This window comes from Artemia sp. Qi Xiang Cuo, chromosome 14 (genome assembly GCF_049724085.1).
Source record: "Artemia sp. Qi Xiang Cuo chromosome 14, ASM4972408v1, whole genome shotgun sequence".
Lineage (NCBI taxonomy): Eukaryota > Metazoa > Arthropoda > Branchiopoda > Anostraca > Artemiidae > Artemia > Artemia sp. Qi Xiang Cuo.
In genome coordinates this window covers 32795445-33083802 of record NC_142807.1, presented here as the reverse complement: position 1 = coordinate 33083802, position 288358 = coordinate 32795445, and the positions used below count along the sequence as shown (strand labels likewise).

Sequence of the window (288358 nt, the reverse complement as noted above, 5' to 3'; positions counted from 1 at the left end):
TTTATTTTGAATTTCTTTCATTGAAATGCAAGAGTTGGAATATTTCAGTAGTGTATGGTTGTGGTTTACCTTGTCAAAGTTACATTTTCTTGATTTTTCAAAGTTCATTTTGAATTTCTTTCATTGAAATGCAAGAGTTGGAATATTTCAGTAGTGTTTGGTTGTGGTTTACCTTGTCACAGTTACATTTTCTTGATTTTTCAAAGTTCTTTTTGAATTGCTTTCGTTGAAATGCAAGAGTTGGAATATTTCAGTAGTGTTTGGTTGTGGTTTACCTTGTCACAGTTACATTTTCATGATTTTTCAAAGTTCATTTTGAATTTCTTTCGTTGAAATGGAAGAGTTGGAATATTTAAGTATTGTTTGTTTGTGGTTTAGCTTGTCACATTTAAATTTTCTTGATTTTTAAAAGTTCATTTTGAATTTCATTCGTTGAAATGCAAGAGTTGGAATATTTCAGTAGTGTTTGGTTGTGGTTTACCTTGTCATAGCTACATTTTCATGATTTTTCAAAGTTCATTTTGAATTTCTTTCGTTGAAATGCAAGAGTTGGACTATTTCAGTAGTGTTTGGTTGTGGTTTACCTTGTCACAGTTACATTTTCTTGATTTTTCAAAGCTCATTTCGAATTTCTTTCATTGAAAAGCAAGAGTTGGAATATTTCAGTAGTGTTTGCTTATGGTTTACCTTGTCACAGTTACATTTTCTTGATTTCTTAAAGTTCATTTGAATTTCTTTCGTTGAAATGCAAGAGTTGGAATATTTCACTAGTGTTTGGTTGTGGTTTACCTTGTCACAGTTGCATTTTCTTGATTTTTCAAAGTTCATTTTGAATTTCTTTCGTTAAAATGCAAGAGTTGGAATATTTCAGTAGTGTTTGATTGTGGTTTACCTTGTCACAGTTACATTTTCTTGATTTTTAAAAGTTCATTTTGAATTTCTTTCATTGAAATGCAAGAGATGGAATATTTCAGTAGTGTTTGGTTGTGGTTTACCTTGTCACAGTTACATTTTCTTGATTTTATCAAATTTCATTTTGAATTTATTTCGTTGAAATGCAAGAGTTGGAATATTTCAGTAGTGTATGGTTATGGTATACCTTGTCACAGTTACATTTTCTTGATTCTTCAATGTTCATTTTGAATTTCTTTCGTTGAAATGCAAGAGTTGGAATATTTCAGTAGTGTTTGGTTCTGGTTTACCTTGTCACAGTTACATTTTCCTGATTTTTCAAAGTTTATTTTGAATTTCTTACATTGAAATGCAAGAGTTGGATTATTTCAGTAGTGTCTGGTTGTGGTTTACCTTGCAACAGTTAAATTTTCTTGATTTTTAAAGTTCATTTTTAATTTCGTTCATTTAAATGCAAGAGTTGGAATATTTCAGTATTGTTTGGTTGTGGTTTACATTGTAACAGTTACATTTTCATGATTTTTCAAATTTAATTTTGAATTTCTTTCGTTGAAATGCAAGAGTTGGAATATTTAAGTAGTGTATGGTTATGGTATTACTTGTCAAATTTACATTTTCATGTTTTTACAAAGTTCATTTTTAATTTCTTTCATTGAAATGCAAGAGTTGGAATATTTCAGTAGTGTTTGGTCGTGGTTTAACTTGTCACATTTACATTTTAGTGATTTTTCAAAGTTCATTTTGAATTTCTTTCTTTGAAATGCAAGAGTTTGAATATTTCAGTAGCGTTTGTTTGTGGTTTAACTTGTCACAGATACATTTTCTTTATTTTTAAAAGTTCATTTTGAATTTCTTTCTTTGAAATTTAAGAGTTGGAATATTTCAGTAGTGTTTGGTTGTTGTTTAACTTGTCACACTTACATTTTCTTGATTTTTCAAAGTTCATTTTGAATTTCTTTCTTTGAAATGCAAGAGTTGGAATATTTCAGTAGTGTTTGGTTGTGGTTTACCTTGTCACAGTTACATTTTCTTGATTTTTCATAGTTAATTTATAATTTCTTTCCTGGAAATTAAAGAGTTTGAATATTTCAGTAGTGTTTTCTTTTGGTTTAAATTGGAACAGTTACATTATCTTGATTTTTTAAATTTTCTTTTGAATTTATTTAGTTGAAATTAAAGAGTTTGAATATGTAAGTAGTGTCTGGTTTTGGTTTAACTTGTCACAGTTACATTTTCTTGATTTTTTCAAAGTTCATTTTGAATTTCTTTCGTTGAAATGCAAGAGTTGGATTATTTCAGAAGTGTCTGGTTATGTTTTACCTTGTCACAGCTACATTCTCTTGATATGTAAAATATCACTTTGTATTTCTTTCGTCTAAAAGAAAGAGTTGGAATATTTCAGTAGTGTTTGGTCGTTGTTTACCATGTCACAGTTACATTTTCTTGATTTTTCAAAGTTCATTTTGAATTTCTTTCATTGAAATGCAAGAGTAGAACTATTTCAGTAGTGTTTGGTCGTGGTTTACCTTGTCACAGTTACATTATATTTATTTTTCAAATATCATTTTTAATTTCTTTCGTTTAAAATCAAGATTTGGAATATTTCAGTAGTGTTTGCTTATGGTTTACCTTGTCACACTTAAATATTCTTTATTCTTAAAATAAGATTTTAATTTATTTAGTTGAAATTCAAGAGTTGGAATATTTAAGTAGTGATTAGTTATGGGTTAACTTGTGACAGATACATTTTCATGATTTTTCAAAGTTAATATTTAATTTATTTAGTTGTATAGCACGAGATGTAATATGTAACTAGTGTTTTGTTATGGTTTACCTTGTCACAGTTACAATTTCTATATTTTTCAATTTAATTTTGAATTTATATCGTTTAAATGCAAGAGTTGGAATATTTCAGTAGTGTTTGGTTGACATTTAACGTTTCACAGTTACATTTTCTTGATTTTTCAAAGTTCATTTTGAATTTATTTAATTGAAATGCAAGAGTTTGAATATTTCAGTAGTGTTTGGTTTTGGTTTACCTTGTCACAGTTACATTTTCTTGATTTTTAAAATTTAATTTTGAATTTATTTCGTTGAAATGGAAGAGTTGGAGTATTTCAGTAGGGTATGGATGTTGTTTTAATTGTCACATGTACACACATGTATAAACATATACACACATGTGCTTATCATGAGTGCTCATTATAAGTTAACCTAACCCTTTCCGGTGAGTATGGTTATGCTAGACTAGATTAAGTTAGGTTAGATTAGACTAGGCTAGGTTAGCCTATTTACGAGTCACTGAGTTTTGGTTAGGTTATGTGAGAGTCAGGTAAACAGTTCGGTGTAGGCTTAGGTTAGGTTAGAGGAGGTTAGGTTAAGTTATCGTTGAAATTTTAGAGTTGGAATATTTCAGTAGTGTTTGGTTGTGGTTTAACTTGTCACACTTACATTTTCTTTATTTTTAAAAGTTAAATTTTAATTTATATCTTTGAAATTAAAGAGTTGGTATATTTCAGTAGTGTTTTTTTTTGGTTTAACTTGTCAAAGTTACATTTTCATGATTTTTAATATTTCATTTAGAATTTCATTAATTGAAAAGAAAGAGTTTTAATAGTTCAGGAGTGTTTACATTTGGTTTAAATTGGCAAAGTTATATTTTCTTTAATTTTAAAAATTCATTTTTAATTTATTTAGTTTAAATGAAATATTTTGAATATTTAAGTATTGTCTGGTTATGGTTTAACTTGACACCATTACATTTTCTTTATTTTTTAAATTTTATATTTTAATTTATTTCTTTTAAATGCAAGATTTGGATTATTTCAGAAGTATCTGGTTATGGTTTAGCTTGTCACAGTTACATTCTCTTGATTTTTCAAAGTTCAGTTTGAATTTCTTTCGTTGAAATGCAAGAGTTGGATTATTTTACAAGTGTTTGGTAGTGATTTACATTGTCACATTAACATTTATTTGATTTTTCAATGTTCATTTTGAATTTCTTTCGATGAAATGCAATAGTTGTAATATTTCACTAGTGTTTGGTTGTGGTTTACCATGTCACAGTTACATTTTCATGATTTTTCAAAGATCATTTTTGAATTTCGTGAACTTAAAATAACGATTTGTACTATTTAAGTAGTGTTTGCTGCTGTTTTACCTTGTCAAAGTTAAATTTTCTTGATTTTACACAGATCAATTGAATTTATTTAGTTAAAAATCAAGATATGGAATATTTCAGTAGGGTTTAGTTATGGGTTACCTTGTCACAGATACATTTTCATTATTTTTCAAAGTTAATATTTAATTTCTATCGTAGAATTGTAAGAGTTTTACTATTTCACTAGTGTATTGTTTTGGTTTACCTTGTCACAGTTAAATTTTATTGATTTTTAAAATTCATTTTGAATTTATATAGTTGAAATTCAAGAGTTGGAATATTTAAGTAGTGTTTGGTTGTCGTTTACAATGTCACAGTTACATTTTATTGATTTTTCAAACTTAATTTTTAATTTCTTTCGTTGAAATGCAAGAGTTGGAATATTTAAGTAGTGTTTGGTTGTGGTTTACCTTTTCACATTTAAATTTTCTTGATTTTTTCAAAGCTAATTTTGAATTTCTTTCGTTGAAATGCAAGAGTTGGACTATTTCACTAGTGTATGGTTGTGGTTTACCTTGTCACATGTACACACATGTATACACATGTACACACATGTGCTTATCATGAGTGCTCATGATAAGTTAACCTAACCTTTTCCGGTGAGTAGGGTTAGGTTAGACTAGATTAAGTTAGGTTAGCTTAGACTAGGTTAGGTTAGCCTACGTACGCTTCACTTAGGTTAGCTTAGGTTAGGTGAGAGACATGAGAAAAGTTAGGTGTATGATTAGGTTAGGTTAAGTTATGTTAGGCTAGGTTAGCCTACGTACGCGCGCGTACGTAGGCTAACCTAGCCTAACCTAACTTAACCTATCCTAATCATACACCTAACTTTTCTCCTGTCTCTCACCTAACCTAAGCTAACCGCAGTTACGCGTACGTGGGCTACCCTAACCTAGTCTAATCTAACCTAACTTAATCTAGTCTAACCTAACCATACTCACCGGAAAAGGTTAGGTTAACTTATAATGAGCACTCATGATAAGCACATGTGTGTACATGTGTATACATGTGTGTACATGTGACAAGGTAAACCACACCCATACACTAGTGAAATATTCCAACTCTTGCATTTCAACGAAAGAAATTCAAAATGAACTTTGAAAAATCAAGAAAATGTAACTGAGACAAGGTAAACAAAACCCAAACCCTACTTAAATATTCCAACTCTTTCATTTAATGTAAGGAAATTCAACATTAAGTTTGAAAAATCAAGAAAATGTAACTGTGCCATTGTAAACGACAACCAAACACTACTGAAATATTCCAACTCTTGTATTTCAACGATAGAAATTCAAAATGAATTTGAAAAATCAATAAAATATAACTTTGACAAGGTAAACCATAACAAAAAGATGCTGAAATATTCAAACTATTGCACTTAAATGAAAGAAATTCAAAATGAAGTTTGAAAAATCAAGTAAATTTAACTGTGACAAGGTAAACCACAATCAAACACTACTGAAATATTCAAACTCATGCTTTTCAAAGAAAGAAATTCAAATGAGCTTTGAAAAATCAAGAAAATGTAACTGTGACAAGGTAAACCAGACCCAAACACTACTGAAATATTCCAAATCGTTCTTTTCCACGAACGAAATTAACAATGATCTTTGAAAAAACATGAAAATTTAACTGTGACATTTTAAACCAAGACCAAACAATTGTGACATAGTTCAAAACTTGCATTTCAACAAAATAAATTCAAAATGAGCATTGAAAAATCAAGAAAATGTAAATGTGGCAAGGAAAATCACGACCAAACACTTCTGAAATAATCCAACTCTTGCATTTCAACGAAAGAAATTCAAAATGAACTTTGAAAAATCAAGAGAATGTAACTGGGACAAGCTAAACCAAAACCAGATACTTCTGAAATAATACAACTCTTTCATTTCAACGAAATAAATTCAAAATTAAAATTTAAAAAATCAAGAAAATGGAATGCTTTCATTTTAAACCATAACAAGACACTACTTAAATATTCCAACTCGTGAATTTCAATTAAAGAAATTCAAATGAAAATTTAAAAAATAATAAAAATGTAACTTTGCCAAGTTAAACAAAAATTAAAAACTCCTGAAATATTACAACTCTTGCTTTTAAAGGAATGAAATTCTAAATGAGCTTTTAAAAATCAAGAAAATGTAAGTGTGACAATTTAAACCACAAAAAAACACTACTGAAATATTAAAACTATTTAATTTAAACGAAAGAAATTCAAAATTAAATTTGTAAAATTAAGAAAATGTAACTTTGACAAGTTAAACCACAACCACCGACTCGTGAAATATTCCAACTCTTAAATTTCAACGATAACTTAACCTAACCTAATCTAACCTAACCTAATCATACACCTAACTTTTTGCATGTCTCTCACCTAACCTAAGCTAACCTAAGTGAAGCGTACATAGGCTAACCTAGCCTCGTCTAATCTAACCTAACTTAATCTCGTCTAACCTAACCATACTCACCGGAAAAGGTTAGGTTAACTTATCATGAGCACTCATGATAAGCACATGTGTGTACATGTTTATACATGTTACATGTTAAACCACAACCAAACAATAGTTAAATAGTAAAAATCTTGCATTTAAAATAAAGAAAATAAAAATTAAATTTGAAAAATCAAGAAAATTTAACTGTGACAAGTTAAACCACAACCAAACAATACTTAAATATTCCAACTCTTGTATTTCAATGAAATAAATTCAAAATGAAGTTTGAAAAATCAAGAAAATGTAACTGTGACATGGTAAATGTCAACCAAACACTACTGAAATATTCCAACTCTTGAATTTAAACGATATAAATTCAAAATGAATTTGAAAAATCAAGAAAATGTATCTGTGACAAGGTATACCAAAAACCAACACTAATTAAATATTCCTACTCGTGCTTTTCAACGATAGAAATTCAAAATTAACTTTTAAAAATCATTAAAATATATCTGTCACATGTTAACCCATAACCAAACACTACTGAAATATTCCTTCTCATTATTTTTAAGTAACTAAATTCAAATTATATGTGAAAAATCAATAAAATGAAACTGACAATGTAAACCATAAGCAAACACTACTGATATATTCCAAATCTTTCATTTCAAAGAAATAAATTAAAAATGATATTTGAAAAATAAATAAAATGTAATTGTGACAAGGTAAGCCAAGACCAAACACTACTGAAATATTTCAACTCTTTAATTTAAACTAAAGAAATTCAAAATGATATTTGAAAAATCAATAAAATTTAAATGAGACTTTGTAAAAAAATACCACAAACTTCTTAAATATTACAACTCGTTCATTTCAACGAAAGAAATTCAAAATTAACTTTGAAAAATCAATAGAATGTAACTGTGACAAGGTAAACTAAAACCATACACTACTGAAATAATCCAACTCTTGCATTTCAACGAAAGAAATTCAAAATGAAATTTGAAAAAATAAAGAAAATGTAACTGTGACAAGTTAAACCATAACCATACACTTCTGAAATAATCCAACTCTTTCATTTAAACTAAATAAATAAAAATGTAAATTTTAAAAATCAAAAAAATGTAACTTTGCCAAGTTAAACCACAATTAAAAACTACTGAAATATTCAAACTCTTGCATTTACATGAATTATATTATAAAGGAACTTTTAAAAATCAAGAAAATGTAACTGTGATACTGTAAAACAGAACAAAACACTACTAAAATATACCAACTCTTGAATTTCAACGAAAGAAATTCAAAATTAAGTTTTAAAAATCAAGAAAATGTAACTGTTACAATTTAAACAACAACCAAACACTCCTGATATATTCCAACTCTTTAATTCCAACGAAAGAAATTCAAAATGAAATTTTATATATAAATAAAATTTATATTTTACAAGGTAAAAAACAAACGAAATATACTTAAATATAAAAAATATTTCATTTAAACTAAATAAATTAAAAATTAACATAGAACAATAACTAACATTGAAATGTGATAAGTTATACCACGATCAAACAATACTGAAAGATTACAAATCGTTTACTTCAATTAAGGAAATTCAAAATGAACTTTTTAAAAACGTGAAAATGTAACTGAGACAGTTTGAAGAATAACAATACACTACTGAAATAGTCAAACTCTATCATTTCAACTAAATGAATTAAAGATTATATGTGGACAATAATGAATATGTAACTTTGAAAATGTCATCCATAAAAACTAACGACTGACATAGTACAACTCTTTAAATTAATTTAACTAATTTCAATAAGACAATTGAAAAATATATAATAATTAAAGTTTAAAATTTAAACCAAAAAAACAAACAACAGAAATAATAAAACTCTTTCATTTAAAATAAATAAATACAAAAGCAAAATTAAAAAATCCGGAAAATTTAACTGTGACAAGGTAAACCACGACCAAATACTACTGAAATATTCCAACTCTTACACTACAACGAAAGAAATTCAAAATGAAAATTGAAGAATCAAGAATATGTAACTGTGACAAGGTATACCAAAACCAAACACTACTGAAATATTCCAAAAATTTCATTTCAACTATATTAATTAACAATTTACTTTGATAAAATCAATAAAATCTAACTTTTAAAAGGTAAAACACAAAAAACCACTAATTAAATATTAATTCTCTAGAAATTATATTAATTAAATTCAAAATTAACTTTTAAAAATCAATAACATGTAACTGTTAAAAGGTAAACAACAATCAAACACTACTTAAATATTCCAAATCTTGCATTTCAAATAATTAAATTCAAAATTAACTTTTAAAAATCAACACAATAAAACTGTGACAAGGTAAACCACACCCATACACTAGTGAAATATTCCATATCTTTCATTTCAGCTAAAGAAATTAAAAAGAACATTAAGAAATCAAGAAAATTTAACTTTGAAAAGTTAAACCATAAGCAAACACAACTGAAATAGTACAACTCTTTCTTTTCAATGAATTACATTCTAAATGATCTTTGAAAAATCAAGAAAATGTAACTTTGACAAGTCAAAACACAACCAAACACTACTGAAATATTACAGCTCTTTCATTTCAACTAAATAAATTCAAAATGAACTTTTAAAAATCAAGAAAATGTAACTATGAAAAGGTAAACCACAAACAAACAATACTGAAATATAAAAACTCTATCAATTCAACGAATGAAACTCAAAGAAAGAAAATCAAAAAGAACTGTTAAGAATATATAAAATTTATAAGTGAAAATGTAAACAAAATCCCAACACTGCTGAAATATTCCAACTCTTTTATTACAAAGAAAGAAATTCAAAAAAAACTTTGAAAAATCAAAAAAATGTAACTGTGTCAAGGTAAACCACAGCCAAACACTACTGAAATATTCCAACTCTTGCATTTCAACGAAAGTAATTCAAAATGAACTTTCAAAAATCAAGAAAATGTAACTGTGACAATGTAAACCACAACCAAACACTACTGAAATATTCCAACTCTTGAATTTCAATGAAAGAAATTCAAAATCAACTTTGAAAAATCAAGAAAATGTCACTTTGACAAGGTAAACAACAACCATACACTACTGAAATATTCCAACTCTTGCATTTCAAAGAAAGAAATTCAAAATAAACTTTGAAAAATCATGAAAATGTATCTGTGACAAGGTAAACAACAACCAAACACTATGGAAATATTCCAACTCTGGCATTTAAACGAAATAAATTCAAAATGAACTTTGAAAAATTAAGGTAATGTAAATGTGAAAATGTAAAATATAGCAAATCTCAATTGAAATATTCCAACTCTTGCATTTCAACGAAAGAAATTCAAAATGAACTTTGAAAAATTACGGGAATGTAACTGTGACAAGGTAAACCACAATCACACACTACTGAAATATTCCAACTCTTGCATTTAAACGAAAGAAATTCAAAATCCAAAATGAGTAAAGTCAAAACTGTTCTTCTTCTTCTTCTCACTCCTTTGAATTCTATTCACAGACTAATAAAACTATAGCAAAAAACCCGTTCCTTATAGTCACACCGCTGCTAATATGTAAGCACATCTCTGATTGGCTGAGAAGGGGGATGTAATCAACTCGTTGATTGGCTGAGAAGGAAACACGTGATCTAACTGTTTCCGGGAAAGTCATAACATTTGGCAAATTCCTGTTTTTTCATTCTCAGTGAGAAAACCATAAAACAAACATGAATTGCTGTTGACATCCATAAATGTGACAAAGTCCCTGTTTTTCAAATTCTCACTGACAAAAACCATTAAACATCCATGAAAAACAGACATAAATGTGAGAAAATTCATGTTTTTCAAATTCTCACTGACAAAAACCATAAAACATCCATAATTTGATGTTGACATCCGAGAAAAACATCAAATAAATCGAACAACACACATATCCATCCATAAAAACAACCATAAATGTGACAAAATTCATGTTTTTCCAAGTGATAAAATTCCTGTTTTTTCATTCTCACTGACAAAACCATAAACCACGTGGGGCTGTCACGAGCTCATGACCCCTCTCTACTGTGATTGTAGGGTAACTAACGCCCCTCTCACGCCCACCTTTTCCCCAAATTATATATATAATTTATCTGAATAAATAGATCTTAAAGCGAGTAATGCTTAGATTGAATATGAAAATCAAGCTTAAAACGAAAACAAATATTTTGCTATTAAAGTATAAATGAAACTTAAAACGGACAGAAATTAAATAAACAATCAATGCGAACAAACATACAATATATATTAATGTAAATGAATAAATAAATCTTAAAACGAGCGAAATTTAACTTGAATATGCAAATCAAGTTTGAATCGAATAAAAATAACTACAAACAAGAGTTTGGGTATCGGTTAGTAGGGGGGTTAGTTGCCCTCAAATCACTTTCGACTATTACAAAGTGCACTAGCCCTCGGAATTTCCAATCGAATGAGCCTTTTTTGAAGTTACTACGACACCGCCTTCTATAAAAACCTTGTATACCCCCAGGACATAACTTAAAACCCTTGCCCTGAGGGTTGTGGGGGATTGTCCTACTCAAAAATATATTTTCTATCTGGAAATAAACTAAGCTGAACAAAATGGCTATCTCAAAATTTTTATTGGATGTGTTTGGGGAAATGATGGGCGTGGGGGGGGAGGGGGCTAGTTACACTCTAATCACTTTCGACTATTAATAAGGGCACTAGCTCTTTAATTTCCAATCGAATGATCCTGTTTTGAAGTTTCTACGACAACGCCTTCTATAAAAACCTTATATGCCCCCGAGGCATAACTTAAAACCCTTGCCCTGAGGGTTGTGGGGGAGTATCCTCCTCAAAAACATATTTTCTATCTAGAAATCAACTACGCTGAACAAAATGGCTATCTCAAAATTTTGATGGGAGGTGTTTGGGGGAATGATGGGCGTGGGGGGGCTAGTTCCCCTCCAATCAATTTCGACTATTAAAAAGGGCACTAGCCCTTTAATTTCCAATCGATTGATCCTGTTTTGAAGTTTCTACGACAACGCCTTCAATAAAAACCTTATATGCCCCCAGGGTATAACTTAAAACCCTTGCCCTGAGGGTTGTGGGGGATTGTCCTCCTCAAAAACATATGTTCTATGTGGAAATCAACTACGCTGAACAAAATGTTTATATCAAAATTTTGAATGGATGGGTTTGGGGGAATGATGGGCGTGGGGGGGGGGGCAAGTTGCCCTCCAAACACTTTCGACTATTAAAAAGGGCACAAGCCCTTTGAATTTCCAATTGAATGTGCCTATTTTGAAGTTTCTACGACGACGCCTTCTATAAAAACCTTATATGCCCCCAGGGCATAACTTAAAACTCTTGCCCTGAGGGTTGTGGGGGAGTGTCCTCCTCAAAAACATATTTTATATCTGGAAATCAACTACACTGAACAAAATGGCCATCTCAAAAGTTTGTTTGGATGTGTTTGGGAAAATGATTGGCGCGGGAGGGGGAGCTAGTTGCCCTCCAATCACTTTCGACTATTAAAAAGGGCACTAGCTCTTTAATTTCCAATCAAATGATCCCGTTTTGAAGTTTCTACGACAACGCCTTCTATAAAAACCTTATATGCCCCCAGGGCATAACTTAAAACCCTTGCTCTGAGGGTTTTGGGGTAGTGTCCTCCTAAAAAACATATTTTCTATCTGGAAGTTAACTACGTTGAACAAAATGGCTATCTCAAATTTTTGACTGGATGTGTTTGGGGGAATGATGGGCGTGGGGGGGCTAGTTGCCCTCCAATCATTTTCGACTATTAAAAAGGGCACTAGCCCTTTAATATCGAATCGAATGAGCCTGTTTTGAAGTTTCTACGACAACGCCTTCTATAAAAACCTTATATGCCCACAGGGTATAACTTAAACCCTTGCCCTGAGGCTTGTGGCGGAGTGTCCTCCTCAAAAATATTTTTTCTATCTGGTAATCAACTACGCTGAACAAATTGGCTGTCTAAAATTTTGATTGGATGCGTTTGGGGAAATGATGGGCGTGGGGGGGGGCTAGTTGCCCTCCTATCATTTTCGACTATTAAAAAGGACACTAGCTCTTTAATTTACAATCGAATGATCTTGTTTTGAAGTTTCTACGACAACGCCTTCTATACAAACCATATATGCCCCCAGGGCATAACTTAAAACCCTTGCCCTGAGGGTGGTGGGGGGGTATCCTCCTCAAAAATATATTTTCTATCTGGAAATCAACTACGCTGAACAAAATGGCTATCTCAAAATTTTGATTGGATGGGTTTGGGGGAATGATGGGCCTGGGGGAGGGGGCTAGTTGCCCTCAAATCATTTTCTACTATTAAAAAGGGCACTAGAACTCTCGATTTCCAAACGACCCCTTCCGTATGAAGTGCCTCTGGGAAAAAAAAAATAAATAATAATAAAACATTGGAGCCGTATGGCCTTTACTATAGGCAACGCTACAGCGTTGCCTCTGATACATCTAATCAAAATTTGGAGATTACTATTTTGTTCAACGTAGCTTAAAGTCTGGAAATTAGGTCTTTGAGGAGGAACCCCCCCCCCGCAGCCCTCAGGGCAAGGGTTGTGAGTCATGCCCTGGGGGCATATATGGTTCTTATGGAAGGAATGCTCGTATAATTTTAGAGACGGATCATTTGATTGAAAAATGAAAGTTCTAATTCACTCTTTAAGTGTCAAAAGATATTGGAGGGTAGCCAGCCTCCCCACCCCACGCCCTTTTCTCCCAAATGCATCCGATAAAAATTTGTAGATAGCTATTTTGTTAAAAATAGTTCAAAGATCATATAACAAAAACTCCGGTGTCGAGACAACCCCCAAGGGCCCGGGGGAAGGCGTTGTAAGTTATTCCCTGGGGGCATATATGGTTCTTATGGAAGGGATTTTCTTATAAACTTCAGAGAGGGCTCATTTGATTGGAAATAGAAAGTTCAAGTTCACTTTTTAAGAGTCAAAAGAGATTGGATGGCACCTAGCCCCCCCCCCCCTCCCCTGCACGCCCTTTTTTTCTCAAACCCATCTGATAAGAACGTTGAGGTAGGCATTTTTTTTAAAGTTCAAAGACCATATAACGAAAACTCCGGGGTCGACAAAGCCCCCCATAACCCGATGGCAGGCGTTGTAAGTTATACCCCGGGGGAATATATAGTTCTTATGGAAGGGATGCTCGTAAAAACTTCAGAGAGGGCTCTTGTGATCGGAAATTGAAAGTTCTATTTGAGTTTTTGAGAGTCAAAAGAGATTGAAGGGCAACTAGCCACCCCTGTCCCTTTTTTCCCGAATGCATCCGATAAAATTTTTAGATAGTCATTAAGTTGAAAATTGTTCAAAAGTCGGATAACAAAAACTCAGGTATCGACACAACCCTCCCCCAGGGCCCAGGGGCGGGCGTTTTAAGTTATGCCCTGGGGCGTTTATGGTTCTTATGAAAGGGATGCTCGTATAGACTTCAGAGAGGGCTCATTTGATTGGAAAATGAAAGTTCGTGTTCACTTTTTAATAGACAAAAGAGATCCGAGGGCAACTACAAAAACTCCGGTGTCAACACAACCCCCCAGGGCCCGGGGGGTAGGCCTTGTAAGTAATGTCCTGGGGGCGTATATGGTTTTTATGAAAGGGATGCTCGTATAATTTTCAGAGAGGGCTCATTTGATTAGAAATTGAAAGTTTTAGTTCACTTTTTAAGAGTCGAATGATATCCTAGGGTACCTAGACCCCCCCCCCACACAAACGCCCTTTTTCCCCAAGCCCAGCCGATTAAATTTTGTCATTTCATTAAAAATAGTTCAAACGTCAGATAAGAAAAACTTCTGTGTTGACACAACCACCCAGGGCCTGGAGGCAGGCATTGTAAGTTATGCTCCGGGGCATATACAATTATTATGGAAGGGATGCTCGTATAAACTTGAGAGAGGGCTCAATTGATTGGAAATCGAAAGTTTTTATTCACTTTTTAAGATTCAAAAGAAATCGGAGGGCAACTAGCCCCCCTTCTCCACGCCCAAAATGCATCAGATAGAAATTTTGAGATAGACATTTTGTTAAAAATATATCAAAGTTCAGATAACAAAAACTCCAGTGTCGACACAGCCCACCAGGGCCCGGGGTTAGAGTTGTAAGCTATGCCCTGGGGGCAAATATGGTTGTTATGGAAGGGATGCTCGTATAAACTTCATAGAGGGCTCATTGGATTGGAAATTGAAAGTTTTAATTCACTTTTTAAGAGTCCAAATTGATCGGAGAGCAGCTAGCCTCTCCCCACACTCCATTTATTTTTTCCCAGAGACACTTCATATAGAAGGGGTGGTCGTATAAACTTCAAAGAGAGCTCGTTCGATTGGAAATCGAGAGTTCTAGTGCCCTTTTTTAGAGTCAAAAGTGATCGGAGGGCAACTAGCACCCCCCCCCAAGCCCATTTTCCCCAAATACATCTGATTAAAAATGTGAGGTAGCCATTTAGCTAAAAATAGTTCAAAGTCCATATAACAAAAACCCCTTTACGTTTGGCCATTTCTTTAAAAATAATTCAAAGGTCAGATAAGAAAAACTCCTATATCGCCGCAACCCCCACGGCCAGAAGCAGACATTTTAAGTATTTCTATAGGGGCATATATGGTTCTTATGGAAGGTATGCTCGTAAAAACTTTGGAGAGGGCTCATTTGATTGGAAATTGAAAGTTCTAGTTCACTATGCCCTTTTTTGTCAAACCCATCCAATAAGAACTTTGAGATAGCCATTTTTACAAAAATATTTCAAATATCATATAATGAAAACTTCGGGGTTGACACATCCCTCCAGGCCCCGGAGACAGGCGGTGTAAACAAAGCTCTGGGGCATATATAGTTCTTATGAAAGGGATGCTCATATAAACTTCAAAGAGTGCTCATATGATTAAGAAATTGAAAATTCCCGTTCACTTTTTAAGAGTCAAAATAGATCGGAGGGCAACTAGCTCCCCTTCTTCACGTCATATTTTTCTCAAACCCATCCGATAAGAACTTTGATAGAACCATTTTTTTCATAACGGTTCAAACATCATATAACGACAACTCTAGGGTCGAGACACTCCTTCAGGTCCTGGGGTAGGTGTTGTAATTTATGCCTGGAAGGCATATATAGCTACTATTGAAGAAACGTTCGTATAAACTTCAGAGAGGGATCATTTGATTGGAAATTGAAAGTTCTAGTTCAGTGTTTAAGAGTCAAAAGAGATCAGAGGGCAAATATCCCCTCACGCCTCTTTTCCTCCAAATACATCTGATAAAAATTATAAAAACTGCGGTGTCAACACAACCACCCAGGGCCCAGGAGCAGGCGTTGCAAGTTATCCCCTAGGGGCATATAAGGTTCTTATGGAAGGGATGCTCGTATAAACTTTAGAGAAGGCTCATTTAAATAGAAATTAAAAGTTCTATTTCAACTTTTAAGAGTCAAAAGAGATCGGAGAGCCCCTAGCCCACGCCCTTTTTTTACCCAAACTCATCCGATACAAATTTTGAGATAGCCATTTTTATAAAATAGTTAAATGTCAGAAAACAAAAACTCCTGTGTACCCACAACCCCCCAGGGCCCCGGGGCAGGCATTGCAAGCTATGTCCTGGGGATATATATTGTTCTTATGAAAGGGAAGTTCGTATAAACCTCAAAGAGGGCTCATTTGAATGGAAATTAAAAGTTCTAGTTCATTTTCTCAGAGTAAAAAAAGATCGGATAGCAACTAGCCCCTCTTACCCTCCATACCTTTGGGTTTATCGGATGGATAAACCCATCCGATAAAGGTTTGAGGTGAACATTTTCATAAAATAGTTTAAACATCAGATATTAAAACTCCGGGGTCGACACAACCCCCCCAGGACCCAGGGGCGACGTTGTAAGTTATACTCTGGGGGTATATATGGTTCTTATAGAAGGGATGCTCGTATAAACTTCAGAGAAGGCTCATTTGATTGAAAATAGAAAGTTCTATTTCACTTTTAAAGAGTCAAAAGAGACTGAAGGGCAAATAGCCCCACCCCCTTTTTATTTTTTAAAAAGACAAAAAGACAAAAAATTTTTAAAGATTTTAAAGATTTTAAAAAGATTGAAATTTTAAGATATCCATTTTGTTAAAAATTGTTCAAACATCAGATAATGAAAACTCCGAGGTTGACACAAACCCATTTTTTCACTTTGACACTGTTACTTTGATACTTTGATGAACATTTAATTTTTTTTAATTTGATTTTTAAATAAGGACTTTTTAAAAACTTGAAATTTTTTGCAATAAAAGACGAACAAAAAATAATTCACAAAAACTTTTCGAAAAATAAGTTTTTCAAAGAAAAGTAAAGGTCATTTTAAACTTAAGCTTAGCAGATACAAAAACCTGTTAAAATTAAAACTCAAAATCACCAAAAATTATTATTAAAGAATAGATGAAACTCAAAATGAACAGAAATTCGATAAACAATCATAGCGAAAAACATACAACAAGTAATAATATAAATGAATAAATAGATCTTAAACCAAGTAACGCTTAGATTGAATATGAAAATCAAGCTTGAAACGGAAAAAAGTATTTTGCTATTGAAGTATAAATGAAAAATAAAACGAACAGAAATTAAATAAACAATCAATGCAAACAAACATACAATAGATATTAATGTAAACGAATGAACAAATCTTAAAACGAGTGAAACTTAAATTGAATATGCAAATCAAGTTTGAAACGAACACAATCACTACACACAAGAGCTTGGGTATCGCCACCTTCTCTCAATATAAAAGTCTAAAACCAACTGCGTCATTGTCGCTTTACTGAAAACTATATGTGTCTTGAATAGTCTTGGAAAGTATAAATAACATCAAATTGAATACTTGATGTCTAATGGTATTAACTTTTGAAAGATCCATCATTTCAAGAATTTATTTCACTGTAATTTTGTTTTTATTTTCAATGCTGTAAGAACTGGATAAGAAAATATTTGTAATACGATTCGTTTTCAGTTAAGCGCAAATGACACAGTAGGCTTTTGGTTTTTATTTACAGTTAAAGAAGGGGGCAGTATCCAAACACTTGTTTGTATTGAAGCTATATTTGTTTTGAACAACTTTAGAAAGAACTAATAAATTCAACAGAATATTTGATGTATAATGATATTAATTATTGAAAGCTCATCAGTTTAAAATTTTACTATAATTTTAATGTTTATTTTCAATATTAAGTTCAAAAGAAAATATTTGTAATAAAATTGGTTCTGTTCGTTTTAAGTTTAATTTATTCATCAATAGCAAAATATTTTTTTTCGTTTTAAGCTTGATTTTCGTATTGAATCTAAGCATTACTTGCCTCAAGATCAATTTATTCATTTATATTATTACTTGTTGTGTTTTTTGCTATGACTGTTTATTTAATTTCTGCGTTTTGGGTTTCATTTTTTCCTTAATAGTAATTTATGGTCATTTTGAGTTTTAATTTTAAAAGCTATTTGTATCTGCTGAGGTTAAGTTTAAAATGACCTTTACTTTTCTTTCAAAAGGTTATTTTTCAGAAAGTTTTTTTTTTTAAATCAATTTTCAAAAAAAGGAGGAAATACCCCCTAAAAGTCAGTCAATAGAAATCATGCCATCAGATTAAAATATCAGAAAACACTACTGTAGAGGTTTCAAGCTTCTATCTGTAAAAGTGTGGAATCTTGTTTTTTTTTTGCCAGAAGAAAGATCATTGATGCGTATTTTTTTTTTTTTGGGGGGGGGGGGGGCGATCTTACCGACCCGGTGGTCCTAAAACTTCGTGAGTGGGCTCATTCGAACTGACTTTAAAAGTTGAACTGCCCTTTTCAAACTACCAAAAAGATTGGAGAGCAGCTAGTCCCCTCCCCCGCCCCATTCTTCTCAAAATCGTCCGATCAAAATTTTGAGATAGCCATTTTGTTCATCATAACTGAAAAGCCCAATAACTTTGCCTTTGGAAGTAACATAACCTCCCCCCCCCCCAACATCCCCAGGGGAAAGGTATTTAAGCAATGAAAGTTTCCCCATTGTTTACGCATTTGTTATTGGAGTATTTATACATTTTCGTATGGGGGGGGGGGAATTTCCCGCTTGGGGCTTTGCCACAGGAGAATTTTACATGGGGAGGGAAGTTTCAACGGGATGAACTTATCAGGGGAAATTATACACTGGGAGAATTTGCTAGAATTCCTAAACAAAATTATTTTTATATGTCTTCCTTTCTTTTATCCGTCTCAATTTTACACGTGGAGTTTTGGAGGGTAATTGTCAGGGGTAAATTTTCACAAAGATTGAACTGTCTAGAGAATATTTCCATGGAGATAGGGATTCCTCCGTGTAGGTGGGGCCAGATTTCCTGTCATTATTTAAAAAGTGATCAGAAATCAAATAAAAAACAAGTTTTTTCAACGAAAAATAAGGAGCAACACGAAAACTTAAAACGAACAGAAATTATTACCGATGTGAATGGGATTGCCCCCTCCTCAAGACCTCGCTCTTTACGTTAAAGTTTAAATTTTGTCCCAATTCCTTAAGAACAACTCCTGAAGTTCATCAACGGGATGAACTTATCAGGGGAAATTATACACTGGGAGAATTTGCTAGAATTCCTAAACAAAATTATTTTTATATGTCTTCCTTTCTTTTATCCGTCTCAATTTTACACGTGGAGTTGTGGAGGGTAATTGTCAGGGGTAAATTTTCACAAAGATTGAATTGTCTAGAGAATATTTCCATGGAGATAGGGATTTCTCCGTGTAGGTGGGGCCAGATTTCCTGTCATTATTTAAAAAGTGATCAGAAATCAAATAAAAAACAAGTTTTTTCAACGAAAAATAAGGAGCAACACGAAAACTTAAAACGAACAGAAATTATTACCGATATGAATGGGATTGCCCCCTCCTCAAGACCTCGCTCTTTACGTTAAAGTTTAAATTTTGTCCCAATTCCTTAAGAACAACTCCTGAAACACAAGTGTCTTTTAATTAGAACAATTTGAAGCTTTCTTAAAAGTACTAAAAAACTTTATCGTAAAGAGCGAGTTGCTGAGGAGGGGGCAATCCCCTTCATAAACGTAATAGTTCTGTTCGTTTTAAGTTTTAATGTTGTTCCTTACTTTCCGTTGAAAACACTCGTTTTTATTTATTTAATATTACAACAAAGCTGAGCAGAAATATAGTCACACAGCTATCCTAACTTAAAACAAACAGAAATTGCTACTAATAAATGCATAATATCCAAAACGAAATTGATGCCCGAGACAGAATCTCCATTGTTCTTATGGAGTTTCAAAACATCTTGAGTATTCATTGAATATGTAAAACTGTCATAATATCGATTATATATAACCCAATCACATTTACAGAATATTACTAATTCAGTGCTTGGATCGCTTTTAACCGCCATTTTTTCGTCGTTACAGTACTTCCCGTTTTACAATTGATAGATTATATCCCATCTGTTTTCTTATATGACCTTATTTAGGGACCACTAATTTTTAAATTATTTACATTAGACAACTATAAAAATTAGGTATTAGGCATTATAGGTAGCAGAATAGCACTGCCTAAGTTAAGAGCTATGTGGACACAATGTATTTTTTTTTTCTGGCCAAAGCACTTCGTATAGAAAGAGTTGTTATAGAAACTTCGAAAAGGGCTCATTTGATTGGAAATTGAAAGTTCTAGCGTCCTTTTTAAGAGTCAAAAGTGATTGAAGGGCAAACAGCGCCCCCACACTCATCATTTCCCCAAACACATCCAATCAAAATTTCGAGAAAGGCATTTTGTTCAGTATAGTTGAAAGGTTCAGTAATCATGTCTTTGGGGATGACACCCCCCACGACTATCAGGAAAAGGGCTTTAAGTTATGCTAGTTGCCCATTCTTAATATATAAGGTTCTTATGGAAGGGGTGGTAATATAGACGTCGGAGGAGCTCATTTGATTGGAAATCAGAAGCTCTAGTGCCCTTTTTAAGAGTCAAAAGTGATCAGAAAGTAACTACCCCCCACCATATCTTCTTTTCTCCGAAAACACCCGATAGAAATTTTTGGAGAGCCATTTTGTTCAAAATAATCTAAAGATCATATAAAGAGGCCTCCAGGGTTGAAACGACCCCCTATCAGAGCCTGGGGGTAAGGACTGTAGGCTAAGCCCCGGGGTATGTAAGGTTTAATGGTCATATAAACTTTTCAGGAGGCTCAATTCATTGGAAATTGAAAGTTCTAGTTCCCTTCCAGGAGTCAAAAGTGATGGAGGGCAAATACCCTCGCCTCCACCCTATTTACCCCAAATGAATCAGATCAAAATTTTGAGATATCCAGTTTGTTCAATATAGTTCAAAGAATACATAGCAATGCCTCCAGGCTGGAAGAAACCTCCCAGAGCAAAAGCGCAAGGGATGTAAGTCACAACCCGGCGGCATATAGGGTTTTTATGGGATGGGTGGTCGCATAAACTTCGGATGGGGCTCATTTGACTGAAAATTGAAAGTTCTAGTGTCCCTTTTTAAGAGTCAAAATTGATTGGAGGGCAACCAGTCCCCGTCCGCGGCTGTAATTTCCCAAAATACATCCAATCGAAATTTTTGATATAGCTATTTTCTTCAGCATTGTTGAAAACTCCAATAATTATGCCTTTAGGGATCTCAGCCTTTCCACTGTTCCACAGCCCTCAGGGAAAGGGCTTTAAGTTAGGCAGCTACTTCAATTGCAACTGCTTCTTCGGCTAAGAGCATTAAGATGAAAATTTTAAAGAGCATATGAATATACAGGTTATCAAAAGGACATATCGGTAATGTCATAGCAACGGCTATTTGTATTAAGCTGAAACTTCCAGGAATTGATGAGAGGGATGTTAAACTAACCAAAAGGCAATATGTTAATACTACTGCTGCTGCTACTGCTATTACTATTAAAAATACAACTAGTACTACTAATACTATTAGTGTGACTGCTAATACAATTACGCCTAATGGTATGAAGGTGAAACTTTTAGGGTATTTTGAGGAAGGAAGGTTAACTGAATCACAAAACAACATTTGAATGCGTGTTGTCAAAAGGCCGTATCAGCAATATCTTTGGAACAGTTTGGTGCATGAAGTTGAACCTTACAGGGCCTGTTGTGGGAGATTTTAAACTAACCAAAAGAGAATATTTGCATTTTAATGCTACTGCTTCCACTCATACAGCTGCTAATACTACTACAACTACTACTTCTGCTACTACTATTAGTGCTGCTGCTACTATTACTACTGGTACTACTACTACTGCTGCTAAAACTATGGGCACGAAGGTGAAATATTTGAGGATTGTTGAAACTGCATTGAACTAAACGGAAACATACCATGCCGACACAAAAGGAAGAACACCAATGCTTCAGGAATGGTTGTTGAAATTAAGTTGAAACTTTCAATGTCTGTTGAAGGGGCTGTTGAGGAAAACCAAAGGTGCTACACACATACTGCTACAAATGCTACTAAAATTATCGCTAAAACGCATGCTAATGCGTTAGGTAATGTGTTCTATTAGATTATTCCCCTTTAGCTTTTGAGGAAAAAAACTTGGACTTTCTTCTTTAATGTCATTCATTCTACTTTAGGCACATAAGTGTCAGTATTTAAATCAACTTATCAGTCAATCTTTTAACACTTTTTATCATCCACAAATTAGTTTTAAATGAAAGACTTAAGTATTCAAAACATTCAATTAAGTTTCAATATTGCAAATCTGTATTTGTGAACAATGGACTAAAGAAACTACAAATCATTTTCTGGAGCAATTTATTATGTCATTTCGAATATTTAAAATTCCTCATTATGAAACCATGCACTACTCGGAAAATCATAAAAGTTAATTATTTTTCGGTACCTTGAGAACACAAATATTCCAATGCAATATTCAAATTTTTTGGTAATGAGTGGGATAAAAATTTTTCAACTTACTAATGGCTGAGACGAGTTAAATAATATGTCTATTAGTGCTTTGCGAATGGAAATATGAGATAATTAACTTCTGAAGCTGCATCTTATATGAAACATTTGGCTTACTCAGGGGTCCCAATCATTACCTTAGCCTGGCAGATATTTTTTTTTTTTTTAAGTGGGTAAATCTAAAGGCTGACATTTGGACCATAAATGTCTATGATTCTCTACTTATCGGCTAAAATTCCAACGCAGTTCTTGTTTAATAATGTTTGTGGATCAAATTGAGACTAGCACTTATAACTAGAAGCCTAGAAAATAAGTTTTTAGCTCAATCCGAGATAGCGTACCTTAAACAGGGTAGCACTTAGGAGGAAGACTAGAACTTGGAAATGTTTTCTATATTGTTGTTATAATTCTCTTAATTTGTTCATTCGTATTTTAAAGCCGTCTCTCCTAATGATCCTAATTCCACCGTGCTTCCCTAAGCGAAATAGCCTGCGAAGGAATGTTTCTTTACTTTTATTTTAATTGAATCAATTCTTTATTTGTCTTTGGAAATAGCCCCCTCCCTTTCTCCGAAATAAATTTTATATGTGCTTGCCTATGCACATAACCAATTTACCGAAAATTGCAAATACAACTGTCTTAGATGTAAAATTAAAATCTGTACTAGAACCACTATCAAGGCCGTACCCTGGATTTTTTTTTGGGTGGGGGTTTTACTCAAAAAAATTTCGGTGGGGGGGGGGTTACACAAAAAAACCTTATAAAAACGCATACAAACTTTGTTTATATGCATTTTTGTTACGTCTTTTCGAGTCAGACAAAAAATTCGGGAGGGGGGGGGGTCAAACTGGGTAGCACACCCCCCTGGATACGGCCCTGATCACTATTAAACCTTTTATTAAAGTTAGAAATTATATGGTGGATATAAGTAATAATTTAAAAAGTTATTTCCAGATAAAGATGATTTTTCAAAAAAAGTAAAGAAGTACTTTATTCAAAGACGAGCCAAAACGAAGTCATGTAGTAATTTAATCTTACAACGAGCAGAAACCATTATAGACTGCATGAGCAAGTAAGATCCAAACGAACAGAAATTACAATGAGTAATGAATTCACACGTTAAAGGAACAAAAATTGCCACAAACAGCATTAAGACTAAGCCTTCTAAAGATCGTTTAAGCCTTCTAAAGGCATTTCCCTTTGTTGGAAACAAAATCTCTTAAAACATTTTCTCTTTTAAAACGTTAATAAATCCAAAATTGTCACGACTTCCAGCACTGAATATAATTTTTTGCTGAATCTAAAGTGTGTAAACAGATTCTTACTAGCTAATCTATTTTGAGGGATTTTTTTAAAATATTTTATTATTGGCAACGCTAGTAGTAAGGGTGTGCACAGTTTCAACCATACATTCAACCATACATTCACGCCTACAAGAATATAAAGTGTGGTTTCACGTGGACATTGCAAAAAGTGACCAATCCGTTACCTATAAAGTGGTCAAACACGTTTTGAGAGTATGGTTGTGATTGTATAAGACAACCAGACTGGTTTTTGAGGCAACACCCATTTTTAGGGCCAATCAGAGAGAGAGCGGAGGTTACTCTATATGCGATATCTTGATTGGTGATTGGATTAAAATAAAAAAAGTGGAGTGATTTTCATTGCAATTCATATTAGTAAGAGAATTGAATTCAGAGACAATAGTTTATTTGAGAGGATATTAGTAGAGAAAATGAGTGGAGCATTTACATTATTGGAGATTGATGGTGGAGCCGGCAGCAGCAGCAGCAAAGATATACGAGTACCAAACGTGGCTGTGAAAATAATCGGAGGCTGTAGACTATTCCTTGAATAGGACGATATGTATGCTAGATACGTGATATCATTAGGTAAATTTAAGCTGGAGGAGGAACTATGTTTTGCTGCTAAACTGAATATTGTGCATATAAATAGACTTCAGGCAGCATTAGATGTGCTAGTGAAATATATTGATGAAAACAAAATGCATCAGTAGATAACATTATTGCGATTATGCTCAATGAAATTGTTCCTAAATCAATGGTATTTTTTCTTTCTACAGGATAATAGCATATATTTTCTAGAATAGAAGAAAATCCGGTTAGTCTGTCGTTGGGTGCGAGAGTGTTAGAACGCTAAAAAATGGAAAGATTTGTAAAAGAGTAAATCATGGGGAATCTTGTGCTTATGGAAAAACATATGATTCTAGATGATGATTTTCTAGAGCTGTCTATTCAAAGGAAGATATTTTCTTAGGGAATGCTTGTCGATATAATGAAAACTGATTCTCCATCATTAGACTATTGAATGAAGCTTCTACGTCGTGATCCAAATGCATTTACACAATTTATTGATATATTAATCACGACACAGCAAAATGATATTGTGGATATGCTTTTAAACACTAGTTTAGAAATTTTAGACTTTTTTTTCATGAGAAAGATAGAGTTCAATGATAATTTACTCCTCTCTCTCTCTCTCTCTCTCTCTCTCTATCACAGTCAATTTTTTGCTGTTCATAGCTCAGTTTTATTCCGGCAGTGAGAGTGTCACCCGATGAAAAAATTTTCCATACATGTCCACTATGCGTGTATACACTGGGCAGCTGGTCATCATGTGAGAATTGCACTATGATTGATGAGTATGATGAAAAGTGTAGATTATGCAACCCGTGTAAATTGCATAGAGGATATGCTGTACATATTAAAGGTTGTAATTCCTGTCTTGAAGAGGTGTGTGACTCATCCTAGAGGGCACCTGTGCTCCAATTGCCACTATGCTAAATGTAATCAGTGGGAGAATACATATCTCGGTATGATTGGAAATAATCCTAAGCGTGATTTTAGTTTATTGCTACGAGATTGGTATCGTCGTGGTTTTAGATTGTTCTGGGAAGAGGAGCCGGGTCAGCAATTCAACTGTTAGAGCAATAAAAGAATTTGGTTTCTATGTCATCGTTGTGTAGACAATAGCTAATACGATTATAAGCCCAGTGATTTGTATTTAGCTGTGATGGAATATGAGACGACACTTGAGGACACTATTCACTAAACTACTTATCACAGACAAATTATTCCTTGTGAGTTCTATAAAAGTCTTGAGAGTGGCAACATACTCTATATGAAGAGATATGGTAAGGTTTAAGTTACACTCTAGTGTAGAAAATGTGACCCTGACATTGTAGTACATCAGGATCAGTATACTGGGAATTCAGATAATCTACCTGCATTAATTGTTGTTGACAAATACCTATACCTAGTAGAAGATGAAATCTGAAGAGTAGAAAAGTCGTTTTTTTTTCATGTACATACATTTTTTTCATTTATTAAAAAGCTATGTCACTTACTTTTCTTGAACAATTTATTCGTAGGGCACGAAAATCAATATTAAACATGCTTCTAAGTAAATTTTTCACTAAACATTCGTTCAATCGAGGTCAGTCAACGTAGATGTCGAGAAACTGCTTGTAGGTGTAGCCACGACATCTGAACATGAAAAACAGTATTGCATGAAAGCCACATGTATTGGTCGTTATATCTTGTACTAGTCTCTGATTTTGAATATTAGTTTTTCCACTTCTCTATATAAAGTTCCTGATGTATGGCGCGTAGAAGATATACGATAGACCAAGAGGACAGAAAATTTTAATATTCTTCTCTGTTTGAAAGATGCATAGCCAATGGCCGGTCTTCAAAGTCGATGGACTGCTATTAACAATGATTAGGGTATTGTTAACACTTGGAATTGTTTCAATGAAGTCCGATGGTGTGCAATAGGACTTTTACTGGGACATGTATGGATCCATACTAAATACGTTGATTATTTGGTTTGTTTTCATGGTGCTAGGTCTTGCAGAATACTGCCGTCGGGTGTGATTTCCCAATATATTTAATACTGACTCAGTAGTATTATTTTGACGAAGTGAGTCAGATCGCCATTAGGTTTGCACTCCAAGCGTACATTTTCTGATTGCACTATGTTCAAATCCTAGGTTCCTAACAAGGTCAAAACAATTACCCCAGGATTTTTTAAAAATATTGAATCAGTTATTCCATTTTCATTTAGTTGAGAATCATGATCTAGGGATTGCATGGTCAACTCGTACAGAGTTCTACAGGATTTTTTGTCAAATGATAGAGTGTATAGTGGAATACCATTCACTTTGCCCACAAGGCTAGATAGACCGAAAAAAATTAAAATCATGGGGGGATTCAGTCCAGGATACAATGGCACTGCCACTCTTCACAAAGGCCAAAGCCAATTTTGATGTGATTTCGCCATTGATAAATGATGAATCGCTATAGCTACGAGAGCCGGTGGCAATATGATGTTGATTGGTGATCGTATGGGGGACAAGGAGCTTAATGTTGTTGCTATTGGCTCTTAGCTTTTCCACTGCCAATGCAACAGAGCTCATAACCTGTTGTTTTTGGACGTGGAGAATTGCCGATGTGATAATGACATTTGCATCGGGTGCTGCTGGAAGTGTTTCTCTCAAAATGAAATTCGATGGGGCCAGTTGAAACTTTATGTCAATCTTGACATTGGGGGGTAGCCATTGGGATATATTGGATATCTCATGATTTAATTTTCCAACCAGATGATACTCCTGGCTCACTGCAGTAGTCAACTCGCCGTCAGTATCAACACCTGATCGATATTCATAACCAATTGATTGTCCTCTAAACTCCTTGTATGCCTTTGGTGTCATCATCATATCTTGTATGTAGCTTGCATAGTTGGATAAATTATTGCTAGCGCTCATCATTGTTCCATTAATAAATCCATTAATTTGTTTGAACAGATTGTGTAGAATACAGTTTTCGTAGGAGAGACTATCGGGAGCAGTTGGAGTTGTATTATCTGAATTTTTCTTCACCGCTGCATTTCAATCAATAACTGTTGACGACAAATCAAAGAAGTAATCTTCATTGGAAAATATTTGAAAGTGTATATTCTCCAAAAGGGGTTGTTGGGGATGAAATTGTTCATAGTAGCCATACTTGACACTGACATCAACATTTTCAGCATTGAATAGATTCAATTAGGAACTGATTGATGGATATGATTCCTTGTGGGGGAGATAAGTCATCTTAAGAGAACAAATCCTTCTTTGATCTAACAGTCTTTTTCTTTTTCTTCTTCTGCTTATTGGTCTTCCTTGTTTTATTCCTCAAAGTCCTAGTTGATGTCCTTCGCTTCCCGTCTGGGTGGAGACTGATGATTGAATGACGCATATGCGTCCTTTTAAATCTCTTCCCATTTTGCTGAGATTTGAATGGCTCACCAACGGCTCTTGCTGAAGATCTAATATTTTCCTTAACACTTTCCTTGAAATTCTTGCCCGACCCCCAGTCCTGTAGTGTTGAGGCAGCAAAATTTGATGCAGCAGGTATAAGATATTTTCTGGCAAGGGGTAGTGCAGAAAAAAACAGCCTAGCAAACCAGCTACCAAAACCATAGCCAGACATTGTAGTACGCCCCTTGTAGTAGTCCAATCCATTGCCTATTTGACGTAGACTCAGAGCACCAACATAGCAATCGGTATCGGGACAGACAAATAGAATTCTTCAATTGTTCATTTTAGGTGATGGTGTCGCAACGATGGGTCAAAAATGACATGTAATCACTGCTAAGCCTTTTTTTATTGCTAGAGGATCACCCAATTCACTTTTTAGTGTTAAGTGACAGAGTTCCAAATATGAAGTGTTTACAGGAACATAGTGAAGATGCTTTATATTATAGTGATGAATAAGTTCATGAGTTGTTTTTCGTTCAAGAATACGTAGGAGGGGTACATTTGAATTACCGACTCACGACGTTTACACAAAGGATGCATAGAGAAATATTCAAGAGTCCGAGGCGAGACCAGCTGGATAATCAGTAAAAATTACTTGATTCATCACGTGAACGGTACCAGCATTTCCCCCATTGATAGTATTCTATTTAAAGCCAAGAACATCTCTCATATTATCATTGAGAATAATTATTTCAGTGTCAACAGGTGAGGTAATGTAAATCCTATCGTGTTCCAATAAATAATTAAAGTGCAATGTACCGTTCCTACGATATGAGATTTTTCTATTGATTGTACGCCACAAATCTATCATATTATCGTATTCAATATATTTCAGCTTGACATGTGGATATTTACTAGATTTTAGTGCTCCAACCCATCCATAGTTGAAAAAGAGTGACCAATCGAATGGTATAACTTTTATATAATACACACGATCCTTTTTCAGGATGTCATAGGTATTTATTTTTATTTTAAATTTATTTAATATAAATTTATTTAAATTTAATATAATTTATTTTTCTTCTTGACAATCGTTTCATTGGAATATTGTTTAAGAAAGGTGTCAATTGTATCATGATCAGAATGATGAACTTCCGTTGGAGTTGAGTTGGACAATGATCGATGAGGTCGTTGATTATAGATCAACATGATTTTATCTAAATCATGAATAAAAGTCGGTGTATTTTTAAATGAAGGAGTTTCAAGTTTTGGGGTCCTCCCGGGGGGCGGCCACTGCGGCGGCTGGGAAGCGGGGGGTCCGATGCGACGGACGGGGAAACGCCGCGGGCCGGGAAGCGGGACCCACTGTGACAAGCTGGGCCGGAGGGGGGCATTAAATAGTTGAACTTGATCTGCCTTGCACACACAAACACACATTGAAAATTGTTTGTGATAAAGAAAAAAAGAATTTAAAAAAACCAAAAAAAAAAAACCTCCCAACCAATTTTTACTTTTTTAAATGAATTTAAGTTAATTTTTCTAGACCGAGTTGTTTTCTGTACTCTATACATTCAACTCGGTTTGAAATTAAATAATGACCATGTGGTAGTACCTTCACACCATCCTCAAGTACATAGACTTAGTCCAATAAGGCCGACATGGTGTTTTTCTTAAATCTAACTGTTTTGTTCTTACATTGTAAATAGCGAATAGTCATCACTATAGCCCTTTGGACTATACTACGTTACACACACTTTCTAAATACGCTCAGGTCGAAATTTCTTTTTAGCAAAGTGTGTAGGTACCCCCTTGCAAACTTGTTTGATATCCTTGTTGTGCGTTCCCACACAGTATACCTTTGGCCCAGGAAACACACCACTGGATGTCAGATCGCTACCCGTTTCAGATATTAACATTAACAATTGATTTGGGGCCTGGCGTTTCACTAGCTCTGGGTAGAGGGATTCATCCCAATTAGTGTAGTCCATTCGTGGGCTAATGTACTCGCCATTTTCCAAATCATTCAATAGATTTTCAGTTTTAACTTTTAACAGGAGTGAATCAGTGTCCCCATAATACACTTGAACATGTCCCTCAATCGGCCACTGTACCTTGCACACATTAAAATAAAATTACAACATGTGTTTCTTAGATATTTCAGTTCTTGCACTCCCGCCTGCAATATTTTTACTTAAAACAATGTGTCTTTCTTTATGAAGCAAAGATATCATATTAAGGTCTATTACAGAGAACGTCGATGAGCTTGAAACTACAACTGTTCAAGTACAGTGTTTGGGGCCTGTTAAAGGGTGACATTGCCGTCTGCTTCGTTTATTCTTACACATTTTAATAGAGGCTGAGTTCAAAATGATTTTATAGACTTCTTTTTCAACTTTCGTTTTCGCTTGTGAACGCTTTCTGACAAAGGTGTTAATAAACAATTTCATGTAAGGCTTTTGATCAAATTGGAGGGCTCTATGAATCTTTGTGACTTTGAAATAGTTGGACACCATCCATTTCAATAGCACATGATGAACAACGATATTCTGTTTCGGGTTGAGGTCGGCAATTAGTTTTTGTTTTGAAGGAACCCAGTGCATATTCAGATCCTCTACTAAAGATAAATTGTAGGGGCTCAGAGAGTCCCTACCCAGCGGTCTATTAATGCACGGAAAACCCTTTTACCGAGTCTTTTACCGAGTCTTGGATTTCCATGGGTATTTCACCGTCAATTTCAAAAAACCAACCCTGTGCCCCATTCTCCTCAACACTAGCAATGTCGGGGAAATTCGAAGCACACGGATTGTCAACCCATTTATAATTGCCACACGGCACTCAGTAGTGAGACATTGCCGATGGGTAAAGAGAATTCATATCCAAAAAAACTCCGTCCGACTTTTCATCAGTGTGCTGTCCGGTCAGATCAGTTTTCCTGATACGGTCCCCGTGAAAAACATACCCACCCCTCATTGATCTCTCTAAAAACAGATGCTGATCCACATTGGCGATCAGACCTATTTCTTCTTTGCTGATTTTAAGTATCAAGTTCATCACCAGATGAGGAGTGGAAAAATAATAACCTAAATCCAACCCAAATTCCCCATAGATTTTATCCGTATTTTAAACATAATGTCCAGAAGAGTGAGTACGCCACTGGCCAAGTACAGTTCACAATAATCCCACCCATTTTTAAAACCAACCTTTGCCCAAAACCTCTTAGCAAATTCGTAGTCGCTAGTGGCGCACTCACTCTCAGTAAGAGAATTGTATAAAGCTTCAATGGGCGGTAGTGACACCTCATCTAGCCTCGAGCCAGAGTTGTAATAATCATATGGATATATACCCTTACACGTTAATAAATCATACATTTCATCATCGGGGAAACGCTAGTTGAGGAGGGGGAAGCTATCAAAACTGTCACTCTTCTGTACCTGAATCAATTGACTTAAGGAATTGGGGAAGAAACTGAAAGAGTCTAAAAAACGGATTTTATTCAGTCACTTGTTACCCTTGTCAACTGTTTTCCACATGAATTCTAGCAGCAGTAGCTTCTCCGATGATTTGGGTATGATATTATATGAAAAAGAACCATCTATCCATGCGTCATCCACAACTCAACCCTTGGCAATGTGGGCCAACGCTGGAAGAACAAACTTTAAGTCGTAATTGGAATGGTGTATAAAAACAGGTACGAAATATTGCTGTCTAACGTTTAAATTGCACGACTGATGGGCTACCCCCCTAAAGCTACTCCCCCCCCCACGTAATTTCCTGCCACAAATGATCATAGTCGTTCACCTTCCTCCTCTCCCCCCTTCCCAAAACCATCATCAAATTATCCCTTGTAAACCCAACACATTTTATGATTTTTAATAGCCAATATGTCATCTGGTGATAGGAGCATAGGATAGTTTGTGTAACGAAGGTGCGAAATTGCACCGTTCGCTTTTTTGATTAGACTGACCAATGCCGAGCGCATGCAGTCTTCGCCGTCACCCAACATCTCAACTACATCCAGCACTTGCATGGTATTATTGGAATCTCGTTGCGCGTGAGCGTAAGAGAACCCTATGGCTTCATTTATTTTAACACGATTTGGATTTGACGAATCGTACACGTCTGTGAGTTTCGCTTCGCAGTCTACAGCGATCTTATTGCTCTGCAGGAGCGTGTTTTGGAAATATTTAAAATCTAAGATCGCTCTATCTCCGCTTACCGTCTCCACGGCCTGGTATCCATGACATTCAAAGTGTCTCATGTTATGCTTTATCTTTAAATCAGAGCAAAGTCCTTAGAGACATGTTGGTCAGTAGTAGCATACACCACCCCAATTTTTACCCTCACTTAAAACCCTACTAGTATCGGTAATTGGATTAAAATGTCCAATTGAATCAGGCTCTGTGGCTGGGGTGTATAGAAGCCACACTCAATGTTCCACTGATTCAATTGAAGGAGACCTCACTGGAAATAATACGCCCTTCATATCGGAACGAAGACCCTCCTCAAATTATGTTTCATACTGTAACACCTTGACACCAATCTTTAAATGTGCATTAGCCCACTCGAAAATATCTATTCCTTTTAGTGTCACGGGAAATTGACCATTTAAAAAATTAAAATCTACTATTGGGAACTTTGAACCCTCCTTACCATTAACTGCCACTTCATCCAACTTTTTCTTAGTTGCATCTTTTTGAAGTGGTCTGTAGGCGCCAATTAAAAATGCATACTTGAAACACTGTAGCCTCGTATCGAAACAGATTCGTTGTATTCCCCTACATCCCTCTAAATCTGAATAATATTTTAACTCAATTGCCCTCCCTCCCCCAACCCCACCTATTAAAATAAAATCCTTTTTAAATCTACAAATATTAGCGTTTAAACTTTCAATAAATAAAACCACCGACCCACTACCCCCCTCAGTATAGTTTTCCCACTTAGTTTGAATGCTATTAACCCAATTTACAAAAACCTCCCCATAATTTGATAAATGTGGGCGAATTGTCAACATCTCTGTGTGCAAGTATTTCGAATTAAGCTCGCTCTCATTTTCATTAAAAAAAATATTTTTAGTGCTATTGATGCTTTTAAACTGACCCCCTCCCCCAAACCCCCGTCGGTTGTTAAAGAATGGATCGAATCTTATTATTATATAAATATGAAATGGCCAGGGGATCTGTTATTATATCCCACGACACTAGAGAGTTAAAGGGGTCACCGAATTTGGCGCTGTAGACCTTTGTATGGTGCAAGGCAGAGTTGGAAAGAAAAAAATCTGGAAGAGGGTATTTGTATTGTTGTTGTTGTTGCTATATCGTTACTACTACTACTACTAATGGCTGTATCATTAACCAGAATGGTGGGGGGTGACAAAGAATTGTCAATAGCACCACCCCCAGACTGTTCAATTGCATTGGATGGAGGTGGCATGAAATCGTCAAAGTCAGTTAGTTTGTATTCCAGGGACTTTGGGGATAGCTGACCAAGCCAGCCTGTGTTGTCCTGGGACGGAATTTCTTTTTAAGGACCTGGTTTTAATGCACTAGTTCTTCCAACTGTACTTTGATGCTTTTACATAAATCTGTATCCCCACTCCAGATCGCCCCTCCTATCATTCTCACAAATCAAATTATCTAGGTTAGGCAAGGACCCAAAACCATCATTTAGAAACACATCAAGAAAATGTAACTGTGACAAGGTAAACCACAACCAAACACTACTGAAATATTCCAACTCTTGCATTTCAACGAAAGAAATTCAAAATGAACTTTTAAAAATCAATAAAATGTAACTTTGACAATTTAAACCACAACCAAAAACTACTGATATATTACAACTATTTAATTTCAACGAAAGAAATTCAAAATGGACTTTGAAAAATCTAGAAAATGTATCTGTTACAAGTTAAACAACCAACAAACTCTACTTAAATATACAAACTCTTGCATTTCAACGAAAGAAATTCAAAATGAACTATGAAAAATCACTAAAATGTAACTTTGACAAGTTAAACCACTATCAAACACTACTGAAATATTCCAACTCTTGCATTTCAATGAAAGAAATTCAAAATGAACTTTGTAAAATCATGAAAATGTAACTTTGACAAGGTATACCAGAACCATACACTACTGAAATATTCCAACTCTTGCATTTCAACGAAAGAAATTCAAAATGAACTTTGAAAAATAATGAAAATGTAACTGTGACACGGTAAACCACAACCATACACTTCTGAAATATTCCAACTCTTTAATTTCAAAGAACGAAATTCAAAATGAAATTTTAAAAATCAAAAAAATTTAACGGTTGCAATGTAAACCACAACCAAACACTACTGAAATAATCCAACTCTTGCATTTCAATGTAAGAAATTCAAAATAAACATTGAAAAATCATGAAAATGTAACTGTGACAAGGTAAACCACAACCAAACACTACTGAAATATTCCAACTCTTGCATTTCAACGAAAGAAATTCAAAATGGACATTGAAGAATCAAGAAAATGTAACTGTGACAAGGTATACCATAACCATACACTACTGAAATATTCCAACTCTTGCATTTCAACGAAAGAAATTCAAAATGAACTTTGAAAAAATCAAGAAAATGTAACTGTGACAAGGTAAACCACAACCAAACAATACTGAAATATTCCATCTCTTGCATTTCAATGAAATAAATTCAAAATGAACTTTGAAAAAACAAGAAAATGTAACTGTGACAAGGTAAACCACAATCAAACACTACTGAAATATTCCAACTCTTGCATTTTAACGAAAGAAATTCAAAATGAACTTTGAAAAATCAAGAAAATGCAACTGTGACAAGGTAAACCACAACAAAACAATAGTGAAATATTCCATCTCTTGCATTTCAACTAAAGAAATTCAAATGAACTTTAAGAAATCAAGAAAATGTAACTGTGACAAGGTAAACCATAAGCAAACACTACTGAAATATTCCAACTCTTGCTTTTCAATGAAAGAAATTCGAAATGAGCTTTGAAAAATCAAGAAAATGTAACTGTGACAAGGTAAACCACAACCAAACACTACTGAAATATTCCAACTCTTGCATTTCAAAGAAAGAAATACAAAATGAACTTTGAAAAATAATGAAAATGTAACTATGAAAAGGTAAACCACAACCAAACACTACTGAAATATTCCAACTCTTGCATTTCAACGAATTAAATTCAAAAAGAACTTTGAAGAATCAAGAAAATCTAAATATGACAAGGTAAACCACAACCAAACACTACTGAAATATTCCAACTCTTTCATTTCAAAGAAAGAAATTCAAAATGAACTTTGAAAAATCAAGAAAATGGAACTGTGACACGGTAAACCACAGCCAAACACTACTGAAATATTCCAACTCTTGCATTTCAACGAAAGAAATTCAAAAAGAACTTTGAAAAAACAAGAAAATGTAACTATGACAAGGTAAACCACAACAAAACACTATTGAAGTATTCCAACTCTTGCGTTTCAATGAAAGAAATTCATAATGAACTTTGAAGAATCATGAAGATGTAACTGTGACAAGGTAAACCACAATCAAACACTACTGAAATATTCCAACTCTTGCATTTCAATGAAAGAAATTCAAAATAAACTTTGAAAAATCATGAAAATGTAACTGTGACAATGTAAACCACAACCAAACACTATGGAAACATTCCAACTCTTGCATTTAAAAGAATAAAATTCAAAATGAACTTTGAAAAATTAAGGGAATGTAACTGTGACAAGGTAAACCACAACCAAACACTATTGAAATATTCCAACTCTTGCATTTCAACGAAAGAAATTCAAAATGAACTTTGAAAAATTAAGGGAATGTAACTGTGACAGGGTAAACTACAATAACACACTACTGAAATATTCCAGCTCTTGCATTTCAACGAAAGAAATTCAAAATCCAAAATGAGTAAAGTCAAAACTGCTCTTCTTCTTCTTCTCACTCCTTTGAATTCTATTCACAGACTAATAAAACTATATCAAAAAAACCGTTCCTTATAATCCCACCACCGCTAATATGTAATCAGGCCTCTGATTGGCTGAGAAGGAAGATGTAACCGACTCGCTGATTGGCTGAGAAGGAAGCACGTGATCTAACTGTTTCCGGGAAAGTCATAACATTTGGCAAATTCATGTTTTTCCATTCTCAGTGAGAAAACCATAAAACAGACATGAATTGCTGTTGACATCCATAAATGTGACAAAGTCCCGGTTTTTCAAATTCTCACTGACAAAAACCATTAAACATCCATGAAAACAGACATAAATGTGAGAAAATTCATGTTTTTCAAATTCTCACTGACAAAAACCATAAAACATCCATAATTTGATGTTGACATCCGAGAAAAACATCAAATAAATCGAACAACACACATATCCATCCATGAAAACAACCATAAATGTGACAAAATTCATGTTTTTCCAAGTGAGAAAATTCCTGTTTTTTCATTCTCACTGAGAAAACCATAAACCACGTGGTGCTGTCACGAGCTCATGACCCCTCTCTACTGTGATTGTAGGGTAACTAACGCCCCTCTCACGCCCACCTTTTCCCCAAATTATATATATAATTTATCTGAATAAATAGATCTTAAAGCGAGTAATGCTTAGATTGAATATGAAAATCAAGCTTAAAACGAAAACAATAATTTTGCTATTAAAGTATAAATGAAACTTAAAACTAACAGAAATTAAATAAACAATCAATGCGAACAAACATACAATATATATTAATGTAAATGAATAAATAAATCTTAAAACGAGTGAAACTTAAATTGAATATGCAAATCAAGTTTGAATCGAATAAAAATAACTACAAACAAGAGTTTGGGTATCGGTTAGTAGGGGGGTTAGTTGCCCTCAAATCACTTTCGACTATTACAAAGTGCACTAGCCCTCGGAATTTCCAATCGAATGAGCCTTTTTTGAAGTTACTACGACACCGCCTTCTATAAAAACCTTGTATACCCCCAGGACATAACTTAAAACCCTTGCCCTGAGGGTTGTGGGGGATTGTCCTACTCAAAAATATATTTTCTATCTGGAAATAAACTATGCTGAACAAAATGGATATCTTAAAATTTTTATCGGATGTGTTTGGGGAATTGATGGGCGTGGGGGGGGGGGGGAGGGGGCTAGTTACACTCCATTCACTTTCGATTATTAACTAGAGCACTAGCCCTTTAATTTTAAATCGAGTGATCATGTTTTGCAGTTTCTCCAACAACTCCTTCAATAAAAACCTTATATGCCCCCGAGGCATAACTTAAAACCCTTTCCCTAAGGGTTGTGGGGGATTGTCCTCCTCAAAAATATATTTTCCATCTGGAAAACAAGTACGCTGAACAAAATAGCTATCTCAAAATTTTGAAGGGATGTGTTTGGGGGAGTGATGGGAGTGGGGGGGCTAGTTGCCCTCCAATCATTTTCGACTATTAAAAAGGGCACTAGCCCTTTAATTTCCAATCGAATGATCCTGTTTTGAAGTTTCTACGACATCGATTCCTATAAAAACCTTATATGCCCCCAGGGCATAACTTAAAACCCTTGCCCTGAGGGTTGTGGGGGATTGTCCTCCTCAAAAACATATGTTCTATGTGGAAATCAACTACGCTGAACAAAATGTTTATATCAAAATTTTGAATGGATGTGTTTGGGGGAATGATGGGCGTGGGGGGGGGGGCTAGTTGCCCTCCAATCACTTTCGACTATTAAAAAGGGCACCAGCCCTTTGAATTTCAAATTGAATGTGCCTGTTTTGAAGTTTCTACGACAACGCCTTCTATAAAAATCTTATATGCCCCCAGGGCATAAGTTAAAACTCTTGCCCTGAGGGTTGTGGGGGAGTGTCCTCCTCAAAAACATATTTTCAATCTGGAAATTAACTACACAGAGCAAAATGGCTATCTCAAAAGTTTGATTCGATGTGTTTGGAGAAATGATGGGCGTGGGAGGGGGAGCTAGTTGCCCTCCAATCCCTTTCGACTATTAAAAAGGGCACTGGCGCTTTAATTTCCAATCAAATGATCCCGTTTTGAAGTTTTTACGACTACGCTTTCTATAAAAAACCGTATATCCCCCCCGGGCATAACTTAAAACCCTTGCTCTGAGGGTTTTGGGGTAGTGTCCACCTCCAAAATGTTATTCATAACGGAAAATGAAGTATGTTGAACAAAATCCCTATCTCAAAATTTTGATTCGATGCGTTTGGGGGAATGATGGGAGTGGGGGGGCAGTTGCCCTCCAATCATTTTCAACTATTAAAAAGGGCACTAGCCTTTTAATTTCCAATCGAATGAGCCTGTTTTGAATTTTCTACCACAACGCCTTCTATAAAAACCTTATATGCCCTCAGGGTATAACTTTAAACCCTCGCCCTGAGGTTTGTGGGGGAGTGTCCTCCTCAAAAATATATTTTTATTTGGAAATCAACTACGCTGAACGAAATGGCTATCTGAAAATTTTGATTGGATGCGTTTGGGGAAATGATGGGCGTGGGGGGGGGCTAATTACACTCCAATCACTTTCGACTATTAAAAAGGGCACTAGCTCTTTAATTTCCAATCGAATGATCCTGTTTTGAAGTTTCTACGACAACGCCTTCTATACAAACCCTATAGGCCCCCAGGGCATAACTTAAAACCCTTGCCCTGAGGGTGGTGGGGGGGTATCCTCCTCAAAAATATATTTTCTATATGGAAATCAACTACGCTGAACAAAATGGCTATCTCAAAATTTTGATTGGTTGTGTTTGGGGGAATGATGGGCATGGGGGAGGGGGCTAGTTGCCCTCAAATCATTTTTACTATTAAAAAGGGCACTAGAACTCTCGATTTCCAATTGAATGAGCCCTCTTGGAAGTTTCTACGACGACCCCTTCCGTATGAAGTGCCTCTGGGAAAAAAAAAATAAATAATAATAAAACATTGGAGCCGTATGGCCTTTACTATAGGCAACGCTACAGCGTTGCCTCTGATACATCCAATCAAAATTTGGAGATTACTATTTTGTTCAACGTAGCTTAAAGTCTGGAAATTAGGTCTTTGAGGAGGAACCCCCCCCCCGCAGCCCTCAGGGCAAGGGTTGTAAGTCATGCCCTGGGGGCATATATGGTTCTTATGGAAGGAATGCTCGTATAATTTTAGAGACGGATCATTTGATTGAAAAATGAAAGTTCTAATTCACTCTTTAAGTGTCAAAAGATATTGGAGGGTAGCGAGACCCCCCCCCCCACGCCCGTTTCTCCCAAATGCATCCGGTAAAAATTTTTAGATAGCTACTTTGTTGAAAATAGTTCAAAGATCATATAACAAAAACTCCGGTGTCGACACAACCCCCAAGGGCCCGGGGGAAGGCGTTGTAAGTTATTCCCTGGGGGCATATATGGTTCTTATGGAAGGGATTCTCTTATAAACTTCAAAGAGGGCACATTTGACTGAAAATAGAAAGTTCTAGTTCACTTTTTATGAGTCAAAAGAGATTGGATGGCACCTAGCCCCCCCCCCCCTCCCCTGCACGCCCTTTTTTTCTCAAACCCATCTGATAAGAACGTTGAGGTAGGCATTTTTTTTAAAGTTCAAAGACCATATAACGAAAACTCCGGGGTCGACAAAGCCCCCCATAACCCGATGGCAGGCGTTGTAAGTTATACCCCGGGGGAATATATAGTTCTTATGGAAGGGATGCTCGTAAAAACTTCAGAGAGGGCTCTTGTGATCGGAAATTGAAAGTTCTATTTGAGTTTTTGAGAGTCAAAAGAGATTGAAGGGCAACTAGCCACCCCTGTCCCTTTTTTCCCGAATGCATCCGATAAAATTTTTAGATAGTCATTAAGTTGAAAATTGTTCAAAAGTCGGATAACAAAAACTCAGGTATCGACACAACCCTCCCCCAGGGCCCAGGGGCGGGCGTTTTAAGTTATGCCCTGGGGCGTTTATGGTTCTTATGAAAGGGATGCTCGTATAGACTTCAGAGAGGGCTCATTTGATTGGAAAATGAAAGTTCGTGTTCACTTTTTAATAGACAAAAGAGATCCGAGGGCAACTACAAAAGCTCCGGTGTCAACACAACCCCCCAGGCCTGGGGGGAGGCATTGTAAGTATCGCCCTGGGGGAATAAATGGTTTTTATGAAAGGGATGCTCGTATAATTTTCAGAGAGGGCTCATTTGATTGGAAATTGAAAGTTCTCGTTCACTTTTTAAGAGTCGAATGATATCCTAGGGTACCTAGACCCCCCCCCCACACAAACGCCCTTTTTCCCCAAGCCCAGCCGATTAAATTTTGTCATTTCATTAAAAATAGTTCAAACGTCAGATAAGAAAAACTTCTGTGTTGACACAACCACCCAGGGCCTGGAGGCAGGCATTGTAAGTTATGCTCCGGGGCATATACAATTATTATGGAAGGGATGCTCGTATAAACTTGAGAGAGGGCTCAATTGATTGGAAATCGAAAGTTTTTATTCACTTTTTAAGATTCAAAAGAAATCGGAGGGCAACTAGCCCCCCTTCTCCACGCCCAAAATGCATCAGATAGAAATTTTGAGATAGACATTTTGTTAAAAATATATCAAAGTTCAGATAACAAAAACTCCAGTGTCGACACAGCCCACCAGGGCCCGGGGTTAGAGTTGTAAGCTATGCCCTGGGGGCAAATATGGTTGTTATGGAAGGGATGCTCGTATAAACTTCATAGAGGGCTCATTGGATTGGAAATTGAAAGTTTTAATTCACTTTTTAAGAGTCCAAATTGATCGGAGAGCAGCTAGCCTCCCGCCACACTCCATTTATTTTTTCCCAGAGGCACTTCATATAGAAGGGGTGGTCGTATAAACTTCAAAGAGAGCTCGTTCGATTGGAAATCGAGAGTTCTAGTGCCCTTTTTAGAGTCAAAAGTGATCGGAGGGCATCTGAACCCCCCCCCAAGCCCTTTTTCCCCAAATACATCTGATTAAAAATTTGAGGTAGCCATTTAGCTAAAAATAGTTCCAAGTCCATATAACAAAAACCCCTTTACGTTTGGCCATTTCTTTAAAAATAATTCAAAGGTCAGATAAGAAAAACTCCTATATCGCCGCAACCCCCACGGCCAGAAGCAGACATTTTAAGTATTTCTATAGGGGCATATATGGTTCTTATGGAAGGTATGCTCGTAAAAACTTTGGAGAGGGCTCATTTGATTGGAAATTGAAAGTTCTAGTTCACTATGCCCTTTTTTGTCAAACCCATCCAATAAGAACTTTGAGATAGCCATTTTTACAAAAATATTTCAAATATCATATAATGAAAACTTCGGGGTTGACACATCCCTCCAGGCCCCGGAGACAGGCGGTGTAAACAAAGCTCTGGGGCATATATAGTTCTTATGAAAGGGATGCTCATATAAACTTCAAAGAGTGCTCATATGATTAAGAAATTGAAAATTCCCGTTCACTTTTTAAGAGTCAAAATAGATCGGAGGGCAACTAGCTCCCCTTCTTCACGTCATATTTTTCTCAAACCCATCCGATAAAAACTTTGATAGAGCCATTTTTTCAAAATGGTTCAAAGATCATATAACGAAAACTCCAGGGTCGACACAATCCTTCAGGTCCCGGGGTAAGTGTTGTAAGTTATGCCTGGAGGGCATATACAGCTGTTGTGGAAAAGACGTTCGTATAAACTTCAGAGAGGGCTCATTTGATTGAATTGAAAGTTCTAGTTCAGTTTTTGAGAGTCAAAAGAGATTAGAGGGCAAATATCCCCTCACGCCTCTTTTCCTCCAAATACATCTGATAAAAATTATAAAAACTGCGGTGTCGACACAACCACCCAGGGCCCAGGAGCAGGCGTTGCAAGTTATGCCCTGGGGGCATATAGGGTTCTTATAGAAGGGATGCTCGTATAAACATTAGAGAGGGCTCATTTAAATAGAAATTAAAAGTTCTATTTCAACTTTTAAGAGTCAAAAGAGATCGGAGAGCCCCTAGCCCACGCCCTTTTTTTACCCAAACTCATCCGATACAGATTTTGAGATAGCCATTTTTATAAAATAGTTAAATGTCAGAAAACAAAAACTCCTGTGTACCCACAACCCCCCAGGGCCCCGGGGCAGGCATTGCAAGCTATGTCCTGGGGATATATATTGTTCTTATGAAAGGGAAGTTCGTATAAACCTCAAAGAGGGCTCATTTGAATGGAAATTAAAAGTTCTAGTTCATTTTCTCAGAGTAAAAAAAGATCGGAGGGTAATTAGTCCATCTCACCCTCCACGCCTTTGGGTTTATCGGATGGATAAACCCATCCGATAAAAATTTGAGGTGAACATTTTCATAAAATAGTTTAAACATCAGATATTAAAACTCCGGGGTCAACACAACCCCCAGGACCCAGGGACAGACGTTTTAACTTAAATTCTGGGTGCATATATGGTTCTTATAGAAGGGATGCTCATATAAACTTCAGAGAAGGATCATTTGGTAGAAAATAGAAAGCTCTAGTTAACTTTTAAAGAGTCAAGAGAGACCGAAGGGCAATTAGCCCCCCCCCCTTTTTATTTTTTAAAAAGACAAAAAGACAAAAAATTTTTAAAGATTTTAAAGATTTTAAAAAGATTGAAATTTTAAGATATCCATTTTGTTAAAAATTGTTCAAACATCAGATAATGAAAACTCCGAGGTTGACACAAACCCATTTTTTCACTTTGACACTGTTACTTTGATACTTTGATGAACATTTAATTTTTTTTAATTTGATTTTTAAATAAGGACTTTTTAAAAACTTGAAATTTTTTGCAATAAAAGACGAACAAAAAATAATTCACAAAAACTTTTCGAAAAATAAGTTTTTCAAAGAAAAGTAAAGGTCATTTTAAACTTAAGCTTAGCAGATACAAAAACCTGTTAAAATTAAAACTCAAAATCACCAAAAATTATTATTAAAGAATAGATGAAACTCAAAATGAACAGAAATTCGATAAACAATCATAGCGAAAAACATACAACAAGTAATAATATAAATGAATAAATAGATCTTAAACCAAGTAACGCTTAGATTGAATATGAAAATCAAGCTTGAAACGGAAAAAAGTATTTTGCTATTGAAGTATAAATGAAAAATAAAACGAACAGAAATTAAATAAACAATCAATGCAAACAAACATACAATAGATATTAATGTAAACGAATGAACAAATCTTAAAACGAGTGAAACTTAAATTGAATATGCAAATCAAGTTTGAAACGAACACAATCACTACACACAAGAGCTTGGGTATCGCCACCTTCTCTCAATATAAAAGTCTAAAACCAACTGCGTCATTGTCGCTTTACTGAAAACTATATGTGTCTTGAACAGTCTTTGAAAGTATAAATAACATCAAATTGAATACTTGATGTCTAATGGTATTAACTTTTGAAAGATCCATCATTTCAAGAATTTATTTCACTGTAATTTTGTTTTTATTTTCAATGCTGTAAGAACTGGATAAGAAAATATTTGTAATACGATTCGTTTTCAGTTAAGCGCAAATGACACAGTAGGCTTTTGGTTTTTATTTACAGTTAAAGAAGGGGGCAGTATCCAAACACTTGTTTGTATTGAAGCTATATTTGTTTTGAACAACTTTAGAAAGAACTAATAAATTCAACAGAATATTTGATGTATAATGATATTAATTATTGAAAGCTCATCAGTTTAAAATTTTACTATAATTTTAATGTTTATTTTCAATATTAAGTTCAAAAGAAAATATTTGTAATAAAATTGGTTCTGTTCGTTTTAAGTTTAATTTATTCATCAATAGCAAAATATTTTTTTTCGTTTTAAGCTTGATTTTCGTATTGAATCTAAGCATTACTTGCCTCAAGATCAATTTATTCATTTATATTATTACTTGTTGTGTTTTTTGCTATGACTGTTTATTTAATTTCTGCGTTTTGGGTTTCATTTTTTCCTTAATAGTAATTTATGGTCATTTTGAGTTTTAATTTTAAAAGCTATTTGTATCTGCTGAGGTTAAGTTTAAAATGACCTTTACTTTTCTTTCAAAAGGTTATTTTTCAGAAAGTTTTTTTTTTTAAATCAATTTTCAAAAAAAGGAGGAAATACCCCCTAAAAGTCAGTCAATAGAAATCATGCCATCAGATTAAAATATCAGAAAACACTACTGTAGAGGTTTCAAGCTTCTATCTGTAAAAGTGTGGAATCTTGTTTTTTTTTTGCCAGAAGAAAGATCATTGATGCGTATTTTTTTTTTTTTGGGGGGGGGGGGGGCGATCTTACCGACCCGGTGGTCCTAAAACTTCGTGAGTGGGCTCATTCGAACTGACTTTAAAAGTTGAACTGCCCTTTTCAAACTACCAAAAAGATTGGAGAGCAGCTAGTCCCCTCCCCCGCCCCATTCTTCTCAAAATCGTCCGATCAAAATTTTGAGATAGCCATTTTGTTCATCATAACTGAAAAGCCCAATAACTTTGCCTTTGGAAGTAACATAACCTCCCCCCCCCAACATCCCCAGGGGAAAGGTATTTAAGCAATGAAAGTTTCCCCATTGTTTACGCATTTGTTATTGGAGTATTTATACATTTTCGTATGGGGGGGGGGGAATTTCCCGCTTGGGGCTTTGCCACAGGAGAATTTTACATGGGGAGGGAAGTTTTAAGGGGTGAACTTATCAGGGGAAATTATACACTGGGAGAATTTGCTAGAATTCCTAAACAAAATTATTTTTATATGTCTTCCTTTCTCTTTTCCATCTCAATTTTACACGTGGAGTTGTGGAGGGTAATTGTCAGGGGTAAATTTTCACAAAGATTGAATTGTCTAGAGAATATTTCCATGGAGATAGGGATTTCTCCGTGTAGGTGGGGCCAGATTTCCTGTCATTATTTAAAAAGTGATCAGAAATCAAATAAAAAACAAGTTTTTTCAACGGAAAATAAGGAGCAACACGAAAACTTAAAACGAACAGAAATTATTACCGATGTGAATGGGATTGCCCCCTCCCCAACACCTCACTCTTTACGTTAAAATTTAAATTTTGTCCCAATTCCTTAAGAACAACTCCTGAAGTTCATCAACGGGATGAACTTATCAGGGGAAATTATACACTGGGAGAATTTGCCAGAATTCCCAAGCAAAATTCTTTTTACATGTCTTGCTTTCTCTTTTTCGTCTCAATTTTACACGTGGAGTTTTGGAGGGTAATTGTCAGGGGTAAATTTCACAAAGATTGAATTGTATGGAGGATAATTCCATGGAAATAGGGATTTCTCCGTGGAGGTGGGACCAGATTTCCTGTCATTATTTAAAAAGTGATCAGAAATCAAATAAAAAACAAGTTTTTTCAACGGAAAATAAGGAGCAACACGAAAACTTAAAACGAACAGAAATTATTACCGATATGAATGGGATTGCCCCCTCCTCAAGACCTCGCTCTTTACGTTAAAGTTTAAATTTTGTCCCAATTCCTTAAGAACAACTCCTGAAACACAAGTGTCTTTTAATTAGAACAATTTGAAGCTTTCTTAAAAGTACTAAAAAACTTTATCGTAAAGAGCGAGTTGCTGAGGAGGGGGCAATCCCCTTCATAAACGTAATAGTTCTGTTCGTTTTAAGTTTTAATGTTGTTCCTTACTTTCCGTTGAAAACACTCGTTTTTATTTATTTAATATTACAACAAAGCTGAGCAGAAATATAGTCACACAGCTATCCTAACTTAAAACAAACAGAAATTGCTACTAATAAATGCATAATATCCAAAACGAAATTGATGCCCGAGACAGAATCTCCATTGTTCTTATGGAGTTTCAAAACATCTTGAGTATTCATTGAATATGTAAAACTGTCATAATATCGATTATATATAACCCAATCACATTTACAGAATATTACTAATTCAGTGCTTGGATCGCTTTTAACCGCCATTTTTTCGTCGTTACAGTACTTCCCGTTTTACAATTGATAGATTATATCCCATCTGTTTTCTTATATGACCTTATTTAGGGACCACTAATTTTTAAATTATTTACATTAGACAACTATAAAAATTAGGTATTAGGCATTATAGGTAGCAGAATAGCACTGCCTAAGTTAAGAGCTATGTGGACACAATGTATTTTTTTTTTCTGGCCAAAGCACTTCGTATAGAAAGAGTTGTTATAGAAACTTCGAAAAGGGCTCATTTGATTGGAAATTGAAAGTTCTAGCGTCCTTTTTAAGAGTCAAAAGTGATTGAAGGGCAAACAGCGCCCCCACACTCATCATTTCCCCAAACACATCCAATCAAAATTTCGAGAAAGGCATTTTGTTCAGTATAGTTGAAAGGTTCAGTAATCATGTCTTTGGGGATGACACCCCCCACGACTATCAGGAAAAGGGCTTTAAGTTATGCTAGTTGCCCATTCTTAATATATAAGGTTCTTATGGAAGGGGTGGTAATATAGACGTCGGAGGAGCTCATTTGATTGGAAATCAGAAGCTCTAGTGCCCTTTTTAAGAGTCAAAAGTGATCAGAAAGTAACTACCCCCCACCATATCTTCTTTTCTCCGAAAACACCCGATAGAAATTTTTGGAGAGCCATTTTGTTCAAAATAATCTAAAGATCATATAAAGAGGCCTCCAGGGTTGAAACGACCCCCTATCAGAGCCTGGGGGTAAGGACTGTAGGCTAAGCCCCGGGGTATGTAAGGTTTAATGGTCATATAAACTTTTCAGGAGGCTCAATTCATTGGAAATTGAAAGTTCTAGTTCCCTTCCAGGAGTCAAAAGTGATGGAGGGCAAATACCCTCGCCTCCACCCTATTTACCCCAAATGAATCAGATCAAAATTTTGAGATATCCAGTTTGTTCAATATAGTTCAAAGAATACATAGCAATGCCTCCAGGCTGGAAGAAACCTCCCAGAGCAAAAGCGCAAGGGATGTAAGTCACAACCCGGCGGCATATAGGGTTTTTATGGGATGGGTGGTCGCATAAACTTCGGATGGGGCTCATTTGACTGAAAATTGAAAGTTCTAGTGTCCCTTTTTAAGAGTCAAAATTGATTGGAGGGCAACCAGTCCCCGTCCGCGGCTGTAATTTCCCAAAATACATCCAATCGAAATTTTTGATATAGCTATTTTCTTCAGCATTGTTGAAAACTCCAATAATTATGCCTTTAGGGATCTCAGCCTTTCCACTGTTCCACAGCCCTCAGGGAAAGGGCTTTAAGTTAGGCAGCTACTTCAATTGCAACTGCTTCTTCGGCTAAGAGCATTAAGATGAAAATTTTAAAGAGCATATGAATATACAGGTTATCAAAAGGACATATCGGTAATGTCATAGCAACGGCTATTTGTATTAAGCTGAAACTTCCAGGAATTGATGAGAGGGATGTTAAACTAACCAAAAGGCAATATGTTAATACTACTGCTGCTGCTACTGCTATTACTATTAAAAATACAACTAGTACTACTAATACTATTAGTGTGACTGCTAATACAATTACGCCTAATGGTATGAAGGTGAAACTTTTAGGGTATTTTGAGGAAGGAAGGTTAACTGAATCACAAAACAACATTTGAATGCGTGTTGTCAAAAGGCCGTATCAGCAATATCTTTGGAACAGTTTGGTGCATGAAGTTGAACCTTACAGGGCCTGTTGTGGGAGATTTTAAACTAACCAAAAGAGAATATTTGCATTTTAATGCTACTGCTTCCACTCATACAGCTGCTAATACTACTACAACTACTACTTCTGCTACTACTATTAGTGCTGCTGCTACTATTACTACTGGTACTACTACTACTGCTGCTAAAACTATGGGCACGAAGGTGAAATATTTGAGGATTGTTGAAACTGCATTGAACTAAACGGAAACATACCATGCCGACACAAAAGGAAGAACACCAATGCTTCAGGAATGGTTGTTGAAATTAAGTTGAAACTTTCAATGTCTGTTGAAGGGGCTGTTGAGGAAAACCAAAGGTGCTACACACATACTGCTACAAATGCTACTAAAATTATCGCTAAAACGCATGCTAATGCGTTAGGTAATGTGTTCTATTAGATTATTCCCCTTTAGCTTTTGAGGAAAAAAACTTGGACTTTCTTCTTTAATGTCATTCATTCTACTTTAGGCACATAAGTGTCAGTATTTAAATCAACTTATCAGTCAATCTTTTAACACTTTTTATCATCCACAAATTAGTTTTAAATGAAAGACTTAAGTATTCAAAACATTCAATTAAGTTTCAATATTGCAAATCTGTATTTGTGAACAATGGACTAAAGAAACTACAAATCATTTTCTGGAGCAATTTATTATGTCATTTCGAATATTTAAAATTCCTCATTATGAAACCATGCACTACTCGGAAAATCATAAAAGTTAATTATTTTTCGGTACCTTGAGAACACAAATATTCCAATGCAATATTCAAATTTTTTGGTAATGAGTGGGATAAAAATTTTTCAACTTACTAATGGCTGAGACGAGTTAAATAATATGTCTATTAGTGCTTTGCGAATGGAAATATGAGATAATTAACTTCTGAAGCTGCATCTTATATGAAACATTTGGCTTACTCAGGGGTCCCAATCATTACCTTAGCCTGGCAGATATTTTTTTTTTTTTTAAGTGGGTAAATCTAAAGGCTGACATTTGGACCATAAATGTCTATGATTCTCTACTTATCGGCTAAAATTCCAACGCAGTTCTTGTTTAATAATGTTTGTGGATCAAATTGAGACTAGCACTTATAACTAGAAGCCTAGAAAATAAGTTTTTAGCTCAATCCGAGATAGCGTACCTTAAACAGGGTAGCACTTAGGAGGAAGACTAGAACTTGGAAATGTTTTCTATATTGTTGTTATAATTCTCTTAATTTGTTCATTCGTATTTTAAAGCCGTCTCTCCTAATGATCCTAATTCCACCGTGCTTCCCTAAGCGAAATAGCCTGCGAAGGAATGTTTCTTTACTTTTATTTTAATTGAATCAATTCTTTATTTGTCTTTGGAAATAGCCCCCTCCCTTTCTCCGAAATAAATTTTATATGTGCTTGCCTATGCACATAACCAATTTACCGAAAATTGCAAATACAACTGTCTTAGATGTAAAATTAAAATCTGTACTAGAACCACTATCAAGGCCGTACCCTGGATTTTTTTTTCGGTGGGGGTTTTACTCAAAAAAATTTCGGTGGGGGGGGGGGTTACACAAAAAAACCTTATAAAAACGCATACAAACTTTGTTTATATCCATTTTTGTTACGTCTTTTCGATTCTGAAAAAAATTTCGGGAGGGGGGGGGGTCAAACTGGGTAGCACACCCCCCTGGATACGGCCCTGATCACTATTAAACCTTTTATTAAAGTTAGAAATTATATGGTGGATATAAGTAATAATTTAAAAAGTTATTTCCAGATAAAGATGATTTTTCAAAAAAAGTAAAGAAGTACTTTATTCAAAGACGAGCCAAAACGAAGTCATGTAGTAATTTAATCTTACAACGAGCAGAAACCATTATAGACTGCATGAGCAAGTAAGATCCAAACGAACAGAAATTACAATGAGTAATGAATTCACACGTTAAAGGAACAAAAATTGCCACAAACAGCATTAAGACTAAGCCTTCTAAAGATCGTTTAAGCCTTCTAAAGGCATTTCCCTTTGTTGGAAACAAAATCTCTTAAAACATTTTCTCTTTTAAAACGTTAATAAATCCAAAATTGTCACGACTTCCAGCACTGAATATAATTTTTTGCTGAATCTAAAGTGTGTAAACAGATTCTTACTAGCTAATCTATTTTGAGGGATTTTTTTAAAATATTTTATTATTGGCAACGCTAGTAGTAAGGGTGTGCATAGTTTCAACCATACAGTCAACCATACATTCACGCCTACAAGAATATACAGTGTGGTTTCACGTGGACATTGCAAAAAGCGACCAATCCTTTACCTATAAAATGGTCAAACACGTTTTGAGAGTATGGTTGTGATTGTATAAGACAACCGGACTGGTTTTTGAGGCAACACCCATTATTAGGGCCAATCAGAGAGAGAGCGGAGGTTACTCTATATGCGATATCTTGATTGGTGATTGGATTAAAATAAAAAAAGTGGAGTGATTTTCATTGCAATTCATATTAGTAAGAGAATTGAATTCAGAGAGAATAGTTTATTTGAGAGGATATTAGTAGAGAAATGAGTGGAGCATTTACATTATTGGAGATTGATGGTGGAGCCGGCAGCAGCAGCAGCAAAGATATACGAGTACCAAATGTGGTTGTGGAAATAACCGGAGGCTGTAGACTATGCCTTGAATGGGACGATATGTATGCTAGATACGTGATATCATTAAGCAAATTTAAGCTGGAGGAGCAATTATGTTTTGCTGCGAAACTGAATATTGTGCATGTAAATAGACTTCAGGCAGCATTAGATGTGCTTGTGAAATATATTGATGAAAAAAAAAACATCAGTGAATAGCATTATCGTGATTATGTTCAATAGAAATGTTTCTAAATCAATGATATTTTTCTTTCTATAGTAGACTAGCGTATATTTTTTAGAGTAAAAAAAGATTCGGCTAGTCTGTCGGTGGTTGTGAGAGTGTTAGAGTGCTAAAAAATGGAAAGATTTGAGAAAGAGTAGATAATGAGGAATCTAGTGCTTATGGAAAAACATATGATTCTAGATGATGATTTTCTAGAGCTGTCTATTCAAAGGAAGATATTTTCTTAGGGAATGCTTGTCGATATAATGAAAACTGATTCTCCATCATTAGACTATTGTATGAAGCTTATACGTCGTGATCCAAATGCATTTACACAATTTATTGATATATTAATCACGACAGAGCAAAATGATATTGTGGATATGCTTTTAAACAGTAGTTTAGAAATTTAGGACTTTTTTTTCATGAGAAAGATGGAGTTCAAGGATAATTTACTCCTCTCTCTCTCTCTCCCTCTCTCTCTCTATCCCAGTCAATTTGTTGCTGGTGGTGGCTCAGTTTTATTGCGACAGTGAGAGTGTCAACCGATGAAAAAATTTTCAATACATGTGCACTATGTATGTATACACTAGGAAACTGGTCATCATGTGAGAATTGCACAATGATTGATGAGTTTGATGAAAAGTGTAGATTATGCAACCCATGTAAATTACATGGAGGATATACTGTACATATTAAAGGTTGTAATTCCTGTCTTGAAGAGGTGTGTGACTCATCCTAGAGGGCACCTGTGCTCCAATTGCCACTATGCTAAATGTAATCAGTGGGAGAATACATATCTCGGTATGATTGGAAATAATCCTAAGCGTGATTTTAGTTTATTGCTACGAGATTGGTATCGTCGTGGTTTTAGATTGTTCTGGGAAGAGGAGCCGGGTCAGCGATTCAACTGTTGGAGCAATAAAAGAATTTGGTTTTTATGTCATCGTTGCGAAGACAATAGCTACTACGATTATAAGCCCACTGATTTGTATTTGGCTGTGACGGAGTGTGATACGCCACTTGAAGACACTCTTTTTGACACTACTTTAAATAAGCAAATTGAAACATGTGAATTCTATAGAATGAATGAGAATAGTATCATTGACTATACAAAGAGATATGACAAGAGTGAAGTGACACTCTAGTGTAGAAAATATGACCCTGACATTGTAGTACATCAGGATCAGTATACTGGGAATTCAGATAATCTACCTGCATTAATTGTTGTTGACAAATACCTATACCTAGTAGAAGATGAAATCTAAAGAGTAGAAAAGTCGTTTTTTTTTCATATATATACATTTTTTTCATTTGTTAATAAACAATTTCACATACATTTTTAGAACATTTTATTCGTAGGGCACTAAAATTAATATTAAACACGCTTGTAAGTATATTTTCCACTAGAAAGTCATTCAATCGAGGTAAGTCAACGTAGAGGTTAAGAAACTGCTTTTAGGTATATCCACGACATCTGAACATGAAAAAGAGTAGTGCATGAAAGCCACATGTCTTAGTCGTTAAATCCTGTACTCTTCGTTGATTTTGAATATTAGTTTTCCCACTGCTTTCAATAAAGTTGCTGATGTATGGAGTATAGAATTTATATGATAGGCCAAGAGGATCAAAAAATTCAATATTCTTCGCTGTTTGAAAGATGCATAGCCAATGGCCGGTCTTCAAAGTCGATGGACTGCTATTAACAATGATTAGGGTATTGTTAACACTTGGAATTTTTTCAATGAAGTCCGATCGTATGCAATAGGACTTTTACTGGGACATGTACGGATCCATACTAAATACGTTGATTATTTGGTTTGTTTTCATGGTGCTAGGTCTAGTAGAACACTACCGTCGGGTGTGATTTCCCAATAAGTTTAAAATTGACTCAATGATATTAGCGTGATACTCTCAGTCAAAGCATCAGCAAATGTACACTCCAAACGTACATTCCCTGTTCGTACTATGCTCATATCCTGGGTCCCCGACAAGTCCAAAACAATTACGCCATGATTTTTTGAAAACATTGAATCGGTTACTCCATTTTCAAATAGTTGAGAGTCATGATCTAGAGATTGCATGGTCAACTCGTACAGAGTTCAATAGGATTTTTTCTCAAATGATAGAGTGTACAGTGGAATACCATTCACTTTGCACACAAGGCTAGATAGACCAAAAAAAATTAAAATCATGGGGGGATTCAGTCCATGATACAACGGCACTGCCACTCTTCACAAAGGCCAAAGCCAATTTTGATGGGATTTCACCATTGATAAATGAAGAATCGCTATAGCTACGAGAGCCGGTGGCAATATGACGTTGATTGGTGATCGTATAGGAGACAAGGAGTTTAATGTTGTTGCCATTGGCTCTTAGCTTTTCCACTGCCAATGCAACAGAGCTCATAACCTGTTGTTTTCGGACGTGGAGAATTTCCAATGTGATAACGACATTTGCATCAGGTGCTGCAGGAAGTGTTTTTCTCAAAATGAAATTCGATGGGGCCAGTTGAAACTTTATGTCAATCTTGACATTGGGGGGTAGCCATTGGGATATATTGGATATCTCATGATTTAATTTTCCAACCAGATGATACTCCTGGCTCACTGCAGTAGTCAACTCGCCGTCAGTATCAACACCTGATCGATATTCATAACCAATTGATTGTCCTCTAAACTCCTTGTATGCCTTTGGTGTCATCATCATATCTTGTATGTAGCTTGCATAGTTGGATAAATTATTGCTAGCGCTCATCATTGTTCCATTAATAAATACATTAATTTGTTTGAACAGATTGTGTAGAATACAGTTTTCGTAGGAGAGACCATCGGGAACAGTTTGAGTTGTATTATCTGACTTTTTCTTCATCGCAACATTTAAATCAATAAATGTTGATGACAAATCAAAGAAATAGTCTTCATTGGAAAATATTTGAAAGTGTATATTTTCCGAAAGGGGTTGTTGGGGGTGAAATTGTTCATAGTAGCCATACTTGACACTGACATCAACATTTTCAGCATTGAATAGATTCGATGAGGAACTGATTGATGGATATGATTCCTTGTAGGGGAGATAAGTCATCTCAAGAGAAGAAATCCTTTTTTGAGCTAACAATACTTTTATTTTTCTGCTTCTGCTTATTACTCTTCTGCGTTCTATTCCTCAAAGTAATCGGTGATGTCCGTCGCTTCTTATTTTGATAGATGCTTATGAACCGAAAACGTGCACGCATTCTCTTCAAGCCTTCCCCATTTTGCTGAGACTGTAATCGCTCGCCAACAGCTCTTGTTGAAGATCTAATATTTTCCTTAATACTGTCATTGAAATTCTTGTCCAACCCCCAGTCCTGTAGTGTTGAGGCAGCAAATTTGATGCAGCAGGTATAAGATATTTTCTGGCAAGGGGTAGTGCAGAACGAAATAGCCTAGCAAACAAGCTACCAAGACCATAGCCAGACATTGTGGTACGCCCCTTGTAGTAGTCCAATCCATTGCCTATTTGACGTAGACTCAGAGCACCAACATAGCAATCGATATCGGGACAGACAAATAGAATTCTTCAATTGTTCATTTTAGGTGATGGTGTCGCAACGATGGGTCAAAAATGACATGTAATCACTGCTAAGCCTTTTTTTATTGCTAGAGGATCACCCAATTCACTTTTTAGTGTTAAGTGACAGAGTTCCAAATATGAAGTGTTTACAGGAACATAGTGAAGATGCTTTATATTATAGTGATGAACAAGTTCATGAGTTATTTTTCGTTCAAGAACACGTAGGAGGGGGATATTTGAATTACCAACTCACGATTTTTCCACAAAGGATGTATAAAGAAATATGCAAGAGTCCGAGGCAAAAACAGCTAGATAATCAGCAAAAATAACTTGATTCATCCCGTAAACGGTGCCAGCATTTTTCCCATTGATCGTATTCTGTTTAAAGCCAAGAACATCTGTCAGATTATCATTTAGAAGAATTATTTCAGTGTCAACAGGTGAGGTAATGTAAATCCTATCGTGTTCCAATAAATAATTAAAGTGCAATGTACCATTCCTACGATATGAGATTTTTCTATTGATTGTACGACACAAATCTGTCATATCATCGTATTCAATATATTTCAACTTAACATGTGGATATTCGCTAGATTTAAGTGCTTCAACCCATCCATAGTTGACAAAGAGAGAACAATTGAATGGTATAGCTTTTATATCATACACACGATCCTTTCTCAGGATGTCATAGGTATTTATTTTTATTTTAAATTTATTTAATATAAATTTATTTAAATTTAATATAATTTATTTTTCTTCTTTACAATCGATTCTTTTGAATGTTGTTTAAGAAAGGTGTCAATTGTATCATAATCAGAATCATGAACTTCTGTTTGGGTTGAGTTGGACAATGATTGAAGAGGTCGTTGATTATAGATCAACATGATTTTATCTAAATCATGAATAAAAGTCGGTGTATTTTTCAATGAAGGAGTTTCAAGTTTTGGGGTCCTCCCGGGGGGCGGCCACTGCGGCGGCTGGGAAGCGGGGGGTCCGATGCGACGGACGGGGAAACGCCGCGGGCCAGGAAGCGGGACCCGCTGCGGCGAGCTGGGGCGGAGGGGGGCATTAAATAGTGAAAATTAATCTGCCTTGCACACACACACACACATTGAAAATTGTTTGTGATATAGAAAAAAAAAGAATTTAAAAACCCCAATTACCCCCAAAAAAACACTCGCACCCAATTTGTAATTTTTTAAATGAATTTAAGCTGGTTTTTCTATACTGAGTTGTTATATGTACTCTACACATTCAACTCAGTATGAGATTAAATAATGTCCGTGTGGTAGTACCTTCACACCATCATCAAGTACATTTAACTTTGTCCGATATGGCCGACATGGCGTTTTTCTCAACTCCTACTGTGTAGTTTTTAAATTGTAAAGATCGAACTGCAATAATCTTGGCTCTTGGGACTAAACTACGTTCCATACAGTTTTTGTAGACGCTCATATGGCAATTATTTTTTTACAAAGTGTGTAGGTACCCCCTTGCAAACTTGTTTGATATCCTTGTTGTGCGTTGCCACACAGTATACCTTTGGCCCAGGAAACACACCACTGGATGTCAGATCGCTACCCGTTTCAGATATTAACATTAACAATTGATTTGGGGCCTGGCGTTTCACTAGCTCTGGGTAGAGGGATTCATCCCAATTAGTGTAGTCCATTCGTGGGCTAATGTACTCGCCATTTTCCAAATCATTCAATAGATTTTCAGTTTTGACTTTTATCAGGAGTGAATCAGTGTCCCCATAATACACTTGAACTTGTCCCTCAATCAGCCACTGTACTTTGCATACATTATAATAAAATGAAAACATGAATTTCATAGAGATTTCCGTTCTTGCACCCCCCCCTACAATATTTGTATTAAATACAACGTTTCTTTTTTTATAGTACAGTGACACCATATTAGAGGATACGTCACTATAGGGCTTGAAGTTTGGATCTGCACTGATTTAAGAAAAGTCTGTTGGGTTAATTGAAGTTTAACCTCGACGACTACATTATATGCTTTTGAGTATTTTACTGAAGGCTGAGTTCAAAATGGGTTTATAGAGTTCTATTTCAACTTTCGTTTTCGCTTGTAAAAGCTTACTGACAAAGGTGTCAATAAACGTTTTCATGTAAGGCTTTTGATCAAATTGGAGGGCTCTATGAATCTCTGTGACTTTGAAACAATTGGACACCATCCATTTCAATAGCACATGATGAACAACGATATTCTGTTTCGGGTTGAGGTCGGCAATTAGTTTTTGTTTTGAAGGAACCCAGTGCATATTCAGATCCTCTACTAAAGATAAATTGTAGGGGCTCAGAGAGTCCCTACCCAGCGGTCTATTAATGCACGGAAAACCCTTTTACCGAGTCTTTTACCGAGTCTTGGATTTCCATGGGTATTTCACCGTCAATTTCAAAAAACCAACCCTGTGCCCCATTCTCCTCAACACTAGCAATGTCGGGGAAATTCGAAGCACACGGATTGTCAACCCATTTATAATTGCCACACGGCACTCAGTAGTGAGACATTGCCGATGGGTAAAGAGAATTCATATCCAAAAAAACTGCGTCTGACTTTTCATCGGTGTGCTGTCCGGTCGGATTAGTTTTCATGATAAGGTCCCCGTGAAAAACATACCCACCCCTCATCGATCTGTCTGAAAACAGATGCTGATTCACATTGGCGATCAGACCTATTTCCTCTTTGCTTATTTTAAGTATCAAATCCATCACCAGATGAGGAGTGGAAAAATAATAACCTAAATCCAACACAAATTCCCCATAGATTTTATCCGTATTTTAAATACTATGTCCGAACCAATAAGTACGTCACAAACCGGGAGCATTTTACAGTAATTACTCTCATTTTCACAACTGTACTTTGCCTGAAGCCTCGTAGCCATTTCATAGTCGCTATTTGTGCGATAAATCTCAGTATGGGAATTGTATGAAGCTTCAATGGGCGGTAATGACACCTCATCTAGCCTCGAGGCAGACTTGTAATAATCATATCGATATATACCCTTACACGTTAATAAATCATACATTTCATCATCGGGGAAGCGCTAGTTGAGGAGGGGGAAGCTATCAAAATTGTCACTTTTCTGTACCTGAATCAATTGACTTGAAGATTTGGGGAAGAAGCTAAAAGAGTCTATAAAACGGATTTTTATTCATTCACTTGTTACCCTTGTCAACTTTTTTCTACATGAATACTAGAAGTAGTAGCTTCTCCGATGATTTGGGTATGATATTATACGAAAAAAAACCATCTATCCATGCGTTATCCACAACTCCACCCTTGGCAATGCGGGCCAACGCCGGAAGAACAAACTTTAAGTCGTAATTGGAATGGTGTATAAAAACAGATACGAAATATTGCTGTCTAAGGTTTAAATTGCACGACTGATGTGCAACCCCCCTAAAGCTACTCCCCCCCCGATGTAATTTCCTGCCACAAATGATCGTGGTCGATCACCTTCCTCCTTCCCCCATTCCCAACACCATCATCAAATTATCCCTTGCAAACCCAACATATTTTACGATTTTTAATGGCCAATATGTCATCTGGTGATAGGAGCATAGGATAGTTTGTGTAAAGAAGGCGCGAAATTGCGCCATTCGCTGTTTTGATTAAACTCACCAATACCGAGCGCATGAAGTCTTCGCCGCCCAACATCTCAACTACATCCAGCACTTGTATGGTATTTTTGGAATCTCGTTGCGCGTGAGCGTAAGAGAACCCTATGGCTTCATGTATTTTAACACGATTTGGATTTGACGAATCGTACACGTCTGTGAGTTTCGCTTCGCAGTCTACAGCGATCTTATTGCTCTGCAGGAGCGTGTTTTGGAAATTTTTAAAATGTAAGATCGCTCTACCTCCGCTTACCGTCTCCACAGCCTGGTATCCATGACGTTTACAGTGTTTCATGTGATGCTTTAACTTTAAATCAGAGCGAAATCTTGAGAGACATGTTAGACTGAAAGAACATACACCACCCCGATGTTTACCCTCACTTAGAACCCTACTAATATCTGTAATTGGATTAAAATCTCCAATTGAATCAGGCTCTGTGGCTGGGGTGTATAGAAGCCACACTCAATGTTCCACTGATTCAATTGAAGGAGACCTCACTGGAAATAATACGCCCTTCATATCGGAACGAAGACCCTCCTCAAATTATGTTTCATACTGTAACACCTTGACACCAATCTTTAAATGTGCATTAGCCCACTCGAAAATATCTATTCCTTTTAGTGTCACGGGAAATTGACCATTTAAAAAATTAAAATCTACTATTGGGAACTTTGAACCCTCCTTACCATTAACTGCCACTTCATCCAACTTTTTCTTAGTGGCATCTTTTTGAAGTGGTCTGTAGCCGCCAATTAAAAATGCATACTTGAAACACTGTAGCCTCGTATCGAAACAGATTCGTTGTATCCCCCTACATCCCTCTAAATCTGAATGATATTTTAATTCAATTGCCCGTTCCCCAGCCCCACCTCTTAAAATAAAATCCTTTTTAAATCTACAAATATTAACATTTAAACTTTCAATAAATAAAACCACCGACCCACTACCCCCATCGTTATAATTTTCCCACTTAGTTTGAATGCTATTAACCCAACTTAGAAAAACCTCCCCATAATTTGATAAAAGCGGGCGAATTTCCAACATCTCTGTATGCAATTATTTCGATTAAAGCTTGCTCTCATTCTCATTTAAAAAAGTATTTTTAGTGCTATTGATGCTTTTAAACTAACCCCCATCCCCCACATCCCCATCAGTTGTTAAAGAATGGCTCGAATATTATTAGTATATAAATATGAAATGGCCAGGGGATCTGTTATTATATACCACGACACTAGAGAGTTAAAGAGGTCACCGAATTTGGCGCTGTAGACCTTTGTATGGTGCAAGGCAGAGTTGGAAAGAAAAAAATCTGGAAGTGGGGATACTTTTGATGTTGTTATATCGTTATTACTAATACTAGCTGTATCATTAACCAGAATGGTGGGGGGTGACATAGAATTGTCAATAGCACCACCCCCAGTCTGTTCAATTGCATTGGATGGAGGTGGCATGAAGTCCTCTAAGTCAGTTAGTATGTATTCCAGGGTGTTTGGGGATAGCTGATCAAGCCAGCCTGTATTGTCCTATGATGGAATTTTTTTATGATGACTCTGTTCAGATAGACTAGTACTAACAAAACCGCCTAAATGTAATTACATAAATATATATGCCCGTTCAAGACCGTCTACCATTTCAATATCACTAGTTATATCGTGTTGGCTACCTATGTATCCAAAAAAGTTATTTTAAAGAGCCCTATTCTACTCCATATTGTCTAGAACTAATGTAGGTTCATCTCTAAATTCCATTGATGGTGCTAGGATTGGTTCAGGTCCACTAAAAGCTGGTGTTTCATGACCCAATGAAGATGGCACTGATAATTCATTAATCTATAGAAAAAAGGGTTTATTTTCTATGTGAAATAACCATTATTTTATAAATTTAAAAAATCATGTTCATCTTTAATCCTACCCGCAAAATTCAAGTCTTCCTAAAATTATTTCCACTAAATACTTGCCCCCACCCCCTCCCCAGCAAGTTAAGAGAGAAGCTATACTCTATTTGTTCTGAAGCATTTCTATTCGTATGTTTACCAGGACTTTTAATAAGAATCATTTTTCACCCCATCCTCAACATTCAATTTCACCCACCTCGCATTATTTAAGTAAATACTTGCCCGCACCTCCCCCCCCAGAAAGTTCAGAAAGAAACAAAAGAGTGCTTTCTTTGACATTCAAAAATTACATTATATTCAGCTATCTCTTAGGGGAGCAGAGAAATTTAAAACAATGGTTGGGGGCGGGGGATTAATATTTTAATATCTCTGACGCACACACTCTTAGAGTGTTGAAAAATAATGACGAAAAGAAAAGAGTAAAAAAAATGTTGGAAAGAAATAGGTAGATATTTCTATAATAAGGTAAAAGGTAGAGGTAAAATACCTACATTTCTAAATTCAGACTGAACTTGTCTGCCTGAAGGTCCTCGCAAAGCATGAAGGGGGGTGTCCTCACGATCTTGAGTAGACGGGGCTGATGCATTATGAGAAGCCAACCACTCTCTTTTCAATTTTCTGCCAGGTTGCATAGAGGTTTGCGCAGAGCCAACACTGGCGTGAGAGGCTCCTGACATTAAAAGTTGTGTGGTCATTGGCTGGTCCAGGGCATGTGTGATTGAACCAGCATATCTGATGATGGAAAGCCTTGTAGCTTGCATCAATGTGGCATCGTTCCATCTCGCTCTCTTTTCAGGGGGAGAGTAATTGTATGGATCCTCCTCCTTAAAAAAGAAGAAAAATTTAGATTGAAATAATGGTCCCTCTTTTACAGATAAATTGCCCTCTAAAGTTGATTCTGATGTTTGTAACGCTCTATGTCTTAGCGCTTTAGAAATATTTAAAAAAGCTTCTAAAGTAAAATTTTGGAAAATTTTGAGTTTGGGGGGAAGGGGTATTTCAAAAACATCTTCCCATAATATAATTTTTCCTCTGAAGTTGATTCTGATGTTTGTAACGCTCTATCTATTAGTGCTTTAGAATTATTTAAAAAAGCTTCTGAAGTAAAATTTTGGAAAATTTTGAGTTTGGGGGGAAGGGGAATTTCAAAAACATCTTCCCATGATATATATTACCCCCTAAAGTCTATTCTGATATTTGTAGTGCTCTATCTATTAGCACTTTAGAAATATTTAAAAAAGGTTATAAAGTCAAATTTTGTAAATTTTTGAGTTTGGGGGGAAGGGGATTTAAAAAACATATCCTCATAATACAAATTATCCTCTAAAGTCGATTCTGATATTTGTATTGCTCTATCTAGTAGCACTTTAGAAATATTTAAAAACGCTTATAAAGTAAAATTTTGTAGAATTTTCAGTTTGGGGGGAAGGGGAATTTCAAAAATATCTTCCCATAATATAATTTTTTCTCTGAAGTCGATTCTCATGTTTGTAGCGCTCTATCTATTATTGCTTTAGAAATATTAAAAAAAAGCTTCTAAATTAAAATTTTGTAAAATTTTGAGTTTGGGGGAAAGGAAAATTTCAAAAACATCTTCCCATAATATAAATGATCCTCTAAAGTCGATTCTGATATTTGTAGCGCTCTATCTATTATCACTTTAGAAATATTAAAAAAGGTTCTAAAGTAAAATTTTGGAAAATTTTGAGTTTGGGGGGAAGGGGGATTTCAAAAACATCTTCCCATAATATAAATTATCCCCTAAAGTCGATTCTGATATTCTTAGTGCTCTATCTCTTAGTACTTTAGAAATATTTAAAAAAGCTTCTAAAGTAAAATTTTGGAAAGTTTTGAGTTTGGGGGGAAGGGGAATTTCAAAAACATCTTCCCATAATATAAATTATCCCTTAAAGTCGATTCTGAGTTTAGTCTACTATTCTTTAATTAACGATTTTAATATCAACTTTTTTAGTATACTATAACGATACACCCTATTTTAAATTGACAACATTGTTCAAACATTACTTATGATTTGCATTTCAAAAGGATTTACTCTTGTTTAATTTGAGCCAAAAAACGAATCTCTTTTTCAAAGTGTCCTTAATCACATTTGGTATTTATCCATACCGATAAGACATCCGTCTGAAGTCTGTTTCTGGAACCGTCCTTTTTGTAGCATAATTAAAGACAGGTGGTTTTATTTAGACCAGAAATGTTTGCACACACTCTATTTTTGATAATGGGAATAAGGAAATTTTTTGAAGGGAAGAACTATTTCTAAAGAATGAATTAAAGTTGTAAACAGTGGGGTGGGGGAGATGAGGTTTACATAATAGAAAAAGTGCATATTTTGCGTGTTCTATCGACTATAATCTCCACATTGTAGAGTTTTTATTGTTGGGGGATGGCTATGCCCCCCTGAAATTTGAATTTACTGGAGGGATGGTAAAATTATTCTATTTGGAAATAAATTAAGAAATTTACTAAACTGTACTCACATTATAAATCGAAGTTGGCATAGCTTCAAAGTCAAAAATATTTAGTGTATTATCCATGGTATGTTAAAACTTTATGTAAATTTAATCGTAATGCATGGCCCTTATATACAAAATCTCAAGGACGAATGAAAATCACTCTTTTTTATTTGAATCCAATCACCAATCAACTTACCGTATATTGAGCAACCTCCGCTGTCACTGATTGGCCCTCAAACGGACGTTGCCTCAAAAACCACTCTGGGTGTGTTATATTATCTTGACCATACTCTCAAAACATGTTGAACCACTTTATAGGTTTGCCAGCTTTTTAAAAATGTGCACGTGAAACTGTAGTGTATATTCTTGTGCAATTGATATCAATAACAAAAAGCCAGTCTAGTTGTCTTATACAGCCTTGACTATAGTTTCAAAACATGCTTGGCCACTTTATAGGTAAAGGATTGGTCGCTTTTTGCAATGTCCACGTGAAACCACACTGTATATTCTTGTAGGCGTGAATGTATGGTTGAATGTATGGTTGAAACTGTGCACACCCTTACTACTAACGCTTTAGCGTTGCCTATAACAAAGGGTTTCAGTAAAGGTTTTTTTTATTCCCAGAGGTACTTCCTATGGAAAGGGTGCCTTATAAATTTTGGAGGTACTCATTCGATTGAAAATCAGAAGTTCCAGTGCCTTTTCAAAAGTCAAAATTGATCAGAAGGCAACCAGCCCCCCCCCCCCCCCCTCACGCCCCTTTTTCCTCAGATGCATCCGATCAAAATTTTAAGATAGCCATTTGGTTAAAAATAGTCCAAGATCAAACAACTGTGCCTCCAAGGTTGACAAACCCCTCATAGTCCCTGCGGCACGGGCTGTAAGTTATGCAAATTGCCCATTGTTAACATGTAAGATCTTTATGGAAGGACTGGTCATATAAACTTTAAAGGTGAATCATTTGACCAGAAATTGAAAGTTCTAATGTCCTTTTTAATATTCAAAAGCAATCTGAGGGCAACCAGGTCTTCCATGGTATTTTCACCCAAAATGCATCTGATCAAAATCTTGAAATTGTCATTTTCTTAAAAACAATCCAAATTTCAAATAACTATGCCTCTGGGGTTGAAGAATCCCCTCCCCCTCCCTTTTTCCCCAAATACAACCAATCGAAATTTTTAGATATCCATTTTGTTCAATATAGTCCACAGGTCAAATAACTATGCCATCGGGGTGGTCACCACCCTCAGCCCTGGCGACAAGGGCTGTAAATGTTGTACGTTGCCCATTGTTACCATGTAAATTGGTAAAACCAATGATACAGAATTTAATATATAGCTTTGAATGAATCAAATACATAAAGGTTAGACAAAATTTGTAGTACAGAAAAATAGATGCAAGTTGAAAACTTTTTTTTAGTGGAAAACCAAATGATAATCCAGTTCCTCTGGAGTAGCTGAAATTAAAACATCACGAAACCTTTTAATCGTTTGATACCAGATTCTTTAGCTTTGCATTCCAGTTTTTACATACTTTGATATATCATGCATAATTATTCTCGATCCTAAATGCCAGATAATTAAATCAGCAAGTTAAAAAATTCAGATTTACTGCTAAGAAAAATATGATTCGATTATGTGTGTATTTTCTTATTTATTTTTTTTTAGATTTTGTTGTAGACGTCCAAGGATACATTTTTTTTTTTTTTTAATGTAGATCCCAAAATTTTCCGAGTTTCTGCGCTATTTGAATTTTAATTATAAATAAAATGACATTTTTCTTATGATTGCTTCCCTTCTAGAAAAGTTCCTGTGTACATTCCTCACTTTAAGCTCTTTTACAATAGAGACAGCATCACCACACATTGTATGTAACAAATGCCTAACCTCTATTTCTCCTTTCTCTACCTGTTAAACCACTACTATTTTTGGAGAGAGCATCAAAACTGACTAATAACTAAATCAGGGTAATTGTTTGATACAATACAACTACCACTAAAATCGGCATACGCTTTAAAGGGTTTCAGAGAGTCTAAATTGCCAAAAGAGTGGATTTTCATGCTACAGTTTCCAAAGAGAGTATGCACTCTTTGGATATGCAATCTTGATATTGAGGGAAACGTCCCCATACTCTTCTCAATTTTTTGACGAAAAAAGGGCTGCTCTTAACACTTGGCCTGTTTATACTCCTTTAAGTCAAGAAAGGTAAAACGGAGGGATGTATATTTTACCTCTACCAGGTTTTCCTAGAGGAGGATACCGAATATATGGGGAAACTTGGTTGTAAGACCATACTTTTGAGTCTTCAGGCACCTCCCTTCCAAAAAAGGAGATCCTACATCAGTAGATCGTAAAGATATCGTACTATAGCATACTGTAGATCAGTCTAAAAAGATCAACCCTCTCGAATTAAGCTTTCAAACTTAGCCTATTGACAATAAAAAATATCCCTTAAACATGGAAAGGCCCTTTGATAATGTTGAATTAAGTAGCAAATATATAAGATTATATTATTTTGGCCCTATTCGTGATGAAATTGTTGTTCAATTGCACAAAGCGGCTCTGTGACAAAAATGAGTTCTATGGATCAAAATTTCTGTTCAAAGAAGCTCCTTTTGTTAGTTTTCTACGGTCAGGTTAGGTTTATGATAAACCACTCGGGGTAGAAAAACATACATCCTTAACTCCTCTGGAAAAGCACGACATTTTTTTTTTTTTTTGTAGATGTAAGGTCTAGATTCCGTTTTTAAGCTCTAAGACACGTTGAATTTGATGGTACAATCTTCGTCAGAGCTATACCCCTTTTGCTACAACACTCGTTTAATGGACATTCATGAGAAGCTTGTATGTAGTTTTCTATTTTCCATGCTATTATAGTGGGTAAGAAAAAAGTTGACATATCTTAGTACCTTTTAAGGCCGGAAGTTCAAAACGTTCTTAGTTATTCGTTCCTCTTTTTTATTAAAGAAAAAATCCCAGTATATTTCCCACCCACGATGCTCGCCAAGACGCGATGAATTTTTTCTTTCTTGGTATTATAGCAGTTTTATTACCTCCTCTGACGTTCGAGAACAAGCAATTATATTGTAGGCATCAAACAGAACATTATACTAAAAGGATTTCATGTTTATATAAACTTCTTTGGCTTCAATTCATGATGAATAATTGTAATATTTGTGACGATTAATCGGAATCGGGAATGAGGAAAAGGGGCAAATTTTTGCTCTTTCCTAAAATAATTCCAGTATTGAATTTTTTTTTTATAATTATATAGTTGGTTATTTATTACAACACTTTTTCTATTATTAGATTATCAGTAATCGTGTTTTTATAGAAATCCCCTGATTAAAATTTTGAGGGGACTCTCACTGAGGATAGTCCGATTTTCTTGTGTTTTTACTGATTACTGATTCAGTTCCACGTCATGACAAAACATAAAATCACGAAGAAAAACGAGGACAATTAACAGCCAGTGAAAAAACCGAAAAATTATGCAAATATTTCGGTCCAGACCTCCGGTTGACCGTCCAAAGTGCAGAATAAAACTGATAAAAATATAAAAACCAAACCTTAAAATAAAAACACCAAACTAAAGTCGGACGACCCTTTCTTAGTAACGGTGAAAGGGTAACTGAATAAAAAACACAAGTCTAAATGGCATTTCACAATTTTATTTTATGTAAAGCACTCTTAAAGGCTAACCGCTTTCCAGTTCGATTATTATCGGAGATTCTATTTGATTGCACAATATAATTTTGTGGATGTATGTAAAAACGATCAGAATTAATAATTTTGTCATAAATGGGACTTAGAAAAGCTTCTCCAGTTTCTCTTTTAAGAGCTACCTTTTGGTGAATGTGCTTTTTTATTTCAACTGCCTCCCTGAAAACTTGCGTGAGACCTTTAACGGGGGCAACAATGGAAGATTCGTCAAACAAAATGAAATGGTGTGGACTCTCATACACATGTTGCGCCAAGGCTGAATCAAAAACCTCAAGCCTTTGGCGTAACCTCATGGCCTTGTAGATTAAGGACCTATGTTCAGATAACCTCTCCCCCCATTGCTGTTGGGCTCTCCCAACATAGAAACTGCCACAAGAACAAGGAATTCTATAAACACCACTACCCAGAATGGGGCTGGTTTTATCTTTGCCGTTGTTGGAAAAGTTCTGTGTAATATTTGAATTCTTAAAGGCGACATTAAGTTTATGTTTTTTAAGGATTTTTTTCAATTTGTCACTCAATTTGGGAATGTAGGGTAGAACAGTGAAAATTGTCTTATAATCCACCAATGGAACGGTATATGGTGGGGTTTGTGGATTTGATGCATTCTTTTCTGCCTTTTTTCTTCTTTTGTCTATAATGGTCTCAAGTATTTTTATAGGGTAGCCATTGCAAAATAAAATGCCCTTAATATAGTTCAATTCTGAGTCTATGTCAGGCTCTGAGCATATTCTTATTACTCGGTCAACCAAAGAAATAACGACTCCTCTTTTTATGCAGGGAGAGTGGCTCGTTTTTCTTCGCAATTTTATGTTTTATCATGATTAGCCAGTGTGGTCTCAGAAAGTATTTACGTCATGACAAAATGTCATGTTGAAATATTTAAGTAGACCAACCACCACATAGAAGGCTGAAAGAAGAGGCTGTCTCCTGCTTTTGAAGTTGCTGATAATTCATCCCTACATGACTTTATTAGTGATTGATTGAAAAAAAAAAACTAACTTTCTACATCTCGCTCTAGACTGTTTCGTTCATCTCACTTTCATCTGTTTCGTTCATCGCATGGCTGAAGGACAAATTGCAACAGACATTTTTTTTATACCACGTTGTAGAAAAAAAAGCTCAATAATGTATCCAAAGCTGTACATTCTAGGTCAACGCAAAACTATTTTTTTCTTTGCTTTTCATGTCAATTTTTTCGGTTTTTTCTAAAAAAAATGAACTGTCGGTAAATGTTCGTTTTTCTGTATATGAAGCATTGTTCTGATGTAAAATGAAGAGTTGAGCCCAAAAAAGAAAGCAAATTTGATGTACAGTGTACCAGAGAAAAGTTTCCTTATCATCAATATGTGATTTTACCCTTCTCATCTTTGTGACCTCTTTTTCACCATACTGTCAGAAACGAACTATTCTGAGTGAAAATGATGAGCTGAGCCCAAAAAAAAACAAATCAACCTTATGTAGTGTCTACTAGAAAACACATTTCATATTCATCAATATACACTTGTTTATTTTCGTTTCATATGTTTCTGCACTAAATCGAGTCTGCTCTGCACTAAATTTTCTGAGGGAGGGTGTGTCACAGGTTTTCTGTAGAACTAGTGAGCATCTTAAGGAAACGTCCGAGCCGAGGAAACTAAGAGTCTGTAAAGATACCCAGATCGTTGTCGATTTCCTAGAAAAAGAATAACCATTTAATGAGGATCTTCAACTAAGAAACATCACCAACGGTCTGACAGCCTACGAGTCTGCCAACGTTGATTCTGGTAGAGATTTGGGCCTAAAAATCATTGACTCCAGGTCTGGAAAGCTGATTGCTGATTTTGTGTTTCGACAAAGACATCAGGCAGTTCAAATTAATATAAAGCAGAATCCATGTGGAGATCGCAAAAAATTGGACCCCTCTCTCCTTTTTTAGAGGTTCATCACGCTAGCAAAGAGGATCAATCTCACGGAGTCTGAGTACTTTCAACACGAATTGTGTTCTGACCCGGCATCACTTTTTGACAGTTCTTGCATGCTCTGGTCCGGTCTCCGAACAAGCCAGAGTTTGCCAAGGATATAGCACAGGTTTACAATCTTGAGGAGCCCTCTACTCTCCTTCCCAAAGGCATTTGATATATAAGAATGTTGGAGCTTTTCTGCACAGAATTCCAAGGGCCAAAACCGAACAATACTCCGAAAACCTTGACGAAGATAATGTCTTAAGCCTCAATGTCTAAGCTTGACATAACATAAAGAAAGAAAAAAACGAGCAAAAATGGGATTTTTTAAAGGCTAAATGAAAATACTGAACCAGCAATAATTGAACCAGCATTCAATTGCTGGTTCGTTGTGGATAGAGTGAATGAATGTTTTTCTTTTATTTCTCAGTTATTCGCTAGTATCCGTCGATGGCGGTTCAAATTTTTGGATTTTTTGCAAATCGCGGATATTGGTGAATGACTCACTTTTATGGTTGTTAGGTATTTGGTCTTAATTCTCACAATTTTTGGCTTTTATTGAATTTTATTCATCTTCTAATTTTTGTGTTGTTTTCATTGTTTTTTTTCACATTCACATTGACTTTCCGCGTTTTATTTTGTTTTTTTTTTATTTCGACACTGTCATTAATTATATTTTGTTTCGCGTTGAAGAAGAGAGGCCTTTGTCCCCTCGAAATATTCGCTTTGTTGTGTTTTGTCAGTATTTTAATTTGGCCTTTAAAAACCCCATTTTTGCTCGTTTTTCGTTCTTTATGAAATCCTTGACCATAATGCTATTTACGTGACCCAAAAGTATCCATCTGCCACTTTTGTGTTCGACGGCTACGGTGGCGGAGCTACCATAAAGGATATGGCCCAGTCGAAGAGAATTCGTATAATCGGCCGTGAGATTTTCTTCACAGAAGATATGCAGCTGAAGGTAAAAAAGAATAAGTTCATGTCCTGCAGGAAAAATAAGGATAGGTTTATCTGCGCGTTGGCTGTTTATCTCCCATCAAAGGGCTTTGTCGTAGTCCAGGCACCAGGTGATGCAGAAGTCCCAATTGCACCAGCTGCTGTTGATTATTCTTGGTATAACGACACTGCCGTCTTTGGACATGATACTGATCTTTTGGTTCTATTGTGTTATCATGGTGACATATCAAGCAAGAAGGTTGAAGCTTTTAAAAAGAAGGTGACTACTGCTAGCACGTTCGTCCAACCAGAACAGTTACCACCAAATTCTGATGCGGCTAAATTCCACAGTTACAGGGTTTTCTACCAAGTTCAGGTATGGAGTGAAGATCTTGATTCTGAACTTAAAGCCGAAGAATGGTGTTGAAAAAATAAAGATGACTTATTGTATCCATTGACTACTGACATCCCACCAGCCCCATATCTGCTTCTTAAAATCGCGAAGTGCTCCTGTCAACTGGAATATAGCTCAACGAGATATAGCTGCTTTAAAAACTACTTAGCTTGCACCGCAGCGTGTGAAACGTGCAAAGGGACAGCATGCTCTAACTCTCCAAGAATCAAAAGCTGTTACGAAGAAGAGAACATCGAAGCTTAGATATCTGAATCAAAAGAATACGTTGTGAATACTAGTCAGAGTTTAATTCTTTTTTTCAAATGTTCATGCAGTTGATTCAACAATTTTATCAGTTGTGAAGACTAGTCAGAGTGCTGATAATAGTATTCTAAGAGGGATTTTAAATATCGGCCGCTGAAAACTAGTTTCATAGATGATTTCCCTTTTCTAATATTTTTCATGTTTTAATAAACATCTTGCAATCACTTTTTTTTTTGTTGACCCATCAGGTGATGGAGCCAGCAACGATCAGATTCAGACTAAGTAATTATTAGATCTCAAAACGAACAATTTAGCCAACAAAAGATAGTCTGGTAAAAAAAAGGAGGGGTCACGACGAAGAGAAGCGTAAAAATCTCACATTGATGATTACGAAACTGTGTATATACCGTACACCAAATTTGACTCCATTTTCGTCCTCATCTTGTCTTTTTACATCGGAATAAAAATTCAGTTCAAGAAAACGAACAATTACCGGAACTTAATTTTTTTTTTTTTTTTTTTTTGTTAGCAAAGTGAGAAAACTGACACGATACGCAAAAAAAAACTACTTTTACTTCGACCTAGAATGTGCATCTTTGGCTGTGTTGTTCAGGTTTTTTTTTCTTTACAAAATGTTATAAAAATAATTTCTGTTGCAATTTGTTTGGGGTCAAACTCTAGTTTGCCTGTACTATAAAACCTATCACTTTCTTAATTGATTTAAGGATAAGAGCAGTTTGGTTCCGGAAAGAAATTTTCCTTAGCCTCTAATGCATATATTAAACACACAATAGGTATCTAGCGCAACTATCTAACCCATCACCCTGAAGATGAAAATGATTTACAATTTCTCCTGACAAGTCATTTTATGTGACAGAGATGGACACGAATTTTTATTTGACTCAAATGCATATAAGACAAGAAAAAAAGGTGCGTGAGCCAGCTAAAGCTGCAAATCCCTAATCATCAAAAATTACCACGGTCTAACAGCTGATTATCACTTCTAACTCTTCCACTTATCTCATACTTTTACTTCAAAATCTTTTTTCCCTGTGTACATTAACGCTGAATACCTTAACGCCTCAAAACTTAGTAAATGGGATTACTAATGAATAATTAATACATTCTGATACCTAGAAAAAGATTGATACCTACATTTTCATCATCTGACCAAAAGAGATCTCTCAGCGTGGAAACAAAATATATAACCCTGTTCTTGTTAGCACTGTAAAACTGGCTCTAAGTAGTAAAAATCGGAACACTCCAGACATTTCCCTTACCCCAAGAGGCTCTCTTTGGAGAATGATATCTTTTGCAGTATAGGCTGATTTTGACTCGGGTCTCTGGTTATGGTTTGTGTAAAAAAAAAAAAAAATTACACGATAAATTCTAAAACTGAATAAGAATTTCATGGTTGCAGCAGTAGCTGCAGCCTAGTAAAGGACGTATCATGGCCCATAGTGACAAAATACATGTATAAAAAAAGCATTTTAAAACAAACTGGTAAGGGAGAAAAAACTGGTCATTTCTAGATTATTCAGAAATTTCAACTATCATTTAAATAATTCTTAATAGTCAAATGGTAAAATAGTGCTAATATAGCATTTTAGTGCTATAGGTGGCAACCCTGCTGAAGCGACTGGCTAAAATAAAAGAAAAGGAATATAAAATTAATTATTCTGTTGCTAAATAATACTTTTGCTAGCTTCCACTGCTGAAATTCTCTTTGGTCTTATATTTAAATTAATTGGAAAGAAAGAACTTTTTCTACTAGACAAGTTTTTAAAAGAAAGGTAAAAACCTTAATCAAACCAAAAATGAGCTGAAATTAGGTCAAATGATCTTCCAAACGTAAAACTACCACAAATCCCTATCAATAGGTGAATGAAACCCAAAACGAACAGAAATTACAATATAAATAACCGAGTTAAACCCAAAACAAGCAGAAATTAACATAAGTAGGGCTGACGAAGTATCTAAACAGAGCAAGTGGGGGAGGTGATGGCTACCCTCTGGTTACTTTTGAACATCCCCCTCAAACATACACTGAAGTTTTAACCTCAATAACCTCAACCGTCCTGAGATACTGCTAATATGCACTTTTGACAAATAGTACGCGCATAGTTTCTTATATTTTGTTCAATACCTCCCCCCCCCCCAAAAAAAAAATCTCCAAAATTTTTTTACAAATGCCTCAATAACCTCAATAACCTTAGCCGTCCTGAGATACTGCTAATATGCACTTTTGACAAATAGTACGCACATAGTTTTTTATATTTTGTTCAATACCTCCCCCCCCCCCCAAAAAAAAAAAATCTCCAAAAATAGTTACAAATGAAGTAGTCGCCGTAGCAAGTACTTGTAATCACAATCACGAGTGGTCGCAAGTAGTCGAAGTCGCAAGTAGTCACAGTTGCAAGTAATCACCGTCGTAAATGAACTTCTTCGCAGTCAAAAGTGCGTGGCATTATCATTCGTAAGTAGCATTTGCATGTAGTTGCAGTCGATAAATAAATAAAAGTTCAAATAGGGATCAAATTCTTTTAATAGACCGTGATTTTCACAAACAGTGATAAAATTTCACACAAAATACTAGATATTTCGGTCACATAGGCAGTGACCGTCATCAGTAGTAACGGTGAAGACGGTCACTGCATATGTTCCCGAAATATCTAGTATTTTTGGTGAAATTTTATCACTGTTTGTGAAAATCACTGTCTATTAAAAGGATTTGATCCCTGTTTGAACTTTTATTTATTTGTCGTCATGGAAAGGCAGCTTATCAAAAAGATACGCCTGTTTGATAAGCTGAATACGCATAATCTCTTTTGATTTAGTTCCAAATTCCCCTCAACGTTCACCAATGTTTCTCTTCAATACTTTTAGCCTTGTCGGGCACACCCAGGATCAAATATTCCCCCTTTTCCAATAATAAATCCTGCAAGTAGAAAATGGGCAAATTACATAATTCATAATTCTTCCCCCAGGGACTGTGGAGGTATGATATCGCTAGAGGCATAATAGACTTTTTGATTATTTTTAGCAAATTATTGCTTCAAAAGTTTGATTAGGATTGAGGGAAGGAGGCATCTAAAAAGAGCAATGGGGAGGCTGATATCCCTCTTATCACTCTTAAACATTTCTCTCAACTTACTTCGTTTAACATCCCTCTCAAGATTTCTGTAAAGCTTTACCTTAATGTCCTAAGCCTTTTAGAGACCCAAGACCAAGTACACCCTTTTCCATCAGTAAAAACCTTATTTATAAACAATAGATAACTTACATGACCTACAGTCCTTGCTCAAAAGGATGTGAATGATTCTGTCAACCCTGGAGGCATAGTTATTGTACCTTTGGACTATTTCGAACTAAAAGCTATCTAAAATTTTTAACATCAATAAGGGCACTCCTATATACCCTACTATCTTGCATTGATCCTGCCAGTCTTCGGTTTATAAGAACATAATCAATAAGGTTAGTATCCTGCCACCATGTGAAGACCATATTAACCTATGGGTTATTTTATGACCAAATATTGTATTAGCTGTAACTTGACTGTTACACCCACAAAATTGCAGCAGTCTGTAACCATTACTGTTTTCTTTGCCTTCACCAATTTTACCTAGGCTAGGATACCACCTAACCCTATTTGTACTAACCAGGGCATTAAAATCTTCTTCTCATATAGTAGTCGATAATTCACTGGAGCACTTTGTGTCAGTCAACAAGTCAACTTGAGTGCCTCGGGGTCATTGGTCATCTTCCAGGTTGTTTCAGAGATCCACCTTTCCTCCGGTTCGTATCTGAAACCAAGCTTTTTTCCACAAACGTGCTATAGGCCCTTTTATGTTTTCTCAAATCATTGCAATGTTTTCTGGCTCGCTGAATTCCACTGCTAAAGCTGCAAAGTTATTCTTTTGTGTTACGCAGAAATCGCCGAAAATTTTTGCATAAAAGAGATGAAGGGGAATATTGCTTGAATCCGATTTGTAATAGTTTTTTTTTTAAAGGTAGAACCAAACATGCTAATAACAATGCAAAAGATCAAGATATTTTGTATAATCAACCCCACAGAATTTTGAACTGCAATTGTGAAGGTAACGATAAAACAAACTCTGGAAAAGGTCAACAAGCTTGTGTCAGACTGGCACTGCAAGATTCATTTAATTCTTTTTTAAATAATATTTTCTAAGTCAGTATTTTATTTTAGTCAATTTAGCCTAGGGCACCATGGGCGTACGTAGCTTCTTGTGTAGGAGGAGGGGGGCAGCCGATTCTCTGATGAAGGATGAGGGAGTTGAAGTTATATTGGTAGCTCACAAAACCTTACATTGCCAGCAAGTTCTATCATACCTATAAAATCCTTATTAATAAGTAATCACCAAAAATCATAAATCATCAATAAGCTTCAGCATTAACCTTCTTGGATTAGAGCTAAAAATTTCCAAGATATTATGGATAATTGCTTCTTGTTATACTTTCATTCTCTCATTCCAGCTTTTTCAACCATCTGCATTTTATCAACTGCTTTTTTAGCCATCTACCTTTTTTCAACCATCTAATTTTTCAGCGATATTTAGTGTAAATTTGAAGTTCAAGGTAGGAGGGGCAGCTGCCCCCCTCTACCCTCCCCTCCGTAAGCCCTATATAGCATATAGCATCATATAGCATCAGCTCTATATAGCATCATGCCTTGGGCCTTGTTCTTTTGTTACTTGAAATATGATATTGATGTTTTTAAATGTGAGTTTTCGCTCGTTTACTTCTTCGTATAGTATTTGTGTGTTTCTTTTTCATATGTTGTATCTAAGCTAGTTGTTTTTTTCGTTGATAAAGGCTTTCGGATGTGAAGCCAAAATATTTGGATTTTTATAAGTAATTTTGTATAAATAATAAGTCAGCAAGTCTTTCATTTTTATTTCATTGTCTCATGAAAAGTTCTGGCTTATATCATTTTCGTTTCATTTGTAAATAGAAAGACATTGTTTTCTGGGAAATTATTTATGTCCATGTGGTCCAGAAACATCAAATTCCTATAACAATGAAAACTCAAACTGACCAGAAATTACTATTAAAGAAGTAATGAAAATCATAACAAACAGAAATTAAAAGCAATGATCATAGCAAAGTTAGGGATAATAGGTACTAATAGGTACTAAATCTTTAAACGAGTAAAAATTATATTGAATATCCGCATCGTTATGCATAAACGTGTTCAGCCCACTTTTTCGCAAGATGGAACTGTGAGTGCCATCTAAATTCTTTGTGTCGATTCCTATGTTTGATTAGTTTTTTAGTCCATCAGTGTCAAAGCTAGAGAATTTGCATTTACGAACCCAATCCCATTTCAGCCAGTTTTTATTAAGCATAAACGTGCTTAGTCAACATTAACCGATACCCCCCCCCCCCCCCCCCGACTGAGCACGTTTATGGTTTATGCATTTTAGGGATTAAATAAACTGGGACTGAACACATGTAGTTTCATCAGCATCATCAGTAGTACAGTGAAAAAAAAGACATTAGTCAAGTATTCAATACAATGACTAGATAACGGCAAGCATTAGATCATCTTTCATATAGCAAATCATGCCCTTTTTATAGCTGTATAAATATTGACGAAACAATCGACCACATCCTCTCAGAATGCCCCTGTTTCACAATGGAGAGAAATATATTAATCAGAAAAATTGAATCATTAGGTCTGAACACGTTCACCCCTCTTGTTTTAGGTTTAATCGTGTCAGTAAAGATAAAGAAATAGATATATTAGAGGCATTAGGAGTTTTCGTGTCTTCAACAAATATTTTCAATTGGTTGTAATTTGCATTATACCAATAGGATGTTTTGCCTTTTACCAGTTACGAAAAGAAGGAGTGAAAGAGATTTTATATTTAGATTAATCTAATAATTCTATTTTATTCTAATTTAAATTTGTTTCATATTTAATAATTGTATAATTGATAATTGTATAAATATCTGTTTGGTGACGCAGAGGCCGAAACCGAGCATATTTTCTCTACAACAACAACATTAGTCAATTATTTCAGAGATTTTGATTATTCAAATATCACAGGTTAGCTCTTCGGCTTGTTTTGTGAGCTTGGTATCAAGCCAGGGTTGCCACCCGGTCAAAAAAAATCACTAGATTCTTGAAAAAAATAACTAAATCAGCACAAAAATCACTAGATTATTGACTAGAAATCACAAGAATTATAATACTCTTTATCATTGTGTTTAATAACTGTTTTGTTTCCTTACCATGTTTTATACAGGTAAACCTAAGGGAAGGGGGTAAGATTCCCCCCCCCCTAGATGCGAAAAAATACCTTTAGACTGACGTTTTGTGTTTTCTCAAGTGAAAATTACCCTTGAAATTTTGAAAAATTACTTTTTGCGTCTTTAGAACAAAAGATTCTTGAAATTTAAAAATTCTTGAAATTTAAAAATTCTGAAATTTAAATTTTTGAACAAAAGAACAATTAGATTCTTGAAAAAAGAATCATTAAATCAGCACATAAATCACAAGATTATTGACTAGAAATCACTAGAATTATAATGCCCTTTATAATTGTTATTAGTAATTGGTTTGTTTCTGTACCGTGTTTTATAGAGGCACACTTAAAGGAAGGGGGTAAGATTATCCCCTAGATGCGGAAAATTACCTTTAGACTGACGCTTTGTTTTTCTCATGCGAAAATTACCCTTGAAATTTTGAAAAATGACTTTTTGCATCTTTAGAACAAAATCCTTGTTTCCTACCTGTATTTTAACGAATTGGTAACCTAGGCTTATACCCCAAACACTGAAAATTGGCTATCGGTGATCTAATCGTAATATTTGCTTTTTCTTTTAATTTTTTTTTTGTCGATTCAAAAACCCAGTTTTTTCATCAAAAATATAGAAACTATTGTCTTTTTACTTTAGTCGGGCTAGTATAATTACTGGGCACCGGGATAGTTTTGAAAATGCCCCTTTTATATTTTCATGGAAAAAATTTGTCCCACCCTTCACAAATTTTGATAAGCATTGGCCTTATTTATTCTTTAATAAAAAAAGATGTACTTTTTAATTATACAGAACACACCCAAGAAAGTTATGTTAATCCTAATGAAATACGCCAAAAGTTGATGAAAATATAACACTTTAGTCTATATAATAATATATTTTGGGCTATAAATTTGGACATTAAGGGGGTTTGGGGGTAAAATAACTTAATCTAACTTTAACTAACCTTACCCCGACACCCTTAATGTGTAATATATAGCCCAAGTTATACAAGTCCAATGCATTATGTCGCCCGTTATTTGTCTTTGTGGCTATGAAACTGGTTTTCATAGATCGTTGTTTATCCTTAGCAAATTATCCATAGTATACTTTCATCCCTAGACCTCTCCTCAGGGACTGTGTGGGTCATTTTAAATCTAAATGTATAGTTTTGGATCTTTTCAACCATGCTAAACAAAATGGCTATCTCAAACTTTTGATCGAACAACTTTTGAGGAAAAAAGGGGACGTGGGAGGGAGACTAGTGGCCGTCCGATCTTATTGGTCAAATAAAAGGGACATCAGAAATTTTAATTTCTGTTCAAATGAGCCCTCTCCCAAAGCTCTAGGACCGTTGGTTCGATACGACCGCTCCTGGGGAAAAACAACAAATTAACACCCATCCGTGATTTTTCTTTCCGGTATATAATACAGAATTCAATGTTTTTGCATATAGGGGCTTGAAATCTGTACAGTACAAATGTCTGATATACTGAGTATAGCAGTTTGATTTTTATAATAACTCTTTGAATATTAGACAGTGTTTCCTTCCTCTTTTAAAAATCAGGTAAATTTTCACAGTTTCGTAGCCTTTTAGGGGTAAAATGATACTTAATGAATCTTATACATTTGGAATCAACATAATAAGCTGACGATGTAACGATAACAATTTGGTAAATTTCAAATATAGGACTAGCCTATGATTAAATAGCTAAAAAATAAACTTACCATTTGATTTAGAATCAAATGGTAATCATGTATTTGCATACTAGGGGGTTGGGAAGGGTAAAGTAAAATACTTTTAGGATAGCCTAATTTGAGTGAGTATTTTAGGTTTTTTTCTAAGCAACATTCAGAACTTTTGTGTTTCCTTCTGCGGAGAGCAACCACTAAACTAGTACCAAATAGTTTCTGCTGCAAAAGTAGTAACATTAAGTTTCTTATTTTGTGTTCTTTCTAAACATCATATTTGTGTTTTTTACAATGCACCCATTCCCTCTCATGGTCCTAATATTTGAAAGATTGTAAAATATAGATCTTCTGCTGTTTCTATCATATTATTAACATGCTTCTTTCTGTTAATATAGAATGTTAGTCTACCTTTATTTTTCATTCAGACTATTGGACTATCGGTTGTTTTATGGTATTATGCCATGCTAAAAGGCACAATCTTGAGTGAATTGTAAATTAGGCAAGTGCCCTTCAAGTATCTTGAAAAACAATTGCGCTATTACCTTAGTCTGGTAAATTCTTGTTAAGGGGCTTCTTGCTATCTTGGAAAATAGTTGTTGGGGAAATGAAGCTTTCAGGTCTAAAATAAACCTGAGGATGTAAACTCTCTCTCTCTCAACTTGTTCCTTATTTGTAGGTCTTAGGAGATTACATTGATTACATGTTTGGTACTCATCTAAGTTTAAACCAAAATATAACTGACTTGGTGGCAGTGATAAAAACCCTTGCTAGTTATGGCTAATTAGTGTAAAGCCCAGACGGGTAGTCTCTGTGAGAAGCAAAGCTGAAAAAAACATTAAAAAATGTATAAAAACGATTAATTTAACCTGTTGATAGATAGTCCACCATCCATCCTAGGGTAGAACTAAGGTAGATAGGCATAGAGTAAGGGTAATTCTATCAGACCTGTGAACCATTTGAAGACAATTGGAGACCACCTAAGAAAATATTTTAATATCTATAACTGGCCATGCCAACAGGACTTGCAGGCAATTGGATAACTGAGATTGTTCTTCTTATAAGATCTTTCCCTACTGGGAAAGCCAACTGGAATTACAATTTGGATGAGCAAGATTTTTGAATTGACTCAAAATGGACAATATCCACTGAATATATAGGTAAAACTGGAAATTAGAGTTGCCTGAACTGGCAGGCAAACAAGCACCCTTAGCCTCATAGGCCAGCCTGCCTAGAGTCTCAAGGAGGGGAAGGGCTGGAGGTATACTTCAAAATATCTTCCAAGTGGATGATCATTGGGGCTCTGTTTTCATTCTTGAAAGTTTTATTTTTAAAAGGTTTTTTGGTTTCTTGGTAAATTTGAGACAATTCTTAATTGCTTTAGATTCACCAGATCAGTACTCAGGGAATCAAAAGAAATATTAAAGGGAGTATTAGGCTGTTACAGAACTTGGCTGTTGCAGAACAGCTCCCTGGCAGTTACAGAAATGCAAGAGAAGATGAACCTTCTACTAGAACAATCTAGTCTGCAGAGTTTGAACCAATCTGTTTCTGTGACACAGCCCAATTCTGACTAACGGACACCAGAAAATCGTCAGATGAATTCCTCAATTTCTTAGACACCCAAGAACTCTTCCACCTCTTTAATGTTTTGTCCCAGAGGTTTTTTGGTTTCTTGGTAAATTTGATAGAATTCTTAATTACTTTAAATTCGCCAGATCAGTACTAAGGGGATCGAAAGGGAATACTAAATGGGTTTATAGGATCTATAAACTAGTTGAAGTTGAGTTTACTTTAATACTGTTCGGTCCTAGTTCCACTGTTAGTAGAGTAGAGAGGGAGATGGTGAGAATAGAGGAGTACCCCTTTGATGAAGGTGAAGACACCGTATAACTGACGTTCCACTGTTTTGCCAAGTGTTAAAGACTAAACTGGGAGATAGCCGTAGCTTTTTTGAACTTATGTATAGCTAAAATTTTGTTATGAAAAATAAACCTAAAGTGAGTTATCAAGAAATTGTCTTCTAGGAAGGACTCTAAAGAAATAAAGTTATTCTTAAATTATATACACATTAAGGACTCACCAGATTTGCCGAAAAATTCTTTTTCGAAACTCCCCTCTTTCTTGCTCTGACTTGGGTTTTATACCCTCTCTCAAGGCTGGTAAATCCACTATTGTATATAGTTTAAATATTTTTGTTATCTTATTCGGCCTTGTTGTGTAGCCTACTACTTTTGCAGCTTATTATCCGTTACATTATATGATGTTTAGTTTTTAACTATCTTTTGTAACCGTTATGGTGAATTGAATTTAGGATGTTGTTTGGTTTGTAGACTGACTGTTTGTCTGTGAGATGGATGCTTAAAAATGTAACTAAGGTTCTTTCTAGAAATTCAATAAAAAACCCATATCTTACACACATATGGTTCTGGGTTTGAGGCACGACCTACAGTTGCGGAATTTTATAAAATATTTTAAAGAGTGGCTGTAATAGAATGAGTGTGAGAAGTTGGAAAGGAGGTCACCTAACCAACTGTTGTCTTTAATCCACTTCAAACCCCACCCATAAACTTTGGCATTCAGATAGGACAATAGTAGTGACGATTTTCTTCCTTAGGCCGTGCACAAAATGGAAGCTATTGTTTTAAGTGAACGCATGTAGTTCCCCCCTATGTGAATTCTGTGATGGAATGTGAGACACATTTTAATGTTCTACCCGATGTATAATAGCCAACGACAGATTTTATGGTCCTATTGTATTAATTTTTTGGTGCTTTTACCTTTTGTCGGGTGCTAGGATTTTCAGTGCCCAGCTAGGCTAGAAAGCCTTCTGTTAGTTTTTTAGGCTGTTTTATCAAGATGACCAAGTTTGATAACGTTTTATGATTCCTCTGAGGTTTTATTTTTGAATAGCCTAACATTTTATTTTGTTTTTTGTTCAAACATTTTATGTTTTGACTCGAATAACCAAGAATGGACCTGTTGTTCTGTGTTTTATTTTTGTTATAATTTTAGATTTAAACAACGAAGCATTTATTTGTTTTGAGTTTTTAAACAACCAGAAGTTTTGAGAAATTTACATGTTAAACATGGTGCCAAGACATTTTCTTCCGTGACTCTCCACTAAGCTATAAATGGATTGTGAGACTTCGACTTGACGTATGTCACGTATACAAAGGGCAGATGACACTAACAACAAATGGAACCCTTTCTTATCGTTGTAAGGTTCTCTTATCGTTGACAACTCTTGCTCCTTGCTCTTTGCCAGTTTTACTCTTTTCCTATCAGTATTCTTTGCTGACTTTGCTTGTGCCCTTTTCTCCAGAACTTCTTTCTCTGGTGTATCCGTTAAAATTACCGTTTTGCCAACTCGAGCTCTATTCACAGTTACCTTTCTTGGTTTAGCGTTCGGGAATGAAAAATGTCTTCTGGATTGACATCATGTTTGGGCCCTGGTGATTGCTATAAGGCCGAGAAATTCAGGACAGGGTCAGCAACTGCTTCCAAAGTATTCCCAGACTCTACCCTATCAGTGACTTCTCCAGCGGTGTATGGTCTGTCTGAGACCTTAGTGGCGAGGAAGTCAGGATCAGTGAACGCTGATCTTGAGAATGGGCATATTCCTGGTTTTGAAAACTCCGATGTGATGTTGTTCCGAGTAAACGCTAGGGGATAAGCTTGACCAACAAGGTTTGCAGTGTCAGGTATTTGATATCTTTCGTGTGGATCTTTGGTCTGCCACTCGCCAAACTTAGCCGTCAGATACGCCTTGAACGGGCCATAGACAGATATATCTAAGGGCTGTGTTTTGTGGCTACAGTGTGGCGGAAATGTGAGAAGCACTACTCCATTTTCTTTTGCATATAGAACTGCCTCCAAATAAATATGGCTTTCATGGTTATCGAGGATGAGCAACACCGGATTATCCTTCTCGCATCGAGTGTGCTTGACGAAGTGCTTCATAACTTCTAAAAAGTTCGGTCCAGTCATCCAACCAGACTGAAAAGCAAACCCAAGGCTACCAGGTGATGCTCCATGGAGCATGTGTTCTCTGAAGTGCACGCGTGTGAACACTAACATGGGGGTGGGGACAGTGTTACCAATGGCATTAACGATGCAACACACTGTAACTAACTCCCCCCGCTCAGCAGCAACGGCCTTGTCCACTTGCTTTATACCAGGTTTTGCTGTGACTTTAGGGCTATCCATGGACAGTTGTAACTCAGGTTTCGTCTAGGTTGTACAGTCGCTCAGGTGTGTACCGGTACCAATTGTATAAGGCTTCAAGATTATTCATGAACGAGTCTTCATTGAAGGGGTTGAATCCTGAAGCCCTGGCCAGGCTGGTGTTCTCAGGTTTCCGAAGACTCGGCTCTGGATGACGCTTCGTAAATCCATGTGACCAGTCATATGTGGCGGCACACTTTTAATCCCAGTTCTTGGGATAAGAGACCCTCAGCTTCACTGCGTATTGATATGTCAACTTCTGAGTTTGTGCTAAAGTCAAACCATAGTGAAGTTCGCAGGAACGAAGATGGTAAGTCTTAAGTTTTTCCTCTTGATCGTCAGTGAAAACCTGGCGGGTGGAATAATTTCCTCGTTTCAAATTGGCTGATCTGGCTATTCCTTCATCCAAACTAGTCACGTTGGCTGATTTTGACTTCTTCAAGCGATCGTAAAACGTTGAAGCAATTATTCCATGGGTCTTGGCTGCTTTTCTGACCGAATATCCATCTTGTTTGGCTCTTAGCCCTTGTTTGATAGCTTCTTCGTTTGGCTCGGACTTAGTAGGGATATAGTTTTGCGCCATTTCTGGAAAGAAAAATGCTGCCCTCAGTAGAACTAAGTTATTAAGCACTTACTAGGTGCCAGGGGCGTGTTTCGGGGGGGGGAGGATGCGAGGATTCCCCCCTAAAGGTCCTTAGAAAGGACTTTTGTCAGGCGAACCCCAGCAAAAGTCACTATCTTTCGGCGCGAAGTGAAGCTTTTGGAAGGGTTTTCCAAAAGCCTCTTACTAAGTAGAAACTTACTTCTTCATGTGTGCAAAGTCGACATAAGCCCATTGGCCCCCTAGAAAACGACGTGTCGGCAGATCCCTACAAAACTTAATATTTGTCGGTCCAACACTATGTCATAAAAGACTTCTGTCGAGCAAAGACAACGAAATTTACTGCTTCGTCTGTAAAAAGTTGACAGAACCCAATTGGCCCCTAGAAAACGACTTGTCAGGCGGAGCCCTACAAAACTTAATAATTTGTAGACTACAAAACTTAATATTTAACTGCAATTAACTACAAAACTTATAATAAACTACAATTACAACTAATAATTAACTACATAACTTAATATTTTTAATATGCAAAATTCGAAGCATTAAACTATTTTCGCTTCTTTCAATATAACCGGAAGCAGTTGGAATATTTTGGAAGTAAAGGAACACATAAAGTCACAAGGCCGTACTATGCCTATTTAAAACTAGGCCACTATCTCTCTCTCTCTCTCTCTCTCTCTCTCTCTCTGTCTCTCTCTCTCTCTCTCTCTCTCTCTCTCTCTCTATCTCTCACTCTATCTCACTATATCTATCTCTCTCTCTCTCTCCTTCTCTCTCTCTCTCTCTCTGTCTGTCTGTCTGTCTCACTCTCTCTCTCTCTCTCTCTCTCTCTCTCTCTCTCTCTCTCTCTCTCTCTCTAGCTCTCTCTTTCTCTTGCTCTCTCTCTCTCTCGTGCTCAAAACCCCAATATTTAACCGTTTAAACGAGGGTGTGAAGGAAGAAAAATGCAAGGGAAAGAGGACATCTCTCAATACTGGGATTAAAAATTTCAACCGCTTCGCGACACTATGTTGTCCTTTTTTAAATACTAAAACTTAAAGGTGTTAAGTGACAGTTCTTAATATTAAATCAAAAATAATATTAACTTTCAAATTATTTGCTTTCATGCAAAAATATCTGAGCAGCACAAGAAAAAAGGGACGTTTCAGCATGAAAATTTCTTAATTTTTCGGTGCTTCGTGCCTGAAAATCCTGCTTAGGACAATCCAATTATTTTGCCCATTGGTAAATAAGCTATAAAACAAAATAACAATATTCTTGGACTGAATTTATAAGAACGTTGACCCTTTGTGGCAAACTATTAGTTATATCATCGATGTTTTCATCAGTTCGAAGCAGAAATGTTTTCAATCCATTTGCTTGCCATTATTGAAAAGAAACGTTCTATGTTCCATGCCTTTTTTTTTATAGAAATACGTCGGTGCAATGTCTATTTTTGTCGGCACAACTTCGTCCCCCCCCCTAAAGAAAAAATGCTAGCAAAGCCCCTGCTAGGTGCTATCATACTTTCCTTTGCTTTTAAAAATGAAAGAAAAAAACATCAATGGCTGCTCAAATCATCGGGGCACCTCCGGACAGTGTCCGAACCTGCCCCTAAAAGATTGTCCGGAGGTGCCCCTAAGGAGCCTTTCAGAAGAAAAGAGTTATAACCAGAGAACACCTAGAGTTACGTTAATCTTATGTAGAAGAAGCATATTTGGGTTCGTTTTGCTTGTTCCTAGAACATTACATTAAATGTATCTATAAAACTTACCCCTCTATTTTACTTTTATCACCACGGGAAAAAATTGGCAACTGTCTCTTTAAAGTCATATTACCGACTGACTCACTGCCATGCTCTTTGATGGAAGCGCCATCTTGCCTCCAAGATGAACAGTAATGGTACATCTTTGTGATTTTTTTCCAATTTTCCGCTAGATATCTAAGTCAACAAATTTGATGTTTGAAGGTGCCCCGTGTGCAGAGGTACCCCAGTCCCCCCTATATATTAAACATTTCTCTCCACCACTCAGATTCTTTAGGAAGAACTCCAAGGAGGCCCTTATTAACCATTAAGTGTATTTTTCTGAAATTATTCTTCCCCAGTTTTAATCTACCTGAAAAACATGAATATAAACCTCAATGGAACTGAATACCAGAACCTGAATGGACTAGGTTCTGAATATGCACCAGAATATGAACTTATGTTTGAGAGTGATGAAGAGATGCTAGCAGAAAACATTCAGGAATCCGTGCCCACTAAAGCATCTGAAGAAACAGGGCTTGAAAAAGAACCAAGTTATAAAACTCATTCTGAAGAAAGAATCGAGAAACCAAAGAGAAGAGGAAGAAACCGAAAGGCAATACTCGTGCATAGAGAAGGAAAGCTTAGGTAATTAGGGAAAGAGTACACAAGCTATAAATATAAAAAATATAAAACCAGAAAGTTTGAGAGTCTAAAAGACTGGAGACTACAGGACTGTGCTTCTACTACTAAGAACTCACCACAGCACCCAGCAACCTGAGGTTAACACAGATACGCAAGCTCCCCCTCCAGTCTTATCTATTCAAAGCTTCCCTCTTTACACCCTCCCAGGAAGTTCTCATTTCCTTTAAATCTTTCTTTATGACATCCAACAACCCCAACAGCGGACGACCTGCTTTCTGTTTAGCCCTAGACGGCTGGCCGAAAAGGAAAACCTTTGGCAATCTGTGATCCTTCATCCGCAGAACAAGACCTAGACATCTCAACCTTTCTCTCACTTTAGCCCTAGAAAGCGGTATTGAACCACACTTTCGTACAGCCCACTGTTTGAAATACGGTCGATCAGCAGGGTACCCAGAACAACCCAAAGGTAGTTTCTCTGGAAAACATCTAGCAAATCTTTATCCGCTTTTCGGAGGGCCCAAGCTTCAGAGCCATATTTGACCACTGTCATCACTGTAGCTTCTAATATTCTAATTTGGTTTGCAGATTTATCTTCTTATAACTGTGAAAAACACCATGAGCCTTGGCTATTCTACTTTTTACATCTTCACTGCTCAAACCGTCTTTACTAATAATACTACTAAGGTAAGTGAAGCTGTCCAACTGATCAATTTTTTCGTTACCCAACGTCACCTTATCATCTTTACTTATTCCTAGCCTTAGTGACTTGGTCTTCTAAACATTTATTTTCAAACCTATTCTAGCACCCTGAACTTGCAAAACCTTTAGAAGTTCAATCATTTTGGTCACACTTTCATCTAGGATGCTTAAATCGTTAGCATAATCTAAGTCCACAAGAGTTTTCCTCCCTATTTTATTCCGTGGTCTCTAATTGCCTTTCCTTTGCTTCTTAAGACAAAATCCATCAAAATGATCCATAAAAGAGGGATACAACACAACCCTGCTCAATTTCTGATTTAATATGAGACCAGCTGCTAACCTCATTTCCAATTCTACTATTTAACTTTTTGATTCCGTGGTCTCCCATTGCCTTTCCTGTTCTTTTTAAGACATATCCATCAAAATAATCCATATAAAGAGGGATACCACACAACCCTGCTCAACTCATGATTTAATACGAGACCAGATGCTAACGTCATTTCCTACCTTAACCGCAGCAGTGTTATTCTTGTACATAGCACTAATCACTCTAAAGTGCTTTTCTGGTATACCATACAAGCATTAAACCTTTGCTAAAGCTCTTCTATCAACAGAATAGAATGCTTGCTCATAATCTATAAAGCTGAGGACCATAGGTGCTTAATAACTCAGACACTTATGAATTATAAATCTAAGAGTGAAAATTTGGTCGACACATCCTCTACCGTTTCTAAAACCACACTGTTCTTCTCTTAAGAATTTGTCTACAGCATATCTCAATCTATAGAGTATCATATTATTAAGTAATTTGCTACCTACGGAGACCAGACTAATGCCTCGGTAATTACCACACTCACTCTTATCACCTTTCTTATACAGTGGTTTAAGTAACGTTTCTTAAAGTCGCTGGGTACTTCCTCTTTTTCAGAAATCATATTCATAATCTTCAGTAACTTATTTTACACTTCAGAATTGCCATATTCAAGAAACTGATTTAACATCCGGGACCTTATTATTTCTTGATCCTTTTAGTACTGTCGCTAATTCTTCCTCAAAAAACAAATCGTCCTTCACATCCAAGGTATCACGAAGTTTTTCAATTTCCTCTATATCTTTTCCTGCAACTCTATGTCGGTTTAGCATATTCTCAAAACATAAATACATTCTAAGACCACACTGGCTATACATGACATATGAAACTAAAAGAGAAAATAAAATAATATGTAAAATATAATAAAAAAAAGGTGAGAAAACGAGGATTTTCGTAGCCAGAGGTGAAATATGAAGACAAAGAACAAGCAAGTAATTCGACAAGGCCCTCCGCCAAGTGGTCCTCAGTGCTAAAAAAAAATCAAAAAGAAAAAAAACAACGAAAATCTAACCTTTCGAAGTTTGCCCGACAACGACAGAACAGACACTAAATAAAAACCAGGTAGGAATCAACAAAAAAACAAAAATTACCAAGATGATCGAGCAAAAGTCCTTTTGCCTTGCAATAGCCTTAGCTGGTCTACACTTTCGGTTTTCAACAGATATGGAAATAGGTTCTCTTAATTTAGATTTGGTGAAAATATTGATTGAGTCTTTTTAAAATTAAATTGTTATAAATTGGGCATAGTGAAATATCTCCAGTGTCTCTATTTAATGCCAAATTTCTGTTTATGTATTTTTTTTTATCTCAATTACCTCTTTGAAAGATTGCGGTAGGCCATTTACAGTAAATATTAAAGTTGCCTCCTCAACAACAACTATATGTGCAAGATTTTCAAATATATTCAGGACCAAGGCTGAATCAAAGTTTTCATATTTATTTTCCAATCTTAGGGACATATTTATTGAAATTTTGTGTTCATGTAAACGTTCACCAAGTTTTTGATGGGTCCTACCAATGTAAAATTTCCCATATGAACATGGGATTCTGTAGACACCACTACCTAGTACAGGGTCAGTTTTATCTTTTCCTGAGTTGAAACAATGTTCAACTTTTGTTCAGTTTTTAAAGAAACAGAGAGATTATGTTTATTAAAAAATTTCCAAGTTTATCACTAAGTTTTGAGATGTATGGTAAAGCCGTGAAAGTTTATTTTATCAATTGCCGGAATAACTGAATCAAGGGGGATGGGATCCCTATTTTATTGTTTTATATTTTTTAATCGTCTATCTATGATATTTTCTTTAAGGTTTATTGGGTAACCATTGCAGAATAGAATATATTTGATATAGTTTAATTCAGAATTTACATAATTATGTGAAGAGATTTTTAAAACTCTGTCGACTAAAGAGATTATTACCCCTCTTTTCAAAGAAGGGGGGTGATTTGAAGAGAAATGTAGATACCAATCATTATGGGTCGGCTTTCTGTATACAGAAAATTAAGGCTAGGGGTATTTTTTATAATCCAAACATCCAAGAAAGGAGCCTTTCCTGAATCTTCCAGTTCCATTGTGAACTGGAGATTTGAATCAAAAGAGTTCAAATATGCCAAAAAATCTCTTAGAGAGTCCTGTCCATGTTCCCAAAGAGAAAGGATATCATCAACGAAACGAAACCAGATAGGGTTTCTTAAGCGGAAACAATTCAGAGCGGATTGTTCTAAGAAATCCATGTAAAAATTTGCCAAATAAAAAGACAAAACAGTGCCCATGGATAGGCCCATGATTTGAAGGGAAAATTTTTCATGGAACTTAAAATACGAAGAGAACTTGTTGCAAAGACGAACAAGCGTAATTTTCGTATCAATTTCCAAAGTTTTGTAATCTGACCAAGCGGAATGTTTCTCTAATTTTCTTTGTAAGGCTTGCTCAAATTTATGGACATCGCATGAAGTGTACATAGAAACTGCATCAAAACTAGATAAGATGGTTTTTTCTGTTATACTTTGATTTCTTAACTTCGAAACAAGATGTATGGAATTTTCTATATAAGATTTCTGTTTGCTTAAAACAGCCTTAAAATTGGTGGCTAAGAAGTTTTTAGGCAGACCATAAAACTTTTGGGCTGAACAACCTTTGGGGTAGAATTTTTTGTACATTTGAGGGGTGAGGGAAGATGATCTCTTGTACATTTGAGGGGAGATGAAGAGCCGCTTAGAGCAGTTAGCTTGTAGAAAAGAGGGAAAACAATAACAAAAAAGTGATACTCAAATATTCAAATATGAACTTAATCAGCAAAGGAAAATACGACTATCTTCTGTCGCTGCTGGTACTACTTCATGGGCAGTGTCATTCTTTTTTAAAGAAACTCTTGCACGGCACTTTATCAATAGATTTCATGACTGAAGAATCAGAGCCCCTTGAAGAGCAGTGAGCCTGATACTTCTTGTTCTAATACTTTCTGGCTCATATGTACATATGTAGTTTTGTTCACTCAAACTGGCCAGACAAAATCAGCACAAAAATTTCACGCTTTTACTATCTTATACTCAATATTGATATCTGGCTCTTGCCAATTTTTACTTTTGTTTACCAAAAAGAATACAAGTTAGACGGACTAAAACCGTTTTTGCGATCTATTTTTTCTATTTCTGGGAAAATAATATTATCCTTAAAGGTTTTTACTCCATTTCCTTGTAAACTAAAAGCAATAGACTAATTACAACATAGCAAATGAAAAAATCAGGTAAATTTTACCTATATAGTTGCTTGGAAAAATACTTTTCAGCCATATTCCGATTCGCAAAAACAATTTAAAGTTATATTTCTCTCTACTATAAAATTTGAAAAGTAAACTGACTACGTTTATGTATAATGGTACGGGTATCCAGATCAAACTCAAAATAAACAAAGATTACTCGAAACAGGAGTCTGGCTAATACCCTTTTTCACCTCCCCTAAACTTAGAAAACTAAAGGTTTTTGGATCATTTCCGTTTTATTAAAAACTATATTATCTTGAACACTATGCTTTTTTCCTAACATCAATGACGGAAAAATAGAAAATCACTGTGATAACCAAGATTACCGGAAAGAGCTAATAAAAATAATCTGAATATTTCATATATATTAATAATAACTGCTAAAAACTCAAAATTCAAGATTTTATTTTACTGTAATTTCCATTTTTTTTGTCAATATTCTAAATATAATTGAAAGTATTTGCAATATATTTGGTTTTTGTAAAGCACAAATGATTTCAGACTTTTTAGACTTAATTAAACACCTAAGAAAATCGAATTTTTCAAAGTACCCTCCAGAAAAGTCTATTATCATAAGTTGAGTTTGAAAAAAACATAGATTTTATTTAAGAAAAATATGAAAAACAATCAGAATAAACAAGTTCTGGGCGAAGCCTAATCAAAGATAAATCCAAAAGATTCCTTTTTGGGTTAGGTCTTATGGCAAGTAATTTTGATCCAATCATAAGATCGGGAAAGACTCGCCTAAATGACATCTGGAAATTTGTCATAAAAAAAACATAAATATTTACCAAACATTCAATCATTCAATAATCAATCTATATTCACTGACGTAAATATATTCTAAGACCACACTGGCTATACATGACAAATGAAACTCAGAGACGAAAGAAAATAACAAAATAAAAAAAAAGGTGAAAAAACGAGGATTTTGTCAGCCAGTGGTGAAACATGAAGAAGAAGAAATAAGCAAATATTTCGACAAGGACCTCCGCCGAGTCGTCCTCAGGGCTAAACAAAAAGAAACAAAAGAAAAAGAAACAGAAACCATCGAAAATCGATTTTCGTTGGTTGCTTTTCCGTTGATTGCTTATCTGTACTTTATTGATATCCGTCTTACAATTAATTAATGTGTCTAAAAAAAATATATGAATATAATATTATTGATTTGTCTGGCATCGATACAAGTATGAGTGAAAATTAGAAACTATTTTATAATTGGAGTAAATAATAATTTAAGTAATTTGTCAGCAAGGACTACCTATTGTGGAAATTTACTCATTTAATCCCTTCGTACTCTCAAGCTGAGTACCTAATCTAAATTGTTTTTATCAAATTTATTTTTAAATGTATGTAAAAACTATTTTCTCACGAATTATTTTACAGTAACTTTTCTTCCACTGTCCTTATACAAAACAATACCTTGTGCAACTATTTAATTTTAGAGAGCCAATAAATACTTGAAATTATAGTTTTGTTATTCTTTTCATTAAAGATACTATGGTTCAAAGCATTTTATTGACGAATTCTCAGAATAGCTTTGCAAAATTAAATCTAATGCCTCCATAGTTATTTTTAAATTCTTTTTTTGATAGCAGTAGGTTTTTTTTTTTATTGCAAATAAAAAATTAATCTATCAACTTTTTATCTAATCTTCTTTCTCTTCTACCTAGTTTAGTATATACTGTGTTAAATAAGAAAACTTCTGTACATTATTTGTTTTTTTTTCTGTTTTTAAGATTTTACAAGGAGGAAAAACTCTTAGGATAAATAATTCATATGTAAAAAATCTTTATCAGTGTAAAAATTAGACAAAAACAGTCTTTCATAAAAGAAACAAGACAAATAAACAGAGCCCTAAACTGAAAATGCTGCCTGGCATTAATATTTAGGTGGGAGATTTATCAGCCGTCTTGTCTTCATATAGAATGGTCGAATGATGTTTTATATTGACATTGAGGTGTTCTTTTACTAGCAAAAAATAGACGTATTTACACAAATTAAATGTAATATTAAAAAGAACAAAGATTCAATTATGCATCCGTTTTCTTTAAACAGACAGGAGGAGCAGGTCTCCAAGATTTGGTGAATTCAATTTCACTCTTGGGACTATATAAACAATTCATTTCTAAATTTATATGAAACGCTACATTAACCTAATAATAGTACTTAGTACTGGGAAAAACGGTCATTGAAATAAAACATTTAACACTTGGAAAAAACATTTTAATGTTCAATGGGTTTATTAACAAATGAAAATAATAAATCACACATAATCAAAAATTTCCAGATACCTCACTATTCATCTGTAATTTTTTAGCGGCCATATGCCTAGAAAGAATTGTTTTCTGACTTCAAATTATCCAAATACTTTACCCCTCCCCTATGTGCAAATATACAGCCCAAATTATAAATTCCCCATATATTTTGTCCCGCTATACTTTACCCTCCCCTAATATGCAAATCTATAGCCCAAATTTATTTCTAAAGTAATGAAGAAACTAACGAAAAAAACCAGTGTTTTCTCGAATTTTACTCAGCGTAAACTTGAGTGAGTGGCGCATAATTCACAAGTACCAAAATTCCTTCCCCCTGCGGAAATTAAGAAATAAAACTGAAAAAAATGCTCAAATTTGGAAAGCCTTATTTTCCACGGGAGGGGAATTTTTCCGTGGGGTTATTTTTTCCGGGGGGTAATCGCCAGGGGGGGGGGGTAAATGTCTAGAACCAGTAGGAAAGTACTACGTTTTGCATTCCCTGATAGAAGTAGTACTTTTTGACAAGTTTCAATGAAAGTAATAATTGTTTAGTACTATTTCGTGAAATTAATACTTTTTGTCTTAAAATGGGATTTTTTTTTTATAAGTTTTCAAACAACTCCCAATTATTTTTAGAGATTGTCAAAATCATACAAGACTCCAAGATCTCGGACGTGGCAAATATTTTGAATGTATTACTGGATGTGATGTGACTAACTAGCCTACACGAAATTTGGTCACAAGGTCCTTGAAGACGTGAGGTGACCTCAAATCAACTCAACTCATGACTGGCTAGGTAAAAATCTTCAAACAAATGAGTTTAATTCGTCAATTTATAGCATGAGTTGGTAAATATATAGGCTATATATTAGCAGAGTATTCAGAAAGCTCATATGCAAACCTACCACTATAATCAGAATTTCATCCTGAATCCAAATATGTCATTTGTTTCTATTTCATATTCAATTTTAAGCCCTTTACAGACCCTCAAAGATGATACCTTGGTAAAGTTCTACCAAATCATATTATTGAGTTAGGAATAAAGTGAATACACCATTTGATGCCTTTTTTATGCTGATTACATATATAATAATCATTTCTATTAGAAATGAATTTCAGCCCCCCCCTATATATGCCTATTCAGGGTTAGGTTAGGCTGTAGAAATATATGCCCTGAATTAGCATATATAGGGGGGGCAGCTGAAATTCATTTCCAATAGAAATGATTACTATATTTGTAATCAGCATAAAAAAAAGAGGTAAAATTCTACTTTAGTTACTTTTGGCTATCTTGGAAAGGGGTTGGGTTAGGAAAATGAAACTTTCAGGGATGGATGTACATGCTAAGGTTTGTCCCGGGAAGGTACTTTGAAGTACCTACCTCCACTCATCCCCCCTCTATATAATGGTAAATTACTGCACATTACTAGTTGTTTTTAACTCATATTTCATCCTATATTACTATCATAAATATAAATCACTGCTTACCTTACACAACTTCTGCTTTTAACCTTGTTCATTAAAATATATTCAAAAATCCTATTTAAATCCTAAGCCATTTAATTTTCAACCCATGCTGACTTTCTTTATGGTATATGAAACCAGCTTTGTTGTGATGTCACACTTGCCTTATCAGAAATCCTTACCCTTAAGGGTGGCAGGCACATGCCAAACAACTCTGTTTATAAGACCATTTAAACTGTATTAATTAAGGAAAGGATTTGACAACAGAGACCAGTAAAAATAACCTAATCCTTTTTAGAGGACAAATTATGTCATGGGAAGATGTTTTTGAAATTCCCCTTCCACCCAAACTTAAAATTTTCTAAAATTCTACTTTAGAAGCTTTTAAAATATTTCTAAAGTACAAAAAGATAGAGTACTAAAAACATCAGAATTGACTTCAGAGGACACATTATATCACGGGAAAAGGTTTTTGAAATCACCCTTCCCCAAACTCAAAATTTTCTAAAATTCTACTTTAGAAGCTTTTAAAATATTTCTAAAGTACTAAAAGATACAGTGCTAAAAATATCAGAATCGACTTCAGAGGACACGTTATATCACGGGAAGATGTTTTTGAAATCCCCCCTCCCCCCACACTCCAAATTTTTCAAAATTCTACTTTAGAAGCTTTTAAAATATTTTAAATATTTCTAAAGAGCTACGACATAGAGCGCTACAGACATCAGAATCAACTTGAGAGGACAATTTATTTCATGGGAATATGTTTTTGAAATCCCCCTTCCCCCCAAACTCAAAATTTTCCAAAATTATATTTTATAAGCTTTTTAAATATTTCTAAAGCACTAATAGATAGAGTGCTAAAAACATCATAATCGACTTCAGAGGACACGTTATATCACGGGAAGAGGTTTTTGAAATCACCCTTCCCCCCAAACTCAAAATTTTCTAAAATTCTACTTTAGAAGCTTTTAAAATATTTCTAAAGAAATAATTGATACAGTGCTAAAAACATCAGAATCGACTTCAGAGGCCACGTTATATCACGGGAAGAGGTTTTTAAAATCCCCCTTCCCCCCAAACTCAAAATTTTCTAAAATTCTACTTTAGGAGCTTTTTAAATATTTCTAAAGAACTAACAGATAGAGTGCTAGAAACATCAGAATCGACTTCAGAGGACACGTTAGATCACGGGAAGAGGTTTTTTAAATCCCCCTTCCCCCCAACTCAAAGTTTTCCAAAATTTTACTTTCGAAGCTTTTTTAAATATTTCTAAAGCGCTAATAGATACAGTGCTAAAAACTTCAGAATCTACTTCAGAGGATACGTTATATCACGGGAAGAGGCTTTTAAAATCCCCTTCCCCCCAAACTAAAAATTTTCAAAAATTCTAATTTAGTAGCTTTTTAAATATTTCTAAAGCTCTAAAACATAGAGTGCTAAAAACCTCATACTCGACTTCAGAGGACACTTTACATCACGAGTAGATTTTTTTTGAAATCCCCCCTCCCCCCCCCCTCGAAATTTTGGAAAATTATAGTTTAGAAGCTTTTAAAATATTTTAAATATTTCTAAAGCGCTACAACATCGAGCGCTAAAGACATCAGAATCAACTTTAGAGGACAATTTATGTCATGGGAAGATGTTTTTGAAATCCCCCTTCCCCCCAAACTCAAAATTTTCCAAAATTCTACTTTAGAAGCTTTTTAAATATTTCTAAAGCACTAATAGATAGAGTGCTAAAAACATCAAAATCGACTTCAGAGGACACGTTATATCACGGGAAGAGTTTTTTGAAATCACCCTTCCCCCCAAACTAAAAATTTACGAAAATTCTAATTTAGAAGCTTTTAAAATATTTCTAAAGTATTAAAAGATAGAGTGCTAAAAACATCAGAATCGACTTCAGAGGACACGTTATATCACGGGAAGAGGTTTTTAAAATCACCCTTCTCCCAAAAATAAAAATTTTCAAAAATTATACTTAAGTAGATTTTTAAATATTTCTAAAGCACTAATAAATAGAGTGCTAAAAACATCAGAATCGACTAGGATATTTACATCTGTTAAGAAGCGACTATTTCAAATGCAGGAAAAACACATACTAAGTTGACCTATCTTTCCAATATATTTATAACCCAATTCACTGTTATCTTTGTTCGACTATTCCTGCCGTTTAACAATGAAACAATTAATTAATGCTTCAACAGATATTACAAGTTACAGCTTCAGTATGTAAATGACAATTATTGAGATATGTCTTGCAATTTTTGTGAAATAAATTTCTGTGGTGGTATTGTTCAATTTCCTACTGTTGAGGCAGTCTTAGGGTTGTATTATAACCATGGCATGTTATTGAGAAGCAGGAATTGCGATATTTGTTGCCAGATTTGCGTAAAATATAGAAATTTGTTCCGTTGCCAGAAGTCTAGGCTTATACCTATCCGAGGTGGCCAAGAATATTCTCAGGTTAAGTGTAATTTTTCGAAATCAATCTATGACAAAACATGGATGGATTGTTCACACCTTTCTGAGCTAGAAAATTTCCGTTTTTTGATGATTTGGCTTCAAATACCGCCTCCAATGGAGGATTTAATGATCAACAATTTTACTTGTTGTAAACAAACCTTTGTGGATTGGAGCCAGTTCTGAAGAGAGGTTTGTATGTACATATGTCATTCAAACTTAGCTCCTTTGGGAGGAGGAGTCATTGTTGAGATAGATGAAGCCCAATTTGGGAAGCGTAAATATAATAGTGGTCGGATTGTCAAGGGTAAATGGGTATTTGGTGGAATAGAGCAAGGAACTGGTAATTCATTCATGGTTTCTATGCTGGATAGAAGTAGTGCCACGTTGTTGGGAATTATCCAAAACCGAATCCTGCCAGGGAAAACAATTATCAGTAACTGTTGGAGGGCCTACGATTGCCTGGCTAGCCAGGTCTATCAGCATTTACGCGTCAACCACAGCATATTTTGTTGACCCTGCAACAGGTGCTCACACACAAAACATCGAAAGACACTGGCGTGACGTTCGAGACAATATACCCAGATATGGCAGAAGAGAAGAACATATGGAAGGATATCTGGCAGAGCACTATTTCAAAAAAAATATTCAATCTCCTCGAGAATGCACCATTTCATGAAATATATATCGGAGCTTTATAACCCCAACTAATTTGTTTTTTATGGGTATTATTTACTAATTAATGTTTAAAACGTTGTAACAGAAAATTTGGCAATATACTGTATCTAACCCCACTTGTTCTTAAATCAATTCAAATTTTTTGGTAAAAATAGTTTAGTGTAAAAATCTTCATTCTTGAAGCTACGAGACGTTATTAGAGTGTAAATAGGGAGGGGGAAAGAGGGGGCAGAAGTAAATATTTGACTATAGATTATTCGGTACTTGTGCATTATAAATAAACCACCACTATACACGAAAGAAGTTAAGTTTGGTTACTGGTAATGAAATAAAATAAAATAGGATGAAAATATAATAGTTTAGAAACAAAGTTGGCAACCTGCTCGCGGTGCCCCTGCTTATACTAATCTAAGCTGACCATTTCGTTGCAACGTGTTGCACCGGAATAATACTCTAAAATCTGGTTGATAAATTGCATGTCTAACAAATTTGTCTGAGTTTTGTAAAAGGGGGAAACAACCCCTAAAATTAAAAGATTTTAATAAAACTCATACCATCAAATTTGTGGTTCTTGGTGAATCCCGGCCGGAAATTCCCCCCGGAAAATACCTCCCCGCAGAAAATATCCCCCCCCCCACGGGAAATACCCTCACAAAAAATCCCCCTCCCCCCAAAAAAATACCCCCGTGGAAAATAAGGCTTTTCAAATTACCAACCAGATTTTAGAGTATGAAGGGGGAATGGGATGAATGGTAAGGGGGATTTCTAAAACTTTGAATGACCTTTAAAATTTGTGAGTTATAGCAATGGAACCTTACAAAATAGATCTTCTGTTTAAATGAAGTACAACAAAATTGTTTTCAGCTTCAAAAATTTGCTCAATCCCAACTTATAAGGTTTCAAATGTATGCAAATACATTTCCAAAATTTTTGAAATAAAACATTTGATATGGCTTAAAATTCTGCTCAAATAACTGGAATTGTATTTTCAGAACTAAAGCCAGAGAAAAAGAAACTGATAACTGAAAATTAAGGTAAAATTTTGTTTTGTCAAAATTTCAATGGCTATTTCAAAAACATCTTCCCATGACATAAAAAACATCTTCCCGTAACATAAATTGTCCTCTAAAGTTGATTCTGATGTTTGTAGCGCTCTATGTCTTAGCGCTTTAAAAATATTTAAAAAGCTTATAAAGTAAAATTTTGTAAAATTTTGAGTTTGGGGGGAAGGGGGATTTCAAAAAAATCTTCCCATAATATAATTTTTCCTCTAAAGTAGATTCTGATGCTTGTAGCGATCTATGTCTTAGAGCTTTAAAAATATTTAAAAAGCTTCTAAAGTAAAATTTTGTAAAATTTTGAGTTTGGGGGGAAGGGGGATTTTAAAAACCTCTTCCCGTGATATAACGTGTCCTCTGAAGTCAATTCTGATGTTTTTAGCGCTCTGTGTCTTAGTACTTTAGAAATATTTAAAAAGCTCCTAAAGTAGAATTTTAGAAAATTTTGAGTTTGGGGGGAAGAGGGATTTCACAAACATCTTCCCATAACATAATTTATCCTCTACAGTTGATTCTGATGTTTGTAGCACTCTATGTCTTAGCTCTTTAGAAATATTTAAAAAAACTTCTAACGCAAAATTTTGGAAAATTTTGAGTTTGGGGGAAGGGGGATTTAAAAAACATCTTCCCATAACATAATTTGTCCTCTGAAGTCGATTCCGATGTTTGTAGCGCTCTATCTATTAGTGATTTAGAAATATTTAAAAAGCATCTAAAGTATAATTTTTGAAAATTTTGAGTTTGGGGGGAAGGTTGATTTAAAAAACATCTTTCCATAACATAATTTGTCCTCTAAAGATGATTCTGATATTTGTAGTACTCTATGTCTTAGCGCTTTAGAAATATTTAAACAGCTTCTACATCAGAATTTTAGCAAATTTTTAGATTGGGGGGAAGGGGAATTTAAAAAGACTCTGTCAATGATACAACATGTACTCTGACCTTGATTCTGATGTTTTTATTTCTCTATCTATTAGTTTTTTAGAAATATTTTAAAAGATTCTTATGTAGAATTTTAGAAAATTTTGAGTTTGGGGGGAAGGGGGATTTTAAAAACCTCTTCCCGTGATATAACGTGTCCTCTTAAGTCGATTCTGATCTTTTTAGCACTGTATTTCTTAGCGATTTATAAATATTTAAAAAGTTCCTAAATTATAATTATTTAAAATTTTGTGTTTAGGGGGAAGTGAGATTTTAAAAGCATTTCCTGTAATAAAAAGTGTACTCTGAAATTAATTCAGTTTTTTTTAGAAATCTAACTAGTGGCGAAATATAAAAAATTAACAAAAAAACGAACTTAAAATTTATGAAAATTTTTAGTTTGGGGGAAGGGGGATTTTAAAAGCTTTTCCCGTGATATAACGTGTCCTCTGAATTCGATTCTGATGTTTTTAGCACTCTATGTCTTAGTGTTTTAGAAATATTTAAAAAGCTCCTAAAGTAGAATTTTAGAAAATTTTGAGTTTGGGGAGAAGGGGGATTTTAAAAACCTCTTCCCGTGATATAACGTGCCCTTTGAAGTCGATTCTGATGTTTTTAGCACTGTATCTTTTAATACTTTAGAAATATTTTAAAAGCTTCTAAAGTAGAATTTTAGAAAATTTTGAGTTTGGGGGGAAGGGTGATTTCAAAAACCTCTTCCCGTGATATAACGTGTCCTCTGAAGTCGATTCTGATGTTTTTAGCACTGTATCTTTTAGCGCTTTAGAAATATTTAAAAAATCTTTGAAAGTAAAATTTTGTAAATTTTTTAGTTTGGGGGAAGGGGGATTTTAAAAACCTCTTCCCGTGATATAACGTGTCCTCTGAAGTCGATTCTGATGTTTTTAGCACTGTTTGTATTAGTGATTTAGAAATATTTTTAAATCTACTTAATTATAATTCTTGAAAATTTTTTGATTTGGTTGTATGGTGCTTTTAAAAACATCTTCCCGTGATATAACGTGTCCTCTGAAGTCGATTCTGATGTTTTTAGCACTGTATCTTTTAATACTTTAGAAATATTTTAAAAGCTTATAAAGTAGAATTTTAGAAAATTTTGAGTTTGGGGTGAAGGGTGATTTTAAAAACCTCTTCCCGTGATATAACGTGTCCTCTGAAGTTGATTTTGATGTTTTTAGCACTCTATCTATTAGTGCTTTAGAAATATTTAAAAAGCTTCTAAAGTAGAATTTTGGAAAATTTTGAGTTTGGGGGGAGGGGGATTTCAAAAACATCTTCCCATGACATAAATTGTCCTCTAAAGTTGATTCTGATGTCTGTAGCACTCTATGTCTTAGCGCTTTAGAAATATTTAAAATATTTTAAAAGCTTCTAAAGTAGAATTTTGAAAAATTTTGAGTTTGGGGGGAGGGGAGATTTCAAAAACATCTTCCTGTGATATAATGCGTCCTCTGAAGTCGATTCTGATGTTTTTAGCACTGTATCTTTTAGTACTTTAGAAATATTTTAAAAGCTTCTAAAGTAGAATTTTAGAAAATTTTGAGTTTGGCGAAGCGTGATTTCAAAAACCTTTTCCCGTGATATAATGTGTCCTCTGAAGTCGATTCTGATGTTCTTAGTACTCTATCTTTTAGTACTTTAGAAATATTTTAAAACTTCTAAAGTAGAATTTTAGAAAATTTTAAGTTCGGGTGGAAGGGGAATTTCAAAAACATCTTCCCATTACATAATTTGTCCTCTAAAAAGGGTTAGGTTATTTTTACTGGTCTCTGTTGTCAAATCCTTTCCTTAATTAATACAGTTTAAATGGTCTTATCAACAGAGTTGTTTGGCATGTGCCTGCTACCCTTAAGGGTAAGGATTTCTGATAAGGCAAGTGTGACATCACAACAAAGCTGGTTTCATATACCATAAAGAAAGTCAGCATGGGTTGAAAATTAAATGGCTTAGGATTTAAATAGGATTTTGGAAAATATTTTAATGAACAAGGTTAAAAGCAGAAGTTGTGTAAGGTAAGCAGTGATTTATATTTATGATAGTAATATAGGATGAAATATGAGTTAAAAACAACTAGTAATGTGCAGTAATTTACCATTATATAGAGGGGGGATGAGTGGAGGGAGGGACTTCAAAGGACCTTCCCGGGACATACCTTAGAATGTACATCCATCCCTGAAAGTTTCATTTTCCTAACCCAACCCCTTTCCAAGAGAGCCAAAAGTAACTAAAGTAGAATTTTACCAAAAAGGACATCAAATGTTGTGTTCACATTATTCACAACTCAATAATATGATTTGGTAAAAATTTACCCATCTAATTAGATTTTAACAAATTTTTTAACTATACTCCATAGTGTGAAAGCTAAAGACAACGTAACAAGTTATATTTTGGGCCCTATTGGTTCAAAACTTATGGAAAAAATCCAGCCTAGTCTTTCTAGCCTTATCCAAATATTTAGCCCATATTAGGCCTAGCCTAGATATTTCCCATACATTTTTTGTTTCTCAATTTGTTCACTATTAATACAGTTTATGAGAATACTAGTTTTAACCAGATTGATGCTAACACAGGCATATAAGCTATATCTAAAAATAAGAGAAAAGGTATTAGTAAAATTCTAGTTTAGCTAGTTTCTCCTATCTTGGAAAGGGGTTAGGTTTAGAAAATGAAACTTTTAGTAATGAATTGAGGGCCAAAAATATTTGCATATTAGGGGGGTGGTGGGTAAAGTTCTTGGTAAATTTGCATTTTCTAGGATATAATTTAGCTAGGATGAAAGTGAAAACATCATTTGATGCTTTTTTTATGCTCTTTCATAATTCATATAAAATACTTTTGGTTTCCCTTTAAGGGCACAAGATGCAATTTGCAATAGAAGTGATTATTGTATTATGAAAGATGTTAAAAAAGGCATCAAATGATGTTTGAACTTTAATAAGGTCATGAAAGGTCACTGCTCTCTTTGGAGAGAAGGAGTGGATGTAGGAACTTTAAAATACCTTCCTGGGACTTACTTTAGTCTGTATATCCATCCCTGAATGATTCATTTCCCTAACCCCTTTTCATGATAGTGAAAAGTAGCTGAACTAGAATTTAACAAAAAAATGCACAAAAAAAGAAGAACAGGAGACATCAGTGCTACCCATGAAAAAAATATGATTTTTCTTGTTGTTCAAGGTGAGGGCTTTTAAGTTACCTAGTTAGGGTTTGTGATTGTTTATTTGGTATAACTCTAGATAACTAACTTGAGAGAAGAAAATTTGTTAAGAAAACAATTCTTACTTCATAATATGCTGAATAATTATAGCTAACACATTTGGCATGCAGCAAAAATTTTACTTCACTTTTTTCACTGTTTTCCCACTTTTTCTAAGAAATTCATTGATTTTTTGCAATTTTTAAAAGTTGGTTTGATTTTGAAAAGTCCACTAAACACAAATTTTTTTTAAGGGTGCTCTGTTTCACTAATGGTTCAAAACTGCAGAAAAAGCTATTAAAATGTGATATACATATGATATATATATATATATATATATATATATATATATATATATATATATATATATATATATATATATATATATATATATATATATATATATATATATATATATATATATATATATCTTTTTCTAAGAAATTCATTGATTTTTTACAATTTTTAAAAGTTGGTTTAATTTTGAAAAGTCCACAAAACACAAATTTTTGTTAAGGGTGCTCTGTTTCAGTAATGATACAAAACTACAGAAAAAGCTATTAAAATATGATATATATTTATATATATATATATATATATATATATATATATATATATATATATATATATATATATATATATATATATATATATATATATATATATATATATATATATATATATATATATATATATATATATATATATATATATATATATATATATATATATATATATATATATATATATATATATATATATATATATATATATATATATATATATATATATATATATATATATATATATATATATATATATATATATATATGTGTATTTTTTTTTCTCACCATGTTTCCTTCTCTCCAGTTAGTTATCTAGGCTTATACCCTAATTTGTTTTCCAAATAACAATTTATTACTAATGCTAATGTAAATAGTAATTGCCATTCCTGAATCAGCTGCAAATGACAAGTTTTCCACAGATTTTTTTTGGAAACAAAATTCTAAAAATTTTAGTGACTCTGAGCTGTTTTAAGCCCTTTTAAATTTTCAATATTCCAACTCTGACTCCATTCAGCAAAAATATACTAAAACTTCAACTCCAAATCACTGCCCTCTAAGAGCATCAAATGAAATTTGCCCTATAAGCAATTATAGAGTTAGGAAAGAGCATAAAAATGCATCAGATAATGTATTCACTTTATTCCTAGCTAAATTATGTGAATATGTAAATATTTACAGAAGGCTGGTGTAATTGCTTAGAGTTCCAAAGTGGCACAACATGGTTGGAGAAAAATTGATAGTATTCTCCAAGGTTGGTAATTTGTTTAGGTGTTTTTTTGGGCCTTTCCCCTAGATTCTTTGTTTGGAGCTGATAGGGAGTACTGTACTCTTGAAGTATTTCTGGCCTTTTGACAACTTGCATGTGCATTGTGAGGTATGTTTTAGTTCAACATTCCATAAAAGTTTCACATTAATACCCTTTGCCTTAGTAGCAGGGCTGTGGAGGTTGAGTCAGAGTAACTGAAATAATATAAGACCCTTTGGAGTTAGAGTTATAGAAACACAAAGTCTGGAGCCAAGCTAAATACTCTTAAATACTACTACAAAGTGGCAACAATAAACAAAATTTGTATTGTAGACTAATTATAGTGAATGGGATTTTTTTTTGCACCATAGTACTAAAGTACAACTACATAAATAATCAGAGTTTATGTAGGAGTTCTTACTTCTTTTAAGAAAATGTTAGGAGATGGAGCAATTATGTTTGAAGTTTCAGGAGTCAGTACTAAAGTACACCACAAGTGTCTGGAGTATGAGTTGCTTGTTGGTAGTAAAGTGGACTGACTCCACAACCTTGCTTAGTAGTAATATTACCATTAGCAGTAATATTAGTAGCAGCATTAGCAGTAGTATGCAAAGTGCCTTTTGGTTAGTTCAACATTCTCAGAAAGGTTCAACTTAATACTCTAAGCTTTTCCTGAGTTATTTCTGTTGCATTCTTTTGATAAACTGCATGCATACTGTGTATTTTGATTTAGTTCAATTTCTTCTTGAGCATTCCTGGAAAGTTTCACCTTAACACCATTAGCTTTAGTAATAGTAGCAGTGTTAGTAGTAGTAGTAGTATGCACATACTGCCATTTGGTTAGTTTAATATTCCTTTCAGTATGCCCTGGAAGTTTCAACTTACTATCCAAAGCTATCCCTGGGATGTTGCTTATATGCCCTTTTGACAACCTGCATTCACATATTGTGTTTTGTTTGAATTTAACATCCCACCCAGCTTTTCCCTAATATATTTAGCCTTTGTAGTAGTAGTATTGGCAGTTGTAGTAGTTGTAGCATTAGCAGCAGTAGTGTGCACAAAGTGCCTTTTGGTTGGTTCAATATTCTCTGAAAGTTCAACTTGATACTCTCAGGTGTTCCTAAGATATTGCTGATACACCCTTTTGATAAACTGCATGTATATAGTATGTTGATTTAATTCAACATTCCCAAAAGTTTTACCTTAACACCCTTAGCCTCAGTAATAGTAGTATCAGTAGTAGTTATAGGAGTAGCACCAATAGTAGTAGTATGTATGTACTGCGTTTTGGCTAGGTCAACATTCCTCTCAGTATGACCTGAAAGTTTCAACTTAATACCCTAAAAAACCAATAGTACCAGCAATCAGATTTGTAATAGTAGTAGTATGCTCACAATGCATCTTTGTTACTTCATCATCTTCCTCAAGATACCCTGAAAGTGTCAATTCAATGCTTTTAGCCATTTGTGAGATATTGCTAAAATGCCCTTTTGGCAACCTGCATGCAAATAGTCTTCTTTCATTTAATGTAATATCCCCTCGACATTTCCTTTAAATCTCACCTTAATACCCTTAGCCTTAGTAATATTAGTAGCAGTAGTAGTAATATTAGCAATAGTAGTAGAAGCAGTAGCAGTATTCATGAAGTGCCTTTTGGTTTCTTGAATATCCTCTCAACATGCACAAATGTTTTAACTTATGCTTTAAGATGTTGCTGAGATATTGCTGATGGCTGATTAAACCTGATTATATCAACTGTCAACCTGAGAGTTTTTGCCCAGTGAAGCTTGGTTCCCTGGTGTTTCAAAACCAGGCAAATGGTATTTAAGAGAGCAAATTAATTTCATTAAACTTTTTCTTACCCTGCTGTGATAACTTGTGCTTGTGAGACCCCAGCCTCCCCCCCCCCCCCCCCAAAAAAAACACAAAAAGAAGAATTAAAAGAAATACAATATAAAATAGATCCTTTTGGATATTCTACACCATAATGTATCTTTACTCATATTATGATGTGGTCCATCTAGCATATTGCTGAATTGCAAAAGGTTGAGTGAATATGAAATAAAGCTCAAGTCAGTAGCGTTAAGAAAAAATGAGTCTCTTATATACCAGGTAGCACAATAAATAGCACAACTAAAAACAACTGGGTTTAACTGAGATCCCCGCTTAGCCTCTGTAAGCAGTTGGATTGGTCCCAGCAATCTTTGTTTTTGTACCCTACATTCTGGATGATCAGTACCATTCTTGGATCAAATCGTGATTCTAACAGTGCAAGTCAGGATTTGAAGGGTATCACCAAGTTGAATGTAGTCCAGAGGTCAACAAGACACATATATAAAGCACTATTACAGTCAAGATTACTTTCCAAAATCGGCTTCAGCAACCAATGAGCAAAGCCTCATCTGAGGTTTTATTGAACACCATGCTGTTCTAGCCCTGCTAGTGCACGGCTTGCAATATAAGGAATCAAAATATTCACTCTGAATATCTGCACTCTGAGGGATTCTTGCCTTTTCCCAGCACATTAGTTCTAAAACTGTAACAAAAGTTATCCTAGACTAATCCTTACAAAATGCACATTTGTAGGGTCTAGGAACAATAATCAAATAACTTTACTCTCATTCATCAGGTATGAAGGACTGATTCTATCTATACTGAGGGCTTTAATGGAGTTGAGGCTCTCAACAGCTTTCAAGACAATATGAGGAGAGAAATTACAATAGGGCTATGCTGACTGCAAAAAAACGCAGTATTTTCTGCTAATTGGTGATCAAAACTGCTCTGCAGCACAAATGACATTCTAGCCTTTAGAAGGTTTTCATGGGTCTTTTATCTTCCTTTTGCAATCACTGTCAGTCCCCTCTACAGCTTTTGAACTAATTATTCCCAGTGTTCCCAGTCCCAAAAATATGAGAGGGTAGAGAGGAAATTTATTATTTTGCTGTTTTTTTTTCATTTTTTTTTCACTGAACAGAGTTTGATAAACAAGGGGTAACCCTTTTGTATTTGGCACACCAAGCTGAGATATGTCTTGTATACTTAACAGTGACCTGATCGACGATGGAATAAAAACATTTTTTTTTTGTGTGAAAGTAAAAAAAGCCATTAAAACTTAATTATTTCATTTATAAGGGAGATGCTCCATCCTCAATTCCTTGCTCTTTTTGCCAAAGTGTTATAGTGCTTTAAAGATGCTATTCAGTCCAATCCAACAGATTTTGTGTTTGATCAGTCATGTAGTCGTTCTTAAAGGATCATGGCAAAAAGTGAAACTCTAGCAAAGAAAGGAGCAGCTCCCTCAAATAAGGAATATATTCAGTTTGTCTGATTTTTTATTTTGCTCTTTAAATCACTACTAACACGAGTTGCTTCTTAATTTACAGTTTGTTACCCCAAGCTGTTTGATTTGTGACTTTAGTCTTGCTGACACTACTTTGCATAGCATTAATTTTTGAAATCCATGGGATATGAGTTCAAACTTTTAATCTGTAAGGATCTCTACAAGTAGCATCAATGGTTCAATGGGTTTATTGACAAAACAAAAAGTAAATAAATATCACGTAATTAAAACATCTCAATCCATTCCTGGATGCTGAGAACTACAATATTTACATTTTTAAACCTAAATACTTAGAGCTGACTCCTACTCTCAGACACAATCTTATCTCGCGTCAAAGATAAGTATTCTTTTCTCATGCTAATAAATAATCTTTTACTCTTTTTTAAATGATGCAAGGTAGCTCCTACCTCTCAGTTCTTCATGGTTCAGATTCCATATCATTGCATATATTCTATTTGGAGCAAAAAATGTGGTTGACATGATGGGTATGTGGAGATTCAAATGATCAAGTATGCTGATTATGCTGGTCAGAGATAGGTCAAAAAAAGTTTTAAATGAAGATTGCAGTTCATCAGCTAAAAATTTGAACACGCCAAGCAGGATAGTTAATGCAATGACTCCAGTAACAAGTACAGTACTCCTCAGAATTTCTAATGAATATCAGGAATTCTTTGTGTATCAAATTCATGCTTTGCAAGTGAGATTTTGAAACGTGCTTTTCTGGTCAGCTGATCATACCTCTGGATGTTAGGATACCATATATATGGGATGAACACCCCTGACCTGGGAAAACAATAAAACACAAGAATTTTAACATTAATAACAAGTCAGTTTACATCCATCAAGAGATTCATCTCCTCCAAAACATCCATCAGATTGAACATAAGTGTGGTCTTATCTGTTCCACAACAGCCAAGCATGGTATCATCAGCAAAATCCTCTAACTCATCATTCTCATCTTTGGGTTGAAAGAATCTTCATCATATTATAGAATGCAACAGCAAAGATTTTTGTGTGCTGGTTTCACAGGTCAGTAGCCTGTATCAGGAACAGCAGCAGTCCTAATATTGAGCCCTTGGGGACAGAACACTTGACAAGTACATTGTTTCCAGGGTTCTCTCCAAATAAAGTCCTGCGGATATCGGATAAGTGCTAAACCAACCCAAAGCAATGCTTTTACTCCTATACGTTCTAGTTTTCAATAAGAATTGAATGGTAGGTACTATCAAATGCTTTTCTGATACCAACAAGAACCACTGCAGGTATTAGCCCAAAATCCAAAGATTTGTTTATTCATACACTCAGCGCAGTTAGTGCCAAGGAGGTAGTCATTGGGTGGAGTACCCTGATCTGAACTCAAACTTGCAATTATTAAGGAATCCTATCTTTTCCAGAAATTAGAGTAGTTGCTGCTGCAAAGGTTTTTCAATTCTCTTGAAACAACTGAAAGAATGGAAATTTGTCTGTAATTATCCAGATCAACTAGAGAACCTTCTTCATGCAGTGGAATTTTTCTAGCTTTGTTTTAGTAGTTATGGGGAAGTACCTGGAGTAATCTGGGGAAGGTAAACAGGAAGGATTTGCGAAAGCATAGGTTGGCTGGCCCCCACCCCCCCATTGCACTTCCTGGCTGAAGGGCCACGAAACGGAGATCAGCACCGCCGGTTTGGACCTTAAGGGTCTAGTGCCGCATCCTTTACCTTTTTTTTTTTTTTTTACCCTTTTGCAAGGACAAATTTATTAAGTTAGTAACAGGCTCTATGATTGATGGGGGAACTGTTTTTAGAACTTTAGCGTATACCTCGTCAAACCCAGAAGCCAAATTGCCTATTAGATTTTTTATGATTCACCAAATTTGAGGAGAGACAGGTGCAAGTGCCATCGACTTAGTGCAGGCTACACCAAGGTAATATTTAAAATTCTTAGCAGGATTTTCAACGGAATTTGCTATCTGATTGCCCATCTCTGCCAAAAAAAGGCTCCCAAAGCATTTGCAACGTTTTTTGGGGTTGATTTTGAGGGGGCGAAATTCGTTTTTCCATATATAGTCGTAAAACAACAAACTTGATGGTAAGAATAGAGTAGGTAATACCTGTAGATCACGGTGATTAGGAAAATCACTTTTCTTTGAAGGTAAAATTAAAACTTAGGTTTTTTGAGGTTGGGGTTGATTTTAAGGAGGTGAAATTCGTATTTCCATGTAAAGGAACAAAATTGGAGGTTTAAAATTTATTGCAAGCCAATGTTACTAACAACCAACAATAGAAAGAAAAATGAAAGTCTTCAAGGTCGGGTCACTTTGAGCTATTCAAGGTCACTTCATTGTCGGGTCACTTCAAGGTGCGTCACATATTAATTTATGAACGGAGAAGTAGATAGCAGCACATGGAGATAAGCACTACTGGTTTGAGCTATGGGGTACGTACAACAACAAAATTGACGTCTAGAACAGGGTATTATATAACGGTGATTATGAAAATTACCTTTATTTCAATGCATAACTAAAAATTAGGTTTTTGAGGTTGAGGTCAATTTTGAGGAGCAAACATATAAAAAATAGGTTTATATGTTTCCATATAAAGGCCTACAACAACAAAATTGATGTTTAGAATAGGGTACTAGATCACTGCGATTATGAAAATTACCTTTATTTGAACTTAAAACTAAAAATTGGCTTTTTTTGAGGTTGAGATTAATTTTGAGGAGGTGAAATTCGTGTTTCCATATAAAGACGTACACCACCGAAATTGATGTCTAGAATAGGGTACTAGATCACGATGATTATGAAAATTTCCTTTATTTGAACGTAAAATTACAACTTTCATATAAATATTCTATCAGTTTCATAATCCTTTCGCGACCAATGGGACCTCACAGTCCCAGAATGTAAGAATCCTTCGGGCGCTTCTAAATCGTGGAAATATATGGAAATGATAGACATACTGAAGAAGTTCATCCAAGCAGAGCGTACGGGGATCTGGAATCTTCACCTTCGGGCAGTTGAAGTTATGTTGCCGAATTTCGCAGCGTTCAACCACTTCCTATATGCGAAGTCTGCCAGGGTGTACCTGCACAATATGAAACAGCTGGAGACTATCGATCTCGACGTGTTTGACAATTTTCAGAACGGGAGTTATGTTATCCGCTGATCCGAAATATTTTGGGTGGGTCTGTCGTCAGATCTGGTCATTGAGCAGGTCCTCGTGCGCTCGTTTAACATTAACGGTGGTCTTACAAGGGGAAGCTGCATGAAAGAGTTCCAAAGGCTGACTTGGTTATTTTTAGCACCAACTTGTAGTGCAATTAATCCATCGATGCAAACTTTTGCTAAGGTCCAATACGAGACGAGCAAACAGCACAAAGAAGCTAGAGACGACCATGACAGTAGCAAGATCCTTTGCATTCTTGCTGAAAATACCCCTTTTGCAGAAGACCTGAGCTTACAAATCATTACTTCAGGAGTTACGGCTGACGAAAAAGTCATCATCGACACAGCTAGATCCGTCGGACAAGAAATCACGAATAGCACGACACGGGAAAACATCAACACGTGCACATTCTAGAACAAGTCTGTGGCCTTAACGCTTAATAATAAAGCTGCACCAGTTAGAGTTCATTCAATGCTCTCGTCAGAGAGCATTGTCATTCAATGCTATCACGATGCTCTCATTCAAGACCTCTGTGCAAATTAATGTGAAAATATTATTTAAAGGATAGTTGGATATATATCAAGTCTATTAGGGTAACGTCCGGTATGATTCGAACCCTAGAGAAGTAGACGGAGGTTCGAACATTTTAACTTTTCGTTACTAAAAATCGAAAAAACGCCCTTTCCGAGCAAGGACCGTCTGGTAATGCACACAAGCTCCTTTTCTGTGGTCTCTAGCTGCAATAAAACATTAACCTCAAAGAAGAAAAGATTTATGACCACGTGTCTGAAAACATGCTTTAGCGGAGTGATGTCGGAGAAAAAAGGTAAGTTTTAAAAAAGTCTCATATTTAAGTCATTTGTTGTCTTTTCCAAGTTTTCTTTTTGGACACGCCTGATTGGTTAGTGCTCAATGTGAGGGAGGGTGAATGGTCACATAACAGGTGCTAGAACTGCAGAAAATCTTGATTTTCTGGAAAAGGTTCGAATGGTCCGCTAGCTCTCAGATCCATCATTTTAGCAGTCTATGGAAGGCATAGATCGAAATTTTAATGAAAGAAAGTGATGAATTTAAAATTTCCAGGCCAGTAGCAGTTACCATTTCTCTTCTAGAGAAGTGGACCCTGTTCGAAAAGTTTTGGACGGTTCGAATTGACAGAATTCAAACTCTTTATTGTCGTTTCGAACCGTTGCCGACAGGTTCGAAAAGGATTCGAATAAATACCGAACGATTTTACTTGAAAGAACAGCATTCCGGAAGGTTTCGAAATTTAGGAAGGGTTCGAATCTCGGGTTCCTTTTTAAATTTGCTACATTGTTTTCTCTCCTTATCCCAGTACTGAAACTTATTTTTCACAATTTTCCTATCCTCAGCAGAAAATAAGTGTAGTTAAAAATGTAGCCCAGTGAAGAATAAAAAAGATTGACCCAATTTGTATGTAAAAGAAAACTTACGTTAAAGGTTACTGAAAACAGATTTGACTTTGACTTTATCGACTTTGTTGTTTCTGGTCTGTTTTTATTTCAGGAAAACTAGACTTGGGAGAGTTGCTGCCAGTGGGGCCGCCACGGAAGATGAAAAGGAACCAAACTTTCCAGCCAAAGTTTATAACACCTACTAACACTAAAGGATCAAAAGATGATAGCGACTGAGAAAAGGAAGTGAAACCTGAGAAAAAGCGAAAAACAAAGCACAAAAATTTGGCACCTCAGAAATATGCACTAACCCGAAAAAAGCCAGTTCCAGGGAAATACGTTCTTGCTCCCGTAGAAGATTCTGAGTCGGAGTTGGATATGGTAGCTGTCGAATGGGAAAACAACATGGACACGGAACATGACGATGTAAGCTTTGCAGAGAGTACAGATGGAAGAGCTTCACAAGTGACACAAGTGAAGGAGAAGAGAATGAAAAGGACACCAGCAATTAGACGAGAAAACTACAAAACTTATAAAAATTGCATCTTGAAGCAAGATGTTGAAGATTACTTCATGGGACCGTCCGGGATGAAATTAATAGCAAAGAAGTACTCGATTCCTGTAACGACGTTGCAGAAGCATATAGTCAAGAAAAGGAGGAGGGGTTCGAAGTAGAGAACGAAAAGAAACAAAAGAGGGGCAAACTTCGAGGACCTTCTTACCTAAGTCAGGCTGAGGAAGAAAAACTGGAGCAGTTTGTTTTATGGAGCCAGAGAACTGGTTTCCCATTATCAAACGCCAACCTGCTTGACACAGTGACAATTATGATGGAAAAAGCAAACCACATGGCTTCATCAGCGACTGGAAAACCGACCAAGCACTGGTATTATTCCTTTCTGAAACGACATCCTGCCATTTCTAAACGAAAACTTGAGAATCTTCACGGGGGGGGGGTGACGTTCTTCTGTAACCGGTGAAAAGATCGAAAACTGGCGTCTCAACCATGAAAACTACTTGAAAGAAAAAGGACTTGAAGAGTTTCTGGATCCAGCTGTTGACCCCCCAAAGAATATGGAATGCAGATGAAACAAGTTTTCTGTTTCTTCCTCACCAAAAAACGTTCTCGCGAAGCGGGGCAGCCGCCAAGTTATACGGAACACAGGCGGAAAAGAGAAAATGAACCTTACCGTTCTGTTTATGGTCAATGGCGCTGGTGAATATGCAAAGCCTTTTATCGTTTACTAGTACAAGTAGAGAAAAGTGCACAAAAGTGTTGCGGACGCTTGTCCAGACTCCATGTATGCCTCTGCGTAAGGGACTGGTTGGATGCGGGGCCAGAACTTTTGTGAAAGTATGAAAAATATTCTGGTTCCTTACCTGAATCGAGCCAACATCCAGATACCTGTACTCATGTTTCTCGACGGGCATGCCTCTCATATTACGATCGAACTGAGTGAACTATGCAAAGAAGAACAAATTGAATAGGTAATACTGCCGCCAAATGCTACGCTTATTCTGCAACCTGTCGATGTTGTCATTTTTAGGAGCCTGAAGGGAAGATGGAAAGAACTTTTGAGGAAAAAAGACTTTCAAGTTAGAGTCAGAGATGCCAACGAAGGTTTGAAGTAAACAAAATAGGTTTTGCATCGGTGATAGCAGGATTCGTGCCAAACAATATGAAGAAAGAGGCTCTAAAAAACGGGTTCCGCGCTTGCGGTCTATACCCGTGGGACATAGCCGCGATCGATTTTGAGAAGCTTGCAGTGCGTGTCGAGTCACCTGACGACACTATGTTCGTCGTCAAAATTGACAATATTCAGCAAAAAAATGGTAGTCCTGCCTCAGATCAACTTGTCCAAGCTTTGGAGTGCACGATAGGAGACGACAAAGTTGAAGAGTTTCGGAATGTCACCCGTATGCAGTTGAAACCAAAGCTGGAAGAAGAGAGCCTCTTCAAGATTTGGATTGAACTGACAGGGCAGAAGGCTTTAGAATCACAGGAAACAACAGTTAGTCCAATTGGTTGTTCCTCCCCGCCTAGTCAAAAAGAGCTTGGATCTACCTCATCCACCTTACCAGGTTGTGAGACAGAAACCTGGTCTACTTCATCCTTCTCCCAAACCTGTTCAAATGAGAGATTGACCTTGATACTAGTCTTCTTACCTTTGTTAATAACTTCCAAGTTTCTGAGCCAGAAGTCCCTGTGGACGAGATCTTCAAAGGTGACAGTACTGAAGACGGCAATGGCAACACTTCATCAAACTACACCAAAGCCCGATGGCACACTCCTCAAAAATTGGTTCCTCAGCTCGCAAAATGTCTTATACGTTCGTTAACTCATTACGAGGCTCCTGTGAATACTGTCGAGAGGAGGCGAGTCATCAACATCTTACGAACAAAGACTTTCGAGACCAGAAGAACGAAAAACAGAAGCAGCCGTTTATGCGTCGTAGTATGTCACCTAGAATTAAAGAAGCCGAGTCTTCATCAGTCCAGTTAAACACATCGCTTAGCAACTTGAACTCAGACACCGTCCCAGTGAGAAAGGCGGTCCTAGAGCCAGTCAAAGTTGAGCTGGAAAAGTACTATCAAGTTTGGTTCAGCGGAAAGAAAGGCGAAAAGGGTGGGTTTATTGGTCGACTGATAGGCCAAGACTTCCCCGACGAAGACCAAGTCGAGCTTAAATTCATGGTGGTTGAACTTTAAAGAAAAAATCCTCAAGTGGCCTAAGATCGACGACATTGCTGTCGTCACCGAAGAAATGTCGTTTTACGGAGCTGTCGAACTAGTCGGATCTGATCCATTCCGCTTCAAAAATACTAAAGACATAGAACTGACCTATGTTAGCTTTTGCCAAAAGTTTTGAACTGTGATTCAGCTGTGCCTATTTTGTATCTTTTTTGTATTATTATCTGAATAATCGACGTAAATAAACGAAATAAAATTACTTTCGAACCATTAGGGGTATAAAACATGGGGATTCGAACAGTTTCAAACCCTGAACTAGAACGTTTCCGGTTATTTCCAAACCGGTTCGAAATCACATGACAAAAATTTGAACACCCTGGCCACTTCTTGACGGGCTCGAATTATTTCAGAAAATGGACCAATTGTGCATTTTTACAACTTTTTGAGAAAGCTAATTAGCGTAGAAGCGTAAAAAATTATGATACTCGTGAATGGTTCTTTTTTACCCGATGCGAAACCATTTTTGTCCTTAACACGTTAGATGTTGACAAGAGAAATGTGAGAACTTCTCGGATATGCATTTTTTAAAAAAGGTTCGAATTATGTCGGACGTTACCCTAGTACATATTGGGACGGAAAAGAAAAAAACCTAGACAAGAAGGTACGAGTAGTACATTAGACACCTCAGAGGATAGCTCTAGCTCGAAACCAGAATTATCAACACTAGTTGCAGACTTTAAGGAAATTCTCGATGTCGTAAAACAAAATGGAAATAAGCTAGACAATATCACCAATCAATTATGAAGTCTTACGGCAAGGGTCGATAATCTGGAAAAAGACCATTTGCTACTTAAAAATAAGATGAATAATACTGACCTGAAAATTTGGAAAGAATGAAAATGATACGCGATGCCTCAAATTGCAAATAAATACATGTACCGATTAAATAATAAAGTTAAGAAGAAAAAATGAAGATTGTATGGGTTGGATTGTGAGAATGGAAGCCGCTAAATTAGAAAATAATGTTATCACATAGAATGCTGTTTTAGAGGACCATAATAACGCTAAAGTTCTATTCACAAAGGTAGTTCGCCGTAGATTAGAAATGTCGGATGTGAATTTTACGATCACACACTACGATAGAAATCGTAAATTGTTGATAAAAAGATGATAAGTTTGCTATGATAAAAAAAAATGCTAGTAAGCTTAAGGATAAGACATTTCATGGAAACAATTCTAACTTATTTATCAGTGACGATGTTCCAGCCGAAATTCGTAAAATACGTAAGCTGTTAAATAGACTTTTCGACTTTTCGAGTCGAAAAGTCGTCGATCTCTAGTAGCCTATATAGTCACTAAACGAGTATTTTGTAGTCGAACCGTCAGGTCTTTCAACAAACAAATATGCCTGAATTCCCTTGGATATCTATGCATCATATCCGTGAACTTTTCTTAATTTATCACATTTTGCCAATAACTGCTTACGTATTTTACGAATTTCGGCTGGAACATCGTCACTGATAAGTAAGTTAGAATTATTTCCATGAAATGTCTTATCCTTAAGCTTACTAGCATTTTTTTTCTTCTTGTCTCGAAAGTCTTTGTTCGTAAGATGTTGATGACTCGCCTCCTCTCGACAGTATTCACAGGAGCCTCGTCATGAGTTAACGACCGTCTAAGACATTTTGCGAGCTGAGGAGCCAACTTTTGAGGAGTGTGCCATTGGGCTTTGGTGTAGCTTGATGAAGTGTTGCCATTGCTGTTTCAGCACTGTCACCTTTGAAGATCTCGTCCACAGGGATTTCTGGCTCAGGAACTTGGAAGTTATTAACAAAGGTGAGAAGACTAGTATCAAGGTCAATATCTCATTTGAACAGGTTTGGGAGACGGATGAAGTAGACCAGGTTTCTGTCTCACAACCTGGTAAGGTGGATGAGGTAGGTCCAAGCTCTTTTTGACTAGGTGGGGAGGAACAACCAGTTGGACTAACTGTGGTTTCCTGTGATTCTAAAGCCTTCTGACCTGTCAGTTCAATCCAAATCTTGAAGAGGCTCTCATGTTCCAGCTCTGGTTTCAACTGCAAACGGGTGACATTCCGAAACTCTTCAACTTTGTTGTTTCCTATCGTGCCCTCCAAAGCTTGGAAAAGTTGATACGAGGCAGGGCTGCCATTTTTTTTGCTGAATATCGTCAATTTTGACGACGAACATAGTGTCGTCAGGTGACTCGACACGCACTGCAAGCTTCTCAAAATCGATCGCGGCTATGTCCCACGGGTATAAACCGCAAGCGCGGAATCCGCTTCTGATAGCCCCTTTGTTCATATTGTTTGACACGAATTCTGCTATCACCGATACAAAACTTATTTTGGTTACTTCAAACCTTGGTTGGCATCTCTGACTCTAACTTGAAAGTCTTTTTTCCTCAAAAGTTCTTTCCATCTTCCCTTCAGGCTCCTAAAAATGACAACATCGACAGGTTGCAGAATAAGCGTAGCATTTGGCGGCAGTATTACCAATTAAATTTGTTCTTCTTCGCATAGTTCACTCACTTCGATCGTAATATGATAGGCATGCCCGTCAAAAAACATAAGTACAGGTCTCTGGATGTTGGCTTGATTCAGGTAAGGAACCAGAACACTTTTCATACTTTCACAAAAGTTCGGGCCCCGCACCCAACAAGTCCCTTACGCAGAGGCATGCATGGAGTCTGGCCAAGCGTCTGCAACACTTTTGTGAACTTTTCTCTACTTGTACTTGTAAACGATAAGAGGCTTTGCATATTCACCAGCGCCATTGACCATAAACAGAATGGTAAGGTTCATTTTCTCTTTTCCGCCTGTGTTCCGCATAACTTGGCCGCTGCCCCACTCCGCGAGAACATTTTTTTCGTGAGGAAGGAACAGAAAACTTGTATCATGTGCATTCCATATTCTTTGGGGGGTCCACAGTTGGATGCAGAAACTCTTCAAGTCCTTTTTCTTTCAAGTAGTTTTCATGGCTGAGACGCCAGTTTTCGATCTTTTCACGGGTTGCAGAAGAACGTCACCCCCCCCCCGTGAAGATTCTCAAGTTTTCGTTTTGAAATGGCAGGATGTCATTTCAGAAAGGAATAATACCAGTGCTTGGTCGGTTTTCCAGTCTTTAATGAAGCAATGTGGTTTGCTTTTTCCATCATAATTGTCACTGTGTTGAGCAGGTTGGCTTTTGATAATGGGAAACCAATGCTCTGGTTCCACAAAACAAACTGCTCCAGTTTTTCTTCCTCAGCCTGACTTAGGTAAGAAGGTCCTCGAAGTTTGCCCCTCGTTTGTTTCTTCTCGTTCTCTACTTCGAACCCCTCCTCCTTTTCTTGACTATATGCTTCTGCAACGTCTTTACAGGAATCGAGTACTTCTTTGCTATTAATTTCATCCCGGACGGTCCCATGAAGTAATCTTCAACAGCTTGCTTCAAGATGCAATTTTTATAAGTTTTGTAGTTTTCTCGTCTAATTGCTGGTGTCTTTTTCATTCTCTTCTCCTTCACTTGTGTCACTTGTGAAGCTCTTCCATCTGTACTCTCTGCAAAGCTTACATCTTCACGTTCCGTGTCCTTGTTGTTTTCCCATTTGATAGCTACCATATCAAATTCCGACTCAGAATCTTCTACGGGAGCAAGAACGCATTTCCCTGGAACAGGCTTTTTTCGGGTTAGTGCATATTTCTGAGGTGCCAAATTTTTGTGTTTTGTTTTTCACTTTTTCTCAGGTTTCACTTCCTTTTCCCAGTCGCTATCATGTTTTGATCATTTAGCGTTAGTAGGTGTTATAAACTTCGGCTCGAAAGTTTGGTTCCATTTCATCTTCCGTGGCGGCCCCACTGGCAGCAGCTCTCCCAAGTCTAGTTTTCCTGAAATAAAAACAGATCAGAAACAACAGAGTCGATAAAGTCTAAGTCAAATCTGTTTTCAGTAACCTTTAACGTAAGTTTTCTTTTACATACAAATTGGGTCAATCTTTTTTAATCTTCACTGGGCTACATTTTTAACTACACTTATTTTCTGCTGAGGATAGGAAAATTGTGAAAAATAAGTTTCAGTACTGGGATAAGGAGAGAAAACAATGTAGCGAATTTAAAAAGGAACCCAAGATTCGAACCCTTCCTAAATTTCGAAACCTTCCGGAATGCTGTTCTTTCAAGTAAAATCGTTCGGTATTTATTTGAACCTGTCGGTAACGGTTCAAAACCGCAATAAAAAGTTCGAATTCCGTCATTTCGATCCGTCCAAAACTTTTCGAACAGGGTCCACTTCTCTAGAAGAGAACTGGTAACTGCTACTGGCCTGGAAATTTTAAATTCATCACTTTCTTTCATTAAAATTTCGATCTATGCCTTCCATAGACTGCTAAAATGATGGATCTGAGAGCTAGTGGACCCTTCAAACCTTTTCCGGAAAATCAAGATTTTCTGCAGTTCTAGCACCTGTTATGTGACCATTCACCCTCCCTCACATTGAGCACTAACCAATCAGGCGTGTCCAAAAAGAAAACTTGGAAAAGACAACAAATGACTTAAATATGAGACTTTTTTTTAAAACTTACCTTTTTTCTCCGACATCACTCCGCTAAAGCATGTTTTCAGACACGTGGTCATAAATCTTTTCTTCTTTGAGGTTAATGTTTTATTGCAGCTGGAGACCACAGAAAAGGAGCTTGTGTGCATTACCAGACGGTCCTTGCTAGGAAAGGGCGTTTTTTCGATTTTTAGTAACGAAAAGTTAAAATTTTCGAACCTCCGTCTACTTCTCTAGGGTTCGAATCATACCCGACGTTACCCTAACAGACTTGATATATATCCAACTATCCTTAAAATAATATTTTCACATTAATTTGCACAGAGGTCTTGAATGAAAGCATTGTGATAGCATTGAATGACAGTGCTCTCTGACGAGAGCATTGAATGAACTCCAACTGGTGGAGCTTTATTAGTAAGCGTTAAGGCCACAGACTTGTTCTAGAATGTGCACGTGTTGATGTTTTCCCGTGTCGTGCTATTCGTGATTTCTTGTCCGACGGATCTAGCTGTGTCGATGATGACTTTTTCATCAGCCGTAACTCCAGAAGTAATGTTTCGCAAGCTCAGGTCTTCTGCAAAAGGGGTATTCTAAGCAAGAAAGCAAAGGAGCTTTCTAGTGCCATGGTTGTCATGTTCAATCCTCGACTCTGTATCTTCTTTGTGCTGTTTGCTCGTCTCGTATTGGACCTTAGAAAAAGTTTGTATCGAAGAATTAATTGCACTACATGTCGGTGCTAAAAATAACCAAGTCAGCCTTTGGAACTCTTTCATGCAGCTTCCCCTTGTAAGACCACCGTTAATGTTAAACGAGCGCTCGAGGACCTGCTCAATGACCAGATCTGACGACACACCCACCCAAATATTTCGGATCGGCGGATAACATAACTCCCGTTCTGAAAATTGTCAAACACGTCGAGATTGATAGTCTCCAGCTGTTTCATATTTTGCAGGTACACCCTGGCAGACTTCGCATATAGGAAGTGGTTGAACGCTGCAAAATTCGGCAACATAGTTTCAACTGCCCGAAGGTGAAGATTCCAGATCCCCGTACGCTCTGCTTGGATGAACTTCTTCAGTATGTCTATCATTTCCATATATTTCCACGATTTAGAAGCGCCCGAAGGATTCTTACATACTGGGGCTGTAAGGTCCCGTTGGTCGCAAAAGGATTATGAAACTGATGGAATATTTAGATGAAAGTTCTAACTTAACATTCAAATAAAGGAAATTTTCATAATCACCATGATCTAGTACCCTATTCTAGACATCAATTTCGGTGGTGTACGTCTTTATATGGAAACACGAATTTCACCTCCTCAAAATTAATCTCAACCTCAAAAAAGCCAATTTTTAGTTTTAAGTGCAAATAAAGGTAATTTTCATAATCGCAGTGAACTTGTACCCTATTCTAAACATCAATTTGGTTGTTGTAGGCCTTTATATGGAAACATATAAACCTATTTTTTATATGTTTGCTCCTCAAAATTGACCTCAACCTCAAAAACCTAATTTTTAGTTATGCATTGAAATAAAGGTAATTTTCATAATCACCGTTATATAATACCCTGTTCTAGACGTCAATTTTGTTGTTGTACGCCTTTACATGGAAATACGAATTTCACCTCCTTTAAATCAACCTCAACCTCAAAAAACCTAAGTTTTAATTTTACCTTCAAATAAAAGTGATTTTCCTAATCACCGTGATCTACAGGTATTACCTACCCTTTACTTAACATCAAGTTTGTTGTTTTACGACTATATATGGAAAAACGAATTTCGCCCCCTCAAAATCAACCTCAACCTCAAAAAACATATTTGTGAAACAGCTAAATTTTGTATTTATTTGAGTAAACTTTGTATATTTGAAGTCAGTGCATTTTTTTGAGTCGGGTACCAAAAAAATCATTTCTCTTGCAATGTGTTTCCGGTTAGGCCCTTTTTTTCACACACTTCCTGGACTAATAACCAAGTGATAAAATTTCTTTCTATCATTTCTCGAGATCAGCAGGCAAGTCAACAGGTATACTCACACCCGTTTTTTTTTACAACACTCCTTCGTTATTTCTGACCAATCAAAATTTTAAGGATTAGCAAAAATAAAATCAGTGAACTTGTTACGTTGCCCGCAATTTCTCAATGTCGGCGTTTATCTTTTTTTTTTACAAAATCCTCTATAAAAATTCAAGCGTATCTGGTTTTTGCCAGCTATTCCCAGTTCTAATTAAAAAAAAAGAAAAAAAGAAACAACTACTCTCTGACGAGGATCTGCGCCTCCTCACGATTCTTGGCTGTGAATAACAAGATTATTTTTTTGCGAGTATAGTTCAGAGTGAAGAGCAGTCGACTTCACTTTTAAATCTCGGATCTAAGTAGTTTATTTTTCGACCTCAAGAGCTTGTTTTCTTGCTGGAGCTTAATGATCTTTTGCGGACTTCATCCATCCATGCATCAAAACGCTGTTTAGTCGGTGCCATAATTACCAGCTATATTGCCGCTATGCCCTAAAAAAAATCAAGAAAATATAGTTTTACTCTCAAGGGCCCCTGCACGATAATATCACCAACTATCACCTGGGGCCCGCTTTTAGAAAAAACCAAACTCGACGTTTCTCTAACCAGTGTCGGTAGTGTTACCACGGCTGCAGTTTTATCCAGTGGGTTGGGCTAATGCTGTTGCCATTTCATTTGCAGTTCACTCGTTGATTTAAGTCTGATACGATAGATTAATCAATAAATTCATATTCTTAATATATTGTTATTTAGTATATCGGGAAATAATGTATTCAAATATGTTCTCTAATTTTTAAAAAGAAACACACAGAAAGTGAAGAGTAGAAAAAATAGATGTTGGCGGGAAATAATTGGCAAGTGAAAAAAACCTCTAAAAAGAGGAAGAAAAAAAAGAAAGAAAAGATATATTTCTTCCCATGAAACCCTGCCTTGAGAGATGAGTCCACTAATTTGTCAAGTAGAACTTGTTCCGATAAATAAAAATCTGGTTCCCAATTATGTGTTCCAGATTACTTCTGGTGAAAAGATTACAAAACTGTACCCTAATCATACAAAAATTTATTTAGATGAATCTTTCCAGGGTGAGAGAGCTGGAGCAGAAGCATGCATGCCTGGACCTTAGGCATTATTCTCCCCTTCCATTGGGTTCCTCCATTTTGTCAGTCGAATTGCGTGCCATAAAGTTGCTGGTGGTGTCTTAGGGAAGAAAGTTAGGAGCACAGCTGGGAATATTAATTAAAAAACTTTATGTTTAATAGAGAGGAGAAGGGGATTGTACAAGAATTATCTGAGTGATAGATCATATGAAAACAAAACGCTTGCAAAGAAAGTGGAGAAAACATTAAAATATGAACTAAGGAGGTGTGAAGTGGAGGCCATGGATAAAATTGTCGAGGATCTCGAAAATGCAGCTAGACGGCATAATAGTAAAATATTGTACTGGCATTTTAATAAATCGAGAGGGAGTAGTCAATCCGGGCTTGTCCCAGTTGAAGATAGGAACAGGACCACAATTAGTGAAAAGGAAAGAGTTGAAGAGAGAAAGGCATAAAATTTTGAGAATGTGCTAAACCAAGATAGATTTGAAGGAAAAAATATAGGGGAAAATGAAAAAGTTTGTGATACCTTGGATGTGAAGGAAGATTTGTTTTGTGAGGAAGAGTTAGCGACAGTACTAAACGGATCAAAAATGATAAAGCTCTAGATGGTTATAGTGTGGTAAATGAGTTTCTTAAACATAGTGGCTCTGACGTTAGAAATAAGCTACGGAATATTTTGAATATGATTTTTGAAAAAGGGGAATTGCCTAGCGATTTTAGGAAAGCCCTAATTAAACCACTGAATAACAAAGGTAATACGAGTGAGTGTGGTAATTATCGAGGCATTGTAGACAAAGTTATGAGAGAAGAACAGCGCGGCTTTAGAAAGTGTAAAGGTTGTGTCAACCAAATTTTCCCTCTTAGGTTAATAATTGAGAAGTGTCTGATTTATCAAACACCTTTGGTCCTCAGTTTTATATATTATGAGCGAGCGTTTGATTCTGTAGGTAGAAGAGCTTTAGAGAAGGTCTTATCCTTTTATGGTAGGCTATACCAGACAAATACATTACAGTGATTAGTGCTATATACAAGAATAACAATGCTGCGGTTAAGTTGGGAAATGAGGTTAAGCAGGGTTGTGTTCTATCCCCCTTTATATTGATCATTTTAATGGATTTTGTTTTAAGAAGCACAGGAAAGGCAATGGGAGAACACGCAATGAAATGGGGAAGAACAACTCTCCTGGACTTAGATTATGCTGATTATTTAAGCATGCTAGATGAAAGTGTGAGCAAAATGACTGAACTTTTAGAGGTCTTGCTAAAATAGGTTTGAAAATAAATGTTAAGAAGACTAAGTTACTGAGGTTAGGAATAAGTGAAGGTGAAAAGGTGACGTTGGGTAACTAAACGAATGATCAGGTGGACAGCTTCACTTACCTTGGTAGTATTATTAGTAAAGACGGTGGGAGTAGTGAAGATGTCAAAAATAGAATAGCCAAGGCTCAGGATATTTTTTCACAATTAAAAAAAAACTTGGAAGAATAAGAAGATAAGTCTGCAAATCAAGATTAGAATATTAGAAGGTACAGTGATGACAGTGGTCAAATATGGGTCTGAAGTTTGGGCGCTCCGAAAAGCCGATGAAGATTTGCTAGATGTTTTGCAGAAAAATTGCGTACGGATTGTTCTGGGTACCCGACTGACTGATCGTATTTCAAACAATAGGCTGTACGAAAAGTGTGGTTCAATCCCGCTATCTTGGGCTGTAATGAGAGAAAGGTTGAGATGGCTAGGGCACGTTCTGCGGATGAAGGATGACAGATTGCCCTTTTCGGCCAGCCGTCTAGGGTTAAAGAGAAAGCAGGTCGTCTGCGGTTGGGGTGGGAGGATGCCATAAAGAAAGATTTAAAGGATATGGGAACTTCCCGGGAGGGTGCAAAGAGGGAGGTTTTAAATAGATTGGGAAGGAGAAGGAGTATGCGTAGTTGTGTTGGCCTCAGGCGGCTTGGTGCCGCAGTAAGCTGTTAGTAGTAGTAGTAGTGTTTAGATCTGTTTTGTTGTAGATCCGTGTTTTGAAGTCAAAGGGGTGGAAGAACAAAAAGTTAGTCCCTATACCCTTATACAAATTTTGGAATTGGAATTGAAACAGAGTTAAAAAACAAAACATATTAGGGAACAAAAAGTTGAAAAAAAGACAACTATGAAAACTCATATCTGAAAATATAAAGTTGTTTCGCAAAAGTTCTAAACAAAGTTGCTATGATAAAAACCGAAGCAATAGTAATGTAAAGGTCCAGCATGATGAATAATGCTGACATGGTGCTGTGCCAAAATGAAATCTTTAAAATATTTTGGCTGCTTATCATCTTATCAGGAGTTCTCCAATCTCAAATCAGCTCCCACATCAGTCATCCTGAATCTGTAAAAAAGGCCACAAATCTCAGTGCAATTGCTATGGAACATTTTTTGATCTTCCACATCGTAATAAAGATCTTGGTAAAGAATTAAATTAAAAGAACAAGTTTTTTCAACTGAAAGTAAGGAGCAAAATTAAAACTGGCCATGAAGCCTGCTAGATAGGCCATGGTATTCGCTAGAGAAAGAATCTGTCTCTCAGAAAGGTTAATAGACAGGCTGCGGCAGTCGCTAGGGAAAGAATTCTTGGTCATTATAATCTTTGAATGATCTTTCAGTTGACTGATCCGTCGTAAAACTTAAAACGAACAGAAGTTATTGCGTATATTAGGGGAGTCGTGTCTCCTCACTACCTTGATCTTCACGGTAAATTTTGATTATTTTTTTTTCAGTTATTTAAGAATGACTCCTGAATCATTAGAACAATAAGTTCTTTTACTTGTTCTAAAAAAAACTTTAGCGTAAAGAGCGAGGTATTGAGGAGGGGCGATCTCCTTCACATACGTAATAATTTCTGTTTGTTTTAAGTTTTAATGCTGCTCCTTACTTTCTGTTGAATTTTTTTTTTTTGTTTATTTCATTTCCTATAATTTTTTTTAATAATTATGGGAAATCCAGCTACCCCTCCATGGACAATTCCCTTCCCCCACGTAATATTCCTCCATGGATAGATCTTCCCACGTACAAACCCCCACCCCTCCACCAGAGCCCCCCTTAGAAACGTCAGAATACTTCCCAATACTATATGTAAACGGGGGCTGTGAGGGGTTAAGTCATCCCCAAAGAAATAGTTATCAGATTTTTCAACTATTCTGAAAAAAACTTGCTATCTCTAATTTTGATCGGGCGACTTTGGGGAAAAATGAGCGTGGAAGGGAAGCTAGCTGCCTTTCAATATTTTTGGTCACTTAAAAAGGGCACTAGAAATTTTGATTTCCGTTAAAATGAGCCCTCTCCCCATCTTCAAAGATCTCTGGTTTGATACGATCACTGCTGGAAAAAACAAATAAACGCACATCTGTGATCTTTCTTCCGACAAAAAAAGCAAAATTTCACAATTTTGTTCATAGGACCTTGAAACCTATACAGTTTGGTTCTCTGGTATGCTGAAACTGATGGTGTCATTTTCCATCAAGATCACTTGATGTTTTGGGGTGTTTTCCCCTTTTTAAAAATTGAGCAAATTTTCTCAGGCTCGTAACTTTTGATGGGTACCGTCAACCGGGGTCACTTTTACATAATTTTCAACATTAAGACCCTTTACGAGTTAGCAGGTTGGTCAAAAAAATAATCTAAAACTAGTGCCAAAAGTGTGACTTTTGCTACGAGATGGCAGCCTGAGACGCTTAATATTGCATCTCTGACGCAACTATACTTCATTTTTAAAGATAATTTCGATTATTAAAGTCACCCGGCTTTGGGGGGTTACTTTGACAACCAGCTTGGACCATCAGCTTTAAGACTGCCAGTTTTGCTGTACAACTCGTTTATTGGTATCAAATGTATCAAAAGTGATAAAAAAACATCAGCTATTATAAAAATCATGGAAAAAAAAACAATTAAAAACAGCCTTCAAAACTAACCAAATCAGTTGCTTCAGTAAAAGAATAACCCTTGGGGATCATAAAACCGGACAGATCCACCCAACCAACTGACTAGAGGTTCCTGAGGTGCCGCCGACCTCAGAAGGCTTTGGCAACATCATTTCTAACTGGCTGGTGTAGAAACAGCTTGTTTCTTCTGTCAGCACGAACTTGTAGCTCGGAAGAAGCCACGTGCTTTAGAAATTCCAGCTCGATGTCGATTCCAGCGTTTTTATTTGCATCCTCACTCAGATCAAATTGTCTGTCAGCTCTGGTTACGTATTGTAATGTGGACTTCTTTCCAGCCAAATTGATCACAAATTACTACTACTACTAACAACTCACCGTAGCACCAAGCCGCCTGAGGCCAACACAGCTAAGCATGCTTCTCCTCCACCCCACTCTATTTAAAGCCTCCCTTTTTACATCCGCCCAAGAAGTTCCCATTTCCTTTAAATCCTTCTTTATGACGTCCTCCCACCGCAGACGGGGGCGACCTGCTTTCCGTTTAGCCCTAGATGGTTGGCCGAAAAGAACAATCTTCGGCAGTCTGTCATCCTTCATCCGCACAACGTGCCCTAGCCACCTCAACGTTTCTTTCACTATAGCCCTAGAGAGCGGTATTGAACCACATTTTTCGTATAGCCTATTGTTTGAAATACGGTCAGTCAGCCGGGTACCCAGAATAATCCTTAAGCAATTCTCTGGAAAACATCTAGCAAATCTTCATCCGCTTTTCGGAGCGTCCATGCTTCAGAGCCATATTTGACCGCTGTCATCACTGTAGCTTCTAATATTCTAATCTTGGTTTGCAGACCTATCTTTTTATTCTTTCAGATTTTTTTTAACTGTGAAAAAACACCCTGAGCCTTGGCTATTCTATGTTTAACATCTTCACTGCTCCCTCCATCTTTACTGATAATACTACCAAGGTAAGTGAAGTTGCCCACCTGATCAATCTTTTCATTACGCAGCGTCACCTTTTCATCTTCACTTATTCCTAGCCTTAGGGACTTAGTCTTCCTAACATTAATAGCCTGACCCTGTCTTCCATAGCCTGACCCTGTCTGTCAGGGTCTTCGATAATTTCAGAGACCACACTGCCTTTCCATGACGATAAAATAAAAGTTCAAAATAGGGATAAAATCCTTTTTAATAGACAGTGTATAGAAAAATTCACAAAAAATACCAGATATTTCGGTCACATATACAGTGACCGTCATTTTTTACCGAATAAAATTACTGATGACGGTCACTGTATATGTGACCGAAATATCTTTTTTTTTTGTGAACTTTTCTGTACACTGTCTATTAAAAAGGATTTTATCCCTATTTTGAAGTTTTATTTTATCGTCAGGGTCTTCTGCAGTTCTCATGCTGATATCAGAGTCCGAACCGTCGTCGAACTGAGGGTCCTCTGGTAAACTGTAAGAACTGACATTATCTTGAACAAACTGTGGAGAATTTCTCTTTAAAGTCTTCGAGTTCTTTCTTCTGGCAAATTGACTTTTGTCAGGAACAGTATCATGCGTGTCAGAGCTGCCGTTGTCTCTGTTACTAGTCGTCTGCTTCCTTTTTTTCGCTTCTCTTGGCTGTGGTATTTTTACTGTCTTTAGACGAGATACTTTTTCCTGGTATAATTTTCAATCTTCGACGCTGACGCTGTGGAGCGATATCATCTATCCCATAGCGCATACGTGCAGGCATCTCTGTAACTGCTTGTCTGATAGTTTCGACAGCTTCGCTTGTAGTTGAGTCTTCCCTGGGTATTTTTGCAATGAAGCCATCTTTGTTTATGGGAAATACTAAACAAGCATTGGATCCGTTTTTATAGTCTCTGCAGATGTTTCCCGCATCTTATCCTATAGTTGAACTATTAGGGTCTTAAAGTACTCTTTGGAAACTGTGGACTTGTTTAGATAGCGCGTCTTATATTCTGTTAGGATCTTCCGCCATACACGTTTCATCGGACCAAACATGGCAACATCTAGCGGCACATTTGGCGGGAGACAAACAAATCTGATGTTGTTTTCAGTACAAAGACGCAAGACCCTCTTTCGATATGCGATGAAAGATTGTCACCGATCAAGACTTTTGGTTCATATGGGCTGAACTTCTTCGCCCAGGGAACGAATACTGACTCAAAGAAATCATGGAAGCAAGTTGAATCGAACCACCCAGACTTTGATCTGTTGAATCGAAAGCCCTTTGCAGCTCTTTCAATCGAAGTATCCCAGAGCTTTTCCAATTTAAAGACAATATACGGCGGAAAAAGTTAACCACTAGCAGTAGCTGCTACCATTATAGATGTTGCTGATTTCGTCTTGTTCATTACCCTCTCGGGATATTTTACTTTGCGTTTAAAGAGATAGCCTTCACTCGTCCAGGATGATCAGACAGCTTGGTTTCGTCGTAATTGACAATGCATTCAGGCTTAGCGTCGCGAAGCGTCTCCTCAAGGCCATCAGTGTACGAGCTCACAGTACCGGATTCAACTTTGCTGCGGCTTGAGCTAATATTCTGGCAGATTCTGTGGTTCAGTTGATTCGAATATCTTTTAAGAAAGATTCCGGCCCAGTCGTCTTCCAGGAGTTTTTTTTTTGTAGCGCGGTTCATTCAGTTTCTTTTTATCAAGAAACGATTTGACAAGGAGACGGAGATCAAACCGTGTAAGCAGAAATCCCCACTCAGACAGACGAATCAGATGGTGAGTAAGAACTGTTTCTTCGTTCCTTTCAAGAACTGTCTGCCCGCCGAATTTTTTTTAGATGCAGCCATTTTGTGTGGTTCCGAAGAGTGCCGTACAGAACTGGTAGTATTTCGCTGCAGTGTAGATTTTAGCCCCATTCTTCACAGCTTCAACTACCTTTTCGATTGCTCCCTCGGGAAAAGCCTTGTACGGACGAGCATCAGGCTTTCGTTCGTAAATTCTTGTCATCTGAAAGAGAAAAAAAAACTTAAAGAAAACCACAGTGAACTAATCTTGATGTTTAAGCTTAGTTAGATAGATAGATAGATAGATTTTTTATTTCATACGAATAAAAACAAACACAAATAATTAAATAAGGCCAACCGGGAGCTAAGCTCGAAAAGAAGGCTATCGATTATTACATTCATTTCAAATACACCAAAAATAAAGATAAAGAAGATAAACCAAAATACATCATAACATATAGAAGGAGACCCACAAAGGAGGCTACCCCAGCATGGCAAATTCCAAAAATAATAATAAAAAAAAACAACAAATTATCAAGTAGAATCACCCGTTATCAAACGTTAATATTATATTCTACGAACTTAGTCTTTAAATGTGATCGGCTATTCAGATTTTTAAATTTAGTGTTTAATTTAAGCCTATTTGCTATAGAAGGGATTTGGTATCTTATTGAAAATTTATCTCTTTCACAGTTGACCGAGGGGATTTTATACGCTCCAAAACGAGCCGACGAAGAAGCGAGTGACAAGAATATGTGATTCATAAAAATAAGTTGCCGGAGACTGAATATCATAATACCAGAGCGATAATTGCAAATCCTTAAGTTGACTAAGGTTTAATATATGAAGAAATAAAAATAAAGTTTTTGTCTCAGAAAGACTTTGAAGTCGTGCAGGACGATGAAAGAAAGTACCAAGGATTATTATGGCTTTAATTTGCAATGTTTGGAGGGGCTAAAAATGATTAGGAAATGTATTTAGGTAAACAATGTGACAATACCTTAGGAATTATTCTATTAAAGAATGATAGAAGAAGATATAAAAGAAGATATAGAAAGAAAAAAGGTTAAAATTTAAATCAGAACACTTCTGGGGTGACTTTGATAACTTTCAAAGTCACCCCCGAAATACCCTTTCTCCAAGGGGTGACTTTGACAACTCACCCATCTCCTTCCGTTTTAAGGTAAATCACTAAATACTTACTGGGCGACTTTCTGATCATGTTTACAAACCTACTAATGCCCCACAACACAAAAACAATCACCTGTTCTATCGTGGTCAGACAAATTTTCAGTACCCCTAAACATAACGAAAAGTACTTACTTTACACAACCAGTTCACAAACAGACAGTCTTTACTCGATGGATGCCATTTTCACACTGACTGACGAAAATAATCTAAAGAGCCATCTAGAATTTTCTCAGATTTTTTTCGTCACACCACGTGTCGTCAAAAGTCAAAAGAAACATTTTTCCATTGTTGTGTCAATGTCACCCCTGATTATCAGTCTCACTCCGGTTGGCGATACATTAAATTTTACATATTTTTAATAAGCATCAAAATTTGATTCTTTTGATGTATCTTTTTTGTAATCAAAACTTTTTTAGAGTTTCGGTCACTATTGAGCCGCATCGCTCCTTACGTTCGTTACCACGACCTGTTTGAAAAATAATTACTAATTGTTTTAGACGTATTAGAGAAATTAAAGAAATGAAGGAAAGACTATCTAATTATAGGTACTAGCATAAACCCTAATAAAGTACAAAATGTAAGTCCATAAAGTCAACACACAGAAGAACAAAATATTTGAGGAAAAGTATATTAGCCATAGCTAAATATTTTGTTTAAGTAATTCATTTTGTATATGGAAAGATTTCAGCTTATCATAAAGCGGAAGTAAGGAGGATAATTGAACGAAAAAAATTTAATAGGTCAATGAAAATATGGTTAATGGGCTATATTTAGGTCGATAGGCCAGTTAACCAGAAAGTGGTTAACTTTGTTTGCTTGTCTGCTGATAATTTGACTAACTTTAACTTTGTTGTTACTGCTTCATTAATTGCGATTCCGTTCGAGTCCGGCAGCTTTATATGCAGTCGTAAGACACGAATCTATTTGGAAAACTAAGTTTTTTTAATTTACATTATGATTGTTCTAGTAAACGATGAAGCAAGGACCTTGACAAAAATTTATTTTTATGATGTCATTTCAAATGAAGCTTTCAGCTAGCAACCTGCAACAAAAATGATGCTAGAGGATTTGCTACTGGTAGCTTTCCCCCTCCAATCATTGATTTATCCTGAAAAAACACCCTCGCAGTGGTGTAATGTATATGAAACTTTCAGGAATTAATTTTTAATAAATGTAAGGCCATAGAAGATGTTTTACATTTATTGGGGCGTTTCATACCTTTTCCAGTGTAATTGATAATAGATTTTGTAAATGTTTTTTTTTCTAATTTATCTTACTTTTTTAGTTTGTTACATTTTATGACCATGCATTATTGACTAATTTATTGATAGAACATGTATACTAAGACAAATCTTTTAATTTGTAAATCGTGTTACGTTTTGTTTTATTTTGTTTATTTTTTTATTTTAATGGAACATGTATAGAAGTCTGCAAAGAATGGATCGTAAACGTTGAAAATGCAAATGCAATCCATAAATGTGATATATAAGATGATCTTTCTTGTTGGGATTTTGATATTCCTTCCCACGAATACGGAGGCGTCAGCTGGTGATAGAACACAGGCATTCCAAGACTGTTTGTATTTTTGCCAGAGAAATAATTGTACTACAGATACAGGTACGTATTCTATTTCTCTGTTAATTATACTGAATAGCAATAAAAAAAGATACCTTTGTCTGCTTTTACCAAGTAACCTTAAAAAGAGAAAAGAAATTAAAATTAACAATGGAATCAAATTTAACAAGCAGCGAATACTACAAATAAGAGTTGGAATGCTGCCTCTCCCAATGGCTAGGATGCCATTGGTTCTTTAGTCAAATCTATACGTATTTTGAATAATGTCGTCTTTCATCATTACATCTGAAAATAGAAATACTCATCAAATTTCCAGAACACAAAAGGAAACATTTCTTAAAACAAGTGCGTTTTTTTTGTAGATACTTAGTTCTACCATTTCACCAGAGAAGTATCTTTTTAATCCCCTTATTGATTCCTATTGCTTGGTTGAAATAATCGTTTTCGATCTATGTGAAATGTAAAGAAAATCCTGTGTTTGCCTAGAATGTCAAAATATGATTATGTAGTTAATGTGTCATTCCTAATTTAATGTACTAGTTAAAATATCGACAAGCCTTGCTATTTTACACGTAGGCTCTTAGAAATACTTCTAAGTTACACTTAGAAGATTTTAGGGATACATTGGAGGGTGAAGCTCTTAAAACTTGTCATATGATTGCGACAAATTCCAGGGTACAAATGGTATTGTTTTTTCTATATTTTTCAATACCATTATGATAACTGAAAGATGTGATTGAAATGGTTATTTTCACGGTTTGGTTATTATAGAGAAAATTTAGAATCTTCTTTGCTTGTGTGTTTGGATGTATATATATATATATATATATATATATATATATATATATATATATATATATATATATATATATATATATATATAGATAGATAGATAGATAGATAGATAGATAGATAGATAGATAGATAGATAGATAGTAGTAGTAGTAGTAGTAGTGTGTGTGTGTGTGTGTGTGTGTGTGTGTGTGTGTGTGTGTGTGTGTGTGTGTGTGTGTGTGTGTGTGTGTGTGTGTGTGTGTGTGTGTGTGTGTGTGTGTGTGTGTGTGTGTGTGTGTGTGTGTGTGTGTGTGTGTGTGTGTGTGTATATATATATATATATATATATATATATATATATATATATATATATATATATATATATATATATATATATATATATATATATATATATATATATATATATATATATATATATATATATTTATATATCATAAGTAGAAGTTCAAGTTGTCTTTTGTTTGATGAAGACGAACTGAGATGATTTCTCTTATTTCTTTGAATTCCAGATGGTGTTACACATTATGATAGAGTTCAGCCCTTTTACCTCAAAGTTTTTCAGTGGGACTGTGAAGAGGAATGCAAATATTTTTGTATGTGGTACACTCTTGATAGATTTGCAAAGGGAAGCTATTGGGTTCCTCAATTCTATGGAAAGGTAAAGGTTCAATGTATCCTACTAGCTAGAAAACTGTTACCTTTATTGCTGGCTAGCTAACCACCAAGCTTTAAGCTGAAGTTGTTGGTAATAGATATTTTTTTTCATGGTATCATAAAAATAGGAAAAACACGTGTATGTATGTGTGACACATATACATAGGCACAAACAAACACACTTACACAGAGGCACAGACATTCTGTGCGTGTGTTCGCGCGCGTGTGTGCGTGTTTGTGTACTCTGCTGGCACAATAGGTGGAAATAATCAAAGTGTTTTTTGGGAGGAGTGGGAGGGAAATCAAGGATCTTTGAGGAAACGGGGGTGGGGTCAAAAAACAGAATACACGTGTAATACCCTGATAATTTTCTTGGGGGATTGCGTACTCCCTCCCATATATCATTGTATGTAAATATAGGGTATTATTCTGAAATATTACCTTTTAATCTTATCAGCTAGTGATCAAGAGCCATGGGTATTCTTAGCTTTTCTTTGATTAGTTGTTCTATACCGCCATTTCTGGACAGAAATCATCCAAGAAAATTATGAGTGCAAATTCAAAATGTGGCCTTGTTTTTTTTTGGCACAATAACCCTAGTTCAATATGCCTCTAATGCTTACGTGTACTAGTTATTCTCTAACTATTATCTTCAAAATAATTGCAAGAAAAACATTATTGCGGATATAAGTCGTCCCTTCGAGATTTCCGTTCATTGTTTTGTTTAATGGGTTGGTAGTAGAACCCGGCGCCGCGCCGATGAGGGAAGACCGGTGGCGGTGGGGCCAAAACAGCGCGCCGCCGCCGCGCCACGCCGCCGATCGTGCCGCCGGAGGCGCGATCAATGTTGACCACAAGCATTAATGTTTTCATCTGTCTTTCTCAAATCACAGCTTAAATTTACAACAGATTCGAGCCTATTCATGAGTTCAAACGTTCACAAGTCGCTGGCTGGAAACTGGTCTTCTTCGTTATTCATCAAGTGAAGTAGAAATCTGGTGGAAACGAAATGGCTGTGGCGTTTCAGAACCCTTGCATAATACGAGTAGTTTAAGTATCTATTAGCTATGTATTCTTAATATAAATAATTGTCAAAATTAGTAGTATCGTTTCATTGAGCAATGCTGTATTCAAAACTCCAAATATCATATCACAAAATTTGTTAGTTATATGGGTAACAACTTTGAATACAACTTTGAACTTAGAATCTTAATTTTTTCATAACGCCCTTTGCCTGTATCTGTTTTTTCACCTTTAAAACAGTTGAAATGGGCGACTTTGATACTGATTGTTTTTTTTTTTTTTTGCTCTTTTGGATTCCTAAAAAGCCTTCTTGTATTCAAAACTGGTTTTTAATAATAATTAAAAAAAAAACATTTTAACGTTTTTTTTTGGCTTCTTTATAGAATATATGTTATGTAGGCTAAGGTTGAACTGCTGCTTTTTTATTGCTTTTGGCAGCTCTTTTGGATATTATTCATTTTTTCTTTTGGGGGTTCATTCCAAATTATAAACTCATAAATACATAATATCAGTCAAATTTATAAACTGCATCTAAAAGGAGTAAATTTATCATATTGAAAAATACATAATGAACACTTTACATGAGAACACTTCAATTACAATGAAACAAAAAACACTTAATGGTTTATTCGGTATGAAGAAAAATGAAGTGCCAGTTATTTTCTTTGGTAAAAAATGAAAAGCTCATTCATTTTATATGTAATTAAACGAAATAATATGCAGACTGAAGTAGCTCCAGGAAGATGTTGAGATTTTCTTCCTAGTTCGTTACTTTTAATACAAGCAAAATGTTAAGGAGACTTACTACCAGTTATTGAGTTTAAACTTTGATTTCCAAATGCTCATAAAAATTACCAAATTTAAGAAAGTCGCAACAATAAGTCATCTGTGGTCAAAATACTCCAAAACTCCTCTTTGATCCCCACCCAGGCTCAAAGCTTCTGCTATGGTCATATCCATGAAAATCTCCAAAGAGTTTCTTTTTAAAATAGCTTTCAAGCGTAGTTAGGGGTTGTTAGCCTTTTTTGCTTTTCTTCAAAGCTTTGAAAAAAGTGTTATAATATTCCAAATGTTACATTTGTTATATTTGTGCATATTTTCGGTAATCATTTGTGGGTTGATCGAATTTTTTAAGCCACTGTAGATACGTAAGAACGTTGCAACATCTAGTACTCTGAGGTCATAAGACTGTAAAAGAATCCTCCTTGAACCTCCCATATTGAAAGCTTTTATTATGACCTGGCCTTTAAATTTAACTTGGGTACAGGACGAAGGGCGCCATTGTCACTCGAGCGCAACGTTAGGTGGGTATGTCGATATCGCTTTCGTTACACCAATTCGTTTTAGTGTGAATCTGCCTGGTGTTTTTAATGAATGTCTTCAAAGTAAACCCGTTTCTTCAATAAGAAAAAAAAAACGGGTTGGATGCATATGTCCCTTTCCCTTTGGACGATAAAACAATACAAGTGCTGTATCAAGTATAACTCATGAAAATATTGTTAATTTTTGTAAACTTTTCAAATTTTTGGCATCCCTGCTTTCAATAAAAAAAAAATCAAGGTACTATCATTAAATATAATAACTTCCTATGCCCCCCCCCCTCTGGATACCATCTTGATAGGATGCCGTCTCTGCTTTAAATTAAATAAAACTAACTTTTTGGCATTCCTGCTTTCAATAAAAAATTTTTAAGATATTATCATTTAAATGTAATACCTGCCCCCCCCGTCTGGATACCACCTTGATAGGATACCGTCTCAGCTTTACATTAGAAAAATAATCTACTTAATAATTAACTAGGTCACTATATGGTTCAAACAAACCCGCAAAATAACGTTAAACAGCTTAGTTTTCCTTGAAAAAAAATTGAGGGTATGAGTAAAGGGGTGCCAATCTTTTTGGCATCCCTGCTTTCAGTAAAAAAAATTTAGGTATTATCATTTAAAAATAATAACCCCCTATCCCCCCCCTATAGGCAATAATATGAATAATATTTTTGGGGTAACTTCCGTTTCAATCTTTAATTCCCCAACCTTGTACATAGCTTAGTCTATAGCTATATTTTTTCTCAATAGAAGGTTTTTTTTTGTTTTTTTTTTTGGGGGGGGGGGTAAAAATATTTCAGAAAGAAGATTATATTTTCCATCAGGCGTTCAGCACTTGAGTATTAAACATTAAGAAAATATTATCTAAAAACAGCAAAAGAAAAACAAAATTCTGCAAACTTGCAATTCAGCAGTAGAAACAATCTGTCGGCTGTCAATTTCAAAATTCAACTGAAGGCTGAAGCTGGATAGTAGTGAATGTGTTCTATAATTCTATTCAACTTGAAAATAAAATTCTTGACTACGAATGATGTAAGAAATAGCGATTGGGAAACTGCATTAGAAATGATTTAAACTCATTTCATAAAAACGATACTTTTTTTGTCAACATATGATGAACTGTGAATATTGTAATATTTGCAATTGCAGATTGCATCTGTCTGGTTTTTATGCAATGTAACGAACAAGACGAAAATTAACGAACAAGAGAGTAGTGAAGAATTATGGTATGCAAAGTAATATTTGGCAGGGAAAGTCACTGGTGATAAATCGCTAGGGGTGGCACCGTCATTTCGTGATTTTCGGGGATTCAGGGTGACTCGTGATTTTCGGGGTTTCGGTAAATTTTTTCTCAGGTTGACGCATAGATTTTCGGGGAAATACCCGAAAATTCGGGGATAGTGTAAATATTGGGAGGTGGGGGACGCTTTGCATACGAAGATTTATAGGCTCAAATCCACAAGCATTTATACCCCATAATGTCTTTTTTAATTACAATTGTGGAGACATGTCTCTAAAACACCCCAGATGGAGATTCATCCCTCCTGAGATGGTTTCAGTGATTTGATGTTTGCAAGATGCCTTTTTCGTCCAAATGATCGAAAATGGGTATTTCAGATCAGTTAATTACCTACAATCTTCACTATAATGTTTGCTTCTCAACAGAGTTGGCTTTTTTCCTATTTAAAAATCTACTGTGTCTCCTTTAATAGCTTTCAGTAATGGTTTGATACTTTTTCTTTTAAAACAAATATGTTCTATTTTTATCAGTTAAACTGCAACAACTGGCTAATTTTCATATTTTCTCAGCTATTTTTCCTAAGTTATGGTATCTATCAAATTGATGTAGTCATGTATTTATGTTTTGTTTTGTGTATATGTTCTTTTTTAAATAATAGGGTTTTGGTGTTCGGGAATGCCATCAAATTTACCATAATGATGGTAACTACATACGTATTAAATACGGAATATTGTAAGTTATATATATATATATCAATTTATTCCATTCGTCTCCTTTGATGGCATACCCCTTTTGTAATTTAATCACCATTGTCGGACCGTGAAATAACTGGATATAATTGCAAACATATTTTTAATTAAAAATTATTTAGATTTAAATACGAATTTTCAAGGTTTTTCCCTCAGTTATCCAGCATTCAGTTGACTACCTATTTGCAAATGTTATCTTCATTGTATTTTTGTATTTTTCATTGTATTAGTAATTTCATTTTGTTGCATTTATTTAGTTTTGTTTATGTTGTATGGACATTGGTTTGAATGAATTTATAATTTATTGGTTACAGTGGCCTTTTGTCCGGATTTTGGGGATACAGGAGCCTGCATCTACACTATTTTCTTTGCTGAATCTCTACTCACACGTCAAAATGATAAGAAAATTCAGGGAAGATGCCTCAAGAAACACGCCTTTCTTCTATTTCTGGCATGTATACTTTTTGGTAAGCCCTTATTAATTTTTTTTTGTGTATGATGAAATGATATTAATATTTTATCAAAATATTTTTTATCTTAGTTAAATAAGTAAACAATAACTGTAAAAAAACTCAGATTGTTTTTAGGACTATAAAAAGGGAAATTCAAACTGTTACCAAATACGAGGAGAAAATGCAAAATTTGGGTTTAGATCTATTTTTGAATTTGGAACATGATTTAATTTTTCCTGATGTGGGAGTCAAAAAAAGAAATATAAATTAAAGAAAATTGGGCTTTTAAAATAATGAGTAAAAAAATCTTTTGGAAAAAGTAAATAATAAAAGTTAAAGCATAAATTATGGTGTTCAACTTACGACTCAATCGGAGGATGAAAAATATCTTGATATGATGAAGCTTTAGCATAACATTTGAGGGAGGTGCTTAGTGAAAGGACTGCCCTCTAATTTCTCTTTAAATAAGTAGGATAATTTATTTAAAGCTTTAATATCGCTCTTTTATTACATTTAAAATGATCTAGTTTTAATTCGTTTTCTGTCATTTTTTTTTTTAAGTACGCGGGACATCAAAACAGAAACATTCTTTGCCCACTGTTCATGCATGAAACCTCGATTTTCCAAGATTGCTCTTTTGGTTTTTCCAAAATGTTTGGATGAATAGGAAGATAAGTCTGCGAACTAAGATTAGAATATTGGAAGCTACAGTGATGGCAGTGGTCAAATATAGTTCTGAAGCATGGATGCTCCAAAAACAGACGAAGATTTGCTAGATGTTTTCTAGAGAAATTGCCTATGGATTGTATTGGATACCCGACTGACTGACCGTATTTCAAACAGTAGGCTGTATGAAAAGCGTGGTTCAATCCCGCTTTCTAGGGCTACAATGAGAAAAAGGTTGATGGCTAATGCACGTTCTGCGGATGAACGATGACAGATTGCCGGGGGGAGGGGGGCATGTAAAAAGGCAAGGGGGGCTGGCTACCCTCCGTTCCTTTTTCAACATCCCTCCCAATATACCTTTAAATTTTTAAGTTAATACCCTAATCCGTTCCTTAGATATGGCTGTTATGTCCTTTTGACAACCCTCCTGCATATAGTTTGTTTGGATTTTGTTTGACATCCTTCTCAATAGTTTGTCGAAGTTTTACCTTAATACCCTTAGTCTTTCTAGAGAGTTAGGATCAAACTTGTCCCCTTTTCTCTATAATAACCTGATATATAAACAATTGGGTAACTTATATGACTTACAACACTTGCCTCGGGACTATGGGGGGTTAAGTCGTCTCCGGAGGCATAGTTGTCTGACTTTTCGAGTATTTTAAACAAGATGGCTATTTCAAAGTTTTGATAAGATATCTTTGACAGAGAGAGCTGCTAAAAAGGGAATGAGAGGGGGACTGGTTGCCCCCTGACTACTTTTTAATATTCCCATCAACATGCCCTGGAAGGTTAAGCTTAATGCTCTCAGATATTTCTGACATATTGCAGATACGCCTTGATTATAAACTGGATGCACATGGTATCTTTTGTTTTAGTTTGACATGCCCCTCAGTATTTTTCTGAAGTTTCACCTTAATACCCTTAGCCTTTCCGAACATACCCAGCTTCAAATATCCACCTTTTCCTAATTATAAATCCTGCATGTAAAAAAGGGACAAATTGGATAATATACAATTCTGCCCTGGGGACTCTGGGGGCATTGCATCCCCTAATGTATAGTTCCTAGACCTTTTTATTATAAAAAAAAACAAGTAAATGAAAAAGAGAGTTTGGAGGGTTTGTTGCCTTCCACTCTCTCTTCAACATCCCCTCAACATATCTTGAAAATTTCAAGTTAGTACCCTCAGCCGTTCATTAGATAGTGCCGATATTCCCTTTTTGTAACCACCAAGCACATAGTGTGTACTGATTGTGTTCGGCATCCATCTCAACATTTTTTTAAAGTTTTACCTTAATGCCCTAAGCCTTTTTGGAGATCCAGGATCAAACATACCCGCTTTTCCAATAAAAAACCTTATATGTTAACAATGGGTAACTTGATAACTTACAGTCCTTGCCCTCTGAGGAGGGGGGTTTGTTAATGTTCAGGGCATAGCTTTTTACCTTTGCACTATTTTGAACAAAATGGCTGTGTCAAATTTTGATCGAATACTAGAACTTTCAATTCCCAATTGAACGAGCCCCCACCAAAGTTTATACGATCGCTCCTTGCATAAAAACACCTCAAATCTTAACAATAGGCAGCTTGCATAACTTTCAGCCTTTGCCCCGGGGGCTGTGGTTTTTTTTAACCCTGAAGGCATAGCTATTTGGATTTTGCACTATTTTGAACAAAATGGCTATTCCAAAATTTGATCGGATGCATTTGGGGGAAAAGGGTGGAAGCGTGGGGGCTGGTTGCCCTCTGATCACTTTGGACTCTTAAAAAGGGCATTGGAACTTTCAATTTCCAATGAATGAGCTCCTTTTAAAGTTTATATGACCACCCCTTCCGTATGAAGTGCCTCTGGCAAAAGAAGAAAATAAATAAATAATACATTGAAGCCTTATGGCCCCTTACTATAGGCAACGCTAGTGCAGTGCCTCTGAAAAGGTCACGAGTGTCAAAATAGATATTACTAACGTAATTTTTTAATTAAACTTTTGGTTTATGTCCTTTTCGTTCTCGTCAAAAACTTTTTTATTTGGCTCTTATTGTGAATACGCTCCTCTCATTATGAATCTGTAGAATCCTTAAACAAGTTAAAAACTAAAAACTTTAATACTTTTGTTTACCTCCACAGATATGTGCCAACAGTTGGATATGCTCAACAGTATTCCATGCACGTGACACACCCACAACTGAAAAGCTCGACTATTTGGGTGCCTTTGCCATGGTTCTCTTCTCCCTCTATGCTTTAATTATACGGTTAGTTTTTTTTTGTTTTTTTTAATAATCTTTGGTTGTATGTAGCATGTATCTTCAGTGCGTTCCAAGAATATTGTGCTGCCCTTTTAAGCTACCAAGGACTGTAAAAATGAAATGCAATTATTTGAATTGGTGAAGTAAGAAAGAGAAAGAGAGATATGAGATAATATCTTTGGTTGTATACATCATGTATCTTAAGTGTATTCTAAGACTGTTGTGCTGCCCCGTTAAAGTACACAGGACAGTAAACGTGAAATGTGATTGTTTGAATTGGTTAAGTGAGGGAGAGAGGTTAAGAAAAAGAGAGAGAATATTTCTTTCAATTGATTTTTCAATTCGTCCTTAAGCGTGTCCAGAATCGATCTGGAGTCTCTGAAACTAGTGTCAGGGATATCAAGCACATGTTTGAATTGTTAATTGCACATATTTTAGGGTGCTTTTGCTTAAGCCGTCATTATTCATTAATTTGTTCACATTGCTTATTTCATTTTTATAAAAAAAAATCTGTCAAGAAGCGTTCAAATGCGTGTCTAGCTAGAATCCCATGTTTAGACATGTGTCTGGGCAGAAATTAATGTCTAGACAACTACCGTTCACAAACAAATTTTGGTGCTTGGCTAGACAAATTACAACTAAGCATCCAGATCTAGACCCTAGAACTCAAAATCTAGTATTTTCGACTGCAGCCAATCAGAATGTACCAAGTTCCACTATAGATAGATAGATAGATAGATATTTGTCATCTATGTTGACATTTGAAATTGAAATTTAAGTTTTGTTTTCTCATGAATTGTTCTTTCATTTTAGGCAAATATGCAGTACCAGACATAATAGTGAACAACACTAAGGCAATTGTTTGGCTTGTCTCATTCATCAAGTTGTGACAGGAAAAACAGGGATTACAATTTTGAAAGTTTTGCCCGCATAAGCTCTCTTAATCATAGGCAGCGCGATAGCGCTGCCTAAGTAAAGAAGAATGTGGGCACAATGTTTTTTTTCTCCATACCCGGGAAGTTCGTATCAAAGGAGTTGTCGTAGAAATTTCAAAAATGACTCATTTGATTGGAAATTCGAGTGGCTAGTGCCCTTTTTAAAAGTCAAAACTGATTGGAGGGTAATTAGCCCCCCCCCCACGCCCAATTGTCCTATAAACACATCCAATCAAAATTGTGAGATAGCCATTTTCTTCAGCGAAGTTGGATTCCAGATAGAGAATATAGTTTTGAGGACGACACTCCCCCACAGCCCTCAGGGCAAGGGTTTTAAGTTATACCCTGGGGGCATATAACGTTTTTATAGAAGGCATTGTCGTAGCAACTTCAAAAAGGCTCATTTGATTAGAAATTCAAAGGGCTATTGCCCTTTTTAAGGGTCGAAAGTGGTTGGAGGGCAATTAGCCCCCCCCCCGCGCCAGTCTTTCCCCCAAACACATCCAATCAAAAGTTTGAGATGACCATTTTGTTCAGCGTATTTTATTTCGCGATATAAAATATGTTTTTGAGGAGGACACTCCTCCACAGCCCTCAGGGCAAGGGTTTTAAGCTATGCCCTGGGGACATACAAGGTTTTTAAAGAAGTTGTTGTCATAGAAACTTCAAAAAAAAGCTCATTCGATTGGAAATTCAAAGGGCTAGTGCCCTTTTTAATAGTCGAAAGTGTTTAGAGGGCAACTAGCCCCCCCCCCACGCCCATCATTCCCCCAAACACATCCAATAAAATTTTGAGATAGCCATTTTGTTCAGCGTAGTTGATTTCCAGATAAAAAATATGTTTTTGAGGAGGACACTCCTCCACAGGGCAAGGGTTATAAAATGCCTTGGGGTATATAAGGTTTTTATTGAAATCTTTGTCGTAGAAACTTGAAAAAGGGCTCGTTGGATTTGAAATTCAAAGGGCTAGTACCGTTTTTAATAGTCGAAAGTGATTTGAGGGCAACTAACCCCCACTCACGCCCATCTTTTCCCCAAACACATCCAATCAAAATTTTTAGATAGTCATTTTATTCAACGTAGTTGAAAGTTTTGGAAATTTGTTCTTTAAGGATGACAACCCCTCCCCCCACAGCCCTCAGGGCAACGGTTGTAAGTTATGTCCATGGGGCATATAAAGTTTTTATTGAAAGCGCTGTCGTAGAAACTTCAAAAGGGCTCATTCAATTGGAAATTGAAAGGGCTAGTGTCTTTTTTAATAGTTGAAAGTGATTGGATAGCGACTAACGCCCTTCTCACGCCCACCATTTTCCCAAACACATCCAATCAAAACTTTGAGATATCCATTTTGTTCAACGTAGTTTATAGTTCTGGAAATTAGGTCTTTTAGGATGATAACCCCCCCAGAGCCCTCAGTGCACGGTTTGTAAGTTTTGCCCTGGGGGCATATAAAGCTTTTATTGAAAGTGTTGTCGTAGAAACTTCAAAAGGTCTCATTCAATTGGGAGTTGAAAGAGGGCTAGTGCCTTTTTTAATAGTTGAAAGTAATTGGATAGTGACTAGCGCCCCTCTCACGCCCACCATTTTCCAAAACACATCCAATCAAAATTTTGAGATATCAATTTTGTTCAACGTAGTAAAGAACGGGGACACTCGAGAACGAGACAAGAAACGGGGACTAAGTAAAGAGGAGGACACTCCCCCACAACCTTCGGGGCAAGGGTTTTAAGTTATGCCATGAGGGCGTATAAGAACGATGTTGGCACAATGTATATTTTTTTTCCTTTAGAGCAGGGCACTTCGAATCGAAGAAGTTATCGTAGAAACTTCGAAAAGGGCTCGTTCGATTGGAAATTGGAGTGGCTTGTGCCCTTTTTAATAGTCGAAAGTGATTGGAAGGCAACTAACACCCCTTCCACCCCCACCATTTCACGAACACATCCAGTCAAAATTTTGAGATAGCCATTTTGTTCAGCGTAGTTTATTTCCGAATAGAAATTATTTTTTTGAGGACACTCCCCCACAGCCTTCAGGGCAAGGGTTGTAATTTATGCCCTGGGGGCATGTAAGGTTTTATACAATGCGTTGTTGTAAAAATTTCAAAAAAGACACATTAGATTTGAAATTGAAATGGCTAGTGCCCTTTTTAATTGTCTAAAGTGATTGGAGGGCAACTAACACCCCTCTCACGCCCATTCCCCAAACACATCCAATCAAAATTTTTAGATAGCCATTTTATTCAACTTAGTTTTAAGTTCTGTAAATTAGGTCTTTAAGGATGACAACCCATCACCCCCCCCCCCGACAACCCTCAGGGCAAGGGTTGTAAGTTCTGCCCTGGGGACATATAAGGTTTTTATAGAACTCGTTGTCGTAGAAACTTCAAAAAGGGCTCATTCGATTGAAAATTGAAAGGGCTAGTGCCCTTTTAATAGTCGAAAGTCATTGAAGGGCAACTAACCCCCCTCTCACGCCCACCATTTCCCCAAACACATCCAATCAAAATTTTGAGATTCCATTTTGTTCAACGTAGTCGAAAGTTCTGGAAATTAGGTCTTTTAGGAAAATAACCCCCTCTCAGCCCTCGAGGCATGGGCTATAAATTATGTCCTGGTAGCATATAAGGTGGATTTACAAATTTGTTGTACAAATTTCAGTAAGGGATCCTTTGTTGGGGAAATTAAACTGGTATTTTCTAGTAGATTAAATTGAGGGGAGAGTAATTGACCCCCCTCCCATTCAATCCAAGTTTAGAGATAGCCATTTTCGTTCAACGTAGTTGAAAGTTCTGGAAATTATGTATTTAAGGATGAAAAACCCTTCAGACTCCCCAGGGCAAAGGTTGTAAGTTATGCCCTGGGGGCATATAAGGTTTTTATATATAGATTTGTCGTAAAAACTTCAAAAGGGGCTCATTCAATTGGGAATTGAGAGGGCTAGTGCTCTTTTTAATATTTAAAAGTGATTGGAGGGTAACTAACTACCCTCTTACGCGCCCCATTCCCTCAAACACATTCAATGAAAATTTTCAGATAGCCATTGTGTTCAAAGTAGTAGAAAGTTCTGGAAATTAGGTCTTTGAGGATGAAACCCCCCCCCCCAGCACTCAGGGCAAGGTTTGTAAGTTTAATTCTGTAAGGTTGTAAGGGTTGTATGATAAAAATTCTTTCAAATATTTTCACTTTTATAACTTAAAGAAATCGAAATTAGTTCAGATTTTAAGGAATAAATATCGTCATATCTATAGAAAATGCATCTAATAGAAATTTTGAGATAGCCATTCTATTCAAAATAGTCTAAATATCATGTAACCTGGCTTTTGGGGTTGAAACAAACCCCACAGATAAGGGGCAAGGATTGTAAGTTATACCCAGGGGGTATTTAAGGTTTTTATGAAAGGTTTAAGTTTAGAAAAACGTTAGACACTAACAGCTCAAAATCTTACTCTATGGCCAAAAAAATGTATTCTTTTTCTTTTTAATTCTTTTATAGTAATTCTTTTAAAAAAATTCTTTAAATGTTTTCACTTTTATAACTTTAAGAAATTAAAAATTAATTCATAATTTAAGGAATAAATATCAGCATATGTACATTAAACTGACAATGCAGATTTTTTTCAATAAATTCATTTGAATACTTTTCCGTAAAGTACAAATTATATTTTGGATTTTAGAAAGCATAGGGTTTAGGAACCTGTTCAGATTAAGTCTTGGTTACGTAATGGCTTGATGAAGCCTAGGCATGAATTTTAAAAAATCAAAATTAAATTAAAAAAAAGTATTTTAAACTATGACTGGGGGAGGGGGTTATTGTTCTCCAGGGATTATTCTAAATGGGGTTTGAGAATTTTCCAAGAGAAAACAACTAAACCTATAGATAATAGCCTAAGCCATTAAAGTACTTCTGAAGGATATATTTTCTTTTGACTCATCAAACTATAAATGTCTAAGCTTTCATAGACGATAAACGTGCCGAATCTAATGAACTAACTTTGCTTATTTTTTGCACCGTAGTAATTTAGACGAAAATGTAGCATTTCCCTTGAAAATTTTGAATGAAAATTCTGTGGATGCGAAACAAAAACACAATTGAAAATTAAAATGAAAAAGAAAAAATTAATACCGTTTTTGACACATTTTCTCGACTAACTATAAATACATACATTGGTGGGCGTGTAATAATAATTAAAGCTGGAAAGTTAACTAACTTACAATAATAATTCTTCTCATGTTAAAAATTACCTTATTAGCAGCAGTCATGTTAAAATTACAGTGAATTACCAAGTCGAATTGGAGCTCTCAAGAAGGGATGTAGCTCCAACATTTTATTGGGGGGGGGGATCTCAATCCGAAAAGTCAAGAGCATGGGCTATAGAATCGTTTTTTCTCCAAATCATTGCCCGCCTGAAACAACGCCACTGCTTTCAAGGTTATTTTTGAAATAGAATTAATTATGAATACATTTTCCAGTAAATTCATTTGATTTTTTTTTCGGTTCTTTACTGAAAACATTTGACACTAAGAGCTCAAAATCTTCTTCTATGGCAAACAAAAATTATTCTTTTTCTCTTTAATTTTTATAAAGCCATCCTTTAAAAAAAATTCTTTTTAATGTTTTCATTTTTATAACTTTAAGAAATCAAAAATTAATTAAGATTTTAAGGAATAAATATTAGCATATGCACATTAAACTGACAATGCAGATTTTTTTCAATAAATTCGTTTGAATTTTTCTCAGTAAAGTACAAATTATATTCTGGCTATTAGAAAGCATAGGGCTTAGAACCCTATTCAGATTAAGTCTTGGTTACATCATATCTTGGTTAAGCCTGGGCATGAATTAAAAGAAAAAATCGAAATTAAATTAAAAAAAAATATTTTTAACTAAGAGTGGGGGAGGGGGTTAATTTTCCTCAGGGAGTATTCTTAATGCGGTTGGAGAATTTTCGAAGAGAAAACACCTAAACCTATAGATAATAGCCTAAGCAACTAAACTATTTCTGAAGGATAGATTGTCTTTGGACTCATGAAATTATTAATGTCTAAGCTTTTATAGACGAAAAACGCGCCAAATCTAATGAACTAGCTTTGCTTATTTTTTTGCACCGTTGTAATTTAGACGAAAATGTAGCATTGCCCTTAAAAATTTTGAATGAAAATTCTTTGAATGCGGAATAAAAACACAATTGAAAAACTAAAATGAAAAAGAAAAAAATTAATACCGTTTTTGACACATTTTATTGACTAATTATAAATACATACATAGGTGGGCGTGTAGCAATAATTTAAGCTCGAAAGATGACTAACTTACAATAACAATTCTTCTCATGTTAAAAATTACCTTATTAGCAGTCATATTAAGATTACTGGGAATTACAAAGTTGAATCGGAGCTCTCAAGCAGGCATGCAGCTCCAATACTTTATTGGGGGGGGGGGGGCAATAGGGATCTCTATCCGAAAAGTCAAGAGCATGGGCTATAGAATCATTTTTTCTTTAAATCATTGCCCGCCTGAAACAACGCCACTGCTTTCAAGGCTATTTTTAGAAATATAATTAATTATGAATAATTTTTTTTTGGCCATAGAATAAGATTTTGAGCTCTTAGTGTCAAGTGTTTTCAGTAAAGAACTTACTTAATTATTAAAGAACTTACTTTATTAATTGAATAAAGTAAAAAATATAATCTGGCTTTTAAAAAGCATGGGGTTTAGAACCCTACTCAGATTAATTTCTCCTCAGTTTGAGTTTGACTTATTTTAAATTTCTTTTTGTTTTGGGTTTCATTTATTTAGTGATACTAATTTGTGGCAGTTGTATGTTTGGTACATAATTTTGATTCTATTTTGTTCATTAAACTGACCATACACATTTTTTTCAGTAAATTCATTTGAATTTTTTTCAGTAAAATACAAATTATATTCTAGCTTTTAGTCCGCATAGGGTTTAGGACCCTACTCATATTAATTTCTGCTCGTTTTGAGTTTGACATATTTTAATGTCTGTTTGTTTTGGGTTTCATTTATTTATTGATACTGATTTGTGGTAGTTGTATGATTGATAGATTATTTGATTCTATTTTGTTCATTAAACTGACAATACACATTTTTTTCACTAAATTCATTTGAATTTTTTTCAGTAAAATACAAATTATATTCTAGCTTTTAGAAAGCATGGGGTTTAGAACCTTACTCATATTAATTTCTGCTCGTTTTGAGTTTGACTTATTTTAATTTCTGTTTGTTTCGGGTTTCATTTTTTTATTGATACTGATTTGTGGTAGTTGTATGCTTGGTACATAATTTGATTTTATTTTTGTTCATTTTTGGTTTAATCGAGTTTTTTACTTTTTTGGAAAAACTTATTTTGTGGAAAAAGTTTTTTTAATTAATTATATGAAAATACGAGGAAAGTAAAACTAACTCACCTCTCAGATGCTAAGCAAAATGAATGGAAGTTGCAGAAAAGAGAAAATACAGACAGAGAACGAATAGACTCAGAAAACGAATTAAGAGGATATATTGACAGAAGGAATCAAAGTAGACCGAGTAGCAGGAGTAGTAGAAGCTCAATGTCCAGCAGGGGTCACGAAAAAGTAGGGATGTAGAAATGAAACAACGTATGTTAAATTTCTTGGAGGCTGAAAGAACAGCCAGAGAGCAGAAAGAGGATAAATTTAGAATAGCCAGACAGCAGAAAGAGGAGAAAATTAGAATAGCTAAAGATCAGAAAGAGGAGGCTGATAGTATATCCAGAGAAAAAAGGGAGAAGGCTGAAAGAATAGCCAGAGAACGAAAAGAGGAGGAAAATAGAAAAGAAAGAGAGAAAGATAGAGAGGAACGAATACAATTAATGGAAACAATCGTAGAGAGAAATTCCCAAGAGCCTCAAAGATCATCTACAGTAAATGTAATGCATGCAATAAATTTTCAGCCAATGAAAGAAAATGAAGATGTACGTTTGTACCTCTACAACTTTGAAAAAACCTGGGAATTAAACGGATGGCCGAAAGAAAATTGAGTGACAACAATACATGCCTTCCCTAACCACAAAGCACAAATTGCATTTAAAGTATTACCGAGGGATTACTCAAGAGATTTTGAAAGATTAAAACAAGCCATTTTTGAAAAGTTTCAACTCTCCTCCGAGCACTTTCAAAGAAAGTTTAGAAGCGGAAGAAAACGAGACAACGAAACTTACAAAGAGAATACGGGTACAAATTAAAAGACATGTGTTTAAAATGGCTAGATTTAGAAAATTATAGAATGTTAGAAGACCCGGAAGAGATAAAAGAAAAAATAACGGAAGTAATTAAACAGTTCATGGTAACGAACTGTGTAAGTAAGGAGCGACCCGGATCAATGGTAACCGAAACTCTAAAAAACGGAATTTTGAGACGAATAGATGCTTGTTTATTTGTTTGCTTTTTGTTTTTGTTTTTCCCAGGGGTGATCGTATCGACCCAATGGTCCTAGAATATCGTGGGAGGGCTCATTGGAACGGAAATTAAAAGTTCTAGTGCCCTTTTTAAGTGACCAAAAAAATGGAGGGCAACTAGGCCCCCTCCTACGCTCATTTTTTTCCCAAAGTCACCCGATCAAAATTTTGAGATAGCCATTTCGTTCACCATGGTCGAAAATATGATAACTATGTCTTTTTGGATGACTTAATTCCCCAAAGTCCCCAGAGGGGGGGGGCTGAAAGTTATGAACTTTACCCAATGTTAACATATAGTATTGGTTATTGGGAAGTATACAGACGTTGTCAGGGGGATTTTTTTCTGGTAGGCGGGGGGGGGGGTCGGGGGTTATATGGGAGGATCTTTCCAGGAAGGACGTTTTCACGGGGGAAGGGACATTGCTATGAAGGGGGCGCCGGACTTCCCATCATTATTAAAGAAAGAGAGCAGAAATTAAATAAAAAAAAAGTTTTTCAACTGAAAGTAAGGAGCAACATCAAAACTTAAAACGAACAGAAAATATTACGCATATGATTTGGTTCACCCCCTAATCAATACCTCGCTCTTTAAGCCAGAGATTTTTTAGTACTTTCATAAGAGCTATTTATTCTAATTAACGGCCTTTGTGATTAAGGGGTCATTTTTAAAGAATTGGAACAAAATTCGAATAATATACGTATAAAAAATCTATGAATATAGAAATTCGTTACGTAAGTTAATTCGTAAGTTACGTATATTTATTACTAATAAAAACATTCGTAAATAAAATAAAACAAGTTTCGAGAAAGCCATTTAACCAAATAAAAGTAAAATTAATATGCAAATTTTTTTTGAATTATTCATGTACGGTGAGCAAAAATCAAAATATGCATTAATTCAAAAACGTTCAAAAATTAAATAAAAAAAAAACAGTTTTTTTTAACTGAAAGTAAGGAACGACGTTAAAACTTAAAATGAACAGAAATTATTCCGTATATGGAAGGGACTGCCCCCTTCTCAACGCCTCGCTCTTTACGCTAAAGTTTGACTTTCTCACAACTCTATTCTTTTTTAAACAATAAAAAACTTTAGCGTAAAGAGCGAGGCGTTGAGGAGAGGACAGCCCCTTTCATATACGGAATAATTTCTGTTCGTTTTAAGTTTTAACGTCGTTCCTTACTTTCAGTTAAAAATACTTGTTTTTTTTTTATTTAATAGATAAAACCGGGGAGACTGGGGTAATGGCGGTCAGCGGGTAACGGCGGTCACTATGATCTCTCGTAAAGTGGATAACGCAGATTCACACCGATGGGTGCTGCCATCTCGAGACAGTTTATGGAAATACTACTAGAGTGCTCGGCATCTTGCCAGCCTTAGTTCGTCTGTTGTGTAAGAAAGACTGTTTTGAAGTTTCACCTTCTAAGACAGACAATAGTTTAATCCCCTATCAGCTCTTTCTGTTTACATTTCACGGAACGAGACTTGTCTCGCAATAACAAGGTAAGTCATATTGTTGTATCATGTAGCATTTTATTAAGGTTTAAGTCCTGATATTCTGATTTTTAGTCGTTAAATAATAACCATGCGGTTGGGGTAATGGTGATCACCGTGCTAGGGGTAATGGCAGTCATGACCGGCATTACCCCATTAGTACTCATTTTGTTTTTCTATGTTTCAGATGCCCAGAAAATACATAAGGAAAACAGATAAAGCTGCATGGACTGCAGAGGACTTAAAGAAAGCAAAGACAGCCATTTCTAGAGGATTATCGATTCGAAAGGCTGCTGACCAATTCAAAATACCATTCAGCACGTTGCAAGAACGAATGAAGAGTGGGATTGATTCTGACCCAAGCTTAGGCAGGAAGTGTGTCTTCCCTCCTGTTCACGAAGCAGCTCTAGCTGACTGTGGACGAACTTTATCAAAGATTTTCTATGGCATCACTGAACAGAAATTAACAAAAATTCAATTTGAATATGCGGAATGAAACCTATTAAGCCATAGATTTGGTAAATAAACAAAAATGGCTGGCTTGGATTGGATGTACGGATTCATAGACAGAAACAAAATTAGCGTGCGTAAACCTGAAGCCACAAGCATTGGAAGAGCCATTGTGTTTAACAAAGAGGAGGTAAATCGTGTTTTCAAAAATTTAGAACAGGCTATGGACAAATACAAGTTTATAGATACCAATTATTGGAACGTAGGTGGAACAGGGATCACCACTGTGCAGGACCCTGGTCTAATACTGGCAGAACGGGGCCAAAAGCGTGTGGGTTCTATAACAAGTTGGGAAAGGGGAAAAAACATTACAGTTGTGTGTGCAATGAGTTCGGGACGGCTTTATGATCCGCCAATGTTCATATTTCCTCGAGCTCGTATGTCCCCGCTCTTATAAAAAAATAGAATACCTTGATCAGATTACTAATGCTCTAAGACAGGCTGGATCAATGAAGAACTGTTCGTTGTCTGGTTACAACTTTGTTCAGTTTACTCATGCTTGTAATGACAATAAAATGATTCTTATTGTAGACAATCAGTCCACTCCTTGCTCATCTGAACCATATGATATTTGTAGTGAGAAAGGGATTGTTATAGTGTTACTATCGCCCCATACATCACATAGGCTTTAGCTTCTGGATCTAGTCTTTTACTCGCCTTTGAAGGCTGCTTACAAAAGGGAATGTGATTTGTTCATGAAATCCAGGAATTTAGTAAAAATAACCCCTTACGATGTAGCAGAGATATTCAATAAGGCGTATTCACCAGTTGCTACGATTGCAAAGGCAACAAGTGGGTTCAAAAACAAAGGGATCCATTCTCTTAATCCAGGAGTTTTCACAGATGAGGATTTTTTGGTAGAGGACATCCTCCAGAAGAATCAAGACTTAACGCCTGTTTGTGTGGACGTTTCCTTGAAAGCTACTGCAAATGAAGACATCGTAAAAGTAGGCCGATACGAGGTCACGACTAAACAAAACTTGGAATCCTCTGTCCTACGTGATGAAATTCATATTCAGCCTAACACACAAATTAATGTGTCTATACAAGAGATTTCTCCTCTACCTGGATGCAGTAATTGGGCTGATAATCCAATAAAAGGAAAGAAACCAAAGAAACATTATCATATATTGACTTCAAAAAAGATTAAAATCCGGATTCAAGAAAAAAAAAGAAGGCGAGAAGAAAAATAAACCAAGATCAAGGAAAACTAAAAAGGAAAGAAGAAAAGAACTAAAGAACTAAGCGAGTAAAAAAAAAATTTAATCGAGAAAAGAAAAAGCCTGCTGTTCCTGAAAAAAAAACACAAAAGGTGGAGCAAAAGAAAATGATCAGGAAACTTTTTGAATGTGACTCCGACACTTCAATTGATGAGGAAAACATTTGTGAAGACGAATCAGAAAGTGAGCTATGTTTGACAGAGATCGGCAAAGAAACCTGTTTCTATTGCGAAGACACCGGGAAAGATCGAGAAATGTGGTACCGGTGCACTTCTTGTGCATTATGGGCACATCAAGAATGTTCCGGATGGGACACTCCTGAGGGCTATTTATGTGACATGTGCTCAAGAAAGTAAAATTGACTTACAGTTCTGCAAGCTCATAAGTTATATGAATATTTTTTTTTTGGCGCTTTAATTCTTGAAGCCGTTTTTTGCTATGAAAAGATGTTTTTGTTTTTTGTTTTTCAAATAATTGATTTCTAATTACTTTCAAATACAATTTTGTAATTTCCTAAATACGGAATTATGTAACAATATAAATATAATGATTGCAGTTTAACGTGCTTATGTCATTGAAATGTCCCACATTTTTTTTTAATTTACAGCCCTTTTGTAGAGCATGACCTTACCGACTGCCATTACCCCTAGGATAGGGGGTAATACCGGTCAAAGCTGGTTTGGAAAAACAATGCTTAATGCCTATATGTAAAATTGATTAAGACTCAATTCAAGTATGTAATAGGTAAAATATACTATGCTAGAGATTTAACGTGTTTAGGTTTGAATTTTATCTTTCTTTTAATTTTTATCCTCATTTTGCCTTAGGTGACCGCCATTACCCCAGTCTCCCCCTAATAGAACAATTCTTAGAAAATACCCATCCAAGTATGAGAATGTACTTAAAAGAGAAAAACCCACAAACAATTGAAGAAATGCCCGAATTAGCAGACAGCCACACCGAAATTAGGAGGGAGGCATTCCCGCCAAGAACAAGGCTAGGAGGTAGTGGAAGAAAAGAATACCCGTACACAGAAAATAAAAACAATGTTAGCCAAACATGACAAAAGCAAACGCAATTAACGTTCTACCATCGCAACTTCGTCGACAACTATAGCACCAACTGCCCAAATAAAGACGTTAGAAAGTATGGCCAAAAACAGGAACAGTATGATAGTGCCTGTTTTAACTGTAATAAACGAGGACATTATGCCCCAGGTTGCCGGAGAGCGAACAAAATGACGACAATAACTACAGAACAAGGGACGAAGGGCCCTAGAGAAAACAGGACAACCCAAGAAACGATCGATCACGAAAGAACGGAAAAAAAGACGTATAAGAGGACCGCATGGGTTAGAAGCCCCGAAAATAAGAAAACCTGCGCATTTGCAGAATCACACAAAGCATGTGGTGAATTAAATGGTAAATCGGTGGAAATAGCTATTGATTCCTGCAGTGACCAAACCTATGCACAGAAAGATCTAGCCGAGAGAAAGCCGACATAAACTATGAGAATAAAGTGGCAGCGCTATGCTACTATGGAGCAAAACATAAATGACCAACGGCTCAGGTCATAATAGAAATCGTCAATAAAGAAGGAAATACGGTTAAAAAGGAATTAAAGGTAGTGGCTGTACCTACTCTCGCAGTAGATGTTTTACTATTGGGAGACTTCGGAAATATCGAAAACTTTCTTGCACTAAAAGCAACATCCATGATTAAAAAAGTAAATGCGGTGACACGAGACAAAGAAAAAAAGAAAAGGGAGGCTGAGCCCCCACGTGTGAAAATGATGATCAAAATATACAAAACCCATTTCAATTTAACGACGAGATGTTTTGATGTGTGTCTATTGTTTATTATGCACTGTGTTTTGAAATTAACCGAGTAGCGTCTTTACTAAATAGTAACTTTTCTTCACTACTGCTTGAAGAAAAACGTGCTAGTCGAGACTTAGGGCAGGCACGTACCACCTTTACTCCTTTTCAATCGGGTGTTAAGTGTCCATTATAAATAATTCCCGAAAATAAGTTTTCAGACATCTTGAAAACATATTTAGGCTTGTAATTGTCACAAATTTTCCAACACCCTTTCCCCCTGAAGGACATCTCATTCCCCCTGACTCCTGTATATGGGCCCCTCTTGCCCCCCCCCCCACAATGAAAATGCTGGAGTTACGCCCATGCCCATCACCTAGCAATACAGCTCGATTAAGAGTAGTATAGCGAATCCGTTAAAAGTCTTCCGGAACCCTAAATGTCATGATCACATACACTCTTTCATTTATTTCCTCAAATATATTTTGATTTCCCCGGGGAAAAAAACATTTGAAGTGGTCGGTCCGTTGTGGAATCGTTCCTTATGCGAGAATATTGAAGGGGTGAAGACAAAGGGAAAAAAGTACACTTTACCTTTTACTGTACTTGTTTACTGCTTAAATCCTATGTCTTCTCTATATACGAGGGTTTTTAAAGACCGTATGCTACAGAAATTATCTTGACAGCATTAAGCTTTTAAAAAACCCATCTGTTTCAATTGGGATTATCTTTATTTGTATGTTTTTACAGAGCCTTGGGGAAAATTAAAAATAAGATTTTAAAAATGTCCTGGTAATTCAGTCCTTTGGGATAGCTTAGATTTGCCGCATTATCCCTGAAAAATTTAGGGGGTATGAATTTTTCAAATATGAGGGGGGGGGGGGCCAAATGCCCCCTGGTTTTCCCCCAAACCTTCACGTACAATAGTAAATATCTCAGTTTAGATTATTCAAAATGCAAAAATTTATGCGTTGTAGTGCTGACAAGCGTTCAAACACTTGCTTCATGCTTGGTTTAAATTTTTGTTTTCCATTGGATTTAAGCCCTTAAGTGATTATTTTTTTTTTTCAGATATATTGGCTTTAAGAATAAAATCCTTGTTGGAGCCATTTCATTATTCTTCGCAAGTTTTTACTATCATCATATTTATAACCTGTTTTATGTTGCATTCGACTATAACCACAATATGAATGTTAATATATTAGTAGGTAAGTTTAAATTCAGTATTCTAGCTCTGTTTACAGTTATTCTTGAATATGAATGTTATGTTCTTGCCTAAAACCAAAGGAGGTATCTCTTTTCAATATTAATAAGAAAGTCAGAGAGATTCCACCAAAATGTGGTCAACCGATCGTATTTGAACAAGCTTATTCTATAGGATGAGCTCTTGAAGACCCGGTATGGTCAGGCAAAAAATGAGTTTTTTTTAAACTACAGAAAAAAGTCCAATTGCCCTCATGAGGATCCTAAACCATTTGTTTTAAAAGTAAATAGTGTGTAAATGGCTTTACATATACCCTTAGTCGATAATCAATATGTTTTAATATTATTCCTTAATAATTATAAGCGAAATGAGTTTCATTTGAAAGTTGAAAGAAATATCTCTAAAAAATGTAGTGGAGTGCTGGCTTTTCTAGTCATTCGTCTGCCTAGCCTTGCCAGCCTAGTTATTCGTCTGTGTTCTATTTGTGTTAGCTAATAGTGTCATTTCTATCACTATCTCTCCCCTTTCTCTCCACTCTCTCTTTTTACTTCTCTCTTGGCTTTTTTGGGCTACCAAGAAGACCAATTTTTACCTAAGGTTTTTGTTTAAGGTGCACTGCAGATTCTTGGCTGGCTAACCTGGTGTGCAGTAAGACGCAAACGGCAGTCTTATGTGTGGCGCTGCAGTGCAACAATGTTTCTAGTTATAATAACGACACTATTAGAAGTAATAGATTTTCCACCTTTATTAAAGGCATTTGATGCCCATTCTCTTTGGCACCTTAGCACAGCGGCATTGCCAGTGCTATGGTATAGGTAAGTTCAATTAATGATGTTGATAAAACATACTGGATAAAACCGTTTTTTCTACATTCTAACTGTTTCGTCGGGGAACAAGGAAATATGCTCTGAGTGTACTAGCTAAAGCCTAAAACTTCCAGTATAAGCCTAATAAAGTCATCAAAAGACGACCAAGTAAACTGAACAAAAAAAGAAAATAAAAACACAAGCAACAATTAAAAAGGAAACTGCTTAAAAATGCATTGGAAAAAAGACAAATATTCCAAAATGTAATGTTTGTGTCTGAAATTGACTCTTTCTCCTTCTGTACTATATCGGAAAAGTAGACAGTTTTCCTGAACATGGATTGCATCCTGTATCTTATTTGGGTTCAGCTTTAAACTGAAATAATACTCTAGCCCTAAATACCCAGTGTAAAATAACTTAACGTCATAAAATTATTAATTTAATTTTGCCAGAATTAAGTGTTCCAATTCTCTAGCTGAAATTTCCATGGACTCAATATAGCCTGGCCTGTGATTTTAGTCAATGTTGGCAAGGTTTAGTCAATAGTTGATACTTTGACATACAACGGCTCTATACAACTCAATCACGTACAATTGCAGCGATTCTCTTTGTATATGTCTCATTACTCTCATTACACTCATTAGCCATGTATAGTAGTTAGATGTTCAGAAACGATAAACTCACTAGCATTAATTAACAGTCGATTTACATACATCAGCCATTCTATTTGTTGTGCTTTCAGCTTGATAATAATTTACAGATCAGCTTCTGTCTTTGCGGCAACAATAAAATGTGTATCATCAGCAAAACTATGGAAAGTTATTTTAGACCGTCCAGCGTGGAGCAGGCTACTAGCTCCCCTCATATTTTTCTTAAACAGCTAAAAAGTCATTTTCTATACCAACAGCGGTCTCAGGGCCGTTGCTTGCGGTAATCAACACTTTACTTTCATATATTCATGTTTCTCTGCACTGATGTTCAGACACTTAAATATACACTCAAGAAAATTTGAAATTAAACATTGGCATTATGGTGAGCTCTGCTTTTGTGACGTGGATTTTGTCTTCTAGGTTCTTGATTGATGACACTCACTACCTTCATAATAAGATGGTTTGTGCCACTAAGCTGCCATGATCATCAATATTTTGTAAGATATAGATGGCCATTCTTAGTTCTTAGAGAGAAAACAATTCAACAAAATATTTCAGTCATTTCGACGGACAAGAAATCTAGACTGAATCATTCCATACTCAAGCAATAAGAGCTGTCAGAGACTAAATTTATTGACTCCATAGAACAAGTACTGAAGAAAATTTAAAAAGAGGATGCAATGCTGGTTTTGATTTCCATGTTCTGATGATTTTTTTTTGGGGGGGGGGGGGGAGGAGGGGGTGAATGTAAAAATCTTCTCGGTTCTTACTTCTGCATGACTAAGTCAATTTGACTTGTAAAATGTTTCAATGCTTTTTACATAAAAATATTTGCTTTTTTAGAGAGCAGTCGTACGAGGCCTTCACGCAAATGTGGGGGAGAAGGGGATTTCAGGCCTGTGTCCCTGTAAAATGTTATGATTGTTGGATATATTCTGAGATTTTATTTAATTTTGTTCATGTATTGCGTCTTGTTATGTGTTCTCAAAACATGCACCCTCCCCTCGCCTCCTTCTTGACAAACTTTTGTTTAGTTTCAATCAAGTGGCATAATGCTAAAGTTTAAAAAATGTAAGACTTGTACGCGAGACGCTCGTATTGCTCATGTTAAGAAACTGGCGAGTATATTGCCAAAAATACAAGTAAATGAGACAGACTGCAGGTCTATTTTGCGAACATTCCATTCCTTATTCCGCCTTTAAATTGCCTGCGTACCCGACTTGTGGCCCTAAAAAATGTCCATTAGAACTTCCAGTTTCCTATCAAATAGCCGCCCTCCACAAAGAAACTGGAGCTTCATAGGGAGGGGGGTAAGGAGTGAAGCTTTGAATAGATTTATAGTGGAGGAGGAACATGTACAGCTGTGTTGGGATCCGGCAGTTTAGGGATATAGAGTTATTAGAAAAACTAGTAGTAGTAAGTTTTTCAACGACGCCTCTATGCAAAGTGGCAATGAAGAGAAAAAAAAGATGGCAGAGACATCGCTTTTTACAAGGTGGGAATAAAATTTAAATTTCATGATTAGTAAAACAAGTTTCTGTACTAGGATGTAAAAATATGCAATTAATTCCGGTCAAAGAAGGCCTTTTAAGGTATCTACCGCAAACCCTTCCATCTCCAAATATAGCATGGGCACTATGATGTTCCCTTTTGTCATATCTGTTTTTGGGCTACTTGTTTTTGTTCAGTTAAAAAAAAAATGATCAGTTTTTTTTATATATATTCACCTGCTCTGTTCTGTTCGCACTGAATCAATAATTTCCTTGTTTTTGAATCACGCCACAGGAATTCCACAGCTTTGAATTTAGCTTATTTTCGTCTTGTATCAAGTTAGGACTTAGCTCGTTTTATCACCAAGTCAGTTCAAAGATTGGACTTGGCTTGTTTTCGCCTCATTTTTGTGTAAAGCTTTATTGAACGCTAATCACTTACCAGGTACAGCATTATCAGAAATCAGTTGCGAAATAGCAGTTTGTGAATACAAATTATATGAAGGATCCGAACTTATAAGTTGGTTATAAATGGGGCTTAGATAAGTTTCGCCACTATCTTTGCTAAGGATGACTTTTTTGTGTATATGTTTCTTAATTCCAACTGCCTCCCTGACAAATTCCATCAGATCTTTAACAGGGGCAATAATGGAAGTATTATCAAATAAAATGAAATAGCGAGGGTTATCATAGACGTCTTGAGCCCAGGCAGAGTCAAAACGCTCAGGCCTTTGGCGCAACTTGATTGCTTTGTCTATTGGTGATTTGTGTTCCGATAACCTCTCCTATTTATTGGAGCGTCCCCCAAATAATGAAGCAACCACAAGAAGGCATTTTATAGACACAACTACCCAAAATGGCGATAGTTTTATCCCTTTCGCCGTAGAAAAAGCTCTGTTTAGGCCCTTACATATGACGTTTTTTAATAGGAAGAATTTTTTCCCTGGCTGGTGTCATCCTCGTTTTTTTTTCTTCACTTTTTTTTCTTAATTTGGTCATTCATAACCAGTGTGGTCGTAGAAATTATTTATGATTTTCAGTTTAAACAAGGTGTAAAATAACCTTTATCCTAATTTTTTGTTTTAATCCATTCCATAATTCTTCTTCTAATACGTGCACCATGTCCATTTCTGCTAAAATGTATCCGCTAATGCTTTTTTGTAATGTTTTTTTTTTCTGCTAAAATGTATCCGCTAAGAATGGTCCATTTGGGCAATTTCAGGCACTTCCCCTATGGCTGCATGGACTGTGTACTCCATAGAGCTACAGTATTCTGGCCTTCGGACCTGTTTGAGCCAATTGCTATCACAAAATTTTGATACTCTGTCATGTGGAATGAAGGGGTACTGAAAGTTTAAGGAGGGGAGGGGGGCTGTTCTCCTATTACTATGAGAAGACTCATAAACCTGACTCAGGGCACAAGGGCCCCCATGGTAACTTTTTACTTCTGACTCTTAAATAGACCGCTGAAACTTTCAATTTCCATCTGAAAGATTCCCTACGATGTTTTTGCGACCATCTATTCTATACAAAAGTGGGGGCATCGCCCTTTAAAATCAACGCAACAGCGCTGACTTATAAATAAATACGAAGCATCACCACAGGAACCATAGCTTTTGCGTAATCATCATTCTTTGAATTTATGCTACATTTTTTTGCATTATCAACGTAACATAACTGCAAAGAATTATTTTCTTTCTTAAGTACTATTCAAGATCTGTCCAAACATGAGAAAACTACCATTTGGAAGGCCCCCCCCCCCCCTCCTCTTAAAAGAATCCAGAGCAGAATTGATCTCTCACTATCAACACTTAAAGAAAAAACTTCTAAACCAATATCAAGTTTTTTAACTTTAACTTCTCTGAAATATCTTGAAGCACCAAATACTTCACCGCTTTTTTTTTATCATTTATAATACAATCCATTATTTCAAACTTTGAATGTACAAGATTATTTCCAAGAAAGTATACATTTAATGCGATCCAAAAGTCATCACGACGACCACAGATGTTTCATTATTTTATGAGGTACTTTTAACCTCATTTCTGCAGTGTAAGTTTCTGATTAAATTTTCAAGGATATTGCTGCAACTAGTAGGACTACAAAGGGTTTAGAAATTTCATTAAAAGCTTGTTTTCTTATTTCAATGATTCGTAAATGCTAGCTTACAGGGACTGAAAGGTCTCCGATCACTTTTAGCCCTTGTTAAGCCCTTTTAGCCTTGCTTAAAACCAACATGTTCAAATATATGCAGATTTCTATTAATAACTTTGGTTTTATTTAACAAACACATAAGTAATAATTAATCACACAATGTTAAAAAAAAAATCACGGGACGGCTAACAAAATTGTCCGAGTCACGATTGTTCAAAACAGCAGTAAATAAAACAAACTGAGATACGGGTCCTAGCTACGATAAATGATTGTTAGCAGTCCCTTTTCAAAAGCACTGAACCTAATCAAAGAGATAAAGAAAATAGAGCATATAAATAGAAAAAAGCTGGTAGTTCCATTAGAAGCTGGCAGTGCCATTAGATCCCGCTTCTTCATTCCACCTCTTATTATCTTTGGGTGTACTAACAATTCTACTTAATTCTAAAAAGTGCGGTCAGAGACATATAAAATTTTATTTTGGGGGCAGGGGTACACGGTAGCTATTTCCAAAGGACAATATCCGATGGTCCATAATCATAACACATTATATGTCTTTTCAAGGGTTTTGAGTTCAAGTCTACAAGTTATATAAGCTGTCTAAGCTTTAAAAACCCACTAGATGTCTATTTTTACTTTTTGCTGACACAGAACCCAATACATTCGGTCATTTTTTATTTCCGCGTCCAGTAACTCATAACTACAATTACTCAAAGCTCCTTTTTCTATATAATCTCTTTTGACTGTGGATTGCCATGCTGTAGCCTCAAATACAAGAGGTAGAATAACTGGATAAATACAAAGTTACTGCTGTCTATCTGTTAAAGACCTAAAACAAAAATTTGAGATCAAAGATTCAACCAGGTTAAGTTCAGATTAAAATCAAGGCAAGGCGTTTTTTCGCCTCACCAGGCATCTGAAATTCAGATGTTAAACAAAAGCAACTAGGTAATGTCGTGAGGACTCCAAATAATACCTCTTATTTGCAATATTGTCTTTATATACGGATACTTCAAAGGAATTCAAACATTAAGTAATAAATTTCTCTCGCTCATAAAAGAAATAACATGATGCATTTCAATCTTGAAACCCAGAGTTTGAGTATTCAGTACTGGATGGTGTTTTTTCTGGCTTTTTTTTTACAACTTTAAACTAATGATACCTCAACCAGAGGCAAAACCAAGGATGTGGCCGCCTTATTTTTTTTTAGTTTTTTTTTTGTATCTTGAACGTTTTTCTTTTCTTTGGTTACTCTGCTCTTGTGAAGTTTTTAAGTTTTGTGTACTCATGTATGTAGTGTATTATCTACTTTTTTCTTTATACTCTACAATTAAAATTTTTGTATATGATGTGGGTTAAAAATAAATTATTATTATATTATCCGGAAAAAAAAAGAATGACAACTCTCCCCTATTTTTATTATGAAACAATTTCTACCACTACATACACACATGTATCAAATAATATACACAATTGTTTTATATCAACCTATCAATTATGTATTGAAAGAGAAGAGGTAGAAATAGAGATAAAAGGAAAAAAATAAATAGAAAAGTGACGGATTGCTGTAACAGTGGCTCAACCTACGTCTTATTTTAACTTTTTTTTTATTTAGCTTTTTATTGTATTTTTCTGTTTCTGGTTTACATTTAAGGATTGATATATTATTTATTTTTCTTTGAATATTCTTTAGCACTGTTTTGTGTTTTTTATGTTCTTTAGCACTTAGTTTTACGGACGTACTTGTCAAATTATTTGCTTTTTCTTTCTCAATTTTTTCTTTACTGGCTAATAAATATACCTTGTTGGTTTTCGTCCTTCACTACTTTTTGTTTTTATATATTATTTATAACTTGCGTAAGTCTTAGAATTTATCTTACACTAACTAAACTAGTCATGAGAAAATGAGATATACGCCTATTAAAACATCTTGTGAAACCATAGAGCAATAAGAAATAAGATCTTTGGAAAGTCAGATCTAACTAGAAAACAAATTTTAAAAAATAAACTCAGATCAAACACGATTATCAAATTACTAGCGTAGACGACAAAAAAAAAAATCACTGAAAATATTTTGCACCAGAAACAAGAAAGAACTTTTCCAAAAAAAGTTCTGAATCAAGAACTGCAATATGAGCAGCTCTTCCAATTATGGTGTTTGTACCATTTGGCAAACTATGATGAATATCATACCTCACAAGGTTTACTTCTGGACGGTCAATGATTGGCTGAATTATGCTTCGCACCATATCCTGATACGCCAAACCTACGAGAAAATGTTATCATAGAAAAGAAAATTGAATCAATAGTGAAAGGGTTATATATCACTTCTGCAAATTAAATTTTTGCTTTAGCTACGTACAGCGCTTTAGCCTCCCATATCAGACCAAAAGGAATGGAAAAACATTAAGAAAAGAAGTGGCAAAATACTGACTGTGGAAAAGAGCTTTTTATAGCACCCCTAGAGTTCAATATTGTGTTTCTGAACACTGACTTTCGAGATATCGGCCATCTAAGATCAAAACCCATTCCTCACAGTATACGAGTATTGAACGATTTCAGTTAGAAATTAATAGAATGATGGTGGCAAATGTTAGCTTTTGAGACTAGAACTTGGTTCTAGAATGCGCAGAAAAATGTTGGGTTTCTTCTGCGTTGGGATGATACTTTCAGCTATTTTAATGAGCTTTGCAGTCCTGAGTTCCGATTATATTAATCTGTAAACAGACTCACAAGTCAAATATCCAAGAAACAGGTGCAAAAACTTTCGGATGATTTTTTTTTGCTTTTCTTTTCAAAAAAAAAGCTAGAACGGGAATGGCGGAACTATTTTATCTTGACGGCCACATAAATGGCCTCGAAAAAGATTTGTCTGAAGAGCCCTTTCCATTTAAAGAACCTAAAGATCATAACATGAACAATCATTTTTGGCATTTCAGACCGTCATACCTGTAGACAGGTTTTTAAGCGATACGCTTTTTACGAAGATTATTTTTTTCGAAATATTGCTATACAAACACAAAGTTTAGAGGATAGAGCACAGGATTAATTTGGCAATAGCCCCTCCTCCCACTTAGATTAAGAATAACCTTGAATATTATATTAAAGCAGAAGTTATATTAAACAAATAAAGAATCAAATGAAAACAAAGATTTTGTAAAAAGAAAGTAAAGAAAGTTCTAATTGACGTTAGAACTTGAAACGAACAGAGATAAATACTATATCTGGAACAAAATAAACAAAATAAACCTGAAAATAACGAATAATTACATAGTCTAGATTTTTATTTATATTCTAAGAGTTAAGATACGAAAAAAAAGAGAAGAAAAACTAAAATTGAAGCAAATAGAAAAAAAGTCAATAAAGCAGCGCTTACCAACTATAGAAACGTCACGTACAGCGGCTTTACAGAGTTCAATCCTTGCAGAATGAAGTGGGACATACCGGTCTTGAGCTGAACCGCATAGAACGACATTCTTGAAAAGATGGAGCTGACTACTTCTAGCCAACTTAAAAAGGAATGTCTGGCGTATATCTTCCGAGTCTTTCATAGATAGCTGATATAGAGAGCCAGACTTTTTCAAGCGCTGCATCAACCACATACCTTAAAAATTAACAAAATAGTGGTGTGTTTTGCATTTCAGTCTATTTTGTACTTATTACATTGGTATTTGCTGGTATATTGAAGGCTGTCTACAACAGTTGCGGGGTCCGATACAAGAATCTATGGTGAGGCCTCAAGACTTTTTGAACAAGGATTTAGCGAAAGAGAACACATAAATTAAGAGATAGGACATATAAACAAGAGATAGAGCAAAAATAAATAACTCTAATGAAGTCAAAGGTAATAAACTTCATTTTGTGTCCTAAACTGATACTTCGACATATAAAATAATTTATTAGTTATTAAAGTTATTAAATAATAACTAAACAAAAATGCATATATAAATCATGAAGGAGAAAAAATTACGCGACAGTGGAAAACCGTTCTTGGTCTCAGTTGTATAAAATAGAAGCTTGCGCAATGATTAAAAACAAACTGCATCATAGGCAACTTTTGGCAAATAACACATTTTTTTTCTTGACAATCTACATTTTCATTTGCATATCAATTGCTTCAGCCAATAGGCACCAAACAAAATCAACCAGTGACAAGATAACCAAAAGAATTTAGTCCCATCAGACCAGAGTAAACCTGCAGTAAATCAGTTTATTGCAACTATTAAATTGCATTCAGAAGCACTTACTGAAACCTATTAAATTTACTACTTTTTTATTGTGCTTCAAAGCTCAGTGAGCTATAATTTGTTCTTTTACAGATAGAAAATTTTTGGTATATCTATCTATCTGTATAAGCCAACAATGTTTTTGGTTAGTTTTGAAGGTTCAACGGGTTTCCAAATCGATTTGAACATCAAATTAATTTTAATGAAGCTGGCACAGTTAACACTAAGAAGTTAGCACTATGTAAGACAGATTTAAAGAAATTTCTTGCGAAAGAAATTTGACTAACATTTTTTTCTTATAGTTCTGATTTCTTTTATTATTGTTACATTTCTATTTATTTATTTGTTTATCTTTAGTGAGTAAGATAGATCCTAATTGCATCTCCCATTGAATAGATGAATATTTTGCTAAAGGAAATTCGAGTAAGTGATTTTGATTATTGAGTTGGAATGGGTCCGGTATGCAAGAAAGAGGAGTAGGGATTTTTCTATTTTATTTTTGTTCCATTTTTATTTCCCCAACAGTATTATTCCAAACGCAAAAAAATATCATTCAATCGATTTTAGTTTTATTTTGTTAGTTGATTGCTACTGTGGTACGAATGTACGAATTAAATTTTATAATAAACAGGGTCGAACTTAAGAAGGAATGAAATCACGTAATATACACGACAGAAAACAAAATTTAATCCAGTCAAGAGCGCCTATAAAAAAAAGAAGACAGAAAATAAAAACAGATAAAGCTTCTCCATAATCAAAGCGATTGTGGGGCTTTGCAAAATGGAACCAGATCAAATTAGCGGGATTAGCACTGGAGTGCAGGACGCAGACACTAACTAGTTATAAGAAGAAGTAAATCTTCAGTGCGTGGAAGTACAAGAGCGGAAATGGAGACCATGAAATGAATGTAAGTAAAAACTCAAAAGAATATGATTAGTATAATTCATTCCAAGTGTGATTGCAAAGCAAGACACAATCCAAGAATATTGGTATAATAAAACAAAAAATAATCCTTTTGTTACATCAATTGAGCAAGGCTCAAACCGAACAAGAAAAGATTGCTTCTGAAATAAAGTGATAAAGCGACCACAAAGTATGGTATATATAAGCATCATCAAACAAATCATCATTAATAATAAAGCCAAGGTAAAGGACTTCACAAAGGACAGATTTAAGCGTAGTGGGACTAGAAGCTAAGACAACAAAGTCGTCCGCATAACTCAAATTATCGTTGCATAAATATCCAACATGGCAACTAGCTCTACTAGAACTAAGACACGTGTTACGAGGTTTTTTTTAACGTCCAATAGGCTATAAATAAAAGACAATGTCACATAAGACAACAATTTTATTACCAAAAGATACGGTTACTTTTCGACATAATCACCGAAAAGATTGAGACACTTGTCATATCTGTGGACAAGCTTACCTATACCGTCTTCAAAGAATGTTGCCGCCAATGAATTCAAATGATCCCTGACATTGGTTTGAGTGCTTCCCTCCTAGCCACGTATTCAGTTCAGGGAAAAGATAAAAGTCGGTGGGTGCTAAGTCAGGAGCATACGGCGGATGATCAAAAATGTTCCATTGAAATTGTTCGAGAAGCCATTGAGTTGCACAAGCAAGTGTGTGGACGAGCATTGTCATGGATCGGAACAACTCCAGCGGTTAACTTTTTTCTTGCTTCGTTTTGAATGGCTCTACTCAAACGATGTAAAGTTCGAAACAAATAGCTGTACAATAAACGAGTTATTTGAGCAGCTGCACCGCTCGTTTATTGTACAGCTGTTTCTTGTGAAGCTAAGTTGAGCTTTGACGTAAGTAAAGAGCGAGGTATTGAGGAGGGGGCGACCCCTTTCATTTACGAAATAATTTCCGTTTGTTTTAAGTTTTAATGACGCTCCTCAGTTCTAGTTAATTTTTTTCATTTAGCTTGTGACCGTTTTTAAAATAATACCAGATAATCCCTCCCCCTGGTTTAAAATGTCTCCTGGAAAGTTCCCCCACAAAATTTCCCTCCTATGAAAAACTCTTCTCTTGGAAGATCCCCTCTCCTGCAAAATCCCACCCTAAGAATCCAAAAAAAAAAATCCTACCTCAAATCGTTCAAATTTTTGCGGTTAATCGTGATTTCTTGGCATAGTAGGAAAAACAGCATTAGTTAAAGAATTACCATAGTCAGCCTTACCAAAGACAGGTTCTTCACATAATCATATAAAAGCCACAAAACCATGACTGAAAAAACGCTCGACATCGTTTATAACCCTTTCCCCAGGAGCTATAAAGGGACATATCATCACCAAAAGCAGATTTACTGGACCTTTGAAATATGCTGAACAAAATGGTCATCTCAATTTTGTAATTTTGATCAGGCAACTTTGGGGGAGGGTGGGCGCTAGCTGCCCTCCAATCTTTTTGGTCACTTAAAAAGGGCACTAGAATTTTTATTTACGTTTGAAAGAGCCCTCTGCCGGTTTTCAAGGACGACTGGATCGATACGAATACCCCTGGGGAAAAAAGTAAACACGCATCCATGATCTTTCTTCTGGCAAAAAATACAAAACTCCACATTTTTGTAGATAGAAACTTTGAACATCTACAGTAGGGTTCTCTGATACGCTGAATCTGATGTTGTGAGTTGCATTAAGATTCTTTCGCTTTTAAGGGGTGTTTCTGCCCTTTTTAAAAAATAAGGCAAATTTTTCCAAGTTCGTATCTTTTGATGGGTAACACGAACTTATTTTTTACATCTGGAATCAGCATAATAAGCCAATTCTTTTGATGCATCTGTTGATACCAAATTCCGTTTTTTAAAGTTTCGGTTACTATGGAGCCGCATCACTACTTACCTACAGTTCGTTATAACGAACTGTTTGCTTTAGTACAATTACAGTCGGAGTATTTGGTTATCTGTATACGTATATTGATAATATTCTTCCTTTACCCACTTTCTTCTTTTCAACCCTTTTGCATCAATCTTTTTCTCCGTTTTCATCTTTTTTTGTTCCCGTTTTTGGTCATGTGTTCGTTTCTCTTTCCGCTTTTGTTAAAAAGCCGAAAGGAACCTTCGTACTTCCGTTCATTTGCTCCATCGTTCATCTATGTTTATCAATTTTTGCTCCTTGCTCCTGCGCTTTGTTCCCGTGAACACTATTGTGTATTTACAAGTTTAAAATGTTTCAAAATCCATTTGTGCTTTATCATCTAGTATGTTGTAACACAGATGTAAGACAATCAGAAACATGCTGTCTTTTTTTTGTGTGTGTGTGGGTGACAAAATGCATCTTCCTTTAATATAGTTACTTTCAACTTTTAAAAAGGGAAATAGAACTTTCAACTCAAAATTCTTGCATTCTAGTTTGCTGGTCAAACCATTTTCTTCTATTTAATTTATCAAATTTGAGAAAAAGAAGTAATTTTTTGTTAAACATGACTGCAGCTACAGGCACTAAGCATGCCCTAATATTTCGACAGTTATATTGCCATTCTCATCACTAGTTTGAATTAATCCTTGGACACATCTTAATTAAGACAAAAGGATGCATCTCACAGTTGTTCTACGAATTACTTTTTATATTTCTCGGAGTATTTTAGTTCACAGTCGGTCTTTAAGTCCATACTGGATACCATTAGAGAAACATATTTACTTCAAAAGAGGTAGTGGTAACAGAACGAACTGAAGGGCAACAAAAGTATGTGTTTATCTTTTGCCAATTGAAAGAAAAGCTAATCGACATGGTAGGAACACTGAACTAAACTGAATTAAAATGAATTAAACTGAAGCCACATTATTCAGCTGCGTGCTGTAGTTTTGAAATATTTCAGATGAGCATAGATGATCCAGGAAACAATGCTTCTACGAGAAGCTTAAAATAGTCTTTTCTATTTTCCTACAAAAAAAAAAAAAAAAAAAAAAAACACGCCCTTTGGTCTTCTTTATTGTGGCTGAAAGAATTTCCGGAAATTATAGAAAAAATTAATTAATTATTCAAGGATTTACCTGCATTAACTAAACCACTGCTATTATATAAAGTTCCTAAATGAGGTCCAGAGAGTGAAAGATATGTATGGAATCTTGGCCACAAATGTTTCATTTGGCTACGAGTAATGGCTGAACGAATAAGCACAGCTCCCAATGAATGACCAATAAAACTTATTCTTTTTGGATTAAGAGAATAAGCCTCTATATGGTATAAGATCTCAGAAACGAGCCTGTCCGTCATCATTTCAAAACTGGCAAAGGTACCACCCTAAAACGTCAAAGAAGTAAAGGTAAACTTGAAAAAAGAAGGATTTGTATAAATTGTAGAAGGACGAGAAAAGAAGGATGAATTATAATGTTGTTAATAACAATAGGAAACACAAAAACGAATACTATAAATTGGTCGAAACGCAAACCAGCTCCCGTACAGAAAATAAACTACGCAAATAAAGAATAAACTAGGTTATCTTTCTTCCACGGCTTTAAGCCAATAAAAAATTACACTTCGAAGTCCCCCCCCCCACCATCCACAAAAATTTTACCTTGCATGAGAAAGACACATGTAGGTGCGTATAAAGAGTTCCATTATTATTCTGTCGACTTTTTATCCCACTGGGTCATATCAGATGCATTCCAAACTGGCCCAGTCGTAGTCGAAAGGGAAATAACTTGAAAAAAAAACTACAATTGTTTTGCGTCAGTATTAAAATAGAAATAATATGGGAAAAAACTACAACTGTTTGGCGTCAATATTAAAATACAATATTATCCTAGGCACAAGTTTCCACAATTTCCGCAAAATACCTCATTTTTTAGAATCCATCGTGTTTTTCCATCTAGCAGTTATTTTTAGACCTCTTTTTGGAAATACTTTTTCCTGGCATCTATTAGTCTAATAACAGGGATTCTGTATTTTCGATAAGACACAGTTCTGTGCGATATCGTCCATTATTCAGTTTAACAAAAATTGGCAACTGAAATGCGATGTCTTTTTAAGGGTTTGTGATTATTCTTCTTTTAAAAACCAGCAATAAATAATGATACAGAGGATAAAGAGGATCATTTGTCAATATAAATCTAACCTTTAACTTCATTCGTTCCATCCTCTTTCACATTAATATAGATATTACATATATCACTAGAAAACTTATTGAACAAGCATATGTATGTATGTATGTGTCCCCCCCCCCAAAAAAAGCCGTCGTGCCTCAAAAAAAAAAAACAGAACATAAACATAACAAAACCAACAAAAACAAGAATAAATTAAAAAGAAAAATGTTTTTATATATGAATATTCACAAAATTATTTGTAAAGAGATACACCTTTCACGATGTATCAGCCCTTCATCAAGATACTTAGTCAGATTCCTTAATGTCATATTCGAGTACTAAATGAGACTTAATAAGATTTAGAAAGTAGGTCTTTTGTTTTAAGGCGAAAACTAAAACTCTTTGAAAGAAGAAATTCTCAGCTTTTGGAGCCATTAAAATAAAAAGGTGCATCAGTAACATTTTGCAACGAAATTGCTTACTACGTCTAGTAAAAATTTATGCATAGCTGCTACTATTAGCTCCAATTTCTCTAATTTTGAATTTTAGTTTTTTTTCCAAAATTAATTGAAAAGCAGAAATTTTAGAAGCAAGAAACCGTATTTACTCTTTACTCTGTTTCCAATCTTCACGCAACTGCCTTTTCTTGCCAATAAAACCAAAGAAACTATTTTGGTGATACCTCAGACGGTCATTACCAGACGAGGATGTTATAACCATAAAACATATATAAATAAAAAAAAAAGTTAAAAAAAAGTATTACAAGAAATTCTATGCATTATTCAGCCAACAGTATTAGAAGAATTTAGCTTACTCGGCAATGTTGTTCAGAATCTAAGTTTGTTGAATAAACAATATGTTTATTTTTATTTTATGCCATTTTTGATCAGCTTGAATCTTTCAATGCTCGAGATTTACTTGAAAAAAACAAAAACAAAGGAAAGGAACACTTTTGGCGTAAGCCTGGCTATATCTCTGGCAATTTAGGGCCCAATTCAGACAGTTTCAACATTATTAGAATCGAGGAATGATACCCGATCCGTATCATTCAGGAACAATATATTGCGTGACTCAATTCTATTGTAGCATATTTTTGGCCCCCTATTGACGGAGAGCCCACAGTGGAATAACCTACCAACTACTCCAGAATTTTCATTGGAAATCTCACTTATTATTATACTTTTTAATAAACTGAAGCAATTTTTCTTCTATAAGAAAGAAAGAACAAATACATAAAAATATATATTTATATATACATCGCTGAAGCAGTTCCAGAGCTTATAGCTTAGATGAACGCACTTTTAAAAGGATATGAATGAGCTTCGGTGCAGTCCAAACATGTAGCATCGGACCAATAGAACAATAAGTAGCATCGGACAATAAGGCACCGTAGGAAGGAACACGAGGAAGATGTTGAAAAAAAACAGAATAAAATAGAAAACAAAATCGCAATCGATTACAGGCGAGTTAAACCTCATTTTTGCGCATGATAAAAATTATATCAAAGTGACGAGATGTTTGACATACCACTTACTTAATTACTGCATACAAAAAATGAATTTGAAGCGTAAATCCGGGAAAAGCTTTCCCGACTAAGTCAGAACCACTTAACCATTTTTTCCCTTATTTAATAAGCTCATTTATATGCTGATTTAATTATAATAATAAAAAAACATAAAGCAATGTTTGGCAAAACTCTTGGTATATCAAAGCAGGAATCCTAAACAAGTTCAACCCAGACCCATAGACAGGAGGGAGAGAATTTGTGCGACGCAAATATCGCCATTTTCATATAATTTCCATCTAATCTGAATTTTTAATAGCTATTTTGATGAATCCCTGCTCCTGAAATACACTCCAGTAATCATACTTTGTTCCACCTGTTAAATATAGGTGTCTCATCATACTTTTCTTGATAGGTGGCACAAGGTACGATCGCTGGACAGCCATCCCACAGGACAGAGCTTTATGGGAAGCTTCTGTTGGCGAAATCAAGGATGCCAGCCGAAGCAGAAAATCGCCTAGTTCCCGTCAAAGTGAATCCTAGTCACCTTGGTCCCATAGATGCAACCTCTTTAGTGTTTCCCCTACGATAAATTTTGAGTCTGGATGGATCAGCTAAAATTCCTGGAAAATGTTCTCAATTCTAGCAATATGTATGAACAATTTCCTGGCAAAAGGATTATACTAGTTCCACACAACGGTTTGATTTTTATATAAAGCAAGTTCATGCACGACTACAACCAGGAGGTTAGACTTGAGTCAACTTTCATACTCACGGATGTGACTAAACTATGGCTGAGGAATTATACCCATTCAAACTGAGAAAAAAAAAAAATCTTTGGAAAGCTTTTGCTCTTTGAAAGGATAAACTTCTAACGCTTGTAATCCAAATAATCCAATACTTCGGAACTTAGTGGAAAGCCTAGTCATCAGATGTCCTAGCTGCAACTCTTGCCCTAAATTTTACAGATTATTTATCGAGAGATTTGTAATTCAGGAGCAGTTGCAACTCCCACCCGGACTTGGCTAGTTTTCAGAGAATTCAAGGCGACAATTTATTTTGACTAATTTTCTTTTCACTTCTCGAATCTCTGCAGGATTTCTACGTTATAAGATAGGTAACATAGCGTTATTCTTTCTATTTTATAATATCACGGACACAAAAAAAAAAACGAAGATATCTGAGGATTAGGAACTGCAAAAAATGGGAGAGAAAAAAAATTTAGAGGGGCAGAAAATCTGCCAAATTTCTCGATTCCTGAGGGCTCTTTTTCTTGGGCTGTTTTCTCGATTCCTAGGCTGTTAAAATTCTGCTTCCCGAGTAAAATCTTTACGACTGAAACCTGTGGACTACTAATCACATTCACTGGACCCACAATTTCTAAGAAAAATTATTATTAAACTAAAAACTGTACCTGATTTCTTTCGGACATCAAGAATTCAAGATTAGATCCTGGTAGCGCAAGTTCGAGATAAGTACGTACAAGACGCAAATCTGAAGAGTTGCCATCTAAACCATGAACACAAACAACTAAATGCAGACCATCGGGGGAAAGTGGCCTTTGATCATCTGCGACTGAAAAGTATGGTAGGCCAAAATTTGAGTGTCCGGGGAGGTCACTGAAAGATCAAATTTCGAAGATACTTTTGAAAGCCAAAAACCAAGTAAATATAAAGTTACTGATAAGAATATATTTATTCAAGTCGTCCTTTCATAAAACCTGAAAAATTATTAGCCAAGCAAATATTTGAGGCATAAATTGAAAGTAAAAAAAAGGAAGATCAAAACACACACGATAGATTAACATTCTTTTTTTTGTAAGATATGTCACATCTATGAATTTTTTTTAAGAGATCGGCAATTTCATATAAGGTCTAACAGTAGAAACAAAAGAAAACAAAAAATACATCAAATAAAACACTTTATCAAAAAGATAGCAACAAAAAAATAATAAATGAAAAACCAGCAGTGAACTCTCACTACAAATAATCCTACACAAACTGCTACAAGGCGGGGCAAAACATTTATGTTTGGTTTAATTCTGTGAGGTTTAAAGAATGGCCTAGGAAATTTATCTTTCTTGAGAGTCGTCTTTCAGAATTCAGAGGACTGGAAAATTGTTTAACGGTCAGTAAACTTTACGTGATATATATGGATAAACAATGAAAGGATAAACACGGGCTACCAATGGACACTTTAGGGCCTAGCAAAGCAACTGATTCAACGGGCGGTAAATTACAGCATGGTAGATAAAGCTGGAACTTGAAAAATCCTTATTTGATTAGTTAGAGATTTATATTAGACTGAAAGAGAACAGACATTTACACTCCAGGTGCTAACGGGCTTCAAATTTCATAGTTTGGGAATTTCCGACTTTTGACACCTTGAAACCTGCTAGAAACTCAACCAAACAAACACCAGCAGTCTAGACTTTCTTGAAGGCAGACTACTTTAATTGCAACTATTTGCCCAACAAACTTTAATTGCAACTATTTGCCCAACAAATTTAGAGGGGCCCACTAGTCACTTTGATTCTCCACTTATAGTGATTAGAAATCCTTGTGTGATTCTGGTTCAAACAAGGTGCAAATTGTCTACCATATTTCACGAGAAATCGGAAGGGGGAGGGGTTAGAGGCGTCAAGGACTCATTTTTCTCCTCATATTATACAGATTAGGTGTTCTTGCGTGATTCCAGTTAAAAAAAAGTACAACATGCATACCCTTCTACTTGAAGTTAGTGGCGGTACGGGGGAATCTGTGGGAGGGTCCACTCGCCCCATTTTGGTTCTCCAGTCATGCATGTTAAAAACAACTCCATGATACTTGATGAAACAAGATAAAACAAGCCTATCTTTATGATGTCCAATGATTTAGTTCGTTTCTTGGACATCCGGACTCGGAGGACTCTTGGAGTCAGGACTTTAGTCGTTCACGCAGTACATCACAAAAACTCCACAGATTCGAAATAGATCGTTTCTACACCAAGTCACGACTTAGCTCGGCTTTGCGTCAAAAATGGACTTATGTTTTTTTTTCACCAAATAAAGACATGGTTAGTTTTTGAATCGAATCAAGTCTTTGATGGTTTTGGACCAAATCAGAAATTAGATTGTTATTGTAAGAAGTCACCAAAATTTTGAATCTATTCTTGGCTCACATTTACACCCAGTCAGAAAGAACCTACCTCATTTTAACCTCGATTCAGCCCACAGATCGGACTTAACTCACTTTTCGCCGATTCAGAACTTTGCTCGCTTTCTGCACAGAAGCACGACTCGTCTCATTTTCACCCAGTCCGAACGTACCCCATTTTAACCCTGGTTCAGCCCACAGATCGGACTTAACTCATTTTTCACCGATTCAGGACTTAGCTCGTTTTCTGCACAGAAGCACGACTCGGCTCATTTTTACTCATAAGTCAAGAATAAGCTCGATCTTACGCCAAGTTACGACATACTTCATTTTGTACCAACTAATATCTTCACCCATTTTCGCACCGATTCAAACATTATCACGTTTGACACAAAGTTAGGAATTACAGCATTTTTGCAACAAGTGACTGAAGTTCCGCGACTTACGTTTAGCTCGTATTCGTACAAAGTGAGGGCCTTCAAAAGACATAGCAGAAGAAACTTATCGCAAAAGATGTGAGATACGACAGCAACACAGAGGAAGCAAAAGAACTTAAAAGCACAAATGTCACAAAAAGGAGAATCAGACAAGATTTCTAATTACAACTGACTGAACTCTGCGTCATTTATCCAGCAGTTCTAACCATTATGGTGTTATCCAATTTGTATTTGCTATAAAAGGCTCGGCACACGTAGCTGATTTTTGAAACCGATTTCAACAGCTCAGTGACCAAACGATAGTCGTAAAAAAAACTTATTGAAATAAAAATTCATTGCACAAGATTTTCAAAACAAAAAATCATGGACACAAATAGTCAACTCGAGTTTATTAGTAGTTGCATGATTGATCTCAGCTTAGTTCTCAGCTCAATAGCGGGGTCTTTCACCACAGACATCTCTGGCTGACTATTTATTTGTATACCTATTTATTTTGTGATGATCATGACGAAAATCGGTGTCGAAAACTAGTAAATTTTTCAAACTCAAATCGACGCTGATTTTTTTTTTTAATCGGTGCTGATTTGGAAATCAGTTCCCGAAATCAGCTACGTGTGCCCAGCCCTTAAGTGTCAAAAAAGAGGCGTATTGGTCACAAATTTGATTTAGTCAATGTATAACTTAAGATTGTTCAAAAAATACAAACAAAGTTCTTTGGCCAAAATATAATCACAATAAATAATAAAAGCAGATATACTGAAAAAAAAAACCCAAAAAGATAAGCAAAATGATTAATATAGAATGCAATACCTATAAAGGATTCCTGAGATATTTGCTAGACGCTTGAAATCTTCTTTAGCTTTGATGAAATTTAGCACATCATCACCGATTACAGATGCTAGTTTTTCCTTCAGTCTTTTTTCTCCGTCAACGCTATTATAGCAATCGCAAGATAGCTCCCGTCCAGTTACAGCAAAAACTTCGCCTTGACTTTTACTTTTTTTCCTCACTAATGCAGTATGATTCAAGGTACTCGGAAGAGACTTACATTCCTGAAAACTATGATACAGAAATCAATAAATAAGGTGTTCCAAAGCCACATCGGAAATTTTCGTAAAAATTTGTTTTAAAGTACCAAGGACAACAAAATGAAATAATTTTTTGCCACCTGATTCCATCCTAGTTCTATCCACCTGATTCCATCTTAGGTCTATCCACCTGATTCCATCTTAGGTCTATCCACCTGATTCCACCTTAGGTCTATCCATACCTGAAATCCAGGATTTGCTGCGAGTTTTCTTTTGGTTGTTATAAAATATTAAAGGTCAGTTATCGTACAAAAAAAGTTTCAGCAGTGTTTCTGAACCGAACCATTAAAAACAATATGCAGAAACTAATTAGGTAAATTTGCACACTGGATCCATAATTTTAGCATTGGAAAATTCGAAGATGTTGCAGAAACCTGCAAAAAATTATTTAAGGACATGTCTCGTATTTCCCGTTACGCAATCTTTCATATTTATCCACCATAGAATAGTCTAATTATTTATCTTGTATCTTCTGTTATCAAAACTAGCCAAGGGTGAAACAAGGATGATGTCAATCTACCTTTGTTATATTTGAATGGGCCATTGTCTTCATTTCTTTCATTGGTTTCTGAAGTGAAACAATAAATTTAATATTTGTACTTTACGTGATATAAGTTAAGCAAAAAAGTGATACTTTGAAATGAATATTTGGAAGGGATAAATATGGTAAAAAAGGATAATTGATCTTTCAAAAAAAAAAAAGATTCCTAAAGTTATAGGAAAGTCAACAACTAATATTTTGAAGCGTTGAATAATTTTAATAATGAACAAGTTAATGCCTAGGTTAGAATTTTAGCTATTCCATGATACACACATTTCTTTCCACTTCCTATTTGTTAACAAGATGTTAGGATTAGACTATACTGTACTCGGCCACAGCAATCGGGAAAGTGATACTTCCTAGAGCTCTATGATGAAATGCATTCGACTCGTTTTCAGCTGATTTTAAGACGCGTTCTTTATTTTCAAAATTGGCGGCCGTTTGTATATATGTTACGGTGAATGTAAGAAATTAAATAAAAAAAAACAAGTTGTTTTAACTTAAAGTAAGGAGCAATATTAAAACTTAAAACGAACTAAAATTAGTCCGTATATGAAAGGGGCTGTCCCCTTCTCAATACCTCGCTGTTTACGATAAAGTTTTTTATTGTTTTAAAAAATAAAGTTGTGTGACAGATTCAAACTTTAGCGTAAAGAGCGAGGTATTGAGGAGGGGACAGCCCCTTTCATATAGGGAATAATTTTTGTTCGTTTTAAGTTTTAATGTCGCTCCTTATTTTCAGTTAAAAAAAATTTGTTTTCTTTATTTAATTTCTGAACGTTTTTGAATTAATGCAGCTTTGATTTTGGCTCACCATACACGAATAATTAAAACCAAATTTGTATAATAATTTTATTTTTTTGGCTAAATGGCTTTCTCGAAATTTTGTTCTGACGTAACTTACGAATTAACTTACGTAATGAACTTCTATATTCGTATGTTTTTTTACGTATATTAGGGAGTTTACCCTTAGTCAATACATTGCTCCTTACGCTAAAGTTCGAATTTTGTTCGAATGACAAACCCCTGAATCACAAAGGCCGGTTAATTAGAATAGATAGCTCTTTTGAAAGCACTAATAAAAACTTTAAGCGAAAAGGGCGAGGTATTGACTAGAGGGCGAACCCCCTCATATACGTAATAATTTCTGTTTGTTTTAAGTTTTAATATTCCTCCTTACTTTCGGTTGAAAAAACTAGTTTTTTTATTTAATTTCTGATCCGTTTTTTAAATAATGCTGGGAAATCCGGCGCCCCCTACATAGAAATGTCCCTTTCCCCAAGGAAACATCCTCCATGGAAGGATCCTCCCCTGTAACCCAATCATCCGACCACCCCCTTATCAGAAAAAAAATCCCTCCTGATACGTCTTTATACTTCCCATTAACCAATACTATATGTAAACAATGGGCAAAGTTCATAACTTCCAGCCCTTCCCCCGGGAACTGTGGGGGATTAAGTCATCCTCAAAGACATAATTATTAGATTTTCGATTATGCTGAACAAAATGGCTATCGTAAAATTTTGATAGGGTGACATTGGAAAAAAATGAGCGTGAAAGAAGGCCAAGTTAACTTTCAATTTTTTGGTCGATTTAAAAAGGCACTAAAACCTTTAATTTCTGTTCGAATGAGCCCTCTCGCGATGTTCTAAGATAATTGGGTTAACACGATCGATCCTGGGAAAAACAAACAAACAAACAAACACGCATCCGTGATCTTTCTTCTGAGAAAAAATACAAAATTCCACATTTTTTGCAGATAGGAGCTTGAAACTTCCGCAGTAGGATTTTCTAATATGCCGAATCTGATGGTGTGATTTTCATTAAAGTTCTGTAACTTTTTGGGGGCGTTTCCCCCTTTTTTCGAAAATAAGGCAAATTTTCTCAGGCGCGTAACTTTCGATGAGTATGACTAAACTTAATGAAACATATATTTTTGAAATCAACATAAAAATCTGATTTTATTGATCTGTCTACGGGTATCCGTTTTTTAGAGTTTCGGTTACTATTGAGCCGGGTCGCTCCTTACTTACAGTTCGTTACCACGAACTATTTGATCTAGTTAATGTCGACACTCACCGCTGAATGTTCGAAATTACTTTTCCTCTGCTTCGCTTCAATGAGCTTTGCGAGTCAGCCTTTTCAGTCTTATGCAATTTATGATGATTAAAGTTAAAGTTAGGCTAGATTATGTTAGTTTAGATTAAGTTAGGTTAAGTTACACTAGGTTAAATTTGGTTCTAAGTAACAGAAATGGGTTAAAAACCTAACTTAAGATAATCTAAACCAACTTAACATCGTCTAACCTAACCTCCTATCATCAAACCTTGCACTAAATTGAAAATGTTGACTGGTAACGGTGACTAAATCCAAGGATAAAAAAGGTATTTCGCACAAGCACTGGTGAATGTCATTAACCAATTTGCGGACATTCACCGTAACATATATACACACACACATATATATATATATATATATATATATACATATAAGTTTTTCATAAATTGAAAAACTTTTAAAATTTAATTCTTGGGTTTTTCCCAATTATTTGAGACGTTTTTGGTTCTGTAAACTTTCACTTGACCAATTCAAAGGTTTAGTTTTCATTTTTGTGGTCTTGGTTTTTTAAAGGAGCTTGTCCATTCTTAGATTTTTGATGCGGCAATAAGTATATATCCTGATAATACAATGAAGACAAGTACATTTGGGCCTCTTAATAATATTAATTCCTTTTCGAGAAGACAAAGTCTTTTCTACAACCATCGCAGCAATACTAAAATTAACCTAAACAAATCCCCCATTCGTAACAATCAATTTTACAGTTAGTCAATTCAGCATCATGGAACACCCAGTACTACGAAAAAAAAACTCAAAATAAATTAAAGCCTTCTAATTCAAATGAAAAGTAACCATTCTAAACCCTTTTTCTGTCGGGTACATACGACAATTTAAATAAAATTTGTTGACGATCATAATTCCGTCCAATCTAAAATCACCTTGAACAAATGCTTCACACTTAAACAAAGGGAAAAAATGAACAAAAACGAGCACGGGCTCTTTACAATCAAAGGATATGGCCTAAAATACGACAGAGTATGGCATAAAGTATTCTTCTACCGTCCCAGTTTTTTGGTAGCAATTGACGACAATAACTATAGGCATATAAACAAAAGTTTGCAAGAAGTTCCAATAAATCTCGGAATAGGTAAGCGAGATGAAAAATATATACACTAGCTGATTTATAAAGCTAAATTTATAACTTAAATATATTTTACAAACGGAACGCTAACTATAAACAAAGGCTCTAAAGGGCAAAAATTAAGAGAAAACGTAGGGCAGCTAAAACCAATGACTAGTATAGCCAGTCAATGGTGAATTGCCCTTATTATTTCCTTGTGCTACGTCTTCTCTTATTTTCATTTTTGGCTAGTATAGACTTGAATTAAAATAAAGTATTTTGCAGTAGGCATCAAGACATGACTAATTGTAGAAAAAGCCAAAAGTCAAAGTTCCGCTATTTAAGTATATATACGCAAATTTTACTAGGCTATGGAGAGGGAAGCTCGAGAAACTAGGCATGGACAAGTATCAAATAATACATACAAAAGCAGCAACTAGCTCAAAGATCAACATACTAGAATAGATAATATAAATTTACCGTAAAGAAACCATTCTATCTCCTTTTCCCCTCGGGAACACATAATATACAATATGTTGATGACCATGATTTTATTCAACCTAAAATTACCTTAAAAATATCTCGTTTCCTCAATTTAGCCATTTAATGTTTACCCGGTTTTCGACTTAAGCTCCAGTTCAGCCACTTGCGTAAATGTACGTATATTTGACTAGGCCTATGGAGAAGCAAGCTCGGGAAACTGGGCCTCGACAAGGATCGTACAATATAGTGAGCGTGCTATATTCAGCAGCCGGCGTGTCAATTAATACTTGGGGCAAACTACAATTCCTATGGGGACAGTCTGTCAAATATTCGTTGAGAGCTTTAATTTTGGCAAAAAAATTCAATGTGAGTGACGTCATATTACATACATTTCGAGATAATAAATTAACCCCCCCCCCCCAGAATTGGTCGAATCGCTTTTAGCATTTATTACACGTACAAAATTACACAAGATGACAAATGCCTCTGAAGAGCTAAAGAAAAAGGTATCGAAAAAGCAAAATAACATTTGTTCGAAAACCAAAATGTTATACAACAAAGCTGCGGTTAGAAGACAAAGCAAAATTATAATAGAATGAAGGAACGTGTTAGATTAGCTTGTGTGACTCTGTGAAGAATGAACAGGATAGAGGAATTCATTTTTAGTGTCTATTACACTTGCAAAATTACAAAAGCCAAAGAAACAGCTCACACACTCTGAACAGCTAAAAAAAAGGCATAGAACAAGAAACAGCAAAAATCACAATGAATTGTAAACGAAAATGTGACTTAAAACTAAAGAATAACACAATAAAAAGGCTATTCCATAACTTGGATATTTAGAAATTACAATTGAATAAGGAACATGATATTTTGGCGTCTATAAAGGATACACATGAAGGAGGAATGACGTCAGAATCTGAAATTGTAATTTTTTAGCCTATGAACTGAAATTAAAGAATAAAACGAGGATTATTCCAGAGCGTAGTTTAGAAATTTCAGAGGGCATAGGCATTGGGACATTCCTGGTTGTTACTGAATTATATAGCAACGCCATAAAAGCAAAAATATAAGGACTGGGGAAAAGCTGCGAAAGAAGTTTTTTTGCATCTATGATGCCATGCAAATTTACAGATGATTTTAAATAAATTCGAACAGCTAAAGAAAAATGCATGGAAATATGTCTTAAGTAATGATGATCGAAAATGAAGCACAACGAGATTTGGGGTTAGATGACATGCGACAACAAGCATCACAACGAATCCTAAATGAAAATAATGGACGAAGAAATCGATTAGAAGAAAAGCTAGAGGGATGATCACATCGAACAAAATCCTATAAAATGATTGATTCTATGCTGTATTAACAGGAAGGAGTTTAATTCACGCCGCAATTTCTTAAGTCAATTGAAGATGCTGATTTGGCACCTGATGACTTAAAACTAAAGAATCGCGATAATTATGCTAATACGTAGTTAGCGAATCAAATATATACAAGCCTGCCGCGTGCCGGGGGCCGGGCTCCCGGTTCTTAGTTATTACAGGAGTAGAATCAACAAGAGACCCAAATAAAACTACAGCCATGAGCCTTATATATTGATTATTTTACTTCAATAAAAATATGAAAAGTATAATCTTCAATAAAAATTTACTTCAATAAAATTATTTTACTTCAATAAAAATATGAAAAATATGAAATATAAAAAGTTTTAATCATCTAAAACTTGTAAGATGTTAAATAAAAACTAAAAATAATGTCCATTCAGATAAAATTAGAGATTATTTTTTCAAGCAGTGGAAAATAACAAAACATCCAAGCAACGGACAATTAGCAAAATCAAAGCAAACTTTTGTCTCATCCTATCGTACCTGTGTGTGTATACTAGGGCCCGACAGATATATCGGCCAACCGATATTATCGAGCCAATATGAGGGTCAGTGTCATTATCGGATATCGGAAAAAATCGGTTATCGGCCGATATATTTTTTTGCGCAACTTGTTCAGAAAATGGCACCAGACTACCTCAGGTAATTTTTGCTTGACCAGTCCTTGGGGACGGGGCCACCAGCTAAATCAAATGAAGTCAAAGTATATTTGTTGTCAATACTTGTCAATACAAATCCGGTGCAGTAATGTTCTAAATGTATGTAGACTTCAAGAACGTGCATCCTCTACCAAAACAACTGAAAAGAATATAATAAATCCTACATTACTGTTTAATGAATGTTCACTTGCGTGGGTGAAAGATCCAAGATTCAGTCGATTAAAACCATGATATCCAGTCAGGGGTGCAGCTAAGGAGGAGAGGGGTGTTTTAATGTGGGGAGGAGGGGAAGTTCCAAGGTGTAGCCGCCGCGTTTCAACACCTTGGAGAATTTATCTTGGAAATATAGCTTATGTGTCCGCATTTGTCGGCATATTGGACGATTTTCTCGACACATTCTATAAATCCCTCCTCCAAACTTAAAACTTTAGCTGCGCCCCTGTATCCAGTGTACCTAGCATGGATTCATTAGCAAGATACCATATCAAACAAATGAAAAGTAAAGTTTTCATATTAATATGTGAGTGATTAAAATTTAAAAGCCCGCTATTGAAATTTGGGGTTTGAATAATATATTTCGATAAATATCTTACGCTTCTTTCAATCAAATTTTCACGTATTTGTTCTTATATAACTAAACCTGCTTCTTTGATTAAATTTTTTTTCTTATTTGTCACTTCCGCAAATATCCGCCATTTCGTTTGTGTTCTCAGAAGCTGCTGATCAGAAAAGGTAAAGAAAATCGAACAATTCTTATAAATGGCCGAATTTTTGGAATCCACAGTTAATTATTGAAGCTGTTCTTTGGTGTGTAATAAACCAGGAAGAAACACTTGAGTAAGAGTATGGGCAGAGAATGGGGGGGGGGGTTCAAACTTTAGGTAAGGTTTTTTTCCGGAGGCGAATTTATCGGAAAATTACATCGGTATCATACTGGTACGCTACCGATATATCGGTACCGGGCTCCAAAAATCCATTTCGGTCGGGTCCTACTGTATACATCTATCATCTTATTGGTGTTCTAATTATGCATTTGAGCGATTGGGAAATAAATTCTTTTTATGGTACTTTTTAAATGTGATATTTTCGGTTGAGAATAATTGCTAGAAAAATAAACTGTTGAGAAATTGGAAGTATATCTAAATATGTACAAAACATTACTGTAGAAGACTTGGAAGAGGAACTGATGACGAGATAAAAATTTTAAGACTTTTAGGGGCGAAACCTGAATTGGAATTAGTGGCTTTTAAAAGTAACATAAAAACCTAGGGAGCAAAAATTTATATTAAAATCAGTCCAAGTAAAATATTTGCTGCACAAGGCAGTACATCGCATATACGTTTCTAACCTTCGTATTAAAGCTACACAACTCGGACTCTTTTAATGTAGTCTTTAAGCAAGGTCGAATCTCAGAGGGGGGGGGGGGATTATGGAGTTTGAACCCTCCCTCTCCCCTGAAATTTTGCCCGACTCGTAAAAACGCAACAAAAACACAAATAAACAAATTTTTGATTCGTTTTTTGTACCCCCCCCCAAAAAAAAAACACACACACACACACACACAACTACCACCAACCCCCCAAAAAAATTCTGGATACGCTCTATCTTTGAGAATTCACTTTGAAAGATAAACTTTGACCAATTACTACTACCAGGTACATCAGTGTCAACCTGAAAGTTGATAGGAAATGCTTTGGTGAAGCAAGTCGGTCAATAGAAGGATATAGAAGGAAAGGAAAGTAATATAATTTGAAAAGCAAAATTAAGAAAATTAGAAAAGAGAAGATCCAATTTCTGAATAAGCACCTCGTATTTTTTTTTTGTTCAGAGAGTGAAGTTGGCGTACGACTAAAACATCCATATTAAGACAGGGGATTAATAATATGCGGTAAAATCCTTAGTAAAAAAAAAGCAGAGGGGCTAAAACAGAATTTTCAGGTGCCCTTAGCTTTGAGGACTGAGGCACAGCTGAGAATAGAAATCTGGCTCCATCTACCTTTTGAGTTATTTTACCTAGATAAGATTTAATCAGGCTCAATGCAAGTTCTTGTGCACCACAGTTTTTCAAATTACTAAAATGAATATAATAATATATTCAAATATATCTAATAAAATCAAGCGTAGCGTCTTCAGTGCATGCCAAGGCCTAAAAACAAATTGTTAATTTGAAAAGAAAAATAGAATAGTCTAAGACAATAAAAATTCTTCTATAAATTGTTTCTTCATATGTCATAGAAAGTGTTGATAGAATAGAAACTAGACGGTAATTACATGGGTTTTCAAGGGATACAAATTTATGAAGTGGAACTGTCCTCGCTTTTTTATAACAGAGGGAACGCCCCAGTTTTAAATGACAGGCCAATTTTATGCTCTAAAGGTAGAATTAGTGAAGACAAAATTTTTCTACAATTTTAGAACTACATTCATCTGTTCTATCTCAATTTCCTGAATTTTAATTGCAGTCTATTTTGGTCAGTTCATAGGTACGTTCGTAAGAAAAATAAGATAACATTATGGAGGCCAAATGAAAGAAGTGAGATGTTTTTACCATTTCAATGAAATTGATAATTTACCGATGAAGCCTTTTCTTATCTTAAATTAGCAAGTGTTTTGCCACTTCCCCTGGTTTATTAGTAGGAGTCGATGTAGTACCACCAATATTTATGAGCATTTTCTTTTATAGAAATATACATATGTAAAAACAGAAGTATATGATTTTTACCTAAGAGGACTGCCATTAGAAAAAGAACTGACAGACTGGGTCAAGCTCTGCTGACCTCGGAGGGAAAAGACGGAATCTCTTCCATCCCTTTTTTTGCTTTTCGCCAAATCGTTGAGTATCCTTTCTAATGCCAGCATGTTCATTTCTTCTCTTTTCTTTTCGGCAGAATTAGCAGACTGATTAAATATTGGTGCAATTGCTCTTTGGATATTTGTTATTTTTAGACCATCCACTCGGAGTGGCACAAGTTCAATCTCAGACTGCAAAGAGATAAGGTTTCTTTCATTATTTGCAAGCATTTCTCTTTCTTTTTCCAAGTTATTCTGCTTTTTCTCCAAAGTAACTCCAGGAGAGCTTTTGCTTCGTTGATGTCTATGAAGAGAACCTGGATAATTGTTTTTAACTTGGTTTGGCATGTCTGGAGAGCACATAGACATAGTTTGAATTGTGAGAGTATGATGAAATGTGCGAGAACGATTGAGAGGAGGATCTCGAAACTGAACAGGAGGAGCCAAAGGATGCTCAGTCTTTTCTTCCTCATTAGTTTGAACACAAATATTCCCAACACATTTTGAAACAACAGAAGTCTTAACTTTGTCAGCTTGACGGTCACCAGAGTTGGTTTGATTCAATGACTGATTACTTGCAAATTGACTAGATTCGTGGACAGTGACAAAAGTATTGGTTTCTATCGGACTCGTCACTTGACTAGATAAATCAGTTGAAGATGCACGGGAACAATTTGAGACCCATCCACTGCATTCGCTTGATACGTCACTTGAACTATTTTTCGTTGCTGCATCAAGCTTTAATAAATTAGACTTCCATACGCGTCTGTGGCGCTCTGAAGTAGATTTAGAAGCGGCAGTAAACGCACTATTTGAGCTAGATTCATCAGAGCTGTGGCGCTTTCTCATTTTTCTACTGCTGCTTTCCGAGTCTGCCATCGATCCAAGACCAGATGTTGATGCCGCTAGTCCCCCACTCAGAGCGGAGCTATAACTAAGGACAGTATCCAATCCTGGATCAGAAAAACTATGAGATGAAGGTTTATACTCCATAATTGATTTTAATTCAGGTAAAGACTCACTTGCACTAAGTTTTCGCTTTTCTTGGTTCGGATCTAATTTTCTATAGCTAACAAGAACAACTGAAAGATTGGTTTTAGGAAATGGATTTGATCTTCGACGACGAAAAAAGGGCTTTTGACAAAGTTTCTCTCTATCGGAAAGTCTATAAGATCGATTTTTGAACGAGATACTAGAAAGAGATCGAACATCTTTTAAGGACCTCACTTTGTCTTTTCGAGGAGGAGGTTTGGATACAAGGTCAAAATATTTTGATGACCTTATTGCACAATAGTTCTTCAGCATTGGTGTTGAATTGAATACACACGAACGACTTAAGGATTTTTCTTTGAGCATCCACAGTTTAGAGCTTTGTCTCGCCATACATGGTTTATCGCCCTTATGGTTATCAACTTGAGTTAGCCTTCGAGTATCAGTTAAGCACTCTGATAAGGACATGTATATATTTTCCGACTTAATCCCTTGACTGTTAACCCTGGAATCAGATCCGAGACGAGAAGAACGCCTTGCCTCATCCAGTATCTCCTCGCTTTGGATAGCACATTTCGGCACGATATTTTGTAAGTCCATTTTTGGACGTATTTCTGCCTCATTTTTCATTTCTGAATTAGAATTGCTTCGCGTTCTAACATCCGAAGAAACTGTATCATATACAGGTTGAGAATCAAGCGAGGGAGATTTTAGAACATTTTGATTCCCGTTCGAAGTGAAGACAAGCGGTTTCAACGTTGGACGTTTTTGCTGTTTACCAAAGTACTTCTCACTTGTTTCATTTTCTGTAGTTAATCCTGATAGCCAAATATCAACACAGCTTGCTGATAATCCATCTAGAAAAAAATTGTCATTACTGACGCAAGTAAAAAATACGTTAATATAGTTTCATACTGTATAATTTTTTTAAAAAGTTATTAAGTCATAAAAAAGGATGTTAACTTGGAACATCGAAGATAGACAATATCCTATCACGACTATCTGACCTGTAAAAGAGATCTATAAGTCAATAATGACACATATAAAAGAAAGATACCATTACTGAAATAAATACAGCAATAAATATATTGACCTAGTTTATACATTTCGACTTAAATTATTAAATGGTGCAAAAAATACTTTACCATTGAAAATCAAGGCTGCAGATAGACAATAACCTTTCATGATCATATGGTCAGAAAAGAATGCATTGATGGTATACTTTTGAATGAGACTCCACAAGGTCTTCGAAAATGCCTAACTATCTACGCAGCATTAAATATATGCCCCTTTATTTTGTTATTAAATAAAAAAAAACAAGTTTTTTTTAACTGAAAGTAAGGAACGACGTTAAAACTTAAATCGAACATAAATTATTCCGTATATGAAAGGGACTGTCCCCTCCTCAACGCCTCGCTCTTTATGCTAAAGTTTTTCATTGTTAAAAAAAAAAAAAAGAGTTGTGAGAAAGTCAACTTTAGCGTAAAGAGCGAGGCGTTGAGGAGGGGACAGCCCCTTTCATATACGGAATAATTTCTGTTCGTTTTAAGCGTCGTTCCTTACTTTCAGTTAAAAAAACTTGTTTTTTTTTATTTAATTTTTGAATGTTTTTGAATTAATGCAGGCTTTGATTTTGGCTCACCGTACATGAATAATTAAAAAATAAAATTAATATTAATTTTACTTTTATTTGGTTAAATGGCTTTCTCGAAGCCTGTTTAATTTTATTTATGAACGTTTCTATTAGTAATAAATATACGTAACTTACGAATTAACTTACGTAACGAACCTCTATACTCTTATATTTTTAATGCGTAAATTAGACGGTTCGCCCCCTAGTCGATACATCGCTCTTTAATCTAAAGTTCGAATTTTGTTCCAATTATTTAAAAATGACCCCTTAATCACAAATGCCGTTAATTAGAATAAATAGCTCTTATGAAAGTACTAAATAATATTTGGCTTAAAGAGCGAGGTATTGACTAGGGGATGAAACCAATCATATACGTAATGTTTTTCGTCGTTTTAAGTTTTGATGTTGCTCCTTACTTTCAGTTAAAAAAATTGTTTTTTATATATAATTTCTGATCTTTATTTAAATAATGCTGGGAAATCCGGCGCCCCCTTCATAGCAATGTCCCTTCTCCCATGAAAACTTCCTTCATGGTAAGATCCTCCCACAAAACCCCCGACCCACTCCCCCCACGACCCGAAAACATTGCCCCTGAAAACGTGTGTGTACGTCCCAATAGCCATTACTACATGTTAAAACTGGGAAAAGCTCACAAATTTCAGCCCTCCCCCCGAGGCCTTCGGGGGATTAAGTCCTTCTAAAAGAGATACTTTTTATATTTTCGACCATGCTGAACAAAATGGCTATCTCATAATTTTGATCGGGTGACTTTGGGAAAACGATGAGCGTGGGAGGGGGCCTAGTTGCCCTCCGTTTTTTTTGTCACTTAAAAAGGGCACTAGAACTTTTAATTTCCGTTCGAATGAGCCCTCCCACGATATTCTAGGACCATTGGGTTGATACGATCACCCCTGGGAAAAAACAAACAAAAAAACAAACAAACAAACAAATAAACACGCATCCGTGATCTTTCTTCTGGCAAAAAATGCAAAATTCCACATTTTTGTAGATAGGAGCTTCAAACCTCCGCAGTAGGGTTCTCTGATACGCTGAATATGATGGTGTGATTTTCATTAAGATTCTATAACTTTTCGGGGGTCTTTCCTCCTTTTTTCGAAAATCAGCCAAGTTTTCTCAGGCGCGTAACTTTTGATAGGTAGGACTAAACTTGATGAAACTTATATATTTGAAATCAGCATTAAAATTTGATTCTTTTGACGTATCTATTGGTATCAAAATTTTGTCTTCTGCAGTTCCGGTTACCATTGAGCCGGTTCGCTCCTTACTTACAGTTCGTTACCACGAACTGTTTGATACTTTGTTGTTTTCTGTTTTGAAGAGCTAAATGTCTTGCTCAGAATATAATTTTTTACTATTAATTAAACTTAAATCTTTTGTTCAAACTAATTAGCTTCAATGACTCGTATCTTTGAATGACTCATCTTGAGGATGGTCACTTGGAACCAACGAACTCAAAAACTAATGGGCACGTCAAAGAAACTTGAATATTTAAGAATTTATATTTCAGAATAAAAAGATTGCACGATTAAATAATCTTGTTCAAAAAATACAGGTTAGCAGCATTCGAGTTTTCCCTCCATATCTGGATGTTTATTTTGTCCAATTACTCCGCAGTTGACTTCCTTTTGTCAATGATTCCTGAACACCTAAGCATTTTGCATGCAAACTATTTGTATATATGTTCATAAACCATTTCAAAATATATCGTCTAACTATTTTCCAAGTGTAGATGATTACATAGATAAAATTTCATAATACATTACAATCAGATGCATAAAGTTTTTAATACCGCGAAAGAAGTATGAAATTCTTCGGAAACGGAGAAGATCGACAGGATAAACGAACCACCAGAATCAGCATAGCCGAATGCCAAAGAAAATTGTACGACATAATTCATAATTATTCGATGACGTTTGCAACAGGGAATCCTTTAACATCAGGGTAAAGGCTATATGCACAATATCAGAGAGCGCAAAAGAATTTTTATTTTGTGACTGCCTCAAGCTTTTATTTTTAGTCGTAACAAATTTAAAGTTGTCCAAACGGTAGTTTTTTATTTATAGTGCTATTGGATAAGAAAGCGCTTATTCTTACTCTTTGATAGATCCTGTAATTAATTTTTACATTTAATGCTCGCCTATTCTTTGTTTTCCATATTCTACAACTATTCAAGAGCCTTTCAAGACAAACAAGTCGGTTTGTGATATTGTATGACCCTTTCCCCTCCTTTAAAAGAATCTATGCACGCATCATAGACAATGAACAGGTTAGCAGAGTTAACCTGGCGTTCAAAAGCCTGTAGAAATAGCGTAATTAGAAATAAACGTAATAATTGATTAACATTCAGCAATTATTGATAATTAATTCATGTATAGAAACCGGTAACCAATAAGAACTTTCATGGTTGTTCATCAAATATGTACTTTGAATATGTACTATACACAGTTTTTATGAATAGAAAACCAGTATAGACTCAAAATATTAGCTCAATTGGACGACGGAAAACAGTTAAAATATAGATAACAAGATTTGCGCACGATTTAAAATTGAACTTCGAACTAAATAGGCGAAGTGAAATAAATCTTTTAAAAAGTCATTAAGGGAAAAAAATATAGATTTTAAACTACTATTTCAATACTGATTGATGAAAGCAAAATTGTGGTATTGTTTGATTTCAACATACAAACTAGTAAAAGGATTAAGATTACCAGTCGGTTTGGCAACTAGACTTCGCCTCCTCGCAAACTCTATCGTCTCTTGATAGCGGTCTTCAAATATGATTGGGAGAGTAGTGCTATCACCGTTTGTTTCAGAACAATGGACAAGGAGTGACGGCAACAGGGCAAGATAACGAGATTTCCGCAACATGTCAGTTATATATTGATAACTCTGACTGTTCGCATCATAACATCCGGACGCAGATTTTCTTGGGTTGTCGATAACGTAGAATCCTTCGGAAAAGCGTTTTACCTGTTGAGAAATAATAGCTGAAATAATATGATGTAATGAATAATATTTTGCTTATCTTTATAAACTTGGAACAAAAATTTTCTTCTTAAAAAAAAAAAAAAAAAAGACAAATAAGGACAACGAGCAGGAAAGGACAAGTGATGAATACTATTAACGCCAACAAATTTCAAAGGGATCTTTTGTGAGAATTAAGATTGTTAGTTTCCAAGATAGATTTGAGGATAGCTTAAGTTTCGGGAAGGATTTTTGGCAGCATTTCAACAATAAATTTCTGTTTCATTGCAAATTTTGCGGCACAAAACAAAGTTTAGAATGTCTACTAAGACTGAAATGCACCTAAAGCCTCTTATGATATTCATATAAAAATTAGTGTAATTACCAACACTTTCTGAAAGCGAGAATATATTTTCCTTAGACATTTTGTCAGACGTTATTTGAAAACACATCTTTTTCAGCCATCTTATATTCTTAACCTGTTCAAAGCAGCCCTATTCTAATTTCTCATGAGCAATCTACGATTAAAACCACGAATGCAAGAGAAAACAAAACTTACCCTTTGTTGGTGATGCTGTTTTGCGAAATGCAGTTGAACTGATTCATTTGTAGCAAATGATTCTTGGAATAAACGCCACAGTACAATATTCTCAGCACATAAACGAGTCCCATGACTATTAGCAAGAAGTATAAAGTCTTCTTCAGAGTCCAAAATCTGAAATAAAACAATAAGCTATAACATTTGCAATTAAATTTAGAGATATTTTTGCAATAACGAACAGCTTATTATTTTTTAGCTATATTCCTTTCAATAAAAACCATAGAATCCCTTCTAAATTCTTTTTAAGAACCAAATATGAATCCCCGATGTCCCCGGCTATTTTACAGGAAATGCCACTAGATCCCGTAGATTACATTCTCTGGGGAAATTATGAACCATCTAAGGAACATAATTCAAAAACGTCAAAAACTGCTAGTCGTAATTTTAGATAAAGTATAATCTCATACTGTCATTTAAATTAGCCTATCACAACAGCGATTGAATTTGATTTTGGAATGTTCGCACTATTCCTTTAATATGTAGCTTCATTTTATGACACGCAATAAATTTGTAGTTTTACTCAAACGTACTTCTGAATATACTTTGGATATTTTTCAATAAAAGTTACAGCTCCATTGATGTTGCACAATAAGGTTCTGGTTTCTCCTTGATGCTCAATTTCAAATTGAATTCTACAACATCTTAGTATTTGAGGAAAACGTGAACATAATCCACTACTTTATCTCAGGTTGCTTTGTCAATTCTTCGTGATTTAATTTTTTTTAAGGATTTTCCAAAAGACAAGATACTAAAAGAAAAATTAATAGAGACAAGATGAGTGGAATACCAGTCGGATGATAATTCAAACTTAGAACAAACAGAAATTACTATCAATGAATCACTGAAACCCAAAACGAACAAAATTATGATGAGTAATGACGTCCAACTCAAGGATAACAGGGTACATCTATAGATGAATAAACAAATCCTAAAACAAAAAATAAAATAAAATGAATAGTCAAACTTAAAATGAAAATAAATACGCACATACAGGAGCAGTACAGCTCCCCTTAACCTCCTAAGAGCTCGATTTTGTTATCTATTAGACAAAAATAAGAGGCAACGCTATAGCGTTGCCTATAATAAAGGGTCATAAGGCTTCAATGTATTATTATTATTTATTAGATTTTTCCCATAGGCACTTCATATGGAAAGAGTGGTCGCAAAAACTTTGGAGGTGGCTCACTCAATTGCAAATTAAAAGTTTTAGTGCCCTTTTTAAGAGTCAAAAGTGATCAAAGTGTAACCAGACCCCCCACAAACACACTTTTTTCCCCAAATGTATCCAAAATTTTGAGATAGCTATCTTGTCTAAAATAGTTCAAGGCCAAAATACAATGCGTTCGGGGTTGAAAAAAATCCCCTAGAGACCCCGTGGCCATTGCTGTAAGTTATGCTACTTGTTAACATGTAAGGTTTTTATGGAAGGGATGGCCGCATAAACTTTGGAGGAGACTCATGTGATTAGAAACAGAAAGTTTTTATTCAGAAAATAAGGCAGTTTTATCCTGGATCTCAAAAATAGCTTAGTGTATGCAACATTTCCTTGGTGAAACTTTAAGGAAATGTTGAGAGGGATGCCAAACACAATCAAAACGCTCTTTGTCCTTGTTAGTTGTAAAAAGGGAATATCTAAGGAACGGCTGATGGTTTTAGGTTGAAACTTTCAAGGAATGTTGACGGGATGTTGAAGAGAGATTGGAGGGCAACCAGCCCCCACCCCTCCTTGTCCTTTTATATGCCCCCTCTCCTCAACAATAGAGCAAATCTTATAATTGTCACTTTATTCAAACTAGTCAAAAAGTCTAAATAGCTATGCCTACGAGGATGCCACGCCCCAGAGCCCAAGAGCAAGGGTTGTAAATTATGCAATTTATATATTGTTTACATGCAGAATTTATCATTAGAAAAAAGGGAAGGTTTTGATTCTGTGTGTATTCGAAAAGGCCTAGGTTATTAAGGAGAAATTTTGGAGAATCTTGGGTATCTGAAACTACATCAAATGGCACTATGTGCATCCAGTTTAGCGAAAAGGTGGATCTGCAACATCTTAGGAAAGGCTGAAGGTATTAAGTTTATACTTTCAGGATATGTCGAGGGAGATGTTTTGAAGTGGTTGGAGGGCTTCCACCTCCCGTCCTATCCTCTCCTTATCTGTTGTTTCTCCAAAAACATTCGATCATAATTTTGAAATAGCCATCTTGTTCAAAACAGTCTAAAGGTCAAATAAATGGCATATGGAAACCTATGGAGATGAAATAACCATTCAAAGCTTTGGAGAGGAATACCAAACGCAATCAATACATATTATGTGTATACTAGTTGTCAAAAGGACGTATCAGCAATATTTAAGGAAAGACTGATGGTACTAAGTTGAAACTTACAGGGTGTGTTGAAGAAGGTTTTAAGGCCCCCCCCAACCCCTTTTTAGATGCCTCCTCCCCTAAACACTGATCAAAATTTTGAAAAAACAATTTTGTTCAAAATGTGCAAAAGGTCTAATAATTAAGCCCCCGGGAATGCAATACTCCTCAAAGCCACCAGGTCAAGGATTTTAATTTATACAACGTACCCTTCTTTAATTGCAAAATTTATCGTTAGGAACTGGGTGAATGTTTGATTCCGAGTGTGTTCAAAAAGGTTAGGTGTATTAAGGTGAAACATCAGGGATTGTTGAGGGGCATGTCAAAGAAGCTTTAGACTTTTACGGTTAAGAAATGAGGAAAAAAGGAGAAGCCTAACTCCTGTTTGCGGTAATTTTTCTTCGTTTTAAGTTTGACTTGAATATTCAATCTAATTTTTAGTTGTTTTGAAATTTGCTTATTCATCTATGTAAGTACCCTACCCGTTATCTCTGTGTTTTCTGATCGTTTATTTTAATTTCTGTGAATTTTCGTTTCATTTATTCTTTAGTAGTAATTTTTGGTCATTTTAAGCGTGAACTATTATAGGAATTTATTTCTAATTTAATATGGCTCTTCACTTTTCTTTGAAAAACTTCCGTTTCGAGAAGCTTTTTAATTAGTCAGAGGCAACGCTGTAGCGTTGCCTATAGTAAAGGCCATACGGAAGGCATATAGTAAAGGCACTTCATATGGAAGGGGTCGTCGTAGAAACTTCAAAGGGGGCTCATTCAATTGGAATTCGAGAGTTCTAGTGCCCTTTTTAATAGCTGAAAATGATTGGAGGGCAACTAGCCCCCCCCCCCCCCTGCCCCACACCCATCATTTCCCCAAACACATCCAATCAAAATTTTAAGATAGCCATTTTGTTTAGCGAAGTTGATTTACTGATAGAAAATATGTTTTGAGGAGGACACTTCCCCAAAACCCTCAGGGCACAGGTTTTAAGTTATGACCTGGGGGCATATAAGGTTTTTATAGAAGGCGTTGTCGTAAAAACTTCAAAATAGGCTCATTCGATTGGAAATTTAAAGAGCTAGTGCCCTTTTTAATAGTCAAAAGTGATTGGTGGGCATCTAGCCCCCCCCCCCCCCACGCCCAGCATTCCCCCAAACACATCCAATCAAAATTTTGAGATAGCCATTTTGTTCAGCGTAGTTGATTTCCAGATCGAAAATATTTTTTTGGGGAGTACACTCCCCCACAACCCTCAAGGCAAAGATTTTAATTTATATCCTGGGGGCATATAAGGTTTTCATAGAAGGCGGTGTCGTAGAAACTTCAAAAAAGGCTCATTCGATTGGAAATTCAAAGGGGTAGTGCCCTTTTTAATAGTCGAAAGTGATTTGAGGGCAACTCGCCCCCCTCTCACGGCCACCTTTTCCCCAAACACATCCAATCAAAATTCCATCCAATCCAAGAGTCTCTCTAATCTCCTAAATCGGGAACGGAGGAGATAAGTGAAGTTCCGCCCCGTATTGGATGAGTCTCCAACCTCACCCTCCCCCTCTCCTACTGTCTACGCTAAAGTTTTCTTTTTTATGCCAACTACGCTGCCCCCACTCCAAAGACTTTAATAAGGCAAAGTTTTGTATGGGAAGAACAGATGGTAAACCTATTATAAAATACTTAAAATTACAGCCATACTTAAAATAAGGTTAAAATACATACTTTGCGATAAATGCTAAATTATTGTGGCACAGAAAATCTGAAAAATGGTCTAATCAAAACGATCCTGTTCTTTCTGCATCAACAAATGGAATAGCCTAACTACTGTTTTTAGAAACTATTATTTCGTTCCATTCATTGTTTGCGTGAAAAAATCACGTTTGATTTATCAGAGGCATGTCATTAAGCTGTTTATAGTAAAGGCCATAAGGATTCTGTGTTTTATTATTATTAATTAAAAAAAAACCTTACATACAAAAGTAAAGTACAAAAGTAAAGAGCCAAAAGTACAAAAGTAAAGAGCCATATTGAACTCAGGACCAGCAGAAATTAATTCCTATTATAGTTAAAACTCAAAAAGACCAGAAATTACTGTTAGAGAATAAACAAAACCCTGAACGAACAGGAATTAAAATTAACTATCTTACAAACATAAAGATAACCGGTGCAAACATAAATAAATGAAAAAATGTCATATTGCTTCAATATTTTTTTACTATTTTCCCCCCAGAGGTGCTTTACATGCAAGGAGTGAAAATACCATATTGTGAAAAATAGTTGAAAGGTTAAGTAACAAAATTCTGGCGTCGACAAAACCCCCCAGGGCCCGGGGGCAGGAAGGGATTCTCGTACAAACTTCAGAGAGGGCTCATTTGATTGGAAATAGGGGTATAAGAGTTTGGGTATCGCCTCACTGCAGATGCCTAAAACCTACTGAGTCATTAGCGCTTTAATGAAAACAAATTATATTACAAATGTTTTCTTTTGTACTTAATATTGAAAATAAATATTAAAATTACAGTAAAATTTTGAACTGATGAGCTCTCAGCAATTAATATCATTATACATAAAATATTCAGTTTAATCTATCAGTTCTTTTCAAGATCCGTCAAGACAAATACAGTTTCACTACATACAAAATTTGGATACTTCCCCCTTCTTTAACTGCAAAAACCTAAAGCCTTCTGTGTCATTGGCGCTTCACTGAAAACGAATTACTCGTATATTACAAATTTATTCTTTTCCAGTTCTTACAGCATTGAAAATGAAAATAAATATTACAGTGAAAAAAAAAAATCTTGAACGAATGGATCTTTCAACACTAAAAACATGACGTCACGAATCAACTAAACCTGATTTGTTTCCTTAATTTTTGTTTTCGAATGTGGTTCCCTCTCCCCTAAAAACTTCTTTTTCGGAAGTTTTTCAATTAATAATAATAAAAACATGATGTCACGAATCAAATAAAACCTTATTTGATCCCTTAATTTTTGTTTTCAAATGAATTTCCCTTTGTCCTAAAATTTTAACTTAGGTCTATACCAAGCCTGAAATTTTAAACCAGATCATGATTTTTTTTTTACCCCCTAGGAATCAATAAAACCGATTTTTTCTCCCCTAATTTTTCGTCATTGTGAAGGTCCCTTTGGTCCTGTCTACTTGCCCTGGAAGTTCCAAAATGACCAGAGAAAAGCAATGTTTGACCCATTTTTGGGTTTACCGAATCGACACATCCCTGTTTTTTGAAAACATTGTTTTCCCTCTTAGGTTAGTTCGGCCCAGTATACATACTCATTAAGTTAGTACCCGATCGAAAAAAAAAAATATGGGCCTGTTTTTGGTGGCAAGAAGCAGTACAAAAACTTCTTTCCATATTTTCGTTGGCACTGAAGTTACCTTGTCTTTGTCTACGTGTCATCTAAGTCTTAATCAATCTGAGAAAACAACTTTGACATCAATAAAACCGATTTTTTCTCCCCAAATTGTTCGTCATTGTGAAGGTCTCTTTGGTCCTGTCTACTTGCCCTGGAAGTTCCAAGATGACCAGAGAAAAGCAATGTTCGGCCCATTTATGGGTTTACCGAATCGACACATCCCTGTTTTTTCAAAACATTGTTTTCCCTCTTAGGTTAGTTCGGCCCAGTATACATACTCATTAAGTTAGTATCCGATCGGAAAAAAAAAAAAAAAAAAAATATGGGCCTGTTTTTGGTGGCAAGAAGCAGTACAAAAACTTCTTTCCATATTTTCGTTGGCACTGAAGTTACCTTGTCTTTGTCTACGTGTCATCTAAGTCTTAATCAATCTGAGAAAACAACTTTGACATTCAGTTAATTTGAAATTTACTTAATATTATTAATCTAAGTTGGATGAGCTATTTTCTACTTATTATACTGGGTTTGCAACAATTTTCTATCAATAAGTTTTCTTTTTTCTTTACTTAATAATGACATCTCTCTTTCCACAATTCATCTTTGAAGTTAAGTTAATATATTCCGGAGCCAAAGGCCTGAAATCTCCTTCTGGGTTCGGTTTTATAAAAAAAAGAAGTAAAAAAATTCTTAAAATAGATTACAGTCTTTTTTATGGCTTCTTTAAAATTTTACTGATGAAAATGAGCTTCAACTTCCTGGCACACAAGTAAGCTTTAAGTTTTTTTTTTTTTGTTTAAGCTTGAAATAGGGAAACAACTAATACTTAGTAGTCGATTGTAGACCTGTCAAACACCAAACTTGGTTAGGTCAACTAGCTTAAAGATAACAATTGTTATTAGAATCGGAATGAAGGCTGAGTCAAGAAAAATCGTCTATTCAACACATAAAACATTTTTTTTTTCTTTTTACAGTGATGCTTGAAGGAATGCAGCTCCTTCACAGATTAAAAAAAAAGACAGCTACGTCGTGTAGGAGAATCTAAAATTGAATAATGTAGGCAAAAAGAAGGCTCAATTCTAGAAAATTCAATATAAATATCAAAGGTATCAGATTAATTGCTAAACTTGTATCACACAAATTACAAGTAACTAAATTTACTGTTGGATAAATTCAAGTGTAACAGACAGGTTGAAATCCACCTTTGGCTAGCCTAGTTCGGCTAGCAATACAAGATAAACAATTAAGACTACCCCATTGAAAATATTGCTCCATCTTTGATGTCCTTGGTATATTTTGGTGTCCTTAGGTACTTTAAATATGTATCCAGCTTTGATATAAATTTAGTTATAAGCGTCCTTCATATCGAATCCCAGTAATGTCACGAATAAGCACAAGAAAAAATTACCTCAGCTTCATCAACCATTTTTTGAAGTCTCACTTGTGGTGCGTCACATGGAGGAATAGCAGGTCTTTGTTTAGCCGAGAGTAACGGGGAAAGGAACCGCATCTGCGATCGAAGTGTATCCGCTGCTGACAAAAGAAGGAGACATACATTACGATGAATCTGTCGAGCATGAGCAAAGCGCAGAGAAAACGATGACATGGAAGAATTGCACTTGATACTGTTCTGTAACAAAGGAGCGAAGAAAATGAAACATGTTTTAAAATAGCGAAAAATTACAATTTTACGTTGAGACATACCAGCAAATCGTCACTGTCACACCTAAAGTTCGTATTTGATATTTCCACACTTAAGGAAAATTATGTTTAAGCTTACCTGAGCTATGGAAATTAAGGCATTTAAAGATTTGATCTCCAAGCAGAAACTCTATTGAACTTGTGTCACGTCATCCGTAGATGTTAACATAACTTTGAACTGGCATATGAAATAAACTTTGAAGTAGTTACAACCAAGCAAAAAAAAAAAAACTTATTTTAAAATTTTCAGGTACTTTTCCGGTTTGAATTAAAAGATTAAAATTATTGCTCAGACATCATAATTCGTCAATATTTTTGCAGTTTGTAGTTAAATAAAAATATTTTATTTAAAATATTCAGGAATTATACTAGTGTCAGTTGACAAATCAGTTTTTTTGTTAATACCCCCCCCCCAAAAAAAAAATACTGTATTTTACGTAACTATAACTACATGCTTTTAATAATGGTAAAAATCCTATTTTGATTTTCGTATGCAGAAAGATAATAATAACATTTTCTAGTACAGAGTTATAGAAAAAATGCAGTTTTTCGTAAAAAATTAATTTTGTATTTAAGATAATTTGTGTTAATTTTAAAAGGTTTTTAAATACATCAATTTCCTTTCAAATGAGCCAGTAAACAGCTCTTTATGATTTTCCAGTGCCCCGCCAGCTCCACTGGACTGTTAGCTACCGCTGCAACCCGGATATTCTAGTTTCAACTGACAAATCAGGTTTTTTTTAACTCTAAAAAAAATTACTAAATTTTATATAACTATATCTAAATGCTTACTATAATGTTAAAAAATCCTATATTGACCTTCACATGCAAGAGATTTGCTACCACAATGTTTAACAAAAATGTAGTTTTTCGTAAAAAACTGATAATGATTACTTATGATAAGTTTTAGACAAACAATTTCTAATTGTGTTTGGAATAACAGTTCTTATATACTATGGGTCAGATTTAATATTTTTTCTGATTCAAAATGATGGCGGATTCAAGGTGATAATATCCTCAGAGGGTAGAGGCATTGAGTATCTTTTCTGGGAAAATAGACATATTGAAAAATTATTTTTGGCAGTAATTTCAAACTTCTGATATATTTACCAAAATGTGTTTGCTAAGCTGTACCTAAAATGAGGATCAGTAGGACAGCGTATGTTCAACAACAATTTGATATTCCTGACACACCTTATCCTGCTGGTCCTCTTTGAGCACAGCTCAGCTATCTGCTTTTAGCAATTATTTAAGAAATGCGACAATGTCAACTGTGACCTTTAAACATAAGAGCGACGAAATCTACTATGTTTTCTGAGCGTTACACTATGGAGACAAAAAAGAATTTTCAGCGTAAATAGCTATAACACATATTTTTACACAGGAAACTATTAAAACTACTGAAACCTTGACCAGCAAACGAAAAAAAATAACTAACGATGGTAACGACATATATGATAAAGTTTAGAAGTAAAGTCACACCACGCACTAAGTAGCATCATCTAACTTTTATAAATAAAAAAAAAGTTAATTTATGAAGTCACTAAAATCTTACGAATATAAATATAATAAAACTATTACAAAGATTAGTCCATATTTCTTCATCTAAGTGGCATTTGTTAGCAGGTCTTAATTTTTTTTTATTTAAAGTGGCAACTAGTATTCCATTATCGGGTCCTGTTAGATACTGATAGAAATTATGCGCATTCTGAAAAACACACCCTGCATCGCATTCCTTCTAAAGAGATTAAATGGAATTATGTAGGCGATTTTATGAAGTAAATAATTAAATAAACCGGTCTATTTGTGAACATTAGCACAATTTGAACATGATCGCAAGGATAATAACTCCACGGTTGAACATTGGAATTATATTATTTTCCATACATAATATAATGGATTGCATCTAAGTTTAAATTCATATTAATGAGAGTAAATATGGCTGTATATTTATTTTATACATTGTTTCAAAACTACATAAAAAGTTTTTAGTAATAAAAATGGTAGCAAAGCTGAAAAATGAGGTGTGAAGCCTAGATGGGGAGTTAAGAGGTCACAAGCATATACCTTATATCCTTGCCTTAGCAGAAGATTAGATTAATTTCATTCTAGAGCCTCTGACATTCTAAATACCATACTTTACCAAGACTGAGAAGAAGAAGAAGAGAAGAAGATTTTTATTTGAATAAATCAACATAACAAAAAAACATATACCCCCAACAGAGAGCAAAGCTCGTAAAATTGGGTATTAATAATAATAAAAATAAAAAAAAAAAAAAAAAAAAAAAAACAAAAAAAAAAAAAAAAATTTCCTCATCAAAACAAAAGAGAGAAAGAAAAAAAACCTGGTTAAAGAAAAAAACAAAAAACATAACAAACATAAAGAAAACAAACGCTGGACAAGTGGGGCATGGAAGGCTATCCCAACATGGGTAACAAATATATAAAAAAAAAAAAAATAATAATAATAAAAAAAATTTCTATTCCACCATCACAGGTCAATACATAATTTTAATATTTTCTTCCTTAGAACTGATATTTGCCGAAATGACTCAATTTGAATTCTATCTTTCAGCCTATATTTATTTGAAATAAATGGTATTTGGTATCTAATTGAAAATCTAGATCTTTCACAATTAACAAAGGGAATTCGATATGTTCCAGAACACCTAAGAGCCGAAGGAGGGGGCAGAATCAACAGAGAAGTAACGGTAAAATTAAGTATTAATAAGTCGCATCTATCTCCCCATATCCTCACTTTTGTATTGGGCAAGCAATAACTGCTAATATGTACCATTTTCTCCATCGATTTTAAATTGTTCACTGAATTACACAAAATCATAGCTTAATTCTTTTTTTTCTTTGTCCCACCTTCTGAGGCAGCTGGCCGGATACCAGAGAAACTGAACAATCATTTAATGCGCTGAGCCTCTTAAACCAATTCTAAACCAATCTCTTAAGGCAATTCTAGTAAGTAAAATCTGAGAGAAATTATCAACTGAGAAAGATCATAACAGATGACGTAAGAAAAAATTTGATGACAGAACTGAACGATTTTTTGGTTGTTTTGGAGTTAGGTGTTTTCTCCTTCTTGAAATTTTGGCATCGTGTATTTCGTTTTTTTTTATGTTTCTATCTTACTTTTTAACAGTATCGTATTAATTGAAGTTTGATCAAGGAGCTCAGTCAGGTATTTATTCCCAGACTTACGAGCTGTGTTTTGTGTTGGGATGATTTATTATATAATATATCGCTATGGGGGCATGACATTCCTGGAAGTATAGCTAATAGACCTTTTGACTAGTTTGAACAAAATGACTATTCCAAAATTTTTATCAATGCAGAGCAGAGGGGGCACCTAAAAAGGGAGGAATGTTGCCCTCAAATCTCTTCAACATATTTTCGACATACCTTGAAAGTTCCAACGTAATACCCTCAGTCGTTCTTTAGATATTGCTGATATTCTCTTTTTCACAACCAGCAAGCACATAGTGTGTTTTGATCGTATTCGGCATCCCTCTCAACATTTCCTTAAAGTTTGACTTTAATACCCTAAGCTTTTTTGGAGACCAAGGATCAAAAAAGCCCTCTTTTCAAATAAAAATCCTTATGTGTTAACAACGGGCAACTTACATAACTTAAGAGTCCTTGCCCCAGAGGCAGGGAGGGTGGGGGGGGGAGTTCAACCCTGGAAACACAGGTATATGACCTTTCAACTATTTTGAAATTTTTTATCCGATGCACTTGCGTAAAAATGGGGGGCGTGGGTGGTTGTTTGCCCTCTGATCACTTTTGACTCTTATAAAAGGCAATAAAACTTCCAAAACTTCCAATTTCCAGTCGAATGAGCCTCCTCCAAAGTTAATACGATCGCTCCTTCCATAAAAACCTTAAATGTTAGCAATGAGTAAATTGCATAACTTGCAGTTCTTGGCTGAAGTTGATTTTCAAACCCGCTGGCATAGTTATTAAACCTTCGGACTATTTTGAACAAAATTGCTATCTCAAAGTTTTGATCGGAAGTATCTGGGAAAAAAGGCTTGGACGGCTGGGTGCCTTCCGATCCCTTTTGACTCTTAAAAAGGGAACTAGAACTTTTGGTCTCAAATACAATGAGCACTCTCCGGAGGTTATACGCCCACCCCTTCCATAAAAATCTTATATTTTAATAATAAGCAACTTGCATAAATTACAACCATTGTCCCCGCGCTATGAAAGGTTTTGTCAACCCCGGAGCCATAGTTATTTGACCTTTGGACTATTTTGAACAAAATGGCTATCAAAATTTTGATTGGATACATTTGGGTAAAAGAGGGCATGAGGGGGGGGTGTAAACCCCTGAGTTGTAGTTTTTTTTATTTAGGACTATCTTTAACAAATAATTTTTAACCAAAAATTTGATGTCCTGTTGGTTCAAACATTAACTTATGCGCATGGATAGTAAACAGTACGAAAATGTTGTCACTAACATGGTTTTGGATGGGATTTAATCTCAATTTTTTCTTAATTAGTTTTTTTTGTAAGGAGTTGTTATTGAAATTACATTTGTAATTGTATTGAGGTTTTAGCATTAATGTGGTTTTGGATGGAATTTAATCTCTTTTTCCTTAATACTTTTGTTTTGTAATGAATCATTATCAAAATTGCATTTTTAATTGTACTGTTATTGGAGAACAAAGAAACATTTATGGAAATCGAACTGAAAGAAACTTAAAACGAAAAGAAATTACTAGAAACAGGAGTTTGGATACTGCATATCCTACACCCCATTCTTTAACGCTTTTTTTTATTATAGGCTTCACGGCTCCATCACAGATGATGATTAGTCGCTAGTCCTGGTAGTTACCTCATTTTCTAATACTGAGTTACTTGTTATACCTTCTCTTGAACGCGTCAGGGGAAGGATTTTCCGGGATTACCTCTGCCGGCAATCTATTTCATGTGGCAACCGATCGCCGGGCAAAACTCGTTTTCAGATATTCTTGGTGGGGAGTACCCTGCTCAAGGTAGTCCTGACGAGCTGTACTTCGGCGAGTTGATCGCAAGGGCTTTGCTTTATCAGGAACGAGCTTCGATAGCTCCTCTGATGGAGGGTTATACAAGTACTTATAGAAAACCGACATGGACGCCACATCGGAACGTTCCTGGATCAGCTGTGGGATTTTAGCTTTCGTGTTGCCAGAGGTTGCTGCACACTCTGCTCTGTTGTGAATATGTTGGAGTGGAGCGATGTGGCTTTTTGGTGCACCAGCGAAGAGAGGACATGTATATTTCATGACAGGTTTGATGCACGAATTGAAAAGTGGCAGAATAGAATCTCAGAACTAAGGTTTTAGTTCTCCCATCCCATTATCGTCATTCAGCAAGCGAATTACTTGAAACTTCGATAAATTTACAGCTAAAACGTTTACTACAAACTTTAGAAAGCTTGATTTCATGTAAAGCTTAAACCCGGTAAATTTATTAAAACATCAGATTTGACGTTTTCCACCACAGAATAGAGTAAGTAGCATTCCCTTAGCAGAGGTCTTTTTTCCTTTCCCCATGCAGTGATATGGCAATTTCTAGTATCATTTCTCAGCTTCCGAATAGCCAGTCGGTTGAAGGTTTTGGCTTGCGTAATAATGTCCTTAAACAAAATTGGTCAGTTTGTCCCTAACCCCATATCAAATATAACTAACCTTTCTCTTTCTACCGATGTTTTCCCTGATTTGTTTAAAATTGCTTATGTTGTACCTTTGCATAAAAAAGGTGATTTCTCTCTAATTTTAAATTATCGACCTTCTCTTAATGTATCGTAGACTTTCTTCATTTGTATTTATCACTAATACGACTGCAGGAAATTCTCTTATAACTAATCATCAGTATGCCTTTTGCCTCTCTTTCTCTACTTTGCATGCACTTTCAAATGTCACAGTGTTTGTGCAAGTTAATCTGGACAAGGGGTTGTGTGTTTTGCGTCTATTTCTTGACTATTCGAAGGTATTAGAAATGATCGACCATTCTGTTCTTCTGTCTAAACTATCTGAATTTGGAATGCACAGAATGCCTCTGAATGGTTAAGATCTTATTTCTCAGGGAGGCATCAGTATGTTTCGGTTAATGATGCTCCTTTCTCTATTTTGCCTGTATCGAAAGGTATCCCACAGGACTCAGTTCTTGGACCAACTAATTTATATTAACCATATTATTGATAGCCTTTATCCCCGGGTGCATTGTTTCCTTTTTGCTGAAAACAGTAACTTTTTCATTGCTGCAGTGGACATCAGCCACTTCCGTAGCTGAAGGTCTTCTTGATAAAGCGAAGGAGTGGTGCAGGTCAAATGATATAGCTCTTAACGGAAAAGTGCTGAGATACATTTCAGGACCCCTTATCGTTTGTGTGACGCACAGGAGACAATCATCCTGACTCATGGGAACAATATTATACCGCAAGCTGCAATAATTTAATTGCTTGGTGTATTTCTTAACTGTTTTCTTCTTATAAAACCCATTTTACTCACATCCGTTCCCTCATCCTCCGTTAATCTTCAATGTTGCACCGGGTTAACTAATTTCTTCCCCCATATGTTATACTTTCTCTTTATTATGCTTTTATTTTTCCTTACCTTTCATGTTGTTGCTCAGTCTGGGGTAGTACTAACAAATCTCTTCTGTGCTCACTTCAAACAGCCCAAAATAGGGCAGTGAAGGCTACTTTTCTTCATCTTCGGCCCTATCCTTCTTCTGGTATATATAGTGATACTGGAATGGCTCCGCTGAACCGTATCGTACGTAGAACTAATCTTTATTTAGCGCATTCTGCTTTTTCAAGGTACATTTTCAGCGTCACTACAGCAGTTTTCTCACGGACAGGCTCAGGTAGGTACTCTTCTTCTTTGCGTAGTTCTACTCGCAGATTTACTGTACCTAAATAATTATCAACAGCAGCTCAGAGGTCTGCTGTTTATCAATTCATTCTGCTATAGAACTCCATTCCTACTGATGCCCCTCGATCTTTCTCCGAGGAGGTAGTTTCTCGGTGGGTCTTTTCGTAGTTTTAGTCCAGTAATTTTTCTCCCTTCTTTGCTTGTTTTCCCCCCTTCCTCTTTTCCTTTTTTTCACTTTTTTCGAGCATGACGTCACTTATTTGACCCGATCTTTGCGATTTTGTCCATTTGTAGTTGATAATTAAGAGGTTGTTTTAATTTATTGAGACATTTTCGTGTGTGCTGTCAGTTTGTAGCTTTACAAATGTTTAATGGATCCCGTTACAAGCTTGCTTTTGGGGACCCCTTTTTTTTTCGCTCTTTTCTGTTTGTGTTATATTTAGTATAAAATAAATGCTGATGAAGCTGACTGTAATTTTAAGGCACTACAATAAAAGTTAGAATCTGTGAGCGAAACAAGAAGCATAATTTGAGCTTCTAATCCGCGCTAGTTCAAACTTATTCATAGGCCAGTTTGAATGAGTGTTCAGTCAAATAGGGGCTGAATTGCATGGCGTGGAGTTAAATAAGGCTGAATTGGATGGGGGGTAGGCGAAAAGGGATTGATTTGAATAATGATTGGATTGCGCGGAGGTTGAGTTAAATGGGGTTGACTTCGATTGGAGTTGAGTTAAATGGTTTTAGTTGAGTGGGGCTGAGATAAACGGGGGTCGAATAACACGTGTATTAGACCGCTTTTGGAGTATGCTGCCCCTGTGCGGCATTTCGGCTTAACTCTGGAAGAATCTAACCGCATTGAAAGAATCCAGAAACGTGCTCTTGTTATAATTTCCCGTGGACCTGAAATTCCGTATTCTGAACTATTAGTTAAGTTTGAGTTGGTTTCGCTGGAGCGAAGGAGGCTGAAGCTAAGTATGGATTTCGGCAAAAAATGCCTTGATAATAATCAAAGTATAAACACATACAACAAGTACTGACAAAACCTATCCTCTCAACACAAAAAAAGTGACCCTTTGTCCGCGTCTCCGGAGACGATGCGAACCTGGTGCCTAAATTTTTCAAGTTGCGTAGGGCGTTATACTTGTTCCATAGTTTGATAGTCACCTACGGAACCGGTTCCGTAGGTGAATATGCTTTGATCAGATGTGTTCTGAATTAAAGAGACTGATCCTGATATAAAGCTTGTGATTAGAATTAGGACAATGAAAAAATGAGGGTGCTTTATTGAGGAGCATATTTAAATGAATGCCTTCTATTTTGAAATAGTTTCACTCTACCCTATTAGATTTTATGTGATGTTTACCGACACCCATTTATCACGCCTATATTTACGATTTGAGAGTGCTACGCGTAAATACTTGTATATCGAATGGAAAATTGCTTTGATTATTACAATTGTTTTCATCTTCCTCTAATCTATCCTTTTTTCTCAATATTATTGACGTCAAAACTTGAAAATTTGATAATTTATTTCGAAAGTATTTATTTTTCCTGTCATTGCATGGCAACTGGATTAAAGAAATTAGCCACGTAAATTGTATTAATGGTATTTGATAGAATCTACTTTTATTTAATTTGTTTCAGAACCGTACGAAATTTATTTCTTGTTTGTCCCCTAAGCTCCTTGATTGGAGGCCGGGATTTGCTGATATAGGCCCACTATATTCTTCGGAAGGAAAGCAAAAAAAAGCACACACATCTGGGATGCTTTGTTTAATGAGCAGCTTTTACATGTATTTTTATTGTTGTGTGCTGCAAAATTAATTATAGTAGCCTATGGAGCACTGAGTGTATGGAGCACTCGTCAACTGATTCAGACTTTTTTTTGCGTTTCGCACAAATTTAGCTCGCTTTTTCAGAGCTTATTTGAAACCAGATTAGTCTTATATACGAGTAATACGAAACAGACGAATAAAAGTGTGCTTTATTATATAATGGAAAGAAAAATGAAAACGATGTAGTTTGTTGTAAAACAATTTCGTTTGAAAATCAGTATGCTATTCTCTAGAGTTCTTTCACTTCTCCTTCGAAGCGTTAACGGATTTTCTCGTGGAACATCATCGCTACTTGTGGATCAAAGAAAAAGCTAAAAAGCAAAAAAAAACGAGGGGGAGTTACTATTGATTGATAAAAACAAACATGTGAGTTTCTTGTGAAAAATACTACCCCAAAACGTTGGAATGAGTTTCAAGAACAGTTAGGATAATGATAATCTTGATCAGAAGTGCACTTGCAGATGTGGTTTAATGGTACATGACCGCTGTATTAATAGTTCTTCCAATTTTTCTTTTTTTTTAATTGCAACAGAATAAAAGAAACAAGAAAATAAATAATCCCAACTTATTAATTCGCTGAGTAATTTTCCATTCCAAAATCATAATTGGCAATCATTCCATAAAATATTTTTCATTTCTGTAAAATAGTTTAAGAGAATCGAGAATCGCTAGAAGTACCATTGCTTTAGAAAAATTCATTTTAGAATAATCCAAAAACGTTTTTAGAAAATTCAAACAATATAAGAACAAATAAATATGGTTAACCACGGAATAAAAAATATTTAAAAGTAAATGCTTTTAACTTAGCTGCTTTTATTTTTTCCGCAGAGAGCACTTCTTTCCATCTTCTGGTTTTCAAATTTAGTGATGTAAAAGATACGCATTCGAAACAAGTACTGTACAAAACACTCGCGAGGAAATAGGTCACACGAAATTGGGATTAACAGTTGGGACGCTCTTTCCCATGCTTGCCGTACGATTCCCTCGTTCCAGCAGTGCGTCATTTCAGTCTGGATGATGTACTCTAGTTTTTTTGCAATACTCAATCAAGGAGATTGCAGGAACAAAAAGGTTTGAGAAGTCTGAATTGGCTTCTTCATAAACTTTCATCCGCATGAGATCAAACACTGAATCAAAAAGAGAAATACCTGATTCAAACAGCCCAGTTCTACACTTATTACACGAATGCTTTTCCAGAATCTTTTTTGCAGAGTACCCCACTGCGTATGCAAAATTTGATTCCTCTGTTAAGGTGAAAACCTCAACATTCTCATCAAAATCAAACTCGTGAGGCTCATGAATGTCGCTGCTATCACGTCCGGCTTGCACAATTCTCTTTGCATGAGGGTTAACTGATGAAAAAACTTCGGATAAAAGAGATTGATGGAAAGAAAGTGCTTCACAATTCCCCGTCGAATTTGAAGAAACCGAAAAGCTTCTAAACGTTGCTTGCTTGTAAAGGGCAGGAGAATTGCGACGCAGTAGGTTTACCGTTTAAACCCCCAGAGCGTCGTAGTAAGCCGTAGAAATGCTCTAGACTATCCTGGTTAAGTCTCCTCGTACAAACATATTTAAACCCATGCTTCATCAAATCTTCTGATAGACCGAGGATGGCAGAAATAGTCAGCTGCCATCCCTCTACAATAGATTGTTTTCCCAACATCTTTTCCCACACTATTAACAAATTTTAAATCGCCTAAAAATGAACTAGCCGACCTCAAAAATTGGAATGATGCGTTTTCCCTACAAATTGGGCGTCTATACATTTTTTTTTCTCTAAAAATCAAAGAGAATTAACGCAGTCGAACAGCTTATCAATGAAATTTTACAACCTTTGCTCTTCCTGCGGCCTTCGGATGTAACAAACCTTTACTCACGTAAAAATTGAAACAATAAAGAAACAATAAATGGAAACAATAAAGAAAAAAATATAGTGTCAAAGACGAAACTTGGATTTCGAGAGGCTTAAAACGTGCTAGTCTTTTCTGCATAACTTTTTTTTTGTGCTTTGAAACTTGAAAATATTGGAGTTTACCATTAAAAGGTGCACCTTCCGATAAATTGACCATAAGTTTGGGGGTAAGTAGCCAAAGTATTTGAAATTGAGCTATAATACAGCTGTGACTTTCTGGTCATTTATCGTCTTTATAATTAGTGTAAATTGTAAAATCCCTCCCTTAATATTTTTTGTTTGCTCACTTTTTCTCACTGAGTAGGCTACAGCATTGAATTAACCCAATAAAACGTATATAACTACGGCCCATTTCCAGATTTCTCATTAGCCTATAACCTATAGCCTAGACTAGGTCAGTATTTGCTAGTTTTCGGCTCTCTCGGGGTTCAAGTCTTTGCCCTGGGGCCCTATCCCGAATCTCTCCGTCTCCTCGAAAAGTTTGTTTTATAGAATCTAGGGGATGAAAGGAATCCCGCCATTCTGGAATTTTCTAAATTTATATTTTGATAGCCTACAACATTGAATTCTAAGTAGATCATGGTATGTTCATTTCTTAGCTATCTCATTATGGTACTAGAATAGAACTTTTCTGAAGTTTTAAAAAAAAAAACATTTCAAAGCCTACCTGTTATTTGGCACAGCAAGTAATTTGACTCCTTTTTCTTGTGCATTTTTTTCGATTAATGTCGCACCCTTCAAAAAAGCATCGAACGCCCATTCTGGTTGCTCGCCGACAACGCTTAATAAAAATCAGTTTTTTAAGCACAATACTTTTTCTGTATGTCAATATCGCAGGATTTATTCTTTAATTTCAACCTGCTAATATTCGAAAATTACCCGGTCACTCGACGTATGAATCACGCTCTAGCATAATTTATTGGCTTGGAGCGATTAAGTAGTACAGCATTTTGCGTCTAGAGGCGCTGAGGTACGCGGGGTCACTTTTGGAGAGTTTTGTCAGTACTTTGTATGTGTTTATACTTTGATAATAATAAACACCGTGATATCCTTCCCTCAGATTTTATCCCTAAACGACCACCAAGGGTTGTCGCGGGACCAGTCCTAAAGCTGACAAAAATAAAAGCCAAACATTTGCGGTATGATAGAACGTTTGTTCCCAGTTTCGTGAATGAGTAAAATGTTACCCTCTAAAAAGTAGCATCTTTATTTTCGTTTATTTGTGCATTTTTATGTATTTTTATGTATTAATATGATGTATCTTTATGACACATTGACCCATCTTTATGACACATCTTTATTTATGTTTATTTATGTATTTTTATGTATTAATATGATGTATCTTTATGACTTTTGGCAATTGCTATGAAAGTGGTTTTAGAATATAATGATTTGATTTGACGTGTGCCGTAAACTGCTTAACGTATAATGCAAAATTTTCTCAGTGTCAAACACGATTAAAGATAATCCAACAATCTAAATCAAGTTTAAATTCTCAGGGGCCTAAGGGGCACCAGTAGGATAGGCCTACTTAATGAGTGTGAATCCACTGTCAATTTTTTTTACCATTATTTAGCAATGAGTTAATTCATTCAACCGTTCATAATAACGAATCATAACTATGAGACTGAGGGGAAATATTTTACTCACGAATAGAACTAAAAGTAACGTAATCAATCCCAAATACTTCATTGCCTATGCTTCATTCACAAAAGATTTTTTGACTTAAGCAAGAATGATACGATTTAGCTTAATTTTCACTCTTAATAAGATGTCAATGATTTAAATTAAAAAAAATTAAAAATAGCTTACAATCGATCCAAAGAGAACTGACTCCATCGTGGCATCAACAAATTTCAATGCTGGCAAAGTTTTACTTCCATTCCAAGTTTTGCTGCTTTTAGGGGCACTGTGAAGATAATCTGATTTGTAAATAGTAGTTCGAATAAGGTCAGTCCCAACGAAATATAAATAGTTTAGTTTTAAGGCCCTAGGCATAATGGGCAAAGATCCATTTCGTAATTTGGGAGTAGGAGAGCAAAATGATGGGATATATCTTTCAGCCAAGAAGCTCAAATAAAATCTACATCTTTTTAAAAGTTTCAAATTTTGAACATAATATTTTTCAATGATAAATGGAAATAGCGGCTCGATACATAATAAAAGCAGCATTATATATGATAACATAAAAGATGGGTATGAAAATCAAGCCTATGTACACAAAATGACAGCTTTTTAATGCATTTATGAATAATACGCGAAATGAATAATCTTGCGAAAAGCGAACGTATCCACTCAATCGTTTCTTCTTCCGTTTAAACACTCGATTTTTCTTTCATCCGGCGTTGACCTTCTCTTTTTGAAGTACTCCAAAACTAAGATTTAGCAGAACAGGCACTTAACTCAAAAACTAAATTAGAAATACTGCTGTGGCACGATGGCAAAAATCGTCACATTTCGCTAAAACTTTTCCATAAAGCTGATAGAATAGAACATGAACAACTATATTCGGCCTATAACTATAAATCGATTGTCCAATGTCATACATCGATTGTCCAATGTCATACATCGATTGTCACGACGATGGCAAGGCATCATCAAACATCCAGTATGATACATAGTATTAAATCTATGGTGTAACTATATAATGAGTTTGTTTCTCTGTTGTTAACTCCCTCCCCCTCTTTCTCAACAAAATAAACTTTGTTGACTCCGCCTCAAACGGTAGCCTGGTTATACCACAGCCCCCGTACAAGTACAAATAAAAGCTAACAATAGTTCAAATGGTGTAGCATCGATCGTTGTTTCCTAAAAGTACTTAAATTCATCTCCTTCTCTAGAACACTCTTGCATTGCGCCTCCAATTGTCCAACCAACAAGATAGACACAAATGTACAGGGCTCGGTTCGATAATCTTGAGGTTGGCAAGTCGAGAACAGAGTACTTGAAGAACAGCTTCATCCGACCTTGCACTTCGCTCTGGAATGATCTTCCCGAGGAAGTTGCCCTCAAAAGTTTCTCTGTTGATTCTTTCAAAAGAAGATTGAAAAGTCGTCTAAGAACCTCGATAAAAGACTAACGGCAAATCAGAAATATAATTATACCTGGCACTGCGAATTTAGGAATAAAAAAAAACAATAAAAAAACTCAGTCTAGTGTTTGTCCAATCTGTATTTAAAATTCATAATTTCTAACATGAATATAAATATATCAACAGAAAATATCCTGTAGATGAGGAGGAATGGTGCCCCCTCAACTCCCCACTCTTTACCCTAAAATATAACTAGTCCTTAACTGAAAGCATTTACTATTCCAATTGAGGCTTTGTGCAAATAAAAATAAGATATGAAACCTATTTCAAAAAAAGTCTTCTGGCCACTGTCATAAACGAAATACAAATGAATGAACAAAATAAATAATTGCAACATTAGGGGTGGTCACAAGGTATAAGGTAAAAAAATATTTTCGTTATAATGCCGACGGGACCCCCCTAATATTTGCCATTGGTCTAGAAAATAAGATTTGGAAAGTTTTAGCTCAATCGGATAATGTTACCCGTGCCTCATCGAGATTAAATGTGAAAAAAACGATTTTTTTGCACAAAATCACCGTTTTTTACTGATAAAATAAAAAATATTTGTCCTAGAAATTTTATTCTTAGTTCATTTCATAGGAAATGTTACTATCATCAAGTTTTACTCCAACCACTTTTTTGTTTAAACGTTTATATTTGAAGATATCTATTATCTGTCACTCTGCTGTCGTGTCTGTTTTATTTTTATTAAATTATTAATTTTTTTATATTAATATTATATATTTATTTCTGTTTTTTTTTTAAATTTTTTTTTTTGAGTATAATATTCCAGCTTTTTATTTTAATTTTACTTTATTATACTGCATCGATGATATCTGTTTTTCTTTTTTTTTTATATATTTACACAGCAGACTGCGGCATTATTTTTATTATTTTAATATCTTATGAACCTGTACTACTCCTTTCTTGTACAACGGTTTATGGGTACCAATACCCAATCGTTTTAAATAAATATACTATACTATTATAACTTATTAAACAATATAATAATAAAACATAAAATAAACATTTTTTCAACTTTATAAATGTTTTTACGAATTGCAAGTTAGTGGTTACCTATCTGGTATATAGTTCTATCCCTTAAAGGGTTGGATTTGTTACAAAAGAGCTGTTGCCAAGGGCCCTTTCTTCAGAAAATCCCTACCTGGAATGTCATAAACCATTTCCTTCCTTTTGTGTTCCTTGTCTGAGATGCCAGGGGGTTTTCCCACTCTTTAAAAAGTGTAACGGAGAGGTCAGAGGGCTTCAGTTAACGTTTGGTTTTCAAACAGTGAACATTATTGAACAACGCTCTTCTAGTGAGTTTTTTCTTGTGAGGTTTGAGGGACTATGTCTTCTACAGCGTCAACGAGCCATGCTCGTTCGGGTTCGAGTTCAAGGCAGAAAGAAATGGTGTATTTGATTGGCCACATGTCTCATCAAATCACTGGCAGTAAATTACCCTCTAATTGTCAAGTTTTACGCAGCTTATTTTATAATATACGGCAAGTGAAATTGAACACCAGAGAAGCTGCAAGACTTACAATACAGGAAGTTGTCATTTTTTGGGAGAAAGCTAAGATACCAACCAAACACTTTAAAGATTGTGTTGTAAAGCTTGAAAAACTGTACGAAGAGTGGAGAAAACTACAAAAAAACGCTAACAGATCTAAAAGCACAGCTCAAAATAAAAAAGTAGAAGCTTTCAAGTCAACCCATGATGACCTCTTTGATATTGCTCATCAGGATGCATTAACAAACACTGTTGAAGAAGACAAGCAGTTTTTGTTACTCCAGAGAAAAAAAGGACGTCCGGGCTGCATGGGAGGGGTTGACATGAATTTTGTGAACGCAGAACAACGAAGAGAAAAGAGATGAGCAGCTGAGATGGCGAGATTGGAAAAATCACAAAACGAATTAGGTTAGAAGAGTTTTTCTCTCTTTCTTTCACGTTTTCCTATTATTTTTCTCTTCAAATTATTCGACTTGATAACTAGTTCGTGAGTGCGTGGCTTAGTGCTTGTTACCTTTTAATGAGTTTTATCCTTTTTTTTGAAGGTGTAAATTTCATTGCACAACTAGAATCTTCAGCAAGCAGTACATCAACAGAAGAGGACCAAGAAGATATGGAGGGGAATTTTCCCGACACAGAGGATGGAGAACCAGAAATAAAAGAGAAAGAAGTACGCTAGAGGAAGTGAAGAGATTATAACCGAAAAATTATCTTTATTGTTAGATAGATGTAGTATTTCTGATAGAGACCCAGTTCGAATAATATCAGCTACTGCAGAGACGTTAGGTTTTGACTCACAAAATTTAATTGTAAGTATAAGTTTAATACGACTTCGCAGACAACTATTCCGAAAACAAAGGACAGAACTTATCAAACGTAGATTCAAAAATTCCAATTTAGAAGGAATTGTTTTGCCCTGGGACAGAAAACTACTTCCAGATGTTTTGGGTAAAGAAAATGAAGAAAGGGTCGCAGTTTTGATTAGTTGTGGGGATAAAGAACAGTTGATAGGAGTTCCTCAGCTTGAAAATGGTATGGGAATTACTCAGGCAAAAGCTGTATTTGCAGCAGTTGAACAGTGGGGGGCAGTTGAGAAAATCCAGGCAATGTGTTTTGATACCACTGCGGTAAATACTGGTCGCCTCAACGGAACCTGCGTTTTGTTGGAGCAATTAATAGAGAAAAATCCTCTTTATTTAGCATGTCGCAGCCATATTTTCGAAATTATTCTCAAATCAGTTTTTGATTTAAAAATGGGCACAACTACTGGACCCCACCCAAATATTTTTAAAAAGTTTCAGACTGGACGGTCGAAGTTAGACAAGACAAAATACAAAACTGCTATTGAACATAAGAATATTAGACATAAAATAGGGAATTCAGATGAAATATCAATTTTTCTTATGGAACAATTAAAAAACCAACAGCCAAGGGTTGATTACAAAGAATTTATTCAACTTTCGTAAATTGTTTTAGGACGTACTCCCCCAAAAGACACTTTTTTCAAACTACCTGGTGCCATTCATCACGCTAGATGGATGGCAAAGGCCATTTATTGTATCAAAATATATCTTTTCAGGGATCAATTTACATTAACAAATTTAGAAGAAAAAACTATCACTGACATTTGTTTATTTTTAATAAACATTTATGTAAAAGCGTGGTTCAACGCCCCCAAGCCCACTTTGACCCCCAACCAAGACCTACAATTTTTAAAATCTCTTGTAAAATATAGAGAAATCGATAAAGAACTTGCAGACAAGGCACTGTCTAAAATGATAAATCATTTGTTTGACCTCAATTCTGAGCAAGTCGCATTTTCTTTCTTTGATGAAAATGTAGATAAAAGTGCGAAAACAAACATGGCTGTAAAAAGTCTACAATTAATTCCAATTGATGAAAAAACATGTGATAATAGGGATGTGAAAGCAAAACTCAGTCTCGACCAAGTGGATAATTTATTGGACAAAGATATTGATTTTTTGTTTCTCATCGAACTCTAAATTTTTTCAAAAGATTTGAAATTGATACAGAATTTTTAAATACGGATCCTTATATATGGTGTGAAAATGCACATTACTTAAAAGCAAAAAAAAATAGTGAACGGTTTTAAGGTTGTCAATGACACAGCTGAAAGAGGGGTAAAATTAATCCAAGACTTCAATTGCTGTTTGACAAAAGACGAGGAACAACGTCAGTTTCTGTTACAAGTTGTATCGGAATGTCGAAAAATATTTCCTGACTCTTCAAAAGCCACGTTATCTAAGCCATTACCACCTTAATCTGATAATTAATTGTACTTCTTTCTTTTATAATGCTTTCTTTTTCATATTTTAAATAATAAAATTTTGAACATTATTTCTTCTTGTTCTTTATACCTTTTTCCTTTTCTAATCTCCTCAATTCATCATTTTCAATTTGGATTGTTTCTGTATTTACTTTGAAAACAGTTTTAACTACACTCTTTTTTATGTACCAATTGAGAAAATAAATTAGGCAAAATTTGGACAGCAGATGTAATTAAATCTTGCAATATTGTTAGGTATTTTATTTTAAAAAATCCATTATTATAAAAAGTTAAAAATTTAACCTTGATGAGGCACGGGTTAACCTTATCCGATTGAGCTTAAACTTCACCAATCTCAATTCTTAGCCATTTGGCAGCTTTTAGGGGGGTCCCCTCAAAATAATTCCAACATTGATTTTTTGTGACCACCCTAATGCAACATATAAAATGCAAATGAATAAATTCTTTCTATCTCGATGCATTATGAAAAAAAACTTTTCGCAACTTTGCTTTTACATTAGAGCATTCATTCCTGAACCATTGGTGGATTTAAGTCAAGCTTTAGCGTAAAGAGCGCAGTTTGAGGAGCAGAAGTTCTCCTCATGGATAACTTATGTTCGTTTTGATTTTTAATTTACACTTTAGATTCATTTGAAAAGTTTTTGATTTATGTTCATTTTGATATTATTTTCGCTGTAATATATAAATAGGAGGGAGCTTCCATCCCAGTTCCCTCGGGCTATTGCGGTGAAACCATAATAGTATATTTTTATTGCCCATTATAATGTATAAAAACAAACAATTAACGGAATGGGAACAAATGAAACAATACCTAGCTATTGACGCTAAAGTCTTTTTCGTACTTTCAAAGGAGCTATTTACTCTAATTAAATAGTCTTTGTGATTCAGGGGCCATTCTTAAAGAATTGGAACAACATTCGAACTTTAGCGTAAAGAGCGATGTATTGACGAGGGGGCGAACCCATCATATACGTAATAATTTCTGTTCGTTTTAAGTTTAATGTTGCTCCTTACTTTCAGTTGAAAAAAACGTGTTTTTATTCATATTTAATAGCACCTAAGGGGCTGGTAACTCCATATCTGGCCGATACTGGTCGAAATTTGAAGTTTATCTTTCCTATACCAATTAACAATGTTTCAAAAGCGATTTTCCAGGAAGTGACGATTACATTTTAGGGCAAGGTTCGTTGGAACAATAGCCGACTACTCCGGGAAAATGACCCCTCCCTGTTCCGCTTTTGTACAGTTAAGCATAAGATACGACATATATTACAAAAAAAAACACCCTGGGCCCTTGTAATAAATGATAAATGCCCAAAAATTATCATTGTTCTCCGCACTAACGATGAGATGCCTCTCCGATTGCCTAACAGTATCATGCAATTGTAATGTCTATTTCTAACTATAAATATTTCTACAGTAATAGTGAAGCCATTATCCCCTCTGTATCCATATTAAATGCGTGTTAATGGTGGCCGGCGTTTACCCCCCCCCCCCCCGTTGAAAATACACCCCGTGGAGAATAAGGTTTTCCAAATTTGAGAATTTTATTTGAGTTTTATTTTTTTAATTTCCGTAGGGGGAAGGAATTTTGGTACTTGTGTATTATGTGCCACTCACTCGAGTTTACGCTGTGTAAAATTCGAGAACGCACCGTTTTTTTTAGTTTCTTCGTTACTTTAGAAAGAAATTTGGGCTCAAACTTACAGCCCAAATTTATAAAAAGGTTGATTGACAAATTTATAAAAACCTGATTAACAGGTTTTTATAAAAAGGATGGGCATATAGACTTCGTAGAGGGCTAATTAAATTGTTAATCAGAAGTCCTAGTGCCTTTTTAAGAGTCAAATTAATTGGAGGGTAGCTACCCCCCCCCCCCCCACCACACACACACACAAACACCCGTCGTATTTTCCCGAAAGGAATCTAATAAAATTTTTGCGATAGCCATTTTATTCAATATAGTCCAAATATCATACAACAAGGCTTTTGGAGTTGGAACAAACCCCCTGATTGTGGGGCAAGGGTAGTAAGTTATGTCCCGGTGCCGTTTTAGGTTTTTATCAAAAAATTGGTTGTAGAAACTTCAGAGAAGGCTCATTTGGTTGAAAATTTGAAGTTATAGTTCCTTTTTAAGAGTAAAAAGTGATGAAGGGCAACTAGCCCCCTTCCCCCGACTACCCCTCTTTTCACCAAATAAATTTGATTGAAATTGTGATATAGTGATTTTTTTGAAAATACTCCAAAGAACATATAACAATGCCTCTAGGATTGACACAACCTTCCAGTGTCCTGGATATAGGGTTGTAAGTCATCCCCTGGGGGCATATAAGGTTTTTATGGAATGGGTGTTCGTATAAACTTCAGATGGGGCTCGTTTAATTCGAAATTGGTAGTTATAGTTTCCTTTTTAAGAGCCAAAAGTGATTAGAGAGCAACCAGCCCCCACCCCCACATCCATCATTTCTTCAAACATCTTCAACCAAAATTTGGAGATAGCAATTTTGTTTATCGTAGTTGAAGGGTCCGGAAATTATGTTTATGAGGAAGACACCCCCCCCCCCCACAGCTCTCAGGGCCAGGGTTGTAAGTTATGCCCTGGGGGCATATAAGGTTTGTTTAGAAAGGGCGGTCGTATATGCTTCGGAGGAAGCTCGGCAGTTCATGTGATAAGAGCGAAGCTGCTGCCCCCCCCCCCCCACACACACCCTGAGATGCATCGAATAGAAATTTTGAGACAGTTCTTTTATTCAAAACAGTCCAAATATCATATAACAAGGCTCCTGTAACTACTGCTACTATTATTATTAGTACTACTGTTGCTACTTAAGCTAAGACTACTACAATAAACTCTACTTCTACTGCTACTATTATAACTACTGGTTCAACTACTACTATTAATAAACCTAAGGATATTAAGGCGCAAAATCTCGGGTAATACTGAAACTGTATTGAAACAAATTGAAACAAATCGAAACACACTATGCCCATATAGGTTGTCAAAAAGAAGTATCAGCAATGCTTCAGGACCCGCTGATGTTATAAGTTGAAAATTTCATCGTGTGTCGAAAGGGATGTTGAAAAAAAGGTACTATGTGCATACTGAACTACAACTATTGCTACTACACAAGATAAAGGTATTAAGGTAAAGCTTTCAAGGAATATTTAGGCGGATGTTGAACTAAATAAAAACGAGCTATGATCATGTAGATTGTCAAAGGGGTGACAAAGCAATATTACAATAACGGCTTACATTGTTAAGTTAGACTTTTCAGGGTAAGTTGTGACGGATTTTGACTGAGGGTATAATGTTCAAACTTTCGGGGCTACATCTATGGCTACTTCTACTCTAAAAATTTAAGTCTATCCAAGCAGTCAAAGAGCAGAGCTAGAATTTTTTTTGCGAATAGCATTAAGTTTTATTTTTCAGGTCAACTAGAGGAGGTATAAAACTAAAATAAACACTACTATTTGTGTCCAGATTTTTAAAAGGGTGTATGTTGTTAAAAATACACCTTGTCTTCAACAGACAGGGTATTTGTTGTCTTCAACATACAAATAGCAGGCCAAACTAAAAATTCTTTAAAAAAACAAAAAGATTTAAACTATTTTTTTCTTTATCCCTGAAAAAGACTATGTCAATATAAAACGAACAGAAATTAATTAACAAAACCCTTCCCACAAAATAAGCCTTCCAAAGAAAATTAAAGAACCCCATTAAGACAAAAATCAGCAAAACAGAATCAAATAATCTACCAAGCGTAAAATTGCCACAAATCAGCATCAATAAATAAATCAAACCCAGAACAAGCAGAAACTACAATAAATAACCGAGTCAATATCAAAACGAGCAGAAATTAACATGAGTAGGGCTTAAAACCCCTATGCCTTCCCTAGGCTAGAACATAATTTGCACTTCACTGAAAATTTTTTTTTTAATGTTTTCAACTTTATAACTTTAATAAATTAAATATTATTGATATTTAAGGAATAAATATCAGCATATGTAAACTAAACTGACAATGCACATTCATTTGTATTTATTTGTACTAATGTTAACTTCTGCTTGTTATGAGTTTGACTCGGTTATTTATTGTAATTTCTTCTCGTTTTGAGTTTCCTTTATTTATCGACGCTGAGTTGTGGTAGTTTTACACGTGGTAGATTATTTTATTCTATTCTATTTTTGCTCTTTTTTGGTCTAATGGAGTTCTTCACTTTTCCTTGAAAAACTTATTATATGGATAAAGGTTTTATAATTAAACCCCACAAAAGATCCACTGGCCTTCCATCCAACATCAAGAACTTGTGCGCAGTAATGAAATACTATATAACAGTTAGTAATACTGTATGTGCGTTCTATACAGTAGCCCTTCATTTTGTACGGACTATATCAGAGGCATCCCTATAGCGTTGCCTATAGTAAAGGTCATAAGGCTTCAATGTTTTATATTTTTTTTTCCCAAGTCAGTTCATATGGAAGGGATGGTGGTATAAACTTCGGAGCAGGCTCATTCGATTGAAAATAAGAAGTTCTAGTGCCCTTTTTAAGAGTCAAAAGTTATCGGAGGGCAACTAGCCCCTCTCTACCACGCCCTCTTTTCCACTTCAAAATAGTCCAAAGATCAGATAAAAGAAAAATCGGGGTCGGACACAACCCATCAGAGCTCAGGGGCAAGTGTTCAAGTTCAGCCCGCCTTCTCATACAGTGATGTTTAAAGTTGTATGTATGTAATGCCCCAGGGGCATATCAAGCTTTTTTATGGAAGGGGTGTTCGTATAAACTTTGGAAGGAGCTCATTTTATTGGAAATTGGAAGCTCTAGTTCCCTTTTAAAGAGTAAGATGATCGAAGGGTAACTATCCCCCCCCAAGCCCTCTTTTCGAAAAATGTACCCGATCGCAATTTTGAGATACACATTTAGTTCAAAACAGTCCAAAGATTATATTACACTGCCTTCGGGGATGACACAACCCCCAGAGCTCGGGGGTAGAATTGTATGCCTCGGGGGCATATAAGGTTTTTATGGAAAGGGTGGTCGTATAAACTTTTCAAGAAGCTAACTTGATTGTAAATCAAAATTTCTAGTTCCATTTGTAAGTCAAAAGCCATCAGAGGGCAACTAGCCCCCCCCCCCCGAACGCCCTCTTTTCCCCAAATTTATCTGATATAAATTATGAAATTGCCATTTTGTTCAAAATAGTCAAAAGATCATATAACAAATGAAACTCAGAGAGGAAAGAAAATAATAAAATGAAAAATAAAATAAAAAAAGGTGAAAAAACGAGGATTTTCTCAACCACTGGCGAACCATGCACAAGAAGAAATTAGCATATATTTCAACAAGAACCTCCGCTGAGTCGTCCTCAGCGCCGAACAAGAAAGAAAGAAAAGAAACCTAACGAAAATCGAACCTTTCTTGTTCATGGTTCGCCACTGGCTGACAAAATCCTCGTTTTTTCACCTTTTTTTATTTTATTTTTCATTTTGTTATTTTCTTTCCTCTCTGAGTTTCATTTGTCATGTATAGCCATTGTGGTCTAAGAATGTATTTAGATCATATAACAAGGTCTCCAGGGTAAACACAACCCCCCAAGGCCCTGGGAAAAGGGTTCTAAATTACGCCCTGAGGGCACATAAGGCTTTTATAGCAGGGGTTGCCGCATAAACTTTGGAGCAGGCTCATTTGATTGGAAATTGAAAGCTTTAGTTCCCTTTTTAAGACTAAAAAGTAATCGGAGGTCAACTACCCCCCCCCCCTCCCCCCACACACACACACTTCTCTCTTATCCCCAAATGCATCCGATCAAAAGTTTGAGATACAGGTAACCATTTTGTTCAAAGCAGTGCAAGTATCATATAACAATGCCTCCTAAAAAGGGAGGCACTGTTATAAAAAGGGAGTGCCTCCCAGGCTCTGAGGGACTGTGTCCCCAAGAGCCCTGGGACAGGGGTTGTAAGTTATGTCCCGGGGTCATCTAAGGTTTTTATAGAAGGGGAGATCTTATAAACTTTGGAAGAGTCTCATTTAATTGTAGATTGAAAGTTCTAGTTCCATTTTCAAAAGTTAAAAGCGATCCGAGGGCAACAAGCCCCCTGCCCACATGCCTTCTTTTCCCCAATGCATCTTATATAAATTTTGAAACATATGTTATACATTTACATATAACATAAAAAAAATAAGTCCATTAGAAATTTGGACTTACCATCAAAAAGAAATTGTGTTGATACGATTGTTAGGATAAAATTCCTTTGAGTTTCGGTTGCTTCAAAAATATGTCATTTTTTATTTACAGTTAGTTACCACGAAATGTTTGAACATGCTACATAATCAGAAAAGAAATGACTTCACTAAGATAGCGACTGCCTAGAAATAAGGTTTACCTACATGCTTCTTTTATGCAAAGCTAGTCAATATAGTGGTAGAAACATAGATCAAAACTTTTTTGTTTAATTCCTGTTAACCATATTTCAGCAAACAGAAGCTTTTAAAACCCATTTACTATTATTCTTTTCCTAAGAATGTAAAGAAAAAAACAAGAATAGGAAGGAGATAAACGGTTGGCTTACCAGCTTTGTACAACGCTAAGGATCCCTTTCCTTGCAGCAAAAAAAAAATAAAAACACATTAAAAGTAAGAGTACAATGGGACACTGAAATATAAATTTACAGAATACTGATGAAGATAAATGGTTCTCCGAGATTACGACGACAAACTTAGAATCGTGTAGACTTTAGACATCCAATCATAACGCTGACTCTTCCAGATTAATTGGGGTCAAGGTTGGAAAGCCTTGGACTACTTAAGAAAATTACTCCTTGGAATAAAACACTAATAAAAACTTTTCTCAAAAGATGATAGCATTTTTATAAGGAAAACAAAAACAAACAAAACTCAACAGAATTGATATTTAAAAAAAAGCATGATAGAACCTACAGATAAAAGGATTTGACCTAAATGAGGACCCAAGAAGGTGGTTTCAAGTTCCTACTTCCCACTTCCATAACTGATAGGCCTCAAAGACTATATGGACCAATCTCGTCTTCAATACAAGTTTCACTTAAGAGTCTACTTCCCCCCCTACCATAGTTCTGGTTGCAAACTCGACTTAAGCTCGATTCTAAACCAGGATTTCTTCTTTTTCTTGAACGTTAAGGCATGATTAGACCCCTCTTCTCAGAATCTGTCAAAGTTTCGAATTAGGGACTTACTGGAATCAGATACTGGAATAACCTACCCAGGTTCTAATTTGGCCAATTGATCTATTTCTGAAAGTTTTACTATCCTAAGACATTGCGACATCGATTTTAAAAGAGAGGTCAAATACTGAGCAATAAGTTAATCGTAAGAGGTTTTTCCACCAATAAACTTGCTTGGCAATTTAAAAAGTTTTTCAATATAATCAACTTTTAAATTAGTATAATAAAAATTATCAAGATATTTTGAATGATATTTTGAGGTAGTTTGTTGGATTTTTTTTTTTTTTTTTTTTTTTTTTTTTTTTTTGTCTTTTCCCTTTATATTTTTTGATTTTAAGGTTTGTTTCGATACATGTAGGTGCTTATTTACGTAAAATGTTTGGAAATCAGCTCGTAGAATTTAAATTTGAAAGTGAAAAGTTTTTGGTTGACATTTATGGTTATGCAATTAGGGGAGTTAGACTGGCGGAAGGATATTCTTTCAGAGTTGGGATGTTTTTTGTTTGATTCAGTGCTAGGTGAATGATGGTTAAGGACGCTTGGAGAATATTTGGGTATATGTTTATAATTTTGGGTATTGTTTGATTCATAGATATTCCACAGGTGTCACTGCATGGGGATATGCCATAGGTTCTATGGCATGGCGCGCTCTTTTTGCCTGGGTAATGAAATTGAAGCGCCGAAACCTATATAGGCAATGAGTTTTCATCTGAGGAGCCCTGATATGTGGTGATTACTTGGGGAATATTATATTTTGTATATTTAAGGTGCTATGGCTTGGTGTTGGGACAATGACTTATACTTATTAATGCTGATTTTGCTCTATTTCGGAATTGATTTTCGGTTTGGATTTGCTGTTTTGTCATAGGTGATTGGATGGATGAGTAAGGTCTAGACCTTGTTCAAGTGCTCATTGATCTCAGTTACTAAATTAGGAAGACAGGTTGTTTTTCTTAACCAAGTAATTATCTGTAATACATTATAGATGACATATTTCCTTTATAGGAAAATTAGTTCCATAGTCATATACCTATAATCTTAGGATTTTTCCGCACATACACACGGTCTAATTAAGGTATATGTTTCTTCTGGCGCAAGTGATTTTACGACAAGCTTGCAGCTGTAGCTTGCACCAAAAAGAATCTACCCATTCATTGAGCAAGAATTTTGATCTCCGTCTCTTCTTCACTTAGAGTAAACCGAGATCTTCTTCATCCTACTTAGAGTTTTTCTTGGAGAACAATCTAAGCTTGCTTTAAAAAGATTAAAACTGTCCATTTTTCCAAAGCTTTTATTTAATATAAAACGTATTTTTAATCTAAAAAACCATATAGGCTTTTAAAATGTAATTTAATCATGTAATACAAAATGTAAATCAAATTTAAAAAATATAATTTAGTAGATGAATAGAGCTGAATCCCAAATATGGAATGATAGCGAAATTGTTTTTCCGTGATATTTTAAAACCGTAGGAGAGCAGAAAAATAACATACTAGAACTAGCAAAGGGAACATATGGTAAGTCTGATACATTAATGGTGTAAACTTAACTAGCTTTCTATGTGATCAGTGTCCTCTAAAAAAGTACTGATATTATGAGAAATAATAACTGGTCTGTTATTAGCCTACCAGGAACATTCATCAAGAATTCTCTTTCATTTTTAAGAACTATATCTCGCCACAATCGGTCCGAAAACAGGAGTTACTGATCTATACGAAACTGCGGGTAGAAGTAATATCTGGACGTCAAACTGAAAAATAATATCTGAACGTCGAACCGAAGTCAAAAGTTGCGTTATATTATGCATTGACATTAAAAGCATGGAGAGTGGCCAATATTTCTACCTTAGGATCTGACTTTTAATCCTTAAAACAGCATAAGTATAAGCATCTTTGAAATATAAAAAAGGAAATTTGACATTATAGCCTAAGCCACTCGTTTTGGTAGCAAAAAGACGAATATCTAATATCACTATGATTTGAACTCAGTTCACTTATGGCTTCTTTTGTCCCAACAGAACATTCATTCAGTCAACCCAGTCATTCCTTTTGGGGACTGATTTGCCACCTAAAGGCAACATTTTCGTTTAAGGGAGTGATAAATGAGGGCTTAAACACTAAGACTAAAGTAGAAAAATCATGCTCATATTCATCTTATTTTGTTTTAACAGAATCATGTAAAATCAAAGAGTAATTGTAGAAAAGAGGAGGCTCGAAGACTTTGCATAGAAATAATTCAACGCCTTCTACCACAATTTCCCCTAAGTCGCATCACACAGAACGGATGGTCATTAATATAAGGAGCATGGTTCATTCGATTGCTAGAGCCTTTATCATGGGCTAAAACTGATCAGAGTGCATACAATCATTCTTTCAACATCCTGTATGCCCCAAGGCACCAATGGGATTCAAATCAGAATGGAATTAGAATTTCAAGATTTCAACAAAACTGATGGAAGGCAAAACAAACAAAAAATACATAATCTAACGAGATTCAGAGGCAAAAGCCTAAAACAATACAAATATCAAGTTTTCAAAAGAGACTTCTTAGACTTCATATCCAACGAAATACCGATAACTTATAGAATAGGACTTAAAAGTCTTAAGGTCGCAATGTGAATGATCAAAATACACTAAGTACACATTTCACAAATTGCATTTGGTATCATCAAAATTGGCATTGAAGTTTCTACGCACGCTGAGTACAAATCTGAGGATAATACTGAGAAAAAAAAAGTTAAAACCATAAAACGCTAATTACATACATGGCAATTGGCGTTTAGTTTCCACCAAATCAAGTATTTAAAAATTAAAAGCTTTCTGATTACAAACCTAACGCTTATACTGTAACATAGATATCTAAATCACGGCATGTTAAGCATATATTTAACAAATGAGATATATTACACCATGTTGAAATAAGAGTCATGTACAGATTGTCAATCTGTATGACTGATGGGTCCTAATAGCGGCTCTCCAACTCGAGCTTAATACACTAACAAAACGCACTAAAAATGTCCATAGCAAAAATGTGTTTTTTTTCCACTTAGACGTTTTTGTACTATAAGCCCCTTTACCCCTACAATTTATTCACAAATAAATATCAAGACAAACCACAAGGCACTGTGGATTGCCAGGTAATCATAACAATGTATTGCAATATCCTGGAAGCTTTAGTTTCTGCTCTTTTTAGGATTTATATACTCAGTGACAGTAATTTCTCTTCCTTTCAAATTTGAAAGTTTATATGATTTGACTTCTGCTCATTTTGTGTTTTAATACGGCTCTTTGCTGTCCTTAGAAGAGGTTCTTGTTTGGAAAAAGTTTTTTTTAATGAATTATAGATAGTGATCCAGCAAGTTCTTATCATAAAAAAATAATACTTCCTAAGGAAATCATCCTAGTAATTTTCATGCAGTTGACTTTCGTGCTAAAGATTCAGAATTTCATTGAAACACCATAAAAACTATTTAAATACGAATTGGGATATCTTTACATACATAACACAAGGAGTAAAACGAAACAAAGAAAGTACTATGGCTAGGGTTTAAATTGCAGTCATTGTATATTGAATTTTTAATGCTACAGATATAAGCCTAGGGCTACGATGTAGCCTTTGAAAAGACACCCCATGAAGAGTCAAAATCACCAGATTATTGCAAATTTATTTTGTATTAATCCAGATTATCTGCAAATTATTGCTGATATCTGCAATAATTTGCAGATAATCTGGATTAATACAAAATAAATTTGCAATAATCTGGTGATTTTGACTCTTCATGGGGTGTCTTTTCAAAGGCTACATCGTAGCCCTAGGCTTATATCTGTAGCATTAAAGCAAGTAAAAAATTGCAATGTAGAACATAGTACAGGGACTTAACAGGTGTGAAGCTTCCCTTTTGTATTTCACATGTGAAGGTGTCTTTCTGTCTATACTACAATACAATCGTAATCATAATTCACAAGCATTAAAATCCTTTTTGCAGCTACCCTGACAGCCTAGTTAGGCATTTTAGTTATATTCTAGCAGCAGGTAGAATTCAGAAGTGGGACCAGATTTGCAAATACTCTGCTTTTCATGGTGAAGTCAATAAACTCTCATAAACTTTATGCACGAGAACAAGGAGATATTAATGTTTAAGTTTGTCACAGAAGGAGTTTTTATTACAGAGATGGTCTTGGATCCCAACTACAACCCAAAGAATACAACAAAACAGAAGTGTAGAAAAATAAAAAAAAATGTTGTTTTGGCTAAAATCGAATGAAAAAAAAAACATCCCTTATAAAACACACAAGCCTTAATTTTAGATGATCTGTGCTTTTCACCTCACCAAAACCCTGTATCCCAATTGTTAAAAATATTTCCCAAGCACAAATCAAAGTTCCCCATCTGGAATCCCTTCTGGTGTCACTTTCAAAAAAGTGTGTGAAATAGACATATTTTTTTTGTACCACAGTAGTCACTATGATACTTACTTTATGGAAGGCTGATGGATCGTAGTAATTGCGCCAAAACCTGATACGGTCACTGCACCAAGATGAAAACAATCAAAAAGTACAGGAAGGTGGTAATAAAGTCCCTTGCTTGGAGAAAAATGAATCTGGAGAGCTCTTTGAGATACACAAATTATAGCTTGAGAGTCATGGATATCGTAACCTTGATCTGTAAACCATAGCTCCATTACTAACGTAAACTCAGCTTTTGCAATACATTCTTCTACCTACAAAGAAAAAAATAAAATAAACTAAAAATAAAAGCAACAAAAAAAAATTATTTGTTTTCCTATAAAAGTTTGAACTGATATTTATTCCATCCAGCATAATGATGCCTTGACAATCCAGAAAACTGGTCAAGTTCTAAAACAACTTGCTAATAAAAACCTGAAACATGTTAATATGTTCAAGACTGTTAAATAATTAGGAAGCAATTCCTCTGAAGCAAACTTCAAAAGAGTTTAGTGTTTTCAAGATCAAGAAATTGCACTACAAAATTGGACAAAAGAGGTTCTCTTTAAGTCTCCCAATAGTTTATTTTCCGTCAATCTGATTCAGCTCTCGCAATCTACCTTTCTTAAACGGCTACATTTCCTCTCATACCTATGTTTAACTTTTTACAATCACTAATCAGAAAATTAGGCTAAATTTACAAAGGAGTTATGTCTAAAAGTGCCGAGTGAAAAATAGACGAAATAACTGCATTAGCGAATGAAAAATCCTGGAAAACCAAGAAGGGAGGGGTGTGCTGTTTCAAAATACACTGTATAATGTCAAATTCCAGAATTAGCTTTGACAAATGTAATATTTTGAAGTAATGAGTTGCTAGTTTTATCAGCTATGTGGTATGAAGCTAACATGTCTGTAAGTGCGAAGTTGGGAGCAAGGGGAAATCAGAATGAGCACAGTCCAAAGGGTCCTACTTGGGGCCCTCCAGTCAGAAACATTGAAAATCCTTGCGTGGCTTAGATTGTAAGGTGTATTGTAAACCAACAGTTTGAAATCTACTATCTCAGAAATAATAAAATACAAGCTTTGTTGAAAATCAAGCACTTTTTGGAAAATATGTAGTTAATGTAAATACCAAGTTTGGCTGAAATCAAACATAATTTTTGAAATATACTTGATTTATTATAGGCTAAATATAAAAAACCTTTTCTAGGTTCTTTGGCTTTGTTGCATTCTACATTTTGCAATGAATGTACAAAAATCTGACATTTAAGTCTTTTTCTTCATAATCAGCAATCAGTTTAGAGGTAAGACGCAGGTTACAGTCAACAGCCTTAGGCTTTTAAATTATGAGATTGCAGCTTTTAATTTTGGTAAAACGACATGGCCCGCGTATTGCTAGATAGTTGGTTTTTAAGTACAAGGCAGATATATTTTCCAATAATACCAGAGGTGCTAGAATAGGAAGGTCAGAGCTGTTAGATTTCCTTCCAAAATCATTTTTTGGTCAGAAGATGTAAGATCTTGGCAGACTGATGAGCCAAAAAAAGGCCTACTATTTACTGCTTAACACTATTCAAAAGTCTTCTAAAGCTGTCAAACTATAAACCTAAATTGAAGAAAATTTCGGGTTACAACAACTGCAGAGGCCAGTGCTTCTTATTCATTCTGTTTGGCCATTTCCTGTAATTTATTTTTCAGAAAACTTATCCTGGAATAACGAAATTTGGCCTCATGACCTTAGAATTAAAAATTTTCTTCATTAGATACTTTTTAAACGCAGTTCAGAACTTTTGGTTATTATAAGCTTTGGTTTGCTCACACACAGACATACACACACCTAAACATAGCTTTAATATTCTTCTATCATTTATTTTTTAAGCTTGAGGATGGTATCATAAGCATCATTTTTTTGTATAAAGCCAGAATACTAACTGACTCCACAAAAAATCGCTTGTTCAATTCTTTTTATTTGCTATTGGCTGATATTTCAAATATACAGATTTAGATCTGTCCGAATCTAATTTGTATGGTAATGTTTTTTTTTACATAACTTTAAGGATTTAAAGAAGAAATAGTTAACATTTCTTAGGAATCCAAAATAGTAGTTATAATTTTGGAACAATGAACTTGCATATTTTGTTGTGTGCATTTTCATGCTCATACCCAGCTTTTTAGTTTTATTTTACCTTGATGGATACAGGCAGAAATTCAAACTGCAATATAGGTTTCTTGAGACTGTTTTAGTAAATCAATCAATCTTACTAAAACAATAGCATCCAGTAGAACTTGGCAGATAGTAATTTTACAAACTCATCTTAAAAAAACAGAATTTATGAAAACCAAAAACAGTATATGATATGATCCATAAACATTTTGGCAAAACATTTTTTTTATCCTCTAAATAGTTAAATTTTTTTGTTCCTTATAGCCTCTCATTTTAGTCTCGTTTTGTCCTTAAAGTTTCAAATGGGTTATTGAAAAGTTGTAGGCAAACTCCAGTACCTTAAACAAAAGGATAATAATGAAGCTAAAATGAAAAAAAATACCTTGGAGCTATCCACAAGTATATTAAGCTTAAAGACAGCCAAGTCATTGAGAGATACATCCTCAGATTTGTACAGTATCTGAAACGTCTTTGATATTAGATAGCCAGAAGTTACAACAGCAGGGTAAAGTATTGAATTGATTGCATTGGCTCTTTTGTTTGTGACTTGTGTTGTGATTGGACGGTTTTTTAGTGTAACTTCACATCTTGATAGTGTCTTTGCTGAAGTTCGAATTGTAGTTCTAATTTGATAAATGCTAAAATAAGAGAGGGGGTGAAAAAGCAAAGCCAATGGTTTTGAACAACACAGGTATCATATTCATTAGCTTTTAAGGTCAAGAAGTTAGTCTACAGCAGACCTTATAGAAAATAGAAAATCTATTGTTTCCTTTTATGCAATGCCTGAAACAATTTTAGTGCATACACTACAATTTGTAAAAATTACATTGACTAACACTAGCCTTTACTATGTTTTAATATTGGATATAATTTCTACTCTTTTTTTAATAATCCATCTGATCTCTTTGTATTTTTTTCTGAAGTTACCTCCACCTACTGGCCCCCCAAAAAATTAGGTTTGACCCCATGAAATACTGCATATAAATTGGTACTGCCTCCAAGTAACCTTACAATCCTGACCAACAATAAATCTTTCCTGTTAAGTTTCATTAATTTTCATTACATTACAGCTTCCTTACATTCATAATTTATAAATTAGTTTTTACAAGAAATTAAAAATGAAAAACAAATTGTTTTCCAAATAAAAGTAAATGCTGAAGAAAGTGTGTAAGAATTGGAAGTGAGATATGGTGTTACAGATGTCAGAGGGTTTACTGGCCTACTTGAGTTTTCCAATCATGTGCATAATTCCCATCCAAATAAATGCAATACACCAACCTTTTTTTGTCCCATCTGGTCAGTCCTCAGCTTTGTTTTACACTAAGAAAGGACATAAGTTCTTTTGCACCATGTAATTAAAATACTTAAGATCAGACTTGGCTTAATTTTGCACCAAATCAGGACTAAGCTTGTTCCTGCACCAAGTGAGTCTGCAGTTTGGAAGTAGCTCATTTAAGTAGCATTTCCCCAAACTTGTAAAGGTATTACTGAGTTAATTTTTCCACCCAGTCAAGACTGGCCTTATCTTTGCACCCTGTCACCAGAATTCTACAGGTTAGACTTGGCTCATTTTCAAACCATTTTGACACCTAGAATGGACCACTTGTACATTTTAGGGTGTGGGTAATATTGCCCCTGAGTCAATAATTCTGAGTAAACTAGCTGTCTCAAAATTAAGACTAGGACTAGGGGTACATAAGACTAGAGGTGCTTAGGGGCAAATAGGGCATGGAAAGGGGACTATTCTCCAATTACTTTAAACCTTAAAAGAGCACTGGAACATTCAATTTCTGATCAAATGAGCACTGTCTAAAGCTTCTATACAAAACCATTCTATATAAACTAGCCAGGAATAACAATGTAAATTATTCATAAAACACATCACTTTTTAATTCTGTAGTGACTGATGAAGACAACAATGGCACAAAGCTTAATTCCAAGTTTATACATTAATTTTTCCAAAGAAGATAATTTTTCAAGGAGAGCATCCAGATCACAATAGTGAAAGATAGAAAAAACTTGTAAAACAGCAGCTTAGGTTAGACTTAAAACTGAAAAAGCAATCATTAATAAAACTCACCCTCTTTGGAATAAGTCCACATTATAGAATTTTCCAAGTTCAACAAAAAACTCTATAGAAGCTTGAAGATCTCCCATAGTTTGGTATGAGCCGGTCAAACTGTGTCAACTACAAAAGAAAATTTAAGCTTCAATTTTAAGCTTTAAAAAGCTTTAAATTTTAAGCTTTTTTATTTAAGCTTCAGAAAGACCTGAACATGTAAAGACATTAAACCAATGTCAAACTTTAGCATTATGAGCAGGTGGTTTATGTAGAGACAGTTTACTAATGCTTGGGCAAATTCAGCATGTCCCCAGGTTATAAATTAAAACCTATATCCCTTGTCTCTGCAGGGTCGTGTCAACTCTGGAGTCATTGTTATATGATCTTTGAACAATTTTGAACAAAATGGCTATCTCAAAATTTTGGTTGGATTCATTGGAGAAAAAAGGGCATATGGGGGCTACTTGCCTTCTGATTACTTTGGCTCTTATAAAAGGAAATTAAAACTTTCAATTTCTAATCAAATAAGCCTCCGCCAAAGTTCATACAACCACCCCTTCCATGAAAAACTTATATACTTGAATGGATGCAATTGGGGAAAAGAGGGCATAGGGCCTAATTGCCTTTTGATTACTTATTACTCTTAAAAAAGAAACTAAGACATTCAATTTCTAATCAAATGAACCTCCTCCAAAGTTTATACAACGTAATACAACCACCCTTCCATAAAAACTTTATATGCCCTTGGGGCATAACTTGCATCACATGCCCTGCGCTCTGGGGGTTTCTGTTGTGATCAGAAGCATTTGGGGAAAAGATGGAATGGGGGGAGGGGTCAGTTGCCCTCCAATCACTTTTGAGTTTTAAAAAGGGAAGTACAATGTTCAATTTCCAATCAAATAAGCCCCCTCCAAAGTTTATGCAACCACCCCTTCCATAAAAACCTTATATGTGCCCTGTGTATGACTCACAACACTTGTCCCCAAACTTGCCCCATAGCATCATCAGAGTGCAGGGATGATGAACAGCTTCTGGAAGGAGTCCAAAACAGAGCTAATAAGGTAGTATCAAAGATGAAAGAAAAGTCTTATGATGAATGCTTGAAGGAGTTGAAATCATCTACACTAGTGTACTGCTGGCAATGAGCTGATATACTTATTCTTAAATTACTTTATCTTACATTGCAGCTTGGAGTGAATCTAAGGATTTTCCTTATTACCTATAAGCTAACTTCACAACCCCCACCCCCTCCCTAATTCACTTGTCACCTTCACAAAATATTGGCAATGATAAAAGCAGACATTCAAAGAAACTGTTCAAGCAATCAGTTAAAACATAACACCATCAACAGTTTTTCTCCTACTGTATAGTCAGCCATTGGAGTGTCTCAGATATAACAGTCTGAGCCCTCAATGATGAAGTTTTCAAGAAATTACTGGATGTCTCATGGAATAGTGTTTCCTGGAAGCACTAGTGAGGTGTATATGACGTTTGATCAACCACATCATTAACTCTGGAGCAATGCACAAGTCAATGAAGGATCTGAATTTACTCTGAAGTATGAATTAAGATAATAGATACCATATCTACATATTCAATCATTTTTAAAATTGTATTCAATATCCAGCAAATCTTAAATTATTTTGCAGTGCTGATGCATTATGTGGGCACTGCTATATACTGTATGTGGAATGTCAAACAGGAAACGCTACAGTCAAACAGGAGAGACAGATACTGAGTTATAATGGTTTATAAACAAAATAATAAGAATTACAATTATGCACCCAGAATGTTGTATTGTTGTTCACAATTGCTAAAAAATAATCAATGAAATAAATGAAACAAACTGCAGTAAGAAATGGTATTTTACTATTAGCAAACCAACTTTTTGCTTACATTGCTGTACACAACACCTCCAATATTGTCCAATATGCTTCTCATACAAGGATAAAGGGTTTGCACCCTTTTGTCTTGGGCAATAGCCCCTTATCCTGTAAAATTTCAACTGCCTCTTTTTCTGTCTTTGGCAAATCCTAAATTGTAATTTCAACATTCATATTAGATCAATTCCACTCTAACAACTGTTTTAGTACTGGGTATCTGTCTCTCCTGTCTGACTGTAGCATTTCCTGTTTGACATTCCACATACAGTATATAGCAGTGCCTGCATAATGCACCAGTACCTCTTTTGCAATCAGATGTGCCGATTACTTTTGCCAGACAAAGAATACACCCAGGTAGAATAGGGTAAAAAACCAGTATCCAATTGACCAAAATTATGTAAAACTAAAACCATCACACCTTGTTACCAAAGAGGAATTGAGAATATTGTATATACCAATAAATAGGTAAAAATATAACCTGCTATTATTAAAATTATGCAAGATAAAACACTTGAAATTATTAGTTTATTGACTTAACTTGCCTACAAGGACCTCTTTTTGGGAATTAATTAAAAAAAACTTTTTCCACAAAATAAGTTTTTCAAAGAAAAGTAAAGAACTCCATTAAACAAAAAATGAGCAAAATAAAATCAAATAATCTACCAAGCATTAAACTACCACAAATCAGCATCAATAAATAAATGAAACCCAAAACAAACAGAAATTACAATAAATAACCAAGTCAAACTCAAAACGAGCAGAAATTAATATGAGTAGGGCGCAAAACCGCTATGCCTTCCCAAGGCCAGAACAAAATTTGCACTTTACTGAAAATAATATAAATGTTTTCACTTTTATAGCTTTAGTAAATCAAATAATATAAACATTTTGATTACTAAATATCAGTATGTGTATATTAAACTGACAATGCACATTCATTTGTATTTTTTCAGTAAAGTGCAAATTTTGTTCTTGCCTACACCCTTGTTCTGACATACACCCTTTTAAAAATCTGGACACAAACAGTAATGTTTAATTTAGTTTCATACCTCCTCTAGTTGACCTGAAATTGAAAAATTGATACCATTTGAAAAAAATCTGTTTACTTTCTTTGATAGCTTGGATACACTTATGCTATTTTGATTTGGTTGAATTTTAAGAACAGAAGTAGCCCACAAGTTTGAACATAATACCCTCAGTTGTTCTTGGGATACTGCTGAGATGCCTTATTGGGAATTAGCATTATCACACTGTATTTTGATTTAATCTTAAGGCAAAATTTAGTTTTTAAACATAATAGGCAAATGGGAGGGTGGGTGTGGAAGGGGGATTAGTTGCCCTCCAATCACTTTTGACTATTAAAAAGGGCATCAGCCCTTTCTATTTTCAATTGAATGAGCCCTTTTCAAAGTTCCTATGACAACTCCTTCGATACAAAGTGCCCTGGTCTAAACAACAACAACAACAAAAAATACCCCTGATCACTTATGTCTATTAAAAATGGTACTAGCCCTTTGAATTTCAAATCAAATGAGCCTTTTTTCAAGTTTCTACAACAAAGATTTCAATAAAGACCTTATATGCCCTCAGGGCATAACTTATAACCTTTGCCCTGAGGGTTGAGTGTCCTCCTCAAAAACATATTTTCTATCTGGAAATTAACGATCCTGAACAAAATGCCTATCTCAAAATTTTTATTGGATGTGTTTGGGGGCATGAGGGGCGTGGGGTGGGGCTAGTTGCCATCCTATCATTTTTGACTATTAAAAAGGGCACTAGCCCTTTGAATTTCCAATCGAATGAGCCTGTTTTGAAGTTTCTATGACAACCCCTTCTATAAAAAACCTTATATGCCCCCAAGCGCATAACTTAGCACCCTTATCCTGAGGGTTATGGGGGAGTGTCCTCCTCAAAAATATATTTTCTATCAGGAAATCAACTATGCTGAACAAAATGGCTGTCTCACAATTTTGACTGGATGTGTTTTGAGGAATGATGAGCGTGGGGGGGGGCTAGTTGCCCTCTAATCACTTTTGACTATTAAAAAGGGCACTAGCCCTTTGAATTTCAAATTGAATGAGCCTGTTTTGAAGTTTTTACAACAATGCCTTCTATAAAAACCTTATATGCCCCCAGGGCATAATTAAAAACTCTTGCCCTGAGGGTTGTGGGGGAGTGTCCTCCTCAAAAAGATATTTTCTATCTGGAAATCAACTATGCTGAACAAAATGGCTATATCAAAATTTTGATTGGATGTGTTTGGGGTAATGAGGGTTGGGGGGGAGGGACCTAGTTGCCCTCCAATCACTTTCGACTATTAAAAAGGGCACTAGCCACTCCAATTTCCAATCGAATGAGCCCTTTTTGAAGTTTCTATGACGACTCCTTTGATACAAAGTGCCCAGGTATGGAGAAAAAAAAACACATTGTGCCCACATTGTTCTTTACTTAGGTAGCTCTAGTGCGCTGCCTATGATACTAATAATCTTATTTTTATGTATATATGCTTTCAGTGTTTCAGGTTTATTCATATATTAACAGAAAGCTGATTTTCTTCTGATTCTAAAAATGTAACTTTTATTGCTTTATTCTATAAAAGACAATATATTTTTTTTCGTTTCAATTGACTGTCAAAATAGAGACCACATTTTTAATTTATGCTGACAAACTATTGGCAGAAATTTCACCAAGAAGGTTGGGCTCTTGAAACTACCCTCACATTGCATCATGCTGTAGTAAAATAGGGGTAGTCCAAAAACTCACCTCTAAATTTCCAGAATGACAAAGAAAAGTGGTCTTTCCCAAAAAGAGGTCTTTTACCCTAGGTTGACCTTTTAAAAAAGAACAAAAATACAAAGCATCAAGAGATGCAAAACATCAGAAAAATATGTTATTTAGTGCCATGTCAGGGAACACGAGGGGGGTGGGGTGCATTAGCAGAAATGCAAAGATGATATCTGAAAAGAGCAAAAATTAAGGAATCTGTAAAATACTAGGCCTATATTATTTCATGAACATGTCTCCTTCTGTAGAGCTACTATTATGGGCAAATGTTTGGTAGTTCATATATACTACTTGATGCCTTGTTTTATGGTCTTTCTAACTATATTAATCATTTTTGTAGGAAATGAATTTAACCCCCACCCCTGTATATACCAATTCAGGGTATATATTTGCACATTAGGGTGGTGGGGGTAAAATTTATTTCTGATGCAAATGAGAGGTAGCCTAGGCTAAGTTTAAACTTTAACCCCCCCCCCCCCCAATGTGTTAAAATATACACTGAATTGGTATATAGGCTACAGGGGGGGGGGTAAAAATCATTTCCAACAAAAATGATTATTATATTTGTAAAGAGCATAACCTAAAAAAGGCATCAAGTAGGCCTAGTAGGCTATGTTCACTTTATTTGTAAGTCAATAGCCTAATATGAACTGCTGAAAATTTACCATATTATGTGTAGTTTCACCCCTATGAAATATTTGGAATAAGCCAGTCACCTAAAATTTTACATTTATATAGCCTACAGGCTTTTGTTTGGCCTATGGCTAGCCTAGGCTAATTAACTGTATTTGGGAGGGGGGCAGGGGACAAGGATACACTTATGAAAAAAAAACCTACCATTTTAAACTATAGATAACACAAATCCATATCCGTCTAGCTCCAAATCTTGTCCACGCACTCAATCCTTTCAGAAATATTGATTTTCGGATTTTAATACTTAGTTACCGTTCTTCTTCTTTCTTAACTTACTTTTTTCGCAAAAATGTTAGAAAAATCGCTAATTGCCGCGATTCTCCGCTAAATGAAGAATGTCGGACACATGGGTGATTTTAAAACTTTATTTGGTTCTCTTGCATTATGTGGGTCTGTCACGAAATAGACAACGGAAACCAGTCACGAAATAGACCAAGACGTATGATGAGAAACAGGTCTATGCATATAAACAAAGGGTTTATCACTCTGGGAACTATATTTAAACTGTTGTTTTTTGGGGTTTAGGGGGGGGGCGGTACCTAGGTTAGGCTAGGTTACGTATTTAATATATGCTATGATTCCCCCCCCCCCTTAATGTGCAAATATAAAGTCCAAATTTGTTTCTCACCTATTATATATTCATCCTATTTTATTTCATTAGCATTAGCCAAACTTGGCTTTTTAGAAAGGCCCACATAATACAAGAGTACACTTTATTTTATATCCCTTATTGTAAAAAATTCACGGTCCTGCTGAAAGTTTATTATTCGGTTTGTCAGTAAACAATGAATGATTTTTCACATCAAACAGCCTTTGTTTTCATTCGATGATTTATGAAAAAAACAAAGTGAATTAGCCAATAGAAAAGCTCATTCAACATTCTTATTTGGTGGCCTGAAGATTCACAGATAAGAGTTTCAGGTCTTTCGTAGAATTTTTTTTTACCATTTTGCAAGCTTGTTTTCAAGGAAACTAACTTTTTTCTCCTTTCTCGTATTTTTGCAATGGTGTTTCCTTGGGGTTAGTAATTATGCACATATGTTCCGAGCAATCGAAAAAACTTTTGGTCATGTTCAGACCCTTACTTTAAGGGACTCCGTGCTTCAATAAAAAGATGTTTGTAAACCTTAAGGTTACCTTGATCTTTAATGGACAATTCACAAATTGAAGCAGAAAGCTTTTTTTGGATGTGAGTTACAAGCCGTTTGCAAAGAAAAAGTAATTTTTTGTTTTGTGGTCCCCATACTTGAACGATCTGTTTTTGCTGCTTTTACAATGAGAATTGGTGTTTCCTGGAGCCAAGAGCTTATGAAGTGTGGGCCCTCCGAAAAAGGAGGAAGATTTGCTAAATGTTTTCTAGAAAAGTTGCCGACAGATTGTTTTGGGCACCCAGCTCACTGATCAGGTGACCATATATAAGACTCGTTCTGCAGATGGAGAATGACAGATTACCAAAGACTGTCCTCGTCGGCCCACCGCCTAGCGCCAAACGAAGTACAGTTCGTCCCAAATGGGTAAAGAGGACGTTGTGAGGAAAAGTTTAAAGAGAATACGAACTTCTTGGGAGGGTGAAGAAGGAAGGTTTGAACAAATTTGTAGGGAGGGGCAGCGTGTTTAGCTGTATAAACCTCAGGTGGCTTGGTGGTGCAGTGAGTTGGTAGCAGTAGTTGTAATAAAATTTTATGCATGGAAGTTTCCAGCAGAAGACGGAAATAGTCTTTTATCTGGTAAAATTTTCCGGCAAACCAACATTTTTGGGTTATTTCTTGTAAAGACTATTGGACCCGCAGACTTATAGACACATGTGTTAAATCTATCGGAAAACGATATATGAGTTTTATATTTTCACGGAGGTAGTGTTCCCAAAAATTTGTTTCCTGGTATTAAGGTCTCCTTATCCGGAGGATTTATGGAATTTCAATTGTAAATTTCAGATTTATCTAAGAGACAAAGTTGTTAAGCCGATTTTTGAATCTTTCAGTGTAATCCTCTTTCCGTTGGAAATTAAGGATCTTGAACCCAAAGAAACATCCCTAAGAATTTCAAGCTGATCAGAAGATATAGTTTACTGTCCCATTTTCAAAGACATGTGCCTAAAGACGTATGCAGGGGAGTCCTCAGAACTGAAACAGGTAATTTCTAAATTTGTTTGAATTTTCGCCTCTTGCTATGTAAATTATCAAATAATTTGTTTATATGATATGCCACTTACCAGAAAAAAAATTAGCGCTGGCGCCTCCAGACAAATTATTTTGCGTATATACCTATGTATGCCCTCAAAGTTAGAACTATGTTTTTACAACAAAGTTCCTTGCTCAAATGTGTATGGATGTAGTTTACAAGCCGTTAGAAAATGAGTTTATTAACTTTTTTAGGGCCTAATTTCAAGGCAAACCAATTTTTATTTCTTCTTGAGCATCGCGGTTATATTTGTTCAACGATCCACGAATGTAAGTTTAAAGCTTTCAGAGAATAAAGTTTCTTTGCCCCTTTTTATCTCTCTCTCTTGGGTTAATCAAAATTTATTTAAATTGCTTTTTGTTTTCGGATCCTCTTGGCCCAGTGGCCTAACTTATTTGACTTAATACTCCTGCTAGTGGTTTTGCGTAAGGAGATGTGTGACCCTTCGTCTCTAATCGTAATGATCTTATGCTAGCGTGACTTTTTGTAGGATTAGTACTGATATTTGAGAGGTACTGGGTAAGGCCATCTGAACCTAGTCCTTCCGCCGAGGCGCTTTCGGCAATTTGCAAAACATAGTAGTATGTTGGAAGGTGTTTCTACTGGCATGGAGAATAAATTACTCAATTACCATAAGGCTCGTGCAGTGAGCTGACGAAAGTTAGGGGTCTGATCTGTTAGTGCCAGTAATTGATGTGTTCGAGACGAGATCATACCACCTGATTCCTTCAATACGTCTCAGGAACTTTGTTTCAGCCACGTGTGTGGTGTCACGAAGAAAAGCAGCAGCCAGCTAAGTCTCCGCACCTTAGAAGACGGCTTGAGTCACGGTGGTGGTGAAGATCCATACTGAAGGGTGGTGAAGATGTTTTTGGCTCATGATAGGCTTTGACCATACTGAAAGGTATAGTCTTACCATTATGGATGTGGCCTTACCAACGCTTGCCGGAACTTCAGTGTCGACTGAATCCTTATTTGTGATGAACGATCCTATGTAGGTAAATGACTTGACGATTTTGACAGTATGTCCTGTTATGTTGAATGCTGCTCAGTTGACTGTGTTTACCTGTCGCATCAAAGATCATTATTTTTGTGCTCTGCCAACAAATATGTATTCCCAAATTCAAAGCTTCATCCAATGTGGGTTAAAGGCTTTTCAAAGTTCAACTGCAGAAGTGCATATCAGGGTAATATCATCAACAAAGTCACAATCGGCTAAAATTCTGTTGTTGCACTTCAACCTGAAGGAGAGTCGATTAGAACCTTCAATTATGCATCTGCTTTCTTTAAACAGACAAGAGCAGTAAGGCTCCGAGCTTTGGCAAATTCATTCTAACTTTTGGGACCACATAAACAACTCCATCCTAAATGAATAGGGTATCCTGCTTCTATTGAGTACAAGAACAAAGGAAATACTCTTAATGTAAGTTGTAAGAGGTGCTGCCGCACTGACTGAAAATTCAATCTGTATGTCACAGGCAGCGCAATCGCGCTGCCTAAGTAAAGAACGATGTTGGCACAATGTATTATTATTTTTTTATATTTTTTTTCCATACCAGGGCACTTCGTGTCGAAGGAGTTGTCGTAGAAACTTCGAAAAGGGTTCATTCGATTTGAAATTGGAGTGGCTAGTGCCCTTTTTAATATTCGAAAATGATTGGAGGGCAGCTAGCCCCCCCCCCCCCCACGCCCATCATTCCCCCAAACACATCTAACCAAAATTTTAAGATAGCCATTTTGTTCAGCGTCGTTCATTTCCAGATAGAAAATATATTTTTGAGAAGGACACTCCCCCACAACCCTCAGGGCAAGGGTTTTAAGTTATGCCCTGGGAGCATACAAGAACGATATTGGAACAATGTACTATTTATTAAGTTTTTCCTTTAGAGCTGGGCACTTCGAAGCGAACAAATTGTCATAGAAACTTTGAAAAGGGCTCATTCAATTGGAAATTGGAGTGGCTTGTGCCCTTTTTATTCGTGGAAAGTGATTGGAAGGCAACTAACACCCCATCCATGCCCACAAATTCCCGAAACACAGCAATCAAAATTTTGAGATAGCCATTTTGTTCAGCGTAGTTGATTTCCAGATAGAAAATATGTTTTTGAGGAGGACACTCCCCCACAACCCTCAGGGCAAGGGTTTTAAGTTATGCCCTGGGGGAATATAAGGTTTTTATAGAAGGGGTTGTCATAGAAACTTCAAAAAGGGCTCAATTAATTGGAAATTCAAAGGGCTAGTGCCCTTTTTAATAGTTGAAAGTGAATGGAGGGCAACTAGCCCCCCCCCCCACGCCCATAATTCCCCCAAACAAGTCCAATAGAGATTTTTACATAGCCATTTTGTTCAGCGTAGTAGATTTCCTGATATAATATGTGTTTTTGAGGAGGACACTCCTCCCCCCCAGTCCTCAGGGCAAGGGTGTTAGGTTATGCCCTGGGGGCATATAAGGTTTTTGTGGAAGGTGTTGTTGTAGAAACTTCAAAAAAGGCTCATTTGACTGGGGATTCAAAGGGCTAGTGCCCTTTTTAATAGTCGAAAATGATTGGAGGGCCACTAGCCGCCCCCCCCCACGCCTATCATTCCCCCAAACCCACCCAATACAAATTTTGAGATAACCATTTTGTTCAGTATAGTTAATTTCCAGATAGAAAATATGTTTTTGAGGAGGACACTCCCCCACAACCCTCAGGGCAAGGGTTTTAAGTTATGCCCTGGGGGCATATAAGGTTTTTATTGAAAGCGTTGGCGTAGAAGCTTCAAAAGGGCTCATTCAATTGGAAATTGAAAGGGTTAGTGCCTTTTTTAATAGTTGAAAGTGATTGGGGAGCGACTAACGCCCCGCTCACGCCCATCATTTCCCCAAACACATCCAATCCATATTTTGAGATATCCATTTTGTTCAATGATCTGGAAATTAGGTCTTTTAGGATGATAACCCCCTCAGAGCCCTCAGTGCAAGGTTTGTAAGTTATGCCCTGGGGGCATATAAAGTTTATATAGAAAGTCGATGTAGAAATTTCAAAAAGGGCTCATTTGATTGGAAATTGAAATTGCCCTTTTGAATAGTCGAAAGTGAGTGGAGAGTAATTGACCCCCCTCTTACGCCCACCGTTTCTCCAAAACATTCAATCAAAGTTTAGAGATAGCCATTTTTTTCAACGTAGTTGAAAGTTCTGGAAATTATGTATTTAAGGATGAAAAACCCCCCAGAGCCCCCAGGGCAAAGGTTGTAAGTTCTGCCTTTTGGGCCTATAAGGTTTTTATAGATAGAGTTCTGGTAAAACTTCAAAAGGGGCTCATTCAATTGGAAATTGAGAGGGCTAGTGCTCTTTTTAATAGTCGAAAGTGATTGGAGGGTAACTAACCCCCCTCTCACGCCCACCATTCCTCCAAACACATCAAATCAAAATTTTCAGATAGCCATTTTGTTCAACGTAGTAGAAAGTTCTGGAAATTAGGATTTTAAGAATGACCCCCCCCCCCGCACTCCGGACAAAAGTAGTAAGTTATGGCCTGAGAGCATATAAGATTTGTATTTAAAGTTTTGTTGCAGAAACTTCAAAAGAACTCATTTGATTGGAAATTGAAAGGGCTAGTGCCGTTCTTAATAGTTGAAAGAGATTGGAGAGCGACTACCGCCCCTCTCACGTCTACCATTTCCCCAAACACATCCAATCAAAATTTTGAGATAGTCATTTTGTTTAACGTAGTTGAAAGTTCTGGAAATTAGGTCTTAGAGGATGACAACCACCCTAACAACCCTTAGGGTAAGGGTTCTAATTTATGCCCTGGGGCATATAAGGTGCTTATAGAAAGCGTTGTCGTTTCAAAAAGGGCTCATTCGATTGGAAATCGAAAGGCCTAGTGCCCTTTTTAATAATCGAAAGTGATTGGAAGGCTTGGCATTTTTAAAGTGAAGATCGATGTGGGTATAATGTATTATTTTTATTGAAATTACAGAATTAACAGAAATTACAATAAATAACCGAGTCAAACTCAAAACGAATGGATATTAACATAAGTTGGATTCAAAACCCCTATGCCTTCCCAAGGCCAGAACAAAATTTGTGCTTTATTGAAAAAAATACAAATCAATGTGCATTGTGAGTTTAATATACATATACTGATATTTAGTAATCAAAATGTTAATATTATTTGATTTATTAAAGTTATAAAAGTAAAAACATTTATATTTTTTCATTAAAGTGCAAATTTTGTTCTGGCCTTGGGAAGGCATAGGGATTTTAAGCCCAACTTGTGTTAGTATCAGCTCGTTTTGAGTTTGACTCGGTAATTTATTGTAATTTCTGTTCGTTTGGGTTTCATTTATTTATCGATGCTAATTTGTGGTAGTTTCACGCTTGGTAGATTATTTGATGTTATTCTTGCTCATTTTTGGTTTAATTGAGTTCTTACTTTTCTTTGAAAAACTTATTTTGTGGAGAAAGTTTTTTTTTTAATTAATTCATCTTAAGACTAAAGCTGCTTTTGTTGTCTTTGGGTTGATGTTTTCTGCTAGAAAAAGTAAGTTCTTCTTTTTGAAGCGCAATGAAATGATAATCGATCAATATATGTCAAAACTCTTCGTAGACATGGCAGATCTACAAACAGGTGTAACTGATTTCTCCAGGACGTAATTTTAATTTTTGCTGCATGGTGAAGCATTACGTGGCCGTTCGGTGTACTTCAGTAAAAACAAGAATAAAGAATGGACGGCTAGAGTAGTGCGGGGTTTTTTAATTTGCTGTCATTATGGCAGCGCCCCTTACAACTTACGTCACGAGTATTGCCACATGTTCTTGTGCCCAATAGAACCAGGATATTCTAAACATTTAAAAGGGATTTGTTTATATGGTCCCAAAAGTGAGATTGAATTTGCCAAAGCTTGGAACCTTATTCCTCCTGTTTGTTTAAAGAAGATTAGTTAAAAAATACTTTTTCCACAAAATAAGTTTTTCAAAGAAAAAGTATTTTTTAACTAATCTTCTTTAAACAAACAGGAGGAATAAGGTTCCAAGCTTTGGCAAATTCAATCTCACTTTTGGGACCATATAAACAAATCCCTTTTAAATGTTTAGAATATCCTGGTTCTATTGGGCACAAGAACATGTGGCAATACTCGTGACGTAAGTTGTAAGGGGCGCTGCCATATTGACAGCAAATTAAAAAACCCCGCACTACTCTAGCCGTCCATTCTTTATTCTTGTTTTTACTGAAGTACACCGAACGGCCACGTAATGCTTCACCATGCAGCAAAAATTAAAATTACGTCCTGGAGAAATCAGTTACACCTGTTTGTAGATCTGCCATGTCTACGAAGAGTTTTGACATATATTGATCGATTATCATTTCATTGCGCTTCAAAAAGAAGAACTTACTTTTTCTAGCAGAAAACATCAACCCAAAGACAACAAAAGCAGCTTTAGTCTTAAGATGAATTAATTAAAAAAAAAACTTTCTCCACAAAATAAGTTTTTCAAAGAAAAGTAAAAGAACTCAATTAAACAAAAAATGAGCAAAAATAAAATCAAATAATCTACCAAGCGTGAAACTACCACAAATTAGCATCGATAAATAAATGAAACCAAAAACGAACAGAAATTACAATAAATAACCGAGTCAAACTCAAAACGAGCAGAAATTAACACATTTTGATTACTAAATATCAGTATATGTATATTAAACTAACAATGCACATTCATTTGTATTTTTTCAGTAAAGTGCAAATTTTGTTCTGGCCTCGGGAAGGCATAGTGGTTTTGCGTCCAACTTATGTTAAGTTCTGCTCATTTTGAGTTTGAAAGTAGTTTTGCAAGCTAATGTTGAAGTGAATCAATAAATTAGGCTAGATATTAGTTTTACATTAGTTTTGCTAGCTAATGTCGAAGTGAATCAGTAAATATAGGCTAGATATTAGTTGTGCAAGCTAATGTTGAAGCGAATCAATAAATTAGGCTAGATATTAGTTTCATATTAGTTTTTCAAGTTAATGTTGAAGTGAATCAATAAATTAGGTTAGATAATAGTTTTATACTAATTTTGCAAGCTAATGTTAAAATGAATCCTTAAATTAGGCTAGATATTGATTTCATATTTGTTTTGCAAGTGAATTTTCAAGTGAGTTAATAAATTAGGCTATACATTACTTTTGCATTAATTTTGCAAGCTAATTTTGAAACAAATCAATAAGTTAGGCTAGATATTAGTTTTACACTAGTTTTGCAAGCTAATGTTGAAGTTAACCCATAAATTAGGCTAGATATTAGTTGTGCAAGCTATTGTTGAAGCAAATCAATAAATTAGGCTAGATATTAGTTTTATCTTAGTTTTCCAAGCCAATTTTGAAATGAATCAATAAATCTAGGTTAGATATTAGTTTTACATTAGTTTTGCAAGCTAATGTTGAAGTGTATTAATAAATTAGGGTAGATGTTAGTTTTACATTAGCTTTGCAAGCCAATGTTGAAGTGAATCAACAAATCTAGGCTAGATATTTGTTTTACATTAGTTTTGCAAGCTAATGTTGAATTGAATCAATAAATTAGGCTAGATATTAGTTTTACATTAGTTTTGCAAGCTAATGTTGAAGTCAATCAATAAATCTAGGCTAGATATTAGTTTTGCAAGCTAATGTTGAAGTGAATCAATAAATTAGGCTAGATATTAGTTTTACATTAGTTTTGCAATCTAATGTTGAAGTAAATCAATTAATCTAGGCTAGATATTAGTTTTAAATTAGTTTTGCCAGCTAATGTTGAAGTGAATCATTAAATTAGGCTATATAATTGTGATTTATTCCAAAAATTATGATCTGGTCCTATTGACTGAGGTTTGTCCCAAGTTCAGTAGAAACAGGCTCGAAGATTCCCATGTTAAGATTCCAGGGTATGGTGTCATGTCAAACCTACAGTCTTTAGAATGCAGGCGTGGTACGTTGGCGCTATTCAAGACATGTTATAGTGTACGATCATTATGTCTTCCTGGTAACTCACAATTTGTCGAATCTGTATGGTTCGACCTATGTGATGACAGTGGTGGAGTAATAACCAGAGTAGGCTGTATTTACAGAAGCCCGTCTGCCTCTGATTGCCAAGAAACCGAGCGGACAATAGCAACAATGCTGCATAAAGCAACTATGAATTACACGGGGAACCTTTTTATAGCTGGTGATTTCAACTTCCCTGACCTCATATGGAAGGATGGATATCCATATATACCTTTACTTACGAACAGAAGCAGAAGCACGAATCTATTCACAGACGACCTTCACGACCTTAATCTCTACCAGATTGTCGAACAAGCTACTAGAGGCCGACTCTTCCAGAGACCAACTCGACTTGACCTAGTGTTGTTAAGGGATAAAGACCAGCTTCAGAACATAAATTACTTACCTCCTCTAGGAAAGAGCAATCATATAATCCTGGAAGTGAATGAGTCATTTCGTAAGATAAAAAATGATTACATAAAGAAAACTTATGTAGACTACAGGGCGATCAGAAGAGAGCTGGAAGGCGTAGTTTGGTCACCTTTACTTCAAGGGGACGTCGACCAACAATGGGCTAACCTAAAGGACGAGCTACTTACACTTCGAAAAAAACACACGTCAGTAAAACTCACGCCAAAGCCCAAAACACTACCTTTCATGACCCCCTAGATACGCAAGGAAAGAAACAGGAGGGGACGGTACTGGAGAAAGTACAATAAAGGAGGGAAGGAAGAACACTACCAAAAGTTTGCGAAAGCTCGAAACAAACTAAGAAGCCTAACTAAACAACTTTACGCACGGTACGAGTCCAAGCTAGCTGATGATAGTAAAAATAACCCGAAGAAGTTCTGGAAGTATGTATCAAGTAAGGACCATAGCAGACGGTCAGTAAAAGCACTCAGTACAGATGATAGCAAGGAAGTGACCAACTTGAAGGACATCACGGAACTCCTCAACAGGCAGTTTGCGTCGGTTTTCACCAATGAACCAGATGGTCCTCTTCCTCATAGTCCACCATACGACATCCCTAACCCGATGCCATCTTTTCTACTCTCCCCCCCTGTCGTCCAAAAGCGACTTGAAGCGCTAGATGTCAATAAGTCTGCTGGTCCTGATAACTTGCACCCAAGACTATTGAAGGAGCTTGCGAAAGAAATTGAACAACCACTGTGCAGTATATTCCAACTGTAACTTGACTCAAAAAAGGTACCCAAAGACTGGAAGCTGACCCATGTCACCCCAATATTCAAGAAAGGTGACCGCACCAAAGCCAAAAACTACAGACCCATCAGTCTGACCTCAGCGGTGGCAAAAACCCTTGAGCGGATTGTGAATGCTGATATTTTGACACATCTCTGTAATAATAATATACTTTCCCCCGACCAACCCGGATTTCTGCCAGGAAAATCGGTTGAGACCAATCTCCTTGAGACATACAGCACCATAACAGATTACCTGGAGCAAGGAACCCCTGTGGACCTGATTTTACTCGACCTAGCCAAGGCTTTCGACAAGGTACCACACATCCGTCTCAGATTGAAACTTTCAGCAGCAGGTACCCACTCGGACGTGGTCGATTGGGTCATGGACTTTCTGACTGGTCAGAGTCAGCAGGTTTGACTCTTCACAAATAATGGCGATAAGGTCTTCTCCGAACCATGTAATGTTGTAAGCGGAGTCCCCCAAGGTACTGTCTTGGGCCCTACCCTATTCCTTATATACATCAACGATTTGATGAATGGAACAGAAAATAACATCACTCTCTATGCCGATGACTTCAAGCTGTTTGGGCCTGCAAGCCAACAAAGTCTGCAGGGTGACCTTCATAAAATCCAAATGTGGGTACAAGACTGGCTACTTGAATTCAACACATCGAAGTGCAGTGTCCTTCACTTTGGAAGCAACAACCTCCGTCACCAGTATAGCATGTCTGATCCCAATTCACTGGCTAGCTTAGTACTAAAGACAAGTCCCGAAGAAAGAGATCTAGGAGTGCTGATAGATGAACAACTGAAGTTCCACGGCCACTGGCAACAAGCAGTTTCAAAAGCAAATTCAAGCCTTGGTCTCCTCAAACGTACTATAACCAGCCGCTCCCGTAAAGTCTTTCTAAGGCTCTATAAGGCTATAGTTAGACCCGTTTTGGATTTTGGTACGTGTCTCACCTCCCCTTCTTATAAGAATGATACCAGTCTAATCAAAGGAGTTCAGAGACGTGCCACGAAGTGCATAGCTGGCCTACGAGATCTCCCATACAACAAGAGACTGGAACGCATGCAGCTGCCAACACTCGTCTTCAGACGCCGCCGTGGTGATATGATGCTGACCTACAAGTATAACGCACAACCAAATAACCCCCTCTTAACCAAACATTCAAGTCAGCACCAGACAAGAGGACACTCACATAAGCTGTCAAAACGTTTTGTTAAAACACGAACGCGGCAACACTTCTTCTCCGAGCGTGTTGTCAATGATTGGAATAGCCTTCAAGCTGAAACGACGACTGCACCTACGGCTGCGTCCTTCAAGTCCAGACTTGACAAGGAATGGAATAACAAGCAATGGAAATATGAGTGGGACTGTCCGTCCCACTCAACTACTGACTGATGCCAACTTTATCATAATGAGTGTCTTGCTAGGAGGCTGATGCCGCTTGTCATACCCAACCATCTCGCATACTCCATCCGAAGTTGCTGTTGTGCGGCGGTGTCAGCTCTATACCACTGAGAATGGTCTTTACAGGCCATACCTACCTCGTGGCCACCGCTACCGAGTGGGCTTAAATTGCATCTCTCCAGCAGACCTCTCCTATGGCGTGTCACTGGGCCCTAACACAGTGACGAATTTTTGCCATCATTTGACCCGGAGCACAACAGATCCAGTGTGGACCTTAATTTGCTCCGAAGTGCGAATTAAGGTAATATATTGGTTTTACATTAGTTTTGCAAACTAATGTTGAAATGAATCAATAAATTAGGCCAGATATTAATTTTACATTAGTTTTGCAAGCTAATGTTGATGTGAATCAATAAATCTAGGCTAGATATTAGTTTTACAAGCTAATGTTGAAGTAAGTCAATAAATTAGGCTAGATATTAGTTTTACATTAGTTTTGCAAGCTAATATTGAAGTGAATCAATAAATTAGGGTAGACATTAATTTTACATTAGTTTTACAAGCTAATGTTGAAGTGAATCAATAAGTTAGGCTAGATATTAGTTTTACATCAGTTTTGCATGCTAATGTTGAAGTTAATCAATAAATTAGGCAAGGCATTAATCTTCCTTTATTTTTACAGCTAATGTTGAAGTGAAGGTGACAAAGTTGACCTTAATTTGGCAGTAAATGACCTGATGTCAGGCTCCAACCAGGAAGACATTAAACAGATTGTCAGTACACAGCTTCAAGAAATGGAGTTTTCTGATAAAATTGCAGACATTGAAAAAAAGTTTGCTGACCATGTTGCTGCTCAAACTGATCAACATAAGCAGCAAGAATTAAAAAATCAACTCATTGTATTTGCATTACCTGAGGATACTACATTTGACAACCCTGAACCTAAGTTTTTGTCACTTTGCCAAGATAAGTTTCCTGGCATTAGTCTTTTGAACAGTGACATTGTGTTTTTTTGAAACGTATTAGAAAACGAGTTGGTAATAAAAATCGACCAGTTATTATTGAGTTCTGCAACCTGAGAGCACGTTTCTTGCTTCTCAAAAATAAAAAGGACCTGAAAGGATCTGGTGTGGTCATTAATGAGCCTTTGACTAAACCTAGGCTTACCTTAACTTTCAGAAGCTAGAGCTCATTGTAGCAGGAATAATGCATGGGCTGTGAATGGTGATATTTTTGTTAAAAGTGGAAGTAGGGTGCTCAAAATATCATCCATTTGTGAAATTAATGCCCTTCCTGTTTTGCAAGAATCTTTTGCCATTATTGTGTGAAAATGACTAGTACTGCTTAACATAACTCTTCTCTTTACAACAAAATTTCATCTGCTTAGTTATTTTTTTGCCAATTTTTTTTTCTTTGGCTTGTTCTTTTTCCCTTGTCATCAAAATTATTACAAACAGTTTTTTTTAACTTATTTTCCATGCTATATTCTTTCTGTCCACACTAATTAATCTTTATCTGTTTCACCACTTTTCCTAATATTGGAAAATAAAAATAGATGATGTATAGTATTCTTTTTGTTTCCAAACTAAACTTTCTCTCCTACATTCAGTGTGTTTTGATTCACCTTTTGTTTCTAGTGATGATAGTTAAAATTAGTAGCGTATCCAGGGGGGGGGGGACCCGCCCCCCCCCGAAATTTCTTTTCTTCTTTTTTAAAGTGCCAATATAGTAAGTTCCGAAATATTCACGCTTTTAAGTTATTTGCAACACCCGTTCCTTTTTTCATTTCTTGTTAAATGGCTATCCATTTCTCCGGCAAGCTTATATCATTATTTTATCATCAAACGTGCAATCACCTCCTGTAATCAAACAAGATGTCAAGAAATTTTTCTCACTATTTAACCCTCGGAGCTATAAGCACTAGCTTCTCTGCGATGAAGGAATTGCGATAAGGAATCAGACTAAGAGGCGATAGTTCATTCAAACGCTAACGGTCATTCAAACGGCATTGAAACAGAAAGGTCGCGTGAAAGGAAAGAAAGAAAATGAAGTGACGCCAGCCCAGCGTTAAGCATTTCTTAAAGCTTGCAAAAAACAGCAATGACGGTAAGGAGTTTACTACTATTCTCACAATAGTTTGTATTTAGTGGGTTTTGAAGCACGCATGTGTCACTTGTAATTAAATGCAATTTCCAATTTAGATTGAAGACGACCAACTCTAAATTTGGAAATCTTCTCGTAAGAATTTTTCTTAGCTATGACCAATTAAAGGAAACAGTAAAAATGATCATTATTTGGGTGGGATCAAACTTTTTTGAAAATTAATCCTTTTCTAGAGCCCAAAAGGGGATTATTACTAGTTCATTCATTTTATATTCTATTTCTTGTGTAACTATGAGCATGGTTAATGTTGGAATACCTTCATATTCCCGTATTTCCAGAAACAAAAAGTAGAATCCTGCAAAAACGGTAATTTTACCGTGTGAATTGATCATTTAGAGCCGTTCCAGAATTTTTAGCCGCGTCTCTAAAATTCAATACTTTTGAGGGGGGGGATGGGCAAACTTTGACCTACCAAACAAGTCATGTACGCAAATAATTTAATTAACAAAAGTTAATTGTTTTCAGTTTTACGAGTTTTACGAAGAAAACGAGTTTTTGCGACCATTAGTAAAATTGGGAGAACAAATGTTCCGATTATGATTCAATTGCCAAAATTGATGTTTGTCCAGGAACAGCGAGATAAGTAATAAAATGAGTAATTTAACGATTCAAGGGCAAGCTTTGAAGCCTTGGAACAGTCGGGTAGAGTGCATTTTCTTGGTACTTTACTGTTAAGGTCACACTACATGATGCTCCAATCGAGGGGCTAATAACTGACCGTCGCAGGTGTCCCTTCCTTCGTGCCTCCGGCTGTGCCTCCGGCACACCTGAAACAGCGTGTTACTGGAAGCGAAGGAACACAGTTTTATCTTTGGCTTATGGAAAGCATACGGCGCGTTTTTTACGACGGCAAACTTTCTCCTCTTGAGAGGTTATCTTTACTTGGTCGTGTTGCTTACTGCGTTCGACATTGAAGATCATGGGTCCTAAAAAGTGGACATTGTGCTTTGAACGAGAATTTTATTTCCACAAACCTTTACCGTTGCCTAGAGATAAATATGCAGTCCCTAGTGCTTCTCATTCGTCGATTCAAACGGGTTGGGCTCGAACGTCTTTTCAAACTCTCCAACATGATATCGGCTTGTATGCCGGAAAACCAGATCAACTCAAAAACCTTTCAGACAAAGAAAAATGCAATCTTTTAACAAGTCACTTCAAGCCGAACCAGAATTTTTCATTTCATTCGAAAGCATTTATCGAAAAGGGAAAAACGAAAGTTCGATCCTTTCAGTACTCTTGGTTACAAACTTTCCCATAATGGTTGGTCTTCAGTCCATCGTGCATGGGTGTCTTTTGTGCAAAATGCGTTTTATTCGCTTGTCAAGCTGCTGGGAAGGGTAGCCATCAGGTTCAAGGCTCTGTAGTCTCGAAACCATACACAGGACTCAAGCATTTCCTTTCAGACATGCGGGCGCATCAGAACTCTCGTTACCATCTTGATTCAATGATTAGCGCCGAAAGCTTTGTCTCCGTTTATGAAAAACGAACTAGGAGCATTGTGTCTACTATATCGAGTGCAGAAGCTGAAATAAAAAAGAAAAATCGCGAAATTCTAACACCAATTCTGCGCGCGGTTCTTTTTGTGGGCGGCATGAGTTACCTCTGCGAGGACACAGAGAGGAGAGTAAACTATGTGACGAAACTAACGTAAATGAAGGCATTTTTCGTGTTGGTTTGCGTTTAATGGTAGAGAATGGAGAGCAATGTCTAAAAGAACACTTCGAAAATGGCACAAAAAATGCGCAGTATATATCTCCCATCATTCAAAACGACCTGATTGATTGTGCCGCGTCCATTATTGTGCCAAGTATTGTGAGTGATGTAAATAGTTCAGTAGCATTTTCAATCCTTACAAACATTTCCAATAAGGAACAGTTAGTTCTTGTAGTCAGATACTACAATGAACTCGTGCTTTACTCGAAGAGCGGTTTCTCGGGTTTTCTGTTTGCGGAAATCTCACCGGCTCTACAGTAGCGGAGCAAATCATCGGCCAATGCATTGCGTTCGGCTTGAAAATGGAGAAATTTGTGGCGGTTGGTTTTGATGGGGCAGGCTGCTATTCTGGTGCACAGGCAGAAATTAGGAAAAAGTATCCGTATTTGATCTACACCCACTGTGCATCGCGCAGCTTAAAGTTGGCTTTATGTAAAACTAGTAGGGTAGGACTTGTTAGGTCAACCTTTGATACTATACAGCGGATTATATCATTTATATCATCCTCACCAAAAAGAACGAATATATTTGTAGAAGCGGTCGCTGTCCTTTGCACTGATAGTCCTGGGAGAAAGTTTTTTAATTTTTTCGATAAGAGATTGGTTGAGCGTCACGATTGCCGTTTAGTTTTATGTATTTGGATTGTGTGATTATTTACGTACTTGAGGAAACAGTTGGTAGCATACGGTGCGATACGGAAGTTATTTCAAAAACGAATGCGTTGGTTTCAGCAGCAACCGAATTTAGTTTTATGTTCACGTTGGCTATGCTAGAGTTTGTAAGTGCCATAATGCTCTCTGTCTCTAAGGCACTGCAAGCTGAAGACTTAGACTTAGTTGAGTGCTGTTGGCATATTAAGCTATGTTCTAATACTTTACTGCAGGCAACACAAAAAGAATTTTGAAACAATTTTTCAGAAAGCCTATAAGCTGGCACAAGAGGTAAATGTGGCTCCGGCTGTTCCAAGGTCTATCCGCCTAACGTCCATCAACGATAATAAGTCCATCAAGGTTTTTTATCGCGAGTCATTGTTCGAGCCTTACTTTGCTTCACTTATTGAAGAATTTGATCAAAGATTTTTGCGCCATCAGGAGGCATCTTTCAAAATCGGAAGGCTTTTGCCAGCTAACAACGAGTCATTAAATAATAATAAATTTTTGAACGCTGTTGCGGTTTACAAGGGATTTCACGGGGGTAGACGTGCGCTCGAATGTGAGTTAGTCCTTTGGAAACAGAAGTGGCTCGGAAAGTCTGAGAAACCATCAACTGTTGCTTTGACTCTTGCGTCAAGCGATGTAAGATTTTCCCCAAGCATTCGAAGGCTTTAGACGATTTTTCAGACATTAACAGTGACTATCGCTTCTGCTGAGAGGAGCTTTAGCTGTCTTAAGCGATTAAAAACTTATCCGCGGAGCTCCACGGGCGAGGACCATCTGAACGGACTAGCTCACATGACCCTGAACCACGATATCCAGGTCAATGCTGACCAAGTTTTAGATCCATTTGCAGCCAAAAAAGACCGGCGGCTGTTGCTGTGAGAGGTTAGGTCGTCTTTCGTTGCTCGTTTCTCAAGTACAGTTGATTCTGTTTTTTAGATTTTAATTGTACTTTATCCTCTGTAAACAATGTTAATATCAATACATTTCTTGCTTTCATGGCTGTTATAATAGGTAGACTGAGGCCCCACCCCTCCGAAACCAAATTCTGGGCAATTGTCGTTGATATAATATTATTTTTATTTATTTGGTTCTCTAAAACAAGGGTCCCATAGGCAAATATAAGGAATAATGCACTTCTTTATTTTATATTTTCTAAATTCTGCCGCTTCGTGGCAGTTCCAAAACAACCACTCACTCAAAATAGAAACTCTCACTGCTTCTAACTTTTTTTTTAATTCTGACTTTGTTGGCAAAATATTATCATCCATTCTCAAACAAAAAAAGTGTACAACTAGAAATACTCATGAGAAGTGTGTACTTCTAATTTCTTTACCTAGCTACCCCCCCCCACCCCCCAGTGTACAACTAGAAATACTCATGACAAGTGTGTACTTCTAATTTCTTTACCTAGCTACCCCCCTCCCCACCCCCCGCCTGAAATCTTGCACTGTGATAGATAATTTTCTTGCTCACATGACTGCTATAAAAAGGTAGACTGACGCCCCCCCCCCCGAAACAAAATCCTGGATACGCCACTGGTGAAAATGATCCTCTGTTAAAATCTCTTCATCAGTCTGATTGTTGTTACCGTTCTTATGAACATTACTTTGAAAAAGTGCTGCCCTCAATGTCTTCTGTTAAAAAATTTAATGTGTTTAATTTGAATGTGCAAGGTTTAAGGTACAAATGGGATAATGTTCTGCAATATATTGGTGGTATCAGCTGCCCTTATGATGTAGTAGGTCTCACAGAGACCTGGCTGTCTTCAAGTGATGATATGTCTGTGTATGACATACCAGGTTTTACTGCATGCCACTCAACTAGATCTCTAACTAAGTGCTCTGGTGGTATATCCCTTTTTGTCAGAAGTAATCTTAATGTTGTGAGACGTTCAGATCTTGAGAAGATTTTTGATCCAGTCGTAAATAATAGAAGTGTGTATGCATTGATTGTTGACCTGTCATGTGATACAGTAAGTTGTGACACTATTTGTTTATTTTATAAGCATCCACCTTTCCCGATTGTGAAATTTTCTAAATTAATTGATGAAATGTACTCAGTTGATAAGCTTGCTTCAAGAAATGTTTTTATGCTTGGAGACTTTAACTGCAATTTATTGAAAATAGGGTGTGATAATGAGTCTGACGGTTTTTTTTAATCTATTTCTTCCTCTGGCCTTCTTCCTTGCATTTTCTTTCCTACTCGTGTTGATCCAGTCAGATCAGATCTTCTTCAACTCTGATTGACAATATTTTTCTGTCTTCTAAAAATGATATTAAATTTTCCTCTGGTATTATTTTCTCTGATCTTTCTGACCATTTTCCAATTTATTGTTCTGTTCCCAAATTAAAAATGCTGAGCCAAGAGGATACCAGAGGTGAGTCTTATTCAAGAATTTATAGTCAGAGCAATGTTCATAACCTTATGTCTGACCTTAGTGCTAGTGATTGAGCCAAGAGGATACCAGAGGTGAGTCTTATTCAAGAATTTATAGTCAGAGCAATGTTCATAACCTTATGTCTGATCTTAGTGCTAGTGATTGGAGTTAAGTAATGAATTCTGAAGATATTATTAGGGCTTCAGCCTCATTAATGAGTCGGCTGACAAGACTAATTGAAAAAAAATTCCCCTAGTAAAATCTTCTAGTAAATATAAACCCAAGATGCCTTGGATGTCTCCTAGTCTTGTGAGATCAACAATGCAGAAATCAGAGCTTTTTAAGCTGGATTGCAAAAGCTTTAATCCTTATGATTTATCAAAGTATAAGCATTATAAGAATGTATTAACATCAACAGTTAGACTAGCTAAGAAGAATTATTTTTTGTTGAAAATTCAGGAATGCAAAAGTAATTTACAGAAAGTTTGGAGTGTAGTTAATGAAGCTTTATCTCGTAGGAAACAATAAAAGAAACAGCCTACTGCCTTCAAGAATGCAGATAGTTCAACTATTGAAAAAGCAGCTGTACCTAGTGCCTTTAACTCTTACTTTACCACCCAACCAACTGTTAAGACCCCCTCCTTTCCTAAACTAGGTAAATCTTCACCAGCTGAGAGAAGTATTTTTCTAACTCCTTGTACAAGCATAGAGATCTGTGATTTTATTTCTTCTTTAAGTAGCAGTAACACAGCTGATGCGCTTGGACTAACAATTCATGTGCTTAAGTCTGTTTCTTCTTATGTTGTTGAACCTCTTGCACATATTTTTAATCTATCTATTTCAAAAGGTGTATAACTTGATTCGTTTAAAATTGTAAAAGCACTCACCCTTTTTAAGAGGTGTAAGCCCAGCTTAGGTTCAAATTATAGACCTATATCACTTCTGCAAATTTTCACGAAATTACTTGTAAAAGTTGCGCATAAGAGGCTTCTTTCATTCCTGTCTACTGGTGCTTCAATTGGAAGCGGTTCTGTTCTGTCTGATCACAAGTATGGCTTACGACCTAAACTTTCTACTGCATGTGCTCTAGTTGACGTTACAGAATTCGTGCGTGTTAACATAGACAAGGGTCGTTGTGTTCTAGGACTATTTCTTGATTTTTATAAAGCTTTCGACATGGTAGATCATTTTGTCTTACTGGGAAAACTGTCTCTACTTGGAGTTCGGGGAATTGCCTTTGAATGGTTTAAATCTTACCTGTCTAATAGATCTCAGTTTGTGTGTTACGATAGGAAATATTCTGATCTAGCTTTTGTTTCCAAAGAGGTTTCTCAAGGCTCAGTTTTGGAACCACTCCTCTTTCGTATTTATATTAATGACCTTCCTCCATCTCCCAGACTTGATACCCACATTTTTGTTTACAGGCGCTAGTAATTTCTTTTGATTTCTTTTGATCTGCTCTCTGCTATTGCTAAGGGTCAGCTTCTGCTCAATCATGTGTGTGATTGGTATGAGCAGAACGGGATGCTGTTGAATAGCTCTAAGAGTAGCATTATTCATTTTCGAACCCCATACCACAAGTCTGAACCTTCCTCAACAATCTTTGTTTTTTATGGTACTGATATAATTCCCCAGTGCTCTTGTGTTAAACTTCTTGGTGTGCACGTTGATTGTTTTCTTTCTTTCAAAACTCATATTTCCTATACACATTCTATAATTTCTCGTCAAGTGTCTATGCTTCATCGTGCCAATCTGTTTCTTCCTCCCGATATAATGCTTTCTCTTTACTATGCATTTTTCCTTCCTTATCTTTCTTATTGCTGCACTGTATGGGGCAATACTAACTATTCTTCCCTTCGGCAACTCCGAACAACACAAAATAGAGTGGTGAAGGCAACTTTTCGCCTTCCCCGGATCTATCCTACAGTTGATCTTTACAGTGATACAGGTTTAGATGCCTTAGATGTGGTTATCAAGAAGCAGACCCTAAAACTAGCTCATCGAGCCTTCAATTTCTCGCTTTCTCCAAACATCTTATCCTACTTTGATCTAGCATTAACACTTAAGTGCCAGACTTTGCTTCTGAGCTTTGTTCACCAATTTTGGCTGCCTAAAAGGGTATCCTCAGCAGCTCAGAGGTCACCAATTTATAGAGTAATTACTCTTTGGAACTCTATTCCCAGTGAACTTTCTCTTATCAAAAACTCTTCATCCCTTTGCAGAAAAATATTCTCTAAGGCTTGAAGTAGTTTCGTTTTTTTTCTTTATTTGTTTATTCATTTTGCTTTATCTATTTTTTACGCTTTACTTTATATAATTTTTTTATTTTCTCCTCTCTTATTATGTTTAATGAGATTCGAACCCCGTTTTTTAATAATATTACTGATGGTTTGTAATTTTGATAAATTACAGGACATTTTCAGTTTGGATAAAATTAAGTCAAAGGTTAATGTGTAGCAGTTGTTTTTTTTTTGCTGATTTTTATCGCATTTTGTTTATATTTTTGAGACATTGTTGTATTTTTTTTCCTTCCCTGATTTGTTTTTTGTGGATTTTGTGATTGATACGAGGTCCTCTACAAGCTATGCTTCTTGGGACCTCTAGCGCTCCAGTGTATTTATGTATTTATTGTAGTATTTAATAAATTGAATTGAATTGAATCAATAAATTAGGCTAGATAGTAGTTGGCCTCCCCCAGGCAATTCAGCTTGTCCCCAGGTGGCGATAAGGGAACACCCTACAGATATGTAGGTTACCTCCAAAGGAGGCACGGACCAAGGAGCGACCTTGTCCCTGGGGGTCCATAATAGAAACTGGGGCACCCTTGCCCGGGGTCATAAATACAGGCAGAGGAGGAAAAAGGCCCCTCAAATGTACACTCAAAACGGCCCAATGGTTTGTCCGCAAGTCCCAGGAATCACAAACCTTCTCCCAGTAATGGGTTAAATTGCATGTTGATGCAGAACACACTCTTAGGAGGATCCTCTATAGGAGGACAACGACAGAACGGCGTAGGCTCCAGATCTATGGACAACGGCCACTGCCTCGACCCTTTCGGGATACCTGCACGACTGGGGCCTTGCGGTCAACTCTATTCCTACTTGAGGAGTGGCGCCCCTCAAGGAAATTATAGCCTAGTGAATGACGCAGCTCTTGCTATGGATTCTGATTAATGGATAATTCTTCTGGGATTGGTCCGTCTTGTCAGGCGTTCTCAGGTTGAAAAACCTCTTCCTAGCTGATTTATCTATTATGGGCTGCCTCCCCATAGTAGCATATTATTTGTAGGCATGAATGTACAATTAGTCGGAGGCAATAGGCTTGAGATTGTCTGTGCAGGATTTCGACTCTTGTTGATAGAAGAGCATCGCCAAGTGCTGAAAACCATGTGGTGACCAAGATGGGCCCAGGATTGCACAAAGCCCCCATTCATGGAGGTCCCAGGGACTTCTTGCTGTCGATTCTAAGCCGGATTAAGCACTTCGGTGTAGACTTGAGAAGATATGTGATCCACGTCCTGCACTGGTATCCAGGTTCATTGCTTTTCCTGAGGCGAAAATAATTTTAATCATCTAAAGAACAGGAAAATTGGAACTTGGAATGATACGACGTTAAAAATGACTATCGTATCGAAATTTTGACTGACAAAACCAGACGATTCGGACTGGATTTATTAGGAGTTTCAGAAACTCATATTCCAAGGGTAGGAAGTACGAAATTAGGTGATATAGAATTTGGTTACTCAGGTAGGAAGGATGGGGTACATAGACAGGGAGTAGGGCTCATGATGAATAAGGAAGCTCCTAATTCTTGTTTAGGCTGGGAAGGTATTAATAATAGAATACTAATTACTCATTTTATGACTAAAAAGTTCAGAGTATAAGTTATAGTGGTATATGCCCATGTAGAACTGACTGACGGAGATACTAGTGACTCAGATGAATTTTACTTACAGCTACAGGAGCAAATTGACAGGGTCCCAGGTAGAAATATGATGTTTTTACTGGGAAATTTTAACGCCCAGGTTGGTAGAAATAGGGATAGATGGTACCCTAGCCTAAGTAAATTTGGTGTAGGAAAAGAAAGCAGTAATGGACACGACTTTTGCAATTTTGTAGGTATAACAGACTAGTTATAACCAATACGGTGTTTGGTCACAAAATGGCTCATTAGTCAAACATGGTATTCACGTGATGGTAATACAGCAAACCTTATTGATTATGTTATTATAAACCTAGGACTGGCAGGATCAACACAAGATGCTAGGGTATATAGGAGTGCTGTTATTGATGTTAAGAGTAAAGATCACCATCTAGTAGTGTCAAGGGTTAGTTTTCAGCTGAAATATCGGAAGGGTAACTAACTCCAGGGAAGTTATGAAGTTGGTAGACTCCCGGATAAGAATTTGAGAGAAATTTTCCAGGAACAGTTGAATAGTAAACTTGAGAGTTTAAAATTTGATAATGTAGAAGATGGTTGGAATAATTTTAGAAAAATAATTTGTGAAGTTGCTGAAGGTGTCTTAGGGAAGAAAGCTAGAACTGCAGCTAAGAATATTAGTGAAAAAGTTTTATTTTTGATAGAAAGGAGAAAGGACTTGTAGAAGAATTACCTTAGTAATAGATCATATGAAAACAAAAGGAATGTAAAGAAAGTTGAAAAAACATTAAAATATGAATTAAGAAGTTGTGAAGTAGAGGCCATAGATAAAATTGCCGAGGATCTGGAAGATGCAGTTAGACGGCATAATAGTAAAATATTGTACTGGCATATTAACAAATTGAGAGGGAGTAGTCAATGCGGACTTGGCCCAGTTAAAAATAGGAATGGGGCCGCAATTAGTGATAAGGAAAAAACTGAAGAAAGATGGGCCGAACATTTTTTGAATTAGTTTAATCGAAATAGAGTTGCAAGAAGAGAAACGGAGGAAAACGAAAAAGTTTATGATGCCTTGGATGTGAAGGAAAATTTATTTTGTGAGGAGGAACTAGTAACAGTTCTAAAAAGATTAAAAAATAATGAAGCTCCAGGTGAGGATAGGGTGGTACATGAGTTTCTTAAATATGGTGGCTCTGAGGTGAGAAATAAGTTACTGAAGATTATGAATATGATTTTTGAAAAAGGGGAAGTACCTTACGATTTTAGAAAAACCTTAATTAAGCCACTTTATAAGAAAGGTGATAAAAGTGAGTTTGGTAATTATCGAGGGATTAGTCTGGTCTCTGTAGGTAGTAAATTACTTAGTAATATGATACCTTATAGACTGAGAGATGCGGTAGACAAATTTTTAAGAGAAGAACAGGGCGGTTTTAGAAAAGGTAGAGGATGTGTCGCCCTAATTTTCACTCTTAGGTTAATAACTGAGAAGTGCCTGAGTTTTCAAACACCTTTGCTCCTGAGTTTTATAGATTATGAGCAAGCGTTCGATTCTTTTGATAGAAGAGCTTTAGTAAAGGTTGTATCCTTGTATTGTAAATACATTAAAGTGATTAGTGCTTTGTACGAGAATAACACTGCTGCGGTTAAGGTAGGAAATGAGGTAAGCAGCTGGTTTTGTATTAAATCAGGAGTTAAGCAGGGTTGTGTTCTGTCCCCCTTTATATGGATTATTTTGATGGACTTTGTCTTAAGGAGCACAGGAAAGGCAATGGGAGACCACAGAATCGAATGGGGAGGAAAAAGTCTCCTGGACTTAGATTAAGCTGATGAAGCATCCTAGATGAAAATGTGAGCAAAATGAATAAAGTTTTAGAGGTTTTGCGAGTTCAGGGTTCTAGAATAGGTTTGAAAATTAATGTTAAAAATACTAAGTCTCTAAGGCTAGGAATAAGTGAAAATGAAAGGCTGAAGTTGGGTAATGAAAAGATTGATCAGGTGGACAGCTTCACTTACCTTGGTAGTATTATTAGTAAAGATGGTTCGAGCAGTGAAGATGTCAAAAGTAGAATAACCAAGGCTCAGGGTGTTTTTTTCACAGTTAAGAAAAGTTTGGAAGAATAGGAAGATAAGTCTGCAAACCAAGATTAGAAGCTACAGTGATGACAGTGGTCAAATATGGCTCTGAAGGATGGGCGCTCCGAAAAGCGAATGAAGATTTGCTAGATATTTTCCAGAGAAATTGCTTAAGGATTGTTCTGGGTACCCGGCTGACTGACCGTATTTCAAACAATAGGCTATACGAAAAATTTGTTTCAATACCGATCTCTAGGGCTATAATGAAAGAAAGATTGAGGTGGTTAGGGCACGTTGTGGGGATGAAGGATGAGAGATTGCCGAAAATTGTTCTTTTCGGCAAACCGTCTAGGGCTAAACAGAAAGAAAGTAGTCCTCGTCTGGGGTGGGAGGACGTCATAAAGAAATATTTAAAGGAAATGGGAACTTCATGGGGGGGGGGCTTAAAAAGGGAGGCTTTGAATAGATTGGGATGGAAGAGGAGCGTGCGTAGCTATGTTGGCCTTAGGCGGCTTGGTGCTGCGGTGAGTTGTTAGTAGAAGTAGTAGTAGATTTGTGGTAGTTTCACGCTTGGAAGATTATTTGATTTTATTTTTGCTCATTTTTGTTTAATGGAGTTCTTTACTTCCCTTTGAAAAACTTATTTTGTTGAAAAAGTATTTTTAATTAATTTCTGTTCGTTTTATATTGACATAGTTTTTTCAGTGAAAAAGAAAATAACACTTTAAATCTTGTCGTTTTTTAAGATAGTTTGGCCTGCTATTTGTATGCCGGAGAAAAATTTTCAGCAATTTTTAACAACATACACCCTTTTAAAAATCTGGACACAAATAGTACTGTTTAATTTAGTTCTATACCTCCTCTAGTTGACCTGAAATGGAAAACTTGATACCATTTGCAAAAAAATCTGTTAAACAGATGTAAATCTGGTTACTTTCTTTGATAGCTTGGATACACTTACGCTAATTTTGATTTGGTTAAATTTCAAGAGCAGAAGTAGCCCCTAAAGTTCGAACATAATACCCTCAGTTGTTCTTGGGATACTGCTGAGATTCCTTATTGGGAATTAGCATTATCACAGTGCATTTTGATTTAATCTTAAGGCAACATTTAGTTTTTAAACATAATGGGCAAATGGGAGGGTGGGAGTGGAAGGGGGATTAGTTGCCCTCCAATCACTTTCGACTATTAAAAAGTAACAACAAAGAATATCACTAATCACTTTCGACTATTAAAAAGGGCGCTAGCCCTTTGAATTTCAAATCGAATTAGCCCTTTTTTGAAGTTTCTACGACAACGCCTTCTATAAAACCGTATATGCCCCAAGGGCATAACTTAAAACTCTTGCCCTGAGGGCTGTGGGGGAGTATCCTCCTCAAAAACATATTTACAATCTGGAAACCAACTACACTGAACAAAATGGCTATCTCAAAATTTTTATTGGATATGTTTGGGGGAATTATGGGCGTGGGGGGGGGGGCTAGTTGCCCTCCAATCAATTTCTACTATTAAAAAGTGCGCTAACCCTTTGAATTTCCAATTGAATGAGCTTTTTTTGAAGTTTCTACGACAACACTTTCTATAAAAACCTTATATGCCCCTAGGGCATAACTTAAAACCCTTGTCCTGAGGGTTGTGGTTGAGCGTCCTCCTCAAAAACATATTTTCTATCTGGAAATCAGCTATGTTGAACAAAATGGCTATCTAAAAATTTTGATTGGATGTGTCTGTGGGAATGATGGGCGGGGGGGGGGGCTAGTTGCCCTCATATCACTTTCGACTTTGAAAACGGGCACTAGCCCTTTGAAATTTCCAATCGAATGAGTCTGTTTTGAAGTTTCTACGACAACGCTTTCTATAAAAACCTTATATGCCCCTAGGGCATAACTTAAAACCCTTGCCCTGAGGGTTGTAGGGAAGTGTCCTCCTCAAAAACATATTTTCTATCTGGAAACCAACTACGCTGGACAAAATGGCTATCTCAAAATTTAGAGTGGATGTGTTTGGGGGAATGATGGGCGTTGGGGGGCTAGTTGCCCTCCAATCACTTTCGACAATTAAAAAGGGCACTAGCCCTTTGAATTTCCAATTGAATGAGTCTTTTTTGACGTTTCTACGACAATGCCTTCTATAAAAACCTTATATGCCCACAGGGCATAACTTAAAACCCTTGCCCCGAGGGTTTTGGGGGAGTGCCCTCCTCAAAAACATATTTTCTATTTGAAAATCAACTACGCTGAACAAAATGGTTAATTCAAATTTTTGATTGGATGTTTTTGGGGGAATGATGGGCACGGGTGGGGCTAGTTGCCCTCCAATCACTTTCGACCATTAAAAAGGGTACTAGCCCTTTGAATTTCCAATCGAATGATCCCCTTTTGAAGTTTCTACGACAACACTTTCTATAAAAACATTATATGCCCCAATGGCATAACTTACAACCCTTGCCTTGATGTTTGTGGGGGAGTGTCCTCCTCAAAAACATGTTTTCCATCTGGAATTTAACTAGCCTACGCTGAACAAAATGGCTATCTCAAATTTTGATTGGATGTGTCTGGGGGAATGATGGGCGGGGGGGGGGGCTAGATGCCCTCAAATCACTTTCGACTATTAAAAAGGGCACTAGCCCTTTGAAATTTCCAATCGAATGAGTCTGTCTTGAAGTTCCTACGACAACGCCTTCTATAAAAACCCTAACTGCCCCCAGGGCATAACTAAAACCGTTGCCTTGAGGGTTGTGGGGGAGTGTCTTCCTCAAAAACATATTTTTTATCTGGAAATCATCTACGCTGAACAAAATGGCTATCTCAAAATTATGATTGGATGTGCTTGGGGGAATGATGGGCGTGGGGGGGGGGCTAGTTGCCTTTCATTAAAAACTTTATATGCCCCGAGGGCATAACTTACAACCCTTGCCCTGAGGGCTGTGGGGGGAGGGGTTGTCATCCTTAAAGACCTAATTTCCAAAACTTTCAACTAGGTTGAATAAAATGACTATCTCAAAATTTTGATTGGAGGTGTTTTGGGAAATGGTGGGCGTTAGAGGGGGGTTAGTTGCTTTTGACCATTAAAAAGGGTACTAGCCCTTTGAATTTGTAACTGAATGAGCCCTTTTTCAAGTTTTTACGACAAAGGTTTCAATAAAAAACCTTATATGCCCCCGGGCATAACTTATAATCCTTGCCCTGAGGGTTGTGGGGGATTGTCCTCCTCAAAAATATATTTTCTATCTAGAAATCAACTATGCTGAACAAAATGGCTATCTGAAAATTTTTATTGGATGTGTTTGGGGGAATTATGGACGTGGAGGGGGGGGGGCTAGTTGCCCTCCAATCACTTTTGACTTTAAAAGGGCACTAGTCCTTTAAATTCGTTGGGAGGAGGGAGTTACCCACGGAGGTTAGCCAGGTTTCCTGGCCTTATTTAAAAAAGGATCAGAAATTACATAAGAAAACAAGTTTTCAACTGAAAGTAAGGAGCAACTTTAAAAATTAAAACGAGCAGGAATTATTACGTATACAAGCGAAGTTGCTCTTCCTCAACACCTCGCTTTTTACGCTACAGTTTGAATTCTGTCCCAATTCTTTAAGAATGATTCCTGAAACACTATGTTTGTTTAATTAGAACATTAAGAATTTTTTTAAAACATGGACTCATGGACAGACTCATGGACAAATGGGAACGTTATTATAGGTTGAAAAAATACAGCCTTACGACGGAGGATAAAAGTAGGCGAAAAAAACCTAAAATTTTACCCAGCTAATACACCTTATAAGTGTCTGGCTTTAGGTATTGCACCTAAATAATTCTGACAAAATTTCTGGAATCATCAACGAATTGTATTACTAGTGTTACTTTTTAGGTACTTATTCTTTCAACCTGAAGGCTACCTTTTTGCTCCAAAGTTATAACACTTACCTTCTAAGGACTTTCAAGGCTGGCAGCCCTGAAATAATGAACATAATCCATTTTTAGGCTGTGACAACTCCAGTATCGCCGTTGAAAATCCTGGTACAAAAGAATCTTTGATTTCTGGAAGCTCTTACAAACCTGGCAAATTTTAAGATTATTGACCACAATTCAAGTAATAGGATGTTTAGAGAGTTTATTTTCCGGAGAAAAGGGATGGAAAAATTTAAGAAAAAGCCGTCCAGACTTTGAAATTTTTTAGAAAACGAAAACAAAGGGACTGGGATGGTCGTCTACATTGGGAAAGGGAAAACAAATTCTACGCGATATCATCTTTATTAAACCTAGGGGCGTTTGCTCACCCATGATTGTTAAGGGGATTCAAGCTTCCATCACAAAGGACTTCTTTGAAATCCTGGCAATTTCTAGTCTTGTCTCTTAAGCTTTCTTTACATTAGTGAGATAAGCGGTGTCACCTCATTATACCCCAATACACTAAACCAGCTATAGAAAGTTGATATTTCATTCATTTGACAACCGTTTCTATTCTTGACACGCCAGCACAACCGAATTAAGCATTCTGTTTGGTTATACCTAAGAAAAGATAGACCTGAGGCATACTTTTCTTATTTGTCTTATCATAGGCAGCGGCCTAGCGCTGCCTAAGTAAAGAACGATGTGGCCACAATGTTTTTTTTTTTCTTTCTTCGACAGGCACTTCGTATCGAAGAAGTTGTCGTAGAAACTTCGAAAAGGGCTTATTCGATTGGAAATTGGGGTGGCTAGTGCCCTTTTTAATAGTCAAAAGTGATTGGAGGGCAACTAGCCCCCCCCCCCACGCCCATCTTTCCCCAAACACATCCAATCAAAATTTTAAGATAGCCATTTTGTTCAGCGTAGTTGATTTTCAGATAGAAAATATCTTTTTGAGGAGGAAGCTCCCCCACAACCCTAGAGGCAAGGGTTTGAAGTAATGCCCTTAGGGCATATAAGAACAATGTTAGCTCAACATACCCTTTGTTATTTTTTTACTTTAGAGCAGGACCCTACATATGGAAGGGGTTGTCGTAGAGACTTCAAAAAGAGTTCATTCGATTTGAAATTGAGAATTCTCGGGTCCTTTTTAGTAGTTAAAAGTGATTAGAGGGCAAATAGGCCCCCCCCCACCCATCATTCCCCAAAACACATCCAATCAAAATTTCGAGATAGTCATTTTGTTCAGCGTAGTTGATTTCCAGATATAAAATATGTTTTTGAGGAGGACACTCCCCAACAATCCTCAGGGCAAGGGTTTTAAGTTATGCCCTGGGGTCTTAAAAGGTTTTTATAGAAGGCGCTGTCGTAGAAACTTCAAAACAGGCTCATTCGATTGGAAATTCGAAGGACTAGTACCCTTTTTAAAGTCTAAAGTGATTGGAGGGCAACTAGTCCCCCCCCACACCGATCATTCCCCCAAACACATCCAATAAAAATTTTGAGATAGCCATTTTGTTCAGCGTAGTTGATTTCCGCATAGAAAATATGTTTTTGAGGAGGACACTCCCCCACTACCCTCGGGACAAGGGTATTGAGTTATGCCCTGAGGGCATATAAGAACAATGTTCGCACAATGTACTATGTATTGTTTTTTTCCTTTAGAGCAGGGCACTTCATACGGAAGGGGTCATCATAGAAACTTCAAACGGGGCTCATTCGATTGGAAATTAAGAGCTCTAGTGCCCTTTTTAATAGTCAAAAGTGATTGGAGGGCAACTAGCCCCCCCCCCTGCCCATGATTCCCCCAAACACATCCAATCAAAAGTTTGTGATAGCCATTTTGTGCAGCGTAGTTAACTTCCAGATAGAAAATATGTTTTTAAGGAGGACAATCCCCCACTACCCTCGGGGCAAGGGTTTTAAGTTATGCCCTGAGGGCATATAAGAACGATATTGGCACTATGTAATATTTTGTTCCTTTAGAGCAGGGCACTTCATATGGGAGGAGTCGTCGTAGAAACTTCAAAAGGGGCTCATTCGATTGGACATTGAGAGTTCTAAGATAAGGTAAGATATTTATTTCAAAAAGATCACTATCACAAGCCCACAAAGGGCCGAATTCGGACTTCGGAGTCGACAATATAAATGGTTGCACTAAAACTGGCAAATATGTAAAAAACAACAACGAAATAGAAAAATCATAATGAACAATCATTTAACAGTCAATAATTAAAACTGTAAAAAGTCAATTACAAAGTTAAAAAGATAAAAACTGGTCAAACTAAACTTACACAAATACGAATCAGAAAAAGAATTAGAACGGACATAAAAGAAGGAAGGGGGAATAAGCGAATATACACAGAAAAAAAAGCGAGACATAAATGCATATAAACTAAAAGGGACACTAAGAAAGTGTCAATAATTCAACAACAGTAAGTCAATAAAAGAGTTAAAAAATTAAAAACTGGTCAAGAAGGGGGGGGGGCAAAAATAAATAAATAAACCCCCCAAAAAAAACGAAAAATAAACTATATAAAAATTAAAGGGGGAACTGAAAAAAGGGGGACGAGCAAATGAGTGCAAGAACCTGGGCAGCACCATCAGCTAATAAACAAAAAAGAGGGGAAAAAAAGAAACTATTGGGACATTTTATTCATTTTTTGTGTAATACAGGGGACAAAAGTTCTTTCGTATCTGGAAGTAACGCAGCGACTGGGGGACAAAACAGGGATGGGCTCAGAAAAAGCTCGAGACGGCCGTGAACTGAATAGGGAGTGACATTTTGTGAAAGGAATGTCCGTCCTAGGGTTCGTTTTGGAATTTTTTGTAACATAGATGCACAAAATATTTCTTCGTCTGTCGGGGCTCTGTCGTTTTGAAATATTTAAAAAACGCAAATATTGTATCTTGCCCTCTTTAAAAATAATTCTTAGACCTCTCTTTTGGACATTTTCAGTTTTTTGTGTTGCTTTATTTGAGAGGCCAGAGTGCCACACAGGACAAGCATACTCTAATAGGGGACGCACAAAAGAAATGTATACTTGTAGTAAATGTGATTGGGGGCAACTAAATTTATTCAAAAGTTTAAGGAGGGAAAGCGAGGAGTTTGCTTGTCGTAGGATATTATTTATATGGGCATCCCATTTCAAATTGGAAGAAATGGTAACACCAAGGAGTTTAAGAGATGTGACAGAGGTTTCAGGAGGAATAGGAGCAAGACAAAGGGGAGGGGATTTAAGGAAACTTACTGAGACTATTGCGGATTTAGAAGGGTTAACTGTCATCTCAAGGGAAGACACCTCACAGGCAATATCTAGGAGTATGCCCATTGGGTTGCTAAAGATGTTTTTATGGCATATCTCTAAAACTGTCAAGTCATCGACAAATTTCCACCTATTGTCATAAAGGGTTGAAAGGCTGTTAATCATAAGAGAAAAAAGGAGAGGGCCTAGAATAGTCCCCTGAGAAATACCATTAAATATGGGGAGATGATCTGAGAAACAATTTAGATATTTAACTGCTTGAGATCTATTAGAGAGAAAAAAGGCAACGAGCTTAACAAGCAAAGTTTCAATGTGCAATTTATTGATAAGTTTATCTATGAGGAAATTGTGGTTAATTAATCGAAAGCTTTTTGAAGATCAATAGAAATCAGATTAAGCCAAGTGTTAGGTTTTTCAAGTAATTTACCCATGATATCAACAAGACGGATCAAGTAATGAGAGGTTGACGCGGATTTGTAAGTACCAAACTGTCTAAGATAAATGAGGGGGAGGACTTTCATCTTAAGCCCGTCTGCGAGAAATCTTTCATACAATTTTAAAAAAATTGAGGTGAGGGTAATAGGATGAATACCATCAAAGCCAGGCGTTTCATTTTTATTTTCGATTGGGGTAATAAAGCCTTGTGTCCAATATTGAGGGAACTGTCCAGATTCGGTAATTTCATTAAACAGGGTGGATAGGGGTTTTGAGAGGTAATCACTGAAAGCCTTAATCAGAGGAACAAGAATATCTAAAGGGTAAATGCTTGGTTGTTTTAGTTTTTCAATTTTTTTACAACATCAAGTGGAGAAATATGTGAAAAAGGGTCAGGAATATCAGGAAATGCGTAAGATAGTGGTGGGAGACTCTGGACAACAGAAGCCAGAAACTTATTGAGGTCATTAGCTGTGGTTTTTGGAGGTTCATTTATATTAAAATTTAGTTGTTCTTGACTCTTGCCGGTAAGTTTTTTTAATTTCAGAGTACCAGTTCTTTGGTTTATCATGGCGCAATTATTTAATTTTATTTTTATAGTAGGCTCGGGCAGCTTTTCTAATTTGACTTTTTAATTCCTTTCTTAACTTATTTGCTTCCGCTAAATTACCCCTGTTAAATAAGCTTATTTTCGAACGGATTAACATTCTAATGTGATTATTTATGTAAGGTTTATCACTGGAGCATTTTCTGATTTTTTTTTCCGGGAAACATAATGAGTAGGAATCAAATAGTTTTTTGTGAACAATCAAAATTTTGTCATCAAGGTTATTAGAATTATAAAGGTCTGACCAACTTTCACTGGTCAGCCATGATCCAAAAGAAAAATGGGGCCTGTGTCACTGAGGGGACGGCAAACCTCAATGGAGGTAGTAAAGGAATGTTCAATGGCTGAAGAGGGAGAAAAAAGAAGACAATAGTGGTAACTGCCTCCTAATTGTGGCAGTGCTTGCGGGGAGTTGTAATACTTACTCATGTTTGAACAAATAACATCCAGAGACGTGTAACCTTTTGTTGTAGATATTTTAACCAGTTGTTTAATATTAAGAGAGGTGCAGATAGAGTCTATACTCAGGTCATTCGCACAGTGGCGCCAATTCACGAAAATCCTTGGGGCAAGGATTTTTTTTCGATTTTTTTTAAATTAAGATGCAAAAAAAAGAACAACATTTAGCAAACATACCTAAAACAGGGGGTAGCGACGAGGTCGCTGCTTAGCAAAATCGTCGACTATTCTATCCAAATCCGGTTTCTTTACCTCCTCTTTTTGAACGGCCATTATCATGAGATCACTGAGTCTGTTGTTTCCCATCGTCGATCGCAGATAGTCTTTCACATGCCCTAATGCCGAGAAGAATCGTTCATTACTGGCAGTGGTCACAGGTAATGTAGCATCTAGCTTCATCAGTTTTAGCACTGCAGAATAGGCAAGTGGGAGGCCGGATTAAATTTCGATAGCTTGGAGTAGATCCATTTTTGAAATATCACTTTTTGACAGATGCAGCTTTACAAGAGAAAGCTGGAATTCTATGGCATAGTCATCGACACCGAGAATCTCTTGATAATGACACATAACTCTTTCCACTTTCGAAAGTTCGAGAAAATTGGAACTTGAGGGGTCGAAGGCAGATAAAGCGTCGAGCAGAGGCATATTCTGCATGAAACGTTGGTCCATCTCACTCGTGACACGATCTATTACCTCAAAGTACAGAAGTTTATCGGAGTCTTATTGAGCTGGCTGACTGGTGTTGCGTTTACCGGTTGTTGAGTTTGAAAGAAAGTCTTTGAGACGAATGGAAATGGCTTGACTTCTCTTGCTTCGAGCACTGGCTTTAGATTGTGGAGATTTCGGTTCCTGGATATCGTTTAAAGCCATGAATTCAGATATGTTTTTGCTTAAGTTGTTCCATTCGTTATCATTTCTCAGTTTTGGAATCTCCTATGTCCCAGAAATCAGCGCAAGTACCTTATAAATCAACAAACTTCCGGATTGAAGTTGCTCTGATAAACAATTTACAATTACTAATACTTTTCCATTATGTGCAAAGTTGAGACAAAAGAGGCAGAGTTGATTTTGTCCAGTAGCCCTTTTGCCTCACACGCAGCCTTGCCGTTGGAACTATCACAGACTGCGGCAAGCACAGCAACAATACAATCAAATCTTGCCTTCACCTTCGAAATAGAGCGGACTGCGTAAAACAAGCGAGTCTGGGCGGTCCTCTCTAGCTCCAAGACTTTTTGCCCGCTAATACGCTGGGATTTCACAAATAGCTCGTGACGAGTATTGCTGCATGATATATATAAGTAAAGTCTTTGCACCACAGAGAAAAATTCAGAAATTTCGCTGATATTTTTTAGGCAGTCAGTCAAAACCAAGTTTAATCTGTGGGCATGACAGTGTACATAAACTGCATGAGGCACCTTCTCCCTAAACTTTACTTGAACTCCGTTAAATTCCCCACTCATAACGGATACGCCATCATAACATTGAGCAATACACAGCATCGAATCTACACCAAGCTTTTCTATAGTTTCACAAATCGAGGTGGATAAGCTCTCGGCGTCTAATTTGTGCATGTGATAGCAGCCGATTGGTCGCTCCACGACTTTTCCATTTGATATGTACCTGAGTAGGATCGCTAATTGTTCTTTTCTAGAAACGTCTTTTGTCTCGTCGACAAGAATAGCAAAGTAATTAGCTGATTTTACTTCTGAAATAATATCTTGACGCAAGGCATTTCCTATCAGTGTAACTGCGTCATTTTGGTACTGAAGACTGCAATAGTGACCATATCGGCGCTGTAACTTGGCCTTCAGCTTTTCGTTACCTTTAGACATTTCCTCCATCAATTCAACCAAATTACCCCGGTTTGCAGATGTTTCTGATTCGTCATGACCCCTAAAAGCAAGACCCTGGCGGCCAAGAAAGCAAATAGCGCGAAAAATGTACTTCACATGATCTCTATTTTCCTGAACCTCTTTGAGATCTGGATTGAATTAAGGCATTCGCTACAGATTTCGAAGTATCAGTACTCATTATCTTAGATTCCGTCCATGCTGACATACAATGCCTATGTCTTTCAGAACCATCATGTTGCTTTAATAGAGCAGAACTGTCTTTCCACTAGCAAAATCCTGACTCAATGAAAGCCCTTTTTCCAGCAGTTTCTCCAGCCCTTAGAGTCCCCATAGAAAAATGGCGGCAAGCAAAACAAAACACGGATTTCAAGTTTTTTGAGTATTCAATCCATTCATAAGTCTTATAGTAATATGCACTGAATTTTCTTCCGTTAGAAGTGGAAGCCGGATATCTCTCAAGAATAGGTTGAGTTGGTTTGTCGTGACGCGTCCTAGAGATATCTGAGAGAGTTTCTTGACTGCTACTGGAACCCGCAAGGGGTTCAGCGATGCAGACCGAACTTTCATGTTGATCTGAGCCATTTAATGTTCCGCTTGTTTCCTAAATTCTGTCACAGGTGGGGGAATTTATCTCAACTAACCCGAGACTTTGGGCGCTGACACTGTTGCCAGTTTCTTGCACTAAAGTTTATTCATTTTTCTTCCGCATTTTCACCGAAAAAAACTCCAAAGTTTGTTGTCGTTTTTTACTCATAGTTTGATTACGATGTAAACCTTGCTTTCTGCTGATAAAGCGTTTACTTTGATAAGCGTAGCCGAATCATTCAGAGTTATGGGTTCTCGTGGAGGAGGCAGAAGAGTCTCTTTCACTATAAACTATGTGTTTTATTGTACTAAGTTTATGTAGAGTAGTTTAAGATAGATGAATTTAAATGACTAGTAGACAAGTAAATCACTCAGACACGGCAAGAGAAGAACTGAAAAAAAAGGTAGAGACTCACTTAGAAAATCACTCCCATACTCCATGGTGAAGATACCCCGCTTAGAAACCCTAAAAACCAACCACTAATATTTCCTGTTCACGACAGTCCCAGACACTCCACTGGGACTAGTCATCCCATAAAATATTCAACAACGTCAAAAATCTGCTGACCAAAGCCCCCTTGAAACCTTAGAACACATTTCCTTTCCCAGCTACTAAAAAAAGGCAATATACAAAACTCATAGTTTACAATGAATTCTTCACAAGAACAATAACGAACCGGGTACTGACCACATGAAGCTTAGTTTTGAATGAACCCTACTCAGAAATAGAATAGTGTCGACACGCTCACTCTTAGATATTTCAAAACAAGATTATATAATTAGGGCACCAGTGTGTTGGTCGTATTTATTGGACCAGTTGCTGGTTTAATATAGCACATAGCTAAAATAGAAAATTGCTATTAGATATAAATAATAAGGTAATTTTCAAAGTCTAGGGGGGGGGATGCGCCCCCCCCTAATTGGCACCCCTGCATTCCCATCGCCAAGTAAGCAAATACCAGCGTTCGGATACTTTGATAACACAAAGTGAGCACTTATAAGAAATTGTTGTATAAATTTGCGTTTCTGGTCAATACTTTTGTTAGGGGAATGATAAAAGACGGCGGTTACAATTAAATTGGAAGTACTTTCGGTCTAAGGCTCAGCCATAGAATTTCATCACAATCTGATAAGTTGGGGGTGGGGATGAGTTTAGGTTGGAGGTTATCTCGGACAAAAAATAATATACCACCCCCTTTTTTTCCCGAGAGGGTGATCTGGAGGGCGAAGTTTTATAAACTGAGTATAATTGCTGATTTTTAGGAAATCTGGGTTCTGGGACTGAACCTCTGTCACAGCAATAATATTAATTTTATCAATTTCAGAGATACACTCGAGTTCGGTGGTTTTATCAAAATTCAGGCTCTCAGCATTGGTAAGTAGGAAAGTTGGAAATTTAAACCGATTTGGGTATTGGGATTTTTTTCAATTCGGGATGGAGTTATTTGGGGTTGAAGTTTATGAGAAGGATGCTGTGGATAAGGGGGTGGTTTTGAGGCATTATTAAAAGGCGGGACTGGACCGGGCTTGAGAGAAAAGGAGGAAAGCGGACAAATATATATAAATTTTTAATTTAAATATTATAAATTTTTATGGATATATTATTAAGTTGGGATGGAACTACGGTGGAATTAGTCTTACTATTTGAAGTTTTAGAAACTCTGCATGTAGATGTTACCTGTGGATCGCTCTGCCTGCTTACTCTTAAACCAGAGTCATACTGGTAGGGTAGCCAGGGGGATAAAGTGCAAGGGAAGGGAGAAAGATTTCCTGGTGATCTGGGAATAAGTCAAATTGGGAGTGTTCTTTATATGAGGGGGTGTGGGGGGGGGCAAGATGATGCTGAGGGAGGGAAGTACGGTGGGGGTGTCTGAGAGGGGAGGGGTTGTGTTTGTTTCGGCAAATATCGGGTGGAGTCCAGAACCGGTCAGTAACTTTTTGGACGCACGGAGAAGAACGGAGTCGAAAGGAAGAGGATTTTTGGGAGGAATTCGAGTGGGGGGGGGGGTTTGGGGATGGTCCGAATTGAATGAAGTGATTGTGGGGGTTGGACTGACTGGGCCCGCGTAAGTACGCGTAAGTGTTTTTGAGGAGGACACTCCCCGACAACCCACGGGGCAAGGGTTTTAAGTTATGCCCTGGGGGCATATAAGGTTTTTATAGAAGGCGTTGTCGTAGAAACTTCAAAAAAGGCTCATTCGATTAAAACTTCAACGGGCTATTGCGCTTTTAATTATCGAAACTGATTGGAGGGCAACTAGCCCCCCCCCCCATGCCCATCATTCCCCCAAAAACATCTAATTAAAATTTTGAGATAGCCATATTGTTCAGCGCAGTTGATTTCCAGATAGAAAATATGTTTTTGAGGAGGGCACTCCCCCATAACCCTCAGGGCAAAGGTTATAAGTTCTGCCCGGGGGGCATATAAGGTTTTTATTGAAATCTTTGTCGTAGAAACTTGTAAAAGGGCTCATTCGATTTGAAATTCAAAGGGCTAGTGCCCTTTTTAATAGTCGAAAGTGATTTTAGCGTAACTAACCCCCCCCTCCCGCCCCTCTTTTCCCCAAACACCTATAGTCAAAATCTTTAGATAACCATTTTATTCAGCGTAGTTGGAAGTTTTTGTAATTAGGTGTTTAAGGATGACAAAACTTCCTCCCACAGCCCTCAGGGCAAGGGTTGCTGGTTATGCCCAGGGGCATATAAAGTTTTTATTGAAAGCATTGTCGTAGAAACTTCAAAAGGGCTCATTCAATTGGAAATTGAAAGGGCTAGTGCCTTTTTTAATAGTTGAAAGAGAATGGATAGCGACTAACGCCCCTCCCACGCCAACCATTTTCCAAAACACATCCAATCAAAATTTTGAGATATCCATTTTGTTCAACGTAGTTGAATGTTCTGGAAATTAGGTGTTTTAGGATGATAATCCCCTCAGAGCCCTCAGTGCAAGGGTTGTAAGTTATGCCCTGGGGGCATATAAGGTTTCAATAGAAAGTTGTTGAATAAATCATAGGCAGCAGCATCGCGCTGCCTAAGTAAAGAACGGGGACACTCGAGAACGAGACAAGAAACGGGGACTAAGTAAAGAGGAGGGCACTCCCCCACAACCCTCTGGGCAAGGGTTTTAAGTTATGCCCTTGGGGCATATAAGAACGATGTTGGCACAATGTATTATTTATTAACTTTTTCATTTAGACGAGGGCATTTCGTATCGAGGAAGTTGTCGTAGAAATTTCGAAAAGCTCTCATTCAATCGGAAATTGGAATGGCTTGTGCCCTTTTCAATAGTCGAAAGTAATTGGAAGGCGAGTAACACCCCTCTCATGCCCACCATTTCCCCAAATACATCCAATCAAAATTTTGAGATAGCCATTTGTTTAACGTAGTTGAAAGTTCTGGAAATTCGGTCTTAGAGAATGACAACCACCCTAACAGACCTTAGGGTAAGGGTTGTAATTTATGCCCTGGGGGCATATAACGTGTTTATAGAAAGCGTTGTCGTTTCCAAAAGGGCTCTTTCGATTGGAAATCGAAAGCGGCCTAGTGCCCTTTTTTATAGTCGAAAGTGATTGGAAGGCTTGACATTTTTATAGTAAAAATCGAAGTGGGTATAATGTATTCTTTTTTGTTGGTGTTTAGACCAGGGCACTTCGTATCGAAGGAGTTGTCGTGGCAACTTCGAAAAGGGCTAATCCGATTGAAAATAGAAAGGGCTGATGCTCTTTTTAATAGTCGAAAGTGATTTGAGGGCAACTAATCTGCCTTCCACTCTCACCCTCCCACGCCAACCCTCCCATTTCTGCTCTTAAAATTTAACCAAATCAAAATAGTGTAAGTGTATCCCAGCTATCAAAGAAAATAAACATATTTTTTTGCGAATGGTATCAAGTTTTCCATTTCAGGTCAAATAGAGGAGGTTTGAAACTAAATTAAACAGTAGTATTTCTGTCCAGATTTTTAAAAGGGTGCATGTTGTTAAAAATGGCTGAAAAATTTCCTCCAGCATACAAATAGCAGGCCAAACTATAAAGTCTTAAAAAAGAAAAAAATTAAAGTATTATTTTCTTTTTTCCTGAAAAGACTATGTCAATATAAAATGAATAGAAATTAATTTAAAAAACCTTTTTCCACAAAACAAGTTTTTCAAAGAAAAGTAAAGAACTCCATTAAACAAAAATTGAGCAAAAATAAAATAATCTACCAAGCGTGAAACTACTACAAATAAGCATCGATATTTAGTAATCAAAATGCTAATATTATTTGATTTATTAAACTTATAAAAGTAAAAACATTTATATTTTCTCAGTAAAGTGCAAATTTTGTTCTGGCCTTGGTTAGGCATAGGGGTTTTGTGCCCAACTTATGTTAATTTCTGCTCGTTTTGAGTTTGACTCGGTTGATTATTGTAATTTCTGTTCGTTTTGGGTTTCATTTACTTATGGATGCTGATTTGTGGTAGTTTCACGCTTGGTAGATTATTTGATTCTATTTTTGATCAATTTTAGCTTAATGGAGTTCTTTACTTTTCTTTGAAAAACTTATTTTGTGGAAAGTTTTTTAAATTAATCACACTTTATAGTATCAATGCGAACAATGCTTTAAGTACTGCTAAAAATAAGCTGTGTAGTAGACTGAAAAAGGCTTTTCTGTAATGTGTCTTATCAAAAGCACCAAGTACTGACCTATTTGCCAAAGTTATACTGTGGTATAGAGCGTTATAGAATCTATCTTTTACAATAGAATCCATTAAAAACAGAGCACTGAAAATAATACTTGGGCCAGGATACACCACTTACAAAAAGAGACTGGAACAACATAAGCTTCTTTCTTCAGAAGCCAGATGTCACAAACTTACTATGCAAATTGGCTATATATGCCTGGACTCTAAAGATCATCAGGTCATACTACCTGAATACAAATAATCTTCGAATAATAATAAGGACACATGACTAAATAGACGGAATGCTAATAAATTAGAGCGGACCCACAATCCAGTTTCAGCTACAGAGAGATATAAAGTCATTTGTCCCTTATTTTATTGAACATTATAATTCTCAGATTTTTTTTTCTATTCAGTTTTAGTTTTTAATGAGATTTGATGAGTTTTATGACACTTAAGGCTTTTTTTAATATTTATACGTATATTATACTTTAGTTTATCATTCCTACAAAAAGATATTTATATTTATATTTTCGAAACGATTTTGTGACGTTCCATTACTAGTCGAGGCTATTATTTATTTCTTATTGATTTATTTGCCCTTAAAACCTCATCTTTTTTAATATCAAATCGTGCCTAATTAAATAGGAGTATTTCAAGTAGATGATATGTAAGTATTTTGTTTACAAAGCTAACTGTTACAATTAAAACTTGCAAATTTTTTACAATTAAAACATTTTTTTAGCTGTGTGGTTTGGACGAAAAACGGAGGATGACAGGGCTGCAACAATTCAGCTTCTAAGCATAATAAAAAGTTCTGAAATGCTCCCAAAATTCAAGGGAAAAGGCTTTGACACAGTTCTACCTGGAAAGTTGTTGCTGGTTTAGTAAGTGAGAAATACGACCTTGGCTCTAACCCCTGCAAGAAGGTTCAAGACCAATATAATTATTTGCTAAAAAATTTCCGAGCTTGGAAAGACAATTCAACAAAGACTGGTGCTCGCTATCTAAAGAAACCTGATTTTTTAAGGAAATGGACGACATAAACTGGGACGATCACAGCGTGTCTCCCAAGTTAGTGCTTGATTCGAACAAACGAGATGACATAAAGAAAATTAGAGAGGCATTGGGAGAGCCAGGAGAATCAGCTGGAGAAGGTTCCAGTATGCAGGAGGAAGGTGGAGATGAAGAAGCAAGCACTCACTCGGCTCAGGATAGAGGCCAAGAATTTCAGACTAAAAGACAGCCCCCCCCCCTAAAAAAAAGCGGTCAGGAATCAAGGATAATTGAAGTAAACACAGCTCTCATGCAAGAGGACAAAGAAAAGGCTGACAAGCACAGGAAAGATATGAAAGACCTATATGAAAAAGACATATACATGAGGCAGGAGGCATCAAACCATCTTCTAACAGTATTTGAAAGCTATGTAGACATAATGAAAGCCAGAGAACGGAAAAGACGTCGGTCCCGAAGTCCTTCAAATTAAACTTGTACAATATTGACGCATCATTTACATGAAGTTTTTACCTATACTTTATTTTTATATAACATGAATTTTTTCTGACACAATGCCAAGTCAATACGCATTTATCCAGTCTTTTAAAAAAAAACTTTGAAATTTCAAGCTTGATTATACTAGCTCATGTGTTTTCTACCTTTAATCTTTAGGCTATTTTAAAAACCTATGAATAAGTAGAACAATAAAAAAAAATTTGTTGACTGATTAAAGAGAAAAAATTTATTTTTACACTCATAGAGCTATAGAGTTGATAGGATGTAGAATAGGAATGCGCTATAGATTTTGCATGAGAGACGCACGTTTCTGCTCTGCAAATCTGACATTGGTCCTTGAAAATGTATAATTGCTGTAACCATCAGTGCCAAGAAACAGAGGTTTAGTGTCTTTACTAAAGTGCCACTCCTCGACAAGGTCAATATCCATAAGGCATAGGTTGTGCAGGACGCAGCAAGCCATTATTACATAGGGATTGAACTCCAGGCTTACATTTAAATGTTGCAACACCCACCAGCGACCTTTGAGCAAGGCAAAGGAATGCTCTACTGCAATGCATGCAACTGAGTGTCTATAATTGAAGCGTTTTTGCTGTTGCGTCAGCCTTCCATTGTCATGATACGGTGTTATCAGCTATGGTAACAATGGATAGGCAGAGTTGCCAAGAATGTACAAGTATCTGTCTGGGAACCTGCTGGTAGGATTTGATGAAGTGTCTTCGTACAGCCCAGAGTTTCTGAAGAATCTAGTATCATGTACACTTCCTGGATAACCAACAAGAACATCAATAAATAATTTGTCACTAGAAACCACTGCTTGTAGTATCATAGAGATCCAACACTTTCTATTTGTATAGCTATGTCTATGTTCATGTGGACAAGAGATCTCAATGTGGCAGCCATTGATTGAATCTACAGCTCCAGGAAATCCCTGGTTCAAAAAACCTTGCCCACTTGATCCTATATTTTCATCAGACTTTGGCCATGTAATGAATTTAAGCTTAATTGCTGTCAAGAACATGCAGAATTTGTGTATGCATTTCAAAAGAGTCGACTTGGCAACACCAAGTAAGATTCCACCAGGTCTCATTGAATCAGGGTTTGCCAAGTACCACAATGCAATGAGGATAGCAGTCCCCATTCTGACAATCTCAGTTCCAGATTGTTGGAAAGTAAATCTGGCCTTCTCTGCATTCAATGCTGCTTTTTCCCTTGGGTAGAAAAGTTCCATTAGGTCTTCCTCTGATCTCATCACTTTTAACAGAGCACTGTATGCTGGTCTTTCAAGCCTGAAATTTTCTTTGAATGTTTTATCTGACATTTGGTTGACAACACTGACAAAGTCATCAATTTTCGTGTGAGTTTCATTCAAATATTCTACAGCTATTATTGCTGCAGCTACATTAGCTGCTTGAGAATGAATTCTGATATCTTGGAAAACTTTGCTTGCAACAGGGCTGTTAAGAAGGTTGAACATTTTATGGAATATATGCAAATGTAGAACTTCTTGGTCTTCCATTGGAGCCTGCAAGAAAGCAACAATATTATCATTTTTTAAGGCCAATGTAATACATGCTGAAAGGGATATCATAGTCAAATTTATATAGGCTAATATAATTTATATACACTAGAATTACAGCTAACATTATGATGGAAACCTTATAACAAACAAATGAATTGTTTTAAAATATAATTTTTAGTTAAGAGCTATTTGCAGATTTGTAAGCCTCAGATTTTCAACAAGAGTCAAATGTGGCTTTCAAGAACTCCTAGGTAGCATATTCCATGATTTACTGCAGTTGGCCACAATATAGGTATCTATACAGTAATGAAAGCTCATTTTAAAGATGGGACATAGTTACTAGCACAAGAAAAGGGAGAGTGTGAACTGAGAGGAAATAGAATTATGGTGACAATAAAGGTGAAATATTTTGGTTTGAAAAGTGGACAGATCAAAAAATTATTTTAAATTGATATTTTCACAGCATTGACTTCATTATCTGCAAGTGGAAGTATTAAAATCTGTTGTAGAATAGATAATTGTTTCAAAAATGCTGTGTTTTCCACATTAGTAATCTTTTTCTCTTGCACAAATTGATGTGCCAAACTGTGCAGTTTCTTGAAAATGCAGTGTTTTATCCATAATGTGATTGCACCATCCAAGTTTCCCACATTCATCATTGCCATAAATTGCCAATAACCTATAGAAGTTTTGTCATTATCACTTGATTTAAATAGAGAGGTAGGCAAGGAAAAGTATGCCATCTCTGGAGCCTTGGGACTGTGAATCCTAAGTATTCAATAGAAAAGACAGAGACTTGCTTTTCTGTCTAGGTAGGCTACCTATGCTGTGCTGTTGGCAAACCATGGAAAAATACAGAATTGCCCCCTGGACCCCAGCAGGAGGCTGTAAAGTAGCTCAGGTCATAATGCATCATTTTGTTTTTCTGATAACCATCACATTCTTTTTTCTGAGTTTATTATCTTCCTTGAGACTTGTGTCTTTTTTTACCAGTAAGATTCTTGTATGGGCTCATTGTGCTTGCTAGACAAATAATAACCAAAAGTATACCCAAGATGGAAATGAATATTTAGATAGTATTGAACTAGAAATCATATAATATGTTTATTCCTAGCTATTGCATTATTCACCTCCAGTACTAACTAGTGGCATACTTCCAGAAGGGTTGAATAATGAGACAGCCCAGTTAAAAACAAACAGGCCCCTTACAAAAAAATGAGGGAATCCTGGAGGGAATTTGCAATGGTAATGACTATTATATTTAGACAGTTTGAACAGCAAATATAGTGGTAGGTTTAAATCTTGTATAACTCATTAGATCTCCTTATTTGACAGAGATGATTAGTTATATTTGTCTATTGTCCACTGTCAAAGGCTGGTCAAAACAGCAGGAGAGCTCACCACAACACAGAGCAACTCATTTCTCATAGTGCATTATTCAGTCAATAAAATTCTACTTTAGCTACTTTTGGCTATCTTTAAAAGGGTTAGGTTAAGAAAAATTAAACTTTCAGAGATGTGTCTACAGGCTAAAGTATGTCCTGGGAAGGTGTTTTGAAGTACCTACCTCCACTCCTCCTCAGGTCCAGACCTTTGATGACCTTCAAAAATCTGTGTGTTATAAAATTGAAACCTTGCAAAATAGATCTTTGGCTTAAATGAAGTACAACAAATTTGTTTTTAGCAACACAGCTTTGCTCAATCCCAATTTATAAGGTATTAAAGATATGCAAATACATTTCATACATTTTGAAAAAAAACATTGATATGACTTAAAATTCTACTCAAATAACAGGAATTAATTTTTCAGAACTAAAGCCAGAGAAAAAGAAACTGATAACCAAAATTAAGGTAAAATGTTGTTTTGTCAAAATTTCAATAGGTATAGACCTGTCATGTTGGCAAATTTCAGGACCCTCAATAGGGAGAAGGAGTGGAGATAGGTACATCAAAATACCTTCTTGGGACATACTTTTGTACTGTTCTGATATTTGTATAACACACATGGCATCCACTTGACAAAAGCAAAGATCTTATGCTGTCTAAACAAGTATTCAGGGGTTTCTCACCCAGGGAACTGTATTTAAACTTTAGTCTTTGGGGTTTAGGGGGAGGGGGAAGGTACCTAAGTTAGGCATTTAATATATGCTATGCTTTACCCCCATCCCCCTAATGAGCAAATACATAGCCAAAATTTATTTCCAAACTATTATATTTTTATCCTATTTTGTTTTACTTCATTACCATTGACCAAACTTCACTTCTTGCATATTTTACAGATAATAGAACAGTACCCATACTTAAGCATCTAGACCCATCCATGAAAGTGTCATTTTCCTAACCTAACCCCTTTCCAAGATAGCCAAGGGTAGCTAAAGTAGAATTTTACCATTCAGTCTATTGAGTTATAAGGTGCAGATTTGCTGCCTAATAGAAGCATGATATGAAATAACTTATGCCTCACTAGGCCTATACGAATTCAGTTTATCCTAGCCTGCTGGGTAGTACAACTACATGTTTCCTTCATATGCAGCTCTCCTGCACCTCAACTTGTGTTGTGTCTGCACTAGATATCATGTTGCATCTACCCATCTTGTTGTTTATTTGAACAGTCTTCGTCGTTGACTAATTTTATGCTTATAAATACTTACTTAAACCTTTCAACGTTTTCTTGGATTTGATTCAGTGTTGCCAGATGCTTGACACAAGATCACGCAGCCAGAGAAGCGAAAATGCGCCTTCGGCGCATTTTCGCGTTTTCTTCTATTTCTTGTATAGGAAACCAAAGCTCCAATCTCCCAATAGCTGCCCCTTTGTCTTCTTAAAGTATGTGACGTGGGAGAACTCTTTCGAAAATGCAAGTTCGGACGATAAGAGGAACCAAGTCAAAGAAAAAAAACAAAAAAACACGGCCGCCGTTATTACTACTTTTCAGCACATTTGTTCGGGGGGAGCACACCACAATCCGGACAGTTGTTAGAGGTTTCCGCAAATCTACGACGTCATTACAAGTCTATATCCACTAACCGTAGAGACAGAGAAGGCCTCTTTCTTATAGATCGATTTTTAGGTCTGAAAGGTCAACAGCCAATGAGAGATTCAAAGGAAAATTTAAATGTACACACGTGAGCCCATAGTCTATTTAACAAATCCCATCTTCTAGCAGCACCAGTAGCTTATAATGATCTTTTCCCACTAATATATTGTGCTGTAAACAGAGTTTTTACATCTATTTTTTATTTAAACATTATTTGCTATGGACTAGCCATCGAGATCAGCTATCAACTTCAAGAACACAAAAAGAAAACAAGAAAGTGAGCTTTTTAGAACGCAGCAAACCCTTCCTCTATATCACACAGAACTTCCTGATAACTGTCGTCTTATCTTCATCTTCTTCAGGTGATTCTAGGATATCATTATACATATCACTTGTAAATCGGTTTAACATAGCAGGCGTGGGATCAAGATCCTTGCAGCACTTGCTTTGGCAATTCAGCCAAAGTCAAATGGTCACAACAGAGTTCAGCATCTTCAGCTGCATCCTGTTTCGAATTTTGTGTTTTACCACATTCATGACCGAAAACACTCGCTCGACTACGGCGTTGCTGATTGGCATGCTAAGAACTGAAAGTGCTGCTTGGGCAATATCGAAGAAAGGCTTTTGAATCAACATGTCTTTGTAGTCACCAACACCGAACCAGAACACGTCCGCACTCACCGGCAACTCCCCTTTGAATATTTCGACCCAGTCAACCTGAAGCAAATTTCGCCACTGATTTTCTAGTTGACTCAAGTCACGCCCTTTAAGAAGAGAAAGTGGCAGCTCTTGGAAGCGTGGCCTCGTAATGCCGTTGAGACATATTTGTGGAGAGAAGACTTTGATTTTCTTTAAGAGGGCGAGATTAGGGGGCAACCTTTTCAGTGCCTCGGAAGCTACTACTTTCAAGAAGTTTTGGCAGCGCCGAAGGATTTCATCTTTTTCAGAAATCGACTTTGACGAGTTATCAAGGGCAGTTTGGAATTCGTATCCGAAGTCAACTTCGCTAACCGGCAGGTAAATCGATTCGAGGCGAGATTCGAGACTGACTTCAATTGATACACTATTTCTCCGCAGGAATCGCCTTAGTAAGGTAAGCACAAATGACACAAGCTCTTGTAGAAGGTAAAAATGGTAAGCGGAAGTCTTTTGGAATAGCAAGTTGGTCTTCTGAAACTCTTTCAGAATCGGCTTCAAAAACAGCAAGTACAATTTACTTGCTACGTCTTTATACATGTCGTTCAGAACTCTGGCCGCATAGCACCGTTCAGTGAGGCTAGCTCACTCAAAATGTGAAGATAGTTCTAGATAAGAACTTAGCACCGTTTCTACTGCCCCATATCGTGAAAGCCATCGAGTAGCCGCAAGCTGAACCATACCACGGCCTTTAGCTCCGTCATTTAGGAGGGCATAAACTTGCTGATATGCAGTTCTTCGTATTGGGCTCATTGAAAACCATGTATAGGTTTGCTGTAGCATGTAATCAATCGATGTAGGTAGCTCTAAACCAGCTTTCGAGGTACAAAGATGAAGAGAATGACAGATACACTTGAATAGTACGAGGTCTGGGTTACCCGTTTTCTCACGAAGTCGCGTGTACACCGAATTATGAATGCCCACCATGCTGCTTGCCCCGTCACTACCTAGTCCCACACATTTCTTGATTTGGATCCCTATTTTGGCGAGAAAGTCACACAGGGCATCTACAAGAGCTACAGCAGTTGTGCTCACAACCTGAACGAGACCCAGGAAAGCAGTATTGATCACTTTCAGTTTCGCTGACTGATACCCAATGCACACAGCCATATACAATCTCATCATTTCCCCAAGCACCCGTGTGTGGATATTGTCTTCAAGTAAAAGTTGATTTTGACTAACTTTAGTTGGACCCAAAGCAACCTTAAAATTTGATACAAACACAACAAATGGTATTGTATTTTAAAGCTTCCAATCAGGACACTGAATATGCATGGTTTTTTGGCCCATGACCAATAGGTTTTAAGTGACACACTCAACTTTGATAAACAAATAGAAATACAGTAGAGTCTATTGAGTATTTAGGCATTGAAGTATTTTAGTAGCAAAGAAATTATAATAATTCAGTTATTAACCAAACAAATGTTTTATAATTGGGTGTAGGCAAATTACTTGTTTCAAAAAATTTGGTTTAAAGCAGAATCAATTTTACTTCTTTTCTAAGTGATCCTTGACTTTCTGTGGTCCAAAAAATTCTTTTTTTGTTGCTCCAAAGAATTAATCAGATATGGCGTTCTTGCTATCGAGGAGAAAAATTAACTAAATCTCCACAATATATTTTACAAATAAGCTGCAATAAAAATTGGGCTATAAAATGAGTATGTTTAAAGTTTAAAATTGAAAAATTTAGTAATCATTGTGGTTTTTTCTAGTTAATGAGCTTATGAAAAGATGAGGGAGCTTGAGAACCTGAGACACCACTATGTCCACCTAAAGAAAAAAGGAAGATCTACAAGTGGGTCTAGTGCTAGTGTAAGCTTAAAGCCAGAAGACCAAAAGCTTATACAAAGAATGAACCTACTTTCTGAACATATAATTGAAAGGAACCCTAAGACAACAGGGAACATTGTTCAAGATGAGAATATATCTGTGGAAAATTATTCAGAGTGTGCAGGGGGTGTCTCTAGTGAGAATTCCTTGAACTATGCAACAAGTATTTTCGCCAAATCTCCTGATCAAGATGTTTCACATGCTATAGTTAGTAGCCGACAATGTAACTATGATGAGGTGAATGATGCTGATTTTATTACACCTAGTGAAAAAATTCTAATTAACAATCAAACAGATATCCCAAGTTCCCAAGCTTCTAGTAGGCAACAAAAATATATGCATCAGCAAGCCAAAATAAAACTCATAATAGAACAAAGACAGGGTCTAGAGATCAAACAGACCTGAAGGAACAGCAAGCAATTGACAAAAAAAAAAAATGCAATGACCAGTATGATCTGAGTGGTACTTTGTAAAATCACTGTTATTTTATATGAATAAAGCACCAGATGACTCAAAGTTATAACTGGTTTTAGATTTCTTTAACAAAAATCTAATAGCTATAATTAGGTGTCTTAATTCTATGGGATATAGTGAAAAACAACGTAAAGAGACGCTTTTTAACATAAAATTATTAAAAATGTGTAAAAAGACATGCCTGCCATGAAACTGAAACTAAAGAACCAAATAAAGAGATTTAGGCTAGAGAAATAAAGAAATTTGGAAACTTCCATGCAGTTTCCTTTCCCTTTGCCAGTGTTCACTCCCAGAAGTTTAACGTTGAAGTGGGATAACCATTGGGATGACTAAAGAGCAAACTACAGCCCATAGTAACCAAAAGTTAAAAAACGCGTTTAGAAAAAAAATACCTAGTGAAAAAAAAATGCCATCTGACACTGATTCAGGATTGGTAACTATTATTTTGGTTCTTCTTAAAAGTAAAAGTTAATTTCGAAAGGAAATCTATGGTGATTGAAAAAAATCTGAAGCCCCTCTAAAATGGCATCAGATCAAAATGAAAAGTGTACCGTTGTAATCAGTATGGTCAAAAACCTCCCAAATGAAAAAGATTTAGGATCATTGAGAAAAAATAAAGACTTTAAGTTAATTTCTTTGGCAATGTAGCCTAGAAGTTTTATATAGGCTATCTTAGGGATATATCCAAGACCATTAGGGAAGATAAGATGCACTGTCAGAAACACATGTCATACAGGAATAGAGCATGAAATAAGGAATCTAACATGGGCATAGGCAGCATATTGTCTAGGGGAGGGGGCAGTCGATAGTGTGATGGAGTTTTATCAACTGCTTTTTCCAAAACATCTGCTTTTTCAGCCATATCTAATGTAAATTTGAAGGTCTAGGGGGGGGGGGCAGCTGCCCCTCCCTACGCCCATGGAATCTAATGGTATTTTTTAAGTTTAGTAAGCCATTTTCTCCTACAAAGCTGCTGATCTGTAATGCTACCTTGCATTGTACTGCCATTTCCCATGAATGGGTTCAATATGGGCTATTTAAGGCTATTTGTTTTTTCTCAAAATTATAAAATTGTACAATATTACCTAAGTTTTGATTGGAAATAAGTACAAAAATATTACAAGCATAAATGATCTGCAAAGTTTTGTTTATAGCATAGGCAATAGGCTATATATTTAAAAAAAAAATTTACAGCAACACTTTATTTACATTTCCAACATGTGAAAATTATATTTATGGAATTCACAACAGACAGCATATTCACAATAGGCTAGAGCAATTTTTTCTGTTGTGTTGAAATATATTTGTATGGATTTGTTGACACAGAAAGATATATCAACTACCAAACATTAGTAAGAATTTAAATGAAGGATAAAACCCTTTAGTACAAAGATTTGAATGACACAGTTAGAATTAATTTTTGGTCATTAGATCTATGTAATGTGTAATCTTTAAGAACTTTGTCTGAAAGGAAGGAAAATGGCCTCAAAAAATATGAACTTTGGAAAAAAGGAAAAAAAGAGAATAGTAAATATAATCTCATCATTTCCCCAAGCACCCGTGTGTGGATATTGCCTTCAAGTAAAAGTTGATTTTGACTAACTTTAGTTGGACCCAAAGCAACCTTAAAATTTGATACAAACACAACAAATGGTATTGTATTTTAAAGCTTCCAATCAGGACACTGAATATGCATGGTTTTTGGCCCATGACCAACAGCTTTTAAGTGACACACTCAACTTTGATAAACAAATGGAAAATACAGTACAGTCTATTGAGTATTTATGCATTGAAGTATTTTAGTAGCAAAGAAATGATATTAATTCAGTTAGTATCCTAACAAATGTTTTATAATTGTGTTTAGGCTAAGTACTTGTTTCAAAAAATTTGATTTAAGGCACAGTAAATTTTACTTCTTTTCTAAGTGATCCTTGACTCTCTATGGTCCAAAAAATTCTTTTTTTGTTGCTCCATAGAATTAATCAGCTATGGAGTTCTTGCTATTGAGGAGAAAAATTAACTAAATTCCTCAATATTTTTTACAAATAATCTGCAATAAAAATTGGGCTATAAAATGAGTATGTTTAAAGTTTAAAAATTTAGTAATCATTGTGGTTTTTTCTAGTTAATGAGCTTATGAAAAGATGGGGGAGCTTGAGAACCCGAGACACCACTATGTTCACCTAAAGAAAAAAGAAAGATCTACAAGTGGATCTGGTGCTAGTGTATGCTTAAAGCCAGAAGACCAAAAGCTTGTACAAAGAATGAACTTACTTTCTGAACATATAATTGAAAGGAACAGTAAGACAACAGGGAACACTGTTCAAGATGAGAATATATCAGTGGAAATTTATTCAGAGTGTGCAGGGGGTGTCTCTAGTGAGACTCCCTTGAACTATACAACAAGTATTTTCGCCAAATCTCCTTATCAAGATGTTTCACATGCTGCAGTTAGCATCCAACAATGTAACTATGATGAGGTGAATGATGCTGATTTTATTACCCCTAGTGAAGAAATTCTTATTAACAATCAAACAGATATCCCAAGTTCCCAAGCTTCTAGTAGGCAACAAAAATATATGCATCAGCGAGACAAAATAAAACTCATAATAGAACAAAGATAGGGTCTAGAGATCAAACAGACCTGAAGGAACAGCAAGCAATTGACAAAAAAAACAGCAATGACCAGCATGATCTGACTGGTATTTTCTACAATCACTGTTATTTTATCTGAATAAAGTACCAGATGACTCAAAATAGAATTGCATCTGGAGCTTATGAAGGCAATTAAAAAATTAATTTAATCATTCATTGTATTTTTTGTTTTATAGACGAACTTAATAAAGTGTTTTTCTCTCTTTAAGGTAAGCATTAAACTATATGAAAAAAATGGCTAGTAGGTCTAAAAAAAAAAATATTCCAGCAATATAAATCATTAACAATAATATCACTAGTACCAGAGTAGAAACATGATATGAAAAAATATTTTTGACATTTCTATGGCTTTGTTTTGAAATGTAGTAACTGGTTTTAGATTTTCTTTGAAAAAAAAATCGAATAGCTATAATTAGGTGTCTGAATTCTATGGAATATGGTGAAAAACAACGTAAAGAGGCGCTTTTTAACATAAAGCTATTAAAAATGTATAAAAAGACATGCCTGCCATGAAACTGAAACAAAAGAAAAAAATAAAGAGATTAAGAGAAATAAAGAAATTTGGAAACTTCCATGCAGTGTCCATTCCCTGTGCCAGTGTTCACTCCCAGAAGTTTAACGTTGAACTGGGATAACCACAGGGACGACTAAAGAGCAAACTACAGCCCATAATAGCCAAAAGTTAAAAAACGCGTTTAGAAAAAAAATTCGTAGTGAAAAAAAACGCCATCTGATACTGATTCAGGAATGGTAACTATTATTTTGGTTCTTCTTAAAAGTAAAAGTTAATTTTGAAAAGGAATCTATGGTGATTGAAAAAAGTCTGAAGCCCCTCTAAAATGGCGTCAGATCAACATGAAAAATGTACCGTTGGAGCCAGTATGGTCAAAAACCTAGAATAGGGAAATTACAGCCCCCTTCCTTGCACAACAAGGAAAACCACTTTTT

At 35.8% G+C, this 288358-nt stretch overlaps 3 protein-coding genes and 1 pseudogene across 7 annotated transcripts; 2 read left to right on the top strand and 2 right to left on the bottom strand.

Annotated features, from left to right (window-relative positions):
* Positions 1-80484: 80484 nt before the first annotated feature.
* LOC148944385 (uncharacterized) lies at positions 80485-81231 on the bottom strand. The gene has a single exon (XM_089099913.1). It carries the CDS (start codon positions 81229-81231, stop codon positions 80485-80487), a length of 747 nt encoding a protein of 248 aa, XP_088956039.1.
* A 10247-nt stretch (positions 81232-91478) lies between these two features.
* Positions 91479-158423, top strand: PGAP3 (Per1-like protein PGAP3). Of its 2 annotated transcripts, none has more exons than XM_089100266.1 (8): positions 91479-91607; positions 129456-129645; positions 130908-131056; positions 135704-135856; positions 138631-138755; positions 153229-153365; positions 153972-154176; positions 155238-158423. In XM_089100266.1, exons 2-8 carry the CDS (start codon positions 129486-129488, stop codon positions 155299-155301), a joined length of 993 nt encoding a protein of 330 aa, XP_088956392.1. In that variant the 5' UTR covers positions 91479-91607; positions 129456-129485; the 3' UTR covers positions 155302-158423. The 2 variants fall into 2 exon arrangements, with proteins under 2 accessions (XP_088956392.1, XP_088956391.1); XM_089100265.1 differs by having other exon boundaries at positions 91497-91607; positions 129453-129645.
* Positions 158424-158562: 139 nt separating this feature from the next.
* On the bottom strand, positions 158563-235542 carry LOC148944383 (protein FAM135A). Of its 4 annotated transcripts, XM_089100262.1 has the most exons (16): positions 235433-235542; positions 229947-230054; positions 228249-228504; positions 225733-225977; positions 220628-220657; positions 208976-209072; positions 196255-196476; positions 189083-189238; positions 188268-188529; positions 182848-184762; positions 173602-173850; positions 170635-170839; positions 166685-166934; positions 161835-162062; positions 160652-160724; positions 158563-159287 (listed from the first exon to the last, which is right to left on the bottom strand). In XM_089100262.1, the coding sequence occupies exons 2-16, from the start codon at positions 230021-230023 to the stop codon at positions 159263-159265; spliced, it is 4290 nt and encodes a 1429-aa protein (XP_088956388.1). In that variant the 5' UTR covers positions 230024-230054; positions 235433-235542; the 3' UTR covers positions 158563-159262. The 4 variants fall into 4 exon arrangements, with proteins under 4 accessions (XP_088956388.1, XP_088956386.1, XP_088956387.1 ...); XM_089100260.1 differs by having other exon boundaries at positions 158563-160724; XM_089100261.1 differs by lacking the exon at positions 220628-220657 and having other exon boundaries at positions 158563-160724.
* A 15377-nt stretch (positions 235543-250919) lies between these two features.
* Positions 250920-277174, top strand: LOC148944382 (uncharacterized; annotated as a pseudogene).
* The last annotated feature ends 11184 nt before the right edge of the window (positions 277175-288358 follow it).

Coding starts and splice junctions, on each gene's coding strand:
- LOC148944385 (XM_089099913.1), bottom strand. CDS start 81,231: ATGGATAGCCCTAAAGTCACAGCAAAACCTGGTATAAAGCAAGTGGAC.
- PGAP3 (XM_089100266.1), top strand. CDS start 129,486: ATGCAAATGCAATCCATAAATGTGATATATAAGATGATCTTTCTTGTT. Junction 129,646..130,907: donor TAATTGTACTACAGATACAG/GTACGTATTCTA, acceptor TTTGAATTCCAG/ATGGTGTTACACATTATGAT. Junction 135,857..138,630: donor TCTGGCATGTATACTTTTTG/GTAAGCCCTTAT, acceptor TTACCTCCACAG/ATATGTGCCAACAGTTGGAT.
- LOC148944383 (XM_089100260.1), bottom strand. CDS start 230,023: ATGGGAGATCTTCAAGCTTCTATAGAGTTTTTTGTTGAACTTGGAAAA. Junction 209,073..220,627: donor CTTAGCGTTGTACAAAGCTG/GTAAGCCAACCG, acceptor TTATCTTCACAG/TGCCCCTAAAAGCAGCAAAA. Junction 184,763..188,267: donor TCTAGTTGCCAAACCGACTG/GTAATCTTAATC, acceptor ATTTTTTTCTAG/ATGGATTATCAGCAAGCTGT.